The 243,793-nt window shown below is 41.3% G+C and overlaps 4 protein-coding genes across 17 annotated transcripts; 1 reads left to right on the top strand and 3 right to left on the bottom strand.

Annotated features, from left to right (window-relative positions):
• The first annotated feature begins 11,319 nt into the window (after positions 1–11,319).
• On the top strand, positions 11,320–16,648 carry SFT2D3 (SFT2 domain containing 3). The gene has a single exon (XM_019969004.2). The coding sequence runs from the start codon at positions 12,412–12,414 to the stop codon at positions 13,258–13,260; it is 849 nt and encodes a 282-aa protein (XP_019824563.2). The 5' UTR covers positions 11,320–12,411; the 3' UTR covers positions 13,261–16,648.
• Positions 16,649–18,119: 1,471 nt separating this feature from the next.
• WDR33 (WD repeat domain 33) lies at positions 18,120–126,691 on the bottom strand. 12 transcript variants are annotated; one of them, XM_019968979.2, is made up of 23 exons: positions 126,529–126,690; positions 89,778–89,940; positions 78,788–79,015; positions 77,414–77,482; positions 76,738–76,842; positions 74,408–74,503; positions 74,126–74,277; positions 72,334–72,431; positions 36,738–36,864; positions 35,443–35,597; positions 35,276–35,354; positions 34,744–34,854; positions 34,280–34,374; positions 33,989–34,075; positions 33,618–33,757; positions 32,797–32,949; positions 31,080–32,168; positions 28,216–28,324; positions 24,909–25,347; positions 20,707–20,870; positions 20,506–20,598; positions 19,388–19,603; positions 18,120–18,766 (listed from the first exon to the last, which is right to left on the bottom strand). In XM_019968979.2, the coding sequence occupies exons 3-23, from the start codon at positions 78,989–78,991 to the stop codon at positions 18,537–18,539; spliced, it is 4,011 nt and encodes a 1,336-aa protein (XP_019824538.1). In that variant the 5' UTR covers positions 78,992–79,015; positions 89,778–89,940; positions 126,529–126,690; the 3' UTR covers positions 18,120–18,536. The 12 variants fall into 12 exon arrangements, 9 of the variants coding, with proteins under 9 accessions (XP_019824538.1, XP_070657787.1, XP_019824522.1 ...); XM_070801686.1 differs by lacking the exon at positions 89,778–89,940 and adding an exon at positions 83,948–84,022; XM_019968963.2 differs by lacking the exon at positions 89,778–89,940.
• A 41,820-nt stretch (positions 126,692–168,511) lies between these two features.
• POLR2D (RNA polymerase II subunit D) lies at positions 168,512–180,253 on the bottom strand. Its single transcript, XM_019968951.2, has 4 exons — positions 180,123–180,253; positions 178,193–178,373; positions 171,891–171,986; positions 168,512–168,949 (listed from the first exon to the last, which is right to left on the bottom strand). The coding sequence occupies exons 1-4, from the start codon at positions 180,193–180,195 to the stop codon at positions 168,871–168,873; spliced, it is 429 nt and encodes a 142-aa protein (XP_019824510.1). The 5' UTR covers positions 180,196–180,253; the 3' UTR covers positions 168,512–168,870.
• AMMECR1L (AMMECR1 like) lies at positions 168,512–202,629 on the bottom strand. 3 transcript variants are annotated; one of them, XM_019968938.2, is made up of 11 exons: positions 202,339–202,629; positions 200,720–200,829; positions 192,686–193,130; positions 190,346–190,456; positions 189,933–190,047; positions 189,206–189,296; positions 187,825–187,921; positions 186,902–186,955; positions 180,123–186,205; positions 171,891–171,986; positions 168,512–168,949 (listed from the first exon to the last, which is right to left on the bottom strand). In XM_019968938.2, exons 3-8 carry the CDS (start codon positions 193,090–193,092, stop codon positions 186,928–186,930), a joined length of 849 nt encoding a protein of 282 aa, XP_019824497.1. In that variant the 5' UTR covers positions 193,093–193,130; positions 200,720–200,829; positions 202,339–202,629; the 3' UTR covers positions 168,512–168,949; positions 171,891–171,986; positions 180,123–186,205; positions 186,902–186,927. The 3 variants fall into 3 exon arrangements, with proteins under 3 accessions (XP_019824497.1, XP_019824486.1, XP_070657754.1); XM_019968927.2 differs by lacking the exon at positions 186,902–186,955 and having other exon boundaries at positions 202,339–202,626; XM_070801653.1 differs by lacking the exons at positions 186,902–186,955; positions 200,720–200,829 and having other exon boundaries at positions 202,339–202,628.
• Between the last annotated feature and the right edge of the window lie 41,164 nt (positions 202,630–243,793).

The raw sequence follows: 243,793 nt of genomic DNA, 5'->3' as shown, positions 1-243,793 counted from the left end.
ATATCTGAGGTTATTGAGATTTCTCCCGACAATCTTGATTCCAGCTTGTGTTTCTTCCAGTCCAGCTTTTCTCATGATGTACTCTGCATAAAAGTTAAATAAGCAGGGTGATAATATACATCCTTGATGTACTCCTTTTCCTATTTGGAACCAGTCTGTTGTTCCATGTCCAGTTCTAACTGTTGCTTCCAGACCTGCATACAGATTTCTCAAGAGGCAGATCAGGTGGTCTGGTATTCCCATCTCTTTCAGAATTTTCCACAGTTTATTGTGATCCACACAGTCAAAGGCTTTGGCGTAGTCAATAAAACAGAAATAGATGTTTTTCTGGAACTCTCTTGCTTTTTCAATGATCCAGCGGATGTTGGCAATTTGATCTCTGGTTCCTTTGCCTTTTCTAAAACCAGCTTGAACATCTGGAAGTTCACGGTTCACATATTGCTGAAGCCTGGCTTGGAGAATTTTGAGCATTACTTTACTAGCATGTGAGATGAGTGCAATTGTGCGGTAGTTTGAGCATTCTTTGGCATTGCCTTTCTTTGGGATTGGAATGAAAACTGACCTTTTCCAGTCCTGTGGCCACTGCTGAGTTTTCCAAATTTGCTGGCATATTGAGTGCAGCATTTTCACAGCATCATCTTTCAGGATTTGAAATAGCTCCACTGGAATTCCATCACCTCCACTAGCTTTGTTGGTAGTGATGCTTTCTAAGGCCCACTTGACTTCACATTCCAGGATGTCTGGCTCTAGGTCAGTGATCACACCATCATGCTTATCTGGGTCGTGAAGATCTTTTTTGTACAGTTCTTCTGTGTATTCTTGCCACCTTTTCTTACTATCTTCTGCTTCTGTTAGGTCCATAACATTTCTGTCCTTTATCGAGCCCATCTTTGCATGAAATGTCCCCTTGGTATCTCTAATTTTCTTGAAGAGATCTCTAGTCTTTCCCATTCTGTTGTTTTCCTCTATTTCTTTGCATTGATTGCTGAGGAAGGCTTTCTTATCTCTTCTTGCTATTCTTTGGAACTCTGCATTCAGATGCTCATCTTTCCTTTTCTCCTTTGCTTTTCACTTCTCTTCTTTTCACAGCTATTTGTAAGCCCTCCCCAGACAGCCATTTTGCTGTTTTGCATTTCTTTTCCATGGGAATGGTCTTGATCCCTGTCTCCTGTACAATGTCACGAACCTCATTCCATAGTTCATCAGGCACTCTATCTATCAGATCTAGGCCCTTAAATCTATTTCTCACTTCCACTGTATAATCATAAGGGATTTGATTTAGGTCATACCTGAATGATCTAGTGGTTTTCCCTACTTTCTTCAATTTAAGTCTGAATTTGGTAATAAGGAGTTCATGATCTGAGCCACAGTCAGCTCCTGGTCTTGTTTTTGCTGACTGTATAGAGCTTCTCCATCTTTGGCTGCAAAGAATATAATCAATCTGATTTCGGTGTTGACCATCTGGTGATGTCCATGTGTAGACTCTTCTCTTGTGTTGTTGGAAGACAGTGTTTGTTATGACCAGTGCATTTTCTTGGCCAAACTCTAATAGTCTTTGCCCTGCTTTATTCCATATTCCAAGGCCAAATTTGCCTGTTACTCCAGGTGTTTCTTGACTTCCTACTTTTGCATTCCAGTCCCTGAAAATGAAAAGGACATCTTTTTTGGGTGTTAGTTCTAAAAGGTCTTGTAGGTCTTCATAGAACCGTTCAACTTCAGCTTCTTCAGCATTACTGGTTGGGGCATAGACTTGGATTACTGTGATATTGAATGGCTTGCCTTGGAAACGAACAGAGATCATTCTGTCGTTTTTGAGATTGCATCCAAGTACTGCATTTTGGACTCTTTTGTTGACCATGATGGCTACTCCATTTCTTCTGAGGGATTCCTGCTCACAGTAGTAGACCCAGCAATCCCACTACGGGGCATATACTCTGATAAAACCACAATTCAAAAGGACACCTGTACCCGACTGTTCACTGCAGCACTGCTTACAATAGCCAGGGCATGGAAGCAACCTAGATATCCAATGACAGATGCATGGGTAAAGATGTGGCACAGATACACAATGCAGTATTACTCAGACACTGAAAGAGACAAAATAAGAGTCATCTGTAGAGATGTGGATGGACCTAGAGTCTGTCATAGAGTGAAGACAAAAAACCGAATATCGTATATTAATGCATATGTGTGGAATCTAGAAAAATGATACAGATGAACATATTTTCATAGCAAGAACAGAGACACAGACATAGAGAATGTACATGAGGACATGGGGTAGGAGGAAGGGGAGGGCGGGACAAATGGAGAGATGGGGACTGACATATATACACTACTATGAGTAAACTAGCTGGCAGGAAGCTGCTATAAAGCACAGGAAGCTCAGCTCAGTGGTCTGTGATGATCTAGGTAGGTGGGATGGGGTGGGGTGGGAGGAGGTCTAAGAGGTAATATAGATCAACACAGTAATAAACTTCATTGTACAGCAGAAACCAACACAACATTTTAAAGGAATTATATTCCAATCTAAGAAAAAAAAAAAAAAAAAAAAAGCCGAGGATTCTAATTTTTAAATGTAATTAAAGCTAATAGAAAAAATTTTTGTTTACAGTAGCAAAATAGGATGTATATTTTCAGTAAAGAAGGCATAAGGAATGAAATTGCATTTTATTAAGGGACAAGTAAGTAGGTCTGACTTAGAGTTGGCTGTTTCTGAATGGAAAAATAAAGTGATAGATAGAGAAAGCTTTGTGGAATGTGGACCCTGCGCAGAGTTCTGTATGGTCAGGACTAAAGTATAAATTCATTTGAGTAAATAAATTTTAAAAGTCGGTGCTAAACTTGAATTTAGCTTTTCTCTCTTGTTAAGAGGACAAGTTTTCTTAAGATGTTGAACTGCCTTGGATAATAGATTTTAAGCTTCTTTACCTTTTAAGTGATTTGTTCTGTATTTGCCTTTGAAGTCTTTTATTGTTATTAATACTTTGGGAACTAAAAAGCCTCTTGATGAATGTGAAAGAGGAGAGTGAAAAAGTTGGCTTAAAGCTCAACTTCAGAAAACGAAGATTATGGCATCCGGTCCCATCACTTCCTGGGAAATAGATGGGGAAACAGTGGAAACAGTGTCAGACTTTATTTTTCTGGGCTCCAAAATCACTGCAGATGGTGATTGCAGCCATGAAATTAAAAGACGCTTACTCCTTGGAAGGAAAGTTATGACCAACCTAGATAGCATATTCAAAAGCAGAGACATTACTTTGCCAACAAAGGTCCGTCTAGTCAAGGCTATGGTTTTTCCTGTGGTCACGTATGGATGTGAGAGTTGGACTGTGAAGAAGGCTGAGCACGGAAGAATTGATGCTTTTGAACTGTGGTGTTGGAGAAGACTCTTGAGAGTCCCTTGGACTGCAAGGAGATCCAACCAGTCCATTTTAAAGGAGATCAGCCCTGGGTGTTCTTTGGAAGGAATGATACTAAAGCTGAAACTCCAGTACTTTGGCCACCCCACGTGAAGAGTTGACTCATTGGAGAAGACTCTGATGCTGGGAGGGATTGGGGACAGGAGGAAAAGGGGTCGATGGAGGATGAGATGGCTGGATGGCACCACTGACTCAATGGACGTGAGTTTGGGTGAACTCTGGGAGATGGTGATGGACAGGGAGGCCTGGTGTGCCGCAATTCATGGGGTCGCAAAGAGTCGGACATGACTGAGCGACTGAACTGAAGGAATAACTATTGTTTCACAGTGAACTGTGATCCTATCTGAGGGTTCTAAACATTTTTGATATAGTTTTATTTGACAAAACTTTCTAAATCAAAGTTAAATGAAGTCCTGTGATCTCTAGCTAACTGTGGGATGCTTCAAAGGGCCCCTAACACATCCCAAAGAGATATATTAAACAGTTTCATTCCTATGTTAAATTATATAGGAAGCATTGTCAAATGCTTAATAAATCTTCTTATAGTGTATGGTGAATATTAATATAGGTATTCTAGAAACTATATAGAATTCCTAAAATTCTGATATGTCCTATAATATAGTTATAAATCTAGTTACTATCTTTAAGTGAGGTATGTTACAACAGTAACCAATTTAGTCAATTGGACTGCATTGTAATCAGATTTTAAACATGTCTTAAATCTTCTGTCATAGACAGTTATGGTTTTATTCTGTTGCCTCTGCAAAAATGCTTCCTCCTCAGGAATATTTATAGAAGGGATTTTTGGATAAATAAAAGCTTCTGACTTTCAGTAAATGTCTCTGCTTTTTAATATGCTATCTAGGTTGGTCATAACTTTTCTTCCAAGGAGTAAGCGTCTTTTAATTTCATGGCTGCAGTCACCATCTGCAGTGATTTTGGAGCCAAAAAAATAGTCTGACACTGTTTCCACTGTTTCCCCATTTATTTCCCATGAAGTGATAGGACCAGATGCCATGATCTTCATAATCTGTATACTCATAACTTCAGTATCATTGATGTCCTATGGTTTTTACTGTAAGGGATGGATTGTTAATCTCATCTATTATGTATAGGATTCGTAAAGATGGAAGGGCAATTAAAATTAAAATAATAGCTGGTAAAAGAGTTCAGATTGTTTCCACCTTTTGTGCATCTATTGTACTGGTATGGGTTAATTTTGTTGTTAATATTAGTGAAACAATATCAAGTACTAGCAAGCTAATTAAAAAGACGATTATTAGTGTGTGATCATGAAAGTGTAGTAATTCTTCTATAATGGGTGATGTTGCATCTTGAAAGCCTAGTTGTATGGGGTATGCCATATGAGATGTACAGGGTTTTCATCTGTAACTTAACTTTGACAAAGTTATATAATGTTTTACTAACATCTCATTAATTGAGAGAGACATAGTGGTTATGATGTTGGCTTGAAACCAATAGTAGGGGGTTCGATTCCTTCCTTTTAGGTTGACATATGTGAGTTCTTCAAATGTGTGATATGGTGGACATACGTTTAATCATTCTAGGTTTGTCGTAGTTAAATCTACGGTCAAGACCTCTCGTTTAGATGTGAATGCTTCTCAGATGATGAAAACCATTAGTATAACTGCTGTCAGAGAGATAAATGAGCCTATAGATGAAATAGTATTTCATATTGTATGCTATGCTAAGTCGCTTCAGTCATGTCCGACTCTGTGCGACCCCATAGATGGCAGCCCACCAGGCTCCGCTGTCCCTGGGATTCTCCAGGCAAGAATACTGGAGTGGGTTGCCATTTCCTTCTCCAATGCATGAAAGTGAAAAGTGAAAGTGAAGTCGCTCAGTCGTTTCCGACTCTTAACGACCCCATGGTCTGCAGCCCACCAGGCTCCTCCATCCATGGGATTTTCCAGGCAAGAGTACCAGAGTGGGGTGCCATTGCCTTCTCCAAAAGAGGGTAATCAGAGTATCGTTGTGGTATACCAGATAGTCCTAGGAAATGTTGTGGGAAGAAAGTTATATTCACACCTACAAATATAATTGCAAAGTGAATTTTGGCTCATGTAGTATTATGGGTATAGCCTGAAAATAGTGGGAATCAATGTACAAATCCTCCTATGATAGCAAACACAGCCTCTACTGACAGTACATAATGGAAGTGTGCGGCAACATAATATGTGTCATGGAGAACAATGTCAAGGGAAGAGTTGGCTAGAACAATTCCGGTCAAGCCCCCTACTGTAAAAAGGAAGATGAAGCCCAGGGCTCACATTATAGCGGGAGATCATTTGATATTGCCTCCGTGAAGTGTTGCTAGTCAACTAAAGACTTTTACTCCAGTTGGGATAGCAATAATCATGGTGGCTGATGTGAAGTAGGCTCGTGTGTCGATGTCCATCCCAACTGTGAATATGTGGTTAGCTCATACGATAAATCCTAAGAACCCAATTGATATTATAGCTCAAACCATTCCCATATATCTGAATGGTTCTTTTTTTCCTGAGTAGTAAGTCACGATGTGAGAAATCATTCCAAATCCGGGTAGAATAAGAATATATATTTCAGGGTGTCAGAAGAATCAGAATAAGTGTTGATATAGGATAGGGTCCCCTTCCCTATCCTAGTTAAGAAACTAGGCTTCATAAAAAGTTAACAAAAGCACTGAGTGAACTGGTGAATAGGGTTATAATTTTTATGGTTTCTATCTGAAAAATGACAGGCTGGAATCTGTGTTTTCCAAACGTAAGGAAAACCTTCCCCTTTAATTATGATTTACAGTAATTTGGTAAATTATACCTTTGCAAGAAGAATTGAAACATTTAACTTATCTGATCCCTCCAGAGATTAGAAACTCTTAGGTTCCCAGCAGCTTTATCAAATAAATGAGGAAGGCTACCTCTTGAACAGTTACAGAAACCTCAAGGTATTTTGGGATCCTTGAAAAGGGAGGAATTCACCCAAATCTGTTTGTCGAAATCTGTGACAAGGCCTTGGTGTGACTTTCCTAACCCTGAGACATCTTTTAAAAAGTGCAGTCCGAGAGTTCTTATAAGTTTCAGCAATCAAAATGTCTATCTGACCAAGCATACTTATGTAAATAGGGCCAAGTTTACTGAGACCAGACTTATTTGGCAAACTAGCCTTAATTTGGTAAAAATGAGGGTAATTTTAGAGAGAAAAAGAGTATGTTTCAATGAATATTAAATTCCAATTTTGTTAATGGGGATCTGTACTTACTAGACTCACCTCCCAGATAATTCCTTGCTGTTAAGTTATATTGATATAAAGTTAAATTGAATTATTAAAAGGACACTCTAAGTTTGTTTCTAAAACTTATCTCAATAATCTACCTTTGGATGAAGATCAGATGCCCCTGCAACCAGGGGATTATATATATTGGCAAATATATCATTTAAAGGACTCACTACAAGCCGGGTGGGAAGGTTCTTACCAGGCATTCTTAACTAGCTCATGTGCAACAAAACTAAAGGGAACTGACTCTTGGATTCCTATTTTTCACTTAAAAAGGGCCTCCACATTGGATTGGTCTATAGAGAGGCCTGCTGACCTCAAGCTCACTTTAAAACAACATTCAAAGGACAAACTACACTCACACCAAGACAAGAAGATGACATCAGCAGACACCTTACCCAAGATGCTGGACCTGATTCGTATGATCATTTATGTTTTCTTAACTTCTTCAACCTTTACATACAGATCAAATGTCTTTCTATCAAGGGCATGATCCTATGCTAGTTTTCAAAATCAATCCAATTGTTGGGTTTGTTGCCAATTACCTATGTCTAGTACTTCTTGGTTACTTTGGTGAATTTCTCACTTCCAAGGCACTGACTGGCCAGCCCTTAGGAAACTGATTTTAGAAGAAAGTAAGCTCAGGCTACTCTTGATATTACTAGATGGGATCCTCTCACCTGGCCAGTTAATAATACCTGCTCTGACCCTGGCCATATATATGAATTTTCTTTTAGGGTCACTCAAGCTCAATCAGAACAAGAAGCTAAGTTTCAATTAAAAGTTGTAACTTCCCATTTATTAGAAGGAAACCTCCCACAATTATGGGATTGATTTTTGTAGTTAACACTATGGCTATGGTCATTTAGTTTAAAAGTTCCTCTCTGGTGGGAAAAATTAAATGGTACCAAGGATGGTCATCCTCGTAACATTAGGAAATTTGGGTGGGTGCCTTATGAACAATGCCTACATATTATTGCCCTTAGAGATAGTGACTGGTATGGAACCAAATGGGTCAGATGACCAGGGATTCACTGGGCTGTGTCTAATTGGATCTGTGATACTAGTCCATGGGCTTGCACTGGGATAGACAGGAAGATGAACACTAGGACTTCCCTGGACTCAGGGTCATATACGCAACAATTTAGAGATGACCCCAGCCGATTTACCATTAGTACTAGCCCAATAACAACCAATCTACCATTGGTATGAGCCTGACAAGTCAAGAAATCTGTATTTCACTGGTATGATTATTTAGCAGCTATTTTTGCGCCTTCAGTATGTTACATTCTTCAACAGGACTGGAGAATGTAATCAGCCAAACCAAAGCCTTAGTAAAATTCACTCAAGAGGTTTTAAATAATGGTAACCAAGCAAAGAATGTTCACACTGCCACACAGTTGTCCTCATCTCACACACTAGCAAAGTAATGTTCAAAATTCTCCAAGCCAGGCTTTAATAGTATATGAACCGTGAACTTCCAGATGTTCAAGCTGGATTTAGAAGAGGCAGAGGAACCAGAGACCAAATCAGAAACCAACATCTATTGGATCATAGAAAAAAAGCAAGAGAGTTCCAGAAAAACATCTATTTCTGTTTTATTGACTACATCAAAGCCTTTGAGTGTGTGGATCACACCAAACCGTTGAAAATTCTGAGAGATGGGAATACCAGACCACCTGACCTGCCTCATAAGAAATCTGTAGGCAGGTCAAGAAGCAAGTGTTAGAACTGGACATGGAACAACAGACTGGTTCCAAATCAGGAAAGGAATACGTCAAGGCTGTATATTGTCATGCTGCTTATTTAACTTATATGCAGAGTACATCATGAGAAACTCTGGGCTGGATGAAGCACAGGCTGGAATCAAGATTGCCAGAAGGAATATCAGTAACCTCAGATATGCAGATGATGCCACCCTTATGGCAGAAAGCAAAGAACTGAAGAGCCTCTTGATGAAAGTCAAAAAGGAGAGTGAAGTTGGCTTAAAGCTCAACATTCAGAAAACTACGATCATGGTATCCAGTCCCATCACTTCATGGCAAATAAATGGGGAACCGATGGAAACGGTGACAGACTTTATTTTGGGGGGGGCTCCAAAATCACCACCATGGTGACTACAGCCATGAAATTAGAAGATGCTTGCTCCTTGGAAGAAAAGCTATGACCAACCTAGACAGCATATTAAAAAGCAGAGACATTACTTTGCAAACAAAGGTCTGTCTAGTCAAAGCTATGGTTTTTCCAGTAGTCATGTGTGGATGTGAGAGTTGGACTATAAAGAAAGCTGAGTGGTGAAGAATTGATGCTTTTGAATGGTGATTTTGGAGAAGACTCTTGAGAGTCCCTTGGACTGCAAGGAGATCAAACTAGTCCATCCTAAAGGAAATCAGTCCTGAATATTCATTGGAGGGACTCATGCTGAAGCTCAAACTCCAAAACTTTGGCCACCTAATGCAAAGAACTGACTCACTGGACGAGACTCCGATCCTGCAAAGACTGAAGGCAGGAGGAGAAGGGGACGAAAGAGGATAAGATGGTTGGATGGCATCACCGACTCAATAGACATGACTTTAATTAAGCTCTGGGTTTGGTGATGGACAGGGAAGCCTGGTGTGCTGCAGTCCATGGGGTTGCAAAGAGTCAGACACAACTGAGCGACCAAACTGAAATGAACTGAACCAGGCTATTAGCCTACCGAATTCTGTCTCTATAATGAGAAAAGTGCTAGAAGACCACATGACATTTGACATCCTTCAGCAGCTCAGGGAGGCACTTGTGCCATAACTCAAACTGAAACCTGTACCTGATGAATCCTCTAACACATTTAATGAATCATATGAGAAACCACATTTCTGCCTTAAGTGACCCACTTCCTAGTCTTGACGATCTCTTGAAAAACTGATTTGGCATGGGAAGTTTTTGGCTTAAATATTTACTTATAATTCTAATTAATGTATTAGCTATATTATTTGTATTTTGCCTGTTTTACAAGACTATTGTTCCTTATATTACCAACTGTGTGACTGAGCTTCCAATAAATATAATGACTAGGCAACTTGAAGCAACTGATCAAATATATGGTTCCATATGAGATCAATTACTGTAATAGAGTGATTCTTGATACAGGAAGATGCTACAAGAGGGAATTTTTTCCTGGACTATAACAGACTAGCCAGACAGATGATCCAACATTACTTTTAGCTATTGTTTATAAGACCTAGTCCAATAATAGCATATTGAGTGGCCTTGCAGCAAAATCTCTGCCAGACCCAGGAATAAGCCTTCCTAGCACCAGTGGACAAAATGGTCATAAAATGCCTCTCAAAGCATGAACAAATTTATTACCATGAGGGGGCCCTAACTACAAACTGGCACCTACCATTGGCACTTGCCATCCACCTCTACAAGGATTAAAGTGGGTGCTGCTGCAGCTGCTGATTTCCAACACTCCCTAAAAGGAGTTCAGGGTGGAGAGCAGAAATGAAGCAGGCTATCAGCAGGACTGATGTTGAAGCTGAAACTCCAATACTTTGGCCACCTGATGCGAAGACCTGACTCATTTGAAAAGACCCTGATGCTGGGAAAGATTGAGGGCAGGAGGAGAAGGGGATGACAGAGGATGAGATGGTTGGATGGCATCACCAACTTGATGAACGTGGGTTTGGGTGAACTCCGGGAGCTGGTGATGGACAGGGAGGCCTGGCGTGCTGCAGTCCATGGGGTCACAAAGAGTCGGACACGACTGAGCAAATGAACTGAACTGACGCTCTGGGAAAAATTGGCAGAACAGGTCTTCAGGTAGATATTTTCAGGAGCCAATTTTATGAGCCCAATTCTTGTGTCCTCTCATATCTAGAAAAGCACTCAGATGGTGACAACTGCTCATGACTAGAAGAAACCTTTTGCAAAAAAAAAATATATATATGTGCTTATTTCCATATTTCCCCTTCAGCAAAATCACATATATACTGACCTTCACCCTACCTCTTTGGAAGAGTTTCTCAGGGCTATCTGAGATACTGTCTTCCAGGCTATAGTCCTCACATTTTGCCCGAAATAAAATTTCATTCACAACTCTCCCATTATGCACTTTTTTTAAGTTGGCAGTTGAGATTCCCATATCACCCAGTTACCTCACCATCAACTAATCAACAATACTTGTGTATGAGCTGACCTTGCACCCTGTGACCCTCTCCCTCACAGTTTCAGAAACCTGTCCCTGAAAGCCATTAGGGAGTTCGGGTCATGTGAGCAAGGCGCTTGCCACCCTACAATAAACACGATACGTTCCTCCACCGCAATCCAGGGTCAGCAGATTGGCTTTGCTGCACATTGGGCAAGTGGAACCAAGTTTGCTTGTTCAGTAACAACAGTCAAGATCCAACCAGGAAAACAAAGTATTAAAGGGAGTAATTTAATAGGGGAAAACTGGTTACACAGGTAACAAGAAAACTGAAAAGTCAGACATGACAACAGCAGGAAATCATTAATACTTATCTTGTCATAAAGGACAAAGGACGGTCACCAGTCATCAGCTGGAGTTGTGCAGGGGAAGCCAGTACCAAGGAGTGAGGGGAGCTAGTACAGACAAAAGAAACAGATACAGGGAGATACCCTCTTTTCTCCTGCAGTGCCTCCAAAGTCAGCGACAGAAGAAAGCCTACAGCGCTCAGCCTTGCCTCCCATTCCCAGTGCTTCTGGGGCAAGTAAATCAAAGATCTGTACAAGAATACACTGCTGTAGTACTTAACTGGGTTGCACTCTACATCACAAAGACTTCCATACCATCATATTTAAATTCACAATAGACACTTTAAAAATAGGTTTTTCAACCGAAGGCTTCAACATCTACAAAGGCTTTACTGCACTCAAATCGACAGCTGTGTCAATCAGGTCAACGTCCGTTTGAGTGCCTTTGCTGTCCAGGTCCAAAGAAAAGGGAGATAAGAGAGAACTTGTCCTCAAGCTGCTGGCACTGCCTTGAACAAATAAACTTTCACAATTGGGATAGATGAGAACTCAGAGAAAGTGCACCTCAGTGAGAGATGTAAACAAGAGGTGCAGCTTACTCTGAATGTCTGAGAACAGGAATTAGCCAAGCAGAAACCAGAGAGCAGGGAAACCACAAGTCCTAGCAGACACCCAGATGGCTGTGACCTACATAACAAGCCAAGGAACTTCAAGGAGGTTCTGAAAAAAGATCAGAAATTAACCGAGCCGTGAACAAGCGCTTCAGAATTATCTGATGGGTCTGGAAACTTGTACCCGGAGGTGCATCAGAAGCATGACAATGTGGGCCAAAAATATACATATATGACCTGGGGCTTGAAACAATATTGCCAGACCTATGCTGAAACGGGTAAGAGAAGAGAAGCACATCAGTGGGAGTGGGCGGTTAACTCTGCTTCAGCTCTGTAGCATTCCCAAAGAAACCACTTACGACCTGAAGCGTGAGCTTCTTAAAACATTAAATTAAAAATTAAGTTATAGATTAGCATAGTTTAAGACCGTATACCCTTTCCCCATTTCTCCCCAATGGCCAAATATTAGAAAACTACAGCACAGAATCACGATACTGATAACCGTAAAGTCAAGACACACAAGTTTCTTTCATTTATAGCCACACGAGCTCACGCCCCTCAACTAACTTCTAATGCTAATATAATTCACCCAAGCCCTGTCCGCGCCTACAGCGGACACTGAAGAAGGTGTCCGGATGCTACACGCAGGGGTACAGCCGCGGTCTCAGCGCAAGTGCCAGTCGAGACCACGTAGGCAGTGGAACCACAAGCCCCGCCCCTTCCGTCCCGGCGGACTAACAGCCGCCCGAGGTCCGAGCAGTTTCCAAAGCCGACCGAGTAGAGCCGGAAGTGGGAGGCTGCACCCCCCCCACCTCGCGACTTCGCGGAAGCGTCCATCCAACATGGCGGACCTCAACCGCCAGCTGCAGGAATATCTGGCGCAGGGGAAAGCGGGCGGCCCTGCGGCCACGGAGCCACTGCTCGCCGCGGGAGAGGCGAAGGAGTCCGCGGCGGGGGCCAGGGCGTGGTTCAGCCGCGTAGGCCTGCGCTGGACGTGGACACAGAGCCCCGCGGAGCCGGCGGCGGGACAGACGTGCCTGCCCAGCGTGACGCGCACTCAGCGGCTGGCGGCGAGTGGCGTGTGCCTGCTGCTGGCTGCGCTCTGCTTCGGCCTGGCCGCACTCTACGCGCCTGTGCTGCTGCTGCGCGCCCGGAAGTTCGCGCTGCTGTGGTCGCTGGGCTCGGCGTTGGCACTAGCAGGAGGCACACTACTGCGAGGCGGCGCAGCGTGTGGACGCCTGCTACGCGGCGAGGAGGCACCCTCGCGGCCCGCGCTGCTCTACGTGTTTGCGCTAGGCGTGACGCTATACGCGGCGCTGTGTTTGCGGAGTACGTTGCTCACAGCGCTGGGCGCCTGCGCACAAGTGGCCGCACTGCTGGCCGCGTTGCTGGGCGTGCTTCCTCGGGGCGCGGGCACCGCTCTGCGCATCACACTCGGGCGCTTGGGCCCGGGCGCCGCCCTCGCCAAGGCGCTCCCCGTTTGAGGCCCGCGGTCCGCGCCGTCGGAAGGACGCAGAATCCGTCCCCAGGATGCGCCATCAAGGGGACACGGACAACCGGCTCTAGGCCCACCGCCAGCCAAACCAAGGACTGCGCCTGTCCGTTCCCAGACCGCACGGGGTAGAAGCTGCTCCTTTACTGTGCCAGCGAACTGTAAACTGAGACACAAGGAGTTTGGGAAGCTCCTCGATTTCTGCATTTTGTGCTACACTCGGCAGCAAGTGCTGTGAAAACCAGATTTTGTTTTGAATTGGTGATAGGACGCTATGAATATTAGTGATAAATTGTTTTTGCGTTAACCGTGGTCTTAGATTACACTCAGTAAAAAGAGGAAATAGCTTTTCCGTTTTGATTGACTGCCCTTATTTTCCCGGATTTGTCTTTCACGTTTTGTCACCTAAAAAAACCCAGGGGTAGATCGCAGTAGCTTAGTTCCACTAAACGTGCTTTCTTTCGCTTTTGGAAGATTTTCCCCTTGTTCTTCAACGTGAGTGTATCCATAGGAGTTAGCAGATTAAATGCTGACTTTAGCCACTGTAATTTTTTCAAGTGCTTTAGTTAATACGGTTTATCTCAGTTTTCTCTTATTTTGGTGAAATTGTTAACATGAGGTCTTATAAAATTAAAGGACAGCTGGTTCTGCATTACATAAGGAAACCATGGACCAAGAAGCATGGTATCCAGTAAGGTGCACGTAAATGCTCAGAGGTCCAAGGACAGAACTCAGCTAAGGAAATGCCTGGCAGACAGGAAGATAATTCCACATCCAGTTATCCTATTGGATGGAAACCGTGGATTTCTACAGGGTCGTTTTTCATTCCTAATGTTATGATGTGCTTTTGAACCATAGTTTACACTTGATATTCTGATCTTAATGGAATGTAAGGTGCTTTTCATACCTAATTGCCAAATTTTCTTCATTTTTAGATTTAGCACCTTGGTCTAGGACTTACCTTATTTCCAGAAAGAATGGGCTCAGTATTCTGGTTAAGTCCATAAATAAAACAACATTTTTTCACTAGCTACATATTAACTGGGAAGTAAACTGTATTTAAGAAGTTTTAATCCTATGCCAGTGGTTCTCAGTTCACATGAGAGTTACTTGAGTCAAATTTCAGTTCAGTCAGAATCTCTGGGTGGGGTGAGGGGGAGATTGGCATCAGTATTGTTTTTTAAGCTTCCCAAATGATTTCCTTTTTCTGCTAAGGTTGAGAACAACTTGAAAGTAATTGTTTCCTGGGACTGGATTAGCATTGCTTAAACAGGCTGTCAGGCAACAGAGTTTTGCCTCTTCCTCCAGCCTCAAAATTTATATTTATAGGTCTTGATCAGTGTCCAACAAGCCCTGCTCCAAGTGGTCGCTGAAGTAGACTTACTCCCACCCCCTTACTTTGAAAGAAGGCTGCTTTCCCCCCCATCAGTTAATAGGGTTACCTGCCTCAAGAGGCACTTACTCCCACCCCCCTTACTTTGAAAGAAGGCTGCTTTCCCCCCATCAGTTAATAGGGTTACCTACCTCGGGAGGCACTTACTCCCACCCCCCTTATTTTGAAAGAAGCCTGCTTTCCCCCCCATCAGTTAATAGGGTTACCTACCTCGAGAGGCACTTACTCCCACCCCCCTTATTTTGAAAGAAGCCTGCTTTCCCCCAGTTAATAGGGTTACCTGCCTGGAGAGGCACTTACTCCCACCCCCTTATTTTGAAAGAAGCCTGCTTTTCCCCCCATCAGTTAACAGGGTTACCTGCCTCGAGAGGCACAACTACTAGGTGTTTGTAAAAGCAAATCCACTGTTTTGGGGGAATGATTTATTTTTTTGACTGGAAAGTGTACCACTGGCTGCTTTCTCTAACCCCTAGTTAAATCTGTATTTTAGTTCTAAATTTTAGGCTGAAGATTTTACCGCATTTAGCCCATTTTTATATTGATGCTATTTTTAAAAATTGTTTTTCCAGCATTTTCCCAAGAATTCACTGTCAGGAAATCTGTTTTTATAAAATTCAAAGCACAATATATTGTATGTATTTTGACAGTGATGATTTAAAATGCAGATATATACATTAAGTAATAAAAATGTTGAGTTTTCCGTTTTCTCTAAATGAATTCATTCTCAAAATGCAACCTGGTTATCTGCTTACTGAGGTAGTGTTTTTGGAGTTAAAGCCTTAAAATCTTATGATAAAGTTTTTAGCACATGAGTCTCAGAAAAAAAAAAAAAAAAAAAAGGAGCCTAATCTCTAGAAAAGGCAAAGGAACCAGAGATCAAATTGCCAACATCTGTTGGATCATAGAAAAAACAAGGGAATTCCAAAAAAACATATACTTCTGCTTCATTGACTGTACTAAAGCCTTTACTGTGAGGATCACATCAAACTGAAAAATTCTTAAAGAGATGGGACTACCAGACCACCTTACCTGTCTCCTGAGAAACCTGTATGCAGGTCAAGAAGCAACAGTTAGAACTGGACATGGAACAACAGACTGATTCAAAATTGAGAAAGGAGTTCATTAAGGCTGTATACTGTTACCCTGATTATTTAACTTACATGCAGCGTAGCATCATGTGAAATGTCAGACTGGTTGAATCACAGGTTGGAATCAAAATTTCCAGAAGAAATATCAACAACCTCAGATATGCAGATAATACCACTCCAATAGCAGAAAGTGAAGAGGAGCTAAAGAGCCTCCTGATGTGCGTGAAAGAGGAGTGTGAAAAACCTGGCTTAAAACTCAACATTCAGAAAACTAACATCATGGCATCTGTCCCATCACTTCATGGCAAATAGATGGGGGAAAATTGGAAACAGTGACAGATTTTATTTTTTTAGGCTCCAAAAAGACACTTGCTGCTTGGAAAGACGGCTATGACAAACCCAGACAGTATATTAAAAAGCTGAGACATCAGTTTGCTGACAAAGGTCTGTATAGTCAAAGCTATAGTTTTTCCAGTAGTCATGTCTGGATGTGAGAGTTGAACCATAAAGAAAGTTGGGTGCTGAAGAATTGATACTTTTGGGTTGTGGGGCTGGAGAAGATTCTTGAGAGTCCCTTGGACTGTAAGATGAAACCAGTCAATCCTAAAGGAAATCAACCCTGAATTGGAAAAACTAATGCTGAAGCTGCAGTACTTCAGCCATGTGATATGAAGAGCCAATGCACTGCAAAAGACCCTGATGCTGGGAAAAACAGGGCAAAAGGAGAAGCGGAAGACAGAGGATGAGATAATTGGATGGCATCACTGACACAATGGACATGAATTTGAGCAAATTCCAGGAGACAGTGGAGGACAGAAGAGCCTGATATGCTACAGTCCATAGGATCGTAGAGTCAGACACGACTTACCAACTGAACAACAATAAACTGTCTATTATGGTTTTGTGCTCTGGATCCCTTTTTATCCTCTTGGAATTTGATTACAACTTCTTTTTAAGCTATACCAGTAGAGGGCATGGAGAAGGCAATGGCACCCCACTCCAGTACTCTTGCCTGGAAAATCCCATGGATGGAAGACCCTGGTGGGCCGCAATCCATGGGGTTGCTAAGAGTCGGACACGACCAAGCGACTTCACTTTCACTTTTCACTTTCATGCATTGGAGAAGGAAATGCCAACCCACTCCAGTGTTCTTGCCTGGAGAATCCCAGGGACGGTGGAGCCTGGTGGGCTGCCGTCTATGCGGTTGCACAGAGTTGGACATGACTGAAGCGACTTAGCAGCAGTAGAGGGCAAATAAAGAATATCCACAAACCTAAAGCAATCTTGAGCCTCCTATAGGTGTGTTTAGAGCAAGGTGCTGATAAATAGGATGTTTTAAATTGCAAAGTAAAGAGAAAATCTCTTGAAGCCTCTAGGTTCTAACACCCTAAAAAAGGCAGTGTTTATGTGTGGTAAACATTTTATCTGCATAAGTAACTTAGCTTTTTACCATTTTTTAAATTAGTGGAGAACCAATTAGAAGTTTTTATATACGCCAACTATGTCAATATCCCTTTTCTAAGCAACTACTGACACTTTCCAGCACCACTAAATTTGTCAAATAAACTTGTCTCCAGTGCCCAGCTGAAGTTGTCGAAGTAGTGAGGGTGACCACAGGATGTCCTTTGAAGAATAAAAAAGACTTTTTATAAAAACAAAGTAAGGGGTCAGTATAGAAAGTATCCTGGGGTAATCTCAAACTGAACTTTTGGCTTCCAATTCAAAGTGGGCCAACTGTCCTATTCATTTAAAACTAAAAGAATCTGTTGTGGATGAGACCTTCCTGGCTCACTTTTAATTGAACAATCCTCCGCCTTAAACACTGGTGTTTCCACAGAGCTAGTGTGGAAGAGGAAGACATTATTTAAATTTTGCAGAACTGTTTTAAGAAAGATTTTGATCCATTCCTTTTCAACTTAAAACCATTTTGAAATGATTTACAGTATTCAAAAGGTATGTGTAGATGATTTCTAGCTTATGTTCCTCTAATCAGAAAAAAACAACTCAAGGCTAAGGTGTAATTACTAGAAGATGCAGCCAAGGGAGACCTCTGCTTGGACATCCAGATTTTTTTTTTCTTCAGTGTATAATTTTCCATTTGCCACAGCAGGTCTAACTAATAAGGCTTTGAATCTAACTTCAAACCACATTATAGTTTTGAAGTATTTTTCACTATGCTACAAAAGTAAGTGTGACAGAATGGCTAGATAAGAATTTGTTTAAAAACAAAATTCACAGATGAGTTAATTTAGATGACTTAGAGATTCCCATCAAGGATGTTCACAAATGTAAGCAGTAGTTGTACACCTCTCAGCAGACCAGATGCGACGGAAACTAAAGGTTTCCTTAAGGCAAGCACTTGACGACTAGTTGTTTTCTGTTAATTCTTGCGTAAATCACATTCTGTATTCATACAAAAACAACTTAATGTTTTTTCTCTGACAACTGTACATATAGAAACAAATTTTCGATTGGACATGAACTTAAATTTGTGGAGGTGCTCCATGTCTTGTGACACTTAAAAAAAAAAAGATTCCAGCTTTTATCTTCACAAACCCATGTGGGATTTCGGGCAGTGAGGGTGGACAGGACAAAACAAGGCCAGCTACTCTGGGTCGCCAGCAGCAGTCTCTTCATCTTGAAGACCTCAGTAGGGGCTCCTGGGATTCAGCTGCCCAGAGAGAGTTCAGGGCCACACGGTGCAGGTCTCCTTTTCTTTCTCTTGGAAAGTCTGCAGAAGCTCTTAAATACTGTCCAGAGAGGCCTAGGGGGTTTGAGCCCCAACTTCTACCGACCCCTCCCACCCCCCCTCGAAGCTCCTCGCCTTGGTGGGCCAGAGTTCATGTTACTCCCTCTACCCCAGTTACTGCCACTCCGGCCCCCTCTAGAAGGGGTACCACTGCCTGGAGGGCCCCCAAAAGGTTCATCTCTGTGGTATCCATCATGGTGGTCTCCATCCAAGGAGCTGGAACGTCCGGACTTAGGCACTCTCTGAGAAGGTCCTGGGCCCCCTCGGCCTGAAATGAAACAGTGGTTTTACATGTGACTTTTATTTCAACTTTTTAGTAACTCCTGGTACAAACATTTACTCTACGATGACAGACACTGCAACATTTGCCCCCATGAAAAGAAAACCACTTCCAGACCATGTTCCCCAAAGTCTTTGTGACTCTGGCCACAAGCAGAGCTCCTTCTAAAAACAAAGGCACAGAACCTGAGAGAAGATAATCCTCCCTGCCCCTGACAACGGCCCCGAGGGCTCAGAGCAGTCTTTACCAGAGCACATCTGCCAATCAGAGCAAGAGTCTCACAGATCAGCAGAGAAAGTGCTGGGACAGTCTGAAAAAGAGCCGTAGTGGAAAACGTGAACAAACCAGGCACTCCTGGAAGCAAGTGGAGGAGACCTGTGCAGAGACTGAGCTTGCAGTCATCCACTGGCTGCACCACAATTGGGAACATGTATCTCTGCAGTCTAAGCCCTGGAGGGTAAAGGACCCCTAGTACCCCAGTGTGGGGTGCCCCAGTAGGGACAGACAGAACAGGCATACACTGGGATGGGGCTTCCAGTAACCCTGAAGCCTTCCTGGCAGGGCTGTAGCACCCACAGCTCCCAAGCTGTAATCACCAGCCTCACTTACCTTTGCCTCCTCGATCCTCAGAAGGACCTCCTGGGGCATCCATTTCTCTGTGCTCAGAGGTTCCCGGCCCATCATGCCAGGGGCGCTTTCGGGGTGGTAAAGATGCCATGTCCATGCCTTGGAGAGAAGAGGACCGTTCTCTGCTAGCTGGGGAATGACCGTCGTGAGGGGGATGATCAGGGCGGGGAGCATCACGGAAATGTTCATGTCCTGGCCCTAAAATAGGAAGCACAGATCCACAAGGCTAAGAATCTGACAATCCCATTATATTTAAGTACGTTCACGCATGCTCAACTGCTCAGTCATGTCCAACTCTTTGCAACCCCATGGACTAGCCCGTCAGGCTCCTCTGTCCATGGGATTCTCCAGGCAAGAATACTGGAGTGGGTAGCCATAACCTTCTCCAGATTCCCTGGAGAATAACCTTCTCCAGGGAATCTGCCCAACCCAGGGATTGACCCAGATCGCCTGTATTGCAGGTGGATTCTTTACCGCTGAGCCACTGGGGAACCCCATATTAAAGTACAATGTGATCAAAAGAAGACAGAAATTATACTGTTAAGCAGCAACTTGAAAACAAATATTCATTCACGCAAGAAACATTTCCTAAATACCCGCCGTAGGCCAATGACATCATGAATACACAGAAAGGTCAAGATTAGGAATCAACACACCCCCTAAAATAAGAGGAGTTGGGAAGGTCCACAAAAGTGATTCTCAGATTTTTTAGTTTCAGAACGTCTTCACACTCTTAAAAATTATTGAAGACCCCAAATAGATTTAATTTATGAGAGTTCTAACAACATCTGCCATGTGAGAAATTAAGACTGAGAAAACTTTCGTTCATTTAACTATATTTTCCAAAAACAAAACTGTTTAGTGAAAAGAGTGGCATTTTGACAAATCTCTTTAATATCTGGCTCAGCAGGAGAAAGTCCCCACCTGCTCCTGCATTCAGTCCACACTGTGGGTTAAAGATATGAAGACAACCCAGCCTCCCAGGGAGAGGTGAGCTGCTGAAGAGAGAATGCAGTGGACCCCTGGGAGAGTCCTCAGACCACACTCTGAGAACTGTCGGTCAGAGCAACCCTAAGGCACAAGCAGCTCTATTGCCTTACCTGGCTCTCTATTTCCATCCCAGGAGTCTGGTTTCCGTCCTCCTTCAAAGCGAGGGAACTCATCAGGAGTGGGAAGCAAACCCTTCCTTCCTCCTACACAGTGAAACAAAACACCACCACAGTCACAGACTATTCCAGGCGTGCTCACAACCACCTAACTCTTCATCCCTGTCCTTCCCAGAGCCATGGTTCTCAGCTCACCTCGGGGGGTACCCCGACCTCGACCTCTGAGATCCCTTCCTCGGGCTGTTTCGTCAGAAGCATCAAAATTCTCCTCTGGTCCAAAGTCTTCGGGCCCAGGAAAGCCATCTCTTCCTCTGGGGGGAGCACGGCCCTCATGTCTTGGGGGTGCTCCTCTTCTGAAGCTGTTAGGGAAAATCAACAGCATATCCATCTAATGGAATACCTTGTAGGTCGAAGTTCATGTTTCAAAAAAGCCTAATTATGTGAGGAAATATGATACAATGTTGAATGAGAGAAAAACAAAACAAAATTAAGTATTTTTTAAAGTACCCATTTTATAATATGGCAGGTAAATACGGGCAAGAGGGCAATGTACTAAAATGTGGGGTTATTTTAATTTTCTTTTAGGCTTTTAGGAATAATAACAGTGAGCATTTTTAAAGTGCTTATCTCATGCCAAGTGCTTTACAGTGTATTATTTCATTTGTTCTATCGTCACAACCACCTTATGAAAGTGACTATTCTACCCTTGAGTATTTATTTACACAGGACTCAGAGAAGTTAAGTCACTTATTTAAGGACACATGGTTAAGTGCTGGGATTTAAACTCAGCCACTTTTGACACTCAGTGCAGGCTCTTTACCTCTGCCTCCCAAATATTTTTCATTTTACCATTCACATTTTTATATATAAACATGGCTTACATAATCAGAAAAAAAAAGCGGGGGGAGGGGGCAGAGATCACTAGAGATCATGCCTACTCACTGTACTTGACTTGTTTGGGGGCATCTGTTCTGCCATGTGCCCTGGTCCACCTCTCTACTCAGGGGCAGGCCTAGGGGCCATAACCTGCACCAGTGGCCCCAGCCACACCTGACCGATGGACAGGAAGGCATCTGGTTTGTGGGTGGCTCACCACTGCCAAGGTGACCATCTCATGCCTGGGCTAGTGGACCATGTCACCACCTCTCAAGAATTCTGAACTGGGAAACTAAGTGGGCCAGGAGTGCTACTGAAGCAGGACCATTAATGAGGGGTGCCAGAGCTGCAGCAGAAGCCTGTGAGGAAGCAGAAAGAGGGGCCTGCCAGTAGGAAAGGTGCGTGAGCAACCAAGAGAGGCCACGGAAACTGGAGAAAGGATCAGAGAGGGGCAAGGGCTTAGGGCCCACCAGGCCTTCTGCTTTCTCCCGAGTTTCCATTTGTTTATCTTATACTCCAACATTTTGAAAAATTTCATACAGAGCAACAAATGCCCAGACATTCTTCACCACAATTCATTAATCGGTTCTTAAGATTCTGCCACACAAACCTTGTCTTTTCACTATCTATTTACTAATTCACTTTCTAAGCCTTTTCAAAACCAGCTGTGACATAATGCTTCACCTCTTCATCCTTCAGTAGATTTCTTCTAAGAATAAGGACTTTCCCCTACATAACAACACTACTATCATTCTAAATAACATGTAATAGTGTTTAATACACAATCCAATTTTAATTTCTCTGTCCTCAAAATGTCCGTTACAGGTGTCTTTATAGTTTTCAATCATACACTGTTTTTCAGCGGTCCCATCTCTTTGGTCTACTTTAATCTACAACAGTCCCCGTCTTGTGTTTTATCTTTTGTGACCTTGACTTTTTAATTTTTATTGGAATAGACCTTGACATTTTTGAAGGGTCCATACAGGGGTTTTACATACCATTCCACAATTTGAATTCTGATTTTCCTATGATTAGATTCAGGTAAAACGTTTCTGGTAAAACTTCTTATACCTTCACAGTGATGCCAGTCTGTCTCACTGTTTAGGATGTAAAAGTGATATGGCAACCAAATTTCACTGTTGTAAAGGTCCACTTTCTCCTTTGCAATTAAGTAATCTGTGGAGTGATACCTGGGCAGTGTGAAAATATACTGATTCTCCACAATCCTTTTATTTGATGATGGCTTTCCGTATCTGCTGAGGATCCTTCCCTGAATTAATTATGACACTGGTTGCTTAAAATAAGTGATTTTCTAAGTCTGCATCTGTAACTTGCTGTTTTACTGTAAAGAGCTTTCCTTGTTTCACTCCACCATTCCAACGATCTAGATGTGTTCTTAACACCTGTTTTGTAACTTAATGAGCCGTGCTCCTGCAAGCCAAGGAGGGGTACTCCAGATGCTGGGAATTTACCACTCAGGGTGAGGGCAGAATTGACAGGGGCGAGAAGTGGAGCAGGAGTGTCAGCAGAGGGCGCTCCTCCCCCGAGGCAGATTCAGGGAGGAGTCCCCACACATGGCAGGACTCTTCTCTTATCCAGGCATCCATTAGACAACTGCTCTGACTACAGAAGGACAGAGGAAATCTAATCTGCCCTAGTTAGAAAATAGTTCCTGTTACGGACTAAATGTTTTTGTCCCCTCCACAAAATTCATATGCTGAAGCTCCATCCCCCAAAGTGACTTTGGAAATGGACCTCTGAGAGCTATTTAGGTTAGATGAGGCTCTGCAGGTGGGGCCCCATGATGGGATATATGCTCTAATAAGAAGAGATACCACAAACAGCTTGCTCAGTCTCTTTCCATCACGCAAGGACAAGGGGAGACGGTGCCTGTACGCAAGCCAGGAAGAAAAATCTCACCAGAAACCTACACTGCTGGGCCTTGATCTGGGACTTCTAGCCTCCAGGACTGTGACAAAAATCAATTTCTGTTGTTGAAACCCCTCAGTCCGTATCTGTCAGCTGAGTAGTGTATCTGCTAACAAGCTGACCCCTCTAAAATATATCTCCCTCTGTAACAGATTCATGTATTCAACAGTCACTGGGCACCCACAGGGCGTCACCACTACTGCGCTAGGCTCTGAGGACCTCCCTTCAGGAATGTGCCACGGTTTTGAGAGATACAAGTGATACACAGATAAATATATCACTTCATGTCAAGGACTGCTAAGTGCTCTGAGGAACATAAAGCAGAGGAAAGGGACAGGAAGAAAGATCCAAGTGCAGTGAGCCACAAACACCTAGGAGACTGTATTCCTGGCGAAGGAAAAAGCAAGCACAACATGAGCAGGATACGCCTGGCATGTCAGAAGAGGAGTACAAACTGTGAACAGCACAGTGTCTAGGTGTGGGGCTGTCACTGACAAATGAAATAAAACACAAACAGAGTAAAATCTAAAACTGTGCACAGACAGAGATTCAAGAAATCAGTGAACGTTATGTTGGTGCCAAGGCCACTGGAAATGGGGCTCCTGCAGACATAAAAAGCCACTTCAAAGAGTGAATTCTTGGATATCATTTAGTGAGCTCTTAAATCTTTTTATTAAAAACTCCCCTCCAAGAGCTGCTTCCCTTGACCCCTCCGTTTCACCCTCCCTGGACGTGTTATCAGCCACTCTTTTCTAACATACCCATGAGAACGGAGATCACCAACCTTCACCTCAATTACCTACTAGCAACAATCATAGAGTGATGAGAAAAGACGTGGGAGAGATGACTGCGGCAGGAAGACAGGGGTGCTGCGCAGCAGAGCATGGCTCTGCCAACTGGATGGCCAGACCGGGAGCTGCTCTTACACGTACCATCCATGGGACCTCCCAAAGTCAAGCAACTGCTCTCTCAGTGGCATCCCTCACCTGTGCAGGCTGACAGTAACACCTAAACTCACAACTCACGGCAACAACTGAATGAAGTAACATCTGGCACACAGCAAATAATTATTATCATTGATTATTTTGAGTCTCACTTGAGATTTCACTAATTCTTTTTACTCCCTACTTCCTCTATTCCTTTTTTTACCCCAAACAAGTCAAGTGTCCAAGCCTGACCTCAGCCTATTTGAACAGCAAGATTATTCTTCAGCTTGATTGCATTTTGTTAAGATCTTTAAGCAATTACACAAAAACTATCTACTCAATAATTCCTTTATTCTCTGTCTAGATGTCTCATATTTCATCATTCTAACCAAGAGAACCTGGAGATTTCTATTCAAATCCAAGTAACTTTATAGTACACAGGCCCACCCATCTGTTTAAAAGGACCAAGAAATAAGCAAAAAGATTTCTAAACTGCAGAGATAATAAAGAACCACACAGATGTTAAAAGGCATATTAGGTCTAAACACAAAACCTAGAGAGGGGAGGGCACTCTTCCCCCAGTGAAGGAGGAGAGAGATCCATGTGGACAGAACAGACGGGAAGCTCCAGGGAGGAGGACATGGACCCATACAGTGTCTGGCCCACCTTTCTTCTCTGCGCCCTCGGAACCGCGGGTCCTCAGGGTCCCGGGGGAAGCGGTCGTCTCCAGGTCTGCGGCCTTCCCACGCCCCTGGGGGGCCCCGGGCTGCACCCCGGGCATCCCCCTCACTGAACTCCCTGTGGTCAGGGGGGAATGGAGGCCCAGGGCCCCCACGCCTCCACTTCTCTTCTTGTGGTAAAGGGCCTCCTCGCCCCTCAAATTCTCGTAACCGGTGGCCAAAGCGCTTGTCAGGGTGGAAGTCGTCTGGTCTGCTGAAGTCATCAGGGAATTCGGGGTGAGGGCCACGCCTATCAGGGGGACCCCTGCAGTCCTGGCTGCCCCGGAAAGGCCCCCTCTCGGGACCGTGCTCAGGGCCGCTGCTCTGCTCGTGCCGCCTCTCTGACATTGGGCCCATGTGATGGTTTGGAGGGCCGCGCGAATCACCTAAAGGAAACAAAACTGATGTTTACCTTGTCTTCCAGGAGTCCTGTCAACACAGGTCTGATTTTCAGCATCTTAAAATTTCAGAATGCAGTCTTTTATTGAGAGTGTTTTCCCTCCTTGGTTCCCAGCGTACTTAGGAGACAAATGTCTCTAAGGCATCATATAATGAAAAGAACAAGGGTTTGGGGATACAGATTTCAACTTCATCAATTCACTGGCTAAGCAACTCAACAGCCGCAGTGAAGGCTCATTTAGAACACAAGAACATCACAGGTATAAGGATAAGCCTCCCTTCCTGCCCCCATTCCTTCAGAGTGTTGCTGGGCCCACTGCTCCACACCCAGGGAACTCATGCTGAAGCTCGGCCAGGAAGCCAAGTAAACAAATTCACCTCTGCACTTGTAACAGCCTGCAAAGCCCACCACAGGGCCACTGGGCCCACACTGCCCTGAGGTCTTTCCTTTAACTCCTAGTCCATCTAACCTGATTTGTTAGCTGATGCTTTGATTCTTAACAAAATCCTCTGTAGCATACGTGGAAGCATGGGCTTCTCTAATAACTGCTGGGTGCCCTGCTGTCCTTCAGTTTCAGGGTTTATATAAACACTTTTTCTGGATTCTTCATCACAGTATCATCACCATTCTTCACAGTGTTTGGAAATTAAAGCTTTCTTTTAATAAATATTTTAATATATGCTGTATAGTTACTGAATAAAAATGGAAAGAGACCAATTACACTTTGTTTATCTCCCAACTGTAAAGGGGTTTGTTTTCCTGGCTACTGAATGATGACTGCAGCCATTGTAAATGTGCATCTCTTTTCTGTCAACATACAATTTAAATCAAATATTTTTTTAAGGTACGTAGCTAAACGGACACTCTTGCTTCTAACTTCTAAAAATGTCATCCCTGCACTTTCCCAGCTCATGACTTTTACTGTTTTTTCCCAGCAATAAAGACAAACTTCCTTTCCTTACGTCACAGTCGTAATCCTTACCCTCCCAACACCTTCCTCTTTCATTTTTACTCATTTCTCTTAGCCATTTCAATTCCTCTTCATCATTCAACATGGGTAAAAAACTTGGAAATCTCAGTAGAAAAATACACCATGAGAAGTGTTTTCCTTCTAAAAACATCATTAGACAAGTCTCTTCTCTTTAGCTTTTTCCATCCCCTCTGCCTACTTTCCTTCCATTAAGCCAGTCCTCCCACGCTGAGGAAAGTGTCTTCTAAGCTGCCATTTTGTTCAAATACCTCAAGGCTCATTTCCTCCTGGTAAACAGCCCCTCACTTCCCAGTGTGATCCTGCAGCTAATGGCTCATTCTCTGACTTCACGTAGAGTGGTGTGACCTCAGACACTGCAGACCTTTGACCTGAGGAAGCTGAACACATCCCATTTGGACTTACCCATGAATAACAATCCTCCCATTACCTCTACCATGCTTAAAAGTACCCTGGCTCCTCCAAGGAAAGAAACCCACCACTACAAATAAGAAGGGATGTGGCCGCCGGTGAGCGGGCGGCGGCGCTGGTTAATCCAGTGGGGGATGGCAGGGCCACCTTCTCGGCTCCCCCTTCTCCCTTTGGTCCCTGGGAGGAGAAAGAGAGGAGGAAGAGGAGAGGGGTGGGGGTTGGGGGGCAGTGAAGAGAAAAGGGGAAGAGCGAGGAAGAAAGGGAAGTAGGTGGAGACAGACACAGGTAGGGGAGAGGGAGAGAGGCAGGCTCTCAGTTTGCTGATGGCTGTACCTTGTGGGTAACAGACTTCTTTTCTCAGGGTCCCCAAATCCAGAGATTGGCTCTTGATGCTTTCTTTTTCCCTGGTGGTCACCACTTCCACTTGGTAAGACTAGAAGAAACATTCTCCTAATTCTTTTACCTCTCCCTTCCTATTTCTAACAAATAGCATAAATTCACAGCTAAGCTTTAAATTCCCAAAGCCCCGGGGTTGAATATGCTGACAAGGACTTTGCCTAATCTGATCAAATCTGGGCAGAACCTCACATGTACTACAAGGTGCTGTGGGCTTAGCCAATTACAACTGAAAAGGGGTCTCTTTCTCTGCAGTGATGTCTCCACGATATTCATGATTCTCTGGTGTGTTCCTCCGTGAAAAGGCAGCAACTCCATCCATCCACGTCCCTCCCAGCCCCACCCTCTAACTGCCTCCAGCCGCTGCCCCTCCCCACTGCACTCCTGCTCTTCCCACACTCCTGGGAGAGCTGAACACCTTGCAAAACAAGATGGTGGCTCCTGCACGTGCCCCCTGTTGATACTCAGGGTTGATTCTTAATGTCCACAGAGCCTACACTGAAAATTCTTAACTCTGCTTTTCACAGTATCCACAACCTGGGGCACAACACACTGGAACACAGCTTTCGTCCTCTCAAAGGTACAGAACAATGCCACCAGGAAACACTGCCTGACACAACTTGAGGGGAAGGAGGGATAATACTAGAAACACTGCTAAAACTGAATTCCTTATCCCATCAAAAACTCAGACCGAAACAGTTCAGTTTTCTGGCATGCTAAAAAGATACACTTGCATTGGATTAACACAGGAACCACTCCCATTCCCAGGAGGACAAGGCTGGCTTGCAGCACAGGCCCTGCTCTCCTGGTGGCTGTCCAAGCGGTTTCATCTCCCGCCTCTGGTAGTGAGGAGTTGTGCCCTCTGCGCAGCATTCAGGCTAACCAAAACAAATCTATGAAGACAGCATAAGGCAAAGCTATGACCGAATTGACTATGCTCTTATTTTTCCTAGAGGTTCAAATGATCACATTCTATCAATTACTTACCAGTAAAACTATTGAAAAATTTACCCAAAGGAGGTAGAATATAATCTCTTATTCAGCCGAGCAGATATTTACCTTTGTTAGGGCCAGGTCCTTGTCCAGGGTTAAGAGGGGGGATGCGACCTTGTGCTCCCTGCTGCCCTAGTCCTGGTATCAAGGGTGGGGGGCCTGCATTCTGTCCTTCCTGAAAAGATGTGTTTAAAGCGGGGGTGTGAAATCAAAGGCTTATGCTTCATGAACAGCAATTTTATCATAATGTGACAAGATAAAAATACTACGTTGCCGCAAATCTTCCAGCAATACATAAACAGCTAGCAGAACCGTCCTTATATTGGGGGAAAGAAGATATTTCTCTGACCATAATAAAAGGAAACATATATTTCAAACCTGCTGATAGGTTTATTTAAAGCTAGATCTTCAGTTGTAATTCCAAGCCAAAACCTCAATGGAAAGTCGGAAATCATAACATAAAAACAACACTACACAGAGATGGAACTTCTGGCAAAAGTAAAGACCTGGAGACCTTCCAGGACAGGTAAACTCTGCTCTTGCATCCATAATCCCTTTCCAGCTACAGAAAATAATTCATCCTCTCAAAAGGTTATGACTAGGTTTAAAAGATGGGGGCAGGAGCATAGGAAAGGGCCCCCTGCTGAGCAAGGCGCTCACTCACTGCTCTCTCCTTTCACTGCCTTCTCTCTACTGGCTAACTCCCCTGAGCCCAGCACCCACTGCTCGCTAGCAGGGCTCCTGAGTTCTCACAGCTTCTGTCTGACATGTACTTGCTGCTCTGATCCTCATAACCTCCTTGCTCTGCAGCCCCAGAGCTCAACCTTAGCTTGTTCCTAGTCCTTGTTCCACAGAATAAATAATATTCTGTATTTTTACCTAGCCATTTCTAAATTCTGATTCCCCACACTGTCCAGTGATCTTGGATCTGGACTCTTGACAAATAATCAAATATACATCTAGTCATTCCTTCATATAAAAAATGCATTAGTGACTGAACCTACCATCAACAGCAAAACTGCTTTCACATTCCAAACTAGCTACAAGAGCAGCCTCGGCAGGACTCACTCAAGCTCCGCAGTTAAACACTGCCACCATGGACTCAGTACCACTAACGTCCACACGCCTTTGTGTCCTGTGCCTTTTACTGGAGGGCAGCTCTTTTCAACATCTTTCATGTTATCACCTTAACACTTGAAAGCAATTCCATTAAATTTAACCAATTATAATGATTGGCTTAAATAACTGACCTGATCAAGGTGAAGAAAGTCAGATATCAGCATAAGAAATATAAGCAAAGCTTTTCATCAGACAACTTCTGAGACGTGAAATGCCCTCTAATGTATTAATCCTCCATTTTCACTCCAGTATTTCTACAGGTAAATTAAATTTTAGAGCCATTTTGCTTTTCATGTCTAAAATCTTCTACTATATGATACAATAAAAACATTAAATTGTTCCCACAGACCTGTCCTCTGGAATCTGACACGTTTATATAATTTCAGTCGCAAAGTGATAGCTAAAGTTCATCATATTTTTAGCCTACAAAATGAAAGCTGTTCATTCACTAACATAAGGTTAGGTAGGTAAATATTATAAATATTTATAATATAAATATAATATAAAAACTCCGGGAGTTGGTGATGGACAGGGAGGCTTGGTGTGCTGCAGTCCATGGGGTTGTAAAGAGTAGTACACGACTGAGCAACTGAACTGAACTGAATATAAAAAACACACACAAATATACACTGTATTAATAAAATATAAAATATTTTTAAGTTTTAGGACAGTTCTGGATGGTAAACTTAGACTTATTAAACATCCTAAGTTCTGAAATGTGCCCAATAAATTCTGGAAATAGATTCAAATGCCATCAAATTCTTCATTGCTATGCCATTTTTAACTTCTGGAAGATGTGCTGAAGAGGACCATAATCTAGTTATTTTAATTCGGTGAATCCACTGGTCACCTTCACATCACAGACACTCAGAGGTGGTGTATGTTCTACACACAGCATCCACAACAGGCCCTCTTCGGCGGGAATCAAGTGCTTTTCAAAAGGTGAAGACCCAGGGAATCAACAGTGGTTCATTCACTCACTTTGGTCCATGACTGACTTCAAGGACACAAACAAAGTTGTTCTTACCCAAATAATTCTTTCAGACTATGAAATTCAGTAAAACATAAAAACCCACAGAGCCAAACAGTGCCCATGCATTCTTCTGTAATTCGGCCCAAGAAAACTGAACTTCCACTACCTCTCAAGCACAGCTCAGCAGATGGGTTTAAAAAAACTTGGCTGACAGTAACAGAAATCTCTAAAGAGAGCCAAGAAAATTTCTGCAAAAATACTTCCTCTTGAAAATATTCTTATACGTGAACTAAAAACAATTTGAATAGAGTTTCATCCAAAGGGTCACCATTTGAAAACATGCAATTCTGAACTCATATCTCTAAAAGTATTCAAGGAAATGAAAATAGTGAGAACATAGTCTACAGTATATTCAAGAGTTAAACATCCCAGACTATCTTAAAAGTAGAGCTGGCAGGCAGTGGCTCAGTTGTCTGGAAGCCCATGAAACACCAGCCTATGAAATAAAGAGCCCAGAAAAGGCAGCAGAATAGACCTGGAGCCCCCATGCTCCCTCCTCAGCACCACAGCTCTTTTAGAGCCCTGAGACAAATATGAACTGTATTCAATCGGGAGTTCTTCTGGAAGAGGCTGAGAGTAAAGATTCTGTTGCAATATATTTAATGATCTACTTAATTACTCTTTCTTCCTTCAGCCATGATGCTATTCTCAAGCCACTGTCACTACCTGAGACGTCTACACCAGCTGTTCCTTCCTTTCACAGCATTTTGAAGTGCTGCCTCAGTGTGGAGTGTATTTTCCCAAAGTGTAATATCTACAAGTTGGAAATAAGTAATACCTGGTTGAAGGGGGCCCGGGGCCCATCACCTAGCAGAGCTGTTTTCTGCTGCTGGAATGGTATTGGCCCTTGAGATGGATGTGGCCCTCTTGCCGGGTTCTGCTGTCCCTGAGGTCCAGGGGGCCCTTGCATGCCACCCTGGGGTGGAGGTCCCAAAGAGCCCTGGGGCGGCCCCTGCTGACCTTGTGAGCCTGGAGGCCCCCTCAATTCCTGGGGAGGGCCCAGCATCGATCCTTGGGGTGGAGGGCCCTGCATGCCTCGCATCTCCTGAGGACCTCGCATCTCCTGAGGGCCATGTCCCAGCAGTCCACTTGGAGGATGAGGTCCTCTCATCTCTTGAGGTGGGTGACCCAGCATCATCCCTTGGGGAGCAGGACCCTGGTTCTCTCGGGGGCCTGGAGGACCCTGCATTCCTCTTGGATTCAATCCCATCAGAGGTCCCTGAGACACAGGACCTTGGATCCCTTGAGACCCTGGCCCGCCTTGTATCCCGTGAGGATGGGGAGGTCCTTGCATTCCTCTGGGACCAGGTGGTCCCTGCATACCTTGAGTACCAGGAGGTCCCTGAGGGCCCAAGTGACCCTGGGGACCAGGTGGGCCTTGGGGGCCTATGTGACCTTGTGGGCCAGGTGGGCCCTGAGGACCCATATGACCCTGAGGACCAGCATTACCCTGGGGTCCAGGTGGTCCTTGAGGTCCCAGAGGGCCATGAGGTCCAGGATGCCTTTGTATTCCCTGGGGCCCATGCATGTCCTGAGGCCTTGGCAACCCCTGGGGCGGTCCCTGGGGCCCTTGTGGTCCCATGAATCCTTGCGGCCCCCCACCTCCCTGATGCAGTGGAGGGCCTTGTGGTCCCATTTGTCCCTGTGGTCCAGGGGGTCTAAACTGTCCCTGTGGACCTGGAGGCCCCATTTGAGCCATGTTCATTGACAGCTGCTGAGATGGATGAGGCTGTTGAAAACCTTGAGGAATCTGAGACATTGGACCTTGTCCTGGAAAGGGCTGGGGTCCCAGGAGAGGGGTGCCAGATGAAGGAGGAGGCTGAATCTGCTCAGCCTGTTTCTGTGCAAGTCTTTCAATTTTAAGTTGCTAGAAAGAAAGAGAGAAAAGGCATGCTAATAAATATGACATTATTACTATCACTTAGTTTGGGGAATCTCAAAACAAACATAAAGACATTATTGATTGACCTCTTAATGCCCCAACTATAACTAGAATCCATATGATATTCATATGTTCTGAAGGTACTCAGGCTTCCAGACTCTAAAATGCTTCTTTCCAGGTGCTGGGAAACAGCAGCCAGGACTATTCATATCCATCTTGATCGGGGAAAGCACAACAATTTACTAGTGTTTTATCATTCTAAGTAGCTTCCAAGGTAGAAAAAAAAAGAACAAACCACCTGCTCTAAAGCTAACAGAAAATTCTTTTATCTATGGATAAATATGTGACTCCAAATTGAAACTGTTGGTTTTACCTTGTCTATTAAAAATGTATGTTCAACTGAGGTCTACTCATTGCTTGACTGGTCTGGTTTTAAAAGTCTTAGAAACAGGATTCTGCTAGAAACTAGCTTCCTAATGTAGCAATAAGAAATTATACTGCTCATCTGACCCATGTAAGAGTTCCTTTCCTTCTCCTCAAGGGCAGATCAATAAAAAAGCATTAACCACTACTTTCTTAGATCATCTTGAATTCCCTCAAAAGTGTCACGCACCTCCAGAAGTTGTGGGTTAGTATACTGTAATGTGGCCATCTCTTGTTCGATTTCTGCTTGTGTTTTTTTCTTCTCTTCCAATTTAATGTCTTCTTTTCTGTCATTCAATACCTCGTTTGGGGCAGGAATTGGAACTTTATTTTGCATCCATGCCTTGGGAATGAAGAGAACATTAAAGTATACCCTAAGTGTGTAAATTATAATGACAGAATGAGAAAACCATTCTATAATATCACCAGCTCATTCCAACCTGGTGAATACAAGTTCATGCAGCTGGTGAATTATCTTTATTTCTAACTCTAATTCTCTAATTCTTAGTGACACAGGAATAGAGTTAGGCAAAGCACATTACTAGGTAGAAACTGCCAAGTTGAAAAAGCTGCAAGATTTCACATGCTATTAAGATGCAAAGCCTGCCTGCCTCTTCAAAAGGGCGTGTACACTTTTGCACATTGTGTGAGGGACAAACAAAGTGGAAGACAGAAAAAATATGCTGACGAATGTCAACATACTCTTTCCACTCCAAGTCTCTTTTCTTCTTCCAATAGCTTGGATAATAACAAGGTGAGAATAAAAGAATATCCAGAGAAGATTCATGACAAACTCAGCACTAACTGCAAAGCAGCAGATGGAGACTATGTCTAATAATGCCTGAAATACGTGAAGAAAGCTCCAGAAAGTCTATAGTACAGACAGACATACCTTCAACAGATGAGATAATATAAGGGAGACCTATCCTTGCACATCAGTGAGACTCACCAGTTCCCCAGCGCATGAGGAGGGCATGGGGAGGGGATGAGGGTGCCCTTGGAGTTGCTCACCTGCTGGAACTGAGCAGGGATAGGTTTTGCATACGGAACCTTCTTCTGAGGCACTTTTTTCTGATCCTTCTGCATTACCTCCTCCATTCCCCAATCTAAACCTGGAATTGTCATTTCAATTTCATTTGATTCATCTTTCCCTGCAACCAAGAAGAGAAGCGGTTAGCCAAGGAAATGAAAGAAAATGGCCACCTCACCAGTGAATGTATTTTTGAAAGAACAAATTCTAAATATTATACAGCTTATATCACTTTTATCAATGCTTCTCAACATACATCATTTTGACATTTTCAAAATAACTTACTATCACAATTATAGGAAACAGGTAAAATTACAGAAAAAGTTAAATTTATAGGAACAACTTCTCTTACCCATCTGTTCTTGTTCCATAGCTAATTTTAGTTGTTCTGGTATTCCCATCCCTGGAATTACTGCCAGACTATTAGGTTCAAGGTCATCTATAAATAGGAATATAGCCATTGTTAATAGAGATTTCATGAATGTAGTGGGCCAATAAAATTAACACTTGATAAAAATTGTTAGAGATTCATAAATCAATAAACTATAAAACTAAAATTCATTTTACATAATCTTCTCAATACTTAACACTTTTATTACAGAATATCATATTTCAAAGAAGAATAAACATGCAAGAACCTCACCATATTCCACTCCATCTTCAGACATTCCAGGTAATAGGTTGAGGTTGTATCGATCTCGCATTTTATCACCTGGTCGGTTTCGGGTCCAAAATTTGCTGTCAAAATAAAAGTATTTGGAGGGAGGAGGAGAGGAGCAGAGTTTCAGTGTATCTCTGGGCACTTAACAGTAGTAGTAAGCAGTCCTCTGGCAAAAACAACAAAGTTTTAAAATGCCCCATTCTAAAAATTTTTAATGTAGAGAGTTTTTTTCAAATTAGAAGGTAAAACAAAATTCAAATAACAAAGTCATATTCAATACTCAATCTCCTTGTAATATGTGTATTTATAAACCACTGCGAACATGTCCTTAAAAGTAAGTTAGAAAATAAATAAATACATTCATCTATGAATGGACTAAATATGCATTTATCTCCAGCTGCTCCATAAACACAGCAATTCCTCGTTACTTTTGACATAAAGCTTACCTAGTATGGTCATTTGAGCCTGAGCAGAGAATATGTCCAAGGGGATGCCAAGCCAGACTCCAGATCATTCCTTCATGGGCCATCTCCATTCCACCCACTTCTTTCTCTACTCTGTAACGGCACCACAGAAAGCAGTCTTTTTCACAAAAGTTACTCAGCTTCTCCTCTGCCAAAGAAGGTACTTTCTTTTAGCGTAATACAAAGCTACCAAACTTGGTAACTTTCAATCTGGTCAATTCCACATGTTTCAGAGGTACCCAGTTGTGATCAATAACATTTTTCCAAAGAGCACTTCAGAGGGGAAGTGCCTTAGAAATTACCTTATCACAGGAAACAAGGAAGTTGGTCTTCCTCTCCCTTTATGACTTCCATAGCCAGAAAGAGAAGTGCTATGTTTTCTATTCCAAACTGGGTTTACAGATACAGGACATATGAACACTCAGAGAAAAATACAACACACTATCATTTTTTTCACTTTCGGGTGTGGTCTTCATATAATTTACAACTTCTTTATGTAGTGAGTGCCACATACCCAACATGCCAAAATAACAAAGAGCCATCAGACCCTCCACTGGCAAAAAGTCCTTCATGAACAGGATGCCAGGCCACAGCTGTAAACAAAAACATAGAGAAAAACAAAATTATTAGGATGTCAGAATTCTACAGTGATAGAATGAGAAGCATATCATAGCTACTGACCTGTAGCTTCTTTCTTATGACCTCGGAAGACTTGAAGCTCTTCTTTCAGATTTCGGATGTCGAAAAGTTTACAGAGGTGGTCACGTGATGCTGTGAGTAGCCAGTTGCCATTGAGATTTAATTTCACTTCCATTACTGTGTTTTTATGGGCATGACTAGAAACAAAGTACCAAGAATATAATCCTTGGTCAGAATTCAAAACAAGTGTAAATCAATGGTCATTTTCTTGAAAAGCACACGGTAGTCAAGATGGAAGAAGTCTGGCCTAGAAGTAATAACGCATGTAACATTACAGGACTACCGTTAAAATATACATGAAAGAAATAGGTCAAAGACAGAAATAATGTCCATTATCTAAGCAGTTTTTACTGACCAATTTAAAACAGCAGCAGAACTTCAACTGGGTAGAAAATTTTATCTGTGAAGCAAGGAAAGCACTTGAACACATAAATTAATATACAATAAAACTCATTAAATTTTAGAAATTCAATAACCTGCTCTTATTAAGTCAAACGTTAAAAAAGAACTTGAGACAGTTTGAGGGTTAATTTGAACTAAAGACTCTGCAACTGCTGAGGCCAGGACAATACACGTCTCCTAGGAGCACCATTAACAACGTGTTCTATTTGCTCGTGGCCACTGGAGCTGTGCAACAAAGCAGCCTTGCTGCCAACCAGCTCACTCTGGACGTGGCTCAGTTCTCAATCAGAGGGACTAGGAAACAGCTGCTTAGTTGGAAAAAAAAAATCAACAACAATCAATCAATATTAAATGAACTGTGAATGTTCACAGATGAGTCAAAGAGAAAATTTTACGATGTGGCTGCATTGTAACTAAACACCTCAGAAAAAAAAATTAAAACTGATTTAAAAACAGAGGGAAAACTTCTCTGTTTCCCTCTGTTTTTTCCCTCCCTACCTCTGAAGAGCTGTAGGGAGAAGGAGAAAGGGGGCTGTCTCACACGTGGCACACATATCAACTCTATATAGTGCCAAGTGTATCAGTGTTATGAGTAACCTAGAGTGGTAGTAATAACCACCTCCTCCCTACCCCTCACCCCCACGATACCCAAATTAAATTTACATGTATGTGGGAGAACAAACATCAAGCCTGACTTGATGAGGAATTCAGAGAGAAACCATATTTAATAAATAAAAGGCCTATAGATAAGAATCCATCTACTGTCTACACTACTTTTTCAGGAATACATGAGAGGAAAGAAGGCTAAGAGTTAACAATCCAGTCAGCTGTGCTCCCCTTTTTTTAAGGATCAAGGTGGGGTTCCTATCACTTACAGTGTTGCAAGACTCTGCCCAGTCTTGGGATCCCAGAACTTGATTGGCTGTTGACTATCTTTACTTCCTGAAACAACTAACCCTTTCGTTGGATGCCAGTCTACACACTTCACATCAGCACCGTGCCCTGTCGGAAACAAGTTAAGATAAAAACCTAATCAACATAGATACTTAAAACAGGACTCCATTCTAATTTATACCAAAGTAGAGAAATCTATTAAATGTTTTGATCCTAGTGCTCAGTCTTCTTAAACTTTAAAATGCAACCTGTCCTATGCCACAAGGCACTGGAACCATTTCTCTTCTGGAACTATTCTCACTTACTTGCTGGTAGGCCAGTCAAGACTTTTTGGAAGCTTTACCTCTCAGGCCCCTGTATATAAAGCTTTTCAAACTTTTCATGATCTTCTGTGTATTATCCTAAGTATTAGAAACAACTCTTGTTCACTTTAGCTTTCCTACTTTGCAGCAGTCCCTACAGATCATAAGTTATAAATCCAGACATCATCACTTTCTAGACGTGACAATAGGAAAAGCATTCCATCTTTCTGATATCATTTCCTGAAATATAGAATGAGAAAAATAATCCCTGTTTCACTCACACTTATGTCAGATGAGATGATAATAAAAGCTAGACAATCAAGTGCTCACTATATGATAGGCAGTGTATGAAGCACTTACAATCATCACCTCTTTAAATCCTCACAAAATCCTGAAGAAAGCTGTTCTCTTCAACAAGAACAGGAGCTAGAATCTGAACCCAGTCTCCTGGATTAGGGATAGTAGTTCTCTTAACCACTGTAGTTACTTCACACGCGTAATAGACTAAGCTTACTAAAAATCACTAAAGCAAAAATCAGAATTTACAAAACTGAAAAAAAAAAAAGAGCATGATTTTTGAAAACTTGGTTGCCATAAAAAAGAGCCTCAAGAGTATTTTATACAGCAAATGCACTAAGAAGCAAATGGAGAGAGGTAAACAGCATTTGAAATAGCTCCTTCTCTAACCTGGATCAAATCCAGCTTCTATGAAGTGGGAAGGAGGAAGGATACAGAAGAACAGAAAAATCGGGAAGGAAGGAAGAAGAGATGGTTCTAGAGGCACTGGAGAGAAGGGGAATTCGCACCTCAAATAGGCAAGGACTTAACTAAAGACCATGCCTGTGCTAGTAAGCACTCAGAAGGTACCAACTATCTGGAGAGCAGTTTGGCAATGTGTATGAAAAAGCATGAAAAAAAGAGTATGACCTACAACCCAATAACTCCATGTCTCAGAAATGATCATAAGGATATAATGTGTGTCCATAAAATTTGATTTGTAAGGATATTTACTGATATAGTTTATTTTTAAATGCTCTTGAGTAGGAAATATACTACAAATTAAATTTCAGTATGGCATATGTGCTCAATGGAACATGATACACCTATTATAAATGATTTTATAGATAACAGCATGATTAAAGTGATCATAATACTAAGTTTATTAAAAAAAACAACTGTGTATAGCATTCCTGATGCTATCACTGTAGAAAGCAAACAAATTAATAACATGAGGGACTGTGTGTCCAGCTACATAGAGAAAAAAGGCAAGAAGCCTCGATACCAAGCTGTTACAACATTAAACTGAATAGTAATTTCAAGGTAATTATTTCTCTGTCTTCTGCTTTTATATTTCCTACAATTAATATATATTATTTTGTAACCAACAAAGGGAAAGGGGAAAGAGGTTTTGTTGTTCCCTTAATTTTTTTCATTAAGAGCTAAGGATGGAAAAACTGGATAGAAATATAAATCAAGCTCCCGGCCTCTTGCTTGCCTTAAGAACTTTAAATCTTATTAATAACTTTATCCTTAAAAGATATGACCAGAGAATTTTAAAACTTTATGGGTCACTATCACCTAAAATTTAATATTGTATAGATATGTATTTTTATCAAATTTGAGTAGAAAGCGCATGAGAAAGTATTTTTTTAAATGTGATACACTATGCAAAAAAAGTTCATATTCTTAGCAGTCACCTCTACCTCACTTTCTCTGAGACACTTTTACTACATAAAGAAAGTATACTTGTTTAAAAACGTACATGCAAAAACAAACCCCCCCTAAAAAAAACCCTATCAACCCATAAGAAAGGAACAACAAAGTATATTTTAGTTGCTTTACTTTTGTTTTTGGAAGTTTTCTGAAATATTTAAATAGAATTCAAACAAGTGAGAAATCCCATTCATCCCTTTTTGTTAAATGAACTTGAAAAGAAAGTGAAAGTGAAGTCGCTCAGTCATGTCTGACTCTCTGCGACCCCATGGCCTGTAGCCTACCAGGCTTCTCGGTCCACGGGATTTTCCAGGCAAGAATACTGGAGGAGTGAGCTACCATTTCCTTCTCCAAGAGATCTTCCCAACCCAGGGATTGAACCTGGGTCTCCCACATTGTAGGCAGACGCTTTACCGTCTGAGCCACCATATTCATATATATCACTAATATAAGTCAAATTGGTCTGGACTGATTCTTGAATATTATTTTATTGGTCACTGTCCCTAATAATAAAAATAATAGCAGTAGCAAACACATATACTCCTTATGTGTGGTACTACTCTAAGCAGAGTATGTATACTGAGCCATAATTTTACATCTGATTACAAAGCACAGATAGGCTAACTAACTTGCCCAGAATTATACACTTGATATGTGGCAGAGCCGATATATGAATGCAACAAGCTGGCCCCTAAGCCACTGCTCTTGTCGTCTACTCCATACTGCCTTATTACATGTGAAAGGTCAGTTTGAGAGTTACAGAGGAAAACAAAAATACGTACCTTCCTACTGAATATCTGCTTTTCTATGCGTAAAGACTCACCAAAGGACGGTATATTTCAGACAGGGTACTGAAATACAAGGGGGACTATGCAAATCTTTTCATTATTTTATCTTTGAAAAACGTACATATATTATCTACTTAAAAAAATAAATACAAATAATCTAAGAAGATATGTACAATAAGTATGTGTAGCTTGCTAACCTTTGTGGTTTAAATAGAGAGACGCACACACACAGAGGACACACACGTGCTGAAAATACAGACCGTGTGTCTGAGAGGACACGCGAGAGTGTGGTGACAGCAAGTGCCACAAGCGTGAGGGCTGGGCATGGAGGGAGCACGGGCAAGGGCAGCTCGCCGTGTGTCATCTGCTAACTTTAAAATACTGAAAACAAATGGTCTTCGGAGAAAAAAAAGTCAATTAAAAATTTTAATTTACTTAATGGATTGATTACCTTTATGAAATCTTTTACAAGTAGTGTAAGTCATTTTCATAATTTTTCATGAAAAAGGAGAAAATAAATAGATTGAGCTGGCATAGAAGGAAACTAATATGCAACTGATTCCTTCCCCAGGAAAAAAAGTTACTGAATTCCCAATGAAGAGACAAAAACTACTTCAAATGATGAAATTCTACCCTCTCCTGTCAATATGACACATTTAAATCCGGAAGAATCAAACAAGTAGAAATTTATCCTAAGAAAATAATTTTAAAGGATTTTTTAAAACTTAGTTTCAAAACATGGTATTTGAAGCCTTGTTCATAATAGTAAAAAAGTATAAAATAGTTTAGAAGTGGAATGACTAAATCAACTGCACCACAGCCCCCAAACAGAAGAAACGTACAACTACTGCAATGAAGCTTCTGGGGACAAAGACAAATGCCCTGAAATAAAGTGGACTTTTAAAAAGCAAACTATACATGCACAAACAATGCATATGCTGTAAAGATGATTATAAAAATGCACATAAACAATTATTATAAAAATGTACATACAGATAAGCGGGAAAGGAAAATTATACTGGAAATTGTGAGAATAAAGGTAAGATTTTTCTATCCACATTTCCTAAAATATTGTGGTTTTAGTCATAAACAACATGGGTAGATACTGTGTGTATGAACTTTCTGATGTGCTTTTAAAATGAGAAAAAAAATGCAAGCTACTTTGCTAGGTAATATCTTATCCATCAAATTGGCAAAAATTAATTTTGGTGACACAGTGTTAAGATGGTTGTTTAGTCACTAAGTTGTGTTCGATTCTTTTGCAATCCCATGGACTAGCTCTCCAGGCTCCTCTGTCCATGGCACTTCCCAGGGAAGAATGCTGGAGTGAGTTGCCGTCTCCTTCTCCAAGGGATCTTCCTCACCCAAGGGTTGAACCCATGTCTCCTGCACTGGCAGGCGGATTCTGTTAATGAGTTATAGACATTTTATACACAACTGGTTGAAAAGGAAATTAGCACAACTTTCTGGGGGCTTTTGGCCCAATCAGAATGTTTTATGCTTACAGCTTTTAATTCTGTAATCCCTCTGGTAGGAATCTACCATGTTTGCAGCTGTAAAAAGCACACCAAGATTTATATTTAAAGGTATTTATTGGACCTTATTTGAATTCTAAAACTGGAAACAATCTATATCAATAAAGGGCTATTTAGAAAAATTTAGGTACATCAATATAATTCAATACAATACAGCTATTAAAATTGAGGTTGGAACTGAAAGAGGAAACGTTTTGGAGTGACAGACTTTATATCTTGATTATGGTGATGGTTACAAAAATGAGGCAATTGGAAGGAACTTTTTGGAGGGACAAAAATGTTATATATCTTGATTATCATGCATATATTTGTTAAAATTCATAGAACTGTACACCTAAACAGGGTAAATGTTACTATACATAATTTATATCTCAATAAACCTGATTTCTAATATCTGAAGCAGATTTTAGCTCCATTTGTAAAGAAGAAAACATAAGCTGTTAATAGTGTAGGGAGAAGAAATGGTACGGGTTTAAGAAGCAATTTACTCTTCTATACTGATTGAAATCTCCAACATGTGCTTTTATTACTCTATATAACGGCAACTGCCTCTGGTTTCCTTCTATTCAAAACTCAAGGACTGACTGACGCCAGTTAGCACTTGGGTTTGCCAGTACAGAACTAACCAGTGCCTAGGGTCCCAGGGAGATACACTTCAGAGCCTCGGTGGGAATGCAAGTTTTCATTGAAAGCTTTTGGACTTGGTATGACTGAATTAAGTTCAAAGATATTAGGTTTTGTGACCTAGCATGCCATATATAAAAACTTAACCTTATATAAATTATTATCTCATGGAAAAATGACTTGAGTCCCAAACACATGGCTTATCAATTTCAACCATTATTCCTACAGAATGCCTATAAAATAATTTTTATTATTTCAAAGATAATTTCAGGATAGAATCATTCAAAGTGCTTTGTTATCCACAAACATGGAAATTTCAAGAATGCGGTATTTTTAATGCTAAAGCAATTAATATATATATATCCACATGATGACTTTTTATTGGCCTAGTGACCTAGATATTTTAGAAGTAAAAACATCTTGCTAATGGCTCAAGATTTTAGGACTAAAAACTTCTTAACAATGAAAGACCAAATATTTTTTAAAGCAACATTTAAATGTTTCAGGTTTAAGCTTATAAAAAATACAAAGATAAAACTCTCAACAACACCAAACCTGCTCCAGATACTATAAAGGAACAACGTATAGATCTGTAGGGTACTGATGGGAGTCTACAGGTAGATTGTAGCAAACACATACAATCATCATTAGGATGGCAGAGCTTTAAGAAGCCAGTGATGCAGGCACATGGTTGCCAAATAAAAACTCTAGGATCCCTGAGAAAGGTAACAAGGATCTTGGTTGTAGTAGCAGTAGTAGTGTTAGTCGCTCAGCCGTATCCAACTTTTTGCAACCACACAGACCACACACAGACAGAGTAGCCTGCCAGGCTTCTCTGTTCAGGAACTCTCCAGGCAGGAATACTGGAGTGGGTAGCCGTTCCCTCCTCCAGGGGATCTTCCTGACCCACGGATAGAACTCAGGTCTCCCGCATTATAGGCAGATTCTTTCCTCTCTGAGACACCAAGGAAGCCCAGCTTGGCTGTATTGGACAGCAACTAGAAATGGAGGCTGTGCTTGAAGAAAAATTTCAATATTGATACTTGGAAGTACAACTGCCAAATTCTAATATATGCCAGTTGCAACTCATCAAATGAAAAATAAGACTGTCATGATAAATCTACATGTGAGACTCCTTTTGAATGCTTATAAACACTTAAGAATTTAACCTGCACTGTTCAACATAGTAGCTATTAGCCACATGTGGCTATTTAAATGTTTTTATACATCCCTCAGTCACACTACCAACATGTCAAGTGCTCAACAACCCCATGTGACTAATGACTAGCATATCGGAAGCATAAATATAGAATATTTCCATCACCACAAGAAGTCCTATCGGACAACACTGATTTAGACATTTATTTTTTAAAAAAACTTTCTTCTTAAATCTCCATAATCACATTATTTTTATTTACTATCTCAGTTACAAAATGATAGCAACAACAAAAAATTATCTTCAATCAATACTTGAACTAGTGAAGACCTGCAAAGTTATAAAGTCTTGTAAAAGTTTTACAAGAGAAAACTGAGGCCTATTTGGGTTAGTCCACTGACCACTGGTAGCCAGGACTGCCTCCTTCCCGTGTCCAATCTTCCCTTCACCTCACCAAATATAAAACATCCATATAAAGGGGCAAAGAGTTTCTTTTGTTTATCAAATTTTGCTTGCACAAATGTAAATGAGGAGGGTGCAGAAGGAAACCTTCTAAATATCTTTCCATCTTGAAAATATGGAAAGAATTTAGGGGTGAAACCTAAACACAAAAATAAGAATTACTTTTACCTGAGAAGTAATCACATTGACCTTGAAGAGCAAGGTCCTGTTAAATGTGACAACCATGACTCAACTCCACCCAAAGAAATTCCAAATTAATCTAATCATACATTTTCAAACTTAAGTTTTGAGGGCAGTGAGTTCTGCATCATTTCTTCGGTAGCTAAACATTCCTTCAGGATCCTCGCTAAACGAATAGTGACAGAATTAGCATCTCTGGGAGACAGGTAGCATTTGCTTTGTGGGTTAACCAGTGTCTGACACCCAGAATTGTTTAGCTTATTACTTCATACACTTGTTTGCTGAAAGAAACCATTAATTGTGCATTAGAATTTATACTGAATGGGGAGATTAATAACTTTACTTATTCCACCTGATTACTCTTTCATGCATTCATCTATCTTTCACTTGTTCACTAATTCAAAATAAAAGTGCTCAACAGTACTTATTGGGCTCCTATTACAGGGGCTCAATCTCTAAAGTAGGTGATCGGCAAACAAACAGAACTGAACTCTGGGGAAGTATCTGTGGAACCACAAAGTCCAGGCACAAAAGCTTTTAAGAAAGTTAATGCTTAAAAAAGTTTTCTGAATATAGATGGAAATTAAGCCAGCAAAAATTAATACAGGTTTTTTAGAGATAGCTGTCCACAAAACAAATAAAAAACCTTTTTAAGTAAGTGTCACGTAACTATCTTGAAATAAGGTGCAGAATGCAGGGAAAAAAACATTTTCCTAATGGTAAAATGTTTAGATGTTATTGTTTTTAAAGGCTATCCTAGAAATATAACGCAGAGACTCTTAATAAATCCTAAAATTTTAGGAATAACAGGATAGATGTCCTTAGCTATTTGGCTTATTTTTGTAGAAACTGGAGGCTTCCTGTTTATCAATAATTTCCTATCCCAGAATCTGGTGTGCTGCAATTCATGGGGTCACAAAGAGTCGGACACGACTGAGTGACTGAACTGAACTGATTCCAGAACCATAAAGTATGGTGCAGTGAAGGCTAGAAGCCAACAAAGGAATAAGGTCTGTTTTTGGATCTTCCCTTACAGGAGCTTCCCTGGCCTCTGTGAAACTGTGTGTGAATTTAGTACCCCTATGCATTTTAAGAACCTCATCTCTCCTTCACAGCCTCACCAGACCCTAAGGGACCTATTAGCCCACATTGGTAAACAGCCCTGCCTTAAGACAGTGCATATGTCCCAAGGCTTGGTGAACAGTCTGAAAAGCAAGATACAGAATTTTATTTGAAGGTCAGAAATAGCGTCCATTTCCCCATTTTATTTTTCCTGGATCAGATCATTATGTGAACAAATCTTAAGAAAGTTTTCTTTCATACATAGCTTACAAAACACCAAGATTTTCTAATACAGGAAGGAAAAAAAGCAAACAAAATTCAAGTACCACTTTGCACAACATTAACAGTTGAAGAATTGCTATTCAAGAAAGTGTGTCAAACATTAACAACAAACTCAAGCTACTTTCAGCCACAAAAACAGAAAATATAACAGTTCAGTTTAAGGCAAAGGGAATGTGTAGTCATGGTCCATAGCCAGACATTTCAGCAGATCAGCAGAATTAAGAATTTTAAAAATTAAGGAACATTAAGTTACTTGTACATTGGTCAATGAATATGCGATTTATTAGCACTTTTACCTTCCTTTTTTGTAGGATGATTTTAAACTTGATCCAACACTGAACATCAATTGGGAGTAATTACTATCTTTGTCTTTTAAATCCAGAAAGGTATGTTAGTTAAAAAAAAAAAAAAAAAAAACTATAAAATTAAATGGAAAAATAAATTAATTAATTAATTTAATTAAATTAAATTAAATGGAAAATAAATTTTGGAAAGAGTACACCTCTAGGCAGTGCTTACACAAAGCATCTCCTAAGCAGCAACAGTGCACAGAATCATGGGTAAAGGGTTTCTCTGGTCAAATAGCTGGGCAATGCTGAATTTTAAAGACTGACAAGTTTCTTTCCATGTCTGAGGGCCTTACAAGGCTTTCAATGTATATGACACATCTGTAGGTGAGAATTTGACCATGAGTCTTTCTTCCTGAATACTTCCAATACTTCCAAGCCCCTCAAAAGACTAATCTGCAAAATTCTGAAATGCTAGCTGAAATGATGAATGGAAATTCAGGTTAGCAGACAGTTTTGGAGCAGGAGAGGAACAAGTAAAAGGCCCTTTAACCATATCTGTAATGTGTACTTCTTTTTAAAATTCATAAATATGTAAGCCAAAAGGTAAGGGTTTGACAGAGCTGAGTGGTAACACAGAAGTGTTTATCAGGTTATAAAAAACTGTAGAAGATATAGTGTCAGAAGAGCATCGGGTGTACAAACAGAAAAACTCATACGGAATAGGAAGTAGATACATCATAAATTTGCCAACCTTCTACTTAACGTACATATTTAATTTGCATATGCAAGGAAAATGGTTTCTGTATGTTTGTACCATGTGCTTATATAGTACTGACAAAAGCTGACCTAAAAGAAATTGTCAAGTACTTTAAAAATTGAAATCAAACACACATAAAATTAATGCCATGTAACTACTTCTGACAAAATGAAAAAAAAAAAAAAAAAGAATATATGACTAAGTGCATAATTTGAGTCCAATTAAAAATTTAAAGTATTCAAAAAAAAAATTTAAAGTATTCAAAAAATACAAGGCTATTTTGGAGAATATTTATCAAAGAAGATTAAAGAGAAGGAATGCAACAACCAAATATTCTTTCAGCCTCATTGCTGATATACTGCCCCATTGATGAATGTTAACAATAAATATTATAAAGCACTTCAGCCATTTATTTGTCTAAGATGGGAGATAACTGGTGTCTCATCCAACACAAAAACCAGCAGCAAAGTCCTTTTTAAGAAAGGGTACACTGGGGGGGGGGGGGGGGTGTGTGTCTGTGTGTGTGTCTGTGTGTGTGTGTGTGTCTGTGTGTGTGTGTGTGTGTGTGTGTCTGTGTGTGTGTCTGTGTCTGTGTCTGTGTGTAATTAGCTAGTCAAAGGTTCTCTAGCAAACATTTCTATGCATATACCCAATTCAACAGTAATATACAGATGGTACAATATTCTTTTAAAGGGTCAAGAAAAAAGCATAGTCATTGCTTGAAAAATTGAAAGAAAATGTAAAAAAAGAAAAAAAAACTTTAAAAGAATCAATAGGACTACCAGAAAGAGCAGTCCTATGCAATATTAATAATAAAGCTAATTAATGCCAGAAGATACCTTGGCCAAGAATGAAGATAACTCCTAATTGAAGCTCCTAATAAAGAAGAAAAAACAAAACCATTTACAATGATACCTTTGGGTACTTCAAAGGTAAGCTTTCCTTCTGAAAACAGGTAAAACTATGATTCACCCAGCTGAATGAGACCATTTAAAGAGACCATTTTTTTTAAGTTGAAAGTTTAGATAGATAAACACAACACATAATCCAGGTCAAAGTACAGTTTATTAACCCCAGGGCAATCATAGCCATGCACAGTATCAACTGTACTCTGAATCTCTTGAGTTTTGCCAGAATCTTTTTGGGAATATTTGCACACTTTTGGTAAATGTGGTTCCCTATATAATTCTGCCCATCTACTACTACTCATGCCTTGGAAGAAAGGAAGGTAACAATGGCAAAGTTAGAGAAATTTATCTATATCAGAACAAAAAGGTTATGTGAACCCCTAAATACTGCTGGGGTAAGTGTATATCACATGAGTCCCAGAAGGCTGTGTAATTTCTAACTACAATTAGGAGTTTTTTCCTACAAAAGAATATTCAGATACAGCCGTACACTCTAATTGGATCTTGATCATTATTTTCATTTCTATTTCAAAGCAGAAATAGATAATGGAGAAAACCTCAACTGGAAGCTTGGTCATGTTATCTAGTTTCCATCATAATGAAAACATATTCCAATAAAATAAATATCCATTAGTTCACAGTGATATAAATAAGAGGAGGAGAGCAGCTGAATCACTCATACATGAAAATTCCAAACAACTTAGGTTTACCCTCAAGGATGTGGAGCATAATTCCCAATGCTTTAGGTGTGGGCTGTGCCTCATGACTTCCTTTCAAAGAGAACTGTATGGAGAAGAGGGAAAGAAGTCGCCTTACACTGGTGAACTCTGACAAACACTGCTTCAACATGGTGATCAAAGTCAACATTAAGTCATGTTGACAGTATACACCTCATATTCTGATGTGACAGAAGTGGCACTTTACCTCTGTGAATCTCCTCCCCAAATTCCAGAACACCACACCAAAACCAGTCATGAGAGAAATATGAGATAAATCCCAATTGAGGGCCATTCCACAACTACCATAAAACTTCTCATCAAAACATTGGCAGCAAGAAGACACAGAAACAAAACCTTGATAGTGCTAAAATGAGAGGGGCAGGCAGCTTGGAATCTAGGATTCTGTATCTAGCCAAAGACTCACTATAAATGAAGACATATAATAAATTTTCAGAATTTCACTCATAGATCTCAGAAGTAAAAAAAAATTAACTATTCCAGAAATGTGGAAACCAAGTAATGCTTATTAGGAAATGTGAAAATCCAAAACAGCTCAAATTAAATGTAACATATTATAAAGAACACCATGATTTCCTCATGGAGGTGTTTAAAATTTGCCATCTTCTTGTACTTGAATGAATGATGAAAAGCTCAGAGTTCAAAAACAAACAAAACAAAAGAGTGTTCTTGGGGAAAACAACAGATGAGTGTTTTATTTTGCCTCCCTCTCTGAGCAGTGTCAAGAGTGAATTATACAGATTCTCAACTTCACGTACAATCTACTATATTTACTTCCCTCTGGAAGAAATAATCAAGAGATAAAATGAGATTTGTCCAACAGGCCCACAGGTACAGTGTCAGAACAGTTTCATTTGGAATCAAGGATATATTAAATATATTTTATGTAGGTACTATGTTTAGTGTTCATGTGCTATACAAGGGTTAATAGTGAAAAGATTTGTAGTAAACCATCTGTTTAAACCTCAGATGTCATTTACCAGTTCTGGCCTTATATAATTTACATAACCCTTGCTAAACCTTAATATTTTCATGTGTAAAATGGATTACTCAATTATTGGGGGCAGTTTCAAGAATGAAACGAAATGTATGAAGCACTTAGCACCATGCCTAGCACACATTTTGAATAGTCAAATTATAAAAGTTCTTTATTTTGATCCAATCTCTTCCTGGAAAAAGCTCACCACAAGGACAGATTTCCATGTAGAGTTAGTTGTTCAGCAAGAGCTGTCACTACCATGGACAGAGTACGGGAAAGCAGAAAATGGTCCACTGGAAAGTACTTCCCAAAAGTCAGACTTCTTAAGATTTTCCTAAATTTCAATCTTCAAATAACCCATGAGTTCTAATTACCAATACCCAACCTAAGTATTAGACTTGATCTAATGCCATTATTTTCTCAGAATTGGAAGACCTACAAAATTGAAGTCATCATTGCATTTATTATGACTGTATTTTAATTAACTAAGAAAAACAGGTAATACATTTGATGACAGATAATAGAATAAGTAAAATTATGTACCCAAGCTCCTTCCTAAATTACTTTTTAAAAATTTACAGTGGATGTACTTATTCCAAGACTGTCACTGACTATAAAATTTATGAAAATTTCAAAAAACTTCAACTTAAAATGTTGACATGCTCCAAAAATAGATGGGTTCATGATGAATAAACCAGAGCAGAAAATAAAACCCATAATACAGAATGGACTGTTGGGGCCTTAAAAAAAAAAAAACAAAACAGGATCTAGGGACAGCTCAGTGACAAAGGCTGTGATACTATAATGAGGGTAATTACAGAACTCTCCATAGAGCAACTTGTCCAGGCTCTCCTCCTGCCTTCCCATTTATATAGAACAGCTGCATTCAACTAAAGCCAGACAATGGCTTTCTAAACAAAGCAAAAGGTAGCTGGGAAGAAATCCCAGACAGGACTTAAAGTTGGAGAGGAAAGCACAAAGCTTGTGCCAATGCCACACTATGACCCTGGAGAGAGGAAAAAGAAAGGAGAAGTGAAAAAGAAAGAAAGGGGAGGGGAGATTAGATAGGAGAGGAGGAGGAAAGGTGAGGGGGAAGAGCGGAGGCCCATCCAACCAAGAGTGAAATAAACTGAGGACTCCATCTCAGAACACAACACACTTACTCTGGCAATTGTGGTAGTTGCCTGTTTACGCCAAGACTGTTCTTCCCCATTTAGTTCACTACCCACAAACATACACCCGTGAGTGTGGCACACACAGAGTCTATAGTGAGGTCTACTATGGACAGAGGAGTGTTCTGGGCAAGTCGACTTTCTCAACTGCAAAAGAAATAAAAGACTGTGACTTTTACTAACCAACATAAGTTTTCATTTAAATATTTGGCCAACTAAGGATCACTGGACATTTGAGAAAAATCAAACAGGAAGAAAGACCAGGAAAAAGAAACAAACTCAAGTGATTCTAGGGAAAACACAGGAAGAACAGACCTAATCGAACTAAAGACACATATACACACACCTGAGTTGCTATGTGAAGAGTTTTAAAGGGTACATGCATTTCAAATAAACAACAAAACAAGACTACCATTAAAAATGGAAAGGCCAGAGAGCCAACAGGAGGTCTTGAAACTAAACATGAAGTGGATAAAATAAACATTTCACCAGAAGGGTTGAGTATCAGATTGGGCATGAATGAAGACTGTATTCTGGAAGATAAAACAGAAGAAATCCCCCAGTTCTTAGAGCAAAGGACAGAAGCAGAAAATATGAAAGAAAAGGTAATACAAGGTAGATAGCTCCAAGAGGTGAACACTGAGATCCCTAAGACAGCAGAGATAATGGGAAATGATAATCAAAGAAAGACAAAAATTGTTTGAATGGAATAAAGATTTGAGATTGCACATCAAAGTGAGAGAAAGAAATGAAATTTAAATTAAAAAAGAAAAAAGTCCACAGAGAAAAAGAGATGATTTAAAAAACATTCAGAAGGGAAAGCCAGGTTACATACAAAATAATGAGAACTGGAATAGCATATGATTTCTAATCAGCAGAACTGAGAGAAGGTAGTGGAGGCCTTTAAAATTCTGAGGGAAAAGGATTTCAAATTCACAATTCGAAACCCAAACTATAAGTCAAGTATGACGACAAATTATAGACCTCTCCAGATGTAAGAAATCTGGTATTTACCTCTCAAGCACTGTTCGAAGGTGGTAAACAGAGTATATCTTTTACTAAACTGGGAGGCAGGGAGTGGACTTAATAAGGAAAGGCAAAGAAGTCCCAGTGTGTCTGCAGTTGCAGGCACAGAAGACAATCAGTCCAAATTAGAGCAAGAAGTCAGAGAAACAGGTGAAAAGTATCTTCAAAAGCAAAAACAAAATATTTACTGTCATCGCAGAATTTAAAAACTTCCTATGATAAAGGCTTTTAGTGCCATTAAGAAAGAAAAGAAATTAGAAATTTTAAGAAAAACTAAATTATGACATTATTTTAACAGTTTATAAGACAACAGTTAAGAAAACAGACTCACTTGATCTTGACATTCAAGTAGGACAACTTTTAACTGCCCACACAGTTTATTATAAATCTGATAACACTGAGATCAGTAGGATCATTCATAGTCACAATTCTACTTATTGGTTTCTTTTTTTTTTTAAGAATGTTCAGTAGTTAAAAATCCTTGGGAGTGTTTGTTTTTTTTTAGTGTTTATTTTTAAATAAAGACAGATAAAAAAAGGTAGAAAGACATTGAGGGCATAGATTTCCTTAGGTAACAAAATGGTGAGTCAAGGAATGTTGTATAAAGGTGACGGCCCCAAAAAATAAAGAACTAAGAACATTTAAAGCTATATGAGAAACTATCAAAGCAACCATAATTCAGAACAAAGGCATGACTGGTGGTGTCAATACTTGAAATTCTTCACCTTTCATGATAGGAAGTAAACAGGTACTGTGTCAGGCAGATATACCAAGAAATGTATTATTTTAAATTCTGATGGTAACCACAGAAATAAACAGTTTAGAAGGACTGTCCAAATTCCATCCCTCTGTGGTGCCGGAGAAAATTCTACATGTGCATTTTATTTATAAATTTGTAAAATAAGGTTAGGAATTTCCCTGGTAGTCCATTGGTTAAGATTCTGAGTTTCCACTACAGGGTGAGTGAGTTTTATCCTTGGTCAGGGAACTAATTAAGAAACCACCTGTCTCGAGGCACGGTAAAAAAGAACTCCCAAAATAAACGTAAATAAAATAAGCTTACATTTTTAAATGGTAGAAATTTTCTAAAATGTTAAGCCTACAGAATCTATAATTTTTGGCTGGACCATAATAACATTCTTAATCATTAATGACTCCAAGATGGTGAGGAATCTCAGAAGTATCTTTCAAAAGAAAGTTTGAATGTTATCCATTAAGTTTCCTGTTAGGATTCTATCATAAAGGAAAATTTACATAAGTGGGAACAACCAAAAGGTACAGAAAGCTTGGTGCACAACTATGGGAAAACTCCTTGCAATTCCTAAACGCCTATCAATGATAATGGTGAAATCAGCTATGATCGACACATGCTATGAAATGTTATAGAGCAGTTACCTGAGAAAACGGGAATAGTAACAACATGAAAACATGATCATGATATACTGTGTTGTGAGGAAAGCAAATAGCCAAATAATACATGTAGTATAACCTCATTTTAGTAGGTTTTCTTCAACGTCTTTTTATAGATGCATAAGAGTTGCAGAAACATTCACACCAAACCATGAAGGAAATAGTGATTATCTCTCGAGGAGGGGGAAGACACTGACTTTTTACTTCTAAGTGCTTGAACGTTTTATGAACCTTTATTACCTTTGTAAAAGGTAGAAAATTCTAAAGTAAAGTTTCAAAATTAATCCCACCCAATTCTTTCCTTACCTGTCCACCCCTCCCTTCCCCCAACACTGATGTATCATAGATCTCAGCCTTCCATGTGGCACAGGGTGGGAATGTGTGAATCCAGACATTACAGTTCTCTCCAAAGCTCACCTCCATGTGTTACACAGAATATACTTGTTGCCATGAACAACTGATGGAAACAAATGCATCTTAATGTTGCATGTGGTCTTCAGCCTGGTTGGTTAGGGAATGGTGCGGCTAACAAAGCCAAGGTTGCAAACAATATCCACATGTAGGTTCAGTAAGTGTTAGGAAGTCAGCCTGAATTTGTATTCATCATCTGTAATCTTTCTGGTGACAGGACAAGATGTGGAAAAGTCAACATAAACCCATATTAACTAGTGAGGACACCTCTTAAAAGGTAAATACTGACAGTGGGCTCCAGTCTCTTGATTGTATTTTGAACACACTTGTGTAAATGCATAACCACAGTTTATGTATTTCTTTGCCAGTCAGCCACACTAAGTTGAGTCATCAATGTTTCCCAGAGAGAAAACGTAGGTTAGCCAGGTATTTGCAGCAACACCGCCTGTCTGCACTCTGTGGGACCAGTGTGATGGTGAGGAGTGTGGGACCACGCAGTTCTCAGTTTCTGGTATTTAATTCTCATCTTCAGCCATCACACCAAACACAAATAAAAGTAATGTGGCAGAATGAAGGTTTCTCAACCTTACTGTGCTTGAAGAATGACTTTTCATTTACTAATTTTCAGAAAAGGCAAAAATAAAAGGAGAAAATCAAAGACTGAAGAAAAACAGAATAAGGACTTATAATGTGACCACATTGACAGTTATATAAATATCTCTAAAACTGGAGAATGTGATTTCAATCTAAAGTAAAACGTCTATTTGAAATGCTCAAATAACTCACACCACAGAGATGTACCATTTTTTTGGCCTTTATATTTTTTCAAGATATTATAAACCTAGTAGTAATAAGATTGGGACAGAATATTCTGCTGTATCTATGGAATATCTCAGTATATTTTATATATTCACCAAGTATAAATTTACCTAACCAGAACTCAAAAAACCAGCTAGTGATTTGTGTCTGACTCTCTGCAACCCCATGGACTATACAGTCCATGGAATTCTCTAGGCCAGAATACTGGAGTGGTAAGCTAGTCCCTTCTCCAGGAGATCTTCCCAACCCAGGGATCGAACCCAGGTCTCCCGCATTGCAGAAGGATTCTTTACCAGCTGAGCCACCAGAGAAGCCCAAGAATACTGGAGTGGATGGGTAGCCTATCCCTTTTCCAGGGGATCTTTCTGACACAGGAATCAAACCGGGGTCTCCTGCATTGCAGGCGGATTCTTTATCAGCTGAGCTACCAGGGAAGCCTAGTGATTCTCAGGAAAGATTCAAATATAGTATCTATTCAAAAGCCAAACAAGCAACCAAAAAAAGGAAAAAAACAGAACTTTGGACACAGTGCCTGGGGAATAATGGAAGTGAACAACTGCCTTAAGGTAGTGCTGTGGTTCTAAGATGACAGTGGAAATAAAGTATGAGGACTTACATAAATAAAGCTTCAAAAAATAAGTCATACTTCCATTTCAGTAGAATGTTATTTATTTAAATATGGCTTACAATACAATTAATTTTATCAATGACACTTCTAAACCTAAGAATCACTACCGAAATAGGATAATCTTATATAACCCATCCCAACTCTTGATCTAGTAATCGCCTCATAAATAAACCCTTTATTTAATCTTTCCTAATCAATTTCAACCTCCTCTTAAATCAAGTTAACTTAAATGTTACGTTCTTTATATCTTCCATGCTTTCCCCATCTTTCCTAGCACATATATGATTTAAGCAACAAACATTTGCTTCAAGCCTGCAACATGAGAAGTGCCTTCTGTGTACTTCTGGGACCCTCACAACAACCCTGTGAGGTAGGTATCATTAGCCCCACTTTACAGAGGAGGAAACACATACAGAAGAGACTGACTTGCCCAGTAGCAGAGCTGGGATTCAAAGCCAGACCTGCTGCTCTTAAGTGAGTAATGTTTAAGGTACTCTGGAGGAAAAACAAAGACTGCCCAAGTAGAAACTGTGAGTGTACCCAGAATTTTGGAACAGCTAGAAGGAGGTTCAGTAACATTAATGATTTCTTCTTCCTTGTCCCTTAACCACTGGAAATAGCAATTACACTATACTCTCCTATATTTTAAAGGTAACAATACACATAGCAGAGAATTTACCCCTCTGTTTTTTTATAGAAAAAAATGACATTACAAATAAGATTTGCACACATCATTGACTATGAAAAGACATAGTGTACTTGTACTATTCTGGTACTTCTGTTAAGTGGACAGCTACAAAGAAAACATAAACGCAAATCTACTGGTTACAGTAAATAACAGTAGAGTCAATTTTGTGGAGATCATGAAAGTGGGATGCTGCCCAGATAAATTATAAAACCTTTAAATCAAGGTTACTTTAAATCAAGAGAACATATCATAAACCTTTGTGCCTAAATTACAAGGAGATATATTCTGGCATTTACATGTAACGTACACACAGATTAAAAATGGTACCATAGTAAGTTCCCTATCAATCTTGAAATCTGTGATAACTCTGGAATACTCTTTCCCATGCAAAAATATTTACTGTACTTATTAAATAAAATCTAAATAGTTCATTATAGAGTGTTTAAAACCATGATTAAACACATTTTTTTTAAATACATTTTTTTATGTTTAATGGTCTTTAAGAAAAAACCTTATTTTGAAAAGTTATCATCCTTAGTTTGGTCCAAATCAACCATATTTTTTATGCTACTAGTGCTCTACTAAAAGCATCAAGATGTCAAAAGTTTTGCAATCTAAATTCTTTCTTAAAGGTTTTTGAGATTCTCATAAACATTCAAAGCTAGCATGAAGATTTTAATGACAAAATGTGATTATATTCTTTTATCTATAGGAAAATTCTATACACCAATGGCAGAACTAGTGATATCACATGAAGAGACTAGTTTACCTACAATGTGTCTGCTTGTCTAATGGAGCTAAACATTTTGAATTCTATCATGTGACACTACCCAAATGTGCTCTATACTTTTAATAAAGTCTTAATTACAAACCTAACTTTTCCAGTATTAAAACTTACTAAGCTGTTATCAAATGATAAAAAGATTCAGTGTTAAGGCAAATACTCTTAGTTTATTGTTCAAGGTAAAATACAACAGAAAAAGCCTATTCTGCAGTTTCCTAGGAGGCAATTTTGTTCTGAAGACCTTCAAATTTTAAAAAGATTACCTCTAGACTTGCATGAGATGTTCTAAAATATCTGATTTTAAAAAGTTACCACTTTAAAAACTGCAAACCTGTAAGAACTACCTCATGAATTAGAGTGATACTTTTTTCTGCACTATAATAACACAGTGCTTACAGGGAACTCAAACAGGGACTCTGCAACAATCTAGAAGTGTGGATGGGGAGGGAGACAGGAGCGAGGCTCAGGACGGAGGGGACATGGGTGTGCCTATGGCTGGTTCTTGTTGATGTTTAACAGAAAACAATAAAATTCTGTTAAGCAATTATCCCTCAATAAAAAAATATATTAAAAAAAAAAAACACTTGGAAGAGGAAAAAAAAATAATGCAGTGCTTACTTTAGGATATATATGAAGATATTAAAATAGATGCTTTTAAACTAAAAATCTCCAGCTATCACTTGTACTGCTCATGAAAACGGGAATGAATAAACGGATAAATATAAATTTCTTTTCAGTGACCTTCAATGAATATGACTAGAGTGGAGTTATGAAAAACATGGTCCTTTTATTTTTGCCTTGAGAGTTCATAAAGAATTTTACAATTATTTTAATTATTAATTGTAAGGTTTCAAACAGTGTTCTTAAGTCTTAAAAACCTTTACAATCCCTTTGATGTATATGGCTACGTATTAACACAGACAATTCAGAAAACAGACAGTTGATTCTTCCCAGATGTAAAGAAAGAACTCCTGAAGTACAAAAAGCTAATCCTGAGATGCTAAATTTAGTGGAGTAAACCCTTAGGATTCCAGAGAGATTAATAAAAGTTTATTGATCTTATTTCTTAAAAAAGAACATGTTTTTACCCACTACAGGTATCCCCTGCTTTTCCAAAGTTCACTTTACACCGCTTCACTTTTATGAAAGACCTACATTAGTACAGGCATACCTCAGAGATGTTGTGGGTTTGATTCTAGAACACCACAATATAGCAAACTGCACGAACCTCTGGTGTCCCAGTGCTTGTGCTCACACACACTGTGGTCTATTAAGTGTATAAGAGCAGTGCACCTAAAAACACAGTGTACATACCTTAATTAAAAACGGATGCTGTTGGAAAACGGCATGATAGGGCTTGTGCAACACAGGGTTAGCAACAGACCCTCAACTTGTGAAAAACGCTGACAGAAGGAAATCCAAAGAGGATTTCTGCTTTTACAAAAAAGGCAAAAGCATTCAGGTTTTGCAGGAAAGCCAATATAGAAGAGTGGTCTCCCTGAACAACGAAAGTGGTGCCATCAAGCTCTTTCCTTAGGAATTACACTCAGCATCTCTGCATCAAGCCATGGTAGCTGTGCACTGCAACCGTAAGCATCCATGCTTTGGATCAATTTATTTTGTACATCTGTTCGTAAGCTGTGTCCTACTTTAGGATAGTGGGGGAAACCTATAACTACTTATAACCAGCTGAAAACTGGCAAGCTTCCCAGTTGCTGTTTTATAAAAATGTCCCTGTCAATATCATCGCAGCCTGTTCAAGTGACAGACCAAATATGTCACTGCTATTAAATCTTGGCCTCCCCATCAGCTGGTTCCTACATAATCAAAGGCCACTTGGACTTAAAAGCTATGGGGGGCAGGGGGCGGGGGGTCGGAGCAGTCACTTCCTCTGAGAACTAATCTAATGCTCACAACTAAGCCTCAATGTTATTACAAACTGATCTGACAATTACAGCTAAACCATTCTGTTCTGTTGGACAATCTCACTAAACATCTATTAAATTAAGTCAGAGATCATGATGAGGTGAGACAAAAATAAGGTCCTGCACAAAGCACAAAATATCAAACGTCTCTCTTATGCTAAAAGAATGACAGCCCTCACGTCCTTAAACCCTCGTCCCAATGATCCAGTCCAAAGCCTATAATATAATCTTCATAAGATCCTCTTACTGAGACACCTCAAATTCCCTAAGGCCTATGTTCTTTGCTGTGACGAGTAATAAATAAACTTGTTAAACTACAAGTATGTTTCTGGTGGTCTCTGACTGCAGGTATACTTGTCAATACTAATTGCAGAATAAAAACAGACTAAGTCTTCTAGGGTTACAAAATGACTCTAAAACATGGGTATTAAACACTCTAAAACATGAGTATTAATACTCATTTCATTATTCATAAGGAAGGCCACTTTGGATGATTTTGGTGTAAGATTTCTTCCATTTTGCTTTTAATGTCAAAACCATGCTAAAATGTGCTGAAGAATTCAGATGAAAAGCAGGTATTACTGCTAGTCATACTGAAAAGGCATAGGAGAAACCCATCTAGCCAAGCTGTTTAGGAGAATGAGCAGGAGTTTATCAAGAGTCATTTCAAGTAGAGGCATGTGCAAAGTGTCTGCGTACATCCAGACTCAAACGCAGTTTAAAACCAAGGGTCCCATGGAAATACACAGCAATAAAACCAAAGGTATATAAGGAAAAGGTGAAAGAAAATAACTCTTGCTTGCTTTTTTCTTAAACAACAGTGCTCATCATAACTACTGGAAAGACCTGGATAACAGGTTAGCTATGAGAAGAAAATGAAGATTTTAATATGTACTTTCTCACTGAAAGATTTGTTTAAATGTGCGAAAAACTCTCTCTTCGCAGCTGAATGTTTTTTTTGTAAGAATTAATCTGCTAACTTAGAACAAACAAGTTTCTATAACAGAACCAAATCTACTACAGACAGTAAAATAAGGATTCTGTCAAAAAATATTTTAAAGTTAATCTACTCATAACTATATGTTTAACACAGAAGTTAAAAACTATTAAGTCTTGAAGAACCTGAGGATAATAATAATAAAAAAGAAGTTTCTGGACCAAAGAAAAAAACAAAATATCTTTAAATTTGTCAACTATAAAATTTGCTTTTCAAAAAAAAAAAAGCCCTATATACCAAAACAAACAAAAAAAATCACCCATTACTTACTTTCCAGATAAAACTGGAAGATTATCATGTCTAGGGTTGGGGACAGAGGTGAGTGCATGCAGTTCCCCAGGTGTCTACTGTGTCCTCCCTGGCCACAGAAGACATGCCAGGAACTTCAGTCTGGAGGTCTCAAACATGGAAGTCGCTGTCTGCAAAGGCACGCTGTTCCTGAGGAACGTGCACTGTGTAGGCATTCTGGTTGAGAAGAAACACCTTCACCACCACTGCCGTCTATCCGTGTGCTACACGCGTTACAATCTGATTCCCCTCGTCAGATTTACTTTTTGCAGGCTATGAATACCCAGTTACTCAACAAGCAGGACAAGCAATGATTTACACTTATATGAGGGGATCATATATGGATGTGAGAGTTGGACTGTGAAGAAAGCTGAGCGCCGAAGAATTGATGCTTTTGAACTGTGGTGTTGGAGAAGACTCCTGAGAGTCCCTTAGACTGCAAGGAGATTCCACCAGTCCATTCTGAAGGAGATCAGCCCTGGGATTTCTTTGCAAAGAATGATGGTAAAGCTGAAACTCCAGTACTTTGGCCACCTCATGCGAAGAGTTGACTCACTGGAAAAGACTCTGATGCTGGGAGGGATTGGGGGCAGGAGGGGAAGGGGACGACAGAGGATGAGATGGCTGGATGGCATCACTGACTCAGTGGATGTGAGTTTGAGTGAACTCCGGGAGTTGGTGATGGACAGGGAGGCGTGCCGTGCAGCGATTCATGGGGTCGCAAAGAGTCGGACATGACTGAGCGACTGAACTGAACCGAACTGAGGGGATCATGCAGTTAAAAACCACAACTTCTATGTATCAATAAAAAATGTTCAAAAGCATGTAATGCCAGTGTTAACTTACAGTAGGAAAAGGAAGCTTGTGGTCTCCCTTGAGTCCACATGGTAAATGAGTCCACAATGTTTAGAGAGTATTGGTAAATACTCATGTTACATTTTATTTAGTTTTATATCCTTTCACCAACATTTGTACCAGAGTATTAGAAGTAATCCAAGAAGGCTGACTGTTCCGCTAAATTCAACCTCCTCTGTAAATCTCTTCTACATTTAATTCTTTCAAGAAATGTGGATTAATCACCCATTGGATTTTAACACATTTATTCAAATGTGACTGTAAAATAATGATGAAGGAAACATCAAAATACTGACTACTATTCTTTTTACAGTCTAGACCTTAACAACAGTGCCAAGCCTTGTCCCTTTCAAGCATCACAGTCCTTGGCGAGCCTCCACCAGGACTAAAATTCTCCTCTAACATAGTGAGTCTGTTAATACCCATCATACCACAGGCTTCAATTTCTAATATCCAATTCCCCAAATCAGAACTGTATCATCTTATTTCCTCATGGTGGGATGACAGAAACTTTTCCTTTTTAAAAATATGGTCCAAAATATAAAGGGAAAAACATTTAAAACACTTAATTGAAAAGGTTAATTACAGTAACATTTATGTAACATTTAATGATGTTTCTGCTAGAATTTAATAAACCAAATAACTTGCCTAGCATATACTCTTGAATGTTTGTGTCAATAAACCTTTTATTTTTACCCAGAACACCCTTGGTGATTTATATTTTTATGATATATTAAAACATTAAATCTGTAAAACTAAAATTATCCTCAAAAATTAGATTGACAAGCCACTTGAAAACTATGTAAATCAAATAGTTTTCCTAAATCTCTGAGAACTAAATAAAATGACCTGACTTGACCATTACAAAAAATATGTAAAATATTAAAAACACAAAACTTTTGGTTGAAGTATTTCAAAACATTCAGGGCCTACTATCCAGCATTAGTGGCTCAGTCATGTCTGACTTTTTGCAACCCATGAATGGTAGCCTACCAGACTCTTTGTTCCATGGGATTTTCCAGGCAAGAATACTGGAATGGGTTGCCATTTCCTTCTTCAAAGGATCTTCCCAAACCAGGGATCAAATCAAACTCCCCCACTGCAGACAGACTCTACCGTCTGAGTCATTAGGAAAGGCCCAAAGTACAGGCATTAGCTGGGAAAGAACACTACAGGGCCTACAGAGAACATTACAAGTGAGCACTGTACTATACGACCTCAAGAGGGAAGCAGGGTATACATTCATAAATCATGGAACTTACAATGCTCTTTACCATCTAGTATGTCCTATAACATCATGCTGTTTGCTCACTTTACCAGCTGGGCCCATATCTGCTCCACCTTATATAAAGATTTAGCTCCTACCCAGCAAATAAGCCTTACCCCAGCCAGTCTGTTGTCACCTGCCAAGTTGGATGGGACAGGGACAGAACATGATCAGGAAGCCCAGACAGATGATATTAGATTTCTGTGTTTAAGTCTTGTCTACTGTGACAAAAAAAAATATGTGGAATATTCTTTCCCCAAGACTTCTAACTTATCTGCTGGTCACATTACTCATCAAAGATGACCAAAAAATGACATTTTACTGGGGCTATCACTAGCTCGCCCAACTTTATTACATTGCTAAATGGAGTCTGAAGTTTAAAACTGTGATCAATTTGGTCATTGCATAAAATACCTGTTCTTTTCCCAGAGAAAAATAAATGTTGTCTTGATGAAGCTGTCTAGACACCAATTACCACAGTCTACTGCAATGTGATAAACAGTGAAGACTGAATAGCTTCAGTTATTTTTCAGTTATTCAGCACTCTGAATTGGTTCACCATGGGACTAGGCCAATTTACAAAACATGTGAAAAAATAAAAACTAGGGAAATGTTGAAAATGCAGCTTAAGTGTAAAGATCGTGCCAGGTATCCGCAGAAGAATCAAGCACAGAATCTTGAACAGTGGGTAGTCATTAGACACTCAGGTCATCTAACAAAAACAGAACCTTGAAGTGTCTTCATGTGTTCGTGCTCAGTCGCATCTGACTCTCTGCGATGCCACAGACTGTACCTCACCAGGCTCCTCTGTCCGTGGGATTCTTCTGGAAATAATACTGAAGTGGGAAGATTTCCTCCAGGGGATCTTCCTTGACCCAGGAATTGAACCTGAATCTTCTGTGTCTTCTTCACTGGCAGGCAGATTCTTTACCACTGAGCCCCCTGGGAATCCCTTGAATGTTTCCATATGAGATCCTAGAAAACCCAGTTCTAAGTGCTGAGTTTTTTATACCTGAAAACATTAGAAAATCATGACAACTGTGTTTAAACAAGTACTCCTATTTACGGATGACCTGTAAATAAAACCTGTACTAGTGAAACACCAATGACAATGGTTGAAAAACATTTAACAAGAAAAGTAAAATACACTTCTGAAACAACCATTTTTGCGCTTAACTAGGCAGAGCTAGGGAAACAGGTTCTGAAACTGGCTTTGAACCTGACAAATAGCATTCACTGAACACTTGTTATGGCACTAGTTAAGTACTTCTTCTGAATTAACCCATTTAATTCTCACAGCTTAGTACGGTCGGCACTATTATTAATCCCCATTATATACACGAGGACATACCAAAGCAATGTGACTCACACAGCTGCTAACAGCTAAAACTGTGACCAACATTCAGATTCCAGAGCCTGTGATTGTGGTAATACGTAATACTATCTCTTTATAAACTAAGTTTTATTATGTAACAGGAAACTAATAAATGAAAAGTTAGTAAAAATGAAAAACTAGTAAAATCAAAATAAGTAAACAGACATTTTCAAAAGGCTACAGAAACAAATCAAGGAAAGGAAATTAAGAAAGCTATACACAAGAGAAGGTGAGATGACAGAAACTACAAATCGACAAAATAAAGAATAGTGGGGAAAAAAGGAAAAATAATTGAATGAAAATATCTTTGACAGTCTAAACTACTTAATAAAAGGCATAGGGGGAAAAGAAGCATGAAGGAAACATTAGAACGCTGAAAATACTCTGTATCTTGAACTAAGAGGTAGTTACAGATGAATGTTTAAGTATGTAAAAATACCTCATACTGTAAACTTAAGATTTGTATATTTTACTGTATACGCATATGTACAATGATGTAAGAGTATAAATACTTTTAAATATCTTTAAAAACATGAGTTGGCTTTGAGGCTCTATTTACTACTTCAAACAATAGGATTAATTAAATGATCTACCGTCTTACCAAAAGTATTTTTAGAGCAAAGTGGCAGTATCTCATGGGACTTACCCTACCCATTTTAACCCTTGATAATAAATGTATCCACATGCTTGACTTTCAGGCTTTTGGGTCTGCCTTAAAACAAGAAACTACAGGAAACAGACAATCTAATCCAGGTTAATTATTTTCAAATAGAACCATCCAATTGAAAAAAGCAGTGCCTTCTCAAATCTCCCTAACAGCTGGCAAAGCTAAACATGGCAAAATCTCAGCAAAGGAAAGCCTGATAGCTCACATAATATCCTATTATCTTATCTTTCTAAAAAAAAAAAAAAAAACTTCCATAATTAACTCCAAATATGAAGTCCTAGGGCTTCCCAGGTGACACTACTGATAAAGAAACAGCCTGCCAATGCATGAGACGTAAGAGATCCAAGTTCAATCCCTGGGGTTGGGAAGATTCCCTGGAGGAGGGCATGGCAACCCACTCCAGTATACTTGCCTAGAGAATGCTATGGACAGAGGGGCCTAGAGGGTTGCAAAGGGTCCTTAGGGTTGAAAAGAGTTGGATACTTCTGAAGTGACTTAGCACACATGATGATGTCCTAATTTTCTCCCTGGCTCCTTTATAGAGCTATATACAATAAATCCAATCCTCAATTCAGTTCAGTTCAGTCGCTCAGTCATGTCTGACTCTTTGAGACCCCATGAACTGCAGCATGCCAGGCCTCCCTGTCCATCACCAACTCCCGGAGTTCACTCAGACTCACGTCCATCAAGTTGGTGATGCCATCCAGCCATCTCATCCTCTGTCGTCCCCTTCTCCTCTTGCCCCCAATCCCTCCCAGCATCAGTCTTTTCCAATGAGTCAACTCTTCGCATGAGGTGGCCAAAGTACTGGAGTTTCAGCTTTAGCATCATTCCTTCCAAAGAAATCCCAGGGCTGATCTCCTTCAGAATGGACTGGTTGGATCTCCTTGCAGTCCAAGGGACTCTCAAGAGTCTTCTCCAACACCACAGTTCAAAAGCATCAATTCTTTGGCACTCAGCTTTCTTCACAGTCCAACTCTCATATCCATACATGACCAATGAAAAACCATAGCCTTGACTAGACGGACCTTTGTTGGCAAAGTAACGTCTCTGCTTTTCAATATGCTATCTAGGTTGGTCATAACTTTTCTTCCAAGGAGTAAGCATCTTTTAATTTCATGGCTGCAGTCACCATCTGTAGTGATTTTGGAGCCCAGAAAAATAAAGTCTGACACTGTTTCCACATCTATTTCCCATGAAGTGCTGGGACCAGATGCCATGACCTTATTTTTCTGAATGTTGAGCTTTAAGCCAACTTTTTCACTCTCCTCTTTCACGTTCATCAAGAGGCTTTTTAGTTCCTCTTCACTTTCTGCCATAAGGGTGGTATAATCTGCATATCTAAGCTTATTGATATTTCTCCCCGCAATCTTGATTCCAGTTTGTGCTTCTTCCAGCCCAGCGTTTCTCATGATGTACTCTGCATAGAAGTTAAATAAGCAGGGTGACAATATACAGCCTTGACGTACTCCTTTTCCTCTTTAAAACCAGTCTGTTGTTCCATATCCAGTTCTAACTGTTGCTTCCTGACCTGCATATAGGTTTCTCAAGAGGCAGGTCAGGTGGTCTGGTATTCCCATCTTTTTCAGAATTTTCCACAGTTTATTGTGATCCACACAGTCAAATCCAATCCTACTCCCATACAAAAGCCTTTAAATATTTGAAGATGACAAAATTTTTCTTCAGATTCTCTTGTCCAAGCTGAATACTAAACTTCGCTGTACTTTTCCTCATGATTTCCAGATCCTTCTCCATTCTAATTAACTCCCATGATAACTATGCCCCATCATTCTGAAGGACTTCACTGGTGACTCAGTCGTAAAATCTAACTACAATGCCTGCAATGCAGGAGACATGGGTTTGATTCCCATGGGTCAGGAAGATACCCTGAAGAAGGAAAGGGTAACTCACTCCAGTATTCTTGCCTGGGAAATCCCTTGGACAGAGAAGCCTGGTGGGCTCCAGTCCATGGGGTCACAAAAAAGTTGCACACGACTTAAAGAGACTAAACACACACACTCATATCATTCTGAAACATACATTTTTTACAAGTGAGGGATGGGATGACACCTCAAGAATTCACACCTATCAGCTAAAACCCATGGTTATTTTTATATGAACTCTCATATACCAATCTAGTAAACTCCAGAATTGAGACGGAAAATCTAAATATAGAACTTCACATTTATCTCTAATTAAAATTTTATACAATAATATTCTATTCACAAGGTTTAAGATGACACTATCCATTCTAGATGAGAATTTCTGCTTATAGTTGTGAATCACCTGTTAACTTGCAAAAGCCATCTTTAATAAAAAATATTAAACAGGAGAGAGGCCAAGTAAAGGATCTTGCAGCACTTTCTGCATACATGCCTCACAGGTAACAAACATCCAATGAACTTTTCTGGAAATAACAGTCAGTCATGCAGCTATAATGCCACGATCTACTATGACCTACAGATTAATTCAAAAGACTGACTATGGTTTAAAACAATTCCTTTATCTCCCCCTCTGGTAATTCTATAAAACTAGGGTTGTTTTAGCATGACCTATTTCTATTCCAAACCACTGGTTTTCAATGGAAACAGTAATGTCCCTTAATAAGCATTCTGTAAAGACTTTCCTTCTCAGAGTCTATTTGGATGTGCACTGGTACCTTTTTAAAAAAAAGTTTTATATGTATGGGTTATTATCAATAAATTTCATTTCAGAAGAGTAAAACTATTTTTAAAAAGCAATTAGTAGGCTTTACAGGACTAAGACCAACTGCTCTAACCTTTGGTGACTTCTGTTATCACAAATTACTTTTGTTTTATACAAGAAGTTTCTGTTGCAGATAAAATATTGAGCTCCCAGGTACGAAGTCTCTTGGACTCACCTTAATACTCTTTGGGCTTCCCTGATAGCTCAGTTGGTAAAGAATCCACCTGCAATGCAGGAGACCCTGGTTCAATTCCTGGGTCAGGAAGATCCGCTGGATAAGGGATAGGCTACCCACTCCAGTATCCTTGGGCTTCCCTTGTGGCTCAGCTGGTAAAGAATCCACCTGCAATGTGGGAGACCTGGGTTTGATCCCTGGGTTGGGAGGATCCCCTGGAGAAGTGAAAGGCTACCCACTCCAGTATTCTGGCCTAGAATTGGTCTGCATTCATCTTGATTTCCCTCAGTACTTCCTAACTGTTTTAATGTGGCAGAACACTTATGATTTAAACAGCAGCAACTTAGCCACTTTTAAAGTTATATAACCTAAATTGGATCTCAACACCATGTCTGTACCTTTGCCTGTTGAGAACTACAAAGAGGCATGCACAGTCAGGGCAGGGCTATCACACAGCAGCACACTGGGCTGCACACTGCTAGAGGAGCTCTGCCAGTCCCTATGCAAAGGCGTCTTGTGGTGGCTGGGCCCTTCCTGGGGTTCCCTAGAAACCAATTCAATAGTTAAAAACATCAAATTAAGGTAGATACACTTCACTGGGATAATGCAAGTAACGTGACACTCTAAAACCAGGCTAAGAAGGTAAAGTTCTCTCAGAGAGAACTATATTAAAATATATTCACTGAAAAAGAAAAAAAAAAAAAAAAAAAGAAGCCTCAGCAGATTGATTTTGAGTCATAATAGTGTGTTTTGGACAAATTAAGACTATTTTATGACACGATTTGTTAAAAAAAAAAAAAGGATAAATGACCAAGAAACTACCATTTCTTCCTTTAAACAGAAATTCTTAGTCTCTTATAACTAAAGAGATCACACCACTGTAGGTGCTTCTTAGAAATTCCCACGATCTGATTTAAATCAAATTTTAAGATGGCTTTCAGATACATAATAAAAGTGAACAAAGAAAGTGACTATGAAAAAAACAATATTTGTTTTGGTACTTAACCTCCTTCACTGTCAAACAACTTACTTGTGGTGATACCATATTTTAACTATACTATTTTTATTAAAGGATCTACCCACTGAAAATGAAGATGCCAAAAGCATACTATACCTTTACTTTTATCAGCTCTTTCCAATGTCCTGAATTCTAATTTTAAAAACTATAAAAATCTTCATCAGCCGAGCTCTAGAGGGTAACTAATTCACTGGCAAACAAAAACTTAAGCCTCACTCAAACTGAAGCAGACAATTACAGAATATTTATTAAATGCAAAGATAAAAACTGACTGCCTAGATGACAAGTCATAGTGATCTGTTGCTGTCAAAAAATTGGAATCTCTATACACAAAAGAATGTCTGGAAATTGCTCTTAATTAAAACAGAATGACTGTAACAGTGTGCAGCCCTGGCATCCCAAGAAAGCCAAGATCTATTTTCAACAAGTTTTTGGAACATATGTGCAATATTTTAAATAAGTACATAGTTAGAACAAAGCTCAGTATAAAAACCTAAAACGATACTGTAAAACATGAATGGACCATAGTAAATGAATATTTCAGGATGCTACTACACTAATTTCTTCAAATAATTTGCTTTAGACATACATATTAAGTCTTCTTCCCTCTCATGATATACTCAGATAATTATTTACGTAGGAAAACATACCATGATCCAGTCTGTTCAAGGGAGCAGGGGGAAAAGAGCCTTCAATAAACGCTTCCTCAAAATAAGGAAACACAGGGAAAACAGGTTATCAACCAATATATTTATGGGCCCACATGAATGACTGGACGATTATATAAGATGTACCCTAAGTTCTTTTAATATTAAAACATGCTATGTTAGTGAAAGGGGTTATTCTGCTACAGGCTATTTTAAAGGAAGCTGAGTATTTGCTTTTCATCTTGGGGAGAACACAAAGGATTCTGTGGAATGTTTTGTACAAATACATAAAGGTCCCTTAATCGCAAACTTCATAGTTTGCCAATTTTAAATAAAACATTATCAATAAAAAAGCATCAGAGACTTTTGAACACTCAAGACTTTGTAAATATGTCTTCACACAGTTCAGAAACACACTGCCAAACCAAAAGATCTTCGCAGAGGGGCTTATCTCATTAAAGAACCACAGTCACATTCAGTCAGGCAGAGATACACAGAGACTTATCAAAAATACTAACAGTATTATTTTCTTATGCTGTGTGTACTCAAGGGTTCATTTCCTCTCCATGAATGGTGTATTTTAAAACTGAAAACAGATCTTACCTCCTGAGTAAGCCTCAGTATAACTCCTTATGTTCATGTTTATTTATTTAACCCAGTATATAGCTTGTAACTCATTTGCAGTTTGAACTATTCTTTGTGATTGAAAACCTATACCCTATATGGACAGCTTTAAAGTAGAATGGCAAAAAAAAATTGAGAATCTACAGTTCTCTCTACCCAATACTTCTCTTCTCTCCCTACAAAAACCTTTATTCTACAATTTGATCATCACCGCTCAGGAAGACATTACATCTATGCTGATGATACTTTTAAAACATAAAAGAGGCAGTTTAACATAACGCTTCAGAGTATGAACTCTAGAGTTGAGAGGGGTTCAAATCTGAGCCTCACCTCTTACAAGTTATATGGCCTTGGGGAAGTTCACTTTTTTCTAAAACGTGGAATAAACTATATTTATCTCATAGGGGTAATGGTAAGATTAAATGAACTACTTAGAATAAGTGTAATGTGTCAGTTATTGTTGCTAAAATCAAGAAGGTAAAACAATTCATACTAAAGCTAGTAAATTGGATTCTTTTTAGTATATATTATGCTGGCAGACATGGGGTCACTAAGAGTCAGATACAACTAAGCACAAAAAAATAAAATTTCACTTCTAATTAAAATTAACTACAGTATTCTTATTGATTCTGTATCTCCAATCTTTCTTATTTTCATTTTAGTCACAAATGATCTGTTTCTAACTTTATATTGATAAAAGCACACTTCTAAGACTCTCACTGACTCTTTCCCTCAATACCCAACATTTTAAGTTTGTGAAAATAAACTTTAAGAAGCATGAGGGTAGGAAGACATCATACTTTATTTTTTAAAAATGTGTTCTACCTATGATAGCATGAATACAATATATGCTCACTAATAAAAGGATCTTAATGCCTCTATTTCACTTGAAGTCAAGTGCATAAACACCTACAGGCTCATTTAGACTTATGTATTCTTGGTGCTTAAAGGTTGTTTTAATCCCAGTCCCTAAACTGAGTGCTGTAATTCATACTAGAAAAGAAAGATAAATGTGTGTAAATTATGCTGATATGCATATGCTTTGGAAATGGGTGGGCATACACATAGTATTTCTCAATGCTGCAATATATTCAGCTTCACAAGTGTGTCCTTTTCCCATCTATGGAACAAATACGACAACCTCAAAGTAGCAAATCTGACAATAGATCGATGCTCATTTAAATATTAAAAATACTGATTATTTTCTCTTGTGTAACGTCTTCTTTTTCCAAGAAGCATAAGAACAATCTCAGTAAGGACACTCACTAAAAAGCAACTGTAAATTCTGTACTCAAAAGTACCATATAATGGCCTCTGCCACACACAGGGATCCTGTAAGCTTACAGCTACAAGACATTAAGAAGATATGAGCGCTGTCTTCAGATACTTGAAGAGCTGCCATGTAGAAGAGTTCAGATTTAATTTTTTGTGTTCCAGAAGGCAGGACAAGTTATGAGAAAGAAGGCTTCTGATTTAAAGAAAGAACTTTCTGAAAATTAGAGCTACATAAAACTGAACCTCTTTTGAGAGGTTCATGTGAGGTAGTGAATATCATATGGGCTTCTCTGGTGGCTCAGTGGTAAAGAATCTGCCTGCCAACGCAAGACACTCGGGTTCAATACCTAGGTAAGGAAGATCATCTGGAGGAGGAAATGGCTACCCACTCCAGTATTCCTGCATGAGAAATCCCATGGGCAAAGGAGCCTGGTGAGTTACAGTCCACAGGGTCGCAAAGAGTCGGACACAACTGAGCGAGTAACCACGCACGCATAGTAAATACTGTATCAATAAAAATGTTTTGTGAGTAGAAAAATGGTTTGGGGGAGTGATGTGGGAAAGTATTCGATAAACAGCTGGACTACGTGCTCACAAATATCCCCTTCAATCAAAATGTTGTTGGATTTCCTTAACTTAATCCCAGGTGATGGTCTGATGCACAACACTAACATGCCGTGGAAGTGTGCTTACCTGCCTGACGTCATAGAGCCTATCGCACCTTCATAAAGGGCAAGAGGCATTTTAAAAGCCTCCTATTTGCTTAACTTGGGGATTCCATTTTCTATGAATAGAACTAAATTAAATTCACTTCACTTTGTTAAGAATTTCACCTCATCCCTTGAGACAACTTGAGTGCCATAGTGCCCTGATCCCAAACCCACCAAGTGAATAGGAAAATTATAACAACACTGGTTTCATTACTTTATAATCATGTCTAAAATTCAGAAAATTTAGAAAAATGAGGAATGATAGTTTTCTGTCAGATAATTAGACCCTAACAACCCATCCACTACACCAGATCCACTATCAGAAGTACTACTTAGGTGGTATAATTAACTTGGTTGACTGTATTTCTATTTCTCATGTACTCACTAAGGTACTAAGAAAACAGTCATGACCATAAACCAAATATAACACTGTTTACAGGAAGACAACAACATGAGTAAGCTACAATACTGATCCTAAAAGCACATGGAGGTTCACTGCATTTTTGTTCATTTTTAAATATTCATAGTAAAAACTTAAAAAGAATACCCACAGCAAATATAAAATTCAACCCTCAGTTAATACAGACATGATATTGGTCTGTTTTTTAAGCTATATGAAGAACAGGTTATGATTCAGCATTCATGTAATTTTATCCAAATTCACCTGGACTCAAATTTGAAAATATTTACCTGCTAATTAATACCTAACTTACACTCTAAATCTCAGAAGAATCAAGTTCTTAAGCACTGTTTAGAAACAGTTTCATTAATATAACTGAAAAACACTTCATTGGCACTTGGGGTTAAAGACACTATCTTATATTAGTTTTTCTTCTTTATTTAATACAAGATGCATAGTCGTATTATATCAGACTTCATGGTTATTATAGTCTAGGCCATTGTTAAATTAATGGTTTTGATCCTTTAGAATTACATCAATACATAAAATTATTTGGTTTCCTCTGTATTTCTTAGGATTTTCAAAGTCTAGAAAAAGCTATCATTGTTTAACAGCTAAGACTTCTCATAGTAGAATTAGGATAGGTGTCAAGTGATAGGAAGCTAGTCCTGGCTCTGATCTTATTTTACCTTGACTATTTCACTTAATCTCCTGGGTCTTGGTGCTCATCCATAAAAGAACGCAGATTAGATGATTTCAAAGGCTCCATCTAGTTTCTGGTTGTCAATATTATGACCTCATCCTGAGTATACCCCTTCAATAGGACAGGTATGATATCCTTATTCTAGCTATCACAATACATTACTCTGGATAAAACCCACAAAATGTGTAAAGCCAGGAATGTTTAAAAATTGTGATTAAAAAATACACTGGCTTGAAATATGGGTTAAATATCAAGAACACTAAACTTCTTGTCTAGAAAGCATAAACTCTATATGCTGTAAATAAAACTCTGAAAAGGTGTGAGAAACAAGTCAAGCAAGATAACTCACTCTACCAACTCTTGAACAAAAAAGGGCAATCTCTGAATAGTAATTTCTTGACACACAATGTCTGTGGCACCCATTCTCTCTCTACGCATGTATGTGTAAGAGGAAGATGATACTTTTATGGCATAATGGAATCAAGAGTATGGAAGACAATGTACTCTTCGTTAATACCTGAGGAAACTACCTTCCTAGTTAATAATAAACCAAGATGTACGTAAATGTTTTTTGTGTCAATATTTATATTGAATATATAAAACACACAGTTAATTCCTTAACTCTAACACTATTAAATTCACATCAATAGTGCTGATGTACTACTGTGAGTTATTTCAACAGCCCCACTTAGAAAACTAAGTTAATCCAAGTGAAAATATGGATTTCTTTTCTAGGATAGAGTAATTCACAGATGTTAGTTTATAACTATGAAATCAATAAAAGTAAATAAAAATCCCTCCAATATGTAGTAACAAATGGCCCATGTAGTATAAATGTGGTATACTGAAGAACCACCTCCTTTCAGAAATACCAATATTGAGAAGTGTAGCTACTGAGACTTTGGTTAATGCCTATTGAAAAAGCAATGTCAGAAGAATGTGAGTTATATAAATAAAATTACAGCGTCAATATGTTGGAGAAAGCCGTCCGGGGTACAAGGCAGGAAATGTGTGTGTATTTAATTTACAGCTCAAAATATTAATAGTAAAAATAGACAAAAAGTGATTGTGAACCAGAAAGAGTTCAGGTTTCTTTCAAGAGCCTGGTTGAGATGGTGTGTATGTAAAACAACTGAATGAAGATGTAAGCTGGTATTGTGGTACTGTGATGATTTAAACCACAAATGCCTTCCCTATTTAAATATTCCAATCAGTACTGTTAGGACACGTACCTCGGAGAATTCTTTCCTCATGGCAACGAAGAAAGTCCCAGATTCTAACAGTGCCGTCATCAGAGCATGTAGCAAATTTATTATCCGTGGGTGAGAAACTGTTACGTGAAGACACACAGCAGGGGAAAGAAGTCAGCATTTCACAGGTTATCTGCGCGTCTCAGACAGGGAAAAATAAAACACTGCGCTGCGCGATAAACAGGAGAGGGAAGCATCCAACGTGAAGGGCCTTAAAGAGACTGCTGTTAGCTAACAACCTATCTCAACAAAAGAATAATTCACAGTAGTTGCTTCTTAGTTTTCAATCATCAATATTCAGAGAACTTAATGAGGGTATTATTAGTACTAATGCTATCCAGACTCCCCACAGTACAGTATTTCCTATGGTATCAACAGAAAACATAGAGCTGATTAAGTATAGAACTAAACAAATTCTCTTTGCAATATTCCTGTAAAGTCTTTTAAAATCACATAGGAATACTGCTCAAAAAAAACCAGCATCAGCTTCTGCTTTGAACTTCATATAATGATAAGCTGAAAAGTTTCAGGCAGGCTGTTTTAAGACTAGTTGTTAAAACATTCCTTCATATGATGTTTCTCACTTATGTAAAAGGTTTGTGGAAAATGTTCACACCTTCTTTTCACGCAAGTTATCCCATGAATGTTACACTTTTTGAAGGAAACTAACATGGGGACATGCCGACTGTTTAAAGCCAAAGAATATGCTGCAAAGGAGGGATCCATTTCTTCCTCCCTGTAAAAGACCATCAAGTTTCTCACTTAACTCTAAGAACTCCCCTGAACTTCTGAACCTTATGCTTAAGAAAGGACCACTTTTGAAAATTCAGTGTATAGTCAGGAGAATAAGGCACAGTCTTTGCAGATGTGTGTTTATCCAATAAGTCTTTGTTAAGATTCTGAAAGTAGAAACAAGTGACTACAGTGGACGATGTTTCTATAAAGATGTCAACCTCCTCCCTCGTGTGGGTGGCACAACCATAAAGAACGCTGCTTAGCTTTCTTCTGAAGCTGCAGCATTTCTTCAAGCTTGTTTTTGAAACTTTTTCTTTTCCATTTCTACTATACATATCTCACTGATATGTAAAAATATACAACTTAATGAAAATATTTTAAACTCCCACTTATCATACATTTGCATTACTGATGTCAACAACAGTGAATCAGAAGGAAAGTCCTACAGTCTTCTTGACAATGGTCTGCTCACAGCTCCAAAGCTTGAAAGAACCCGCTCATTAATCCATTAATGTTTGCCACATCCAGAGTTACTTGGAGACTTTTTAGCCCTACTATACTTTTCTTTTGAAGTCGTGGCATAACCAAGCCAACCAGGTCTTCACTTAAGCCTTTTTTTTCTTGTATTTTGTGAGAACTCTGAAGGTGTTTTCTGTAGGCTTTAGATTTTATTCAGTTGTATAATTAAAGACTGAATTCTTTATTTGGAATTAAATATTCTTATCTTACATAGTAGGTAATAAAAATGAATAACGTATACACATTATTAACCATAAATGAAAAGAGAAAACCAGTGCAAAATGCGGCAGACAATACATCTCTAACATATTGCAAAGGCTCATATCGGGACAACACTACTTCAGAAAAGTGCCAGCAAAATGGTGAATGTGTGAAAACAAAGAAAAATATTGTGTTTATAGGGTGCAAAAAGTTTCCCAGAATCTGACAGAACCCATGCATCTCTGCACCCAGAATACACTTAGAGAATAATTTAACCATGACAATAGGGACTACAGAAAATGGTATATTGTGTATAAACCTGGCCTCTCTAATCGCCTCCTTATGTGCCTGGAACATCTTGACGTTGTTCATGTTCGACTGCCAATATTTCACATATCCTCCGTGATCTGCTGTCAACATCCACATGTCATTATGTGACCAAGTCATGGCTCTCACTGGGCTATCATGAGCCTGTGAAAACACAAAACATTTATAAACATCATATCAAAGACGATACAATGGAAGGCAATGATCTGTCCAATTATAAGTTTTAAAACGCCAGTAACACAGAATGATGCTACCATCTGATGATTACTGTTACCTGTAATATTGTTTCAAAATTGAAAGTGAGTCCATTCCACAAGGTGAACTCCCCACTAGAAGCTCCAGTGACCAACCTTCTTCCTTCTGGAGTCCACTGAGAAAGAAAAAGACATTATACAAGGTCACAAATCCACAACCTTAATTAATTGTTAAAACACTCAGAAAGTCTTTATAAAATATCCAACAATTGACATTAAGTGGACAATACTTTCACTTCAGAATATGGCTCAGATTTATAAGCAAATACTTAGCCAGAAAAGAAATTAACACAGTCCAAGGAAAACTCTAGCACTTGGCTCATTAAGTAAATTAAAAAGAGTAAGTGCATTACAATAACCTGTTAAGTTACACACACCTAGGCACCCTAAAGAGCATTTCAAAACAGAATATCTGAAGATCTACTTTTTCTAGAATACATGGAAGATCATCATACTAATAAATAAGATCGTCAGTCACCAGAAAAACTCAGAGACTGAATGAGTGAAAGATTTGGTTTATTACAGCTGCTAGTGGACCTTTGGGCAGAAAAGTTACCAGTGTTTTATGAAAATAACAAAACAAAACAGTATAACAATAAATATCAATTTAAGGAAATCAAGGCTATCAAACTTTTCCTGGAAACTAAATGTACAATACATATAAAGTTCTTCTTCATTCACAATATCAAGCAGTGACAAGTCTCATGCTAATCTAGCATCAAACAAAAAAAAGGCAATACAACAGAGGCATGACTAACAGTACCCCAGTATTTCAACGTCACAATCTGCATTCTGAAGGAATCTGTGGCATATGCTTATCAACTCAAAACGCAACGTACTTTTTCTTTTATTTTCAAGTTTCTATGACAGATTACACACGTTTTCCATAGATGTAAACACAAGAAATATCAATACAACAATCCTACATTCCCCTGTAAAAAGTGTGACACAGGGCTGAAAAATACAAGGGTGCTTATAGGATGAGACATACGAAATCAAGTTTATTTGGTAAATTACACAGATACACATGACAAGCCAGCCTTTTACTGCTTACCTGAAGATCACGATTTTGCTATCATTTTAAAAAACCCTTCTACTTTCCTAGTTTCTGCTATCTGCTATGGATCCCAACTCTGTAAAGACTACAGGCTACCACCCTGTAGACACAGGACCCACAGTCTTTATGTCTTTAACGCCTGTAATCTGGACTTGTCTTCACTATGTGCAAATTTCCTAAGACCTTATAGCTTGATTCCCAAATGAGCAATTTACCCATCTAACGAGATACAGCACATGGAATGCTCAGATTCTATTCACCTCAAAAAGGTTTTCTGTGTTATGCTAACGAGAAATTAAAATTAGCTGCACATCATACTCCTTTCACCAAATCCTCTGCCATACAAAATTACACTACAAATTGGTTGGCTCTACTAACACAAAAGCCATTCAAATAATGTTCCTTTTCTAATGTTTTCTACTGTAATAGGCCTCCGAAACAAAGAGGAGGCCTGACTGACTGTCACATTTGTATGGAGCTGAAGCCAGCATCTCTTTCAGCCCTCTGAGTTCTCTGGGCTGTCTATCACACCTCTCTAATAAGAAGACCTGCTTATTTTGCTCATTTGCCACAAATGTCTTTCCTCTGTCCCATTATTTTTTCAATTCTTATTCACTCAACTTTGACTATTAACTATCTTATGTTTCTGGACTTGATATACTGCTAACCAACAAGTACTTTCTTACTAGCAAAACACATACACAAAAAGATTATACTGTTATCTATAGGAATATTAGCTGGATGCCTGGGACACAGAGATGGGAAGACTTCTTTATTACAAATCCTTCAAATTTTAATAATCTGAACCATGTCAACGTACTGTTTATTTTAATATTATATTTTAAAAATTTTAGCGAAAATGTATTGAGTACCCACAATGTACCTTCACTGATGACAACTATGGTCTACCTTTGGGCTTCAGCTCTTCTTGGGTGTTTCCCTTCCCAGTAACCCTAAGAGTTTTGATTCACCTTGAGATGCTGTTCTCTAAACTGCAACAGAACATTTCTATTCAAAAGCAAGTCAGACACCTGCTGCAATATATATCCATGGCCAGCTCAGAGAGAATTCTACAGAAATTGCAACATAAAAGCAATCCAAAAGTACTACCTTACTAAACGTGGATATAATAGATAAACTGGATAGTCCAAAATAAAAATAAAAGCAATACACTGATTTTTATCCCAGTTATATATTTTAAACACTGCTTCATTTTCTTTGTCCTATTAAATATATTTGCAGGTTAATTTTTCAAAATTAATTTTTCCAAAAAGTATCAAACAGAATACTTACCCTGACAACAAATACTGGACATTTTACTTTATTTGTTGATGTTCGAACAAACTTTGTTGTTACTGCATTCATAGGATTATTCAACATCCCAATAGGTGGAACCAGCTACAAAAAAAGAGAATTAGATTTAAAGAGCTTCTGATCATGCACAGGGTATAAACCAGGGACATGGTAAGGTAATTATTTCAACATTTAAAGACAAATTCAGGACCATACAGGACAGTACTGTAATATATTAGTCTATAGTAATCAAATGAAGAAAATGAAAGTACAGGAAAGTTAAATGCCTATTATTTATTACTAAATAAACAATAAAATCAAGGGCCAGATTTCCCAAATTACTTCTCAAAGTCAACACACTTAAACATATTCGTAACAAGCAAGGTTTAAAATTAACTTCTCTCTTATAAGGACTCTTAGGCAGTGCAACCTTTTGCTGGACATTGCTTTAAGACCCAAATCAAAAGTTCATCCATTATCAGATTAAAAGAAAAATTTAAATGCAGGTTAAAAAAAAAAACATGGTTTATGCAGATACACTATCCTTTCAGGAATGTTTTAATTATTAAAAAAAAAATGTAAAAAGAAAAGTCCATGTTTAAATTAGAGATCTCATAGTTCCTAGGTCCAAGCAAAGAGGTTTTTATTAAACAAATATGACATATCTTATACTTACATCATTATAATAACCTGCATCAGGCTGAATTGCTCGCATATCTCTCTGGTCTCTTTGCCATATTCTATTCTGTTAAAAATCAATCAATCAATCAATCAATCAATATATAGTCTATACTCAACTTGAAGCTTAAGTAAATATTTACAGAATGTAAGCTGTCATCAAATGGGGAAAAAGAAGAATAAAACTTTTTCACTATGTTCTAAAACATAGATAATAGTATTTATCTTAAGAGATTTCCCCCTTTTCCTACTGACATTGTTTAGAATTTCCTCTCTTTGCTCATATTATGCCCAACCAATCATCCAAGATGCTGGTGACCCCAACACATTCTCATAGACAGACATTCCCAATTCCTTCACATTTCTCAGCACAAAACAATTCCTCTTATCCTGGTCTTGGTTTTCTTAACTCCTCCCAAACTCTCTTAGTCTAGTTTTTCAACTGAAACATCTGAAAAAGCCTTAATCTACCTTTACCTCTGAATGAATATTTTTCTGCTAAGTCCCTGCAACATACAAATTAGGCATATAGGTCTTTTAGCAATTTGTCTCAGGTAATGAGAAGGCAATGGCACCCCACTCCAGTACTTTTGCCTGGAAAATCCCATGGACGGAGGAGCCTGGTGGGCTGCCGTCTATGGGGTCGCACAGAGTCCACAGAAGACACGACTGAAGCGACCTAACAGCAGCAGCAATGAAAAGCAGACAAATTTTCTTCATAGGAAGCAAAACAGACCAAAACCCGATTAAAGTGGAGATGGTAATAAAAAGCAAATCAGAGACTTAAAAAAGGTTAAGATAAATAAAGAACTCACAGGGGAGATCTGTCAAGCTGACCCAGGCTTAGGTAGACCCCTACTCTGCCTTCACACGCCCTATCAGAGCCGTATTAGAGTTTCACCCGACAAGACTGTAGCACATGCTCAATCCTCTAAGTAAACAGAGGCCCTTTCCTTGAGGGCCTTGAAGAGTCCAGCGTACTGGACACACACATCACTTACTCTGAACACATGTTCTCGTACAAATATCCTTATGTTGGTAATCTCTTAACATTTTACATACACTACAAGTTTAATGAGTGCTTTACAACTGGAACAAAAGTACTCTCTTCTGATATATGTTGTGAACCTTTAGAACAAAGTGTATTTTTAAACTAGTGTCTTTAAAATTTTTTGAAATTATTCATGCATTCAAAGGGAAAAAAAAACCCACCCAGTACTCTACTTAATTGAGGTTACTGGCCTCATTTGAAATGTTATTGCATCCTCCTAACGCAAAAAACACAGGTATACTCATTACCCTACATTTTAAAACTTTTCTTCTTTTTAAAAAACCGAAGTTTGGTCATCTAAAGCACATTAACTGAACTTACCTCCAAATACTTAATTACAGATGGATTATAGTCTATGGTTTTTCGGTTTACTGCTTTTCTCATTCGTTTTCCATCAAAGGTAAGCTGCTGCATTGCTTGCTGCTGTGCAAAATCTGGTCGCTTATAAAACAGTTGTCGAGGTGCCTGGTGTTGGAACCTTGGCATATGGAAAAACCGAGGAGGAGAACCAATTTCTGTAGCCATGGCGATGTTTTCGTTCTATGACACCTGGGAAAGGAAAAAGTACTTTCACTACAAATATGTCAGCACTGTAACACTACCAGAAAACATTTTTAAATGAACATTTTTTTACACTCCTGTACCTTTATCTAATATGCATCATTTCTAGCTTTTAGTCAACCTATTTACAAAATGAACAATTTGACTTAATGGCAGAAACCAGTTACAATTTGAAAAAAGGTCAATTGACAGATTAAGTGCTAATAAGTATTTGTTGTAGGGGTTTCCCTGGTGGTCCAGTGGTTAAGAATCCACTTGCAATGCAGGGCACACTGGTTCAATCCCTGGTCCAGGAAGATGTCATATACCATGGGACAACTAAGCCTGTGAGCCACAACTACTGAGCCCATGCTCCAGAGTCCAAGGACTGCAACTACTGAGTCCATGTGCTGAAATTACTAAAACCCATGCACCCTAGAGCCCGTGTTCTGCCATGAGAAGTCACTGCAATCAGAAGCCTGAGCACGGCAACTAGAATAGCCCCTGCCTGCCCCAAGTAGGGAGAAGGCAATGGCACCCCACTCCAGTACTCTTGCCTGGAAAATCCCATGGACAGAGGAGCCTGGTAGGCTGCAGTCCATGGGGTCGTGAAGAGTCGGACACGACTGAGCGACTTCACTTTCACTTTTATGCATTGGAGAAAGAAACGGCAACCCACTCCAGTGTTCCTGCCTGGAGAATCCCAGGGACAGGGGAGCCTGGTGGCTGCCGTCTACGGGGTTGCAGAGTCAGACACAACTGACGCGACTTAGCAGCAGCAGCAGCCCCAACTAGAGACAGCACATGCAGAGCAATGAAGATCCAGCACACCAGCCCCCAAAAAAGAATAAATAAATAATTTAGTAAGTATTTGTTGTAAAATTTAGCCTGGTGGAAGGAAACATCTGTTTTTCAGAGCTTGGGGCAAGTGTATTTTGTACGTGTAGGGTGGCTAAACTGCAGGGGAAAGGAAGGTAAAATCACTTGAGAACTGTTCACATTTTTAAAATGAAGTTTTCATCAGATGTTTGATAATAAAACAGATCATTTTAAGTTTATTGTAAGACCCTCATTTTATACAAGTTATTTAAAAAAAACCTTCAGCTTCATTTCTATCCTCTTAAATTTCTTAGGACGAGTGTAAAAAGTAGAATAAACTATCTTATTTCAAATGAATACTAAAAGTATGTCTATCTAATTTCAGGCTCAAAGTAACAACCACAGAAATGTATTTCTCAGTATGTACATCTACATTTCTATACAGGCAATATTAGGCTAACATCTGAAGAAAAAATGTTAGGGGCTTAGTTTTTCAACTTTAGTGCTCTCCAATTAAATTTACATTCCAATAATACAAATGTGCATGAATTAAAAACACATTTCAAGCATATTTTAAAAATCAGATCATGAAAAATATATAAAGGGTGTTAGCATTTCTGCATTTTTGTTTCAAAAAGAGCAATGATTATTTTTCTATATTCTTACATTTGCCTTTCTTAATTCCAGACACTAAATTAAGGACTTGAAAATAAATTTGTGATTTCCTGTGGATGAAAATCAGTACTACTTAATACATCCTTGTCACTTTACTGTCTCCTGAAACCATCTGATGATGGTAACAGAAAGGAAATGGAGGAGGAAAGGTGGGAGTGGGGAGATTAAGTCCTGACTCCCATGATACCAAAAATAAATAGAAACTTCCCTGGAGGTCCAGTAATGCAAGGGACTTGGGTTTACTCCCTGGTGGGGGAACTAAGATCCCACATGTCTTGGGGCAACCAAGCCCATGTGCAGGAACCAGATATGCCCACGTGTCGAAATGAAGACCCAGCACAGACAAACTTTTGAAATTAATTTTTTTTTAATTTGAGAAATAAAACATGTTGTTGTGGTTGGTGTTGTTCAGTTGCTAAGTCATGTCCAACTCTTTTCAACTCCATGGACTGCAGCACATGAGGCTTCCTTATCCTTCACTACATTCCAGAGTTTGCTCAAACTCGTCCATTGAGTCAGTGATGCCATCCAACCCGATTATCCTCTGTTGCCCCTTCTCTTCCGGCCCTCAGTCTTTCCCAGCATCAGGGTCATTTCCAGTGAGCTGGCTCTTGAAGTTTTGGAGCTTCAGCATCAGTCTTTCCAAAGAATATCAGGGTTGATTTCTTTTAGGGTTGACCGGTTAGATCTCCTTGCAGTCAGTCCAAAGGACTCTCAAGAGTCTTCTCCAGCTCCACAGTTCAAGAGCATCAATTCTTCAGCACTCAGCCTTCTTTATGGTCCAACTCTCATATCCATACATGACTACTGGAAAAACTATAGCTTTGACTATATACACTTTTGTCAGCAGAGTGATTCCTTTGCTTTTTAATTTGCTGTCTAGGTTTGTCATAGCTTTCCTTCTAAAGAGCAAACGTCTTTTAATTTAACTGAGGCAGTCATCATCCACAGTGATTTTTCAAGCCCAAGAAAATAAAATCTTCCACTTTCCCCCTTCTATCTGCCATGAAGTGATGGGATTGGATGCCACGATCTTAGTTTTTTGAATGCTGAGTTTTAAACCTGCATTCTTTCTTTCGTCTTTCACCCTCATCAAGAGGCTCTTCAGTTCCTCTTCATTTTCTGCCATTAGAGTTGCCGGGAGAAATATCAACAGTCTCAGATATGCAGATAATACCACTCTAAATCTGAGGCTGTTGATATTTCTCCTGGCAATCTTGATTTCAGCTTGTAATTCATCCAGCCTGGCATTTTGCATGATGTACTCTGCAGAGAAATTAAATAAACAGGGTGACAATACACAGCCTTCACATACTCCTTTCCAGTTTTGAACCAGTTCATTGTTCCACGTCCAGTTTTAACTGCTGCTTCTTGACTGGCATACAGGTTTCTCAGGAGATAGGTATGGTGGTCCGGTATTCCAATTTATTTGAGAATTTTCCATAGTTTTTTGTGTTCCACAAAGTCAAAGGCTTTAGTGTGGTTAATGAAGCAGAAGTCGATATTTTTCTGGAATTCCCCTGCTTTCTCTATGATCCAACGAATGTAGGCAATTTGAACTCTGGCTCCTCTGCCTTTTCTAAACCCAGTTTGCACACCTTGAAGTTCTTGGTTCACGTACTGCTAAGGCCTAGCTTGAAGGATTTTGAGCATTACCTTGCTAGTATGTGAAATGAGTGCAACTGTATGGTTGTCTGAACATTCTTTGGCACTGAAATGCGAACTCATCTTTTCCAGTTCTGTGGCCACTGCTGAGTTTTCCAAATTTGCTGGCATATTGAGTACAGCACTTTAACAGCATAACCTTTGAGGATTTTAATTAAACAGCTCAGCTGGAATTCCAGCATCTCCACTAGCTTTGTTCATAGCAAAACAATAAGACATGAATGTAGTATTATTTCCACTACTCTAGAACAATTACGGAAGACCCTAACAAATGTTAATTTGTAATGAGATGAGACAGGGCTTCCCTGGTGGCTCAATGGTAAAGAATTCGCCTCTAAATGCAAGAGATGCGGGTTGGATTCCCTGGATTGGGAAGATCCCCTGGAGAAGGAAATGGGAACCCACTCCAGTATTCTTACCTGAGAAATCCCAAAGACAGAGGAGCCTGGCACGCTATAACACATGGGGTCACAGAGAGTCGGACACAACTTAGCAACTAAAAACAACACCAGTGCAATGAGAAACATTCTGTCTCTCTTTTCAAGCTGTGCACGTATGAATTAAACAGACTACAACTGCCTCAATAAAGCTGGTGAGGGAATCTGTTTATTCAGCTATCTCATGAGTCCAATTAAGTTTCAGCATCCAGACTTCAAATAAAGGCTTTAATTTCGATGCCTCTGTCAATAATTCTAAAAGAATGCAGCTTTGGTAAGTATACTTTTAAATTACTATTTTTTCACTTTATAATCATCAAATTTCTAATTTTATTAAAATAAAATTATCCTAATATTCTAGTTTCTATTATTGATATCAAATGAGAATAAAGATTTTTATACATATCAAAAGAGGCTTAATTATTCAGCCAAAAAACCAAGGGAATGAAGTGCTGACATATGCTACATGATGACTCTCAAAACCACTACGTAAACAAAAGAAGCCAAAGATAAAAGGTCACGTAATATACACCTTCACGTGCACTCAAATCCAAAACAGGCCAATACACAGTGGCAGAAGCGCACTAGTGGTTGGCAGGCAAAGGGAGAATGGGGATGGAGCTTCCTCTGATGATGGTGGAAGTATCTGGAACTAGGAAGAGGTGGCAGCTGCACAACAGAGAATGCACTGAGTAGTACTGAATTAGACACTGAAATGGTTAGACAGTGAGTTTTATGTTATACGACTTCTACCTCACTTAAAATATAGGGGTTTAGTCCACTGGAAAAAAATTTCATATGGAGTAAAGGAAACACTGGCAGGCTACAGACCATAGAGTCACAGGAGTCAGACGGGACTTAGTGACTAACCCACCACCACAGATGAGACATTTACAGGAAGCTGATGCTATTAAAGTTGGGTGATGGGTACACGAATATAAAGCATTAATCAAGAGCCAAACCTAGGATCTACTGTACAAATACGAGAAAATATTTGAAGTCAATGCTGAAGTCAAATGCAAACCAATCAATATGTTGTTACTAACACTTTTAAATAATTCACTTGTTAAAGCTAGAAAATAAAATTACTCTTTCATTTAAGACATCACTGCCAGGTACTTCCTGGCAGTCCAGTGGTTAAGATCCATGCTTCCAATTCAGGGCGCCCAGGTTTCATACTTTGTTGGGGAACTAAGACCCCACATGCCACGAAGTATGTCAAAAACAAGACTAAACTAAACACAGTTCAGCTCAGTCACTCAGTCGTGTCCAATCCATGGACAAATAGATATAAAGCTTTCAAAAAGACTTTACAGAGGGTGGGAGAAAATATATTTCCACTTACTGATCTGTTGATAAAACTTGTTCAGAAAAAAAAGGCCTTTCACTTTTCCGTGGATGGTCAAGTACCACTTGTATTCTAGAAAGAAAGGTCCAGCATGAAGAAAAAGAGAAAAAAAAAGTATATTCCAAATCAAAATCCAGCCCTAAAATAAAACATAAACAAACCTCCTGACAATACAGTAATCAATCTTCATAAATGTCTTAACACATGTCAGCATCACTTCGTGCAAACCGCTATAACTTGTCCAAAGTCAAAAGCAAAGCCATTTAGTAGCTGCTACCTTCAAATTCCCATGCGAAGTCCTAACCTCCAATACCTCAGAATATGACTGTATGTGGAGATAAAGCTCTGACCCTTATGACTAGTACCCTAATCAGAAGAGATTATGACACAGACATGCACAGAAGGAGAGCCATGTGAAAACAAGGGAAGACAATAGCCATCTACAAGCCAGGAAGAGAGGTCTCAGAAGAAACTAACCCCCTGCTCACATCTTTTTTTTTTTTTTTCTGTTTTTATTTTTATTTTTTGGGGGGGGAGTTCTAAATTCACTTTTTTTTTTTTTACATTTTTTTCTTACTCGTAATTATTTTATTTTTAAACTTTAAAATATTGTATTAGTTTTGCCAAATATAAAAATGAATCCGCCACAGGTATACATGTGTTCCCAATCCTGAACCCTCCTCCCTCCTCCCTCCCCATACCATCTCTTAGACTTCTAATTTGCAAAACTGTGCGAAAATTGTTTGCTGTTTAAGCCACCTAGTCTATGGCACTTTGTCCTGGCAACCCAAGCAGATTAATACAGAGGCAAAGCAAAGCACCTAGACCTCCTGATCCTCCTTCAACATGGGTTGCCAAAAGATGTCTACAATAATGATATAACAGCTCTCTTTGATTTCAACAGCAGAAAACTTGATATATGAGGTTAAAACTGAGTGGCCTAGATAGAAAGAACCATCAATCAAATCACTGAAATTATTCTTTCCAAGCTTCACTCAGTAGACTGTAATTTAAGGAACCCTATAAATAACCAAATACAAAAAAAGAAGAGCTGTACTTTTCATAAAAATAATTACTGTAATTTCTACTCATTGCAGTATTCACTTTTGAGCTACACTAACAGAAACGACAAATTTAAACTAGTAGTCAGGGTCATCCCCAAAGCGTATTTATCTCATATCTGGGGTGGAGCTTGGGGTAGGGGGAAGGAGGCTGTAGGCAAGACAGAAACTGAGGTAGAATGAGAACAAGAAATTTGTGTATGATTATTAAATACATACCAACAACAGAACCAAACTGCTAAGGAAAAAAAAACTCCACCTGAAACACTGAATTCATTGTCTTTCTCATACACACTAACCTTCAACATTGCAAGGAACCGGCACAATTTTACCAAGTGCCTACTTTTTATTGTACCTTACATTAGGTACAACGTATTGTTCTGACTCAACGAGTATCACTTCTGAGTTCACAGAACCGATTTCGTACTTTGTGGTGTCTGGTCCCCACGCCTATTTTTGGCAAATACAAAGACTCCTGAATCCACAAAAGCAAGCAGCTTCAAGCTTTCTCCAAAATTAGGCAAGTCATGCAACTTCTCTCCATCTGTTTTCTCAACCTGGACAACAGTTTAATGTAAGTAACTCCAAAGATACTTTTTGCTCAAAGATACTATTTTGTATGAAATATATTATTCCTTTAGCCAATGTACTGATTAGTCTGTGAACAAACTGGAATACCCAGACTTAGTTCTCAGATGCTTGAGCATGCAAATCCATACAAGCATTCTAATTCTGCTTCTTGTCCCAACTATTACAAAATAACCTCTTTTATAATCTTAGTCATCTGATATTACCAAGATTACAAATGAAGATATAGGGAAAACAAACAAATGCTCTTTTTTTGGCCACACTGCACAGCATGTAGGATCATAGTTCCCTGACCAGTGATTGAACCATGCCCCTTTCACTGGAAGGCAAAGTCTCAACCACTGGACTGCCAAGCAAGTCCCTAAACAAATATTTTTCTTAAAGAAGTCACTACAAGTTTCATGCTGAATTGTGTGAAACAATAACTCATTTCACTGAGACTGTCTGATTAAAGTAATAAAAACTATAAAAAATGTAAAAATAAAAACTGTATAAACAAAAACATGATCTGAAAGGATATATGCACCCCAATGTTCATTACAGCACTGTTTACAATAGCCAAGACGTGGTAGCAACCTAAATGTCCACCAACAGAGAAATGGATAAAGAAAATGTGGCATATAGAAAACGTAGACAATGGAGTATTACTCAGCCATTATAAAGAATGAAATAATGCCATTTGCAGCAACATGGATGGTCAAGTGGGCCTTAGGAAGCATCACTATGAACAACGCTCAAGGTGATGGAATGCCAGTTGAGCTATTTCAAATCCTGAAAGATGATGCTGTGAAAGTGCTGCACTCGATATGCCAGCAAATTTGGAAAACTCAGCAGTAGACACAGGACTAGCCGCCATTCCATCCCCAAAGAAAGGCAATGCCAAAGAAGGCTCAAACTATCACACACCCGCACTCATTTCAAACGCTAGCAAAGTGTGCTCAAAATTCCCCAAGCCAGGCTTCAACAGTATGTGAACCAAGAACTTCCAGACGTCCAAGCTGGATTTAGAAAAGGCAAAAGAATCAGAGATCAAATTGCCAACATCCATTGTATCATTGAAAAAGCAAGAGTTTCAGAAAAACATCTGCTTCATTAACTATGCCAAAGCCTTTGACTGTGGGGATCACAATAAACTGTGGAAAATTCTTCAAGAGATGGGAATGAATACCAGACCACCTGACCTGCCTCCTGAGAAATCTGTATGCAGGTCAACAAGCAACAGTTAGAACGGGACATGGAAGAACAGACTGGTTCCAAATCGGGAAAGGAGTACGTCAAGGCTGTGTATTGTCATCCTGCTTATTTAACTTCTGTGCAGAGTACATCATGAGAAATGCTGGGCTGGAGGCAGCACACGCTGGAATCAAGCTTGCCAGGAGAAATATCAATAGCTTCCGATATGCAGATGACACCATCCTTATGGCAGAAAGCGAAGAACTAAAGAGCCTCTTGATGAAAGTGAAAGAGGAGAGTGAAAAAGTTGGCTTAAAGCTCAACATTCAGAAAACGAAGATCATGGCATCTGGTCCCATCACTTGATGGCAAATAGATGGGGGAAACAGTGGCTGACTTTACTTTTGGGGGCTCCAAAATCACTGCACATGGTGACTGCAGCCATGAAATTAAAAGACGCTTGCTTCTTGGAAGAAAAGTTATGACCAACCTAGACAGCTTATTAAAAAGCAGAAATATTACTTTGCAAACAAAGGTCCATCTAGTCAAAGCTATGGTTTTTCCAGTAGTCATGTATGGATGTGAGAGCTGGACTATAAAGAAAGCTGAGCACTGAAGAATTGATGCTTTTGAATCGTGGTGTTGGAGAAGACTCCTGAGAGTCCCTTGGACAGCAAGGAGATCCAACCAGTCCATCCTAAAGAAGATCAGTCCTGAATATTCATTGGAAGGACCAATGCTGAAGCTGAAACTCCAATACTCTGGCCACCTGATGAGAAAAACTGACTCATCTGAAAAGACCCTGATGCTGGGAAAGATTGAAGGCGGGAGAAGAAGGGGACGACAAGAGGATGAGATGGTTGGATGGCATCACTGACTCAATAGGCATGAGTTTGAGTAAACTCCCGGAGTTGGTGATAGACAGGGAAGCCTGGCGTGCTGCAGTCCATGGGGTCGCAGAGAGTTGGACACGACTGAGCAACTAAACTGAGCGACTAAACTGAACTGAACTGTCACAAAACTTGGAGTTTTCTACGCTGAGTGGTTAAAAAAAAAAAAAAAGACCAATAACAAAATGAACATTGTATTCTCTCTTGGATGTCCAATCACTGATAAATATGAATCCTGAACAAGTCAGGAGACATTATACTGAGACCATTCCACAAAAAAACAAACAGGAAGGAAACTGTTTAAGTAAGTAGTTTATAAAAGTTCACATGATTCTGGACTTGTGGACAGGGTAGGGAAGGGACAGAGTGGGACAAAAAGAGAAAGTAACATCAACATATACACACTATTAGCTGTAATGGATGTGTAATGGATGGCTGATGAGAACGTGCTGTGTAGCACAGAGCCCAGTCTGGCGCTCTGTGATGACCTGTAGGGATAGGATGAGGGGAAGGAAGGGAAGCTAGGGAAGGAGGAGAGGTATGTACAATTATGGCTGATTTGCGTCATCATATGGCAGAAACCAACAGAACACTGTTAACATTTTAAAAATATATTTACATTTAAAAATGGGAAAAAAAATAAAATCAACTCTCCATTAGAAAAAAAACTTCACGTGACTGTATCTTGTTGATAACTAAATATGACATTAAAAATCAATTTCAGTTAATCCTCAGTGCAGGAGTTTTCCAACTTTCATTGCTTTCAGCCTCAGATTTAACTACACCATTTTTTGTACTTACTTGGGGTAAGCAGCTTTGGTTGTGTACCTAGGTACAAGGTAACTGAGACATTTTAGTGGATATTGAACTGGATCAGCTTAATGAATGTTTCCTGATACTGTATTTGGGCTTTTACATTCAGTTTTCTGTGCCATTTTAAAGGCACAGAAATATTAAAAATAACTGTAATGCATATGACCACAAATCTGTCTACTTAATTAGACAGTACAACTTAGTATTTCAAAAGTGTGATTCTGGGATAAGGAACCTGTACCATCAACTGTTTTCAATGGAAATAAAGTCAGTGCTTATTGGGTGTGTTTCCCCCACCCCCCGCTTGTCATTACCATAGAAAGAGGGTTTTCCCGTTATTACAGTTTTTAAAACTGAATTATACATTAATTTATTAACTGTTTAAATCAATAAAAACTAAACAAACAAATTCTCACTGGATTAGTGAATCATCTTTGCACAAGTAAACAAAAGCTATGCCTCAGCTAAGGTAACCATAAAGTGACCTCCCAAATTAAATTAAAGACAAAGAATTCAAACATTCAAGGATGAGCTGAAGTCAGCAGTTCCTAAGGTTAGACTTTACGGCTCTCAACATCATTCAGATTTCATAGTATGGGATATGAACTGGACAGCTGAGAGTTTTAAAAACTTCTAGGTGATACTTTAGTGTGGCAAAGTTTGGGAACCACAGAACAAAATAACTTGGATAGCCTAGTTATAAAACAGCTGCTTGCTCTTTTTTTTAAAAAGCCATACTCAGCATCTCGTGAGATCTTCGTTTCCCAACAAGATCAAATCCAGGTCACAGCAGTGAAAATGCCAAATACTAACCAACAGACAGCCACAGAATTCTCTCAAAGAGTTTCTTTACAGTAGCAAATTCTTATTTCAGGGCTCATTTACTCTTAAAAATTGAGGCTTCCTTTCCACCCAATTTTTGTTTATTGTGGTATTTATAGCTATAGATACTTACCATATTAGAAATTAAAGAAATTAAAATTTTAAAATTAGAAAAATTCAAAGTATTTAACCTATTTTAGAACAAAGATAAGCTCATAATAACTATTTTCCCTTCACCAAAAACAACCAGTGAGAATCACATTGTGTTTTACATTTCTGCAAATTTCTTTAATGTCTAGCTTAACTGAAACAGGCGAAATCTCATGTCTTTTTTTTTTTTTAAGTTGGACCTTTTCAAAAAAAATTCTTTATTTTATTTTTGGCTGCACTGGGTTTTGTGAGGGCTTTTGGAGGGCTTTCTCTAGCTGCGGTGTGTAGGCTCTAGGGCATGGGGTCTGTGGTTGTGGCGCACGAGCTTACTCGTTGCTTAGTGGCGTGCAGAACATTCCCGGGGCCAGGAGGCAAACCTGTGTCCCCTGAACTGGCATGTGGGCTCTCATCCAGCGTACCACCACAGAAGTCCTCTTGTCAGCTTCTGTATTCAATCTGTTACAGTACGTTACTTAAAATACAGGAAAAATGTCTGGGCACACAGAAATATATATTAGGAAACAGGAAGAAAACTATAGGTACTTTTTGATATTCCAACAAAACTTGATGTGATAGTTTATTAAATATTAACTGTAGTGCAACATCAATAAGCTTTTTGTACTATTATGTTAAAATACACTGGTTTATTTTGCACTTTGAAACTTTAAACCATGGGTGATTTTACAACATGATGTACTGATCACTTGGAAAGCAATGGTTCCACAAAATTAGGTATTTCATCTGTCACACTTCTTATAAACATATGTAATTTTTATTAAAATCACCACTGACCTCATCATAAAAACTACTAACTACTGGGAAAGTCAACCTCATAGACACAAGTTTTCCGAAACTGTAATTCTTGCTTGAAAACTAAATTTTTATCACTGGCAACAAATACTAACAGTTGTTTTCCTTGAAGCAACAGTCTACTTACATTTACTGTCAAGAAAAATATTTAACACATACTCAAGAAGTCTGAATGCCATAGCTCGTCACCCTTTCCATTTAAATTTAATACTCTATATACCTTTTAAAGTTATAGTTGATTTACAATGTTGTGCTAATTTCTGCTATACAGCAAAGTGATTCAGTTATACATACCCATATATACATGCTTTTTAATATTCTTTTCCATTATAGCTTATCACAAGACATTGAATATAGTTCACTGTGTGATATAGCAGGAACTTGTTTATACAGTCTATATACGATAGTCTGTATCTGCTAACCCCACATTCCCATTCCATCCCTCCCTCTCCCTCGGCAACCGCCACGTCTGTACTCTCTGCCTGTGAGTGTTTCATAGATAAGTTGAGTCATAATTTAGATTCCACAGAAGATATCATATGGTATTTGTCTTTTTCCTTCTGACTGAACTTCACTTGGTATGATAATCTCTAGATCCATCCATATTGCTGCAAACAACATTCCTTTTTATGAATAAATAGCATTCCACTCTATACAAACAAATCTTCTTTATGCATTCATCTGCCTATGGACATTTAGGTTGTTTCCATGTCTTGATTACTGTAATGTATGAACATAGGGGGGTGCAGGTACTTTTTGAATTATCATTTTATCCAGATAATATGCCCAGGAGTGGAACTGCTGATCTATGGCAACTCTATTTTTAGCTTTTTGAGGAAGCTCCATACTATTTTCCCATAGTAGCTGCACTAGTTTATATTCCCACCAACAGTGTAGGAGGGTTCCCTTTTCCCCACACCCTCTCTAGCATTTTTAAATTTGTTCAGTTCAGTCACTCAGTTGTGTCTGACTCTTTGCGACCCTATGGACTGCAGCACGCCAGGCTTCCCTGTCCATGATCAGCTCCCGGAGTTTACTCAAATTCATGTCCATTGAGTTGGTGATGCCATCCAACCACCTCATCCTCTGTTGTCCCCTTCTCCTCCCACCTTCAATCTTGCCCAGCATCAGGGTCTTTTCAAATGAGTCAGTTCTTCACATCAGGTGCCCAAAGTATTGGAGTATCAGCTTCAGCATCGGTCCATCCAATGAATATTCAGGACTGATCTTCTTTAGGATGGACTGGTTGGATCTCCTTGCTGTCCAAGGGACTCTCAGGAGTCTTCTCCAACAACATAGTTCAAAAGCATCAATTCTTTGGTGCTCAGCTTTCTTTAGAGTCCAACTCTCACATCCAATGACTACTGGAAAAACCATAGCTTTGACTAGATGGACCTTTGTTTGCAAAGTAATGTCTCTGCTTTTTAATAAGCTGTCTAGGTTGGTCATAACTTTTCTTCCAAGGAGCAAGTGTCTTTTAATTTCATAGCTGCAGTCACCATCTGCAGTGATTTTGGAGCCCCCAAAAGTAAAGTCAGCCACTGTTTCCCCCATCTATTTGCCATCAAGTGATGGGACCAGATGCCATGATCTTCGTTTTCTGAATGTTGAGCTTTAAGCCAACTTTTTCACTCTCCTCTTTCACTTTCATCAAGAGGCTCTTTAGTTCTTCGCTTTCTGCCATAAGGATGGTGTCATCTGCATATCTGAGGTTATTGATACTTCTCCCAGCAATCTTGGTTCCAGCTTGTGCTTCTTCCAGCCCAGCATTTCTCATGATGTACTCTGCACAGAAGTTAAACAAGCAGGATGACAATACACAGCCTTGACGTACTCCTTTCCCGATTTGGAACCAGTCTGTTCTTCCATGTTCAGTTCTAACTGCTGCTTCTTGACCTGCATACAGATTTCTCAGGAGGCAGGTCAGGAGGTCTGGTATTCCCATCTCTTGAAGAATCTTCCACAGTTTGTTGTGATCCCCACAGTCAAAGGCTTTGGCGTAGTCAATGAAGCAGATGTTTTTATGAAACTTTCTTGCTTTTTCAATGATCCAATGGATGTTGGCAATTTGATCTCTGGTTCTTCTGCCTTTTCTAAATCCAGCTTGAACACCTGGAAGTTCACAGTTCATGTACTGTTGAAGCCTGGGTTGGAGAATTGAGTAGATTTTTTAATGAAGGCCATTCTGACCAGTGTGAGGTGATACCTCATTGTGGTTTTGATTTACATTTCTCTAATAATTAGCAATGCTGAGCATCTTTTCACATGCTTATTGGTCATCTATGTTTTCTTCAAAGAAACGTCTATTTAGATCTGCCCATTTTTTTGATAGAGTTTTTTAATACAACTTTATTTTACAAATTAATCCCTTGTTGGTCACATCATTTATAAATATTTCCTTCCATTTCCTAGGCTGTCTTTTCGTTTTGTTTATGGTTTTCTTTGCTATGTAAAAACCTGTAAGTTTGAATAGGTCACATTTGTTAATTTTTGCTTTTATTTCTATTGCCTTGGGTGACTGACCTAAGAAAATATTGGTACAATTTACATCAATGAATGTTTTGCCTATGTTCTCTTCTAGGAGTTTCATAGTATAGTCTCTTATACGTAGTTTTAAGCCATTTTAAATTATTGTGTGTGATGTGAGGATATGTTCTAACTTTATTTACATGAAGCTGTCCAACCTTCCCACCACCATTTGCTGAAAAGACTATCTCATCCCCATTGTATATTCTTGCCTCCTTTGTCAAAAATTAACTGACTGTAGGTGTGTGGGGGTGTTTCTGGGCTCTCTATTCTGTTCTATTGATCCATATATGCTTTTGTGCCAGTACCATGCTGTTTTGATTACTATAGCTTCACAGTATTGTCTGAAGTCTGGAGGGTGATTTCTCCTGCTTGGTTCTTTTCCCTCATGATTGCTTTGGCAATCCTGGGTCTTTTATGGTTCCATGTAAAGTTTAGAATTCTTTGTTCTAGTTCTGTGAAAAACATAATGGGTGATATGACAGGGATCATATTAAATCTGCAGATTGCTTTAGGCAGTATGGCGATTTTAACAATATTAATTCTTCCAATCCAAGAGCACGGGATACCTTTTCATATCTCTGAGTCATCTTCAATTTCCTTTATTAGTTTTACAGTTCTCAGCATGTTAAGCCTTTCACCTTCCTGGTAAATATACTTCTTTTTTTAAGCAGTTTTTAGCTCCACAGCAAGTTAGCAGAAAGCGCAGAATTCCTACACACACACACACACACACACACACACACACACACACACACACACACACAGTGCCCCTCCCCCACAGCATTCAGCATCAGAGTGAAAGTTAAAACCAGTGTACCAACATTAATGCATCATTGCCTCTCAAAGCCCGAAGTTTCTATGAGGGTTCATTCTCAGTATTGTACATCCTATGCGTTTTCAAAGACGTATTCAGATTGGCTTTTCACATGGAAATATGTGTTTAAACCCCTCTAGGTCTTTTCCACAATAGGTTAGCTCGTTTCTTTTCAGCACTAACATTTCATTGTCTGGATGGATCATATTTATCCACTTACCTATAAAGTACAACTTGGTTACATAAGTTTTGGCAATTATGAATAAAGTTATTGTAAATATTCATATGGAGGTCTTTTCGATGCACTTATTTTTAACTCATTTGGTTAAACTCCAAGGAGTGTGATTACTGGGTCCACTGATAAAGAGTATAATTCCTTTTGTAAAACAACTAACTGTCCAGAGTGGCTGCACCATTTTGCATTCCCACCAGCAGTGAATGCAACTTTGTGTTGCTCCATATCCTCACCAGCTGTTACTGTTTTGCTATGAACATTCACAGTAGTTTCCGTGTGAACATAAATTCTCATTTTTCTTGAGTAAATATCTAGGACTGAAACTACTGGGTCATGTAAGTTTAATTTTATGGGAAACAAACTGTTACCCAAAGTGGTTGTACCATTTTTGCATTCCCAACAGCAATATGTAGAAGTTTCAGTTGCTCTCTGCTGTGTGCTCAGTAGCTCAGTCCTATCCTACATCCTCACCAACACTTGGTATATAGTCCGCTAAGTGGAGGACAAGGCTGTCTTGCTTCTTAGTCATTCTAATAGTTGAGAAGTAGTAAAAGACACACACACCTCTCAGGTGGTTCAGGGGTAAACACACCCACATCCACCCACACCCACCCCCATCCACACCCACACCCACGGGCTTCTCAGGTGGTTCAGGGGTAAAGAAACCACCTGCCAACGCAGGAGACGTGGGTTTCACTCTTCGTCGGAAGATCCCCTAGAGAAGGAACTGAAATCCCACTCCAGTCTTGCCTGGAAAATCCCACGGACAAAGGAGCCTGGTGGGCTACAGTCCATGGCGGGTGCAAAGACTCAAACATGACTTAGCAACTAAGCAGGCATATAAATAAAACTATGTATATAATTTTGGTTACTTTTGGTTGTGCTGGGTATTCACTGCTATGCAAGCTTTTCTGTAGTTATGGTGAGCAGGGGCTACTCTACGGCATGCAGGCTTCCCACTGCAGTGGCTTCTCTTGTTGTGGAGCACTGATTCTAGGGTACATGGACTTCAGCAGTTGCAGCTCCCAAGCTCCAGAGCACAGGCTCAAGAGTTGTGGTGCTTGGCCTTAGTTGCTCTGCTGCATATGGGATCTTTCAGGATCAGGGATCAAACCCATGTATCTCCTGCATTGTCAAGAAGATTCTTTACCACTGGGCCACCAAGGAAGTCCCAAGAAGTAGCATCTTGCTGAGGTTTAATTTGCATTTCCCTAGAGACTAATGATGTTGAAGTCTTTTCAGGTACTTACTTGTCACTCAAATCTTTTCAGCAGAGCTTTTGTTCAAATCTTGCCTACTACTGTTAAAGTGGACTGTTTTCTTTCCTTCTTTTATTTTTTGGCCCCACTTGATGGCCTGTGGGATCTTAGTTCCTCAACCAGGGATTTAACCAGGCCCTTGGCACTGAGAGCAGGGAGCCATAATCACTGGACTTCAATGGCCTGGGGCTGTTTTCTTACTGCTGAGTTTCTAGAAAGTTCTTTCAACAATCTACAAACAAAATCTTTATCAGATATATGATCTGCAAGTATTTTCTGTCAATCTAACACTTTTCATTCTCTCCATTTCTTTCAGAGTAGAAGTTTCCATGTTAACTAAATCAAATCAATTGATTTTGTGCTTTTGATTATATCTAAGAAGTTTCTATCTAAGTCAAGGCTACAAAGATTTTTCTGTTTTCTCTCGTGTCAATTTTACTGTTTTACATTTCTCGATTATTCTGTAACCAATTACAAAAAACTCTTTTTTCTACTAAACAGCCTTTTGCATTTTCCAGAGGTCTACCTTGACACCCTGATTACTCTAACTGTAAAGAACGCCTTGAAATCAGCTAAATTTCATATCAGATTCTCCAATGATGTTGTTCTTTAGCAAAAGCCTTTTAGCAATCTGTGTTTCTTTGCCATTCTATGATTTTCTAAAAGCAGCTTATCATTCATTATCTACAAAAAATGTTTCTGGGATTCTGATCTGGTGGATCAATTTGAGGAGAAATTACATCTTAATGTTTAGTCTTCAAAACCACAAACAAGTAAATTCTCTATAATTGGACCTTCTTTAATTTCCTTCATCAGTGTTTTATACTTTTCAGCTCAGAGATCCTGTACACATTTTGCCAAACTTACATCTATTTTTTTGGTGCTACTTAAATGTTAACCAGTTTTGACCTAATTCCATTGCTGGTACACAGAAATACAACTAATTGTATAAATTGTCTATATATGCTGAAATCTTGCTAAACTCACTAGTTCTAGAAGCTTTCCTGCAGTTTTCTTAGGGATTTCTGCATAGACAATCAAGTCATTTGCAAATAGAGGCAATTTTATTTCTTCCTTTCTGTTCTGAAAGTCCTCTGTACTTTTTTTTCCCTGTCTTATTACATTGTTCTAAATTTTAAGAGCAAAAGCACTGTCTTTCACCATTAAAGTATGTACCATTCAATACGACATCGTGTTATGACACTCAGTTGTGTTTGACTCTTCATGACTCCATGGATTGTAGTCCTGCCTGGCTCCTTGGTACATAGGATTTTCCAGGCAAGAATACTGGAGTAGACTGCCATTTCCTTCTCCAGGGACCTTCCTGACCCAGGGATCAAACACAGGTCTCCTGCACTGCAGGCAGATTCTTTACTGTCTGAGCCACCAGGGAAGCCCAAATATGACATTAGTCATAAACTTTTACAGCTGCCGTTCATGAGTGAATGGTGCTTCCTAGGTGGCGCCAGTGGTAAAGAATCCACCTACCAATGCACAAGATGCAAGAGACAGGAGTTTGATCCCTGGGTCCAGATGATCCCCTGGAGAAGGAAATGGCAACCCACTCCAGTATTCCTGCCTAGAAAATCCCATGGACAGAGGAGCCTGGTGGGCTACAGTCCATAGGGTTGCAAAGAGTCAGACACGACTGAGCGTGCACACATTTCATGATAAAAGAAAATCCCTCCCATTCCTTCCATGGCATGCCAGAATGCAGTTTGTAAGAATTTTTAGCAGGAAAGTATGAAAAACTGTATCAAATGACTAACCTCTACAAAGACTAGCCTATTAATATGATAAATTACCCCTAACTGATTTTCAGATGTTGAACAGCCTTTCATTTCCAGAATAAATCCCATTTAGTCATGACTTACTATTTTATAATTGACTATATGTGAATCACTAATATTTTGTGACTTTTGCATCTGTGTTTACAAGGTGTACTGATATATTTTACTTTCTTGTATTTGGTTTTTATATTAAGCCTTATATACTGAGTTGGAAAGCGTTTCTTCTAACATTTCCTGGAAAAGACTATAAAACCTGTATCATTTCCTCTCTCTCTCTTTTTTTTAATTGGCTGCTGGCATGCCAGATCTTAGTCCCCCAACCAGTGATTAAACCCATGCCCTCTGCAGTGGAAGAGCAGTCTTAATCACTGGACCACCAGTAAAGTCTAATGTATTATATCCTCCGTAAATGCTTCATAAACTTCACCTGTAAAACCATCTGAATCTCAAGTTTCCTTTTTTGAAAGGATTTTTAACTAAGAAAAAAATATGTTTCTTTCAAACATGTGGACTATTCAGTTTATCTATTTCTTCTTGAGTAGGTTTTAGTAGTTTGTGTTGTCACTGAAATTGATCATTTTCACTCAAGCTATCAAATTTAGGGCACAGAGTTTTCCTAGTATTCCCTCATTGTCATTTAATGTCTGTAAACTCTGTGGTGATAGCCCTTCTTTCATTCCTGATGGTTAATTTAGGCCCCTGCCCTCTATACTTGCCACACTTCTCTATGAACAGCCCGTCATTCTTTCATGTAAAAAACGGGTTCCATGGGAAAAACTGAGTATAATCATTACATAATTTTCCATCAAGAGAAATGCCATACTTTCCTAAGTGGGAAAAACTGCTTTATCTGTACTTCTCATTTCATTACACAGTGTACATCGTCTGCTCAGGCTGCCATAACAAACTACCACAGACTGAAAGACTTAAAACACCAACAATTTATTTTCCCACAGTTATGGAGCTGAAAATCTGAAACCAGGGTACGAACACCGTCCAAGTCTCAGTGAGGGTTCCTTTCTGGCTTGCCAGCGGCCACCTTCCTCCTGCTTCCTCATGGGGCAGAGAAGGGACAGGAAGTTCTCTGATGTCTCTTCTTGTAAAGACACTAATGCCACTACAAAGGCTCTACCTTCACGATTTCATCTAAACCTAACGATCTCCCAAAGGCCCCATCTCCAAATGTCATTACACTGGGAGTTACTGTTTCAACATACGAATTTCACAGGGACACGATTCTGTCCACAGTACACTACACAGTATTTAAAAACTAACATTCAACAATTAACATTTAAATAAATTATTTTTACTGCTTTCCAATGCCATCCTTGAGCTTTCTTCACTTTAACTACCAGTGTAAGGAGACAGTAAACATGAAATGACTACTAACACAGTTGGTGCCACTGCCTTGAATCATGTTAAGGAGTCAGCATGTTTATCCATTACTGCCTTTTATACCAGAACTGCATATGTCAATATAGGAAAAAAGCCTAGTAATATCTTGTGTGCTAAGTCGCTTCAGTCGTGTCCAACTCTTTGTATCCCCATGGGCTGCAGCCTGCCAGGCTCCTCTGTCCATGGGATTTTCCAGGCAAGAGTACTGGAGTGGGTGCCATGTCCTCCCCTCTAGGGGATTTTCCCCACCCAGGGATCGAACCAGAATCTCTTACACCTATTGGCAGGGGGGATCTTTACCACTAGTGCTACCTGAGAAGCATTAGTAGTTCTGACTTCTCTTTGAGAACTCACCACTGCCTTACAGACTTGAGTTCAAATAACTAGCATAGAAAAAAATTTTATAAACTGCAAAAATTATTAGGAATTTAAGGTATTCACATAGTACTCACAGCAGACAACTAATACTAAAAAAGTGATCCATTCTTAATTCCATTTTCAAATTCACTGATGAAAATGATCAAGTTACACTTTCATCTGATGAAATAAACCTTAGAAGGAAACAGAAAGCTCTACAGGATCTAAAAAAGAAAAAAAACTAAACTTGGTTGTGATAAAACAAATAAAGAAATAAAGAAAGCCGGCTATTTTATACTACAAGTGCACTCATGTTTTTATAGGATTATATCACTTACAGACAAATACACCAGAAATATTATGAGTGATGACCTCAGGAAGGGAATTAGATAACTCGGGATAAGAAATTTAAACTATGCTCCCTTTAAGTTTTACAGGGTCATGCCTTACATTTAGAGCTTACATTTTGAGTTTATTTGTGTATACGATGTGAGAGAATGTTCTAATTTCATTGTTTCACACACAGCTGTCCAGCTTTCCCAACACCACTTGAAGAGACTGGCTTTTCTCCAATGTGTATTCTTACCTCCTTTGTTGTAGATAAGTAACTGCAGATGCATGGGTTCATTTCTTGGCTCTCTATTAAGTCCCACAGAGCTATCTATGTATGTGTTTTTGCTCCAGTAGAATACTGTTCCGACTATTGCAGCTCTACAGTATAGGTTTAAGTCTGGAAAGGTTACACCTCCAAGCTTTGTTCTTTTTCCTCAGGATGGCTTGGGCAATTTGGGGTCTTTAGTGGTCCCATAAATTTTAGGTTTATTTATTCTAGTTCTGTGGAAAACATCATCAGTGTTTTGGTAGGGATTACACTAAATCTGTAGATTGCTTTAGGTAGTATGGCCATTTTAACAATATTAATTTTTCAATTCAAGAGCACAGAATATCTTTCCAATTCTTTGAATCATCTTCAATTTCTGTCCTTAGGGTTTATAGTTTTTGGCGTATAGGTCTTTCACCTCCTTCCTTATATCTTTTCCTAGGTATTTAAGTTTTCTGATGCAACTTTAAACAGGATTTTTTTCCTGACAGTTCATTATTAGTGTACAGACATTCAGCAGATTTCAGTGTATTAGTCTTAAATCCCATTACCTTGCTGAAACAATTTATTAGTTCCAATACAGTTTTTCATGTAGAGACTTTAGGATTCTGTATATATAGTGTATCATGTCATCTGTAAATATTGACAGTTTCACTTCCTCCCTTCCAATTTGGATACCTTTTATTTCTTTTTCTTATCTGATTGCTATGGCTAGGACTTCCAACACTATGTTAAATAGAGGTGGTAAGAATGAGCATCCTTGTCTTGTTCTGAATTTATCAGGAAGACTAAACTCCTAGAAAAGAACATAGGCACAACATTCTTTGACACAAATCATAATAATGTTTTCTCAGATCAGTCTCCCACAGCAAAAGAAACAAAAGCAAAAATTAAAAAAAAAAAAAAAAAAAAAACCCACACAGGACTCTAATCAAACTTAAAGGTTTTGCACAGCAAAGGAAATCATAAAGCAAAACAACAACCTAGGAATGGGAAAAAAGATTTATAACTGATACAACTAACAAGGGATTAATTTCCAAACAGCTTATACAATTCAGTATCAAACAACCCATCCCATCCAAATACTGAGCAGATCTAAACAGACACTTCTCCAAAGAAGATGTATATGGTCAACAGGCACATGAAAAGATGCTCAACATCAGCAATTATTGGAGAAATACACATCAAAACCACAATGAGGTATCACCTCATACCAGTAAGAATGGCCAACATCAAAAAGTCTACAAATAAAAATTGCTGGAAGAGTGTGTGGAAAAAAGGGATCCCTCATACACACACTGGAGAAGCCAATGGCACCCCACTCCAGTACTCTTGCCTGGAAAATCCCATGGACGGAGGAGCCTGGTAGGCTGCAGTCCATGAGGTCGCTAGGAGTTGAACACGACTGAGCGACTTCACTTTCACTTTTCACTTTCATGCATTGGAGAAGGAAATGGCAACTCACTCCAATGTTCTTGCCTGGATAATCCCAGAGATGGGGGAGCCTGGTGGTCTGCCGTCTCTGGGGTCTCACAGAGTCAGACACGACTGAAGAGACTTAGCAGCAGCAGCATACACACACTGCTGATGGGAATGAAACTGGTGCAGTGACTGTAGAAAACAGTTTGGAGGTTCCTTTAAAAACTAAAGACATCGTCACCATATGATCCAGCAACTCCACTCAGGTATATATACATCTGGAAAAAATTTTAAAAAGATACCTGTACCCCAACATTCGCAGCAGCACTACAGCCAAGACATGGACTCAACTCAAGTGCCCATCAACAGACAACTGGCTTAAGAAAATGTGACAGATTACCCAATCATAAAAAAAGAAGGAAACATGTTGTAGCAACATGGACAGACCTGGAAAATATCAGCCTTAGTGAAATAAGTCAGGCAGAAAGACAAATTCTATATGATAAACTTATAGGTGCAGTCTAAAAAATAATACAAGTGAATCTATATACAAAATGGAAACAGATGTAAAAATCAAACTTATGGTTATCAAAGTTATGGTTATCAAAGGGAAGGGTGAAGGGACAAATTAAGAGTACAGGATTAACAAATCCAAACTACTATACAGGACTCCCCTGATGATCCCATGGTAAAAAAATCCACCTGCCAATGCAGGTAACATAGGTTCAATACCTGGTCTGGGAAGATTCCACGTGCTGCTGGGCAACTAAGCCCATACACCACAACTACAGAAGCCCACGTGCCCAAGAGCACATGCTCTGCAACAAGAAAAGCCACCACAGTGAGAAGTCCAAACACTGCAACCAGAGAAAGCCCAAGTGCAGCAGCAAAGGCTCATCTCAGCCAAAAACAATTTAAAAAAAATTTTAAGAACTACTGTACATAAAGTAGATAAGCAACAAGGATTACTGTAAAGCTCAGGGAATACCCAGGATCTTGTAATAACCTATAATGGAATATAATCTAAGAAAAAAATTGAATCACCATGTTGTGAATCTGAAATTAACACAATTTATAAATCAAATTTTTAGAAAAAAAGAAATTCAGTTAACACCTTTTGAATTTTAGACTATATATGTATCACCCCAAAAGCAAATGAAGTTTCTTTCACAGTTAAATATATAATGATTTGGTACATTAAAAATTCAATTTAAGGGCTTCCCTAGTGGATAAGAATCTGCCTTGTAATGCAAGGGACATCAGTTTGATCCCCAGTCCCGGAAGATTCCATATATTAAGGAGCCACAAAGCCCATGCACCACAACTACTGAGCCCATGTACTGCAGCTACTGATGCCCATACATCCAGAGTCTGTGCTCAAGGAGAAGCCACCACAACTCGGCAACAAACAGCAGCACCGTAACTACAGAAAGCCCACATGCAGCAACAAAGATCCACCAGAGTCTATTTTTTTTTTAATTCCACCCTCATTCAACTTGGGAAGCAGAAGACAATTCATTTTTTTTTTTTTAATATTTTTCCATTCCAGTATATGGTATGTATGTCACCGACTCAATGGACATGAGTTAGAGCAAACTCCAGGAGATAGTGAAGGACAGGGAGCCTAGCGTGCTGCAGTCCATAGAGTCGAACAGAGTTGGACATGACTTAGCAACTGAACAACAACATAATCTTTCTAAAACAAAAGAAGTCTAACTAAATCTCGTTTAATGACTGGATGGTATCAATTTATGTGACAGAAATATAAATTCAGTTGTGAACTCTCTATTGGATTGAGTTTTCAATAGAAAACCTGAGATAGTTCTTAGCTGGAAGCTCTGTAAGACTGAAAAACAACATGCATGCCATGTACGGAACTAGTCCCTCCAGATGAAGAATTCTGTCCAATACAGGACTTCTAGAGACCTGACAATCAGCTTCATTACAACATTATTTTAAGTGAATAAGGCACAAGTCTAATATCTAGAGTTTACCTGAAACATCTGTAACCAAAATTAACTTAAAACAGGAAGTACAACTTTCAAAAAAAGTTGTCCTTTCCTATGTGCTTAAGCAATTCTTTCTATTCCCAAACTGTAAGATACTAATTAGAAAAGCCTCTGGAGATTGATGATTATCACTACAAGGTAAGTAAGCTACAAAATGGTATGGAGGTTCCCCTCAAAATTAAAAACAGAACTACCATACGATCCAGCAATCCCACTTCTGGGTATTTACCCAAAGAAAACAAAAATATTAACTGAGAAAGATATATGCACCCTCATTAACTGCAACATTATTTATTATAGCCAGATACAGAAACAATGTGTCTATAGACACACACATATTATGTATCACAGTATTATTCTCAATCACTAAAAAGAATGAAATCTTGCCACTTGTGACACCATGGATGAACCCTCAGGGCATCATGCTAATTGAAATAAGTCAGACAAAGACAAATAATATATGATCTCACTTATATGTGCAATCTAAAATACAAACAAAAAACAGAACTCATGCAGAAAATACATTGGTGGTTTCCAGAGGGAGGGAGTGCAAAGTAGGTGAAATGAGTGAAGAGGTCAAAAGGTACAAACTCTCAGTTATAAACGTCATGGGAATGTAATGAACAACACTGCGGCAGCAGTTAATAATCCTATATTGCATACTTGAAAGCTGCTGAGAGAACAGACCTTAAAAGTTCTCATCAAAAGAAAAATAACTTGTGACTAAATAAGGTAAAAGATGTTAATCAGACTTATTGTGGTGATAATTCTGCACTGTAAACATATATGAAATCATTATGTTGAACACTTGAAAATAATAAAATGTTATATCAATTATACTTCAGCTTTTTAAGTGCCAAACAGTTATATAAGATAATTTATTCAACTGATACAATTCAATTAGGCAAATTTGGTAAACAGACCTTATTAGTTAAATTAGAGTAAGAATTAGATAATGAGGTAATTATTCCTAATTTTTGTCTGATAACACCATTATAATCATTTAAGAAAATTTCTTTATTTCTATAGATGATGAACACTGAAATTTTAAAAGTCTGTATCTTTCAGAGTTCAGGAAAAAAGAAAAACTAAACAAATAAATGAAAACCATGCTGCAATACGTAGCACAATTTAACCTCGCCCTATGGGAAACAGATGGGCAAACAGTGGAAACAGTGGCAGACTTTATTTTTTTGGGCTCCAAAATCACTGCAGATGATGATTGCAGCCATGAAATTAAAAGACGCTTACTCCACGGAAGGAAAGTTATGACCAACCTAGATAGCATATTCAAAAGCAGAGACATTACTTTGCCAACAAAGGTCCGTCTAGTCAAGGCTATGGTTTTTCCAGTGGTCATGTATGGATGTGAGAGTTGGACTGTGAAGAAGGCTGAGTGCTGAAGAATTGATGCTTTTGAACTGTGGTGTTGGAGAAGACTCTTGAGAGTCCCTTGGACTGCAAGGGGATCCAACCAGTCCATCCTAAAGGAGATCAGTCCTGGGTGTTCATTGGAAGGACTGATGCTGAAGCTGAAACTCCAATACTTTGGCCACCTCATGCAAAGAGCTGACTCATTGGAAAAGACCCTGATGCTGGGAGGGATTGGGGGCAGGAGGAGAAGGGGACGATAGAGGATGAGATGGCTGGATGGCATCACTGACTTGATGGACATGAGTTTGAGTGAACTCTGGGAGTTGGTGATGGACAGGGAGGCCTGGCGTGCTGCGATTTATGGGGTTGCAAAAAGTCGGACACGACTGAGCAATGGAACTGAACTGAACTGAATGACTATTAGAAGGCACTTGAAGATCCTGTTTCATCTTAGTGTCAAATTAATACAGACACTAATGATATGTTAATACATACTGTAACCCAAACCTGCAATGAAAGTGAAAGTCACCCAGTCATGTCCAACTCTTTGCGACCCCATGGACTATACAGTCCATGGAATTCTCCAGGCCAGAATACTGGAGTAGGTAGCCTTTCACTTCTCCAGGGGATCTTCCCAACCCAGGGATCAAACCCAGGTTCAGGTTTGAATGGGGGAGCATTGCAGGCAGATTCTTTACCAGCTGAGCCACAAGGGAAGCCCAACCCAAATCTGCATTTCTTATCAACAATTTACATATTTTTAAACCTTGATCCACTGTAAAACAATATAGGGTGATGATAGAAATCTGGGAGAAAAGGAGAAAGTAAGGAGAGAGGAAGTAAATCCGTAAGTTCTACACCCCCAGATTCAACCAAGTGTGGATGGGGAAAAAACTTTTTTTAATTCTTGAAAGTTTCAAAAAACTTGAAATTGCCACATAGTAGGAACTATTTCTAAAACATTGTTCTTGCATTTACAACTATTCATATAGCATTTACATTCTGTATAAGTCATCTAGAGATGACTTAAAATATAGGGGAGGATGTCTGTAGGTTATGCAAACACTATGCCTCTAACCAATCCTTCAATGAGACTTAGAGACAACTATATAGCCCCATTGTTGCTTGTTAATTGTACGTGAATCATGGATTATACCTAAATTATTTACTTTCTCCCCCTTAAAAATTACAGGTTAAGAGTTTTCCATATTACAGAAGGCTTTGCAAATGTTTTTAACAACTTCCTAAATGTTCCATTAAATATGACATGATTTACTTAAGATAGCAAAAATGTAGAAAAAGACCAAGCTGGTTTTTGGGGCACCATTTTTTAAGCAGTTCAAATCTAAGCTTAGAAGAAAAGTTTAGCATCACGTACTTTACCTTCATGGGTAAGTTTCAGCTGGCTCTTGCCAAGAGAAGAGTGTCTTAGCTGGAGAAGGCATAATTAGTTTGAAGAATTCAGCCTTTCTGCAAACTTCAGAGTTTTTGTACATTTCAGAAAATACAGTTTGATATATAAATGACTATTGTGAGATGCCGCTGTCTCTGTATCTATAACCATTTCACTTGGACCATCTAATCAGTCCTATGAATGTATCCCTAAATATGGTTTTTGAAAACCTAATTGCTGTCTCATGACAATTATGTATGACAAATTAAGTATTTATGGAGGAAAATACATTAAATTTTGAATTGAGTATGCAAGCTCCCTAGTCAATTACTTTAACCTTAACTGTGTATGTTTGTAAAGTGTTAATTCTCCTGCATTAAACACATTAAATAATGCCATCTACTTTGAAAGAAGAGAACAAAGAAGAGGCAGAAGCTGGCACTCCTTCATATGCCTGCACAGAGTCAGTCGTGTCCGACTCTGTGCGACCCCATAGACGCCAGCCGACCAGGCTCCCCCGTCCCTGGGATCCTCCAGGCAAGAATACTGAAGTGGGTTGCCATTTCCTTCTCCAACGCATGAAAGTGAAAAGTGAAAGTCAAGTCGCTCAGTCGTGTCCAACTCCTAGCAACCCCATGGACTGCAGCCTACCAGGCTCCTCCGCCCATGGGATTTTCCAGGCAAGAGTACTGGAGTGGGGTGCCATTGCCTTCTCCACCTTCATATGCCTATGAGTCAGTAAAGATTGAAATAATGTCCCATATAGATACAGTTATTTTGAAATATGATAAAGATTATCATTGAGGTGGGCTTCCCAGGTGGTGCTAGTGGTAAAAAAACCCACCTGCCAATGCAGGAGACATATTAAGAGACTAAGGTTCAATCCCTGGGTCTGGAAGATCCTCTGGAGGAGGGAATGGCAACCCATTCCAGTATTCCTGCCTGGAGAATCCCAGAGGCAGAGGAGCCTGGAAGGCTACAGTTCATAGCATCTCAAAGAGTCAGACATAACCAAAGCGACTTACCATGCGTATGCACATTACTGAGGTAAAATAATTCTATTAACTATGGTTACAGTTGGTTGGCAAGAGGTCAGGAGAAAATGGCTGATGAGACAAAACTTCACAGCCCAACTTGTTCAGCTTTGGAAGCACTGGTTGTGTGATGTCTGGTCAGGAGTTGTCATGACCTCTTGCCAACCATCATTTATTTCTTCAAGCATCTCGACAACTTTTTGCAGGGAAAATGCTTCCACAACCAGAGGGAGGCAGAAAACGCGTCCCAAGAGTTCATCAAACCCCAAAGCATGGATCTTTATGCTACAGGAATAAACTTATTTCTCACTGGCAAAAATGTGTTGACTATAATGGTTTCTATTTTGATTAATAAAGATGTGTTTGAGTCTAGTTATAAGGATTTAAAATTCAGTGTCTGAAACCAGAATTACTTTTGTACCAACCTAACATATTAATAACTAAGGTTATCTTTAAGGGCTTCCCACGTGGCTCATTGCTTAAGAATCTGCCTGCAAAGCAGGCGACCTGGGTTCAATCCTTGGGTCTGGGAACATCCCCTAGAGAAAGGAATGGCAACCCACTCTAGTATTCTTGCCTGGAAAATCCTGGCAAGGGATTTTCCCTAGCAGGGATCCCTAGCAGGCTACAGTCCAGGGGATTGAAGAGAGTTGGACATGACTGAGTACAGCACAAGGTATCTTTAAACAGAAGCACATATAAACTAAGGATATGCTTTGGTAGACTGATTGAACTAGTGTCACACAGGCTCACAGGAATCTAAAGTTCCGAGGACCAATGGCACAGTATTTGCCAGTCCAGTGTTTGTGGAAACTTCATAGAACATAACTTTGATGAATTAGTTCAGTTCAGTTCAGTCACTCACTCGAGTACATTTCGCAACCCCATGGACTGCAGCATGTGAGGCTTCCCTGTCCATCACCAACTCCCGGAGTTCACTCAAACTCATGTCCATTGAGTCGATGATGCCATCCAACCATCTCATCCTCTGTCGTCCCCTTCTCCTCCCATCTTCAATCTTTCTCAGCATCAGGGTCTTTTCAACTGAGTCAGTTCTTCGCATCATGTGGCCAAAGTTACTGGAGTTTCAGCTTCAGCCTCAGTCCTTCCAATGAATATTCAGGACTGATTTTCTTTGGCATGGACTGGCTGGATCTCACTGCAGTCCAAGGGACTCTCAAGAGTCTTCTCCAACACCACAGTTCAAAAGCATCAATTCTTCACTGCTCAGCTTTCTTCGGAATCCAACTCTCACATCCATACATGACCACTGGAAAAACTATAGCTTTGACTAGACGGACCTTTGTTGGCAAATAAATGTCTCTGCTTTTTAATATGCTGTCTAGTTGCTCATAACTTTTCTTCCAAGGAGAAAGCATCTTTTAATTTCATGGCTGCAGTCACCATGTGCAGTGATTCTGGAGCCCCCCAAAATTAAGTCTGTTTCCCTATTTACCATGAAGAGATGGGACCAGATGCCATGATCTTAGTTTTCTGAATGTTGAGTTTTAAGCCAACTTTTTCACTCTCCTCTTTCACTTTCATCAAGAGGCTCTTCAGATTTTCTTTGCTTTCTGCCATAAGGGTGGTGTCATCTGCATATCGGAAGCTATTGATATTTCTCCCGGCAATCTTGATTTCAGCTTGTGCTTCATCCAGCCCAGCATTTCTCATGATGCACTCTGCATAAAAATTAAATAAGCAGGGTGACAATATACAGCCTTGATATACTCCTTACCCAATTTGGAACCAGTCTGTTCTTCCATGTCCAGTTCTAACAGTTGCTTCTTGACCTGCATACAGATTTCTCAGGAGGTAGGTCAGGTGGTCTGGTATTCCCATCTCTTGAACAATTTTCCAGCGTTTATTGTGATCCACACAGTCAAAGGCTTTGGTGCAGTCAATGAAGCAGATGTTTTTCTGAAACTCTCTTGCTTTTTCGATAATCCAGCGGATGTTGGCAATTTGATCTCTGGTTCCTCTATCTTTTCTAAAACCAGCTTGAACATCTGGAAGTTCATGGTTCATGTAGTGTTGAAGCCTGCCTTGGAGAATTTTGAGCATCACTTTGCTAGCGTGTGACATGCGTGCAATTGTGCAGTAGTTTGAACATTCTTTGCATTCCCTTTCTTTGGGATTGGAATGAAAACTTAACTGTTCCAGTCCTGTGGCCACTGCTGAGTTTTCCAAATTTGCTGGCATACTGAGTGCAGCACTTTCACAGCATCATCTTTCAGGATTTGAAATAGCTCAACTGGAATTCCATCACCTTCACTAGCTTTGTTCCTAGTGATGTTTCCTAAGGCCCACTTGACTTCACACTCCAGGATGTCTGGCTCTAGGTGAGTGATCCACACATCGTGATTATCTGGGTCATGAAGATCTTTTTTGTACAGTTCTGTGTATTCTTGCCACCTCTTCTTAAGATCTTCTGCTTCTGTTAGGTCCATATCATTTCTGTCCTTTATTGTGCTATCTCTGCATGAAAAGTTCCATCTCTAGTCTTTCCCATTCTATTGTTTTCCTCTATTTCTTTGCACTGATCACTGAGGAAGGCTTTCTTATCTCTCCTTGCCATTCTCTGCAACTCTGCATTCAAATGGGTGTATCTTTCCTTTTCTCCTTTGCCTTTTGCTTCTCTTGTTTTCATAGTATTTGTAAGGCTTCCTGAAACAACCATCTTGCCTTTTTGCATTTCTTTTTCTTGGGGATGGTCTTGATCACTGCCTCCTGTACAGTGTCATTGAACCTCCATCCATAGTTCTTCAGGCACTCTTGTTTATCAGATCTAATCCCTTGAATTTATTTCTCACTTCCACTGTATAATTGTAATGGATTTGATTTAGGTCATACCTGAATAGTCTAGTGGTTTTCCCTACTTTGTTCAATTTAAGTCTGAATTTGGCAATAAGGAGTTCATGATCTGAGCCACAGTCAGCTCCCAGTCTTCTTTTTGCTGACTGTATAGAGCTTCTCCATCTTCAGCTGCAAAGAATATAATCAATCAGATTTCGGTATTGACCATCTGGTAATGTCCATGTGTAGAGTCTTCTCTTGTGTTGTTAAAAGAGAGTGTTGGCTATGACCAGTGCGTTCTCTTGGCAAAACTCTGTTAGCCTTTGCCCTGCTTCATTCTTCACTGCAAGGCCAAATTTGCCTGTTACTCCAGGTAACTCTTGACTTCCTACTTTTGCATTCCAGTCCCCTATAATGAAAAGGACATCTTTTTTGGGTGTTAGTTCTAGAAAGTCTTGTAGGTCTTCATAGAACCATTCAACTTCAGCTTCTTCAGCATTACTGGTCAGGGCACAGACTTGGATTACTATGATATTAAACAGTTTGCCTTGGAAGCAAACAGAGATCATTCTGTTGTTTTTGAGAATGCATCCAGGTACTGCACTTCAGACTCTTTTGTTGACTATGATGGCTACTCCATTTCTTCTAATGGATTCTTGCCCACAGTAGTAGATACAATGGTCATCTGAGTTAAATTCACCCATTTCAGTCCATTTTAGTTCACTGATTCTAAAATATTGATGTCCACTCTTGCCATCTCCTGTTTGACCACTTTCAATTTGCCTCGATTCCTGGATCTAACATTCCAGGTTCCTATGCAATACTGCTCTTTACAGCAATTATGCTCTTTACAGTGCACCGCTGGAGCGACTGTGAGGAGATTTCCCACCTCCAAGGGCAGAGAAGCCCCAGCAAGACGGCAGGAGCTGGAACAACTTTTAGGAGATACCCCACATCCAAGGACAAAGAAGCCCCAGCAAGATGGTAGGAGGGGCAAAATCGTGTTTAAACTCAAACCCTATATCCCCCAGAGATGCTCAGAGGGCTCAAACAAACTGTGCGCATCAGGACCCAGAGACCCCACAGCGACTGAGACAGAACTGTGTCTGAGTGTCTCCTGTGGAGCTACGGGTCAGCAGTGGACTGCTGCAGGGGCAGGGGCTCTGGGTAAAGTAGACCTGGGTATGGCATAAGCCCTCTTGGAGGAGGTCGCCATTAACCACACCACAGAGCCACCAGAACATACACAGGACTGGGGAAACAGACTCTTGGAGAGCACAGACAGAACCTTGTGCGCACCAGGACCCAGGAGAAAAGAGCAGTGACCCCACAAGAGACTTCCCAGACCTGCCAGTGCTATGAATAACAAGAATCAACTGGAGTTGGCAGCACCTACTATTCACAAGTGAAAAACAGAAGACTGAATAAGACAAAGAATTCAAAGATGTTCTCAAGGACGTTCTCATTATCTTTTTCTCTCCAAGAACTGAACCTGGCCCCTCAGCAGTGAAAGCACAGAAACCTAATCACTGGATTACCAGGAAATTCTCATTTTTTATAAAACTCCTTCAACTGTAGATCCCTTTCTTCAAGCTACATCTTAAAAGTAAGTTCAAGAAGGACTTCCCTGATAGTCCAGTGGTTAACCATCTGCCTTCCAATGCAGGGGACACGTAGGTTCAATTCCTAAATGGGGAACTAAGATCTCACATGCTGCAGGGCAATTAAGCCCGAAAGTGTCACAACTAGAGTCCATGAGCCTGAATGAAAGACCCAATATGACAACTACTGAGCCAACGCACAGCAACTACTGAAACCCACACACCCTGAAGTCTGTGCTCGGCAACAAAAGAAATCCACTGCAATGAGAAGCGTGCACACCACAACTAGGGTAGCCTCCACTCGCTAGAACTAGAGAAAACCCACACACAGCAACAAAGACCCAGCGCAGCCAAAAATAAGCAAATGAAATTAAAAAAAATATATACAGCAAAGCTGTACCACTGTAATGCTTTTCACAACTCCTCCCTAGAACCCCTAAGCCTTGGGGGAAGGGCATACTGTATCATTAGAGTGCAAACAACAACCAAGTGGAGAAGATAGGACTCTATTTAAGGCTCTCCTACCCTGAAGAAATCTGTGATACTTCTGGGTCTTTTTTCCCTTAATTTTGAAAATGAAGGAATAGTATTAAGAACCATTAATATTACCCAATAGTTAAAATTTGTAAAGCACAGAATGACTTATATCTTCTATCTGAAATGCAAGAAAGCTTCTGCAATTTTTAAAGCATGCTGCACCTAGCTGTGCCAGGAGTACCTTTATATATTTATAAATTTCAGAGAACCATTCTATGATTTAATAGGGATTCACGTAGCCAACTAAGAAATTCTGTCTTACAACAAAGTTTTTCAGTTCAGTTCACAAGCACAGTAAGCAACCTGAGTTATCAATACTTCTGCATATCTATATTATGAAATTTTAGATAACCATTAAAATACTTGAAATATTTTTAAAAATTGCACATGATCTAATATTAAGTGGAAAATTCAGACTGTGAAACAATTGCAATTATTTTAAAAGAACTGTACACTTTTCCTCAAAAGCCAAAAAATGAGAAGGAACACATAACGAAGATAACAGAGCATGGACTCATGGTAAAATTCTGTTGTCTTCTTTACACCTTGAGTTTTTCCAAGTTGTCCACAATGGACAAGGAGATCTATGGAAGCAGCTAGGAGTGGAGCTTTTTCCTTTCACTTTTTTCAATGCTATTCTGAAATCTCTAAGTCTGCCAAATACTCTCACATCCTTTGCTGGTGTATTTCTATACCAATGCTCTCAATTACTTTTGTAAACTTATGCTTATTTATTACACTTAAATTTATTCAGCAGTCTGCATTTCCAAAGTATACTATGCCATAATCATGGAAAAGCATACATTATACTGGTAAAACCTGTATGTCTGCCTATTTAAAATATAAATTCCTTTTAGGCAAGAACTGAACATTTTTTAATCTCTGTATTCCAGTGTCTAGCATACAACCTGGCACACTAAAAATGGTAATAAATATTGGGCTGGCCAAGAAACTCATTCAGTTTTTTCCATAAGCTATCTCTAGGATCATTTAGCTGTCTTTAACTTCATTGAAAACAGTCTTGTTAAGACTGTATTGTGACAGCTGTCATATCAACGTGCATTTAAAAAAAATCAACACTGGTGAATTTTTGTGTAGCTATTTTAATATTGAAGATGAAAGAAAAAAGCAACATTTTAAACATGCATTTTTGTGTAGCTATTTTAAAACTGAAGATGAAAGAAAAAAGCAACATTTTTGGCATGTTATGCTAGTTAAGTAATTCTCCAAGCCAGGCTTCAGCAGTACGTGAACCATGACCTTCCAGATGTTCAAGTGGTTATAGAAAAGGCAGAGGAACCAGAGATCAAATTGCCAACATCCGCTGGATCGTCAAAAAAGCAAGAGAGTTCCAGAAAAACATCTATTTCTGCTTTACTGACTATGCCAAAGCCTTTGACTGTGTGGATCACAACAAACTGTGGAAAATTCTTCAAGAGATGGGAATACCAGACCACCTGACCTACCTCCTGAGAAATCTGTATGCAGGTCAAGAAGCAACAGTTAGGACAACTGGTTCCAAATAGGAAAAAGAGTATGTCAAGACTGTATATCGTCACCCTGCTTATTCAACTTCTACGCAGAGTACATTATGAGAAACGCTGGGCTGGAAGAAGCACAAGCTGGAATCAAGACTGCCAGGGGAAAATATCAATAACCTCAGATACGCAGATGACACCACCCTTATGGCAGAAAGTGAAGAACTAAAGAGCCTCTTGATGAAAGTGAAAGAGGAGAGTGAAAAACTTGCCTTAAAGCTCAACATTCAGAAAACAAAGATCATGGCATCTGGTCCCATCACTTTATGGGAAATAGATGGAGAAGCAGTGGAAACGGTGGCTGACTTTTATTTTTTTGGGCTCTAAAATCACATGAGATGGTGACCGCAGCCATGAAATTAAAAGACGCTTACTCCTTGGAAGGAAGGTTATGACCAACCTAGCAAAGAGACATTACTTTGCCAACAAAGGTCCGTCTAGTCAGGCTATGGTTTTTCCAGTGGTCATGTACGGATGTGAGAGCTGGACTGTGAAGAAAGCTGAGCGCCAAAGAATTGATGCATTTGAACTGTGGTGTTGGAGAAGACTCTTGACAGTCCCTTGGACTGCAAGGAGATCCAACCAATCCATCCTAAAGGAGATCAGTCCTGGGTGTTCACTGGAAGGACTGATGTTGAAGCTGAAACTCCAGTACTTTGGCCACCTGATGCGAAGAGCTGATTCATTTGAAAAGACCCTGATGCTGGGAAAGACTGAGGGCAGAAGGGGACGACAGAGGCTGAGATAGCTGGATGGCATCACCAACTCAAAGGACACGGGTTTGGGTAGACTCCAGGAGTTGGTAATGGACAGGGAGGCCTGGCGTGCTGCAGTTCATGGGGTCACAAAGAGTCGGACACAACTGAGGGACTGAACTGGAACTAAACCCCAACACAAAATGATTTGAGTGTTAAAAAAAAAAATTAAATTTAAGAAAAAAGGATTTCAATGACCCTCCCACCTCATAATTACAGGTAAAATTCTAATATGGATATTCACTTTTTTTCCTAGGAAGAAATATGTAAGTTTTATCAGATTCCTATGGGGTCCAAAAAGTATAGAAAGCACTACTGTACGTAACGATAAATCATCCCTGGAACATATACCACATGAAAATTATCAAAAAGGGACAAATTAGTGATTTTAAATTCCCCTTGTTATTCATGCTGAAAATGACTCATCATTTACTAGGAAGCCACATCATTCAAGAAAGCAGAAACTATGATAGTAGAAGTGACAGACTGGTGTGAGAAAAAACACCCTATTCACACACTGACAGTGCACCTTCTTTGACCAAGCACTTCCATTCCATGAGTTTATCCCTACATGTGTTCACACATGCGCCAACACATATCCATAAGGTTATTCAATGGAGCACTGTTTTTAATAACAAAAGACTGGAAACTACCCACGTCTATTAATTAGAGAACTAGTTAACATGAAACACCCATACAATACATATTAAGCAACTATTATAAAGAAGGTAGTTCTATTTAGAATCTCCAAGATGTATTAAGTGAAAAGAAGTACAAAACAGTGTACAGACTACCACCATGGATGTGAAAAGCAACAAAAAAGGAACACACACACATCTGTAGGAAATACATTTGCTATGTGCTGTGCTTAGTCCCTCAGCCAGGTCTGACTCTGTGATCCCAGGGACTGTAGCCCACCAGGATCCTCTGTCCATGGGGATTCTCCAGGCAAGAACACTAGAGTCGGTTGCTATGCCCTCCTCCAGGGGATCTCCTCAACGCAGGGATCAAACCCAGATCTCCCACACTGCAGGCAGATTCTTAACCATCTGAGCCACCAGGGAAGCCCATGAATACTGAAGTGGGTGGCCTATTCCTTCTCCAGGGGATCTTCCCAACCTAGGAATAGAACCAGGGTCTTCTGCATTGCAGGCAGTTTCTTTACTAGCTGAGCTACCAGAGAAGCCTCACATTTTCTATATATATAACACAAATTATCTCTGGAAAAAAAATTCACAATGAACTGATAACTCTAGTTACTGGATAAATGAAAGAGGCTTGGAGGACAGCCACAGGGAAGAGACAGATCACTGTATATCCTCTTATAGTCTTCACTTTTTTTGGCAATGAGGCTAGTGGTAAAGGATCCACCTGCCAATGCAAGAGACGTAAGAGATGTGGGTTTGATCCCTGCGTTGGGAAGATCCTCTGGAGAAGGACATGGAAACCCACTCCAGTATTCTTGCCTGGAGAATCCCACAGACAAAAGAGCATGGCAGGCTACAGGACATGACTGAAGCGACTTAGCACGAATGCAGTATAAAAGTAAATGTATGAATGAACAAATGCATAAAGATAAAGTAACTTATAAAAGAAGTTACTAAGTAGGGTTATGAACACAGGCAATGAACTGGAAATGAATATTCTGGGCACGAAACTTGTAAAAAACATAGCCGCAAATGAGCACTGTGGGTAGAAAATGTGGGCGGAAAAAAGAAAAACTCCTTCATATTATAAACTATAATTTGAGAACGTGACACATATGAGGGAGGAACCTAGCTACTCGTTTGGGATGTGGCATGTTTGGATAACAAATATCTACCAAGAGGGAATTCCCCAGCGGTCCAGTGGTCAGGACTCTTCGCTTCTACTGCAGAGACCTCAGGTTCAGTCCCTGGTCAGGAAACTAAGATCCCACAAGCTTCCCAGCACGACCAAATAATATAATTAATTTCTAAAATATCTACCAAAAACTATTCTGTCAAATACTAGATTTAAAGGCTGAAATCATTGTTACTAAAATAGAAGTATACCAAAGTCCAAGGTGGTAATCAATTTTGAACAAAGCTAGATATAACAACTTCAAGACCACAGAATAATATGATCACTTATTTCCTGATGGAAGATCTTCCTATTTTAGACTTTTCTGGCTATGCAAACTTATAATTTTAGCTCACAAAGACAGTGAACAAAAAAGCTCTTCCAAGTTACACTGAAATGTTGATGGGTTTTGGGGGGTTTTTTTAAGGTGGAGAAAAAACACTACACAGGTATTCAAGTGACCTGCATTCTTCCACTGTGTGACTTTGAACAAATTCAATCTCTTCAATCCTGCTTTTTTAAGAGTCTAGATCTTATGGCCTCTAAAGTTAAAATAATTCTAAAATTTCAAGATTATACAGAGAGCAGGTGAGAATTTTCCAGTTTCTCTTCATCTCATTTTTAAATTTAGCTTAACAACTAAACTGAATGTAAAAACATTTAACAAAATACACAATCATTACCAAAGGCAGAATCCTAAGCAGATGGTCCTGACTATTTCAAATTTGTCAACAGCAAGATAAAATGAAAAGCTTGAGGTTTTGGGTGCCTCCTGCTTTTGGCACAGTGATTCTGCTTCTGCTTTTATTACCCACACTGGCCTACAAGCCTAACTAGTTCCTCAGTCACTGGCATTTGTGGTGTCTTTATGACACATACTGTCTTAGTTTGGTCCTTCCCTTCAAACTAATCAGTCAGAATTTCAAAAATACAGTGGTTATTAAGGTTATAATTACCGAGTTAAAAAGTAAAGTTTAAAAATATTTCACCAATGAAACACATGTCCTTTATTTTTTACGTGAATCTCCCCTTTATAAAGGTTCAGTATAGTTACGTAAAATTGCTTTTATTACAGCTAAAACTAAAGCTTATTAATTTCTAACTGTTAGGTAGTTAGAATAGGGAAAAGGAGTCCAAAATGGCAGTGGCTAAAAGCTAAAAGACAAGGAAGAGAAAAGCCCACGAAAATAGAACAGAGGAAGGTCAAAGGAAGGTCCAGGACCAGAGTGAGGACTTCAGGTAGAAGAGCACTCCTGACTAAGCCCAATTTGCATGGGGCAGGCCCAGGGGGAAGAAAAAAACAATAAAAAGAGGAGCCAAAGGGCTCTCTCTCTCTCTCTCTCCCCTGCGCGCCTGGGCGCTCTTCTCTTCACATCTTTGGATCCACGTGCCCTCACACCTTGAAGATGGATTTTCCTGTTTTCTTCTAAATAAAATAGAGCTGATTTGTCTGAGAGCTATAACACAGTCTGTCCAAGACCCGAGAGCTGTGACACGCCAAGGGGGCTTTAATGTCCGTCACTCCAAATCTTTGCTGTGGCGAGACAAAAACCAAGGAGCATACACTCGCATGACATAACCACAAAGGCAAACTCACTAGAGCTTTCTAAACAGTCAAATTCATTTTCTTAGGCATACTCGTGGACAACAATCTACATTTTTCATTGGAAAAATCAATTGCTTGACTGCACTAAATACAGCAAATATATATATTTGTGACTCATGTTAGGTGAAGCCTTTTTAAGATACAACACCAAAAGCATAATCAACCCAAGAAAAAATGGACAAACTGGACATCATCAAAATTACAATGTTTTTGTGCTTCAATAAAACCATCTTTAAAGAGAAAAGACAGGGCTTCCTTGGTGGCTCAGTGGTAAAGAATTTGCCTCCCAATGTAGGAGCCACGGGTTTGATCCCTGATTCAGAGGGATCACACACGCGATGGAGCAACTAACCTCATGCACCACAACTACTGAGCCTGTGCTCTAGAGCCTGGGAGGCGCAACTACTGAAACCCGTGGGCTCTAGAGCCTGTGCTGCACAACAAAAGGCACCACAATGAGAAACCTGAGGACAGCAACCAGAGGAGCCTCCCCCCACCCCGCTTTCTGCAACTACAGAAAGCCACCTCAGCATCCAAGACCCAGAACAGACAAAAATAAACAGAAGTATAAGAAAAAAAGAAAATGAAAAGACAATCCACATCATTAGAAAAAAATCCTACAAATCATGTATCTGATAAGGGACTGGCATTTAGAATATATAAAGAACTCTCACAGCTCAATATTAAAAACACAACCAATATTTTAAATGGACAATAGCTACTTCTCTACAGATAACAAACGGTTAATAATCACATGAAAAGATGCTAAGCATCATTGGGAAAATGCAAATCAAATCACAAAGGGAAAACACTTCATACCCACTAAGGTGACTATAGTCAAAAAGAAGAAAATGACAAGGGTTGGTGAGAATGTGGAGAAATTGGAACCCTCATATACTGTTGGTAGAAATGAATATAAAATAGTGCAGCCTCTTAGGAAACCAGTTCAGAACTTCCCTAAATTCTAAGGATATAATTATAATTCTAATCCTAGGTACATTCCCACGGAGAAGGCAATGGCACCCCACTCCAGTACTCTTGCCTGGAAAATCCCATGGATGGAGGAGCCTGGAAGGCTGCAGTCCATGGGGTCGCTGAGGGTCAGACATGACTGAGCGACTTCACTTTCACTTCTCACTTTCATGCATTGGAGAAGGAAATGGCAACCCACTCCAGTGTTCTTGCCTGGAGAATCCCAGGGACGGGGGAGCCTGGTGGGCTGCCGTCTATGGGGTCGCAAAGAGTTGGACACGACTGAAGCGACTCAGCATTAGCAGGTACATTCCCAAGAGAACAAAAAGTATTATTATCCACACAAAAACTTGTACACGAATGTTCATAGCGGTATTACTTGCTATAATCAAGAAGTGAAAACAACCAAACATTTTACTTACTAGGCTACCTCTTTATTATAAACAACAGAAATCAGAAAAAGCCGGGTAGAAGAGATGCACAAGGTAATGTATGGAGGATGGGTCTCAGAGTTCTCAGAGCCCACCAGTCTTCTTGAGAATCTTCATGTGGTCACCAATCCAGAAGCTCTCCGAACCATGAGCCATGTTCTTTCAGAGTATTTATGAAGGCTTCCTAAACTGGGCATGTTTGACTAAATAACTGGCAATTAATTCAACCTCCAGCCCCCCTCCTCTCCTAGAGGGTGGCACTCAAAGTTCCCTTCACCCCTAGGTGCTTTCTAAAAGTCACCTCATTAACACAAACTCAGGTGTGATTTCAGGGGTTTGTCATGAATATCAAAACACCTTTATCATTCTAACCATTTAGAAAATTCCAAGAGTTTTAGGAGTTCTATGCCAGAAACCTGACAAAGACCAAATACACACTTCTTACTATAAATCACATGGGGGATGGGGGAGCACTGAACTGATATAGCATGATTTCTTGGATACACTGTTAGGAAAAAATAAGGGTCCCACACACACAAATGAAAATATAATCAACCTTAAGCACTTGTGTGCAGCAAAGGACACAATCAACAGAGTGAAAAGGCAACCTACAGAATGGAAGAAAACGTCTGCAAATCTGACAGGGGTTAATATTCAGAATAAATGAAGAACTCCTACAACTCAACAACAAAAATCAAATTACCCAAGCTTCCCTGGTGGTTCAGTGGTAAAGAATCCACCTGCCAATGCAGAAGACATGAGTTCGATCCCTGGTCTGGGACGATCCTGTTGCCGTAGAGCAAACTAAGCCCATATGCCACAACTATTGAGGCTGTGCTCTAGAGCCCGGGAATCACAACTACTGAGCCCTTGCACTACTAAAGCCCCCAAGTCTTAGACGACGCAGCAACACGAGCAGCCACGGCAACGACAAGCCCACGCGCTACAACCAGAAGGCAGCGCCTGCAGGCCACGACTGCAGAAAAGACCCAGGACGGCCAATAAATGAATAAAATTACTAGGAAAAAACAAAGTTCACAAGTTGTTTACAGTATGCCTCTTTTGTAAGAAAGAGAAAATAAGGATGCAGACATAAACACGCCATACTTTGGATGGGTGAGAAAGGAATAGACAGCTTAGAAACAGAAGCAAGATTTATATACTCTTTCAATACTGTATCACGTTTTAAGCCACGTAAACATTTACTATGTTAAAAAGTAAAGAAAAAAACACACTCAATCATGAACAAAAAGCAAAAAGTCTGACTTGATAGTCAAAACTAATCAAATTGATCAAATAAACAAAAAGGTGTCATTTCAAGCAACTTTTGAACACAGTTCTTTTTTGGCGGGGTGCGGCGGCTGTGCTGGGTCTCTGCTCCTGCAGGCAGGCTTTCTTTCGTTGCAGTGATGGGGGCAGTGGTGGGCTGCTCTTTGGCTGGGGTGCGCAGGCTTCTCACTGCAGTGGCTTCTCTTGTTGCCGAGCCCGGGCTCTAGATCCCACGGACTTAGCTGCCCACGGCACGTGGGATCTCTCCAGCCCGGGGACTGAGCCAGTGTCCCCAGAACTGGCGGAAGGACTCTCAACCACTGGCCTACCAGGGGACGTCCGCTAACTGCTCATTTTCAGTGGAATACAGTCTAAGGAAAAAGGACTGAAAAGAAATCAACTGCACTCAGTTGAATCTACTTTCTTTGTAACAAATCCCAATAATAATGCTCACTTTAAACTACCCCTGGAGGATTCACGTCAATGTATGGCAAAACCGATACAATATTGTAAAGTAATTAGCCTCCAAGTAAAACAGATTTATATAAATAATAAAAAATAAAATAAATAAAAAATAATAATAAATTGGAATTCAAAATACTAATATAAACAGATGGTTTCTGAAAACATATTTTCTAGCTCTGTCCAATGAAGGAAGCCTAGAACACAGACATTCTAATAACAGTATATATATTACCAAGCACCCAAATCTTAAATTTATAAATATCATTTTCTATCAAAAGAAAATAAGACTTTTTGGAGAAATAGAAAAACATAAAAAACAAAAAAGGAAAACAAAGAAAGATATGGGTTATTTTGTTTTGCTAAAAAAAACAAGAAAAAAGCTCTCAAAGATTAATTAGGTTCAGCCAAAAGGGACACAAGAGAGAATTCCCTGGTGAATACAGATCTTCCACTGCAGGGGGCATGGTTTCTATCCCTGATCTTGGAATAAGTCACGTGGGATGACCAAAAAAAAAAAAAAACCACGGGGTGGGGGTGGGGATACAAGAACCAGCTTAAAGAGGGACTCACGCTGGCCAAGTCTGCAACAACTTAAGCATGGAAAACAATAACAGCTACAACTAACACATTAAAAATAAAAAAGTAATACTCCAAAAATCAGGAGAAAACAAAACTAGTAGACTAGACTCTTAAATAAAAGTTACTCGTTAAAGAAAGAAAGGCCATAGAAACGACTGAACAACCAAAGACTAAAGAGGGCTTCCCTGGTGGCTCAGTGGTAAAGAAATCTGCCTGCCAATGCAAGAGACACAGGTTGATCCCTGATCTGGGAAGATCCCATATGCCTCAGAGCAACTAAGTCCATGTGCCACAACTATTGAGCCTGTGCTCTAGAGCCCAGGAGACGCCAACTAGAAAAAAGCTCACTCATCAACGAAGACCCAGCATAGTCAAAAACGAATAAATTTTTTTAAGTTTAAAAAAATTATAAAGACTAAAGAAACATGACAATTAAATGCAACGTTCAATTCTAGACTGGAACCTAAATTACAGAGGGAAAAAACTCTGTAAGGGATGCTATTGAGACAACTGGAGAAACTGGAATATGAAATCTGAATATCAGATACTGTACCTAGTTACAGTTCAGTTCAGTCGCTCAGTCGCGTCCGGCTCTTTGCAACCCCATGGACTGCAGGGGGCTGCAGGCTTCCCCTGGACTGCCAGGCTTCCCTGTCCATCCCCAATTCCCAAAGCTTGCTCAAAACTCCAGTCGGTAGAATCTATTAATATTCTGGGTATTTAAGAGAATGGTGTTCTTACGGGAAAGATGCACAGTGGCTATCAAGGACTCCAGATGTTTCAGGAAAAAACACACGGAATAGGCGGAATTCCCTGCCAGCTGCAACTACTGAGCCCAAGGGCTGCAACTATCGAAGCCCGCATGCCCAGAGCACGTGCTCTGCAAGAAAAGCCACTGCAATGAGAAGCCTGTGCACCACGACTAGAAAGGAGCCCCTGCTTGCCACACTAGAAAAAGTCCACGTACAGCAACAAAGACCCAGATCATCAAAAAACGTAAGTAAATAAAATTTTAAAAACTATAAAGGAGGGGGAAGCACTTTTTTTATTAACAGAAAACAGCCAAGAAATAACAGAGCCGTGAGGAGAATTTTTATAGAAAGTTCACTTATTCAATTTTTATAACTCCAAATTAAATGACTAGGCCAAAAATCATCAACCATTAGGTGACAGGGGAAAATGTACCTTTTCAATGAAGAAATTCAATGGACACCACACCAACCAAGTAAATTTAGCATTGGAAACAGTGGGGCAAACATCTGGAAGTCCTCACCACCTTATTAATAGATCACTAGAAAGAGGAGAACCAGAATTCTGTTTTTCCTGATGCAATGCAATGTAAATTACATACTACCATCTAGGAAGTATTTGTGCCAAAAATACTGACCCAAATTTAATTAAATCTCTCTAGATCTTTCAATTTATAGGAAATTTAAAAATAGAGAAATAAGTTAAATGACATTTTAAGCATTCAGTCAGAAAATCCCAAATATGGCATATTCTTTAAAAAGTCCATGCCAGAGACAACATTAATTGAAAGTGAAGTCGCTCAGGTGTCCAACTCTTCGCGACCCCATGGACACCAGGCTCCTCTGTCCATGGGATTCTCCAGGCAAAAATACTGGAGTGGGCTGCCATTTCCTTCTCCAGGGGATCTTCCCGACCCAGGGTTAACGTTAACTGACTAAAGCATTCAGCCGGAGGCTAGTTTGCAATAACGATATATAAAGTGTAGAAAAATGGCATTAGTTTAAAGAGGTATTTAGGGAACAAATACAGAGAAGGCAATGGCACCCCACTCCAGTACTCTTGCCTGGGAAAATCCCATGGACGGAGGAGCCTGGTAGGCTGCAGTCCATGGGGTCGCTAAGGGTCGGACAGAACTGAGCGACTTCACTTTCACTTTTCACTTTCATACATTGGAGAAGGAAATGGCAACCCACTCCAGTGTTCTTGCCTGGAGAATCCCAGGGACAGGGGAGCCTGGTGGGCTACCGTCTATGGGGTCGCAGAGTCAGACACGACTGAAGCGACTTAGCAGCAGCAGCAGGGAACAAATAGCATGATATCAGCATTTACTTTCAACTGGTTGTTGAGGGGAGAGGTATGCTGAGAGTTAAAGCAAAATGGTCAAAATGTTAGAAACAGATAAATCTAAATGAAAGGCAATAGGTGTTCACTGCATTCTTCTTTCAGCTTTTCTGGATGTTTGCGATTTATCCCAACACACAAAGAAAAAAAAGTTACCAGAATACCCTACACACAAATAAAGAGAAATTGCTCCTAAACCGTATCTTACTAAGTGGGACAGTAAACAGAGCAGGTGGTTATATTACAAAGTCAGCCTTAAAGCACAGCTGTGTGTTTGTCAACACACCCAAGGACCTGCTCAAAAGGTAAGGCACAGTGTCAGGTGCTAAAGTAATAGACGGCAGTCACACAGACCTTAGGTTAACCAGAGGCACAGTTGAAAATAAACATATATTCACTGAAGACCTCACTAATGAGACAAGACATAGCTGGACTTTGAGAAATGGACAGGATATGCAGTATGAAAGGAGGGGGATGGGCAAACAGGTCACCAGTAAGGGCAAAGGAGCAGAAATAAACCCAGTCTGTGTGAAATACAGATCTCAGGAGAGTCATGATGGGAATTTTTGTAGAAAAATCATTCACTCAATTTTTATAATGCTTTAGGCTTTATGAGCACACAAAATATATAAGGCCCTGTGGCATCTGCCTTCTAAGAGCTGACGAAGTAGTGGAGAAGTTATGCTCCAATCAAAATACATTAAATAGGACTTCCCTGGTGGTCCAGTGGTTGGGAATCTGCCTGCCAATTCAGGGGACCCAGGTTCCATCCCTGGTCCCAGAAGATGCTACATGCCATGAGACAACTGAGCCCTTGTGCCACAACTGAGGCCTGCGCACCCTAGAGCCCACAACTAGAGAAAACCCACGTGCCCAGAGTAGCCAAAAATAATTAAGTAAATTTTACAAACACATTAAGAAGAGATATACACAAAACTCTTTAATAACACAGGGAAGGGAGTATTTACTTTACCAGAGGAATGAGGTTGATCCAATCTTTGTTTCCAACAAAGACATTTGAGTTAATTTTTTAAAAAGTAAAAATGGGGAAGGTAGAAATGGACAAAATGGATGAAGGGGGTCAAAAGATACAAATTTCCAATTCTAAAGTAAGTTAAACATAGCAACTACAGTTAACACTATATTGCATATTTAAATTTTCTAAATGAGTAGATCTTAAAATTTCTCATAACAAAAAAAAATTATAACTGTATGGTGATGGACTTATTGTGGTGATTATTCTGCAATATATACTAACAGTGAAGCATTATTGTATATATGTACACCTAAAACTAACATCTCAATTTTAAAAAAAAAGGACTTCATCAAATTCAAGTCACAAAAGAAAAATGCCAAAATTTGCTGCTTACTATGTACTAGACTCTTTTTTTTTTTACCTTGGAGATAAGTACTATAACTAACATTTTTAAACTGAGGTTCAGCATGTAAGTGCCCAAATGTAAAAAACTAGGTAGTGGTGAGACTAACCAGTAGACAGACCTTCAAACCTAGGTCTACCTACTGCTAAAACCCATAGCCTTTCCAATACTACCTAGATCTTAGAAAATAACAAGCACTCAATTATGATTATAAGGTACTATACAAACATTATAAAGTCAGTCACTACCAGAAAATACTAAAATGTTCTAAGGCCAGAAAGGATGAGAGTAATGTAAAGATTTTCCAATACAATGCCATATATGAGTCTCAGAGAAACTTCCACTCATCTAAAAGAAAAAAACAATCTCTTATAAGCAAAAGTTACAACACAAATAAAATCCTGGAATAATGTTTGGCAGAAAACTAGGACAATTTGGAATCTTATAAAACAAATCTGGAATACTGAAACAACTGGTGAGCTGGACAACTAAATATACTTTGATAACGAAGATTTCTAATCTTCGGGCTCTAATTAATACTACTTTATCTAAAAGTCCTATTTTTTGCTAAGCAACCTCAAAAGGATTACATAAACAGATTCTTACGTGAAAAGCTTTCACTAATATCTTTGTCAAAATATTTGTGACAGTTATAAAACTTTACATTGCCTTACTTTCTTCATTCTTATTCTGAAATATGAAATAGTTTCAGCATCAATTAACATTTTTCCCTAAGTAGTGTGAAAAATATACAGAACTTGTTACTTAGCATGCAGAGCTCTGAATAAGCACCTTAAATGGTTACTAAAAGTGTAATTAAAGCCTTAGGTCAGGGTAAAATCTGCGTTTTAATATTTTTCACCAACCAAAGAATACAAGTTAAGCCATCAACTTCAGAGATAAGGATTTATCTTTTTCCTAAAGCACTGTGATTTAAGGCCAACTTTCTACTAAAATTCTTCCCCTAAATACCAAAAGTTAAAAATTTTCTCTAAACTTCAAGAAAAAAGGCCAAATACAGAAAGTAAGGCCTCAACATAAATACTAATCGATACAGTATTTTGTCTTCTTCTAGGCAAGGAAACCAATTAAAAAGTGCAAAAGTACTGTATGGTAATAAGAGAGGCCAAATGCAATTAAGATTAGCTGGGAAAAAATGCCATCGGGGAACAACGAACACGTTTAACTAAAAGTTTTTGTTTGAATTAAATAGGTCTACCTCTGCATCACTTTCACAGGCAAAAAATACTGCGTGTGCTAGATCTCCAGAGGCTACTTTAAAAAAGTCCATTCAGGCTTCGTAAGAGGTATTCCTTTTACACAGGCTTTTTGTTCATTTTCTAGTCTTCCAAAGTTCCCGGAACACTCAACATAATGTCATCTGAGTAGAAAATACTTCAAATCATTCATGACAGGTTTTCTAGAAATAATCTATGCATTTCTGATTTGATTTAAACATGTCCAACTACTGAATTCCCTATCGACCCGCCTCCTTTCTCCGGAAGGACCACCAATTACAAGGGTTTACACGCATGTATCAACAGTTTTTATATTTCCTCAAAAAAAAAAAAAAAGAATGCCTTCTATGATCCTAAGTATCTAACTGCCAGAACTCAAAATCAGAAATGTGCAGGGAGTTACTAACGGCCACCTGCAGAGAGCACGATCTAAACCAAACAAAACAATAATAAAGCTATTCCGCAGGAGCAGGGGTTTTTTGCCTATCTAGCTGTGGACTTATACGTGTTAAAATTACAGACTTTAGGTCAAGATAAAAACGAGGCTAACTAAACCTTCGCCGTTTTACAGGTTTCGTATTAACTAACTTTCCATGACCTCTTCAACCAACCACTCAAACCATTCAATTCTCCGCCCAACCCCTTCCACTCCCGCCCCCAATTTCAGTTTTAAGGCGCTTCACTCCTCCAAACTTCAGTGTTTTCCGCGGCCTACCCTACCTACGTCTTCGCGTCGCCACAGGTCCCAAGTCAGGGCCTTAGCCTTACCATGTCCGCCCTTCCTGGTCTGCCTCAAGCTGCTAGCCCCCTCCCGTAAGGCCCAAACCCGCCTCAAAGAGCCCTCGGGAGGTCGATCCTCCCAGCTCTTCCAACTCGTCCACAGGCACCCCTGAGGTCCCCAAAGCACGCAACGGCCGAGCACGAAAATGGCGGAGTGCGGCCGCCTGCTGCAGGTGAGCGGTCCCATGCCGCCGCCGCACTCACCCTCGGGCGCTGATCAGAGGTCCTAACGACTGGCGAGCGATATGTTCGTCTTCACAGTCAGGAATGTCTCTCCCGTCGGGCCCCCTCCCTCCTCCCCTCTCAATCCCACTCCTCCAAAAGAGCAGCCGCCATCTTCCCCTATGAGCCACCGAGCGCACGTCCGTGTGTCATCACGCACCGGCGTACGCTTCTACGTCACGCGCGCCTGGGCCGAAGGGCTCCGTAGGGCTGACTCTGCGCATGTGCTTAGCTGAGAGGCGGGGCCTGACCGGAACCTCACGCGGCCTCTAGGAGCGACTTCTTTGTTCCGGCTGAGAGGAGGTCCGCACTCCTTGGGGAGAAGGAACTAGGGGAGGTGGTGCCGCCTTACTTTCTTCACCCTGTGAGCTAACCCTGGTCCTCTTAGAAATACCCCTTTTTGGAAAATTTGAATGAGAAATTTGTTCGTGGGCGGTACTGCAGTTGCTAATATGTTTATTCATCCGTGAAATTAGGGGGTCTGGCTGACAATATCTTAAGAATTTGAAGAAACGCACCGAGCTGAGTCAAGCACGTTTGTGTCGTTTGTGCATTCCCAGTGCCTCTTAAAGTAGCTCCTTTCTAAATGAGAGTGGATAGTGAGTCATAAAACTTGAGCCCTAGGGTACAACCAGTTTAGAAAACTGTTTCCACAGTGTCTATTAAAGCTAAGCATACACTCACCCTAAAACGCAGCAGTTACCCTGCAAGAGAACTGAGTGCACGTGTCCACCAAAGGTTTACATGAGAATGTTCATAGCAGCTTTATTTGTAATAGGGCTTTCCTGGTGATTCAGACAGTAGAGAATCCACCTGCATGCAGGAGACCTGAGTTCAGTCCCTGGGTCTGGAAGATCCCCTGGAGAAGGGAATGGGTACTTGTCCCAGTAGTCTTGCCTGGAGATTTCTGTGGACAGAGGAACCTATGTACCAGAAAATAAGTTGTGGTGTGGTCATGCCATTGATAGGGACAGAGTCAAGGGACAAGTGTGCTCACTCAGTGGTATGGACTTTGCAGTCCCAAGGACAATAGCCGGACAGGCTCCTCTGTCAGCGGAATTTTCACAGTAAGAACTGTGGAGTAGGTTGCCATTTCCATTTCCTTTTCCAGGGGATCTTACTCAGCCAGGGATGGAACCCTTGTCTCTTGCCTCTCCTGCACTGGCAGGTGGATTCTTTGCCACTGCGCAACCATGTAGGTGATTAAATAGTTAATCCCACTAGAGAATTTTAAGTAGAAAAAATAGGAAAGATCCCTGTTAGTTAATGATTACTAAAGAGAGTTGGTTTGCTTAGCAACAAAACCATGCTACAGAAGTGGGAGACAGGCCTGAAAGCAATAAAACAATGGTGGCATGAGACCCATATCCTACCTAGTGAGCCCAGTAAATTAATGATCTCTAGGACATGCTTTATGCACATATAAAAAATAATTTGTGGACCTAGCTGGACTATGTAGGGATAAGAAAACCCATGCCCAACCGGCAGAAGGAGCGGATAATGAAAGCATAACTTGTACTCAAGACAAAGTTCTTCTCCCCCTCCCCACTTTTCCTTTGATTATAAAACTGTAGCCCACTAAGTTCTCAGAGATGGCATCCCCTCGCCCGCCTGTTGTAAACCTCAGGAGCATCCTGTTCTAATCAAGTCACTTTTCATCTTCCTCTTTGCCTCTTGCTGAATTCTTTCTGTACTGAGACATAAAGGACTGTGGTACCAGAGCACTTCAGAGCCCCTGAAATGACACCTAATAGTTTGAAAAGCAATTAACCAAGCTGCTGCAATTGATTTTACAGTGCTTGATTTAGATATTTTGAGTATTTTGGCTGTCTTTCTCATGGTATAATGTTAATGGTTCTCGATTACTGCAACTGGTCTACCTGACCATGAAGCATCATGCAGCAAGAAAAAATCTCCAGCATGAAACTTGGCCAACCACTTTGACATGTTTGATCAGTCACAGCACCTTCACCATACATTGCACAATCCTTTTGGTTTTTTTTTTTTTTTGGCATTTCAGTTGTGCTTTTACCTTTGTTGAAATAATAAAGCATAATATGCCAAAAAATGTTGCTTTTTTCTTTCCATCTTCAGTATTAAACTGGATACACAAAACTCACTAATTTTGATTTTTTTTAAACGCGAGGCTAATATGACAGCTATCACAATATAACCTAAAAAAATTGTTTCAAATGAAGTTAAGGACAACTAAGCACTACTAGAGCCATCTTACAGAAAAAACGAAATGAATTTCTTGGCTAACCCAGTACATACCTTACTTATAAAATTATTTTTTTTTTTCTTGGTAAAAAGTGCTAACCATCATTTGACAATGCACAAACTTGGAAGCAACAAGCAAAGATTTAGGAAATCTACACTACTCCAGAGTAGTGTTAAAAAACAAAATTGAGTGAATTTTAAAGATTTTGATTGACTTTATTTAATGATTCATGAATCAGGCAGCACCCAATCTAACAGATGGAAAGGTGCTCCAAGGAGAGTGTAGGCAGAAGGGACAAGGACGTTCTCCTAAGAAAAAGTAGAACGGTGGCAAAGTCACTTTCCTTTATGGGATGAGGTCTATCAAGTAGGTTACTACTTAACTAGAGCTGTTTATGCAATTCTTGGTTGACTGACTTAGGATTGCATTCCTGGGAGAGCCAAAAGTATAATTAACTCTCAGTTTGGTGCTGTGAAACTTAGCATAAGTGACTCCATTTGGGGCCTGTTGTCTTGTTTTTATCAATTTCCCCCTTTCAGTGAGATGCTCAGGCTAACTGAGATGTGATCAAAGGAATTGGCATTACTCCCAACTATTGCTCTGAAGTTCTCTAAGTTTTTGCTGAATCTCTCTGTGGTGTCTACAGGCCGAAACATCAGATTCACATACTTTAAGCCAGTCATTCTCGTCATTCCTTTTCTGATGCTCTGGTTTTAGGGAGATCTTTTGCTAGCTCATTAGTGGCTGCAAATATGCATTTGAAGATTTTCAGAGAACACTGAGCCCTGGGGAGACTACTATGATTACCACAAGCAGGATAATTTCCAATACTTGTCATGTACTTTGGAGCTGCAGCCCCCAAGACCCAAATCAATCAGAATCAAATAAGTCAGAGAAAGACCACAATTAAGGGGTCATTTTCTTAAGATAACTGGTTTGTTCGCTGATCTTACATAGCCAAATCTTAGCTTCTTGAGAAGCATCAATCCAAGTGCAACAAGTCACATTAGCCCTTACACAAACTCCTCCTTACTCAAGAGATAATCAAGGATTATTCTAGTATCAAAAACCATTTCTGCCAGAGAGTCTAGGGATTTTTATCGGACAGCTATGGCTTTAGCAGAAGATTCTACAATATCTTCAAGAGTTGAGGAAAGGTTCCTGGTCACAACCTCATTTGCACTTACCCGTAGCCAAGGGAGTAGGAACCTGCCATCAGAAGTGAATATGAATCATAAGTGCCTTCTGGTAATTGCCATTTGGGTCTGTGGCTCAGAACTGAAAAAAATTATGACCATGGAGCTCAGTAAAATTTGAGGGTGTTAAAGGAGCTTCCCAGGTGGCACAGTGGTGAAGAATCCACCTACCAATGCAGGAGACACAGACGCGGGTTTGATCCCTGGGTCAGGAAGATCTCCTGGAAAAGGAAATGGCAACCCACTCCGGTATTCTTGCCTGGAAAATCCCTGAACAGAGGAGCCTAGTTGGCTACAGTCCATGGCATCACAAAGAGTCAGACATAACTGAGCATGCACCCACAAAATGCACAGGCAGTTCTTTTAATCCATTCTGATGGTCTGTGTCTTGTAACTGATATATTTAGACCATTCATATTTAAAGTGTTATTGAGATAATTGGATTAATGTATACCATATTTGTAACTATTTTCTATCCTTTGCCCTTGTTCTCCCTTGTCTGTGCTACTGTCCACACCCCTTGAGCTGAGTGGCCACAGGAAACTTTAAAACAGCTCTGACTTCCTAATCATCACTCTTACAAGTCAGTGTTTTCCCCATGATCTGCAAAGTACAAACATGAGAATTATGAAAAACAACAAGAATAAGGCTTGATTGTAAATCATGAAGAAGACCCAAGGGTTCTGAGACAAAAATGGGGAGAGGGGTTGAGAGAGGGGGTGAACCTGTTGGGGCTGAGAAAGGGGGTGAACCTGTTGCACTTGATAAGAGCATGCCTGCTGCGTGCCTGGAGGGGACAGGGCAAGGACTTCTGTTTACAGACAACAGCCACAAACTACCCACTTTTGTGGGAAACTGCAGAGCAGGGAGAGGGAATGCTGTATCTCTGTGTGCCCACTTTGCTCCAGTATCACAGAGGTCACACCTACACATCTGTATCTCATTGAAATGGGGCTCATACAAGGTCCAGCCTGGAAGGAACATAGACACTGACTACTTCTCTAGGAAGCGCTATTCACTCAGGCTAGCATTCACCTCTTAGACCCCAAGAGAGTGACTGGATCCTAACCTGGGGGAAAATGACTTGGTTGGCCCAACAGTTTTGTGTCCAACCAAACCCTGGCTGGTGATGAGGGAACTGTTAACAACAAGGTTACTCCTTGTGCCGGCCTCATAGGCAGGGTTCCCAAGGGTAGAGACTGGGATGAACATGCCCCTAAAGGCAGTGTTGCTGGCAATGCTACTCGGCTCTTGGCTAGAAGAATGGGGGCTCTACCAGGGCAGGCCCCTGGGGATGTGACTTAAGGTAGGGGAAGCAGTGCGTCCAAAAACGGGGTTACTATTATTCTAGTGCAGGGTCCTGTGGCCGCCATGGGGGTTCTCTGACCAAAGAAACCCTAGGTATTGAGGCCAGAGCTTCCCCCATAGCAGTGTTTTATACTCAGCCCCTTGACCCGTTGTCTCTACTACAATGTTGAGTGTTGCAAATCAGTCCAGATCTGGGGTAAAGCCCATACGTGTTCCTGAAACCCTCAACTTGAAGGAAGCTGGGCTTGTGCTGCCAAGCTCCTGGCACATGCTGGCCCCCAGTGCCTTTCGTGGGGGTGAGGGGCAGAGTCTGCTCAGGTAATTGCCCATTGAACACTTGAATGAGGTCAGTCCTCAGATAGAGAACTGGGCTTCAAGCGCTCTCCTCCAGTTCCCAACCTCTACAGGCGACACAGGCCCTGTTTGGCCTGCTTCTGGGATGCAGCTCTTGAATACAGGAGCCAAGAACGGGTGCAGGCGCATGGGACTGCCCCGAGCAAAGGTCCTGCAGAGACAGCATGTGTGCAGAGGGCACTCGAGGACTGGAGGCAGCACAAGCGCAGTTCACCTCAGACTCTCTAGCGCTTCCCAATGTCCTGGGGTCTAAGAGCTGGAGATGTTTGCCTTAAGGGTAATGAGCTTATTGGCAAGGCAGTGGCCCTTCTCCCCAGGCCAGGCCCCAGAGCTGTGGGGGAACTAACTGTACAGGAAAGAGTCCTCAGTCCCCACCCAGCAGAGAGGGAACTCAAAAACAGGTTTCCTGGTTCAGCACCCCTGAACAAAGTGGCAACTTTGGGATCACCAACTGTGTGTCCTCCTGCCCTTTCCCTTGGTGCCCACACCATCAAGATGCTGCTGGTGGGGAGGCCAACTGAAGTGGCAGCCAGGCAGGCAAGGAGGGACATGTGTACCACATGTGTCTGTGAGAGGGTAAGGAGCCTGACTTTAAATGGTACTAAATAGCACACACAGGTGTCCTAATCACAGAGAAAGGCCATTGCAAACTCAAGAGTGACACAATGACCTGGACTCACCCCATAGGTCAACAGTAACCTCAGCACTTAAAACCCTCCTACCTTTGGATTCAGTGAAGCCGAGCTCAGGCTGAGTTCTGCGCTCTCTCCCTTACGGCAGGAATCTTGAATGACATCTTCCTTGCCTATTTAACATTCTTGGGTGCAGTTTTTGTTTTGACAATAGTGAAATGTAGGCCTTACAGCAATATAGTCTTTTACTCTATTTTTTATGTTTTAGTTGTCATATGTGTAACATCGACATGAACTGAACCCCACCCTCTGAGATTATGGCATAATTTTTTTTCATGCAAAAGTTTTATATATATATATATATTAAAAGAATTTAAGAGGAGAAAATAATAGACTATCACATTTATCCAGATACTACCACTTCTGTTCCTCTTCCTTTATCCCTGAAGTTCCAGATTCGGCACTTTTGTGTGTTTTCACTTTAATCTGAAGAAATCCCTTTGACATTGTTTTACGTCTAGTTGCCTGATGATTAATGCCTCTAGGCTTTTTTTCGTCTTCATCACCCTTTGTTCTGCCTTCGATTGTAAGTATATCTTTGCAGCATATAATGTCCTGGATTGGTAGTTTTTTCTTCCAGTATTTTAAATATATTTTCTGGCCCCTGTTTCCTGATAAATTGCAGGCCTTTGAATTGACATTCTTTTACATATAGTGTGTCATTCTTCTCTGACTTCTTTCAAGATTTTTCTTCACCTTTGATTTTTAGCAGATTAATTATGACATGTTAGGTTCAGGGTTTTCTGAGGTTCCAAGATCTATGTTTTACAAATTGTGAAGTTTTTGCCATTTTCCCTTACGTATTTTCTTCTATGCTAACTTCCTTCCTTCAGTGGAATGGAAATTATACCATATTTTTTAACTGAAGTACAGTTGCTTTACAATATCACATTAGTTTCAGATGTAAAGTATCAGTTCAGTTCAGTTCAATTGCTCAGTCATGTCCAACTCTTCGCGACCCCATAGACTGCAGCACTCCAGGCTTCCCTGTCCATCACCAACTCCGAGAGCTTGCTCAAACTCATGTCCATAGAGTTGGTGATGCCATCCAACCATCTCACCCTCTGTCATCCCTTTCTCCTCCTGCCTTCAATCTTTCTCAGCATCAGGGTTTTTTCTAAGAAGTCAGTTCTTCATATCAGGTGGCAAAATATTGGCATTTCAGCTTCAGCATCAGTCCTTCCAATGAATATTCAGGACTGAATTCCTTTAAGATTGACTGGTTTGATCTCCTTGCAGTCCAGGGGACTCTCGAGAGTCTTCTTCAACACCTACAGTTCAAAAGCATCAGTTCTTCAGCGCTGAGTTTTCTTTAGAGTCCAACTCTCACATCCATATATGACCACTGGAAAAACCATAGCTTTGACTAGACGGACCTTTGTCAGCAAAGTAATGTCTCTGTCTTTTTAATATGCTGTCTAGGTTGCCCATAGCTTTTCTTCCAAGGAGTAAGCATTTTTTTTTTTTTAAATTTCATGGCTACAATCACCATCTGCAGTGATTTTGGAGCCCAAGAAAATAAAGTCTATCACTGTTTCCACTGTTTCCCAATCTATTTGCCATGAGGTGATAGGACTGGATGCCATGATCTTCATTTTTTGAACGTTGAGTTTTAAGCCAACTTTTTCAGTCTCCTCTTTCACTTTCATCAAGAGGCTCTTCAGATCTTCTTTGCTTTCTTACATAAAAATAGTGTCATCTGCATATCTGAGGTTATTGATATTTCTCCCAGCAATCTTGATTCCAGCTTATGCTTCATCCAGCCCAACGTTTCTCATGATATACTCTGCATATAAGTTAAATAAACAGGGTGACAATATACAGCCTTGACATACTCCTTTCCCTATTTGAAATCAATCTGTTGTTCTATGTCCAGTTCTAACTGTTGCTTCCTGACCTGCATACATATTTCTCAAGAGGCAGGCAGGTCAGGTGGTCTGGTATTCCCATCTCTTTCAGAATTTTCCACAGTTTGTTGTGATCCACACAGTTAAAGGCTTTGGCATAGTCAATAAAGCAGATGTTTTTCTGAAACTCTCTTGCTTTTTCAATGATCCAGTGGATATTGGCAGTTTGATCTCTAGTTCCTCTGCCTTTTCTAAATCCAGCTTGAACATCTGGAAGTTCACAGTTCACGTACTGTTGAAGCCTCGCTTGGAGAATTTTGAGCATCACTTTGCTAGCATGTGACATGAGTACAATTGTGTGGATGTTTGCGCATTCTTTGGCATTGCCTTTCTTTGGGATTGGAATGAAAACTGACCTTTTCCAGTCCTGTGGCCACTGCCGAGTTTTCCAAATTTGCTGGCATATTGAGTGCAGCACTTTCATAGCATCATCTTTTAGGATTTGAAATGGCTCAACTGGAATTCCATCACCTCCATGAGCTTTGTTCATAGTGATTCTTCCTAAGGCCCACTTGATTTTGCATTCCAGAATGTCTGGCCCTAGGTGGGTGATCATACCATCGTGATTATCTGGGTCATGAAGATCTTTTTTGTATAGTTCTTCTGTGTATTCTTGCCACCTCTTCTTAATAACTTCTGCTTCTGTTAGGTCCAGACCATTTCTGTCCTTTATCGAGCCCATCTTTGCATGAAATATTCCCCTGGTATCTCTAATTCTCTTAAAGAAATCTCTAGTCTTTCCCATTATATTGTTTTCCTCTATTTCTTTGCACTGATCACTGAGGAAGGCTTTCTTATCTCCAATACTTTGGCCACCTGATGCAAAGAAATGACTCATTTGAAAATATCCTGATGCTGGGAAAGATTGAAGGTGGGAGGAGAAGGGGATGACAGAAGATGAGCTGGTTGGATGGCATCACCGACTCAATGGACATGAGTTTGAGTGAACTCCAGGAGGTGGTGATGGACAGGGAGGCCTAGAGTGCCGCAGTCTGTGGGGTCGCAAAGAGTCGGACACGACTGAGAGACTGAACTGAACTGAACTGAGAGGAAGAGCATGTTTGGGTTTATACAGGACCCACATCTCACTACAGAACCATCCTAGGTGGCTATGCATGATCCAGATACACCACAGGTTACTCCTGAGAAAGTAGTACCCTTGTGGATTGGATAAAAGGCAGGGTAAAATGTGTGAATCTTGAGAAAGGGGACTATCGGACTCTGCCTATGAGTGCCAAGTGGTCCATCTCAGATGAAGCAGCTGATATCCTTTGCTTGCTGGATCCTTAGCTTTATGATAGTCACAGTTTCAGTGCACAGAGTATGCCACTTATCTAGGGCATGGCAAGTGCTGTGATTATCTAGGGCAAGTGCCCCTATTGCATGGGCTCATCATGTAGACTTACAGCTGTAAAAGCAAACAAAGGCCCCCAAGTGACTTCCTGGATTTTTGAAAAATATTGATTTATTTATTTGGCTTTGCTGAGTCTCAGGTGTGGCTCGCTGGATGTTTTGTTGTGGCATTTGGAATCTAGTTACCTGACTAGGGATTGAACCAGGCCCCCTGCATTGGGAACATGGAATCTTAGTCACTGGACCACCAAGGAAGTCCCAGCTTATTGGATTTTCCTCTCTCAGTCTCACCTTATGGGTCTTAAGGATGTGAATTAAAAACAGATTAATTAGAGATTTCCCAGGTGGCCCAGTGGCTAAGACTCAGAGCTCCCAATGTAGGGGACCCAGGTTCAATCCCTGGTCAGTGAGCTAGATTCCACATTTCACAACGAAGATTGAAGATCCTGGGTGCCTCAACTAAGACCAGGAGCAGCCAAATAAATAAGTAAATTTTAAACCATAGATTAATTAACAAAAATATGTAGAGAGGCAGAAAGCAGTATAAAGGGACTCATCCCAACAGAATGGAAACCCCTACATGGCTTGAATGGAATGGGCTGAGTAAAGCAGACGTTAGTGGCACTGAAACAAAGGTCTTCATGGAGCCCTGTCGAAGGATGGTGGACCATTAGGACCTCCTCAGGGTCCCCCCCAAAAGCCTGTCCATTCTACTTAACCCAGTTTGGAGGAATTTTAAAAACCAGAAGGCACAGATTACAGTTGATTCCAGTTTCCAAAGATTCCAGTTGATTAACCTGGAATCAACTGGGGCAATTGTCAGCAGATTTATCAAAATAAAGATTGACAAAAAAGCCAGGGTATCTTGGCTCCTCCCTTTGCTGGGACATAAAGCCTTATGCTCCTGAGTTTTAGAATGATAAGGGAGTGGAGAAGTTTCTCAGACTCCTTGATAAGGGAACCTCATAAACTCTGAGCTACTAAAATCTGTTGGGAAAATCCTAATGGAGCCTACAATTAAATTGAAAAATGTAGAAATACAAGAGTTGGTAGGATTAAGGTGAAATTTTGGGGTAAAATTTGAAATGTTTTTTCAGGCTCTGTGTGAGGTGGCTGTGTCTGCTTCACTTGAATGTATTATGGGGATAGTTATTGTGTCTGACTACAGTCCATTCTTAAGGAGATCAGCCTTGGGATTTCTTTGGAAGGAATGATGCTAAAGCTGAAACTCCAGTACTTTGGCCACCTCATGCGAAGAGTTGACTCATTGGAAAAGACTCTGATGCTGGGAGGGATTGGGGGCAGGAGAAGAAGGGGATGACAGAGGATGAGATGGCTGGATGGCATCACTGACTAGATGGACATGAGTTTGAGTGAACTCCGGGAGTTGGTGATGGACAGGGAGGCCTGGCGTGCTGTGATTCATGGGGTCGCAAAGAACTGGACACGACTGAACGACTGAACTGAACTGAACTGAACTGAGAAAATGTTTCCCCTCCCTGCTAGGATAAAACAAAGGCACAGACATCTACCCTTCAAGCAGTATTAATTGGAAATGCTAATGAGAATTCTTAAAGAGATGGGCATACCAGACCACCTTACCTGTCTCCTAAGAAGCCTGTACGCAGGTGAAGAAGCAACAGTTAGAACAGGACATGGAACAAAGGACGTGTTCAAAATTGGGAAAGGAGTACATCAAGTCTTTATATTGTCACCCTGCTTATTTAACTTATATGCAGAGTATATGATGTGAAATACCAGGCTGGATGAATCACAAGCTGGAATCAAGATGGCCAGAAGAAATATCAACAACCTCAGATATGCAGATGATACCACTCTCATGGCAGAAAGTGAAGAGGAACTAAAGAGCCTCTTGAGGAAGAGGAAAGGAGGATGAAAAAAGGTGGCTTAAAACTCAGCATTCAAAAAACTAAGATCATGGCATCCAGTCCCATCACTTCATGGCAAATAGATGGGGAAACGATGGAAACAGTGACAGATTCTATTTTCTTGGGCTCCAAAATCACAGCAGGGCTTCCCTGTTGGCTCAGATGGTAAAGAATCTGCCTGCAATGAAGGAGACCTGGTTCGATCCCTGAGTTAGGAAGATCCCCTGAAGAAGGGCATGGCAACTGACTCCAGTATTCTTGCCTGGAAAATCCTATAAACAGAGGAGCTAGTGGGCTACAGTCCATGGGATTGCAAAGAGTTGGACACAAATGAGCAACTAACACACAAAATCACGGCAGATGGTGACTGCCACCATGAAATTAAAAGGCGCTCCTCGAAAGAAAAGCTATGACAAACCTAGACAGCATATTAAAAAGCAGAGAATCACTTTGCCAACCATGTTAAGTATGGTCAAAGCTATGGTTTTTCCAGTAGTCATGTACACATGTGAGAGTTGGACCATAAAGAAGGCTGTATAGACTGCAGACTGGGGATTACGGCAAAATCCTCTGGGCCCCACCCGCTGCCCTGCAACAGCTCCTGGCATCTTGGACTAAAGAATTTCCATTTGAGGAGCAGGTATAACTTGAATCAGATATTTATTGACTCTGCCCTACAACTGAAGGATATAAAATAGTTGAAACCCGAACTATCCATAATATCTTGAGAGATCAGAGAGACACTGTAATATGAAGGGCAATGCCCAGATGCTGCAAGGGGAGTGTAAAGAGTTAGCACATTTGTGAGCAAGTACGATCTTTTCCTTTAGGACTGCCTTGAGAACCACATGAGGGGCTGCCTGAATCCACTGCCACTTGGACAGCGCCCTATAAACAGCTCTTGATTGACCAGCACAGAGCTGCTTAGCTTTTGGATGGCAGTTCTAAGGTCAACAGAGTGTGTTCTGTTTGGAAGACTGTCATGTTAATCCAAGAAAGTAAAAATAAATTAGCTCAGCAGACTAAACCGAATGGTGTTTGCCCCTGTTTTTTACTAATGGGATGTGACCTAGAGCCAGGGCAATATAGTCAGACATGAGAGTACTGGAAAACAGTCCTATTAGAAGGATGCTCATGGACTTCCCTGGTGGCCCAATGGCTTAGACTCCATGCTCCCAGTGCAGGGGGCCCAGGTTCGATCGCTGGTCAGGGAACTAGATCCCACATGCTGCAGCTAAGAGTTTGCATGCGGCAACTAAAAAGATCCTGCATGCTGCAACAAAGACCCAGTGTGGGCAAATAAATAAATAGATATTTTAAAAATATATATCTTTAAAAAGGAAGGATACCCGGACAGGATGTAGCCCTATGGAAATCACTATGGAAATTTGAGGAGTGTTTGAAAGGTGGGTGTCTCAATGCCATCAGAAAAACCCTTTTCTTAAGGCTTGATTGGAATAGACGAGTGGATGTATCAGTGTGCTTGCTTGAGGTGGCCATCTTGGCCCATGGACTGCAATAAAACAGAAGTGGATGAAGCTACGTGTTTTCTTCTTGCACCCTTTGAGACATGAAATGCCAATAAGAACTGTTCTGTCAGCCAACAACAGTGATGGAAACTGCAGATGGCCACAGAGCAGAGTCCCTAGGGGGAAAGCTGGCATGGGACCAATGTCAGAGTCCCAGGGGGCTCTCCTCGCATCCTGATGGGAATAGACCTGACTTTGGACCAGACTATCAGTACCAGCTGGTAAAGGCAGATGCTCAGTGTACAACAAAAGAACGAGAACAGAAGGTTCTGGACCAATTTAGAACACCCAGTTAGATTTTCTTAGACCAAGGAACACACACTCATTCTCAGAATAGTCATCTGATAGAGAATTGGGATAGGCAACTAGATCATTCATTTCTCTACAACAAGGGGCATGCATGCGTGCTAAGTTGCTTCAGGTATGTCCAACTCTGTGACCCTATGGACTGTAACCCGCAAGGCTCCTCTGTCCGTGGAGTTCTCCAGGCAAGGATACTGGAGTGGGTTGTTGTGCCCTCATCCAAAGGATCTTCCCTATCCAGGAATCAAACCTGCATCTCTTATGTATTCTGCATTGGCAGGTGGGTTCTTTACCACTAGCTTCAACTCGGAAGCCCAAAACACAGGGAGATAGTTAGGACAGGCTTGCTTACTCACCTTTACAAGGGTTTGCTCACACTCACCGTGACCGGTGCTGAGGATATGTCCCCACTAGATAGATCCTCCTACTTTTCTGATGGATCTGGGAAGAGGTTGTGGGAGAGGATGCTGGTATGACTACCAAGTTTCTTTTATTGTTTTGGCTGCACTGGGTCTTCATTGCCGTGCACGGGCTTTCTCTAGTTGTGGTTCATTGGCTTTAGAATTGAGGGCTCTGTAGTTGCAGTGTGTGGGCTTAGTTGCCCTGAAGCATGGGGGATCTTAGTTCCCAGACCAGGGATCAAACCCCTGTCCCCAGCACTGGAAGGCAGATACTTAACCACTGGACCACACAGGAAGTCCCTGTCTATGCACTTCTTCCCACTGGGGAAAGATGATGGCATGTCTATATATGTTTCTTTCTTCCCCCATCACCTCAATTTTTTTTTCCTACTGACCCAGTAGTTCCAGGATTGGGTTGCAACTACAATTGTCAGAATCAGACATGGTTTCTAGATAAGAAATTGTAACTATACCTTTATATTTTTATGTCAGAATCCTTAAGGACCTGATTGAATGAGTTGTGCTTTCACTTCCTCTGGTCAAAATGGGAGTCACAGTAAATGCACCCATATTGTCTAGTGTAGAAATAGCACATTGGTTCTGTATCAGAGGAGAGACGGGGAAGTAATACTGAGGGTAAAGGAATGAATACATGGATTATGCAATGGAATAAACCTTGTATTCGTCCCAAAAATAGCCCTTAGTCCAGTTATTCCAGATGCCAGAAAGAGTGAAGCATATCGAGCTGAGACAGCTCCTTTTTTTGGAACCTGACAATCTCAAATGGAAGTCTGCATGGTTGTGTGACCCTGGCCCATGGGGACGTCTTGGATATACACCATGATGATGGGCTGAACTAATTATGAATGACTGAAAGGAACTTTAGTAACGTGTCAGTATCTCTTGACTTCTATTTTTCAGTTTATATCTGCCATTTTTCAATATGGTCTAACACTGGCATTATTAGTAAAATTATAATTATGGTATTGATAGACACATGTATTATGAAGTACACTGGAGCCAAAAAACCTGTGCCCCACACTTGCTCCTCCAAATGTTATATTCATGCTGGTACTCTTGCTGTATTTGTTATATAAATGCTATAGCAAATGTTGATGCTCAGACAGGTATGATCATATGATCATAGATCATATGATCTTTGACCATGGTCAAAGACTAGGAGAGGGGAGGGCAGACAGCGCACAACTTCAATCGTTTGGGCAATGCTTTAGTCAATTATGCCTACATAATGAAACCCCAGTAAAAATTAGAGACACTAAAACTCAGTGGAGTTTTTGTTTGGTGAATACATGGATGTGCTGGAGGGTGGTATACTCTGACCCCACAGGGAGAGGCGATGGAAGCTATGCTTCCAGGATCCTCTCACAGACCTCATCCTATGTAATAAATATATAATAGTAAATAATAAAATAAAACTTCAGTAATAAGTTTAGCCCTTTCCTGAGTTCTGTGAATCATTAATAGTAAAGTATCAAACCTGAGGGGGTCATGGGGACCCCTAAATTTATCTCCAGTCTTTGGGAAGTACCAGTAGTCTGGGGACCACTGAATTGTGACTGGGTATCTAAAGAAAGGACAGTCCTGTGGAAGAATTTATTCTTAACTTTGGGGTCTAATAGTAACTCTGAGTGGTTACAGTCATAATGGGATTGCAAGGCACCCAACTAGGGTGGAAAGAGGATGCACTCATACCCACGAGGTAATGGTAACAGGATTTTTAAAAATACTTTGTATATTCATGTGGTTGTTTATGTGGCTGTGTAGGGCCTTAGCTGCCACACGCAGGATCCCTGATGTGTGGTGTGGGGTCTTTCATTGCAGTGGCACGGATTCCCCAGTTGTGGCTGTCAGGCTTACTTGCTCCACGGCGTGTGGGATCCTAGTTCCCTGACCTGGGATCAAACCCACATCCCCTGCATTATAAGGCAGACTCCCAACCACTGGACCACCCAGGGAAGTCCCAGGTGACAGAAGTTTTTACTGAAAAAGTTGACACTTGCAGTTTTGCTGTGGAAGGGAGATGTAATCTAGGGGAAAGACACACCACACAAAGTGACGAGAAGATGTGTCCCAGACCCCATGACAAACCCGTGCTATCTAAAGGGAGTGCAGCAGCTTACAGAAACACAGCCACAGTTCTTTACCTAGAAAATCATTTTCTTCTGCCTCCTCTCAATCCTCACTTCCACCAGAAAGTTGGAATAGGGCTGGTTGTCTAGATAAAAGCCAGAAGGAAAAACCCACCTTTCTTATCATCTGGATTTTTTTCCCCAGCAAGTAACTGACCCAGAAGTTCGTTTGTTTGTTTTTTTGCTTTCTCTTGAAGCCACCTGCAGTTACAGAAATGAAAGCACCATGAGGATCAGGTCACAGTGTGTTCACACAGATAGTTTGCTCTCCTTCTGACTTTAGAGAATCAGATGAGAAACAGTGGTCAAGACTAGAAAACCTATAAGCAAGAATAGCAGACACCTACAAATACCAAAAGACATAAATGTTTCCTGGAGGATGTGTCTCAAGTCTGTCCTGGTTGTCAATTTCAAAAGTCTTAATTGAAGAGGAAAAATTGCTGCTGGAGAAAGGTCCCCTACCAACAGTTTATAACCTGATACTCCCATATTTTAGTGCCTCTTAAGTCAGAAACCAGAGAAGGCAATGTCACCCCACTCCAGTACTCTTGCCTAGAAAATCCCATGGATGGAAGAGCCTGGTAGGAGTCTAAGAGCTCAGAAAAAATCAAGAGCCTCTTAGCCTCGCTAAGAGTTGGGCATGACTTGATGACTTCACTTTCACTTTCCACTTTCATGCTTTGGAGAAGGAAATGGCAACCCACTCCAGTGTTCTTGCCTGGAGAATCCCAGGCAAGAACTGGTGGGCTGCCGTCTCTGGGGTCGCACAGAGTTGGACACGACTGAAGCGACTTAGCAGCAGCAGCAGCAAGTCAGAAACAGTTGACAAAAGACGGGGGGAAGAGTTGACAAAAGGGAAGAGGGACTTCGGGGTTAGTAAATGCAAACTGTTACATTTAGAATGAATAAACAAGGTCCTAGAGTAGAGCACAGGGAACTATATCCAATCTCCTGGTATAAACCAAAATGGAAAATGTAAAAAAGAATATATATGTGTATGACTAAGTCACTTTGCTGTACAGCAGAAATTAACACAAACAACATTGTAAATCAACTATACTGCGATAAAAAGAAAGAAGGAAACAGCTGGCAAGAGACTACCCTTCCAGTCCTCCAAGGAAACTGTAAATAAACTCTATGATGTGCCTGATCAGGTCATATCTGAGCTAGGCTGATTAAGAAAAAAATCAAGAAAGCAACATTTCTGCCTCAGACAAAGACAATCTTAACTTGGCATTAGATGGCCCCCCTTTACCTGCTCTGCTCACCGGTCCTCTGGGGGAACTCAGAGGATGCAGATGAACTTGTAGTACACTGATGGGCCGGCTCACTCACTCCTTTTGCTTAGCAATATGAGGGAATTGCAAAAAGGGTGTTGGACGCCAGTGCTCCTCTGAGTGTCTATTTGTCCTCATGTTTTGTATCTCCCACTATTTGTGCATTTCCAGGGCTTGTGGTGGCAGTGATATCAAGTAGCACCAAACTATCTCCCAGTTCTTTATTTTGGACGAGATGCTAAGGAACAGCCCCAACAGTGGCAGAGGTTGACCAGGTTGCCCTTCTTGCCTGCAAACTGTCAGAATCTGCAAACTGACTAGAAGCATCTGAAATTTCGATGTGCTTTTTGCGCCTTCCCAGAATGGCTGATATGACATTTCCAGAAAATACCAATTGTGGGTGAGGCTAGGCAGCAACCAAACCAACCAGATGCTCTTCCACAGCCAGTGTGAGGGTTAGATGTACACTCATTCTATTTGGAAAAACTCTCGGTCAGTATCCGAGGATGAACATAGGCATCGCTGTGTCCCAGTGGTTCTTCCTGGCAGAGGAATAAAGAATACAGTAGAAATGCACACACATGTTCCCAGAAGACATTTACAGGAAGGTACATAGCAGCTTTATTCTTAAATTTCCCAAAGGCATAAACCACCCAAACCCTCCTAACAGTAGAATGTGTGAACCAGTTCTAGCATATTTCAGCAAGTGTATGCTATCGTTTCATAGGGAAGAAGGATCCTTAAAGTATATGGTTATATGAGTGAATTCACAAAATGTAGAGCAAATGAAGTTGACACAAAAGGAATTATTATTTTCTTTATTTGCAAGTAGTGACAATGGTGACCCCCTGGTGCATAATGCGAAAGAGGTCTGAAGGAACTTTGGGGTGCTGGGTTCGAGTCATGTATTTTGGGTTCTGTCTTTATTTTTTAATCTAGGGGGTGATTACATAGTTTGTGGAAATTCATTGAACTAATCAATCATGTTATGAAAGATTTTTCGATATGTTTATAATACTTCAATTTAAACATTTTTTAAAAGTATGTTTCGAAGATACTTTGAAAATCTCAGCAGTGACATGTTTGTTTCATGTATACTGCACTTTTGAGGAATTCTCACACATGCGGAAAATGAAAACTCAGTACGGTGGTGGACATTACACCAGTGGCTTACTCCTTCCTCCATCCCCTCTTCTACCTTAATATGAGGGTTCTAATTCTATTTTAGGTCAGCAGTGTGCTCATCTGAAATAAGTACTGACACATAACTAAGTTTATTAAAGGCTATAATCAGACTGTTTATGATGTCAAGAGCAAATAATTTGTTTGGTATGTTCAAATATGAGTAAACACACACTCTGTAAAAGGTACATTTGTAATTTCATTCTACTTTATGATACAAAAGTAATTAAAGGAAAGAAATGAGGACAGGAAATGATTAAGATCCAGATACCAGAAGACAGAGCCCATGCATTTTCAAATACCTAAAAATACCTTGTTTCTTCTGTCAAGGGCTGGAGATTCTAGAGTTGTTGGAATCACAGGTATATTTAAAATATTTTTAAAAGTAAGTGTAGAACTAAAAGCATGGTCATGGAATTACAGATTATCAAACATGTCCTGACAGATTATTAAAGGAAACAATTGGAAATATTAGACATAAAAAAATACAGAAATTAAAACTAAAAACTCATTTAATGAACTATCAAAGATTAGAGATAGGTGAAAAAAAAATAGAAATGGAAGTTAGATCTGACATATTTTCCCAACCCAGCTATACAAAGAAATGGAATACTCAGTTAGGGAGGTTAACATAATAAAAACAAAAAGACAAACAAATAAAAAAAGAAAGAAATAGATAAATAAATAAAAAGGTTAAATAATATGAAACAGGATGAGATCTGATAACCTTCTAATTTTATTCCAAGAAGAAAGTGAAGAGAATGGAGAAGAGAAAACATTGAAGTGATTACAGCCAAATATTTCTTAGATTTAATAAAATGTATGAATTCTCAGCTTTAAGAAACAGGATGAAAACCACGGTGGGTGGAGAAATTAAAAATTCACATACAGCTATATTGAGATGCAAAGAAAACAAAGGGAAAGATGAACTGTTTTTACCCCAAAAGAACAACCAGCAACAGTAAAAATCAAAGGAACTAAAATAACACCTTAATGTGTCAGACTTCAAAAGAAGATCAGTATAGAATCGTATACTTCAACGTGTACTCAAATAACAGTAAAAATAAAGATGGTTTCTCAGAGACAAACTGAGGCAATTAAAGGGAGCATGATCTCAGAGGGAATGTTCAGCAAATATTGATAAACGTACATGTAGGCAGAAATGAGATATTCACTAGCAAAAAAAAACCCAGTGATTCCTAGGCTTACCTGGTGGCTCAGTGGTAAAGAATCCACCTGCCAATGCAGGGGACACAGGTTTGATCCTCGGTCTTGGAAGATCCCACGTGCCTCGGAGCAACTATGCCCGTAAAGCACAAATACTGAGCCAGTGCTCTAGAGCCCATGAGCCGTAACTACCGGAGGCCCACACGCTCAGAGCCTGTGGTCTGCAGTCGGAGAAGCCACTTCAGTGAGAAAAATGGTAGAATGTATGAATTCCAAAATAGCACAATGATAAAAATTACAAAATAATAACAATCGTGAGTAAATCTGAAAGAAGGAGAAAGGAAGCATGAAACTGCTGTCAACTAAAAAAAGGGGCACAACGTGAGAGTGTGAGTTAAGTTTTATTTGGGGCAAAATGAGGACTGCAGCCTGGGAGATAGCACCTCAGATAGCCCTGAGAAACTGCTCCAAAGAGGCAGTGGGGAAGGTCAACCTATATGATGTTGGTGAAGGGGGAGTTCAGTGTAACCAAGCACTTGTTTTACAAAAGGTTTTCTGCTAGTCACAAGGAGCTGGTGTCACCATGAAGGGATTTAGTGCTTTTTGGATATGAGGAGATGCAAAGATTGAGATCATGAAATCAGTTCCTAAAAATATCTATTTAAAGACTTATTCCGCCAGTTTCCTTGGAGCACAGTGCCTCATTCTCCACACTCAACTTCCCTCAGGGCTTGTCGAAGGTCAACAGCTGCCGCAGTACAGGGTTCAGTCTCCACAGAGGCAGATGACAAATGCCCTTGACAAGTGCCAATTTGTAGTTAACACTATCAAGACAAATAGCCCCACAAAAAAGTTATATATATATACACACACGCTTGCTGTTATTGGTTAGGTGCTAAGTCATGTCCAACTTTTGAGGACAGAGGAGCCTGGTGGTCTACAGTTCATGGAGTCTCAAAGAGTCAGACACAACTGAGCGACTAACACTTTCATTTCTTCACAGTGGAGGTTTGGAGATTGATTAAAAGGATAGGTAGAGGGGAAAAAAGGATAGGTAGGATTTGAATCACTACAGACCGTGACTGCAACCATGAAATTAAAAGACACTCTTCGGAAGGATGTAAGAGCTGGACCATAAAGAAAGCTGAGTGCCAAAGAATTGATGCTTTTGAACTGTGGTGTTGGAGAAGACTCTTGAGAGTCCCTTGGACTGCAAGGAGATCCAGCCAGTCCATCCTAAAGGAGATCAGTCCTGGGTGTTCATTGGACAGACTGATGCTGAAGCTGAAACTCCAATACTATGGCCACATGATGCGAAGAGCCAACTCATTGGAAAAGACCCTGGTGCTGGGAAATATTGAAGGCAAAAGGAGCAGGGGAAGGCAGAGGATGAGACAGTTAGATGGCAGCACCAACTGTATGGACATGAATTTAAGCAAACTCAGGAGACAGTGGAGGACAGAGGAAGCAGCGTGTTGCAGTCTGTGCGGTCACAGGAAGTCGGGCATGACTGAGCGACTGAACAGCAGCAGGCTCTGCATTGCTTGTAGACCTGCATTTCTGTTTCTGTAAAGGCTCAGTTTATAAAATGGATGGGAGGGAAGGAAGGGCTAGATGACAGGAATGGGCTATGTGACAGGTAAATGAGAGCTCATAAAGCTATTCTAGTTTTGTGTGCATTTGAAACATTCTTTAAGGAAATATTGAACAATTGCTCCTTATAAATTGGGGGGAATAGGTAATACATTCAAATGGCACAACATCCCAGTTACAAGAGGGAAGAAGGAGGAGAAGAGAACTGCTTTCCCATTCAGTCGCCTCTCTGAAGGCAGCCACTCTTAGCAGTTTCTTATGTGTCCTTCAAAGATGAAACTGCACACCTCAGACTGCAGTTCTGAGCCCAGTCACACTTCAGACTGGACTTAAACCCACAATCTCCCAGCTGAAACAGCCCACCTGATCTCAAGAAGCTCAGATTCTTTACATCTAAGCACCAGGGGCATTTAGCAAGAGACAAAGGGATAAGTAGATGTTAATATAGAACCCTTGTGAAGGATACAAGCAGAGTCAAGAGGGCTTTGTCCTGAGAACTAAGTGGGGTAGCAGGTTTCTTTAGGGAGATATACGTGCCATAGTCAGAGTGTGGGCCATCTCAGACCCAGGTGAGAGGCCCTGGGAGAAGAACACTCCCCAGAGTGTGGTCCACCTCCTATGGCAAGAGCAGTCCCGAAATCTGGGGTGGTTAGAATTACGGGCTGGGTAATATCATAGACTAACAAGTGGGATGATTATTCCAGTTATTTGGGGGAAGGGTCGAGGATTTCCAGGAATTGTGCCACCACCCACCTCTGGCCTTTCAGGACCTCAGAGCTCATGGGGGAGCTCTGCGGGTGTGTCGTTTAGCTGATGTATTACAATGAGCACATAATGAGGCTCCATGTCTACTGGAAGTCAAGTCTTCCACCATGTTGGGCCTAGTTGTTTTTTTGTTTTTAATTTTTTTCTTTTGGCTGCATCAGGTCTTAGTTGTGGCACGAAGGAACTTTGCTGTGTCATGTGGGATATTTCTTTATGGAGCACACTCTGCAGCTGCAGCACACGCCTTCTGTGGTTGCAGCATGTGGGCTCTCTAGTTGTGGCGTGCAGGCTTCCTTGCTCTGCAGCATGTGGGATCTCAGTTCCCCAACCGGGGGTCAAACCGGTGTCCCCTGCATCGCAAGTCAGATTCTCAATCACTGGACCACCAGGGAAGTACCCTCTAGTTGGTTCTAACCAGTTTTTGTTGTATCATCTATGTCCTTCTTTTAAAGGCTGTACTCTGTCCCCTTCCATCCTGTGTATTACATAATATATGGAAATAGTATATAGACATTATTTTTTCCTACGCAAGAAGGATGTGATACAACGTTTCTTATCTTGCTCCTTTTGTGGCAACATGTCTTGGCACTTTTCTTAGTCTTAGTTCAGTTCAGTCGCTCAGTCGTGTCTGACTCTTTGCGACCCCATGAATTGCAGCACACCAGGCCTCCCTGTCCATCACCAACTCCTGGAGTTCACCCAAACTCATGTGCATCGAGTCGGTGATGCCATCCAGCCATCTCATCCTCTGTTGTCCCCTTCTCCTCCTGCCCCCAATCCCTCCCAGCATCAGAGTCTTTTCCAATGAGTCAACTCTTTGCATGAGGTGGCCAAAGTACTGGAGTTTCAGCTATAGCATCATTCCTTCCAAAGAACACCCAGGGCTGATCTCTTTTTGAATGGACTGGTTGGATCTCCTTGCAGTCCAAGGGACCCTCAAGAGTCTTCTCCAACACCACAGTTCAAAAGCATTAATTCTTCGGCGCTCAGCTTTCTTCACAGTCTGACTCTCACATCTATACATGACCACTGGAACCACTGATGGCACTTGCGTTACTTTTAATCTTTTGCTAGTACAACTAATGCTGCAATTGCCATACTTGTGTTTTTTAAACATCTAAACACAGCTCCATATATCACCTCCCACTGGATTAAATTAGGTTATTTCTAGAGATCCCTCTAGATAATGCAGAGTTCTAGATAATGTTGTATGGCACATGGGATCTTAGTTTCCTGGCCAGGAATCGAATTCATGCCCCCTGCATTGGGAGCGTGGAATCTTAATCACTAGACTGCCAGGGAAATCCCAATATTTTTCTGAGAGGCCAAGAAAGCAAGGCTTTTCAACACAGCAACCACAACAACAAATCAGAAACGGAACAAACTATGTGCCTGAATTAAAGAACAAAGAAGGCAATGCATATAATGTCTTTGAATACTCAGTTCTGATGTTTAGAGAAAATAAAAATTTGCATTTAGAATACTGTATACACAACTCCAGGTTTGGCTTATAAAGCAAGAACACTGGACCCCAGGTGAACAGGCCTGGGTCAGAGTCCTGGTTCTGCCACATGGTGAACTGATGTTGGCCTGCACTGCCTCTGTTTTTTCCTCTAATGCCTGTTAGAGAATTTAAGGAGCACTTGGCAAATTCAATCCCCAGCCCAGGGTTTGCCCTTTGGACATACACAAGCCTCATACCATTTGTGTCATGAATATTTTCTATCACCAGAAATCCCCTGGGTCACATAGTCCTGGATTCAAATAGCTTCTGGAATTTACATCTTATCTTTGTGATTTACTGCTTGCATAATATTGATTTTTCTGAGTTTCAGTTTCTTCTTTGGTGAAATGAAATGCTCTCATGGAATGTTCAAAACAAATTGTAAACCTGACCACATTTCCTCTCCACTGCTGTCATTCTAGTCCAGATACAGGCAGAGTGTGCCTGTATCTAGTTGAGAAGAGCTTTACCTTTTTAAAGGATTAAGAAAAAAGACAAAGAATCTGGGGTGATGATCATAGGTAACCCACAATGACTGAAGTATTCTCTGCTCCTCTACAGAAAGCGCGTTGACCTCTGCTCTAGTCCAGGCCGTGTTTGCTTGGACTATTGTGGTTGCCTCCTAACTGTTCTCCCTTCTCTCCTTTTCCGTCTTAGTTTCTTCTTCCACCCAACTCCAATCCATTGTCTACACTGCAGCCAGAATGACCTGTTTCAGACACAAACCAGAGCTTGTGTCCCCCTTACTTGAAGCCTCCAAATGGCTTCCCAACGCACAGAGTATAAAATCCAGACCCCTTGCTGCCACCTCAGTTCCTGCTGGTTTCGCCCCAGTTGTTGAAGCGCCAGTCTGTTTTCTCGGCGCCCACACCCCTGTCCCCACCCCATGCCTTTCCACTTTGCATCCTCTCTCCTTATCTGGAACTCTTTCTCCCCCCCCGCTAGATTTCATTATCTTGGCAGCTCAAATTGCAACTCTTTAAAGAGGCCAGCCCCAAGCACCATATCTAATCTGGCACTCTTCTCAGGCTAATCTGCTTCATTGCTTTTCTTGTTCCTTTCTCCCCACTAGAACGTAGACTCCAGGAGCACTGGAACCTTCTCATCTAGCTTGCCTTTTTGAATCCAAGTCTATTTGGTGGGTGCTCAATAAAATATGTTGAATGAATGAATGATCAGATATGGAGAAGGCTATAGGAGCATTCAGTTCAGTTGAGTCGCTCAGTCATGTCCGACTCTTTGTGACTCCATGAATCGCAGCACGCCAGGCCGCCTTGTCCATCACCAACTCCCGGAGTTCACTCAGACTCATGTCCATCGAGTCAGTGATGCCATCCAACCATCTCATCCTCTGTCATCCCCTTCTCCTCCTGCCCCCAATCCCTCCCAGCATCAGAGTCTTTTCCAATGAGTCAACTCTTCGCATGAGGTGGCCAAAGTACTGGAGTTTCAGCTTTAGCATCATTCCTTCCAAAGAACACCCAGGGCTGATCTCCTTCAGAATGGACTGGTTGGATCTCCTTGCAGTCCAAGGGACTCTCAAGAGTCTTCTCCAACACCACAGTTCAAAAGCATCAATTCTTTGGCCCTCAGCCTTCTTCACAGTCCAACTCTCACATCCATACACGACCACAGGAAAAACCATAACCTTGACTAGATGAACCTTTGTTGGCAAAGTAATGTCTCTGCTTTTGAATATGCTATCTAGGTTGGTCATAACTTTCCTTCCAAGGAGTAAGTGTCTTTTAATTTCATGGCTGCAGTCACCATCTGCAGTGATTTTGGAGCCCAGAAAAAGAAAGACTCTCATTGTTTCCACTGTTTCCGCATCTATTTCCCATGAAGTGATGGGACCAGATGCCATGATCTTTGTTTTCTGAATGTTGAGCTTTAAGCCAACTTTTTCACTCTCCACTTTCACTTTCATCAAGAGGCTTTTGAGTTCCTCTTCACTTTCTGCCATAAGGGTGGTGGCATCTGCATATCTGAGGTTATTGATATTTCTCCCAGCAATCTTGATTCCAGCTTGTGCTTCTTCCAGTCCAGCGTTTCTCATGATGTACTCTGCATAGAAGTTAAATAAGCAGGGTGACAATATACAGCCTTGATGTACTCCTTTTCCTATTTGGAACCAGTCTGTTGTTCCATTTCCAGTTCTAACTGTTGCTTCCTGACCTGCATACAGGTTTCTCAAGAGGCAGATCAGGTGGCCTGGTATTCCCATCTCTTTCAGAATTTTCCACAGTTTTTTGTGATCCACACAGTCAAAGGCTTTGGCATAGTCAATAAAGCAGAAATAGATGTTTTTCTGGAACTCTCTTGCTTTTTCGATGATCCAGCGGATGTTGGCAATTTGATCTCTGGTTCCTCTGCCTTTTCTAAAACCAGCTTGAACATCAGGAAGTTCATGGTTCACATATTGCTGAAGCCTGTCTTGGAGAATGTTTGAGCATTTCTTTACTAGCATGTGAGATGAGTGCAATTGTGTGGTAGTTTGAGCATTCTTTGGCATTGCCTTTCTTTGGGATTGGAATGAAAACTGACCTTTTCCAGTCCTGTGGCCACTGCTGAGTTTTCCAAATTTGCTGGCATATTGAGTGCAGCACTTTCACAGCATCATCTTTCAGGATTTGAAAGAGCTCAACTGGAATTCCATCACCTCCACTAGCTTTGTTCGTAGTGATGCTTTCTAAGGCCCACTTGACTAAGAGCATTAGTGAGCATTAAAGTATAAGGGCATGCCCTGGAGTGTTTTTAAAAATTCCCCAAGGGTTGTGCTGAAGTTTCGATAAGATATATAAAACACTTAGCATCTAGCCACAAACACCTGGGCTCAAGGGCAGTCTGCCTTCGCCCCTTCTCTGTTTCAAATGCAAATAAACCTGGGAGTTACAAGACATCCATGGGTAGGTGTGTGTGAGAGAGACATAGAAAGGAGAGATTCAGCTGAGATAACCCCGGGACCATACTAGTTACTAAAATACTGAAATATTTCCATAAGTGACCTTGAGCACGCCTATCTCCCCAGGACCTCACTATGATCTGGCAATTACAGAGTTACTGCCTGACAACATCCAGGTCATCAGCCTAGCTTCTAGATCATTAAATGTTTTGAAAAGCACCTGCTTATTGAAAATTCATAACTGACAGGAGTAAGTTATTGGAGAATGTGAGTTCTGACTAGCTGCTGAAAAGAACATTTTTTACCAAGAACTGCCTCTGGTAAAGGCAGAGACCTCTGTATCTTGTCTTATATAGAAAAGCAAGCTATTATTATTATTAAAACTAGCTCATTTTTTCCCACCAAGAAGGATACATTGATAACGGTTTTTCTACTTCACAGAGGCATATCCAACTGTGAGCTCCTTCACGTGATACTGAAATGCCAACTGCGTGGTTTCCCCAGCTGTGAGTTTGCAGTAAAAAGGGACTGTGTGTCAGACCGGCTCCAGGCAGTACTGGGACCCTGCTAGGGAGTTTTCAGGAGCCCTGAGTGTAGCCAAAGTTGGTTGACACAGTCTGTCCAGGGGTTAGCAGGCCTGCACACTCTGAGTTCGCCTGTCCACACAGAGAAGAGGAGGGCGTTTGGCAGACCTCTGTCCATGCTAAAGTACACTGACCTGAGTAAGGAGGCAAGTTCAGTTCTTAAATGCTCCGTAAGGAAGGGAAGCATAAATGGTCACCTCTTTTGTGTCTGTTTACTCAAGCATCTAATTTTTACTTTAAGTAAAAAAAAAAAAAAAGTAAGTTTCATGTATTTCTCTAGTTTTATTGAGATATAATTGACACGAAATTTTGTATTAGTTTATGGCATCACCAACTCAATGGACATGAGTTTGAGTAAGGTCCCGAAGTTGGTGATGGACAGGGAGGCCTGGTGTGCTGCAGTCCTTGGGGTCACAAAGAGTTGGACACAACTGAGTGACTTAACTGAACTGAACTGATGATGTATAACATAATATAACAAAATGACCACCACAATAAGTTTAATTAACATCCATCACCTCACATAGTTACAATTTTTTTTCCAGTGAAGAGGACTTTTAAGGTCTCCTCTCTTGTGTATGTGGTAAGTCACTTCAGTCACGTCTGACTCTTTGCCACCCAGTGGACCCTATGTAGCCTGCCAGGCTCCTCTGTCCATGGGATTCTCCAGGCAAGAACACTGGAGTGGGTTGCCATGCCGGGAAGATCCAACCTGGGGATTGAACCGGGTCTCCTGCATTTGCAGGCAGATTCTCTGCCATCTGAGCCACCAGGGAAGCCCCTCTAATAGCAACTTTCAAATATATAATACAATATTTTTAACTCCAGTCATCATGCTGTACATTATACCCCCAGGACTTATAACTGGAAGCTTGTGCCTTTTGCTCAACTTCACCCATTTCCCCCGCTCCTGACCCCCTACCTCTGGCAATCACACATCTGTTCTGTTTCTGTGAGCTTGGTTTTTTAGATTCCACGTATAACTGAGATCATGTGGTATTTGTCCTTCTCTGTCTGACTTGTTTCACTCAGCATGATGCCCTCAAGGTCCGGCAAAATCAAAAATATTTTGATTCCAAACCATTTAGCTCCTGAAAAACTCACCTGTTTAACAGATGAGTATAGTCCACAAATAAGTGACCATAACATACTCTGCCAATTTCACTACTAGAAAAAGTGAGAATCAGCTCTGGATAGAGAGCTTTTTCTGTACTTAAGATACTTGTTTTGTTTTTTGAGAAATAAGACTCTGTGTTTTCAGCAACATGGATGGACCTAGAGATCATCACATTAAGTGAAGCAAGCCAAAGACAAACATGATTTCACTTGTATGTGGAATCCAAAAAAAAGGATAACAAATGAATCCATTCACAAAACAAAAACGTATCCACAAACATAGAAAACAAACCCCTGGCCACCAAAGGGGAAAGGGGGCCCAGTAAACTAGGAGCTTGGGATTAAAACAGACACACCACCATACACGGAGTGGACAACCAACAGGGATCTACCGTATAGCACAGGGAGCTATACTCAATATCTCATAATAACCTATAATGGAAAAGAATTCCTACAGGTGCCTCAGTGAATTTCACCTGGGAGGGGATTGGGGCTACAGGGCATCAACTTGGTGGCAACTTTGCACACATCCTAGCAGTGTACCACCTTGGCGTGCTAGAGGATAGCGATGGTGTCGCCCACCACAGTCACACCCAGTTCATCCATGATTTCCTTGTTGAGATCCAGCAGCACGCTCTTCTGGACCCTATTATCCACAAACATCACTGCATAACTGAAAGAAGGACCTGGAGGAATGCCAGCTTCCTTAGAGAACAGGGTCCATTCAGAAGGGACCATAGTAATTGAGACTGTTGTCTCCCTGGCCTTCACACTGCTCCCTGGAGCTACCTGTGTGGCCTTGGCAAGTGACTTCACCAGTCGGGCCTCTGTGTCCTCATTAGAAGCCTTTAAGTGCTGGTGTCTGCCCACTATAGCTGCAGAGTTTGCTGCATGTGTGCATGCTAAATCACTTCAATTGTGTCCAACTCTTTGCAACCCTATGCACTGTAACCCACAAGACTCCTCTGTCCATGGGATTCTCCAGGCAAGATTACTGGAGTGGGTTGCCATGTCCTCCTCCAGGGGAACTTCCCAACCCAGGGATCGAACCCAGGTCTTCTGTGGCTCCTGCACGGCAGGCAGATTCTTTACTGCTGAGCCACCGGGGAAGTCCCACAGAGTTCCCTACTGGACTCAATTCCGTCTCTCTACCACTAAAGCCCATCTCTAGTGCTGACTTTCTTTCCCTCTGAGCCCATGACTACTTATGCCACTCACCTTCACTTCTGGGAGCACCCAAGATATTTGCTATACAGTAAATCCCCTACATATGAACCTTCAAGTTATGACTTTCAAATACGTGAACATGCCTTGACAACCTGATGGAATTGGAGGCCCAGAGTAAGGACAAAGGAGAAGTAACTGAAGAACTAAAGAGATTCATGATGCAGGAAATGGCAAGGGGGTTTTCTTTTTTTGACAAGGTGCTGGGGTCCATCCCCAGCAGGATCCAGGGGTACGCTCGGGATGACGGCGTCGGCGATAAGGAAAGTAAAAGGGAAGAGAAAGAGGCTTGATCTTCCTTGGTTTACACAGAAAACAAATAAAGCTCCTGGCACGGAACTTGCTCTGTTCACGGAGGCCACAGGCGCCCTCTCGGTGGGGTGAGGATGCAGGACGTCCCCTCCCTGGTGAAGAAGCAAGGCGCCTTCCCAACTGGGTCTTAGAAACCCAGGCAAAAAAGTGAACTCAGAGAGCCCCTGTGCTCCAAGGAGTCATCCTGAAAGAAGAACAGAGAGAGAAAGAAAGAAAAGGAAAGAAGGAATGACACGGGGAGACCAAGCTTTGGTGAGCGAGGCCCATAACTTTATTTTCAAAAGAAACTTTTATACCTTGACTTGTACATAGAAGGAAATGAAAGATGCAAAGTCATGCAGAGTCAGCCCAAACATTACATCTGTTTTGTCTTTATCAAAACCAGGACTTTTTCTGCATACCTTTCCCATAAACAATGTTGTGTACATTATCTTCTGGCCTTGGAGTCCTATGGACATTTTATGACCCTTTTTTGATAAAGGCTGCTCAACCAGAAAACTTATTTTCCCTTGAAGTGTTTTTTCTTTATATTTCTAATCTATGTCAACCTCAGAAAGTGCTAAACAGAGTTACATTCTCACGGAGCAAAGGTGCAGTGGGTCACAACAAAGAAAGAACCAATTAGCTCAAAGGTCTGATGTGGTTAATTCCAAGGCTGCTGCTTGTTTTTCTTATATTCCAACTACGTTAACTAATGCACTCCCAGGTGCACAATGGATAAGGGATATGGGAACCTGGTAGCAAGCATTGGCTCAACAATGAAATCTTACACCAGCAACACTCTAATAGTTTTTAACTCTAAAAGGCTCTATATTTTTAGAATGTTTTAGGCTTCCCGTGTCTCTCACGGTTGGAAGGCTGTGAACAATCACATGCATAGCTGCAAGAGTCTGGATAAACCTGTCAGGCAAGCTAGAAAGCCATCAGAGGGATTTGAATTGAAACACTCCTATCACGCCCAGGAGACTTATTAACTAAAGCCCTAAGTTGACTTTTTCTGAGAAAGGTGGTCGGGGATGCTGCTGCTGGTGCTGCTAAGTCGCTTCAGTCACGTCCGACTCTGTGCGACCCCATAGACGGCAGTCCACCAGGCTCCCCCGTCCCTGGGATTCCCCAGACAAGATCACTGGAGTGGGTTGCCATTTCCTTCTCCAATGCAGGAAAGTGAAAAGGAAGTCGCTCAGTCGTGTCCAACCCTCAGCGACCCCATGGACTCCAGCCTTCCCGGCTCCTCCATCCATGGGATTTTCCAGGCAAGAGTACTGGAGTGGGGTGCCATTGCCTTCTCCGTAGTTGGGGATAGCCCCCTGTTAATGTCAGAAGAGTTGGTGAAAGGCACAAAATAGTAACACAGACAGATTCTGGTTAGGGGGTAGATGCTCGAGCAGATCCAGGGGTCCCTCGAGTCATGATCCGCCTTGCTCGTCATGGCTCTTCCACATGACCTTGTCATGGGTGGGATCTCCCGTGCTGGCTCCCGGCAACAAGGCATTGTTAGTTTTTTTTTAATAGTAGAAGACGTTTACCAGTTTTCACAATCAATAGCCAGACAAAAAAATAAAAGATAATTACAGTTGAATGCCATAATCGGAACATGATTAACTTAACAATATGAAATAACTATACAGTTTGGGAGGTCAAGCAGAGTGACATGGTAAGTGGAAATGCATATACGCACATGTTTTCATTTGCCCCACCAAGCTATGTCTTTTGGTTGGTGCATTTAATCCATTCACATTTAAGGTAATTATTGATATGTATGATTATGGCACCCCACTCCAGTACTCTTGCCTGGCAAACCCATGGACGGAGGAGCCTGGTAGGCTGCAGTCCATGGGGTCGCTAAGAGTCAGACACGACTGAGCAACTTCACTTTCACTTCTCACTTTCATGCATTGGAGAAGGAAATGGCAACCCACTCCAGTGTTCTTGCCTGGAGAACCCCAGGGACGGGGAAGCCTGATGGGCTGCTGTGTATGGGGTCGCACAGAATTGGACACGACTGAAGCGACTTAGCAGCAGCAGCAGCATGATCCTATTACCATTTTTTTAATTGTTTGGGGTTTATTTTCAGGAGGCCTTTTCCTTCTCTTGTGTTTCCTGATTAGAGAAGTTCCTTTGGCATTTGTTGTAAAGCTGGTTTGGTGGTGCTAAATTCTCTTAGCTTTTGCTTGTCTGGAAAGCTTTTGATTTCTCCATCAAATCTGAAGGAGAGTCTTGCTGGGTAGAGTATTGTTTGTTGTAGGTTTTTCCCTTTCATCACTTTAAATATATCATGCCATTCCCTTCTGGCTTGTAGAGTTTCTGTTGAGAAACCAGCAATGTCAAGGGGGTTTTCTTTTTTTGACAAGGCATTGTTAGTTTTTTTAATAGTAGAAAATGTTTACCAGTTTCCACAATCAACAGCTAGACAAAAAAAAAAAAAAAAGATAATTACAATTGAATGCCATAATGGGAACATGATTAACTTAACAATATGAAATAACTATACACAATTTGGGAGGTCAAGCAAGAGTTCTACTGAGAGTTCTCTTGTATGTTATTTGTCATCTTTCCCTTGTTGCTTTTAATGTTTTATCTCTGTCTTTAATTTTTGTCTGTTTGATTATTATGTGTCTTGTGTGTTCCTCCTTGGGTTTATACTGCTTGGGACTCTCTCTGCATCCTGGACTAGGTTGACTACTTCCTTTCCCATGTTAGGGAAGTTTTCAGTTATTATCTCTTTAAATATTTTCTCAAGTCCTTTCCTTCTTCTTCTTCTGGGACCTCCTATGATGGGAATATTGGTGCATTTAATGTTGTCCCAGAGATCTGTTAGGCTGTCTTCATTTTTTTTTTTTTAAAAATGATTTTTTCTATGTTCTGTGGCAGTGATTTCCACCATTCTATCCTCCAGGTCATTTATTTTCCATTTTTCTGCCTTAGTTATTCTGCTCTGGGTTGCTTCTAGTGTATTATTCATCTCTGTTTGTTCTTTAGTTCTTGTAGGTCTTTGGTAAACATTTCTTGCATCTTCTCCATTCTTTTCATAAGATCCTGGATCATCTTCACTATCATTATCCTGAATTCTTTTCCTGGAAGGTTGCCTATCTCCACTTCATCTAGTTGTCTTTCTGGGGTTTTATCTTGTCCCTTCATCTGCTTTTTCACCCTGATTAACATTTTTCATCCTGATTAACTGTAATGTGGTTTTCCTAGCTGCTGCAGGATTGTGCTTCTTTTTGCTTCTTCTATCTGCCCTCTGATGGAGGAGGCTAAGACTCTTGTGTAAGCTTCCTGATTCAGGGGACTGGCAATGTGAAAAACTGGGTCTTGCTCTGATGGGCAGGGCCTTGCTCAGTAAAGCTTTAATCCAATCATCTGTTGATGGGTGGGGTTGTGTTCCCTCCCTGTTAGTTGTTTGGCGTGAGGTAACCCAGTCTTGGGGTCTATGGGCACTATGGTTAACGGTGACGTCCAAAAGGGCTTACACCAAGGGGGAACTTCAGAGCCAGGGCCCTGTGGTGAGCCCCTGCCAATGCACGCCTCCACAGGAGGCCCTCCAACACTAGCAGGTGGTTTGGTTCAGTCTCCTGTGGGGTCACTGCTCCTTTCCTCTGGCTCTTGGTTTGCACAAGATTTTGTTTGTGTCCTCCAAGACTGTAGTCTCTCTTTCCCTCAGTCCTGTGGAAGTCCTATAATCAAATCCCACTGGCCTTCACAGATTCCCTGGGGATTCTCAGTCCCTCTGTCAGATTTCCAGGCTGGGAAGACTGATGTGGGGCTCAGAACCTTCTTAACAGTGGGAGAACTTCTTTAGTATTATTGTTCCCCAGTTTGTGGGTCACACAGTGGGTATGGGATTTGATTTTATCATGATTGCACCCCTCCTACCCTCTTGCGGCAGCTTCTTCTTTGTGTTTGGAAGTGAGGTATCTTTCTGGTGGGTTCCAGCATCCTCCTGTGTTTTTTCAACAGCTAGCTGTGACTTTGGTGCTCTAGCAGGAGGAGAGGAGTGTTTCCTCCTACCCCACCATCTTGAACAGGAATCCAAGGCTTTTCTGGTTTTGAGGCACAGGACCTGAATGTAGAGTGGTAAATGAAGGTAAATGGCAGGAGCCGTCCATAATGCAATTCAGTGCTACCATGTCTTCTATGATGAGAAAAAAGAGTTACTACCCAGATATCACCATATTGTTCTTTCATTGGGGTAGATAGAATTGAATCCAGTAAGGAAACAGAACTTGTGCTGTCAATGACAGGCATGAGTGAAACTGCAGCTTGCCCTCCATCTCCTATCGCTGACAATCATTCAGCTCTACCATCTCCCACATCATCTTTCTCCTGAGTCCCCTGCATAATGCCAGGAACCAGAAGGTCTGTCTCATGAGTGAAATCTGTTGTTTTTCAGTCGCTAAGTCATGTCTGACCCCATGGACTGCAGCATGCCAGACTCCTTTGTCCTCCATTATCTCCCAGAGTTTGCTCAAATTCTTGTCCACTGAATCGGTGATGCTATCTAAACATCTCATCCTCTGCCAACCCCTTCTCCTTTTGCCTTCAATCTTTACTAGCATCAGGGTCTTTTCCAATGAGTCCAGGTGGCCAAAGTACTGGAGCTTCAGCTTCAGTATCAGTCCTTCCACTGAATAATCAGGGTTTATTGCCTTTAAGATTGACTGGTTTGATCTCCTTGCAGTCCAAGAGACTCTCAAGAATCTTCTCCAGAACTACAATTTGAAAGCATCAGTTCTTAGGCACTCAGCCTTCTTTATGGTCCAACTCTCACATCCATACCTGACTACTGGAAAGACCATAGGTTTGACTACATGGACTTTGTCAGTAAAGTGATTTCTCTGCTTTTTAATATACGTTCTAGGTTTGTCATAGCTTTTCCTCCAAGGAGCATCTTTTAATTTTGTGGCTGCAGTCACCATCCACAATGATTTTGGAGTCCAAGAAAAAATAAAATCTGTCACTGCTTCCATTTTTCCCCTTCTATCTGCCATGAAGTGAAGAGACTGGATGCCATGATCTTAGTTTATTGAATGTTGAGTTTCAAGCCAGTTTTTTCACTCTCTTCTTTCACCTTCATCAAGAGACTCTTTAGTTCTTCATTTCCTGCCATTAGAGTGGTATCTGCATATCTGAGGTTGTTGATATTTCTCCCAGCAATCTTGATTCCAGCTTGTGATTGAAATGTGGGCTCTTCCAAAATAACCAGGTGAACAACGACGCTTGTCCCTCATTCAAGGCTTCAGGTTAAAAAAATGTCTCCTCCAAGAACTCAAAACCTGAAACTTGTGCCACGTGTGGGTTTGAATTCAAATTTATGCTACACATTCTATGTTGTAGGAACCGCTATGCTGAGAAGTTATTTTAAGAAATATTCCAAGGCCATTGATACCAGAAGCTTAGGAGACCTGCAGACCCCTCTGTAAAAACATGTCAATAAACTCAACACATTTCCTCTCTAAAGGGCAAAATTAACAAATAGAGAACTAGAACTAGAGATAACCAGTCTGAGAGAGAGTAGAAATTAAACGCCAAATTGCCAACATCTGCTGGATCATCGAATAAGCAAGAGAGTTCCAGAAAAACATCTCTTTCTGCTTTATTGACTATGCCAAAGCCTTTGACTGTGTGGATCACAATAAACTGTGGAAAATTCTGAAGGAGATGGGAATACCAGTCCACCTGACCTTCCTCTTGAGAAACCTGTATGCAGGTCAGGAAGCAATAGTTAGAACTGGACATGGAACAACAGACTGGTTCCAAATAGGAAAAGGAGTACATCAAGGCTGCATATTGTCACCCTGCTTATTTAACTTATATGCAGAGTAAGTATATCATGAGAAACCCTGGGCTGGAAGAAGCACAAGCTGGAATCAAGCTTGCCGGGAGAAATATCAATAACCTCAGATATGCAGATGCCACCACCCTTATGGCAGAAAGCGAAGAGGAACTCAAAAGCCTCTTGATGAAAGTGAAAGAGGAGAGTGAAAGAGCTGGCTTAAAGCTCAACATTCAGAAAACGAAGATCATGGCATCTGGTTCCATTACTTCATGGGAACTAGATAGGGAAACAGTGGAAAGTGTCAGACTTTATTTTTTGGGCTCCAAAATCACTGCAGACGGTGATTGCAGCCATGAAATTAAAAGACGCTTACTCCTTGGAGGGCTTCCCTGGTGGGTCAGAGGTTAAAGCGTCTGCCTGCAATGTGGGAGACCTGGGTTCAATCCCTGGGTCGGGAAGATTCCCTGGAGAAGGGAATGGCAACCCACTCCAGTATTCTTGCCTGGAGAATCCCATGGACGGAGGAGCCTGGTGGGCTACAGTCCACAGGGTTGCAAAGAATCAGACACGACTGAGCTACTTCACTTTCACTTTACTCCTTGGAAGGAAAGTTATGACCAACCTAGATAGCATATTCAAAAGCAGAGATATTACTTTGCCAAAAAAGGTCCATCTAGTCAAGGCTATGGTTTTTCCAGTGGTCATGTATGGATGTGAGAGTTGGACTGTGAAGAAAGCTTAGCGCCAAAGAATTGATGTTTTTGAACTGTGGTGTTGGTGAAGACTCTTGAGAGTCCCTTGGACTGCAAGGGGATCCAACCGGTCCTTTCTAAAGGAGATGAGTCCTGGGTGTTCATTGGAAGGACTGATGCTGAGGCTGAAACTCCAATACTTTGGCCATCTCATGTGAAGAGCTGACTCATTTGAATAGACCCTGATGCTGGGAGGGATTGGGGGCAGGAGGAGAAGGGGACGAAAGAGGATGAGATGGCTGGATGGCATCACCGACTCAATGGACATGAGTTTGGGTGAACTCCAGGAGTTGGTGATGGACAGGGAGGCCTGGCGTGCTGTGACGCATGGGGTCGCAAAGAGTTGGACACAACTGAGTGACTGAACTGAACTGAAGTTATGAAAGAAGCAGTAGAACTATGATGAAAGAATACGACAGTGTCGAAAAAAGAACGTGGTGATTTGGAAAACATCAAGTTGAAAATTATGAAGTAGAGAGTACAGTCACTGAAGTAAGAATTCAGTTAGCAGGACTGAGGAGGATGGAAATGGGGGAGGAGAAGAGGAAGTGACTATTAATGGTGTAAGTTTCTCTTGAAATGATGGAATGTTCCACACCTAATTCTTGTGATGCCTTCACAGTCCATGGCTATACTAAAGAATATAATAATTAATAAATTAATTTGTAAACCTTAAATGTGCATGTCAATTTTACTTCAATAAAGCTGTTTTAAAAAAAAAAAAACACACACACACAAAAACCTCAGTGGGGAATTCTCTGACAGTCCGGCGCCCCTGGTCAGGGAGCTAAGATCCCACAAGCCACATGGTGTGGCCAAAACAAATTTTAAAAAAGGGGAGAGAGGAAGGAGCATGGGAAATAAGCTGCAGTTAAAAGTGGCAATGACAAAGAACTGTCCCAAATTATAGAGGGCATGAAGCCATAGACAGCAGCAGCAAATTCTCAAAGAGTGTAAGACTGAATCCATTCCTCGACATCTTGAAGTGAAATTGTAAAACACAAAAAAACAAGAAGGAAATCATAAAAGCAGTCAGAAACAACAGATTATTTACAAAGGAACATTAAGACTGTCAGAAATCTTACAGGCAACAAATAGCATCCTCAAAGGACCCTGGAAAGTTAATGTCTATGTAGAACATGGAATTCTACAACTACTACTCAAAATGAGGGTGGACATACTTGGCTAAAGAAAGGCCGAGAACATTTACTCTCATTCTCTTATTCAAAGAACTACCAAAGGAACACCTCTGTGAAAATGAAAACTAACCCAGGAGGAAGGAGGGATGCAGAGCGGCAGTGATGAGCAAGTAAATTGTTAAAAATGTGGACAAGTCTCTGCATTGACTGTAAACATCGTGTATTTGCGTGTGTGTTGAGGGTAATTAAAAACAGAGTCAATCTAAAGTCCTGGACAAAAACAGCACAGAGGTGGGAGGAGGGGCTTGGGGATGATTTTGTGGTCTTTGTGGGAAATATGCTTTCTTTTTATTTGTCTCACTGAGGCTTGCAGACTCTAAGAGTAGGTGTTCTATCCTGTTTCTGTACCCTCATGTGTATAAAGCAGCACCCAACACAAAGAAGTGTGTCCCTATGTGTAAACAGAGGGTATTCTTCTGTACTTTTTTTTTTAACTTTACATAATTGTATTAGTTTTGCCAAATATCAAAATGAATCCGCCACAGGTATACATGTGATCCCCATCCTGAACCCTCCTCCCTCCCCATGCCATCAGAGGAAGGTAAACTTCCAAACTCATTCTGTACCTTTTAAATGAGAAAAATGTCACCTCACTTAATCACTCTTGAAAACTAACTATGGTGTACATTTCCCCATTAACTTGGTAATTGAATGTAACTTGTGTCTATGTCCTTTCTGAAATTGGGGTCCCAATATTTTAAATTTTATTTTTAAAGCTGTTTATAAACATCTTCACCTTCTTCTTGTCTTCTCTATGTCTCTCAATTACCTTTTTAGTGATTTTGCACAATTAAAAATTTTTATGTAATCTTTCATGTTTTTAAATTCTTCTATCATTAAGTTTAGAAAGCACTGCTTTTATTGCTTCTTCAGTTCAGTTCAGTTCAGTCGCTCAGTCATGGCCGACTCTTTGTGACCCCATGAACCGCAGCACGCCAGGCCTCCCTGTCCATTACCAACTCCCAGAGTCCACCCTAACCCATGTCCATCAAGTCGGTGATGCCATCCAACCATCTCATCCTCTGTCATCTCTTCTCCTCCCGCCCTCAATCTTTCCCAGCATCAGGGTCTTTTCAAATGAGTCAACTCTTCGCATGAGGTGGCCAAAGTACTGGAGTTTCAGCTTTAGCATCAGTCCTTCCAAAGAAATCCCAGGACTGATCTCCTTCAGAATGGACTGGTTGGATCTCCTTGCAGTCCAAGGGACTCTCAAGAGTCTTCTCCAACACCACAGTTCAAAAGCATCAATTCTTCGGTGCTCAGCTTTCTTCACAGTCCAACTCTCACATCCATACATGACCACTGGAAAAACCATAGCCTTGACTAAACAGACCTTTGTTGGCAAAGTAATGTCTCTGCTTTTGAATATGCTATCTAGGTTGGTTGTAAGTATTGCTTCTTACATGTCTTGTAACTTCAACATGCCTTTCAACATGGAGCACTGTTAAGTTCCCTATTAACAAGCAGAATATATTTAGGACACGTGTGGTCACGGGCTGGTGTTGATATGGCTTGGGAGATAAGAGGTTGGTCTGAATTTAAACGGACTTCAGTTTGAATCCAGGAGTATCCAGTGCCTGAACCACATTTATTAGTAGAATTATTAAATATAAATATCAGAAGCCTTTAAAGGTAATAAATCTTGGGAGTTTTGCTTTTTAAATTCAACATACAAGTTTTCAGCCTACTTAAAATGCAGAATTAGGAAAGAGGTTTTCAACACAAGATGAAGTATTCAACTTTTCACTATTTCCAAATGTTACCTTAAAACAGCCTTTATAATTTTGTCCATGAGCATTAGTAGTAAAGAGACAGGTTTTAAAAACCAGAATTTGTACCATACACAAAAGCTGGACTCAGTGATGCACAGAGAGTGATATACACATTTAGCCTTCAAAACTCTGGAGATGCAATTCGGATGAATGGCCCGCCATTACTACTACTGCTCATGTGAGCACTGTCAATCTTGCTGAAATGCTGTCAATGCTTTGCAGGACATTTGTGTTGGGAGCTAAGAGCTGTGCTGTCCACTGGCTACATGTGACTACAAATTAAAAAAAAAAAAAAACTTTTTGCTGCGCTGGACCTTAGCTGCAGCACGTGGGATCCAGTTCCTTGACCAGGGATCACCCCCAGGCCCACTGCATTCTGAGTGTCATAGCTACTGGACCACTGGGGAGATTCTGTGACTAGTTACATTTTTAAATTTAAGACATTTACAGTGCAGTTCCTCGAGGGACACTCGCCTCAAGTGCTCAAGGACTACGAGTAGCAGGCAGCCCCCACACCGGACGGAGCAGACACAGAACAGTCCTATCTGTTCCGCTGGACAGAGCTGCCCTGTCTTCCACAATTCTCAGGTGTCTCCTGGGCTGCTTCTTCTCCTCCACCATGTCTCACCAAGCCCTCGCTTCCAACTGTATTATTTCAAGTATATTCTTGCTCTCCCTGCACTCCTCACTGCTGAAAACAGGGGCAGTGTATTTACAAAAAAACAGGGACGATGTATTTACTCAACACTTACTACTTAAGCACCCCCTTGTCATTTGTCAAAGTCGCTCGGTCGTGTCCTGCTGTGACCGCATGGACTGGAGCCACCAGGTTCCTCCGTCCAGGCAAGAATACTGGAGTGGGGAGCTGTTCCCTTCTCCAAGAGATCTTCCCAACCCAGTCTCCCGCATTGCAGGTGGATTCTTTTTAACATCTGAGCCACAGGGAAGCCCATCAAGCACTCCCTCAGCGTCGTGCAAAAGGAGTGAGGCACACAGAACTGCAAGACTGCAGCAGATAGAAGTGCCTTCAGCCTGCTGTCACCAAACATGCCACCCGTCAGTCCCAGACTGTCCTCCTGCGATGCTGAGACAGGAGAGCCACATGCAGATATATCACTGTTAAGGGCCTGCACTCTGTTTAGGCCCATTTTTTTCACCCAGGGGTAGTTTCATCCAACAACTTGAGGGCAGTAGCCCGATGTTTCTTCGATATTTCTCATAGTGTTTAGATATTTAATAACAATTGATTTTATATACTGAATTGTACCAGCACTGGGACTGACCTTTGGCCCAGAACTTTCCCCAGGAGATCCTGAACTAAGTACCAGGAAATTCTTGGTGTTCTTACAAGTGCAATAGGCAAACTTACAGAGGAGTGTATTTTTAAAATGCATGCTTGAATTTTTAATGAAGTCTCATGTTGCTTTAAAATGCTTCCTGGAAAAATATAATAAAGTATGACAAATGTGTTAAATGCAGGTGATGAACATACAGGTGTGATCAATGCACTAGCCTTTTAGCTCTTCTGGGCTTAGAGTTAAAAAAAAGCTGAAAGAATGTCACACAACCGACATACCCTGTTTCAATGGTCCAGGTATTTCTTTAGTTCACCTTTTTATTGCTAAATGGTATTCTACTCCGTGGCTAGATTAGATCTTGCTGATTGACCCACCTGCTGGTGGACATTCACTGTTTCCTGTTTGGGGCTATTATGAATAACGCTGTAATTATTCATACTCAAGTCTGTGTGTGGGCTTCAATGTATGGGTTTGAGAGATAAGCATAAAATAGTCATTTTTATTTTATAAGCATAAAATAGTCATTTTATGCAGCTTGTGCTTAGGCCTCACTCAGTAATGCTGTTTTTCAAGACTCAAGTTTAATAAATTTTTATAAAAGCAAAATGACTAGAACTTTCCAGAAAAGCTTTTCAGGTTCATTTAGCTTTCCGGTGAGGTGAGGCTTTGACATGACAGCTTTATTTCAATGTGTCTGAATTCTGCTTTTGCAAACAGTATAAGTCTAACGATGTTTCACAGATGATCCAAGAGCTTGTGAGGTTTGCTGCTCACTGGACAGCAAGCAGCTGTCCAGGACTGGAGAGAACCAGTGCAGAAGGCACAGACCAGCCTGTGCATCTGTAACACAGCACAAGGCTGCTTTTACCCATCATCCCAATGTGAGTTAGTTTTTACATCTGCTTCGAGGTGCCTTACTGCCTGCCATTCATTAGTGCCTAACTATATGCTAGGAGCTTTACACAGTGTAAAATTCTCTGGTGGCTCACCCGAGTATTAGGTGGGAACACCGTGGCGACGGTGGTAGGGCCCTGCTCCTGCCCCACAGTGCACGTGCCTGGATTCCAGCTGGTATCTTGGTCTGTTTTCTGTTCCATTGCTTGGTGCCAACCATGTAACCGCCTCTTTTACAAACCAAGTCTACAGGCTTCAAAAAGTAGTCAGTTTGCATTGTCTTCAGTCTGATACTGGTGCCAGTGGGTAGGCTACCAAATCCTTGCACCAACTTCTATGAAGCAAGCTAATGACAGCTAACATGTACTGGGGTATAGTGTATGTCAGATACCAACAGGCTCTAAATTATTAATAATTTTCTCATTCAACTTTCAGTATCTATTATTATCCACATTTTACAATTGAGAATGCTGATGAGTCTCAAAGAAGTTGCCAATGATGAACAGTACTTCCTCAAATATTCCTTTAATTGAGGTATAACTGACATTTCCTTCAAATAATGGTGACTTAAAAACCATGTCATTTCAGAAATTGAAAATAATTTATAAAAATAAGAAAATTTGATTTTTGCCTTGGAAGCTGACATAAAATGGCCTTGACTTTCTAAAGCCAACTTTGTTCTTTCCCCATCCTTGTTTTTGGATCATGAATTCAGGTGGCGTCAACAAGTACTTCAAAGAAAAATCCCCGAACTGTGAAGAAAACAGGTGTATTTCCCCTCTGAAAATTGAGAGCCACAATATTTAGCTATTAAAGTATTTTCCGTGCAACTAGTCTCAGATCGAGTGATATCACTCTAGTGGCTCAGCAAGTGGCAGGCTCCCTCCTTGCAAATCCCCACAGAACGCCTGCTGCTGAGCAGGCGGCCAGACGTCTGGACCTGACGCCCCACGTGAGGAGACTGCAAAGTGCTCCCTGCTTCACATCCGGCCTGGTAGGGAAAAGTCTGAATTTGGGAGTGACGAAGTAAGTGCTTTAAGAACACATACTCCACATATACGTTCCACAAGAATCCAAGAAAAAGGTATGGTGCTTGTCCATCACAAGGCTGTGTGCTCCACAACACCCAGTGGTTACCCTCAGGATGACAGAGGAGCTGCTTTTCTCAGAAACCCCTTTCCTGTCTCCTGGGCTAAGCACAATGATGCCAAGGCTCTACGTCTTCTCTTTAAGAATTTCAAACAGTGATATAGGTCTGCTTTAATTCTTCCTTTTGCATTTAGGTAAGACTGTTTCCCATACTAGTTTTACATGTTCTAGAAGAGCTTAAAAAACTACGAACACATTGATATTAAAACATGAAGTGTTAGGAATCAAAATGACACAAGGGCCAAAGACCATGATATGAGGCAGTCGGTAGTGCGGCTTGTATGCACATCACCCCACCTCGTCCTTCCCAGAGGCAAGCTCAGGCAGCCACGAGCAGCTACTGCAAGACCTCTCCAGGGTTGTTCAGGTCACCACTGGCCAACAGTCAAGCTTGAAATAGCAACCTAAACCAAGACGAAGCACTGGGTTGTTCTATCCAAAGGAAGGCCAAGTGTCTTCTGCAGCAGAATTTCTGTGTGAGTCAGCCCTAGACTGAGCCAGCGGCGCTGTGCTGGGGATGTGACATGGGTCCCCAGCAGCAGTGATATCTGGAGATTAATACTGAAAGCTACGCTTGGTCTGGATGTCATCAAGAATCTGCTGTAGCTCCTCATCTTCAAACCGCCCCTCCAGGCTACAAGAAGAAAACCAAGAGTGAGTGTAACAGCAGCTGGCAGTGCTCCCACCCTCTTCTCTCGTAGGTGCAGATCTTGGAGCACTGCTGGCTCACCTCTGCGCTCACCGCTGAACACTGACACCTTTACGTTTCAACTCAATTTCCTTCCTTTCCTTTGAAACATTATCAAGTATTTCAAATACATAAAAGGTATAGAAGAATTATCCCTAGTTGACTCAGTAATAAATATTGACAGACACAAATCAATGGTTCTCTGTGGGCTCCCCTACTCCAAAACCTTCTCTTCCTTCCCTAGGACAATCATCCTAAATTTGGCATTCATTACCCCTACATATATTTTTATACTTACTACTGTATACATGAATGTACCTATAAGCAATACATAGCACTGTTTTTAAACTATAAGAAATAGCAGTTATGTATCCTTCTGCAATTTTTTCACTCAACGTTCATTCTGGCATATAGTGACATTATCTCACATTGTTCTAGTTCACTTATTTTTTTCACTGCTGTATAATAAACATTGCACGACTGCACAGATTTATTTATCCAGTCTTGCAGACTGAAGACTGTTGGCAAGTTTCCACTATCACTAATAATGCAGCAATATACACTGGAATACATGTCTCCTTTTAAACTATGTTTGACCTGCTTTTAGGACACATACCCAGGAATGAATTTTGGGGTCATGGGGTGTATTTAACTTTACTAGATGTAGCCAAATTATTCTCCAAATTGACTGTATAAATCTGTACTCCTATCATCAGTGGACCAGAGTTTCAGCTGTTTCACATTTTTGCCCACAACTGGTACACTGTAAAAACATTGGTCTTACTACAAAAGCACTCATTCTCCTGGGCTGGCCACAAAGTTTGTTTTTTTCCTTAAGATGGCTCTATTAGCGCTTACTTGTCTTTAATTTCATTCAAAACAATTTTGTTAGACTACATTGTGACAGCTGTCATATCAGCATGCATTAAAAAAAAAGTTATCAGAATTGGTCAATTTTTGTGTAGCCATTTCAATATGGAAGACAGAAGAAAAAAAGCAACACTTTTGGCCTATTATGCTTTATTTCAAGAAAGGTAAAAACACACCTGAAGTGCAAAAAAAGATTTGTGCAGTGTATGGAGAAGGTGCTGTGACTGACTGAATATGTCAAAAGTGGTTTGTGAACTTTTGCGCTGGAGATTTCTTGCTGGACGATATCCCACAGTCAGACAGAACAGCTGAAGTTGATAGCAATGAAATCAACACAATAATTGAGAAAAAATCAATGCTATACCACGCAGGAGATAGATAGCCAACACACTCAAAATATCTGAATCAAGCACTGAAAATCATTTGCACCAGCCTGGTTATGTTGATTGCTTTGATGTCTGGGTTCTACATAAGTTATGCAAAAAAAAAACAAACCAAATCCTTCTTGACCGTATTTCCTGTGCAATTCTATACATGAATATAACAAAAACATTTCGTTTTAAAAACAAAGTTTGAAAGGTGATGAAAGTGAATACTGTACAATAATGCAGAATGGAAGAGATCCTGGGCAAGCATAATGAATCACCACCAACATGCCAAAGGCCAATCTTCATCCAAAGAAGGTGGTGATGTGTACATGGTGGCATCAGAAGAAAGTCCTCTATTATGAGCTCTTTCTGGAAAAGATCCCAATTAGATCAACTGAAAGCAGGACTTGACAAAAAGTGTCAGGAATTAGTCCACAGAAAATGCATAATATTCTATCAGGATACCGCAAGACCAAATGTTTCTTTGACAACCAGGAAAAAACTGTTATAGCTTGGCTGGGAAGTTTTGATTCATCCACCATATTCATGGGAGCCTCTTGATGAAGATGAAAGAGAAGAGTGAAAAAGCTGGCTTAAAACTCAACATTCAAAAAACCAAAGATCATGGCATCTGGTCCCATTACTTCATGGCAAATAGATGGGGAAACAATGGAAACAGTGAGAGACTTTATTTTCTTGGGCTTCAATATTACTACAGATGGTGACTGCAGCCATGAAATTAAAAGACACTTGCTCCTTGGAAGAAAACCCATAACCAACTAGAGAGTATTAAAAAGCAGAGACATTATTTTGTTGACAAAGGTCCACACAGTCAAAGCTATGTTTTTTCCAGTAGTAATGTATGAATGTGAGAGTTGGACCGTAAGGAAGACTGAGCGCCGAAGAACTGATGCTTTTGAACTGTGGTGTTGGAGAAGACTCTTGAGTTCCTTGGACTGCAGGAGATCAAACCAGTCAATCCTAAAGAAAATCAATCCTGAATAATCATTGGAAGGACTGATGCTGAAGTTCCAATACTTTGGCCACCTGATGCGAACAGCTGACTCATTAGAAGAGACCCTGATGCTGGGAAAGATTGAAGATAGGAGGAGAAAGGGACAACAGAAGATGAGATGTGGTTGGATGGTATCACCGACTTAATGGACATGAGTTAAGCAAGCTCCAGGAGATGGTGAAGGACAAGGAAGCCTGGCTTGCTGCGTCCTTCCATGGGGTTGCAAAAAGTCCAACACGACTAAGTGACTGAAAACAAATTCACCAGGCACTGAACTTTCAGATTTCCATTTATTTCGGTCTGTACAAAATTCTATTAATGGAAAAAATTTCAATTTGTTCCTCTTCAATAGAAGAAGGTAAAAGGAACCTGGAACAGTTCTTTGATCAAAAAGATAAAAAGTCTGGGAAGATGGAATTATGAAGTTGCTTGAAAAATGGCAGAAGGTAGTGGAACAAAATGGTGAATACGTTTTTCAATAAAGTTCTTGATGAAAATGAAAAATGTGTTTTATTTTTACTTTTAAAACCAAAGGAATTTTTTGGCCAACGATATCACACAGCTTTTAAACACAGTAATTCTACTTGTAGGAATTTATTCAACATACACAGAACTTTTCACCACCAGTACTAACCTTGGGATCAGAGCCTTGGACTCCTCAGCAGTCTCTGGACAAAGGTTGGCTAAACAGGCCAACTCAAACTTATGAAGCTTCTTCTGGAGCAGCAAGCTGATCATAGGGGAGAAATATCAAAACAAGCCAAATGATGAATAAGAAAAAGCGGATGAAATGTAGCTAGCAAGGAAGAGAAGAATGTAAAGCATCTGCAATCTTTCCATTAAGATTAGGTTTGCTGCAAAATCCCACTTTCAAATCATGTTCCTGTTTCTCTTCCTGGAGAGCAGGAAGCTATGAATCAGGCAAAGACAATAAAAGTAACCTGAGCACACCTAAGCAGAGGATTCTTGTGATAAAAACTTACGAAAAAAATGCTCTCTACCTGGAGGAGCATACCATCTTTCCCCCAAGAATTTATTTTGTTGCTTTCTGCTCTTCCTACCATTGTTCTTTGCTTCCTTTGTTATTAATTTTATGTCTTAACACACGACGTTAGAGTTCCCTGATCTATTAGGCATTTTGACTTGGAGGAAATTCTTTTTTAAAAAAAGTTTTTCTTTATTTTTGGCCACGCTGAATGGATTGCAGAATCTTAGTTCCTTGACCAGGGATCAAACCCAGGCCCTTTGCAGTGAAAGTGCAGAGTCCTAACCACTGGGCCACCAGGGAATGCCTCAAATTCTCTTTTACATGTATCTAAGAAATGAATACAGGCATATCTTACTTTGTATAAATCTGTGTATAAGCTGCATCTTATTTTAAACGTACTTCTAGTTCAAACTGTAAAAAAGCACATAATTAATACAAATCATATCCTGGATTCTCATACATCTACTATATTTTTAAAAAGATAATATCATTTTAGTAGAATATTTTATCAAGACATCAACTATACATTAAAATTTCTAAACGTTAAAAAATATTTATCTTATCTATTTATTCTTCCTGCACTGCGTGTTCGTTGCTGCACGCGTGCTTTCTCTAGTTGGAGTGAGTGAGGGCTGCTCTCTGCTTGTGTGCCCGGCTTCTCACTGCGTCGGCTCCTCTCGGTGGAGCATGGGCTGCAGAGCGCACTCAGTAGCTGTACCGCTTGCAATCAGCTGTCCCTCAGGCATGTGGACTCCTCCCCAACCAGGGGTCAAACCAGTGTCCCCTGCACTGACAGGCAGATTCTTAATCACTGGACCACCAGGGAGATCAAACTGCTTAAAACAGAGGTTGTCCATGGTAAATTAGGTTTCAGAAAGGACCTGTTTTAAAAAATCTTATTTTTGGCTGTGCTGTGCGGCATGCAGCTTCTTAGTTCCCTGACGAGGAATCTAACCTGCATCCTCAGCAGTGAAAAAACAGAGTTTTAACCACTGGACTGACTGTGAAACCCTTGATTATCTCATCAGACAAAAATACTTACTGTCCTTATCACTTGATTACAAGTCTACTAGTTATTATACAAAACTGAGAACATAAAGACAGAAAAATGTCACCCATATTACTACCTAAACAAAACCAACATTACCATCTTAGTAAACCATTCCAAACATCTTTCTATGTTTTAGAAATAAACTCACTCATTCTATTGTGTAACTTTTGGTCACCTAATAAAGTTATTTTCATTTTGTAAAGAAAAACTTACACAGGTTCATAATGTAGTAAATATATGTATATGAAGGAGTTTGTTTGTAAAATGAACACATGCTCATTTATAACAAACACCCCCTCAAAAAAACCCACCCAATATGGGAAAATGACCTGAAATTCTACCCAGAAATAACTAGTGCTAACATATTCATGGAGATCCTCTTCCCCTTCTCTACATAATTAAAAAAAAAAAAAGAAATCATAACAAATGTTATTCTGTAACCGGCCTTTTTTCACTCAACAATACAGTCACTGTTTTCCACATTTTACACACGTACCTTTTCCTTTGACTTGGCATTCAACAGGTTGTGTCTTATTAAATTATATAGCAAACGTCCTGCTCTTGAACACTTTCATTGCTTCCAATTATTCATCATTTTGAATAATGCATTCTGAACATCACTGTAAATGCATACTTCTTTATGTATCTGATTACTGTGTGTTTTAAAGATAAATTTCTGGAAGCAGAATTACTCAGTCAAAAATATGACTGTCCGGAAGGCTTCTGAGAGACAGTGCCCTAAAAGAGCTTTACCATTATACACTCCCACCAGCAGTAAAAGATGGCGCCTGTTTCTCTTACTTCTGACACTAGGTTTCCCATTCTTTGTTTGTTTGTTTGGCTTAAAACAACTTATTACTTCAATTCAGGAGGCCAGAAGTCTGAAATTAAGATGTTGTCAGGGTCGTGCTCTTCCTGAAGCCTCTAGGAGAGAAGCTGTTTCCTGCAATTTCTTAGCTTCCGGTGCCACTGACAATCCTTGGTGCTCCTTGGCTTGTAACATGACAACCATTCTCGGCCTGCATTGTCATACGGTATTTTCCCTGTCATACTCTTCTTATAAGGGTAACAGTCATACTGAATTAGAATCCACTTTAACTGAGTATGATCTCATCTTGACTTTCTGCAAAGATTCTATCTCCATAAAAAGACACATTCACAGGTACTGGGGATTTAGTGCTTCAGCCTCTTTTGAGGGGACACATTTCAACCTATAACATGGTCCAAAGGGGAGAGGTTTGGTCTCAGATGGTTCCAAAAGAAATAGTCACTGGGGAGGCTTCAAAACATTAGTCAAAGAGCCAGGCCTATTGAGGAATGGGTAAAGAATGAAGAGGGCTTCCTAGGTGGCTCAAGCGGTAAAGAATCTGCCTGCCAGTGCAGGAGACGTGGATGGTTTCCCATTCTTTTAAAATCTGCTTAGCCATTTTAGAATTTCTTTGACTTCCTTGAAGATGAGCATTACTTCATATGAACTAGACAGTCTTTTGAAATTGTGATATAAATCTAGTCATTAAAGACTAAGTTCATTTTTATAAACTGGGTGTCATCTCTTACTTTTTAGAGCTCTTAACATTAAGGATTATCAATCCTTTCCCAGTTTACTCATACTTACATTTTAAGTATGGCAGTTTATTGATATAAGGAAGTTTAAAGATATTTATTGCAAATTCATTTACTTATTCAACTAAAAACTAGTTAGTGCCTTTAATGAAATTGACAGTGATGAATACGATCAAGTCCTTGCTCTTGCAAAGCTTACAGCCAACTAGAGTTTATCAACCTTCCCCACATATAAAGTCCTACTAACCACAGCCAAAATTGTACATTCACTCATGTTATCACATAGTGCTTTTATGCATCATAGTTTACATTTACGTTCTTAATTTCTAAAGAAACCAGTTTGGAATAAGGTATACAGAGTTAAAACTCTGTTTTAAAATATTTCCCTCATGGCACAGAGGGAACCAGCACAGAGGGAGGTTCCTCAGGCCTGGGGGCAGCTGAGGTGGGACCCCTGAGAGGTGTTCAGTTAGAGGAGAGGGTCCTGAAGGAGCCAGCTCCCAGAGGGACAGACCGGCCTTGGAGTCAGGCCTCTGGGGACTCCTGACTCTGGCACTTTCAGCCAAGTGGCCGTGGTGTCCTAACCCTAAAAAAAATAAAAATAAAAAAAAATAAAATATTTCCCCACTAACTCAGCATGCCACCTTTGTCATATACTGGAATCATATAAAATATAATAAATTTGGATTTGAATCTGTTCCTTAATTTCCTATTCTGTCCCAATGATCTATCCTCACACCAAAGTGTCACTATTTTAATTACTGTCATTTTTTAATGTATTTTAACGTCCTATAGGGCAAATTCCCTTTTTTTTTTTTAAATTTTTTCCTGACAATTCTTACAAATTTAAGATCTTTTGCGGGCTATTTATTTATTATTATTTATTTTTCACTGCTGAGGATGTATTTTTCTCGGCACCATTTTAGATAGACTGTGCTACTCACTGGTAGGATTCAAATAATCAGTGTCTTGCCTCAGCCACTATGATCTATTACCATCTCATCTTAGTTGAATTATATGGCAAATTAAGCTTTATCATGAGCATATTTGACAGAGAGAGAGAGAGTTTGTGTATGTGTGTGTGTCTGTGTGTAGGCTTCTCAGGTGATTAAAGAATCTTCGGCTGCCAATGTTGGGAAGATTCTCTGGAGTAGGAAATGGCAACCCACTCCAGTATTCTCACCTGGCAAATTCTAGGGATAGAGGAGCCTCAAGGGCAAATATACATCAATTCCCTTGAGGATTTAGAATGGCACTAAATGTATACATTAATTTGAAGATAAATGACATCTTTATAGTATTAAGACCTTTTATTTGTGAATGTTTAAGTCCATCTTCATTTACTCATTTTTTGGGTCAAACAATTAGCAGTTTTGTATGGAACATTTTCCCCATGAATACACTCAGACTTTTCACAACAGTCTATACTTCACATCGTTTTATCACTTCATCTTCTGTGCATTTAACTTTTTTTTTTTTTTTTGGCTGCATTGAGCAGCTTATGGGATCTTAGTTCCCCAACCAAGACTGAACTGAGCTGCTGCAGTGGAAGGACTGAGTCCTAACCAATGGATCACCAGGGAACTCCCTCTGCACATTTAACTTATGTGACCATTCTTCAATTTCATTTTCTATCATAATTTTTAATGACAATACAGGAGTCGATCAAATGGATTTACCACAACTTATTTAATTACTACTGAACATTTAGGTTGTTTTTCACCTTTGACTACTATAATTCTCTGAAGAGTCTGCATATATATATCTTTTTGTTCATCTGCTTTTCCTTAGGACAGTTACTTCTCAAACATTTTCACAGGAGTGGAGCAAACAAGCACCCTGAGGCAGCCTGGGGGCAAGACTTTCTGCAACTGCCAAGGACTGAAGTCTCATGATTTAATTCAAGAACTCATAGACATTTTTTGTTTTATTTCACAGTATACTGGTATCTGCTTGCTTTAATGTAGAAATGTATTAAATCATGTACTATCAAATAAAACTGATACTTCAAGAAAAAGATGCTACCCAGTTTATAAAAATGGACTTATCCAGTGGCTCGATTTGTATCAAACTTCAAGTGACTATCTAATTCATACAAATAAAGTTCATCCCCAAGGAAATCAAAGAAACGTTAAAATAGCTCTTGTTTTCTCTGGGGCCTCCTGTATGCTCTGGCACCTCACTGTTCCCAGAGCATATCCAACTTAATTTGAGAAGTAATGCCTTAGGGAGAATAAAGGCTAAAAACCAGTCACCGTTTGAATGGCAAAGATCCAAAAGAATAATCCAAGTTTATGCTTGTTTGTTTATTTATTGGCCATGCCATTAAGCATGTGGGATCTTGGTTCCCTGACCAGGGATGGAACCTGGGTCCCCTGCATCAAAAGGCGAATTCTTTTTTTTTTTTTCTTTTCATTTATTTTTATTTTTTAACTTTACAATATTGTATTGGTTTTGCCATATATCAACATGATCCAAAAGGCAAATTCTTAACCATTGGACCTCCAGGGTAGTCCCTCTTGCTACATTAATGAATATAATTATATATTAATTATATAATTAATATATTTATTGTGTATCATATACAGATATATTAATAATATATAATAATAAATTATACATAATATATAAAATTATATATTATATAACATTATATATAATTATATAATAATATATTCCACCAGGATAATTCCCTGGTGGTTCAGTGGTTAATACTCCACACTTTATACTTCCACTGTAGGGAGCGTGGGTTTGATCCCAGCTTGGGGAACTAGATTTCACACGCAAAAGGGCAACTAAAGAGATCTGCCACAACTACTGAGCCCTATACTCTGGGGCCTGCCAAGTCACAATGAGAGAGAAGCCTGCACACTGCAGTGAAGAGCTGATGTGCAGACCCAAAGACCTGACACAGACAAATAAATAAATAGATAGGTATTCCAAAAAAACACAGCAATATCTCTAGGACTTATCAGGTGAATGATAAATAAATAAGTCCACTCTATTTAAAACATAACAGGGCTGTGTGCCTGTGACGTGTATGTATATGAATTCATGGAACAAGCTCTGGAGGGCTAGCAACAAACTTTTGACAGTAGTCACTCTGCAGGGAGGTAAGTGGGATTTGGGGTACAAAAGAAGTAGGCAAGGAGGATTTTGGCCTAACAAGCTACTTTAAATTTTGTCAAAGACATAATTTTACTTGCATGAATCATACGGATGATGCCATGAGGTAGTGGGGGGTGGGGTGGGTGAGTGAGCATGGTGGTGGTGACAGTATTCTGCATGCAGGTATCCAATAGTCTGCGTTAGTAAGAACTTTCTTTCCACTCACCTACGGACACTGGCAATGGTCTCTCTGTTTTTGAAACGACTGAAACGGGCAGTGTAATTTAAAGTTTTCATGAAGACCTCGGAAAGTTCCTGCTCATCCTCTGCGCTCTCATTCTGCTGCTTTCGATGCTCAAGAAGCATATGAACTTCGGAATTCAGAAGCGTCTCAGCTGTTTCAAACTCTATTTGCGAGAAGCATAAATGTCAACTGAAAATATTTCTCCCCAAGTCAGCTTCTAAATGTTCATTTGCCTTAGTGACTATCAGCAAATTTCTGACCCTGCAGAAATCCAGAGGCTTCACATCCTACAACTGCACAGTGTTCAAACAAACAAAACACCTTAAATAAAAAGAACCGAGACAAAACCCAGGTACCAAAAACTGGTTTATCATGAAATTCAGAAAACCACCTACCTCTCAGTTATCACATCTTAAAAAAACAAACAAACATATGTGTCCATTATGCCTACAACGTCCGTGACGCTGTCCTCAGAAATATTTCACCCTGAGTCTGTGAAATACAATACTGAAAGCAAACTCTATATACATTAATAAACAGAATTATGGTACAACCATTAAGTGGGCTTCCCTGGTGGCTTAGTGGTAAGGAATCCACCTGCCAATGCAGGAGACCTGGGCCTGATCCCTTGGTGGGGAAGATGCCCTGGAGAAGGAAATGGCAACCCACTCCTGTATTCTTGCCTGGGAAATTCCATGGACAGAGGAGCCTGGCGGGCTACAGTCCAAGGGGTCGCAAAAGAATTGACACAACAACTCTGCGACTGAACACCATCACCACCCATCAAGTACTATCTAGTCCTTTAAAAGAATAGAACAGTTCTACACAATTTATGATTTCTATAGCATAATCCTATTTTTGCAAAGAATAAAGGGTATATGTATAAGTATATATTTATAAATAAGCGTGGTTTGGAAGGATAAACACTAAACTATTTATAGTTGTTTGGGTGAAAAGGTGTGAACTTTAATGTTTTACTCTGCATATATTATGGCAATTTTTTTAAAAAGGAGGGTACTGTTAAAGTTTCCCCCACTTTGTTGTTACTGTTCACTAACTTCGTGTTTTTCAGTACCTGTAAGATATATTTTGAAGTCTTAAGCTACTTATTTTGGGTTTTTAAATTACACATTAAGTCCATCACACAGCACAGAAGTTCCCTGATAGCAAACCGTGCTTTACTCCCTGCCATCTGACAAAGAGTCTCTTCTCTCATTACTAAACTCTGGCCAGGCTCCTGCGCGCCCCTTTCTCGACTAGGACTCAAGGTTGTTCCACAAAGACTTGAAGAAAACACTAACACGATTTCTAACAGCTCAAGGCTGCATCCCTGGGATGACTCTTGCTCCTTGACAATGGCTGCTTATGAAAACTGAAGGCTGTCAAAATAATTCGTTTGTTCCCGACAACATCTGAAGATATGGCCCTTGTCGCACAGCCCAGAGCGAAGGGTGTGGGAGGGAAGGAGCCTAATCCCATAACTTATCAGTTAACAAATCCAAAAGAGCTTCAAACGGACCAACCCCCGCTTCTCGTAATTTTTCATTTCCCTATGAGCCCCTGCTCACCCCTCTCCCTATTCCTTCATTCTCCCTTTAAAATGCCCAGTCACCTTTGTACAAATCCAAGTCTAGATGATTCCACGCTTCACGCTTTTCCCTACTGCGATAGTACATTAATGATTAAAACCTGCCATTACCCCTTTCATGTTGGCTTTATTTTTGACACAACCTTCTAGCACTTAAAACAACTTAAACACGAACAAGAGGCCACCCGGGGCGATGTGGAGTTGGGCGCCGACGGCTCCAGGGCTGCCGGTGTGGCCTCCAGCCGGCCAGTTCCCGCGGTACCGTGCCCAGACGACCCGCACCCTCCTCCTCCGCGCCCTTCGCCACGCCTGCCCAGGCCGCACCTTTGGGAAAGATGAGTTGTGACGCGTCCTCCTCTACATCTCCAGAGCGCGGATCGCTACCGCCCGCCGCCATCCTCTCGCCGAGAACCAGTACTCACGATGTCGGAAACGGAAGCTCTTTCCGGCCGCCGCCACGGAAGGGGCGTGTTCTTGGAGACGGGGCGGGGCCCCACTGGAGATGGGCGGGCCGCGATGGGTAGGCGAGACAACCGCGAGGTGGGCGGGGCCAAGGGACCTAGCGGCCTCGGGCGCGTGCGGAGAGGGGCCAGAGCGGTGGGGTCTTGCAGGTCTCTGGAAGTGCCTTGGCAGGGTGGCGTATCCTGCGGCCGCGGCAGGAGGAAACCGTCACTTTCTTCAACAGTAGGTCCTTCGCCGCGAGTCGTGGGGACTGCTCACTTGGCATTTCTGAGCTTCAGCTATCTTACCTGTGAAGTGTGGATGAGGATACCGGTTTCCAGGGCGCAGGGGAAGGATTAGATGGGATGCAGGAACGCGCTGACCGACCCAAGGATCTCTGGTTGATGGGAAGCTGGGTAGGTGACTCTGAAAACATTCAGTGTAATTCCTCCAATGCCTCAAAGCGTTTAAAATGTTTGATTTGTAGTGGATTTTTTCCAATACTTCTGAACATGTGGATAGTGAAATTGAGAAGCCTGTTGGAACATTTGGATGATAGAGTAAGTAAGCAAATGAAAAATGATTTTGTTTCCAACTTGAGAGAAAACAGATGGTTGTACAATGAAGGAAATAACCATAGTGCACTGCTTGGCTCAGAAATGAACCATCTATAAGTATATAAACTGTTCACAAAAAATGAAGATATTACCAGACAAGGGTATGCATCTGTATTCCTTTGATTTATAATTCCTTTAAATTATAACTTATAAAAGTTAATTTGCCTTGTATATGTGTTTCCAAAAGAAATGTATCAGGTGAATTAGTGGTAGGTTATATAGTGCTGACAGGGCTTATTACTGCTTCAAAGTGCTTTCCTACACAGTTCATTAGAGCTGTAGACCAATGCCCAGAGAAGTCTGGGAACATGCCCCAGCTGGGTATAGGATACAGTCTTGAGCTCAGTGTAGGCCCCGTTCTCCCATCTATCCATCCAACAGGCTTTTGCAGAGCACCTACCTACTACTTAACTGGACCTTAACATTTGCTGGCCCCAGTACTAGCCAGATAACCTAACACACAGCAGGAAGTCAACAGAAGAGAGAAGAAAGGAGAACAACAAATAATCCACACTGATGTTTCACAGGCTGTTCTGTCCACATTTTCATTCAGGAAACCATTATAAACACGTAAGTGCAAGGCACTGAATTTAAAAAGATGAATCAGTCCTACAGCCGTACCAAAGAAGAGCTCACGTAAGAGTAGCTCATGCAAGATCTGGACTTAGTTTCCATCATAAAAGAGAGTGACAGAAGATACAGAGAAAGAGATCATTAAGTTCCTCAAGAGCTACTATGGTTCTTTGTACTGTATTGGCTCAGAGTCAAGTTCTTCAACCAGCCCAGTGAGTGCCTTTCAAAGGCAGATATTCAAGCCAAGGTCACAGACCCTAGATTTATCTGGAAGCAGATTTAGAGCAGACTTGGAGCACCTCCTCCATCCTGATAAGAACTCTGATTTCTGACCACATGGCTTAGTTAACATTTCTCAAACAACAGAATGGTTAAAATGGCGAATTTTATGTTATATGTGAGTCCATGGGGTCAGAGAGTCAGATGTAACTAACACTTCTATATTACTACCACAAAAAAACAACAACAAAGACATGGATTTCCATGCCGTTTAACTACAGGTGGTATTACAAACATGAAATACTACTCTAGAACCGTAATTTCTCTTGCAGGAACAAAATCCCTCTCACACACTCTGGAGTTACCACCCCAGTCGGTTTAGATCAGTTGTAATCTATTTCCAAAATCATCTAACCCTGATAATGTACACCTGTGGCCAAGAATCAGGGATGAGGATCTGGGTATCTTAAAAAAAATTACACCCATGCAAATAATTTCAGCCGAAGACTAACAATATCAGTATATGAATGTAAAGTGTGAAGTTATTCCTTGCTATTTTCGCCAAACACACCTTATCCTTTCTGGGCCATCCAAAACTAAGAAATATTTTCCTTTAGGTCAGACCACACAATGTCCCAGGGTCACTGTTGGGTTAGTTAACCTCATGAATTATCTTAAATTTGAGCATTTCCCCACGACCCCCTTTCAGGTTGTAGCTTTCTGGGCAAGGTCAGTCTCACTGGAAAATCTAAGAACTATGAATCTTAGTTCAGAAAATTTGGCTCTTAAAAAACCAGTGGTACTGCTAGCAACCACAAAAAAAATATAAAAATGAAAGGTAATTGAGGTTCAACACCATACAAAAATATGCAGGTTGAATAAATATGATCAGGTTGGCTATCTCTAAATAATGACTATTCAAAAATTACTACTATCTACTATTCAAAAAAAAAAAAAAAAAGACAAGACAAAGAACAATTTTTACCCATTATGATTTATTCTCTACAATACTTTGTTAAAGAGTTCAATGATTTGCACTCAGAAGTTATATAGCCAAGAGGCAACCAAGTGTAATACAAAGAATTGGTCTAAAGTCTTTGCACTGAAGGCCATACAAAGTCTCTTGCTTCAGGGAAATAAGAATGAAAATAAACAAAAAGAACAAATAGCTCCCTAGGTTCCAGGATCTCAATAGAAAATAACATCAACAGTTAGTGAAATTGTAGGTGTTAACATACCATGGAAAACAGAGCTTGTGCAAATATTAACACCCAGGACTTCTGTATAGATGATTTTTATTATAAACAATAAAATATATGTAATGTCTGAACTACAAACCTTTCGTGTTGAAATGGTCTCTAACATGAGTTGCTTTAATATTATGAAGCGAAAAAGTTTAAGAATCTCACAGTGGAAACAATCCAACACTGATAAACTCTAGTGATCAAAGACATTCTCTTTTAATGAAGAACAAGGACAATTCGAAATTACAGAATGTCCTAGCTGTGGGTATTATGAGACAAGCCAACTTTCCAGACCGAAAGGCACTCACAGCTAGGGATGAAACGAACTCCGAACCAAACCAGCCACAGTGGGCTGGTCCCTTAAAAACAGTGGTTACTGTTCAGCTTGAGCAGTCCAAGGACAAAGGAAACACTGAGCAGAAAACATTCCCTTCTCTTTAAACCTACCACTCACACTACATATACTGGCCACCCTCATCACTGCTTTGGTCAAGCAACATGGAAGGCAGGTCAGTTCCAGTTCGGAGTTGTCATTTCCCTACGCAAAGCTGCCATATGGATGATCCAGACTTAGTATTTTTCCTGAGAGCCACCTGCCACACATCTTCATAAGGTGACCATGACCATTTATTTCCAGACCACTTCCTGACTAGGCTCCATTCAGGACAGACACTGAGTGCCATTCCTCACAGGGCCAAACAGTTTTCCTTGGTCGACTCCTGAGTCCTCTTACTAAAGTCAGAGGAACCCGAGCATCTCCATGGCTGGACTCGGATGGGAGCATAAGGGAATGTGCGGGGAGTAAGGCTTCTTCACTCCAAAAACCACTGAGCCCACTTCACTGTGGTTCTGGGCTTAAGCCCGATTCTTGTGCACTGATTTTTTTCCCCCCATTTCCTGGGGTTTTAAATTTTCTGTTTTTTTCTTAAATGGCAGGTTTCCTACCCCACCCTCAATAAAATTAAAAAAAAAAAATACTATACACTGGGAAAGACAAATAGGGCAACATTTCTACAAGAAAAAATAGGCTTGAAAGAGCATGGCACTGTAAATGCTTGCATGACCAGTCTCACTGAGCGTGCTCAGGGGTGAAAGTTTAGCACCATTTTTTTTGCTTTTTTTAAACTTTAGAAATTAAACACAACTTTTAACATAGAAGACTTGAACAGTAATGAGTGTAGCCCTATGTATCAATACTGTTGTACAAATTGGAGGTGGGTGGTTTAGTCCAGAGCTGACCACCCTGACATCAATCCATGGCACCTATAAGTAACTGTCGTCACATTTGTTTGTAACAAGACATTTATTATTCTCAGCAGCAGGAAATCATGAAACAACTCCTTCATCTTCAGAAGCCTGTTTTCATTAACACTGCGAGGGAAAGGTGGCAGGATGTGGGAGTGTGCCCAGCAGCGAGCTGGTGCTGGAGCCTGGCCCACACACCTGGACATCAGCCCACGATTCCCTTGGACATTCCACATCCTTAACAGCAGCAGAGGATGGTGCCAAGCACACTGCTCTCCCTAACCCCTCTCTTCAAGAAACAGGACTGCTATGCCTAGAAAAGCATGTGTCATTCCTCAGACTGTCCCTGCTCCCCCCGCCCCCCGCTCCTGGCAGAAGAAAACTCAAAAGATCTTTTGCTTGAATATTTGCCCATTTCGGAAAGCCACACCACTACCACATAAACATTAAAAATAAATTAAATCAAAACATTGTGTTCACTGGGTTGACACCCAATCCACTTTAGAGTTCTCTAAGCATATTGTTGGAAACCAGTGTATCACCTGGAGGGTCTTTTCTTCCAACTGGCCACCTCTCCCTGTGAATCACTTCAGCAGTGCCTCTGTGACAACGTTGTCAAAGCATCTTCCAAATTCCCAACTTCTATGAACTTTGCCACCATATGAGTGAAGAATAGGCAAGAGGAAGGAGAAACCTGCTGACAGCTATTTGGAATCAGCAAAAATGGGAAAGGGAAATATGCCACATGAAAGTATGAATGACCTAAAACAAAACAAGCTATTTGGAACTCTGCCACAGTGGGGTGATGTTTTCCCAGCGTGTTAGGCAAGATAAAGATTCACCTTGTTTAATTACACAGCTTTGTCTAAAGTCCCCATAAAGGACTGAAACATTAACAGTTTTCCCACTTCTACAGGCAAACTAGAAAAAGGAACTCCTCTGCTTAAAGGTCTCTCAGGATGTTTGCCTGAAAAGAAAAACAGCTTGGAGACCCTGGATTCTCTCCTATGACGACGTATCCTTCTAAAACCCAACCCAAGTGCTTGTTGGAACGTCTCTGAGAACCTAGATCCAGCTATAGGCACTGCTACCAGTAGAGGAGTGAGGTAGCCAGGTGGTAAGGAAGAGGTCTCTCCCTTGACACTGCGTGCAGTGATGCCATCAGGACCTCCCGCAGGCATCCCAGTCCATCCTCAGCAGGCCAAACCACAGAGCTTGGTTCAGTCCCAGAAGACTCGATGCAGGAAGAGTGCCAGAAAATCCAACTGAGAGTGGGATGAGAATTAGAACCTTCGAGGCTAATTGAGCAATGAGATCTGCAACGCCATCCAAAGGGCTTCTGATCTTGAGGTGGGTCTCTGTCCAGGAGCCACGGAGGACTCATGGTGCCCACGTTTGACCCTAACATGGCGTCCGCTTATGAAGCATGGAGGTTGTGATCAACTCTCGGTACGCAATAAACTGCAAGTTTAAAAAAAGGAATTTAAAACAACCTAAAAATGTTTCTTGTTGGTCTCCGTTGCCCAGACTGCCAGGGGAATACACCTACTTGATCTGGGGAGGCTGCAGGTGTGTGTGGGGTAAGCCTTCATGGACCATCAATTCCAGCTTCCACTGTGTGTCCGACACACAGGCAGCACATCAGCAGCGGCACCTGCATGCCCAAGTCTTCTGAGCCCACACGGAATTCTCACTAGGCATGGAGGAGCCCCAGTCCAACGGAACCCCGTATTGAGGAAAGGCTGAGATAAGGCTTGGGCCCTCAAGTTCTGTTTCATTCAGTATAAGCCCCCCCTCCCACCTCAGTCAGCTGGAGGCAGACTTGGCAACGGAAGCTAGCATCATAAAATGGTGCAGTAATAGAAGTAACTGGACCAGGAAGAGGAGGCATCTGCTCCAATGATGTCATAGCCATTGGTGGCCACGGGGGGGTGTGACTGGTCATGCAGCCGTGTGTCAGGAGTAATGATTGTAGAGGGGCGGGGCATGAAGAGTGCCATTCTGGAAACAATGCTGTCGAGAAGCTATATACTCTGCATAACTGATTGTCACCTTCTCACTTCGGTACCTGTGTAAGGAAACAGGAAAGGGTGTTAGGAACCCCCAATACTTCATTTTAAAATCACGCAGCAGAGTAAACCAAAAGCTTATTCCACATTTTCAAAGAATAAAATGGAAGACCAAGAGCAATCTTACTTACAGAAAATGAAAGACAGCACAAGAAAACAGTGTTGTTATTACAAATGAACAAGATGAAAAAGCACAGTCACAGTCCACCCCTGAGAATGTTTTCTGCACATCCCACCTTTAAACACTTCATATGCTTATCATTAGGCTGCTCTTAAGCAATCTGCTACTAGGGTCTGGATGAAGAATTTCAAGGTCAAATTATATGGGTGGCAGACGGGAAGATGGCTGCACCAATGCCCAGTGTAAAATGCATTATCTATTTCAGGTTAAAATGTGATAAATTTGACAGAAATGCAACTTCAACTTGCAGAAAAGCAACAAACAAGTTATTTATAACTAAAAGGGGCACAGATACCTAATTCTGGGTCAAATTCTGATGAAGCAGGTTAAAAGATCCTGGGTCTCACTTCCCAGATGAATGTGCCATATCATATATCACAGGGTCATCAGAACAGAATTCATAGCACTTTGGCCTTGCTCTAAAAAGAGCCATGAGTCAGGATGCGAAGCATGGGGTGTTACAAACCTATGGAGCCTACTACAGACCACAGGAGCTGGGTGTGACAATCCTTACCCAGAGCCATCTCTTTCCCTCTGTAATCACTCCTCCACTGCAAGGTGATTATTCCTGAATTTTGACAGGGAAATGGCTGTTCAAATAAATTATAATAATAATGATAATAATAATGCTTTGTATTTGAAGATTTTTCTTTTTTGGAATCCAAAGCATTTCAAAAACATGGGGTTATCTTCCAAATAGACCTGTGAGGTTACTACATGATTATTCAGCATTTTACAGATGAAGAGGCCAACAGAGGCCCACACAAACCCACAGAAGCTACACCTCTCAGGATTTCCAATTTCAATAGGGATGGGAAGAGAACCGACACCTACTGACCACCTACAATACTGCCTGGCCCCAGACTAGAATTTCTGCACACATTACCTTACCACACTCTAGAACAACCCCAAGGCAGGCTTTTTTTTTTCTGCTCAGAGAGGCCCAAGTCACACAGCTGGAAGTGGTGGAGCTGGGATTTAGGGTCCAGTTCATACAGATTTTACTATAGAACCCCCCCATAGACGTATTTGCTCCTAACAGGCAGAGGCGTTTCCTTGTTACTAGTCCATCAACACGCCACCTGACTGCATGTGGTGACTTCGACTGATCCAGGACTTCTGTTATTAAGAGCCTTTTCCCCTGCTTTCAGCTTTCCCACTCAGCCTCCCAACAAGTGGGTCTGGCAAAGACACCCACGATTGTTCAGCAGCTACTCTGCCCCCACTATGCCATCAGCTGAGCTGTGGAGACGCCCAGGATGCTGGGGAATCTCTGCCTTCTCTGCCACTGCTTCCTCAGAGCTTCAACCTCACATATACTTCTTTGGTTTGGAGACATTAGCAGGGAACATTTTTCTCTTCCCCTGTCTATCAAAAGTATCTTCCATCCAACCCCAACTAAGTTAAAATGACAAGGAAAATGAGACAGTGGCTTACCTGGTGAGTTTGATGGTTTTTCTGAATTCACTGGTAATTGGAGCCTTAAAGCCACCTTTCCTGAGCAAGGAATCTATCGTCTGGATCTGATCCCAGTCTGAGGAGAAGACGGGCACACAGAGGTCAGTGCGCACTGACACCAAACCAGGCAGGCAGTGCCCTAACACAGTGACAGGAGGGCAGCAGCTGGACCCGCTGGGGGCAGGGCAGGCTGGGTGTGGCCCCCACATCCCGGAGTCCTATCTGCCTCACTGGCAGTCCAAGGAGAGCCAGAGACGTGCGAGGATGCCCAGCACACACCGTCAGTGGCCTTCCTCTTCTTCTGAGTCTTTCCTGTCAGGTATGATCCCAGGACAACTATCTAGAAGCAAATATGGTCCCAACTTAGTTGGCCTAGTGCTGTAACCAGGGCTGCTCTGGGAGAAAGGAGAATTCATATTCTGCAGCTTGCATTCCTTCACGTGCATCTTGATGATTTCTAGGAGTCGTTTTCTACTAGAGGCTCGACAGCAGGACAGAAGCTATTCCCTTGGGAAGGATGGGAAAGTTGTTGCACATCTACTGCTGTGTTGTTCTAGAAATATTTTCACCAGATACAACCAAATATATCAAATTGAAAACCAAACAGAACTCCATAAATCACTTCAGTAGGTGCCTTGATTTTAATTTTCCCAATCAGTTTCCAAATAGAAAGAAGTGTTTAATTATTTACCTAAATCATCATCACATCTCACTATTAGGAAATGTTCCTGGTCCATCTCCTTGGACAGAAATGCCAGATTTATGACCTCAAAGAGGTGGCTAAAAGGCTTCCTCTTTTTTAAGCCATATCCCCACTGCTTTCCGTGACAGGAACCAGCAAGGCAATCCCTCTCCACATAATCAGTTCATTGATATACTGAACTCAGTATTTTCCTCTATTTCAGTTTCATACCTAACTACTAGATATTATTTTTTAAAAAAAGACTAGTTCCAAAAAAGAAAGAAAATTGGGTTGTACACTGCAGAATGCATAAGCACCATTTTAAGGTATTCTTCTAAATATTCTTAAAGAGAAAACCTGCCCAGCCTACTTCCTACCTTTAGTGTCCCACTGTAGGAACTACTGAGTTCTTTTTTTCTACAATTACCACTGCAGTTTTGGGGCCAAGAAATACTACTACTCATTGAAAGTAAGTGAAACAGATTACCTGACAAGTATTTACCCCTTTTCCCTCCTAGCTCTTTTGGGGAGTTTCTTATTCTGTAAGAATTTGATAGATATGGAAAGAAAGCCCGCCACTCATACGCAGTCATGCTGCACTGAAAGGCAGCACAGCCCACTCCCCTGCCCTCTGCCTGACAACACTGTGGAGGGTATCACTCCATTTGTCGAACTCACCTTGTTCCTTCGCAACCTCAGGTAAGTAAGTGGCTGTACGTTTGACGCCTTTTTCATTGATGAATTCAATTCGAATCCCATGGACCCCAACCTACAAAAACACACAACCAATAAATGCCGTTTACTTACTCTAATGGAACTTCAATTATCCTCATGTAAATTGACACTGTCCCCTGACCAGCTTGACCCAGGGCTGAGAAAAAGGGAGCCTCATACTTTTCACGACTGACTCTCTCTCAGGCATAGAAGCTGAAGAAACTGCTGCTTCAGGGAAAGGGAGACTCTATGTGGAGCCACCTCGCTGAGACTATGGAGGCTACATACATCAATTCTCTCAATAACGCATCCAATAATCATGAATATTCCACCTTTAATATTCAAGAACAGGCTACAGGATTTGATCAGGATTCCTGACTTTTCACATGTGGCTCGTAATAACAACATTTATTCAAGGGCTTACCAAGAAGAATCAGGAATGTTCTCCTTTATCCCATTATTTATTAGACGTGGGAAAAGGATGTGGGAGAGAGTAGGCTGGTAAGAAAGGGATTTCTTTCTGCTTCTAATATCAAAGTATCTTTCCTGTCACCCAGGTTGCCCACAACTGCCTCTGACCTCAGCTCTCACATGCTTATACCCTTGCTCAATGAAGGAGATACATTACCATGTACTAACCCGAACCCAAATGCAACGAGAGATGCAGAGTTCCAAATGCGGCTGTTCTCACCTCCCAGTCCAGGTAATCACTGGCATCCTCAAAGTTAGTAAGGAGGGAGACAGAGCAGAAAAGTTTAGGCAGCTCCTCTCGGGTCAGGGGGGGAAATCGGCTGTCCTTAAGTGCACTGGAGGGGACAGAAAACATGAGTGAGGCTGCTCCGGAATTGGGAGCCAATATCATAAGCCTGAAAGTTTACGGCTCTTGAGCTCTGCAGAAAACATTCACTACCCATCAGCACGAACATGCTAAATACAACATGATGCTACTGTCTACACTTGAACTGCTAAGTGACTCACCAGATTAAAGCCCCCACAGCTCCTGACTATCAAAAAGAAACACTCAAGCTTCACCACTCAGAAGAAACAGGCAGTTATTTTCAAATTTTACAAATAATCTACCCATCTCACGTGTGGTGTCATTACCTGGTTAGCGTGTATTCCCTGAGTCCTGAATGAAGATTCATGGCTGAGAAGGTCCCAATGCAGCCACGAAGCCGCTTGTCCCGCCCTGTCTTCCATGTCACAAAGAGTGGACTGAAAGAGCAAGCACGCAGCAATCAGAGAAGAAAACCTTGGCTTTATCCCTGTCTGCCTGTTCTTCCCCAACACGACTGTTCTCTGATGTGGGCTGTCTGGAAGGCTGCGGCCTCCGGGCGCCGTGCGGCCCCAAGGTGGAGATGGAGAAGAAGTGGCCACGAGGCTCAGGGAGAGGCTCCTGCAGCCCCTGCTCTCAGCTCCGCTCCACTCCGCATGGACACACTGTTTCCTTCCTCCTCTGCTCAGGACTCTCTCTGCTAGTTCTCCACATCTTCCTCCTCCTGTTTACCCTCTTTCTCTGTGTCTCTGTCTCCCAGTTCCATCCTTCCTGAAGACATAGCATGCACACCTTCTCCCCTCAACCCCATACTGCACCCATCATTATTTCTGTCTCTTCTGTTTATAAATTCCAGAAAAAAAAAAAGTCTCCGAGAAAGTTTATTCTGTGGACTTCCCTGATGGTTAAGAATACGCCAGGCAACGCAGGGGTTATGGGTTCAATCCCACATGCAACAAGCCTGCCTGTCACAACTACTGCGCCAGAGCAGCACAACTAGAGTCTGTTCACCGCACAAAATATCCTGGATGATGCAATGAAGATCCCATGTGCCTCAACTAAGACCCAACACAGCCAATAAATGAATTTTTTAAAAAAAGGCTTATTCTGGGATTTTCCTAGTGTTCCAGTGGCTAAGAATCTGTGTTCCAATGCAGTAAACATGAGTTTGATCCCTAGTTGGGGAACTAAGATCCCACGTGCTGAGGGACAATTAAACCTTGAGTGTCACAACGAGAGAGAATCCCACAGGCTGCAACTAAGATCCAATGCAGTCAAAAATAAATAATAATTTTTTTTTTTTAAAGCTTATTTTCAGCAGAAGTTACCACTTTCTAGGCCAAAGTCATGTTCCATTAGGCTACATCAAATAGACAGTAATAGATATTTAGACACATGTTACGGGGCTGCCTCCTCTTCTGAAAATTCTTCCATGTTCCTATGCCTTTACGTCTTAAGATTCTTGAGTTAACACTGCTAAAAAGCAACTTACATCTTTAAAGTTACCTTTGATCATTATTACAAGGCAAGATCTCCCACCTACCCATCTTTTCCTTTCAGTAAAACACCTGAACAGCACCAGCCAAAGTTAATGTTTCAAAACCTACTCAAAAACCCTTCCAATTCCACTGTCCCCACAGCCTACAAAGCTGTGGTCACCACCTACTCTTCAAAGTCTGTGTCCCTCTCCTGCAAGGGACGCACCTAATCCCACTCAGGTCAAGGCTCAGACTCTCCATCTACTTAGTTAGGACTTTTCTGTCCACAGATGTCACATGGGAATAGTTCCCTAAAAAGCGAGCACATTTTCTCATTCCTTTCCTCTGACACAATCACATACTAACTTCCCCTCTACTTCTGCCCAGACACTGTGAGGCACACCCGGTTTAGCTGTTGTGTGTGATCTGTCTATTCAAGTCTCCTGAGAGCAAGGACTATTTCTTCATGCCTGTCTATTCCCCACGCAGCCCTCAGTATGGCACGAACAGTTCTTAGTGAGTCCTCTAAAAGCACCTCCTAAAAAAATTAAAAAGCAGCACTGCTCTTTAAATGCACCTCAAAGCTGCCTCCAGTTCTGAGAAAGCAAGCCTTAGCATGCCTTTCTTCACTTGACTTCACCCTTTACATACACATATTCCTTATTTAAGTCACTAACACCTCACGGGAACTTGGGACAGTCTTGAACTAAAAACATCAAAACAAATTCTGACATTCTTGGTGGGGTGCTGGCAGCCCCATGGGACTGACAGTAAGTTATGAGACTCTTGAATGAGCTCGTCGTCTCCAGCCTGGCCCTCAGACACTGGTAGTTCACTCGGATTTCAGCAATGCCTGGGTGTGCAATGGTGTGGTGGTGTGACTTCTCCACATGAGGGTCTGAATGAGCTACCCACTGCCATATGAAACCAAAAGACAAGCAAAATCAAAACCCTCTTGATTCCCAGAATGTAACTTTAACAATAAGCCAATAACTCCTTCAAACGTAGCCTAGTATCCACTTTTGATATTCTGGATATTGTCTGGATATTTTTCATCATTCTTTTCCCATTAACCTTTGCCCAAACCATGTTAAAGCTTTTTATAAGTAGAAGACCGTTGCAAGAAAATAACCCTGGAAAGAGGGTGCCATGCCTTTGTCACCGTCCCCAGCGCGTGACTGCTTTACTCACTAGGGGTCATTGGTGAACCTAGGAAGTCGTGGCTGCGGGAAGCCATAGAGGTGACAGTAGAGGACATCAAAGCAGTAGCAGCACATCTCTGCGGTCACCACCAGGTTCTTGGTGGTGTTGGCAGTTCCATTGGGCCGGGGGAGAGGGCTCAGCGCTCCCGATGCGGGATTCATTCGTGTGATGGGAGAGTTTCCAGGTCCCAGAGTTAAGTCCGACACATTCTCCCGACCACTGCTGCCATCCACATGCTGGTGGTTTTGAAGAGGTCCTGAACTAGAGCCGGGGACAGTTGTGGACTGGTTCCCGTGACTGTGCGTTCCACTTCCAGATAACTTAGGCTTCTTGACCCCACAACAACCTGCTGCCAGCTTGGGCTCAAGTGGAGGGACACAACGTCTTTTTCCCATCCTGATTCAGTGCTTGAGGTCCGGAATGCTGCAGAACCCTAATCCAAAGGAGAACACCCAAGCGTTAATTCAAACGTTAGTTACAAGAACACAAAAATCAGAGAAAGGCTCTACATGGAAGGGGTAGGAGTCATCGAGTTCTTTCTCACACAGGTCACACTGCTCACAAAGGGTGTCAGACCAGTGGGCTGGAAGAGCCTGCATTCCAGACCAGGGACGCCCAACCGTTACCTGAGGGGAAGCTATTTTTCACTTTCCATAAAGGTTATGACCATCATGGATGGAGGCAGGCCAAAGACAGCTCCCTCTTGCCCAGGTCTCCTCAGGCAGAAAGAAGGGTAGAGTGGCAGCCGGTCTGCAGGCGAATGGGGACACTTGGAGACTGACTGAAAGACTGCACCTGACCTGGCAGGCTCTTCATCAGGACGCTTTCTCTACATTTCTACAGGCTCCAAATTGAACCACTCTGTTTCTAAAGAACCCCAGAGGAACTTTCATGTTTTTCCTTGTTAACCACATCCTTTCCGCATTTCCCCCATCACTAACCTCAACTTAGCTGTGTGACTTTAGCTCCGGACCTCTGTGAGGATGGAGAGCAGCCGCTGCTCTGGCGAGAGTGCGCTAACACAAGGCGACCGCCCGCCTTCCGTCCTCACACAATCCTGCGGTCCTATTTTCTTTGGTTCGCCTCTGAACGTACTCCAATTTCTACACTTCTATACTTTCAAGACCCCATTCAAAAAAGCTACAACCAAGCAGAAACCTTTATTCACACAAATGACCCAAGCTTCAGTCCTTTTGTGAGGTAGTCATTTCTGCCCTGTCACAGCAAGGCAGAGATGCAAAGCCATCAGTCTGACAAAATGTGGCATTAGATGGGCCAGCAAACCAGAGTTCCAGCTGATAAAGGGAAGGAAGGAATCTTTTTCCATTAAATTCTTTTTCTTAAGAAGCCCAAGGTAAAGATATATAGCTGTAACATGACCAAGATTCTTTCTGTTATCTATCTCAATAATTGAGACTCATGAAAATAGATCCTAGTTATTTCAATGTTGATAATACCAAAGTTAAAATCCTGCTAACTTGAGAAAAATGTACTTTGTTTTTTCACAAATCACTACATGTTGGTTTTTTTTTTAAGGGCTTCCCTGGTGGCTCAGACGGTAAAGCATCTGCCTGTAGTGCGGGAGACCCAGGTTTGATCCCTGGGTTGGGAAGATCCCCTAGAGAAGGAAATGGCAACCTACTCCATGGGGTCCAAAATCCCATGGACGGAGGAGCCTGGTAGGCTGCAGTCCATGGGGTCACAAAGAGTCGGACACGACTGAGCGACTTCACTTTCACTTTTCACTTAGTTTTAGCCTCCTACTCAAAATATGTAATTTTCATCTAAAATTTTCTCTGTAATTTGAACACGCAGTACATAATTGCCTTTTTAGGCACTACTCTACTGTATTGTATAGTATTTTGGTTGTAATGTGTACAATCTTTTAAATAAAATTAGGTAAGTGCATACTCGTTTCCAATGCCGTTATTTCTACAAACACAACTTGTCACTTTAGATTGAATGAGATACAAAAATTTCACAAATAGTGCATTTGTTTCTGATATATCCTGATCCCTAACAAAATACATATTTTTGTATTAGGACAATTCTTCGGAAGAAAGTTGTCTCTAGCAGAGGAGTAATGGTTTGCACATTTCGATGTCTAGCTTGCAACAGGCTTCTTTTTGAGAAAGCCTCATGCATGTGATACACTAAAACCTCCAATGATTCTAAGTGTGGATATCACTGTCTTGTTCAGACTGTTAAGAGAGGGAGCAGGAGGTCCTGGTTAAAAATGCTGCCTCCAGACTCAAATGGCCTGGGTTCACATGTGATTCCTCCAGGATTAACCTCTCTATGCCTCAGTTTCAGCAAACTGGGAATTGCTTCATGGGGCTGTTAGGAGAAGTGAGTTTATTCTATGTGAAGTGCTTCCATACAGTTTCTGGCATAAAGTTAGCTGCTCTTATCATCTGGGCTCTCATCTGACTGCTCCCCCCAGAGGGGGAGACTCTGGGAAGGCTAGGACTTTGCTGCACACTCAAGGCTTAGAGCACCGAACAGATGCTCTTTAAATAGGATTTCACTTAATCCTCAGAACCACCCAGCAAGGATATTACAATCATTTTACAAAGGAGGAAACTTAGGTTTAATAAGAAAAACACTCTGCCACTGAGTGGCACTAGGTGCCATTAACTGCCACTGAGTGGCAGAGTCAGTATTTGGACCACAATCTACCTGTCAGACTACAAGGCTTGGGTCTTCCCACCATGCCACAAACAAGAACGAAGCCTGCCAATAATATTCACTGGATTCAGTCCCTTTGCTAAGGGCGTGATTAAAAAAAAAAAAAAATCAAGGGTATACTGAAAACTAAAAGAATAGCTTGCAAAATTTTGCCCATAAAAATGGAGCCGAGGGAAGCTGACTTCCCTGGTGGACCAGTGGTTAAGAACCCACCTTCCAATTCAGGGGATATGGGTTTGACCCACAGTCGGGGAACTAAGATTCCCACATGCCTCCGAGCAACTAAGCTTGTGCACTGCACTAGTGAGCCTGCAGGCTCTAGAGCCCGTGCTCTACGAGAGAAGGCCTCCCACACCACAACCAGAGAATCCCCTCAAGACGCAACAAAGACAGTGCAGCCAACATAATTTAAAAAAAAAGGAGGAGCAGGGGGAAAAAACCAAAACCTAAGCCCAAAGCTCTGCCATCACCCTGACAACGACCAGTGCCCCTGCCGTAGTCACTTGCATCCACAACGAGTGACACTGGCCTCCGAGCCCTCACTTGACTGTCCTCCTTGGCCTAACTGTGGGCAGAGGCTTTAGGGCATGTGTTCAACGAAGCAGAGGGACCTTGTCTCGAGAGCTAGAGCTTTAGCAGCACCAATAGGGCCCTGAGGCTCTGCCTCTAGAGTCCCAACGTTCAAAGAAGCAAAGAGAAGGGATGAAATAACAGTAAGTTAAAAAAAGAAATCCTTCCTCATTCTCCTTATACCACAGGCCGCTTGAAGGAAGAGAGAAATGTCATGAGATAGTGGTAACTCAGGTGTTCCTCCCAAGGTGCCATCAGCTCTCTGATGGGTGAAACACCCCGTAACAGAGCAGTGGGTTTTCAAACCACGCCAAGGCAGGTGAGGTCAAGCTCAGGAAGATTCTGCCTACACCAGTGGTCCCCAATCTTTCTGGCCCAGGACTGGTTTCAGGACAATTCAAACACATTTATCGTGCACTTTATTTTTAATCCAATGCCACCGCTGATCTGACAGGAGGTACTGGTCCGAGGCCTGTAGCTGGTGACCCCTGGCCTACCCATAATGCACAACCACTGCTCTGTAGGGGGGCATACCAAGAGATTACATTTAGCAATTCACCCACAGCATCCCCAACTGTGATTTGTAATCAAGAGAGCCAACCCAAACCTTGTGGATCCTCAGGACCAAGTTTTCTCTGGAGGCCACTAAACAAACAATTCAATCAATATTCTCAATTAGTGACTAAAGGCAGAGTTAGAGACTTTCTGCATCAAAACTATATTAGAAGGCATTTTTTAAAATTTATTCCATAAAACTTAAATCTATAGAAAACTTCAAACATAAAGTAAAAGAGTATAATGAACCCAATACTCAGCTTTAATAATTTTCAACAAAGGGCCAAACTTATTTCATCCACAGCCTACTTACTCCATCTCCCTCACCCTACTGAATTATTTAAGGTTTGTTTTTTAAATGGGCCAAAATTTTACGTGTATGTCAGCGTAAAGCAAATATTAACTAAACAGTACAGACCGTGAAGGTGCTGGTAGTGAGTACTTTTATTTACATAGCAACCACTGCCTATCCACTCCATCAGGTTTCCCTCTCAGTGAGACTCTCCTAACCCAACTCCAACAAAGTGGGCTGCTGCTACTGCTAAGCCGCTTCAGTCGTGTCCGACCCTGCGCGACCCCAAAGACGGCAGCCCACCAGGCTCCCCCGTCCCTGGGATTCTCCAGGCAAGAACACTGGAGGGGCTGCCATTGCCTTCTCCAATGTATGAAAGTGAAAAGCGAAAGTGAAGTCGCTCAGTCGTGTCCGACCCTCAGCGACCCCATGGACTGCAGCCTTCCAGGCTCCTCCGTCCATGGGATGTTCCAGGCAAGAGTACTGGAGTGGGGTGCCAGTGCCTTCCTCACCACAACTAAGTGTCCCAGACCTGGCTCCCAGGACCGTCCCACAGTGACAAAAGACATTGATTCTCCAACAGCTCTGTTTCTGAGGGCACAGTGTAAGATCCCTCAGAATACTTTCAATGCAATAGACTAACCTGCTGTGACTGACTAAAAATACCCCTAAGGACATATATATTCTACCTCTCTTAGAAAACTATGCCTTTGTTCTCACGCTTCCCCAAAACGTCATAAAAACTACCAGCAACGGTCATGGGAGTAACCGAACGGCTACTGTCAAGTTGGTTCATCTGAAGTAACTGGAATCAGGTAAAAATCCTTGCTTTATAAACACATATACCACAGAGACCCTTCTGGAGCCTTCAGCTGGCTAACCTCAAGCTAACCTCAGGGCCATTTTAAGGGCCTATAATAGTGATGTCATTTTCCTACACTCCGTCTACTTTAGAACAAACAATGAGAACAAGCTAGTTAAAACTGGATTTCTACCAGATGGAGACAATACCCATACTTCCACAAAGAGCTGGAGGAAATAACAGGAGTCACTGTTTCACCTCTTAAGGCCTCCTAACCTAGCAAGTGTCCAGTGAAGTTGTTCTCAGTGTTGAAAGTCACCATGCCCTTTATCTGACACACAGTGCTCAAGGGATCCTGACCCTCATGAGAGTCCACAACAAAGGCACCTTTGCGGCCTGAGGGGAAGGTGAGTGGGTACAAAGCCGCCTGAATTCCAGCCGGGGCTGAACTCACCAGTACCTTCAGTCGCAGAAGCTGGGCTGCATTTCCGTTTTTTTTCCCCCACAACACTTAACCCAGAGTCCTGCATATGGTACACACATCAACAATCTTATTTACAGATCTCCCAGCAACTTCATTTAAGTTAGCCTTTCTAATAAAACGAGTATTTATGGAACAGCCTGATCTTTACTCTGTTCCACCGCGAGGGGCTGACTGTTGAGTGTGTCAGAAGCCGAAGGTGACTGAAATACAAGTATCTATTCTTATCAACAACATCAATTCTACTCAGCCCAAACCAAGGCGTGGTTTAATTCAAGCAAAACGGATAGCTAATGTGGACCATTCATTCTAAAAATCAGGTCAAATATCCCCTACACTAACTTCATGCTAAAAATCAGGTCAAACACCCCCTACACTAACTTCGTGGTTTGGTTTATACTGGTAGCTGTTCTCTGCCAAATCACAGCAGTTGGTCAGTCCTAGGCTTGGCCTCAGGGGCTGCTTACCTGTAGGTTGCTCAAGGCTTTCCTTTCAAACGCCGTGCCTAGTTTCTAAACTGCATGTGACAAGAACTTTCCTACTTTTTTAAAATGATGGAGCACTTTAAAAGCATTATTTGTCAGGAGGGCAATTTACAATTTCAGAAGTTAATGGAAATGATGTGTCATAAATTGCTGATATTTATAAACAAGATGTGGAGACCAGTGCTGAGGGGAGGGTGCGAGGGCATCCTGACAGACACGGCTGGCTGGGCAGGAGGGCCTTCTTCCCTCACTGGGGGTCCCTTCCAAGGCTCCAAAGTCCGCTGAAAACAACAAGCTGATGCCTTCCCAGAGCAGCTCCCACCCTCAGAGGACAGAGTCCAGGCTTCGGGGTCACCATCTAGGCTCAAATCCCAAATCTGATTTAGCAGGTACAGGCTGTGCAGACTCAGGCAGGCTGTCCGTCTCTGGATGTAGGCTCCTGCTACCACAGAGGGTTTCTCTGTGAGCATTCACTGAGTAAGACGTGAAAAACATCTAGCTGATCTCTGGCACAGAACTACTATTTATTAAAGCGTCTACTATTACTATTAATATGGGGTTATTATTCTAATGACCTTGATGCTTTTCCTCTTTGGGGACCCATACTTCTAATAAGTCATCCATTGATCTTTTCATTGTGAGATGCCAGGAAGTATAAGGAATATTGGGCTTACAGCTGTGCAGTTCTATTCTACAAACGTCCTCTTTTAAGTTTGAAGCCATATAACAAAAAGAAACTAAATTTACTAAATACACTACTATTACAGAAATCTTGATATATATTGAGTACTAACAGAACTACCGAGTCAAAATAGTTAGATTTCCAATAACCAATAATAATTTTCTAGATAAAAATATCTAGAAAGGCTAGGAGGTAGGAAAAAAAAATAGGTTCACCTTTGGATGACAAAATTCAAAACAGCTATTCAGGGGCATGACCTTTTAACAACAGCAACAACAACAAAACAGACTTGGGAAGTAGGAAAAAGGCAAAAAAAGGGGGGAGGGGTTCTCTGCATTTTCTTCTGTTATTACTAGTGTCCAGATGTCTATTCAAACCAAATTTACACAGAGGGGAACAGACTGCTGTTTCCTTTGTGACACAGAAGTGAACTGAAATTCAATTTAATAATTATTTGAGTATGAAATGGCACGTAAGCTATATTCTGGCCTACTTAAGGAACTATTCCAAGAAATAGTCAGATGAAAGACCCACAAAACATTCTGGACATTATTCCAAATAATCATCTCTGTATTTCTGAAAGCCAATCATACACACATATATATCTGAAACATTTGCTGTGTAAAAATTTTCCCTGAGAAAAACAGATCTGCCTATACAACTGCTTTTTAAATTTACAGATTTAGAAAAACACACAATACTATACACCTTCGTGTGAACTTAGCTTAAGGAAAAACATGAATATAAGAAATCAAATGTTTTGTTTTCTTTTTAGATCCCCTCCCTTAACTATGTGAGCTATGGCAGAATGCCAGATCTTTCTGGGCCTCAGTTCTTTCATTTGTAAAATGAAAATATTTGTCCCCAGCCTTGCTCACAGATAGACTGTGAGGCTCCAATAAGATATGAAGCATTCTGAAAAACTTTTTTACAAGTGTTTGCATACCATCAGAGGAGACCCAGCAGTAATAAAAAATTTCCCAGAACTCTGTTTACATGTAAAATTTTAGTTATTTTTAAGAAAACAGTATCACCCTAGCAGATTTAGGGCAAAATGTTCCAAAATTCTCTGAAAATTATAACCATATGGAAGACATCTGATCATTGACCTTGATAGAAACTGTATTAACCTCTGAGTTAAGATCTTTGTCTTTAAATAGTAGTTTGGGAAGGGGCGGGAGGCGAACCTTTATGCAACCCAAGGGTAAGTGTAATGCTACAAAACCATCTAAGTTACTCTAATAGGGTTATGGAAAATAAACTCGTTTTTTACCAATTAAAATTATTTTAAAAGCGAGCAAGCGGAAGTGGAAGGATTCATCAAGTTTAGGACACTCATGTAAGTAGAAAAACAGAAATGAACAAAGTAAACATATATTCTAGTCCAAGCACAGACCTAAAAGCAAGAGAAGACAAAAACTAAAAGCAACACAATTCCATTCTAAGTATGTCCAAGGTAATACTCACTGAAAGCAGAGAGTTTGTACTGTCAGGGGAACAGCTATAACAGAGGAGGGGAGCTATTTTGTCTCTGAAATGAATTTTCTTCCTTCTGATTCCATTCCTTCTTCCTGTACCTAAGATGGAAATGCAGGTGCAGTGAGTGAACAAAACCAAGGCAGTGAGGAGGTAAGAGATGGTTTTTGAAAGCACTACAACAGAGTAATTTCTAGGAAGGAAAAAAAAAAAAAGCTAAGGAACAGGTTTTCCTTAAGTCAAAACATTTCAAAATCTAAATATAAGGTGGCAAGGGCAGCCCCCTGCAGTAAACCACCTCGTTCCTGAGGTCAACACCAAGAAGGGAGGACAAGGAAGATTAAAGGTTTTATTGAACCTGAACATGAAACACACATTAAAACTTCCTCCACCACTAATTTAGATCAGAAGTTGCTCTCAGGCCAAGATACACCATCTCAAAGTTTTCTACTGGTTTCAGACTACAAACAAGACTCCCAAATTCTCTGCAAACATGGCGCTGAAGGATTACTGGACAGCATGTCAGGGTCCTGAGGACAGGCCATCTTGTTATCCCAGAAGGAGATGATAACTGTTGGTAACAGTCAGTCATCATTACTCTTAGGCTGGCATAAATTTTTTCATAATCTCACCAACTCTCCCCACCCCCCAGTAGTAGATATGAGTTATTCCCAAAGATGTAAACAGGAGACTCCAGGCCCCACCCACTCTATCCAAGGAGAGGGCAGTGAAAGAGGATAGGCCCAGAGGGATAAGGGTGAGAGAGTGTGGCAAAGTGAGGAGTTCAGATCAGGACAGGGAACGGAGGAGGGCAAGTAATGAAGGGCAAAATCCACAGCCTGGGAAGGAGGGAGGAATAAAACCCACAGAATATCAGGTGGAAATAGGGGCTTTGGGTGGGTAAGGAAGGACAGAATGAAAGTGGGGTTTAAAAAAAAAAAAAGATTAATGAAAGGCGAGAGCGTGCGTGTTAAAGAGTTTACCAAAGAAAGGGCGAGATACAGAGGGGAGAGGAGAGACCAGAGCGGGGAGGGGCCAAGCGGGCAGAGAGAAAGGTAAAAGGTAAGAAAAAGGTGATGGAAGGAAAGCGCGGGGCGCTAGGAGGAATCGGGAGACGACCCAGCGACGGGTAGGGCAGCTGAGGCCGAGCCGCGGGGGTGGAATCCAGACGCCAAGCGGGGGAGGGGGCGCCGGGACGGGGGGCAAGGGCCGCCAGGCGGCGCCGGAGACCACCAAACTTTACACGACCCGAGACTGTTTCCAGGAGGGAGTGGAGAAAAGAGTGGGAGCCTCGCCTGGCCTCGCCCGGCCTCTCCTCGCGGCCCGGGGCAGGGGCGTCAGCCCACCCCCTCCCCAGCGCGTCTCCCGACCCGCCCGCCCCCCGGTGGGCACACGCGGCCCGCAGGCCCAGCCTGCCGCCTCCCTCCCCGGCCGCTCGGGAGCCCCCTCCCCACGCTGCCCCGGGACCCTCGCCCCGAACCCGGGGGGCCCGCTCCCCGGCCCCTCCAGTCGCCGCGGAGTGAGGAGGCCCGGAGGGCACGGTGGCAGAGCGAGAGAGGGCGGCCCGGCGGGGCGGGGGAAGAGGGCGCGGCGCGGACCGAGTTTCCCACCTTTTCTCCTGGCCCAGACGTAGCCGGGGCAGACGGGACCTCTCGCGCTCTGCCTCCTCCTCCTGCTTCATGGAGCCATGCGCCTGGGTGGGGGCTCCCGAGAGAAGCGGGCCGCGGGCGGGCCGGACGCGCGGCGCGGACGGGGCGGGGCCAAGAAGGCCGGCAGGGGGCGGGCGGAGGAGGAAGCTGCGGGGCGGCGGTGGCGGCGGGGAAGAACTGCTAGAGGTATTCCCCGGGCAGCTGGAGGACTGAGCCGAGTCGGGACCCGAGTCTTCCGGTATCCCAGCAGCCACCGGAGGCAGTGAGGTAATGGAGGAAGAATGTAGGGAGTCCTCCAGTGGACCACACGCCCTCTAGCGAGGCGCCAAAACCATAGAGATTAGGGGGCCGCCGGAGCACCGCCCCGCTACTGTCACGTGGCCCGACTCTGCGTACTTTATTGGCTGGCTCCGACTCTACGGGGTTGAATTTAGGAGACTGCTTCCTATTCTTGTGGCCGAATCTCAGGCAGTTGGAATAAAGAGGGGAGGACAGTAAGGCGCGAGAGGAGGTTTGCACGCTGGTTCCCCTCAGGTCGTTGAGCGGGCCTAGGGGTGCGCTGGGCTGTCAGGCTGGCCGGCGCAGAGCACGCCGGGTCCCCTTGGCTTCTGCGAGCGAGTTCGGAGCGCGCCGGGAGTTGTAGTGCGGCCGGCTGGGCGGCATTGTCCGCCGGGACAAGGCCTAAGTGCCAGCTGGGTATGCCAGCCGGGTGCCCGGGTGCTGCGGCCTCGCAGCTCCGCCCTCTCTCGCGTTAGAACCCAAGCGTCCTGGCGCGCGTCGCTTCCCCCGACCGAGCCGCAGCCTTAGAAAGCAGCCAGGAAGGGGCAGGTCAGACCAGCTTTAAATAAAGGCGACCCCCTGGCTCTGGCCAGATCCACGGGATAGATGTTCCAGGCTCTGGGCCAGTCTCCTCATGGATGAAAAAGAGCAAACCATATGGGCCAACAGCCCATCTCTGTCTTGACCCGCTGCGTCCCAGTCTGGAGACCACGCAGGTAGAATTGCCCACAGTACAGGCTTAATTCAGTAGGTCGACTAAGAACATTCCTCAGTACTGGCAGGGCAGGGGCCTCAAAAAGAGCACTACAAAAACCAGTTTTTAAAAATTAGGAGTAAATAGTTGTAATTGCAAATATTTGCTATTTCATATGATGACTTAGCACTCATTTTAATTACAGATGGAGTTGCACAAAAAGTCTTATTTCTGCCTTGCTCCCTCACCTTAACCAAATAGTTTAGGCTCTGCAGCAAAAGCATGCTCTGTTTTAAAGCATTTCCAGTCTTGCTAAAAACACACAGTCAAGCCCACAGTTTTGTTTATGCACAAAGGAATCCTAACGTGTTTGTCCTCAAGGAGCAAAGACAAGTATCTAGTAAAAAATGCAAATCATATCTTAACAGTGAAGCTTTCCAGCAAAAACCTTCTGCTCTGGAATGCATAATGTACTAAAGCATAATAAGATCTCCTACTACAGACTTTTAGCTTAATTACCTGTACGCAGCAAAAACCGAGGAAACAGAGTTATTGGTGCCTCTCAGACCTGGCACTCTCAGAAAACCTGGCAAAGCGCAGCAGTGGGAAGAAGAGACGATGATGCCTTGCAGAACAGGAGGTCGATTTTTTTTTTTAAGCCATCTATAGCAGTCTTCATAATTCCTGTCAGTTTTGACGCACTTATCTGTCGTTGAGGCCCACGTTGGCCAGTTTCTAACCACTTGTCAGACTGAAAAACTCCAAATTAAATAATCCCATGGTCTAGAGCCAAAATCAGGAGGCAGCAAGCCAGAGGTCATTTGTTTGTTGGTTTCTGAAGAAGACCAGATATTGACTTTAAATAATCGCAATAAGTTTCACATAGTGAAGGTCTTTCCAACTGAAAGTTTTAAAACAAGGCATCTGGAAAAGGGCCTCAGTCTGTTGCTCCCGGGGTGGTACTATATTGTCACTGAGTAATCCACAGATAAGGAAGTTATTGCGCCCTGGTTATCAAGCTGCCAGGAGGTAAATGATGGAACCAGGTTGGGTCTGAAACACTCTCAAATTAAAAAAAACAAAAACAAAAACCTCGCCTTGAGCTGTGAAAAGGCTTTTTACTGAGAAGTAGGACCCATATACTATTTCTGTTGTTTACTGAGCCCAAAAGGCAAAGGGTTAGGACTTTTTAAAAGGTCACTTTGGGGTCACCTCACATCAGCAATCAACAGTCTGAACTGGTGCAAAAAATAAACAGTGAAATTAGGATTAGGAACAAGGAAGAAATGAGAGCAATTTATGCCGTAAATGTGGAAGGGCCTGTGTCTTATTGTCTCATCTCTCGCACATAATTCAGAAACCTGGTACACAGTAGGCATACAATAATTTGTAGCCTGAATGATTAAGTGAAGAAGAAAGCCAGAAAGCAGTGGGAAGGTAATATATTAGTAGCTGGGAAAGGGGAACTACAAGAGAGCTAAGTGGCTCAAGTGCTATGCATGGTCCTGAAATGTCACCCTAATCTGCTGTACCACTCTATTAAAATACCCTCTTTCAAAATATCAGATCAAATTGTCGCTCTCCCTATCTTTCCATGATTCTGACCTTGAATGGTTAAGAATATATGGTAATGTAAGAGATTAGATCTTAATTGTTTCCACCACAAAAAGAAATGATCATTAGGTCACATGATAGAGACATTAGCTAACTCTCCTAGTGGTAATCATAGTACAGTATATAAATGTGTCAAATCAACACGTTGTATACCTTAAACTTATATTAATACAATGCTATATGGCAATTATATCTCAATATTTTAAAAAGTATGTTATAGGTCAATTATATCTCAATTTTTGAAATGATTACGAGAGAATGGAGGGGCTTCCCTGGTAATACAGTGGATAAGAGTCCGCCTACCAATGCAGGGGACACGGGTTTTATCCCTGGTGCGGAGGATCTCATGTGCCCCGGAGCAACTAAAGCCCATGCACAGCAACTCTAGAGCCCAGGAGCCGCAACTACTGAAGCCCACATGTCCTAGAGTCTGTGCTCTGCAACAAGAGAAGCCACTGCAATGAGAAGCCTATGCACCGCGACAACAAAGAGTAGCGGTGCAAGTAGAGAAAGCCTTTACATAGCAACGAAGACATGTACAACCAAAAAATTTCAGTTCAGTTCGATTCAGTCTCTCAGTCCTGTCTGACACTTTGCGACCCCATGAATCGCAGCACGCCAGACCTCCCTGTCCATCACCAACTCCAGGAGTTCACCCAAACTCAATGTCCATCGAGTCGGTGATTCCATCCAGCCATCTCATCCTCTGTCGTCCCCTTCTCCTCCTGCCCCTAATCCCTCCCAGCATCAGAGTCTTATCCAATGAGTCAACTCTTCGCATGAGCTGGCCAAAGTACTGGAGTTTCAGCTTTAGCATCATTCCTTCCAAAGAAATCCCAGGACTGATTCCTTTAGAATGGACTGGTTGGATCTCCTTGCAGTCCAAGGGACTCTCAAGAGTTCTCCAGCACCACAGTTCAAAAGCATCAATTCTTCAGTGCTCAGCTTTCTTCACAGTCCAACTCTCACATCCATACATGACTACTGGAAAAACCATAGCCTTGACTAGATGGACCTTTGTTGGCAAAGTAATGTCTCTGCTTTTGAATATGCTATCTAGGTTGGTCATAACTTTCCTTCCAAGGAGTAAGCATCTTTTAATTTCATGGCTGCAATCACCATCTGCAGTGATTTTGGAGCCCCAAAAAATAAAGTCTGACACTGTTTCCCCATCTATTTCCCATGAAGTGATGGGACCGGATGCCATGATCTTCGTTTTCTGAATGTTGAGCTTTAAGCCAACTTTTTCACTCTCTTTCACATTCATCAAGAGGCTCTTAGTTCCTCTTCACTTTCTGCCATAAGGGTGGTGTCATCTGCATATCTGAGGTTACTGATATTTCTCTCAGCAAGCTTGATTCCAGCTTGTGCTTCTTCCAGTCCAGCGTTTCTCATGATGTACTCTGCATATAAGTTAAATAAGCAGGGTGACAATATACAGCCTTGATGTACTCCTTTTCCTATTTGGAGCCAGTCTGTTGTTCCATATCCAGTTCTAACTGTTGCTTCCCAACCTACATATAGGTTTCTCAAGAGGCAGGTCAGGTGGTCTGGTATTCCCATCTCTTTCAGAATTTTCCACAGTTTCTTGTGATCCACACAGTCAAAGGCTTTGGCATAGTCAATAAAGCAGAAATAGATGTTTTTCTGGAACTCTCTTGCTTTTTCGATGATCCAGCAGATGTTGACAATTTGATCTCTGGTTTCTCTGCCTTTTCTAAAACCAGCTTGAACATCTGGAAGTTCACGGTTCACGTATTGCTGAAGCCTGGCTTGGAGAATTTTGAGCATTACTTTACTAGCGTGTGAGATGAGTGCAATTGTGCGGTAGTTTGAGCATTCTTTGGCATTGCCTTTCTTTGGGATTGGAATGAAAACTGACCTTTTCCAGTCCTGTGGCCACTGCTGACTTTTCCAAATTTGCTGGCGTATTGAGTGCAGCACTTTTAAAAACTAAATAATTTTTTAAAAAATAATTTGAAAAAGAGAGAATGGAATCAGACTTCATGATTTCAAATTCTAGTCCTGCTATGAACACCTGTGACCTAGGGCAAGTTAGTATGTTAGTGATTTCATTTTATCATCTGTAAAATGGGGATTGTAGCAGTCCCTATGAATTTAAATGTTTATACTTATAAAAGCCGCTGTCCTCGTTAGTATAGTGCTGAGTATCCCCGCCTGTCACACAGGAGACCAGGGTTCAATTCCCTGATGGGGAGGCAGCACACCCTTTAGCTTCCCTTGTAGCTGTTGGTAAAGAATCTGCCTGCAATGCAGGAGACCTGGGTTCGATCCCTGGGTTGGGAAGATCCCCTGGAGAAGGAAATGGCAACCCACTCCAGTATTCTTGCCTGGAAAATCCCATGGACAGAGAAGCCTGGAAGGCTACAGTCCATGGAGTCACAAGAGTCAGACACACCTTAGTGACTAAAACACCATAACACCATACTTATAAAGCTATGATAGGGTTAACATGTCAAAAATTGCTCTGTCACTGTGAGCCTCATTAGTATTAGGGTGTTGAATAAGCATGAAATTAGTTTGCAAAGCAAACACATGCATTCTTTTGGATGTACAGCTTCAATGGGAAATGCATTGATGCACCAAAGACATTTACCAACCTGTGACCATGAAATAAGTTTTCACAGGATATATTAATGGGAATTATAGATTTCATAGGTCCGTCTAGTCAAGGCTATGGTTTTTCCAGTGGTCATGTATGGATGTGAGAGTTGGACTGTGAAGAAAGCTGAGTGCCAAAGAATTGATGCTTTTCAACTGTGGTGTTGGAGAAGACTCTTGAGAGTCCTTGGACTTCAAGAAGATCTAACCAGTCCATTCTAAAGGAGATCAGCCCTGGGTGTTCATTGGAAGGACTGATGCTAAAGCTGAAACTCCAATACTTTGGCCACTTCATGTGAAGAGTTGACTCATTGCAAAAGACCCTGATGCTGGGAGGGATTGGGGGCAGGAGGAGAAGGGCACAACAGAGGATGAGATGGCTGGATGGCATCACTGACTTGATGGACATGGGTTTGGGTGAACTCCGGGAGTTGGTGATGGACAGAGAGGCCTGGTGTGCTGCATTTCATGGGGTCGAAAAGGGTCAGACATGACTGAGCAACTGATCTGAACTGAACTGTTCATACTGTTCATAGGGTTCTCTCAGCAAGAAGACTGGAATGGTTTGCCATTCCCTTCTTCAGTGGACCACATTTTGTCAGAACTCTTCACTATAACCTGTCTGTCTTGAGTGGCCCTGCATGTCATGGCTCATAGCTTCATTGAGTTATGTAGCCCATTTTCCACGACACGGCTGTGATCCATGAACCAAAGATGAAATTGCCAACATTCATTGGATCATAGAGAAAGCAAGGGAATTCCAGAAAAACATCTACCTTTGCTTTATTGACTACATTAAAGCCTTTGTGTGGATCACAAAAAACTGAAAAAAATTTTAAGAGATGGGAATACCAGACCATCTTAGCTGTCTCTTGAGAAACCTTTATGCAGGTCAAGAAGCAACCATTAGAACCTTATATGGAACAACTGACTTGTTCAAAATTGGGAAAGGAGTACCACAGGGCTATATATTGTCACCCTGTTTATTTAACTTCTGCAGAGCACATCATGGAAAATGCCAGACTAGATGAATCACAAGCTGGCATCAAGATTGCTAGGAGAAATATCAACAGCATCAGATATGCAGATGATACCACTCTAATGCCAGAAAGTGAAAAGGAACTAAAGAGCCTCTTGATGGGAGTCAAATAGGAGAGTAAAAAAGCTGGCTTAAAACTCGACATTCAAAAAACTAAGATAAAAAAAATAATAATAATAAAAACAAAATAAAAAAGAAAGTAATAAAAAAACAAAAAACAAAACAAAAGCTGAGATCATGGCATCTGGTCCCATCACTTCATGGCAAATAGAAGGGGAAAAAGTGGAAGCAGTGACAGATTTTATCTTCTTGGACTCCAGAATCACTGTGGACAGTGACTGCAGGCATGAAATTAAAAGATGCTTGCTCCTTGAAAGGAAAGCTACAACAAACCTAGACAGCATATTAAAAAGCAGAGACCTCACTTTGGCAACAAAGGTCCATATAGTCAAAGCTACGGTTTTCCCAGTAGTCATGTACAGTATGAGAATTGGACCATAAAGAAGGCTGAGTGCTGAAGACTTGACGCTTCTGAATTGTGGTGCTGGAGAAAACTCTTGAGAGTCCCTTAGAATGCAAGGAGATCAAACCAGTCAATCCTAAAGGAAATCAATCCTGAATATTCATTGGAAGGATTGCTGCTGCAGATGAAGCTCCCGTACTTTGGCCAACTGATATGAAGAGCCAATTCATTGGAAAAGACTCTGATTCTGGGAAAGATTGAACGCAAAAAGAGAAGAGGGCAGCAGAAGATGAGATGGTTAGTTAGATAGCATCACTGACTCACTGGACATGAATTTGAGCAAACTCTGGGAGATAGAGAAGGACGGGGAAGCCTGACGTGCTTATGTTCATGGGGTCCCAAAGAGTTGGAAATGTCTCAGCGACTGAACAACAGTTATAGATTTCATTTGTCCCACTTTCCAGACTGACATGAGACTGGTCTTGGTAGTAGATACAGAACCTGCATCTGTGCTCTGGCCTCCACAAACGTGTCTGTGTATCTTTTGTATACTCTTGTGTATCCTTCGAAGGGTGAGTTCTTTTGGGTACTTAAGAGCAATGTTGAGGGGGCTTTCCTGGTGGTCCAGTGGTTAGGACTCTGTGCTTTCATTGCAGGGGGTATGAGTTCCATCCCTGGTTGAGTAACTGGAATCCTGCATGCTGCAGCTTGGCAAAAAAACCTTTTTTAATTTTTACTAAATAAGAAAACTTGAGAGATGTGACCACTAAATATAACCTGATCCTAGACTGAATCCTGGAGCAGGAAAAAAGTTTAAAAAAAAAAAAAAAAAGAGCCCCACAGCAAGAGAAGCCCCCACAGTGAGAAGTCTGCACACCACAACTGGACGGTATCCCCTGCTTGCTGCAACCAGAGAAAGCCCATGCACAGCAATGGAGATCCAGCACAACCAAAGGTAAAAATTAACTACTTTTTTAAAAAGATGAATACTTACATGATTCAAATAAATCTTTATATATACAAGTGTGTATGTGAGTTGAATATTTTCAGATATATGAAGTAGTGTAAATAAACTAAGTCCCACAGTGTTTTCTTTGTGTTAGAATTAAATCACATTACTCTTGAGAAGATAAGCTTTTAAACTTTAATGTGTCACTTTGGTACAGGGCTTCCCTGGTGGCTCAGAGGTTAAAGCATCTGCCTGCAATGCAGGAGACCTGGGTTTGATCCCTGGGTTGGGAAGATACCCTGGAGAAGGAAATGGCAACCCACTCCAGTGTTCCTGCCCGAAGAATCCCATGGAGAGAGGAGCCTGGTAGGCTACAGTCCATGGAGTCCGAAAGAGTTGGACATGACTGAGCGACTTCACTTTCTTTCACTTTCACTTTGATACAGTTCATCAAAGACTTCCTAAACTTCTACTAATATTATTGATGAAATAAATGAAACTAGGTTGGAAAGCTCAAGTTGTTCTTGTTGTTCAGTCCCCTGTGACCCATTGGACTGCAGCATGCCAGGCCTCCCTGTCCCTCACCATCTCCCAGAGTTTGCCCAAGTTCACGTTCATTGCATTGGTGATGTGGTGGAGCCATCCCTCCTCTGACGCCCTCTTTTCTTCCTGCCCTCAATCTTTCCCAGCATTAGGGACTTTTCCAATGAGTCATCTGTTCACATCAGATGACCAAAATACTGGAGCTTCAGCATCAGTCCTTCCAGTGAGTATTCAGGGTTGATCTCCCTTAAGATCGACTGGTTTGATCTCCTTGCCATCCGAGGGATTTTCAGAAGTCTTCTCCAGCACCACAGTTCAAAGGCATCAATTCTTCGGCACTCTGCCTTTTTTATGGTCCAGCTCTCACAACTGTATGTGACCACTGGGAAGACCATAGCCTTGACTATACAGACCTTTGTTGGCAGAGTAATATCTCTGCTTTTCAACACCCTGTCTAGGTTTGTCATTGCTTTCCTGCCAAGAAGCAATCGTCTTCTGGTTTCATAGCTGCAGTCACTGTCAGCTGTGATTTTGGAGCCCAAGAAGAGGAAATCTGTCACTACTTCCACCTTTTCCCCTTCTGTTTACCATGCAGTAGCTCGAGTTACACATCTGTTTATTTTATAAATACTTTTAATGTCTTATCTGTACTGAGAGTTTTGTATTGCTTTTTTATTGAGAGATACACATGTAGAATGTGCAACTCATAAGTGTACAGCTCAGCAAATTCTTACTGGATGTAAATTCTCAGTACACATCCATGTAACAACCATCCTAATTAAGACGTAGAAATTTCCAGCAGCTCAGAACGCTTCTATGTGTCTCCACCCGTATTAATCTCTCTTCAAAAGCTAACCATTATTCTGACTGCTATCACCTTGGAATAGTTTTCCTTGTTCTTGAATGTTGTAAAAATTGCTTCATACAGTGAATTCTTTTGTGTCTGGTTTCTTTTGCTCAGTGTTATGTCCTAGGAGTTCATCTCTGGTTCTCTGCAGCTAGAGTTCACTATTTTTCTTTGCTTCATAAACTACTATGTCATTCAATACATATTGGATGAATATGCCACAGTTTGTCTATCCAGGTTTATTTTAAAACAATTTTCTGTCACGTGGTGCTACCAAAAAAATAGGAAAAAAGAAAAATCATTCCTTTCTCTGAATCTAGCGATTTTAAGATTTTCCCCCAAAATATCCTGTTTTTTTGGCAGCCTCAGCATAGTTCATCCTCAAATGCATATCCTAAAAAGGGCTGCTGTATCATCAGGACCCAGGCAGGAAGGAGGTGTGGCAGCAATAGATCTTCAGTTGTCTAGCCTCAGGCTTATGTCACCTCTCCTTCCCACTGCCGTCACTGTGCCAGCAGAGAGCTGAATCTTCCTGACGTTCCCCAGAACATCACCCTGATCATTACGTTCATGACATCTTCCTGCATAGACCGAGGAACAGGAAGGGCAGGTACCTCAGATGCATTAGAAAGTTGAATATGTTCCAGGAGGTCGAAAATAACTCCTGATCTTGGTAGCACGTATCCTATCAGCTAAGATCTAGGAAATAGAAACTTTTGTTTGAAATGCAGGAGGTGTTTCAGACGAAATGGATGGGCCACCACAGGCTGGTGCTGGATTGAGAGACTTGCATGTCTGGTGCTGAGATCTCTAAGAGAGTCTGTAGGGAGCCCTTGAGGAGAGCCACAGGAGCCGAAGATGAGAGGGGCTGCCTTCTTTACCATCTTCCAGTCTCCCACCAGCACTTCTCATTGGCAGAACCTGAAAAGAAATTAGATGGCAAGGGCTTCTAGGAAATATAGTCTACAGATTCCAGTCCTAGCATCAAAGAGCAGAATAGAGAAAGGTAGGCTTGGCCTGAGCAGTAAAAGGTAAATAATGGTACAGCCATCAGCTCAAGGTTCCTCCAAAGTAAGATTGCCCTCTGTGTTAATAGGAATATGCCAGTAGCATATCCTTCAGGTTTGGGTTGAAATCTTTGAAGTTTGAGGCCTTATTCCAATAATGTTGAAAGCTGGCACCATCCCTGAACTGTCTAGCACCTTAAGGCTTGCTGACTTCCTGAACTTCTAGCTCCTAAAGCTGCATTGTTCAGATACACATGAGGGGAAGGAAAGGCCCAGAGGTCAGACACACTTTCCTTTCTTTGCCCTCTCTGAGGTCAGTGGGCACATTACAAAAATCCAGCCTTACATGGAACTTCCTAGGTAGTCCAGTGGCTAAGACTCTGCACTCCCAATGCAGGGGGCCTGGGTTCGATTCCTGATCAGGGAACTAAATCCTGCATGCCATAACTAAGATCCAGCACAGCCACAGAAATTAATTTTAAAAAGTAAATGCCTTACAAATATAAGAAGGAGTCTTTTAATATAATTACTTTGTGTTTCTCAGAGGTGGAAACCAAAAAGAGTAATTGAAGACATCTATTTTTCCTTCACTGTTCTGTTTTGAGATCTTTATGTGCAGACATGATGGGGGGAAATAAGACTGAATAAGCAGCTAATGTCTAACCAATACAGAAGGAAGGGCAGGAGACAGGGCCCCAGAAGGAAGGAGCTAGTGAGAAGCCACAAACCCAGAGATTTATTCATGTTCAGGAGGATTACAATTAGCTTGGGGATTGCTCAGGAAAACAGAAGTAACCACGTTGAACAGAAATCACTGAACAGACAGAGAACAACAGAAAACATTGAATCACTGAGAGTACACACCAGGGCAGAGTAAAAGCAGCTCAATATGCCTGAAAACGTCTTTGCTCACTGACCTCTGTCATGAAGGCTTTCCAGTTGAATTCATGAAGGCTTTCCAGTTGAAGCCACGCAATTCGTATGTTGAATACGTCAAAGCATGAAATACCACATAACTACAGCACTGGGCACACAAACATGTCCGTCCAAAAGAGGGAATATGTGAGTGAATTTCAAAGGCTAGGAGTATTTTCTTACTTCTCAGGGCAAGGATCTTAACTGATGGAAAAGCTCTAAGCTTTAGAGCCTTAGAACCATGGCACACATTTCTCCAGAGAAGCAGAGAGCCCAGACATCTCAATCTCATGATTATTTTTCTTCCAACCACAAAGCTGTAGGAAGGAGGATGCGAAGAGAACAAGCAGAAAGGGCCCAGGATGGGGAGGGGAAGCACGTCTCTGCTCGGGGAGGCAGAAGAGGGCAGACCTGTGAACAGGTGGACATGCCGCTAGGCCTCTGCTCCCTGTGTCGACTGGAGAGTGAATCTGGGTATTTTTGACGCTGTACCTTGACAGGACGACAACAGCTGCACTTCTGCCAGCAGCCCAGTTTAGACACAAGACCTCCGCTATATAGTTCTATCTCTTGCCTACTCAGAGAGGACTTAAAAATCCCCCTTGAGAACTGAATTTTCTCCTTTTCATTTTCTTTATACAGCTGGAACCTTAAAGAAGTGAGGTTTTGGATCTTCTGGATTGCATTATCCACTGTGCTGGGAGGAAGAGCTGCTCCCAAGCTGGGTGCTGGGAATGACTGGGGCCTCTCCCCGGGTTTCCATGCCCCCCAGTCCCCCTTGCCCAGACTAGCAGGGGGGCAGAGGTGGAGGAGACACAGGCTCCTTTGAACAACCGCTCTGCCTGTACCTGTAGCTTTCCTCACCCTCTCGGATGCCGGTCCCTCCCAGGAGGTTTACTGGTATCTCCTTGTCTTTTTCTCTCTCTGGAATGAGAGCTTTTCCAAAACAGAACTGGCTACTTTTCACTTCTATCTCCTTAGCTTGCAGCATACAGGTGGGCACATAGCGTGTGCACAATAAATATTCAACAGGTGGATTAAAAATAAACACGCTGAAGATGGCTTAGGAGAAGAAAAACTATTGTTAGCCAAAAACAGGGTTTTAAAAAGTGAAGTATATATTTACACAGTGCTGGAAATTTTAAGCAGCACAATATAGCAAGAAAGGGAAATAAAAGGATACAGGTTGGAAGGCAATAAAGAAAACTGCCTCCATTTGTAGATGACATGATTGTCTATGTAGAACATCCCTAGGGGACTACGAAAAACTACTAGAACTAATAAATGAGTTAAGCAAGGCCACAGGATAAAAGAAATCAATACACAAAAATCAATCATACTTCCATATCCGAGCAATAAAAGCTGAAATTAAAAATATATACCAGTTAGGGATTTCCATGGTGGTCAGTGGTTAAGACTGCATACTCTCACTTCAGGGGGCCTGGGTTTGACCTCTCGTCAGGGATCTAGGTCCCATATGCCATGACTAAGCGCCTGTATGCTTCAAGGAAGAGCCTGCGTCTAGTAACTGACTCGACACAGCCAAATATTAATAAAATATATAATATATAAAAATTATATGTTGTAAAAACATATATATATTTTGTATATGTATATATCAGTTACAATTCCCCCCCCCAAAATCAAACACTTAGGTATAAATCTAATAAAATATGTAAAGGCTTGTATCAATATAATGAAAACTATAAAATGCTTATGAAAGAAGTAAAAAAAAAATCTAAAAAAACAAAAAGACATAGTGTGTTCATGGATTGGAAGAATCAATATAATAAAGATATTGATTCTCCCCAAGTTAATCTATATAAATAAAGATTAAATGCAATTCCTTTAAAAATTCTACCAAGGGTTTTTGTAGACATAGAAAATCTTAATTTGAAATTTATATGGAAAGGAATAGGAACTAGAATATCTATAGCAATTTTGAAAAAGAAAGGTAAAATGGGATGACTCAGTCTACCTGATACTAAGCCTTCCTTATATAGCTACAGTAATCAAGGGCTGTGGTATTGAATAGACATTTTTCCAAAGAAAATATATGGAAGGCCAACAGTTATTGAAAAGATACTCAGCATCACTAGTTGTTAGGGAAATGCAAATTAAAATCACAGTGATGACTTCCCTGCTGCAGTGGTCTGATGCAAAGATCCCACATGCCTTGGAGCAACGAACCCAACACACCACAATCATGCACCACTGAAAACTACCCTGCTCAGTGCAGCTGGAGAAAGCCCATGTGCAGCCAACAAATAAATAGGTAAATTTAAAAACCATAAGAGCTAAAAAAAAATAAACTCCACAATGAGTTAACATACCCGTTAGAATGGCCATCATAACAACCCTAAAAAAAAAAAAAAAAGAGAAAACAATTGCTAAGGAGGATGGAGAAGAGAACCTTTGTGAACTAAGGATTGGATTATAAATGGGTCCTTAGCTGCTATGGAAAACAATATGGAAGGTCCTCAAAAAAATTAAAAATAGAATTACCATTGTTTAGTCACTAAATTGTGTCCAACTCTTTTCGATCCCCTTGACTGTAGCCTGCCAGGCTCCTCTGTCCATGGGATTTCCCAAGCTAGAATGCTGGAATGGGTTACCATTTTCTTTTCCAGGTAGTCTTCCTGACCCAGGGATCAAACCCATGTCTCCTGCATTGGCAGGCAGATTCTTTCCCAGAGCTACCATAGAAGCCCAGAATTACCATATGATCCAGCAATTCCATTCATGAGACTGTATCTAAAGGAACCAAAAACACTAACTTGAAAATATGTCTGTACCCCCATGTTTATAGCAGTGTTATTTATAGTAGCCAAGACATGAAAACAATCTAAGTATCCATAGATGGATAATTGAATAAAGCAGTTCTGTTGTATGTAGACAACAGAATATTATTCAGTCATAAAATATGAAGAAATCCTACCACTTGGGACAACACCAGTGAACCTTGAGAGCATTATGCTAAGTAAAGCAAGTCAGACAGAGAAAGACAAACCCTGTATAATCTCACTGATACGTGGAAGTTAAAAATAAGCAAACAAAAGAACTCATAGAAAAATAGACCAGACTTGTGGTTACCGGAGGCAAAGGGTATGAGAAGGGGGAATTGGAGGAAGGTGGTCAAAAAGTATAAACCTCCAGCTATACGACAAATAAGTACTAGAGATATTATGCACAGTGTGGTGACTATAGTTAACACTTTATACATGGTTGACATAAAGGAACAATGTTAAAAGTAAGTCCTAAGAGCGCTCATCTCAAAGAGAACCTCTTTTCCCTTTTTACCCCTCTTTTTATTGTATCTATATGAGATGATGAGTGTTAGCTGAACCTATTGTGGTGGTCATTTCACAATACATGCAAATCAAACCATCTGCTCTGTACCTTAAACTTATACAATGATGTATGTCAGTTATTTCTCAGTGAAACTGGGAGAAAAGAGACCGTGGTATTGGCTAAGAGACAAACAAATAGATTACAGAATAGAGAAAGCAGAGATGGCCTACAGAAGTACAGCCAACTGTTTTCTTTCAAAAAGATGAGAAAGCAGTTCAGTGGAAGAAAAGAGAGTCTTTTTAACAAATGGTGCTAGAGTAATTAGACATCCTTAGGCAAACAAAACAAAAACAAGAAAAGAAAAAGAAAAACAAATCTTGGCATAAGCTCGCAAATTTTACCTGACATGAAGGCTTTTTCACTTGATGTTTACTCAAGATGAATCATAGACTTTACAATGTAGAACTATAAAACTTTTAGAAGAAAAAAAACAGCAGAAAATCTTCAGAATCTAAGGCTTGGCAAACAGTTCTCAGACATGACAAAAATACCATCCATAAGAGAATAAAAGTGATAGATTTCACAAAATTTTTTTCTCTCTGTGAAAGACCTTCTCAAAAAGGATAAAAAGACAAACTACAGAAAGGAAGAAAAATTTTGCAGGTTACATATTCAATGAAGGACTCATATCTAGAATACAGAAAGAACTCTCAGAACTGCACGGTAAAGAACATACTATCCAATTAGGAAATGGTCAAAATGAAATTAATAAACATTTCATTGAAGATGATATATGGAAGGAAAATAAGCACATGAAAAGATATTCAGTATCACTGGGCAAATTAAGACCGTACTGGAATGTTCTTACATAACTGTCAGAAGAGCTGAAGTAAAAAGTAGTAGTTATACAAAATACTGGTAAAGATCCAGAGACAGTGGGTCCCTCATACAGTGTTGATGTGAATGTAAAATGGTACAATCATTTTGAAAATTGTTCAACAGTTTCTTAAAAACTAAACGTATACTTTCCATAGTGGTGGTGGTTTAGTTGCTAAGTCATGTCCAACTCTTTGCAACCCCATGGACTGTAGCACATCAGGCTCCTCAGTCCGTGGGATTTCCCAGGTGAGAATATTGGAGTGGATAGTCATTTCCTTCTCCAGGGGATCTTCCCAACCCACGGATCAAACCTGTGTCTCCTGCATTGGCAGGCAGATCATCACTGAGCCACCTGGAAGCCCAATAGGACCCAACAATTGCACCAGCAGATATTTACTGTAGAGAAATGAAAAGTTATGTCTTCACAAAAACCTTTATATAACTGTCACAGCAGCTTCATTTGTACTAGTCTAAAAGTAGAATACTGCTCAGTCATAAAAATGAACCAACTCTTGCTGACCTGGCCAGAGGGAGCTCAAGGGTGAAGACCTAGGGTAGTATATTGTGAGATCTCCAGGAAAGTACCTTTACCACACTTTTGCCCAGCCCTCAGGTTGGCTCAGCTTTGTTCTTCACTGTAAGGACAGGCTGGGACAAGGTCTGACATCTCATCCTTCTCATCCTAGTGAGTGGTCAGGCCTGACTCCATGACCTATTTCAGGCCAAAGACAGTTGCTAAGCAAGAGTGGCAGCTTACCTTTCTCTTGGCACTGCTGGCTGGGGTCATGGCACCTTGTAGCTCATGACCTTGGAGGAGCTGGAGAGAAACCATGTTGACTGTATTGTTTGAAACAGTTCATGCCTGGAGGTAGGAGCTACCTCCAGACTCATCATTTATGTGTGCCAATAGATGATGTCTTCTATTAAAAGAAATAACAAGGGGCTTCCCTGGTGGCTCAGCGGTAGAATCCACCTTCCAGTGCAGGAGACACAGGTTCATTAGATCCCTGGTCTGGAAAGATTTCACATACAGCAGAGCAACTAAGCCCATCCATCACAGCTATTGAACCTGTCCTCTAAAGCCCAAGAACTGCAACTATTGAGCCCACATGCTGCAGCTACTGAAGCCCACCCACCCTAGAACCTGTGTTTTGCAACAAGAGAAGCCACTGCAATGAAAAGACCACAAACTGCAACAATGGGTAGCCGCCCCCCCAACTCTGAAACTAAAGAAAAGCCTGCACAGCAACGAAAAAGCCAAAAATAAATAAATAAAATTATTATTATTTTTTAAAAGGACACTATAAAGTGTCCTTGGAACAGTTCAAATGACAGCAGGCAACAAAAATGCCTCTGAGAGAGTTGCTGAAACCCTAAAGTCTACAGAAAGAGGGAGTGTGCTAGGGAAGAATTATTCTGTCTTCCCTGAGCCCCATCTTCCATCCTCACAAAAACAGAAGATCCTAAAAAAATCAGATTTCTGCAGGAGCAGTCACCCAGTTTTCTGATCCTGTTTTGTATCAATCTCATTAAGGAATAACTCTCCAGTTCCATCTATGGAGCCAGAACCAGATTCTTTTGATTCTAAAGCTGCTGCTACTAAGTCACTTCAGTCCTGTACAACTCTGTGTGGCCCCGTGGACTGTAGCCCGTCAGGCTCCTCTGTCAATGGGGATTCTCCAGGCAAGAGTACTGGAGTGGGTTGTCCTGCCCTCCTCCAGGGCATCTTCCCGACCCAGGGATCCAACCTGCATCTCTTATGTCTCCTGCTTTGGCAGTCAGGTTCTTTACCACTAGCACCACCTGGGAAACCCCTTGACTCTAAAGAGAAAGACTCAAAATACAGGTGACCCACAAGCAAGGTGTAATGTTTTCTTTGTTCCTGAGAGCCAGGACTGGGGCATGGCGGGGTGGGTGTCAGTTTCCCACATCCCAGACTTCGTGGAGAAGGGACATGAATGCAGTTTTAGCAGCTTCAAGGAAACTGGTCCTTCTTTGTTAGCCTTCATTTCTCTTGGCAGGTGCAAAGGAGGCAGCAGGTTTAAGGGGCCTGGTTATTGTTCCTGTTTCTCTGAAGGGTGAGCGATTGTGTCTTCCCTGGGACAGGTCCCTGATCTGATCCTGATATTTAGCAAGAAGAATGAGACATTGAGGAGGTGGGGCCAGGTTAAGGTATAAGTAACACATCAATCATCCAAGCTCAAAGTCAGTCACCTCACCCATGGGAAACTTAGTACTGGCTCTGAATTTCACATCATGGTATATTATGTGAGTGTGTGCTAAGTTGCTTCAGTCTGTCCGACTCTTTGTGACCCTATGCACCATAGTCTGCCAGGCTCTCAGGTCCATGGGATTCTCCACGCAAGAATACTGGAATGGGTTGCCATGCCCTCCTCCTGGGAATCTTCCCATCCCAGGGATCCAAGCTGCCTCTCTTAAGTCTATTGCATTGGCAAGCAAGTTCTTTACCACTAGCGCCACCTGGGAAACCCCAAGGTATTATAACTAGCTGTATTAGCCAATTTTATCATTAAGGCCCAGAGACTTCAACTATTTTGATGGAAAATTACTCCCAAATTCTCATCACAAAGTGACACTTTTTGTGAGATATTTCAAGAATCTTGGCAGGAAGCAAGGACTGCCTCAAGATATCCAAACTAAACACCTTTTCAAATAATTGTGAAGGCAGTGATGTTTAAAAATAAATTACCATACAAGAGGTGTGGTAGAGTGACTGTGTCTCTCCAAAATCCATTCATGGAAGCTCTGCTCATGCATTCCCTCATGCATTGCCCTTTGCACTTTCCATCTGGCTGTCCCTTAGATGTAGCCTTTTTAATAAACCAGTAAATGTGAGTAAAGTGTTTTCCTGAGTTCTGTAAGTCATTCTCAGTTCAGCTCAGTTCAGTTGCTCAGTTGTGCCTGACTCTTTGCAACCCCATGGACTGCAGCATGCCAGGCTTCCCTGTCCATTACCAACTCCCAGAACTTGCTCAAACTCATGTCCATTGAGTCAGTGATGCCATCCAACCACCTCATCCTCTGTCATCCCCTTCTCCTCCTGCCTTCGGTTTTTTCCAGCATCAGGGTCTTTTCCAGTGAGTCAGTTCTTCGCATCAGATGGCCAAAGTATTAGAGCTTCAGCTTCAGCATCAGTCCTTCCAATGAATATTCAGGACTGATTTCCTTTAAGATGGACTGTTTGGATCTCCTTGCAGTTCTAGTGAATTACTAAAACTGAGGAGGAGGTGGGGGAACCCTTAATCTGTAGCTGATCTGTCAGAATTAGGGGTGGACCCCCCAGGACTTGCAATTTATATCTGAAGTTGGGGTTGTCTTGTGGAAATGACTTCATAAACCTGTGGGGTCTGCCCCTAACCATGAGTAGGTAGTGTCCAAACTGGATTGAATTGAATTTTTGGACATCTAGTTGGTGTCAGAACCACCATTACAGGACTTCCCTGGTGGTACAGTGGGTAAGAATCTGCCTGCCAATGCAGGTGACATGGGTTTGATCCCCAGTCTGGGAAGATTCCACATAATGCAGAGCAACTAAGTCAGTGGTCCACAGCTACTGAGCCCAAGTGCTCCAACTACTGAAGACCACGCATGGACAGCCTGTGCTCTGCAACAAGAGAAGTCACTAAAGTGAGAATCCTGTGCACCACAATGAAGACCCAGCACAACCAGAAATAAAGTAAATAAATAATTTAAAAAAGAACCACAATTATAGGTGGCCTTTCCTCTGGCTCCAAAAGGAACCATCCATGGGAATGGAGCCAGTGTGGACAGGCCTGATTGTGTATCTGGTACATATCAGATGCTCAATACCTGTAAAAGAAATGTGGATTTAAAATAAGTATTGGTGGGTCTTCCCTGGTGGTCCCATGGCTAAGACTTTGCATTCCCAGTACAGGGGGCCTGGGTTCTATCCCTGGTGGAGGGACTAGATCCCAAGACTGTGCTGCAACTAGAAGATCCTGCGTGTCGCAACTAGGACCTGGTGCAGCCAAATCAATAAATAAAATACTAAAGTAAATAAAATAAGTACTGCTGAAATGCCTTGCAATATAGGACACTCAAGGTATTTTAGTAAAAGTAGTAGGACGTTTACCAAAGAGTCTCATTTGAAATTATGATCTGTGCCTTTCACTTTGAAGTTAGTCCTATGTGACAGGAGAGGCCTAACTTGCCGATTTCATTCTGAGTTTATAAGATACAAAACCTGTCCTTTTTTTTTTTAGTGCCATTCCCTTAATTATTTGCAACCCTCTATGAATCAGACCCCCAAATCCTCATTTGAGCTGCACGGAGATGCATGTGTTAGCCAGAAAGAGAGTGGACTGACAGGAGGGAGGAAGGGAGGAAAGACATATTGTTCTGATTCTTGATCAGCCATGATTACACAAGTGTGTTCATTTTGTGAAAATCACTGGGCTGTGTACTTCAGATGTGTGCACTTTTCTATATTGACTTGCTACTTAAAAAATAAATGATAATATTCAAACAAAAAGTTCAAAGGTAATTACTTCTTAGAACTGTGAAGTTTAAGCGATCATATGTGTAGGGCACCTGACAATTTCTAGCATACAGGACACACTTGTCAGATTTATGAGCCAACTCAGCTCATCAGATGAAAGGCCAGGTAAGTATGCAGATGAACTGAGTGGGTGAGGAAAGGATCGCCAGTCCATGACTAAGAGTAGGATGCTGCACGGAGCAAACTGCACAGATTTGTGGTTTGAATTCAGCTCCTCCACCTAGCAGGCAGGTCACTTTACCTCTCTGAGCCTTAGCTTTTCATCTGATTAGTAACTGTCCAACAGTGGCCAGGTTAAATGACATACATAAAGGCCTTGTCCTAGAGCTCGATCTGTGCACACATAGTCACACTCAGTAAGCGGTAAGCATGATGGTGATTGCTACCAACTCCAAGCGCATACTGCTGCCTGCACAACAGGCCAAAAAATTGAGATTCAGGTTGTTGGGGCCAGGAAGGGAGACTTTGCGAGCCAGGAGACAGAGAAGATGATAGACTCATGTCCCAGAGAATCATCTTTCCTGGGTTAGAATTCAGACTCCTTTTATACTAAAAGGGGAGAAATTAAAGTCAGACACTTCCTGGTTCCCATCAGCCTCTGGAGGGGATGTGTTAATTGCTTCCTCTCTCCAGTCATCATGTCACAGGAGTGGGCCTGATCCTGTGAGCAAAACAAAGATATTTTAGCTAATTACCTGGGAGGTAGGGTTCTCAAAGATGGGCCATTATGTACAATTTAAGCTTATGGAAACATTTCTTTAGTGATTAATTTGTCATAGGGATAAAAGGTTCCTCCCTATTACATGATGAATAGGAAACCTTGCCCAGCCAAGCCCTCACACTATTGCAGTCTACAAAATGAATGAACAGGCAGCTTGAGATACAGATTCTCCAGTGGCCATGAACCCCTAAGCTTTTCTATTTTAAAAAATATTTTATTTGTTTATTTGGCTGCATCAGGTCTTACTTGTGGCCTGTGGGCTTAATTTAATGGCTCCACAGCATGGGGGATCTTAGTTCCTCAACCAGGGATCAAACCCATGTCCCCTGCAGAGCAAGCCGGATTCTTAACCACTGGACCACCAGGGAAGTCCCCATCCTAAGCTTTTATTAGCTGAAGCTTTCAACTTTGCTCTGGAAAGTGAAGCTTTCCAAGAAAAGCTGTTCACAATCTACCTTCAAGGAAATCATTTGCAGGTCCAGTTGCCATGTCCTCACATTAAGCTTCTTGCTGACAATAACTGTGCCAAGACTGTTGTGCCAAATACAGTCTTCCTGAGTGACCTTAAAAAATTAAGCTAATGGCAATTTATTGTTTTACGGAAGCTCTTTCTGTCTATTCATTGCCAACAAGAGACAACCCTGGCCTTTCCTACATCTCAGCCTGGACATTTTAGGAAACTCGGTAAGAAATTGTATCAGTGCATATTAAAATTGTGCTTGGCTATATTGTGAATTTCAGGAGGTAAAGTCATATAACTAAGTTGCTATGGAAACATGATGTTAACTGTATACTGACATGCACAGTATTAATTGCCACCACTTGCTCAGGCCCTGCTATAAGACACATGATGGTAGGCATATCCACATGTTATGCCCATAACGGCAATTTCCAGGATTTATTTAACACTGCCGGGAGAAATATCAATAACCTCAGATATGCAGATGCCACCACCCTTATGGCAGAAAGTGAAGAGGAACTCAAAAGCCTCTTGATGAAAGTGAAGAGGACAGTGAAGAAGTTCGCTTAAAGCTCAACATTCAGAAAACGAAGATCATGGCATCTGGTCCCATCACTTCATGGGAAATAGATGGGGAAACAGTGGAAACAGTGTCAGACTTTATTTTTTGGGCTCCAAAATCACTGCAGATGGTGACTGCAAGCCATGAAATTAAAAGACGCTTACTCCTTGGAAGAAAAGTTATGACCAACCTAGATAGCATATTGAAAAGCAGAGACATTACTTTGCCAACAAAGGTCCGTCTAGTCAAGGCTATGGTTTTTCCAGTGGTCATGTATGCATGTGAGAGTTGGACTGTGAAGAAGGCTGAGTGCTGAAGAATTGATGCTTTTGAACTGTGGTGTTGGAGAAGACTCTTGAGAGTCCCTTGGGCTGCAAGGAGATCCAACCAGTCCATTCTGAAGGAGATCAGCCCTGGGATTTCTTTGGAAGGAATGATGCTAAAGCTGAAACTCCAGTACTTTGGCCAGCTCATGTGAAGAGTTGACTCATTGGAAAAGACTCTGATGCTGGGAGGGATTGGGGGCAGGAGGAGAAGGGGACGACAGAGGATGAGATGGCTGGATGGCATCACTGACTCGATGGACGTGAGTCTGAGTGAACTCCGGGAGTTGGTGATGGACAGGGAGGCCTGGCGTTCTGTGATTCATAGGGTCGCAAAGAGTCAGACATGACCGATCAACTGAACTGAACTGAACTGAAGGTGAAATGGGCTTCCCTGGTAGCTTAGCTGGTAAAGAATCTGCTTGCAATGTGGGAAACCTGGGTTCAATCCCTGGGATGGGAATATCCCCTGGAAGAGGGTATGGCAACCCACTCCAGCATTCTTGCCTGAAGAATCCCCAAGGATAGAAGTGCCTGGTGAGCTGCAGTCCATGGGGTTACACAGAGTCAGACACAACTGAGCAACTAAGCACACAGCACAGCACACTGGTGAGATGAAATCTCATCTCCTATAGCCCCCCTTGGGGCTTTCCTGGTGGCTCAGTTGGTAAAGAATCTGCCTGCAATGCAAGAAACCCAGGTTCGATCCCTAGGTCGGGAAGATCCCCCTGGAGAAAGAAATGGCAACCCACTCCAGTATTCTTGCCTGAGAAATCCTGTGGACTGAGGAGCCTGGTGGGCTATATAGTCCATGGGGTCACAAGAGTTGGACACAACTTAGCAACTAAACCACTATAGCCCCAATTCTCTCCCATGTCACTTTGGCCCTGAAAGGACTAAAATACCACACATCATTGTGTCCTAGGTATAAGAGGTTGACATAGCACACTCATAGCATCTATACATCAAAGATATCAAGAATAAGTAGATGTGTCTAAGGCTAAGAGCTAGACAAATGCTTTGTGGCGAGTGCAATCTGAGTGCTGCCTATGGATGCCTGCATTCTGTCTTTGCAGACCTGCTCTTTGGTTTTTTATTTATTTGTTTTTTGGCTGTGCCTGGTCTTTGTTGTGGTGCTTGGGCACATGGACTCAGTAGTTGCAGTGCGAGGGCTTCTCTAGTTGCAGATGTGGATTCTCTAGTTGAGGTGCACAGGTTTAGTTGCCTCATAGCATGTAGGATCTTAGTTCCCTAAGTAAGGGATCAAAACCACATCCTCTGCACTGGGAGGTGGATTCTTAATCACTGGACCACCAGGGAAGTCCCCAGAGCTGTTCTTTGAAAGGTAGAGGATCTGCAGACTGGGAAGCTCAGAATAAATGTTCCTGAATGATCAAGGAGAAAAGATTGGTTAACTTCCTAGCCAAGCCAATGTTAACTTGCATGAATGTTTCACATCCAGGCATAAGAGAACTTAGTGTAGAAAAGAGGGCAAATGAGAAGCTTAGTTTTTGTTTGTTTTGTTTTATCTTATACAGAGATGGTAACATCAAGGCATTAGTAAATGCTTACTAACACGATGGTGAATGAAAGGAAATGAGTAAAGTTGTTAGAAAAATAAAGCTAAAGAGAAAGTTTTATACTAAGAAAAACACTTTCAACATTCTTCATGTCAAAAAGTTAATACCTGGGAATAGAAGGACATGCAATGGTATCTTCTCCTGTGAGAGCACCAAAATCACGACAGTTGACAGGAGGATGCTGGAACCTACCAAAAAAAGATACCCCACATTCAAAAACAAAGAAGCTGAATCGAGGTGGTAGGAGGGACACAATCATGATAGAATCAAATCCAATACCCACTGGGTGGGTGACCCACAAACTGGAAAACAATAATACCAAAGAAGTTCTCCCACTATTGTGAAGGTTCTGAACCCCACTTCAGGCTTCCCAGCCTAGGGATCTGACAAAGGGACTGGGAATCCCCAGGGAACCTGATCTCAAAGGCCAGTAGGATTTGATTACAAGACTTCTACAGGACTGGGGGAAAGAGAGACTCTAAACAGAAACAGTCTTGGAGGACACAAACAAAACCTTGCACACTCCAAGACCCAGAGGAAGGAGCAGTGACCTCACAAGAGACTGAACCAAAACCACCTGCTGGTGTTGGAGGGCCTCCTGTGGAGGTGTGAGTCAGCAGGCTATGGTGGCTTAGCAGTAAGTCATGTCCGACTCTTGCGACCCCATGGACTATAATCCACCAGGCTCTGCTGTCCTCTATCCATGGGATTCCCCAGAGATGGGGGCAATGGCAGCAGCAGTCTGGGAAGGTCCCCCTTGGAGTAAACCCTCTTGGAAGTTACCATTAACCCTATCATAGAGCCTGTAGACTGGCAGGCTGGTTTGCCTCAGGCTGAAAAACTACCAGGGAGTGAGTGCAACCCTACCCAATAGCAGATAATTGGATTAAAGCTTTATTGAGCAAGGCCCTGCCCACCAGAGCAAGACTCAGTTTTTCTCACTACCAGTCCCTCCCATCAGAAAGCTTACACAAGCTTCTTAGCCTCATCCATCAGAAGGCAGAAACAAGAAGCAAGAAGAAGTAAAGTCTTACAGCAGCTAAAACAAAAACCATATTACAGAAAGTTAATCAGCATGAAAAAGCAGAAAGTTATGTCCCAGATGAAGGGACAAGATAAAATCCCAGAAAACCAACTAAATAATGTTGAGACAGGCGACCTTCCAGAAAGAGAATTCAGAATAATGATAGTGAAGATGATCCAGGATCTTGGGAAAAGAATGGAGGCAAAGATTGAAAAGATGCAAGAAATGTTAACCAAAGATCTAGAAGAACTAAAAAACAAACAAACAAACAGATGGTACACTAGAAGGTATCAATAGCAAAATAACTGAGGCAGAAGGAAGGATAAATGACCTGGAGGACAGAATGGTGGAAATCACTGCCACAGAATAGAATATAGAGAAAAGAATGAAAAGAAATGAAGACAGCCTTAGAGACCTCAGGAGGGCCGAGAGGAGCTACTCCACGTTCAAGGTCAGAAGGGGCGGCAGGGAGGAGATACCCCTCGTCCAAGGTAAGGAGCAGTGGCTGCATTTTGCTGGAGCAGCCGTGAAGAGATATCCCATGCCCAAGGTAAGAGAAACCCAAGTAAGACAGTAGGTGTTGCAAGAGGGCATCAGAGGGCAGACACACTGAAACCATACTCACAGAAAACTAGCCAATCTAGTCACACAGACCACAGCCTTGTCTAACTCAATGAAACTAAGCCATGCCATGTGGGGCCACCCAAGACGGGCGGGTCATGGTGGAGAGATCTGACAGAATGTGGTCCACTGGAGAAGGGAATGGCAAACCACTTCAGTATTCTTGCCTTGAGAACCCCATGAACAGTATGAAAAGGCAAAATGATAATGATACTGAAAGAGGAACTCCCCAGGTCAGTAGGTACCCAATATGCTACTGGAGATCAGTGGAGAAATAACTCCAGAAAGAATGAAGGGATGGACCCAAAGCAAAGACAACACCCAGCTGTGGATGTGACTGGTGATAGAAGCAAGGTCTGATGCTGTAAAGAGCAATACTGCATAGGAACCTGGAATGTTAGGTCCATGAATCAAGGCAAATTGGAAGTGGTCAAACAGAAGATGGCAAGAGTGAACGTTGACATTCTAGGAATCAGCGAACTAAAATGGACTGGAATGGGTGAATTTAACTCACATGACCATTATATCTACTGCTGTGGGCAAGAATCCCTTCAAAGAAATGGAGTAGCCATCATGGTCAACAAAAGAGTCTGAAATGCAGTACTTGGATGCAATCTCAAAAACGACAGAATGCTCTCTGTTTGTTTCCAAGGCAAACCATTCAATATCACAGTAATCCAAGTCTATGCCTCAACCAGTAATGCTGAAGAAGCTGAAGTTGAACGGTTCTATGAAGACCTATAAGACCTTTTAGAACTAACACCCAAAAAAGATGTCCTTTTCATTATAGGGGACTGGAGTGCAAAAGTAGGAAGTCAAGAAACACCTGGGGTAACAGGCAAATTTGGCCTTGGAATACAGAATGAAGCAGGGCAAAAGCTAATAGAGTTTTGCTAAGAGAACGCACTGGTCATAGCAAACACCCTCTTCCAACAACACAAGAGAAGACTCTACACATGGACATCACCAGATGGTCAACACCGAAATCAGATTGATTATATTCTTTGCAGCCAAAATTGGAAAAGCTCTATACAGTCAGCAAAAACAAGACCAGGAGCTGACTGTGGCTCAGATCATGAACTCCTTATTGCCAAATTCAGACTTAAATTGAATTGAAGTCAGCAGCGACTTGAGAGGAATCCCGACGGGCCCCTCGCAACTCGAAAAGAGACCTGACTTCTCTGAGGCAACACGAGCCGGTCCCTGAGATCCCCGTTGCAACTCAAGAGGAGCCCCGCGGCAACCACCACCCCTCCCACCGTCCTCCAATCCACCCTCCCCCCACCCTCCCATTTATCTTCCCACCACCCTCCCAACCACCTTCCCATCCATCCTCCCATCCATCCACTCATGTCCTCTCACATCCTCTCATTCATCCTCCCATCTACCTTCCCACCATCCTCCCATCCACCCTCCCATCCACCCCCCATCCACCCTCCCGCCATCCTCTCACCCATCCTCCCATCTCTCCTATCCATCCACACTCTCATCATCCCTCTCATCTACTTTGCTTCCCTCCCTTCTTGTCTTTCCTTCCATGTAGTATTTATTGAGGGTCTACTGTGGGATGCAGTAGACCCTGGTGATGCAATAATGAACACGGCACAGTGACCCTTTTTCCAGAGGGGTGCAGATAGGGAAGCCATATGGTGTCCCTCTATCTTTCTTTGGATGAAATCTCACCCAGAATCACAACACAGAAAGCCAATAAATCCTAGATACCCTAGAGCTCCAAAAGGTCAAGTTTATAAACCACAGATGAGCTAGATCCTCCCATTTTATGTATAAGAAAACAGGTTCATCCTACTCCATCCTCCTCCACAGGGGTGGGAAAATGAATGGGAGGGTGGATTAGAGGGTGGGAGGGTGGTGGGAGGCTGATGGGAGGGTGCTGGGAGGATGATGGGAAGGTGGTGGGAAAATTGAAGAAAGTAGGGAAAACCACTAGACCACTCAGGTATGACCTAAATCAAATCCCTTATACAGTGGAAGTGAGAAATAGATTTAAGGGACTAGATCTGATAGATAGAGTGCCTGATGAACTATGGAAGGAGGTTCATGACACTGTACAGGAGACAGGGATCAAGACCATCCCCATGGAAAAGAAATACAAAAAAGCAAAATGGCTGTCTGGGGAGTCCTTACAAATAGCTGTAAAAAGAAGAGAAGCAAAAAGCAAAGGAGAAAAGGAAAGATATAAGCATCTGAATGCAGAGTTCCAAAGAATAGCAAGAAGAGATAAGAAAGCATTCCTCAGCAATCAATGCAAAGAAACAGAGGAAAACAACAGAATGGGAAAGACTAGAGATCTCTTCAAGAAAATTAGAGAAACCAAGGGAACATTTCATGCAAAGATGGGCTTGATAAAGGACAGAAATGGTATGGACCTAACAGAAGCAGAAGATATTAAGAAGAGGTGGCAAGAATACACAGAACAATACACTGTACAAAAAAGATCTTCATGACCCAGATAATCACTATGGTGTGATCACTGACCCAGAGCCAGACATCCTGGAATGTGAAGTCAAGTGGGCCTTAGAAAGCATCACTACGAACAAAGCTAGTGGAGGTGATAGAATTCCAGTTGAGCTATTTCAAATCCTGAAAGATGATGCTGTGAAAGTGCTGCACTCAATATGCCAGCACATTTGGAAAAGTCAGCAGTGGCCACAGGACTGGAAAAGGTCAGTTTTCATTCCAATCCCAAAGAAAGGCAATGCCAAAGAATGCTCAAACTACCGCACAATTGCACTCATCTCACACGCTAGTAAAGTAATGCTCAAAATTCTCCAAGCCAGGCTTCAGCAATATGTGAACCGTGAACTTCCAGATGTTCAAGCTGGTTTTAGAAAAGGCAGAGGAACCAGAGATCAAATTGCCAACATCCGCTGGATCATAGAAAAAGGAAGAGAGTCTCAGAAAAATATCTATTTCTGTTTTATTGACTATGCCAAAGCCTTTGACTGTGTGGATCACAATAAACTATGGAAAATTCTGAAAGAGATGGGAATACCAGACCACCTGACCTGCCTCTTGAGAAACCTATATGCAGGTCAGGAAACAACAGTTAGAACTGGATATGGAACAACAGACTGGCTCCAAATATAAAAAGGAGAATGTCAAGGCTGTATATTGTCACCTTGCTTATTTAACTTCTATGCAGAGTACATCATGAGAAACTCTGGGCTGGAAGAAGCACAAGCTGGAATCAAGATTGCTGGGAGGAATATCAATAACCTCAGATATGCAGATGACACCACCCTTATGGCAGAAAGTGAGAGGAACTAAAGAGCCTCTTGATGAAGGTGAAAGAGGAGAGTGAAAAAGTTGGCTTAAAGCTCAACATTCAGAAAATGAAGATCATGGCATCTGGTCCCATCACTTCATGGGAAACAGTGTCAGACTTTATTTTGGGGGGCTCCAAAATCACTGCAGATGGTGACTGTAGCCATGAAATTAAAAGACGCTTACTCCTTAGAAGGAAAGTTATGACCAACCTAGATAGCATATTGAAAAGCAGAGACATTACTTTGCCAACAAAGGTCCGTCTAGTCAAGGCTATGTTTTCTCCAGTGGTCATGTACAGATGTGAGAGTAGGACTGTGAAGAAAGCTGAGCGCCGAAGAATTGATGCTTTTGAACTGTGGTGTTGGAGATGACTCTTGAGAGTCTCTTAGACTGCAAGGAGATCCAACCAGCCACCATAAAGGAGATCGGTCCTGGGTGTTCTTTGGAAGGAATGATGCTAAAGCTGAAACTCCAGTACTTTGGCCACCTCATGCGAAGAGTTGACTCATTGGAAAAGACTCTGATGCTGGGAGGGATTGGGGGCAGGAGGAGAAGGGGACAACAGAGGATGAGATGGCTGGATGGCATAACCGACTCAATGGATGTGAGTCTGAGGGAACTCCGGGAGTTGGTGATGGACAGGGAGGCCTGGCGTGCTGCAATTCATGGGGTCATAAAAACTCGGACACAACTGAGCGACTGAACTGACTGAACTCACTGACTGATTATAGACTGGTACAATATAGTACTATTGCCACTTGTCAGTGTTGGGGAGTGTGGATAAGTGGGGAGTTGTGTTGTAGCCTTTTGGGAAAGTGACTTGGCAGTGGTCTCGGGGCATGGGGGTGATGTGGCTGAAAGCAAGACCTTGGTCCTTATCTTCTTTCTTTTTTAATATTTGTTAAATGTAGATCATTTTAAAAGTCTTTATTGAATTTGGTACAGTATTGCTTCTGTTTTATGTTTCGGTTTTTGTTTTTTGGCTGTGAGGCACTTAGGATCTTAGCTCCTCAACCAGGTATCGAACCTGCACCCCCTGCAGTGGAAAGCAAATCTTAACCATTGGACAGCCAGGGAAATCCTGGTCCTTGTCTTCTTTGAAGAAAGAATTCAGCAGACACAGATTATGAACTAGATTACAGTCTGAGTATGTGTGGAAGAGCACACAGCAAGCTCAGGGTGAGTTGTATGTAACAGGGGTGCTTAGACTGCTTATACACGGATAGTCTTCTGGGTGGTCTCTGGCCAATCATCCTGCTTGTGTCCGTATTTGCTTTGAGTCAGTGTCCTTCCTGGTGGTACATGTGCATCTCTCAGTCAAGATGGATTCCAGCATGAAAGTTTCTGGGGTTGGCAGGACATATTATGGGCTGGTGGTTCCTGTCTTCCTTGTTCTCTCCCCTAGAGTGAAGACCATCTCTGTACACGTCAGGCTGGGAAATCCACTTGACCGCAAGAATGAGGAAAATGTGGTCGCTTTATCTTCCACTCACTCAGGGCCCAGCGCTCCTGCTAGTATCTTATCTTGAAGCGTCAACAGGAGGTTGGTTGCAGCTGTTCATCTGTCTCTCTCCTACCTCAGCAGCACACACCAAAATCCAACCTTAGTCCTGTTTTCATTAACATACAGACTCTGTGATATATTTCTATATATGCATGTATTTCTCTGTATGCTTGTTTATTTGCATGCCACTGCCTGGAAAAAAAGACTAAAAGGATATATAGCAACTGTTAGCAGTTTCCTCTGGCTAACTATGTTTTGTCACAAAATGCTTTCCAAGAGTTCGTCAAATCCTGAAGCACAGATTTTTATGCTGCAGGAATAAACAAACTTATTTCTCGTTGGCAAAAATGTGTTGATTGTAATGGCTCCTATTTTAATTAACATGTGTTTAAGTCTAGTTATAATGATTTAAAATTCACAGTTTGAAACCGCAATTATTCTGCAATTATTCTGCACCAACTTATTCTTAATTCCTGGGAATTCCTAGGCAGTCCAGTGGTTAGGACTCTGTGCTTCTACTGCCAGGGGCCCAGGTTAAACCTCTCATGGGGGAGTTAAGATCCCACAAATCATATAGCCAAAAAAAAGTATTACTAATATAAGTTAATATGAAAAAGTTAATATAAGTTAATTGATATCAATTGGAATTGATATTAATGTTTATTAAAATAAGGAAATAGAAATATTTATAAAGGAGAGAAGGAAATGCAATGTTTGAATATTGGTCTTATTAGCTACTGGTGTCTATTCCAGAAAAGAAATGTAACCCAAGAGTTAGAAATTATACAGTCCAAACATTTCACTTTACAGACAAGGAAGCTGAGGCCCCAAAGGCAGAGCAACCTGTCCTGCCACAACAGAGCTGCCAGCCCCATTAGGAGTACCATTAAAATCTCCACACCACCAGGCCAGTGCTGTTCCAAGGTATGAGAAGCTGTCTTTGCTAAAAAGCAGCATCTTTTAGCCATAGGCAGTCCACCCAACCACGTGGAATGGCTGTGATATGATACATTGCAGAGACCTTGCTGCGAGTTGAGATTAGACCCTTCAGCAGAGCCTTCAGAAAATCCCATGGATGGAGGAGCCTGGTAGGCTCCAATCCATGGGGTTGCTAAGAGTCGGGCACGACTGAGCGACTTCACTTTCACTTTTCACTTTCATGCATTGGAGAAGGAAATGGCAACCCACTCTAGTGTTCTTGACTGGAGAATCCCAGGGACAGAGGAGCCTAGTGGGCTGCTGTCTACGGGGTCGCACAGAGTTGGGACACGACTGAAGTGACTTAGCAGCAGCAGCAGAGCCTTCAGAGTTGGTGGGGAGAAGGGAGCCCTGAGGGCATGTGCCCCTCCCATCACATCCTGAAACTGCAGGTCACACGGGGGCAGTGGTTGCACGGGGGTTTGAGGTCCCTGGACACATTTGTAGGTCAGCGTGCTTAGGCTCTCACTTCGGTCTTTGGAAAATGCTTCTTCGAGAGAGAGACAGACCTGGGCAGGGCAGTGGAGCACTGAATCAGTTTAATAGGATTTAGGCTCCAATAGGGATTCCCAGGGGGCTCAGATGGTAAAATGTCTGTCTGCAAGGCAGGAGACCTGGGTTCGATCCCTGGGTTGGGAAGATCCCCTGGAGAAGGAAAAGGCACCCCACTCCAGTACTCTTGCCTGGAAAATCCCATGGGCGGAGGAGCCTGGTAGGCTACAGTCCATGGGGCCGCCAACTGTCGGACACGACTGAGCGACTTCACTTTTCACTTAGGCTCCAATCTGTTATTCCCCAAGGCAAAACTTAACTACCTGTTACTGGCAAGAGGGTGATCTCTTTTCTTCCCACACAATCACTTTCAATAACTGAAAATGAGATTAATAAACTTGTTCAAATCTTTAAAAAAATTTGAGCGAAATAGTTGTTTGTTTTATGTGTACTTTAAAAAAATAAGTTTTAAAGAGATATAATTCATAGGCCACAAAACTGACTTTTTTACAGTGTACAATCTCACGGTTACTAGTATATTCAGCATTGTACACACATAAAAATTCACTTTAGGACCTTTTCACCACCCAAGCAAACTCCACATCCTTTACTGCCACTTCCCATTCTTTCCCCACCCACCCAAACTCCCCACCCCAAGGTCCTGGTAACCACTGAGCGACTTTCTGTCACTATAGAGTTGCCTCTTCTGGATGGGACAATTTATATGAACAGAATTATACAATCTGTAGTCTTTGTGATCAACTTCTTTCATTTTGCCTGATGTTCTCAGGGTCCCTCCCTGTATCAGTACTCTGTTCTTTTCTTCAGTCGAATAATAATCCATTGTATGGATATACCGCATTCTGTTTATCCACTCACCAGTTGATGGACATCTGAATAATTTCCCCCTCCTGGCTGTTATGAGTAAGGGTGCTGTGAACAGTTGCGTGCCAGTATTTTTGTGGACATGTGTTTTCATTTCTCCTGGCTATATACCTGGAGAGGAATTGCTGTTTCATATGGTAACTCTTAGGTTTAGCATTTTGAGGAGCTGCCAGACTGTTTTCCAGAATGGCTGCACCGTTTTATACTCTCGCCAACAATGTATGAGCCCTGCAATTAATCTACATCCTCAACGATACTTGTTATTGTCTCTCTTTTTAAATGATAGGCATCCTACTTGGGTGTGAAGTGGTATCTTACTGTGGTTTTGATTTGCATTCCTGTAATATTTTTAATGTGTATATTTTTGATTTGCAGATCTTTTTCGGAGAAATATCTATACAGATCTTTTGCCCGTATTTTAATTGAGTTGTCTTTCTTATTGTGAGTTGTAAGTATTCTTTATATACCCTGGATACAAGTCAGATATGTGATTTGCAAATATTCTCTCCCAGTCTGTGGGTTGTAGACACCCTTTTTATAGCGAGAAACTGCTTGGCACCTCACTTTCTTTCACAAAATTGTTTGGCAGTTATCTGTAGTTTAGTACTCGAGAAGCTATTCCTATCTTTCAGCCTGAAGTGCTGGCAGAGCTACAGGTGGTGCTCAATTACGGATAGAAGAAACAGCCTAAGTCCTCAGTTTTGAGAAAGAAATGGGGCTTGTGTGGATGTGTCCTTACGTATTTGCTGCTGCTGCTGCTGCTGCTAAGTCGCTTCTTTCGTGTCCGACTCTGTGTGACCCCATAGACGGCAGCCCACCAGGTTCCCATCCCTGGGATTCTCCAGGCAAGAACACTGGAGTGGGTTGCCATTTCCTCCTCCAATGCAATAAAGTGAAAGTGAAGTCGCTCAGTCGTGTCCGACTCTTAGGATGCATTATTTCTTTTAAAGGAAATAGAGGTCTCAGAAAAGCCAGACTATCAGGGGTAATTCTGGCAGGGGATCCATTTGGGGGCTGGGGGTGAAATCTTTTATGCCCAGCCCAGAAATCAGGCTTTTCTATCATGGGACTTACCCATTCGACACAGAACAAGTTGATGAGAATGGGCCGTTTTCCCAGACATCTAACTGCCATCTCCATAACAGTACCCTGTCAGTAAGTGCTCTCTATTTCAAGCAACAAAAATACACCCGGGCTGCTTTGAGAAAGTGAAAATTTTGTCGAAAGACATGGATTTCTTTGGAAAGGAGCAGCTGGGTTCCCAGGCTGTGCAGGGAACACCACAGTCATATAGCTTCTTACAGGGTCTGAGAGGATGGCAAGGCTGCCACTGACCGGTCCGAGACCCCAAGGCTCACCCAGGGTCAGGGCTTCAGGAGCTGGCACCCCAGGAAAGGGAAGACTTCCAAAAACACCAGAGGTGCAAGACAATTTGAACGGCGCTTGAAACTTCTAGTCCAATTCTGAGAATATAAAGAAATACAATGTTGTAAAAAACAAAAACAGGAAGTTAACAAGTGATACAGTAGTTAATAAAATATAGATTTTGTTCAAATTTCACAAAATTTTATGCTAATGTCCCTAATTTGTTTTCATCCCTTATTCAAGACTCCACATTGTAGTTAACTGCATTGAGCAACTTCAGCTGCATGCAACAATTCTGGCAAATTCTCTTTTCAGTTTTATTCTATTACAGATATTTTCTAATTTCCCATGTTATGTCATGTTAGATACATCAATCATTTAAAAGTGGATATTTAATTTCCAAATACATGGGATTTTGTTTAAAGTATTTTTTCATGTTAATCTCTCATTTTGATACTAACTTTTCATTTAAATGCTTTTTTCCTCTGAAATCTCTGTGTGTGTGTGTTTTTTTTTTTTTTTTTTTAGTCTAACTTTATTAAGGCTTTCGGTGACTAAGTTGAAGATCTCTCTTGGTAAATGGCTCACTGCCCTTGAAAATACGTGAGTTATTTTCAAATATCTTTTGATACTGATTTCTAACATAATTCCACAATGATAAGAGAACAGACTCTGTGATTTCAGCACTTTTAGACCATGAAATTTTTGTACCTTGTTTAATGTCCCTGGATATGTTCTAGAATCTCCTAGTTTTTTATTTATTTATTTATTTTTGGCTATGCTGGGTCTTCATTGCTGCGCAGGTTTTCTCTAGTTGTGGCCAGTGGGAGCTACTCTCCAGTTTCAATGCTCAGACTTCTCACTTCAGTAGCTTCTTCTTGTGGTTCCCAGGCTCCAGAGCACAGGCTCAGTTGTTGCAGTGTGGGGGCTTAGTTGCCCTGTTGGCTGTGGAATTTTCCCAGACGAGGGATCAAACCCACGTGCCCTGCACTGGCAGGCAGATTCATAACCACTGAACCACCAGGAAAGCCCTTAGTGTCTCCTAGTTTACAGTCTATGGGAACTTGAATGGAATTTGTGTCCTACAGTTGTATAAAAACTGTATAAATCTTAATTATGCTGAATTGGTTCACAGTGCTTTTCAGGTCTGTTATATTCTACTTCTCTGTATATTCATTCTATTAATTTTTGAGGGTTTAATATTGAAACGCCAACTAAAAGTCTTTTACAGTGGAACTATAAGTAACCCTGTTCTATATTTTCCAAGTCTTCTGTAAATGTGTTATCTTACTTTCATAATTAAAAACAACAACACTAGAGATGCAGGAGTCTCTGCCACCCCTGACTCTTTGCATCTCAGGGATATCTTCAAGGCCACAGATGACCCTTCTAGAGCTTGCCTGAATCCAGTCCTTCCCTCTCTGCCAGGAACATCTGAAATTATGCCCTCCTGGGAGTCAAAGTGATAGGGGTCACTTCTGGTGAATTTCATTAAGTTTCAGAGCCTGTGTGAGCCTCACTCGGCAGCGTACTCCCTGGAGTGTTGACAGTTAGGGCCAGGTGTCCCCAGTGCTGAGGCTACAGGACAGTGACCCTCGGTTAGTCTGTGTCTCTAGGTGACAGTGTGAAGCCAAGCCCCAGGACAACAAGTGTTGGGTGTGGAAAGTCCGCACCTCTGCATACCTGCATCGCTGAGCCATTAAAATGACACAGTTGTTTGTTTCTGAAAGACAGTCCAACCTAGAGGCTCTGCTCACCACCTTAGAAATACATACAAATTAATAAAGTCAAATCTGCCTGCATGCAGGGGATTCAGGTTCGATCCCTGGGTGGGAAGATCCCCTGGAGTAGACCATGGGATCGCAAAGAGTTGGACATGACTGAGGTGACTGAGCACGCTCACATGCAGTAATGTCAAAAGGCAGAAGGAGGGGAAGAGGAAGGAAGTTTAACATTTTTCTCATCATCTCTAAAAGACAGGAGTCCATGATCTTCCTTTGTTTGGGACCTGGGACCCTTTGCTGCAGTGCTTGCACCTGTACAAACCTCTGCAAGAGCAAAGAAATACAAAGAAACTCTAAGGGACTAAAAATAACCGCATGCATACACAGCCGGGACAAATTTTGAACAATGAGCTACAGAGAGCAAATATCCCCACTGCCACTTCTGAGGATCCGGGAGCAAAAGCAGAGTACTGAGCATGCCCCGTGCATCTAACACCATTTAATGGTGTTATAAGCCACCTAAGCCACCCCTCCAGTCTGACCCCTGGACACATCCTAACATCACCCCATATTAGGATGAAGTTTGAACTTCACTCCCTCCCCAAGTGAGCAAGCAAGCAGGGGAAGCTGTTAACTGTTTTTCGCTCCTCTTGCTGCAGCACAGCCCTCCATAAAGCCTTGCCTGAACTTCTTGTGTGACCTGTAATCAGTTTCTACTGATTGAGTAGGCCAAGAACTCTGGTTGGTGACACTTATGTTTTATTTCAAATCATGCTTTCCACATTGTTTAATCTTGGTCCTGTATTTTCCCAGCCTGATTTACTTCTATCCTTTTTTGTGTGGAGGATAATTGCTTTCATGTTTTGTTGGTTTCCGCCCTACAACAATGCAAATTAGCTCTAAGCATATATGTATATAAATGGGCTTCCCAGGTGGTGCTGGTGGTAAAGAACCCGCCAGATAGTGCAGGAGACATAAGAGATGCAAGTTCGATCCCTGGGTGGGGAAGATTCCCTGGAGGAGGGCATGGCAACCCACTCCAGTATTCTTGCCTGGAGAATCCCATGGACAGAGGAGACTGGTGGGCTACAGTCCAGAGAGTCACAAAGAGTTGGACAGGACTGAAGCGACTGAGCATGTATGCATGCAATATATATATCCTTTCCTTCTTGAGCCTCCCTCCTGCCCCCATTCCCCATGCCGGTCCTTGGTTCTATGTTTAACTTGATTCCATGTTCACCTCCAATCTTTTTACCTTGACTTCTCTGTTGTTGAATTCTTTCACTTGAACCTTTCTTATTTGGGTAGACTTTGTTTTGGGTAGCTTTTCCAGCAGCCTTTCTGTTGCTTTTGTATTTGAAGAGATATCTTAGCTGTGTATACTATTCACATGTCAATCTTTCCCTTAGACTTTTGTAGACATTGCCCTATAGTTTTCTGTTATCGAATTTGGCACGGAGAAGTCTTTGTTTTATTTTTTTGGCCATTCGGCTTGTGAGATCTTAATTCCCCAGCAGGGTTCGAACCTGTGCCCCCTGCAGTCGAAGCACTAGACTACCAGGGAAGTCCTGAAACTTGCTTTTTTTTTTTCTTTTTCTTGGGGAAAAAAAACCCAAAAAACTGCTTTATTGAGATATAGTTTACATGCCATACAATTCACCTGTTTAAAGTGTACAATTTAATGGATTTTAATATTTACAGAGTTTTGCAACCATTACTGTAATCTGCTTTCAGAACATTTTTATTGCTCCAAAGAGAAACCTCCCATCCATTCGCAGTCACTCATTTCCTTCTCCCCTAGGTCTCAGTGGCAACTGTTTATCTATGGTGGATTTGTCTATTCTGGACACTTCATATGTATCAATACATGGACTCATGCAGTGTGTGGGCTTTTGTCTCTGCCTTCTTTCATGTCGCATGATCTTTTGAAGGTTCATCAATGTGTGGCATGTGTCAGTCCCACTTTAAGTTCAAATAATATTTCACTGTATGAACGGCTGTATCACATTCTGTTCATCTATTCATCAGTTGATGGATATGTGGGTTGTTTCAACTTTCAGGTTATTATGAATATGCTGCTATGAACTTTCACTTGCAAGGTTTTGTGTGGACATGTATTTCAATTCTTCAGAGTATGCACCTAGAAGTGGAATTGCTGGGTCACATGGTGGCTGGTGGTTTTGTCACCAAGTCATGTCCTCCTCGTAATGGAATAATGTCCAGAACTATGATCACCATAAGTTAACACTGATTTTTTTCCTAAGTGGTAGAATTTCAGGAGAGTCACTAATTTCTTCTTTGTACCGCTTTGAGTTTGAATATTTTTTAAATAATGAGAATATATAATTTTATATTAAATTCATTATGGCTTTAAAAAGTTTTCACTTTCAGTTTTTCAAATACTTTTAAACATGTTTAAAAGTGACTTCATTCCTTAATATCGTTCGAGAACACTTAACCAAAACCACCTGCCTCGGCCAGACCCTGGCGCCTGAGTTGTCTTACAACAGGAGGTCCCAACAGGGAACGTGGTGCTATTGCCAAAAACTAACTAGGAGAATTCGGGAGGGGCCAAAAGACGGAGGAGATGACCAACCTCCCAGAACCCTTCACGCTGGAATCCATTTTGACAGATAGATGAGCCAGGAAGGACTTTGGGTCAGACTATGGGCCAAGCAAGGTCACTGGCCAGAGACGGCCCAGAAACTAACCCCATCGCCATAAAACCCGAGACCGCAAGCCACAGGGCAGAGCAGTCCCCCTGGGCGCCCTCACCCTGCTGCTCTCTGCCCAGTCAGCCCTTCCCAGTGCAGTCTCATGCTTTGTCAGCATGTGTGTCTCCCCTGACAACTCATTTCCGAATGTTAGACGAGAATCTATGTAGCCTCAGGCCCTGGAAGGGGTCTCCCTCCCTGCAAAAACATCACTGCAATGTTACACTTTACTACTTTTTCCTCCAGCTTTGTTGAAATGTAATTGACATGTAACATTGCATGAGTTTCAGGTGTACAGCATAATGATTAGATATATGTAAACATTACAAAATGAACACTACAAAAGGTCTAGTAAACATCCATCACCATAGGCAGTTACATTTTTTCCCTTGTGATGAGAATTTTTAAAATCTACTTTCTTGGCAACTTTCAAATATATTAAGCAGTATTGTTAACTATAGTCACCATGCTGTAAAGTTACATCCCCAGGACTTATCTTTTTTTTTTTTTTTTTTTTAATTCTTGACTGCAGTGGGTCTTTGCTGCAAAGCACAGGCTCTCGGCATGCGCCCTTCAGCAGTTGTGGCTCACGGGCTCTACAGCATGGGCTCAGTAATTGTAGTGAGCAGGCTTAACTGTCCCATGTCATGCGGGATCTTACCCCATCTTCCACCAGGGATCCAACCTGTGTCCCCTACACTGGCGGGCGGATTCTTAACCACTAGACTACCAGGGAAGTCCCAGGACTTAATGGATGTTTATACCTTTTAACCCTCTTCACCCAATTTCCCCTCTCCCAACACTTTACTAATTTTTGACCTAAAGATTCATCTATGACCAAAGTAGCTAAATACTCATCGCTGTCAGAATATTGGCCTTTTGGAACTATCAAGGCTTTGCACAGAATATTCCATTAATTGTCTCATCAACACCTCAGTAATAGAAACTACTATTATCCCAGCTAAACAGATGTGACAACTGAGGCTTAGAGACATTAATCGGCCTTCCCAAGGGTAATTGAAGAAAAATGCAGGAAACAAAATCATGCTTTGTGCCTTTATTGCTCTCCACTTCCCTCTCCAAGCCCCTTGAAGAATTCCCATGACTCTTATGGATAAGTGAAAATTAAGTAGCAAGGTGTACAAGACCCCGAGGCTTGGTCTTCTCTCTCGTCACTCCTTCTCCTTGCACCCTCCCCCTTCAGCTTTGCCATTTCTTGTTTCTCCCCTTTTCTGCAGACTATCCTTGACAATTTATGGGGTTTCTCCCCTACGTATTCTACCTCGAGTCTACCAATTTTTAACCTGCCCACTCTCATTTGGTTCAATATTTGTCTCTCCCTCCAGGCTACATATTCCTGGAAGGCAGAGACTGTCTGATTCATCTTTCTACCCTCATAGAGTCACTCAGGGCTTAATAAATATTTGTTCAATTCAATTTCAAGATCTAGTTCAAGTGTTAACCTCATTCTGTCACTTCTATCCTGTGTTGACTTCCTTCTCTAAACCCTGAAAGCGCTTTTATTTTATACACCTGATCTACTGCTTAGCGTATGCTGCTGTCTGTTGCTGCTTTTCTTTTTGATATACACAGTCTGCGATAAAACAGCCAGAAAATACAAACACACTTTGCTCTATCTGTCCTCAGACTTAGTCCTAGACCTTGTTCACATTAGAAACTCAAGACCAAAGAAAGCAACATATTTTCCAAAATGCAGTTTGGTTATATACTTAAATTTTTTTTTTTAAAGTCAACTTGTGGGACTTCCCTAGTAATCCAGCGGCTAAGATTCCCAGCTACCAATGCAGAGGGCCTGGGTTTGATCCCTGGTCAGGGAACTAGATACCACATGCCTCAACTAAGACTCAGCACAAATTAATTAATTAATTTAAAAAATCAACTTGTGTTAGGTAGAAGTCTAGGATGGCCCCCAAGTTTCCTTCCCCTTGGTGTGTATGCCCCTTAGAATCTTCTCCCCATAAGTGTGGCTGGGATTTGTGTATATGATGGGGTTTTATGTTCATAATTTTTTTTTTTACATTCATAATTTGATTTCATCATATGGCAAACGTGAAGGGCTTTGCTGATGTGATTCAGTTCAGTTCAGTTCATTTCACTTCAGTCGCTCAGTCGTGTCTGACTCTTTGCAACCCCATGAATCGCAGCATGCCAGGCCTCCCTGTCCATCACCAACTCCCGAAGTTCACTCAGACTCACGTCCATCGAGTCAGTGATGCCATCCAGCCATCTCATCCTTTGTCGTCCCCTTCTCCTCCTGCCTACAATCCCTCCCAGCATCAGAGTCTTTTCCAATGAGCCAACTCTTGGCATCAGGTGGCCAAAGTATTGGAGTTTCAGCTTTAGCATCATTCCTTCCAAAGAATACCCAGGGCTGATCTCCTTTAGAATGGACTGGTTGGATCTCCTTGCAGTCCAAGGGACTCTCAAGAGTCTTTTCCAACACCACAGTTCAAATGCATCAATTCTTCGGCGCTCAGCTTTCTTCACAGTCCAACTCTCACATCCGTACATGACCACTGGAAAAAACATAGCCTTGACTAGACGAAACTTTGTTGGCAAAGTAATGTCTCTGCTTTTGAATATGCTATCTAGGTTGGTCATAACTTTTTTTCCAAGGAGTAAGTGTCTTTTAATTTCATGGCTACAGTCACCATCTTCAGTGATTTTGGAGCCCCCCAAAATAAAGTCTGACACTGTTTCCCCTGTTTCCCCATCTATTTCCCATGAAGTGATGGGACCAGATGCCATGATCTTTGTTTTCTGAATGTTGAGCTTTAAGCCAACTTTTTCACTCTCATCTTTCACCGTCATCAAGAGGCTCTTTAGTTCCTCTCACTTTCTGCCATAAGGGTGGTGTCATCTGCATATCTGAGGTTATTGATATTTCTCCCAGCAATCTTGATTCCAGCTTGTGCTTCTTCTAGCCCAGGGTTTCTCATGATGTACTCTACATAGAAGTTAAATAAGCAGGGTGACAATATACAGCCTTGACATGCTCCTTTTCCTATTTGGAACCAGTCTGTTGTTCCATGTCCAGTTCTAACTGACCTGCATATAGGTTTCTCAAGAGGCAGGTTAGGTGGTCTGGTATTCCCATCTCTTTCAGAATTATCCACAATTTATTGTGATCCACACAGTCAAAGGCTTTGGCATAGTCAATAAAGCAGAAAGAGATGTTTTTCTGGACCTCTCTTGCTTTTTCGATGATCCAGCAGATGTTGACAATTTGGTCTGTGGTTCCTCTGCCTTTTCTAAAACCAGCTTGAACATCTGGAAGTTCACGGTTCACATATTGCTGAAGCCTAGCTTGCAGAATTTTGAGCATTACTTTACTAGCATGTGAGATGAGTGCAATTGTGCGGTAGTTTGAGCCTTCTCTGGTATTGCCTTTCTTTGGGATTGGAATGAAAACTGACCTTTTCCAGTCCTGTGGCCACTGCTGACTTTTCCAAATGTGCTGGCATATTGAGTG

Source organism: Bos indicus, chromosome 2, assembly GCF_029378745.1.
Source record: "Bos indicus isolate NIAB-ARS_2022 breed Sahiwal x Tharparkar chromosome 2, NIAB-ARS_B.indTharparkar_mat_pri_1.0, whole genome shotgun sequence".
In the NCBI taxonomy this organism is placed as follows: domain Eukaryota; kingdom Metazoa; phylum Chordata; class Mammalia; order Artiodactyla; family Bovidae; genus Bos; species Bos indicus.
Note: the sequence above shows the minus strand (reverse complement) of the source record. Positions and strands in the feature narration are given on the sequence as shown.

Coding starts and splice junctions, on each gene's coding strand:
- WDR33 (XM_019968979.2), bottom strand. CDS start 78,991: ATGGCTACAGAAATTGGTTCTCCTCCTCGGTTTTTCCATATGCCAAGG. Junction 35,355..35,442: donor TCATAAGAAAGAAGCTACAG/GTCAGTAGCTAT, acceptor TTTTGTTTACAG/CTGTGGCCTGGCATCCTGTT. Junction 28,325..31,079: donor CCCGGGCCCCCTTCAACCAG/GTATTACTTATT, acceptor ACATCTTTTCAG/GAAGGACAGAATGCAGGCCC.
- SFT2D3 (XM_019969004.2), top strand. CDS start 12,412: ATGCTACACGCAGGGGTACAGCCGCGGTCTCAGCGCAAGTGCCAGTCG.
- AMMECR1L (XM_070801653.1), bottom strand. CDS start 193,092: ATGGGAAAAAGACGTTGTGTCCCTCCACTTGAGCCCAAGCTGGCAGCA. Junction 189,297..189,932: donor GTGATTACCTGGACTGGGAG/GTGAGAACAGCC, acceptor GTGTTTTTGTAG/GTTGGGGTCCATGGGATTCG. Junction 187,922..189,205: donor TGAGGTTGCGAAGGAACAAG/GTGAGTTCGACA, acceptor TCTTCTCCTCAG/ACTGGGATCAGATCCAGACG.
- POLR2D (XM_019968951.2), bottom strand. CDS start 180,195: ATGGCGGCGGGCGGTAGCGATCCGCGCTCTGGAGATGTAGAGGAGGAC. Junction 178,374..180,122: donor ACAACTCATCTTTCCCAAAG/GTGCGGCCTGGG, acceptor TCTCGCAAATAG/AGTTTGAAACAGCTGAGACG. Junction 171,987..178,192: donor ACCATTGCCAGTGTCCGTAG/GTGAGTGGAAAG, acceptor CCCTATGATCAG/CTTGCTGCTCCAGAAGAAGC.